We start from the raw sequence: 271,185 nt of genomic DNA on the forward strand, positions 1-271,185 counted from the left end.
TGCAGTTTTATTATATAGTATTAAAGAATAAAGGCTGTCCTTTTGTTTTAAAGGGATCTACTATATATATTGAAGGACTCTGATGTGTCAGTAGCCATATACCATATATTTGTGTGAACAAGACAAAATATGCCACACATGGAGAAATCCCATCAGATTTAAGAATAGGAAGCATAAAAGAGTTCTCCAGACCCTACAGAGCCTCTCCAAGTCTTCCGAGCAGTTAAAATTGTTTTTAATTGTTTCATAGAATTTTAAAGCAACTATGAGAAAGTTCTAAGATAAATTGTATCATATTTAATCCTTCTTGACTGATTGTCATTTGCCTTAATGTTATGAATTTTTGCAGTACTGTTTTTAGTATTCTGTTTCAGTCCAGAACTTCAATTTACTCTTGAAAAGCCTTTTGAACCTTCTCCAAACCAGGAATCCTGTGATTTAGCTAGCTCTAGGTGGAGATCTGTCCTTAATATCAAACTTCAATCTCCTTTGTTGCAAATTTTGTAAATTATTGCTTGCACTGTCCTTGGTGAACATAGACAACAGTTGATCATTGTCCTCTACAGAAAGGGCATTATACATATTTGAAGACTGTGATCATATCCCAGTTCAGTCTTCACTCTTCTAGACTAAACAAGTTCCATTATTTCAACCTTTCCTCATAGGTCATTTTCTGCATCTCTTATCATTTTTATTACTCTTCTCTGGACTCTATCCAGTTTGTTTACATCTTTCATAATGACTCAAGCCTGGCCTGTGTCTGCTAACAGAAACACATTCTTCCTAATGTAGTTAAGACTTGGTTTTAAAACAAACAATTAAGACTAAATGGTTTGATCAAAGTGACTCAGGTGTAAAACATGTTTGTGTGAGAGCTCTGTCTTCCTTACTAGGCCTAACCAATGCTTGTACAATTTTGTTAGCCAAGACAAAAAAAAAAAAAAAGCATGGTTTTTAACATATGGGAATGATTAAACTAATTTTGGAAAAATCCTGAGGTGCATTCTGTCCTTTCTGACTACCTCTGTCAGGCAGGAGATGTCTACAGAATTTTACTTTTTTTGTGAAAGATGATTGATACGGTACTCCTGACCTACTGCAACACTTAGGATCTGCAGCTTATATGCAGACAGAAACAGTGATTGTCCAAATGTTATAACAATCACTTTCTCTGTAGAGCTAGAGAGTTATGCTTTGCTTTAAAAAAAATCTACTATAAGCATTTAAAAACAATCCTCAGTCAGGAATTTAGAGCAAAATCCTAGACTTCACAGTCATGGAAAGTTAAGCATTGGATTTGACCTGATATATCATAAATGATAAGCAAATGAACTACAACTTGATCTGGCATTTGATATCTGTTCAGAAGAGTGAAATATTGAATTAAGGCATTTTGTGTCTACAGAACAAGTCTTATGAGGAGCAGCTGAGGGAACTGGGTTTGTTTAGTCTGGAGAAAAGGAGGCTCAGGGGAGACATTCTCTATAACTATCTGAAAGGATGTTGTAGTGAGGTGGGTGTCAGTCTCTTTTCTCAACTAATAAGTGATAGGATGAGAGGAAATGGCTTTAAGTTGCATCAGAGGAGGTTTAGATTGGGTATTAGGAAAAACTTCTTCACTGAAAGGGTTGTCAAGCATTGGAACAGGCTGCCCGGGGAAGTGGTTGAGTCACCCTCCCTGGAGTTATTTAAAAGATGTGTAGATGTGGTGCTTAGAAACATGGTTTAGCAATAGACTTGGCAGTGTTAGGTTTATGGTTGGACTCAGTGATCTTAAAGGTCTTTTCCAACCTAAATGATTCTATGAATACCATATTGCTGGTGCTCAAGAATATACCAGATTCTTTAACCTGAAATTAGAAGGTGACCTTCAACCTTAAGGATTATTGTCTGGATTCATTTTGTTCTTCTTGCGTGAAATTCAGTTCTATATGGAGGGATGTTTTTCCCCTTGGTGTTATCTATTTAGTTTACAGTTTCTTACAGAAACCATAGAAGACTTTAGAATTTTATTAGATTATACTTTTTTAATGGTTGGGATTTAAAGCATGTCTACATTAAGCATGTCTCTACCAATAAACTAGTGAAGCAGAATTCCAAACAATTCCAAGAATTTGGTTTACCAGAAGTGAGTACGCTTTGTGCAAGTATGCAGCAGATAATACCTGGGTACTGCAAAGTATAACTGCCTGTGAACAAGAAGCTACTTTGGTTCTGAAGTGCTGCTGTAATGTTGTGTGCAGTTTCATCCTGGTGCTCAGAGCAGCTAACTGTTGGAAATATGTCTGCTTTCCTTTTTGCTGACTGCTTAGTAAGAGCTGCTTCTAACAGCTGATATCAAACAGTGAATTTTTATCCAGGACATTCACTTTGGATTGAGATATAGTCATCAGTCGCCTTTCTTTCCCTCCCCACATTCCCTACATCCTAACTCCTCCTCTTCTCTATATCCATATCCTCCTATTAACTTTCCCAAACAACTCAGCTACAGACTGCACACTGTTCAGGTACAAGCATCCTCTCTCCCAAAGACTTTTCCAAGCTTCTTTCTTCTTCAGAAGACTTCTGTGCACACAAAGATTCAGAGTACACCTTTCTGAAGAGCTGATCTGATGGCTTGTCTTCAGCAGGTTCCTCAGAATTACAGCCTGACTCTCCTAGGCTCTGAGTCAGTCTGTGCTGGCTGGTGAGCAGCTGAGGGGGTGCCCACTCCTGACTTACCTGCCTCAGGGAGGTGCTGCACCCCTTCTGAATTTATTAGGAAATTTATTTCTGAAATGGCAATACAGGTTCAGATCCTCATAGGACATACAAGACATGTAGCAGACCACTAGGAGTAACAGCAAAATTATTTAATATGTTCTTTAGATCTTACAACTAGCAGATCGGTCTGATCAAGACCAATGGTCAGTGAAAAACACAACCAGGAGTTGGGGAGAGGGAGAAAAGAAATTAATGATTAGCAGAACCAAAAAAATCCATGGAAAAGGAAGGGAAGAAATTTGGAGATTGAATTGCACTGTGTTATTTTTTTAATACTTACTGATCGCTTCTTGTTTAGATTTCCAGTCTTTAGCATTTTACTAATTCCTAAGTCTTGACCATTGTTTTTTTATATAGATGCAAGTGTAAAGAAATAAAGGATATTAATTGCTTAGTGTAACTTCCTTAGCATTAGCAGCTAAATGTGCTGAAGCTTTAGGCCCCAAGCTGTGAACTTTTACCTAGTTAACTAAAAGGAGGCCAGCTTGAGCTGGAAGATAAGGAAGCAAGGAAGGCCACCTACACTCATCGGCAGAAGCTTAGAGATAAGAAAAGAAAGGCCTGCCTTGAGACAATGAAGGAACCCAGTAAGAAATAGGAAAACTCCAGGCTCTAATATTACTACTGGTAAGAACTGCCACAAGAGGGGTGGGGGATTTAGATTATGAAGGTATAATTGCCCAAGGATTTCCTTGTTCAGGGTCCCCTCAGTGGAGGCCCCCAGTTCAAGCCCGTTTCTACTGCTATACCACTCAAATTACCTTATTGGACTTAAAGCCTGAGACTCTGCTATGGGACACCTAGGGTGGTGAAGCTTTAAGAGTTTGGTGACCTAGATGGGACACTAGGCCACCACTGTTGGATCCTCTTGTCTTGAAACATCCAACTGCCAGCAGCAGGTGAGTTCACCTGGGATCTTTGGAGTGGGAGGCATTGAAGGGTGACTGTTAAAATTCCCTGAGTAGATCTTGTGAAAATACTGTAGTGGGTTCAAGTCCCTGTCTGTATCAGAGTGGATTTGAGTCCATCTCCTGCTGCGGCTTACTTATAGGTGTGCAGTCTGATCAGCATAAGGGGCACATAGAAGGGGGTTCAAGTCCCTCTTAGTAACTGAAAATGATGAGAAACACACCCGGCGAAGAGAAGGGGCCACTCTTAGCCAAGATATTGGAAAAATGGTAAAAGGTTTATGATACAGCTAGTCTGTCAGAAAGATGCATGGTTACTATGTCAGGAAAATTGCAACAAAAGAGGGTAAGTTAACAGAATGGTGGCCACTGCAGGGGACTTTTGACAAGCAGCAACTCACCTTTTTGTGATATCATCTAAAGGATAGATTCCCAGTACAGATGGATTATTGGTATGTTTTGGATAACTGAGTGTGGGTGAGGAAACATCCAAGCTGATGTTACAGGGAGAAAGGGACTTTACCTAAGGTAATGTTTGTGGTAGCAGATGCTAGAACCCCAGATAACATGCTGACAGTGTCTGCCCTGCCTTATATGCCTAATGCTCTTCTCTGTCACCTATTTCTACTTCGTTGACAGCCAAACTCTATCCTATGGTCTCTAATGTCTTGTCTAATCTTTCCACTCTACAGCAAGAAGAGATGGATGGAGTCAACCCTCCTCCTGTTATTATTGCATGTATTTACTAACCAACCCTGGAATCCCAGTGACTTAGCCTTGTGGGGCAATAAAATGTCAAGGCTGAAAGAAGATGCTGAAAGATGTGACCAATTATTTTCTAACATATGCACAGTATATAACCTGAGTTGGGGAGCTACTCAGATACTTTTGAAAGAATGGTTTTGGCTGGGTAAGATAAAAGAATTAAGATGCAGAGTTGACAACAGGCCAGTAGAAACTGAAACCCCTGACCAGCAAATGACCGAATTGGGGTTATAATGATACAGGGTATAAGAGCCACTTGTGAAATGGGACTCAAACTTAGAGGACATTAAGGTATGCAGTGAGCTAGAAGTAAATGGGACTAACATGAGATTCTGAGTGTGGACAAAGACTAGACAAACACCCCAGTGATTTCTGGGGATGGCTCCAACAAACCCTGTTAAAATATGGGGGAATAACCCCACAAAACAGCAGTGATGCACTTGCAATTAGTGTCTTTGTGGACAAAGGGTCCCTGACATATGGAAATACTTTAAAGAACATATGCCAGGTTGCCAAGGGGAGACTTGACAAAAATTTTAAGTATGGCAATACTCATATATGATGGGTAAGAAAAGAAACAGAAGGCTGAGCAAGTGAAAGAGAAAGAAGGCAAGAGAACAAGAAGTTAACTTACTGGGCACAGCCCTTTTAAGGAATCTGCAGATGAGAGATAGGGGTCAAGGAAGAGAAAGGCCAGGCATGGGTGTTGGCCCAAGATCAGGAAATAGAGAATGAAAGAATAGAGAATGAGAGGAAGTGAAGAAAGGGAATGTTATTACAGGAATCTGGGATGTGTGCAACAAGAATTTTCCCTTTGTCCATGGGGGACACCAAAGGAAGAAAATTATCAATATGAAGAACTATCCCATGAAAATAACCACTCACAATGACAGGAGGAAGGAGACCTGGTAGATCTTGAGGGATTAGAAGGGTTAGAAATCTTTAGTATGTGAGAAACCCATTTAGATCCAAATGGACATGTAATAGGTAAAGTAGAAGACCCTGAAGTTCAATTTTTGATAGCTAGGGGAGCAACATTATCCCTTTGAATTTTACTCCCAAAGGATTTAAGACCATAGATAAAATTTTAATACACAGAGTCCCAGAGCAAGGAAAAAAGAAATTTGAGTAAACCCCTCTTAATAACAGGAAACAAAAGTATACATGGAAGATTGATATTAGCAGAGGATTCTCCAGCATGCTTGCTAGGGAGAGATCTCTTGCAGGCTTTAGATGTGAAATTATGCTTGTTATCTGAAGGAATAGACCTAATAACGATGGGAATGAGTGTATTCTTAGAAAGCCCAAAGAATTAATCTAAAATACTGAAGGCACTAGAATCCGTAGCAACAAAACTATGGATTACAACCAGCACTAATGTAGGATTGCTAGTGTTGGCTCAATCTATGAACATAAAAACAAAAGGAGGAACTCCAGTGGCTGTAAAATAGTATTCTAGTCCCCAAGAAGCTGAAAAAAGCATCCAAAAGCAAGTATACCAGTATTTAGCCCAATTAATTTTAAAAGTATGTGTGTTTCCACATAATACACCTATACTTCCTGTAAAACAGAATAGATTGGATGAAGATAGGGACCCAGAATATCATTTTGTACAAGATCTGCAGACAAGAAGCCAGTACGTAATCCCTCCTAATCCAATGGTGCCCGATTCCTCAACTATACATTTACAAATACCACATTGGGCAAAAGATGGGAATGATGCAGTGTTGGAAACCTGCCCCTTACCAGTGAGGTGCTGAGCAGCCAAAGGTGCTCTTCTATCCTGAGCCCTGCACACTGCATCACAGGGATTAGTGCCTGTACATTAAATGGGAGATACATAGACAAAACCTTTCTCACAAGCTTATCCTTTGCAATGCTTTTTATCCATAAATAGATGACAGCTGTGTATATGACCCAGTCAGCTTTAAAAGAAACAGGCACTCCATGTACTCAATGTGAGTACTATTTAGGTTAAGAACAGTGAGTCCTTTCGTAGTACTACCAGCACTCCACAAGATGTCATACTATGACAAAAATGGCAATTTCTGTGTACCTGGAAAGTAAACTACAGCGCTAACCTGCCAGAAACAGCAGCCTGTTCAGGCAGCTTTAGCTGAAGTTGTTCAGACAAGCAGAAGGCCACCCTTGAGCAAGAATGTTTTGAGATCTACTGTAATCCCTTGCCTAGCACTGAATTGCCAACTTAATCTATAAATTATTTAGAGAACATGTGAACAAATTTGCCCTTAAGCAGTAACTCTTAGCTCTACACAAGTTTCAGACTCAGTGGAAGGGAAAGGAATTACACCAGGTTGCCCAACTAGAAACTATTGTGTCTTCTATTTTGAATAAACTCTATGGTTAGCAAGAGTGGATTATAAATGTACCAAAACCAAGAAAGTTTATTGCATAAAGTGAGAGGTTTAAGACTTGCAATGAGTACTTCTTTGAATACTTCTAGAAGTTGCTGGGTTTTTAAATAAAAGAATACTTACTCTGCTGCTGTACAGCTTACTACTCAGAGCAAAATTAACTTACTTTACTTTTAAAGAAGTCATAGTGTTTTTCCTTTAGTCTTATTTGTGCCCTTCATATATTTATAGGCTTTAAACTAATTTCCAATAATTTTTTTCTTGTTTGAAGGAAAACATCTCTGCACTCAGAATATAAATACTGGGTGAAATCACCCTTGCAGTGTTTGTGAAGGGACAGGGGAAATTTTGAAGTGGAGTTGTGTTTTGCCAATTATCAGGCCTAGCATAAAGGACACAGCCAGTATAAAGATGAACCAATAACCAAATTGTACTTGATACAAAAGGATCAGTACATGGGTGAGTGCTGGGGGTACTAACAAGTCAGTCAGATCATACATAATCAACATAAATCCCCATGATTCCAACACCACCACCACCACACAACCAACAATGAGTAGTGATGAAACGCAGTCTCCCATAGAAGGGACAGGAGACAACCAGATCAACAAGCCAAACACATAAGACCAAGGAAGCCAGACCTGACTAGAGCCCAGTCCCAGGGAGGCAGAAGGTCCTCCCCCAACAGGGAACTCTGCACAGTGCATCCACCTCACAGACAGACACTGCCCCTGCCTGCAAGGGGTCCCAGCTTTTACCCCTAAGTGGGACACCTGACCTTTGCTCACTTAATGCAGACACCTGGGGCTCATTTACCCAATGGCTCTGTCTGCAAGGCTGGCACCACCCTGGAGGGAAGCCTAAAGGTAAACTCACCCCCCCTTTGTGAAGGGCTGTGGGAATCACCCATATGTCAACCTTAATTTGGGGCTGAAACCCCAGCATTTCAAGTTGCTAGACACTCCGGTCATAGAAGTGCTAAAGGAAGCATTTTGTGCTAGTCAATAACACAAAAATGGTCTTGTGAAAAGCATCACAAACCCCTGTGACACTGTTATCACAATGGCTATGTCCATGCAAACACTCCAAGCCTGACTGCATTTCAGAAAATGTGATGTTCTAAACAGAAAGAACCAGAGGCTTTAGGTAAGATTCATGACAGTTGCATGTAGTAGGTTGTGAGTGAGATGGTAAAGACAGGAAGAGAATGCAGAATCAATGGCATGAGATTACAAGAAGACAGGTGCCAGTATCTTGGATTCCAGACATACCAGTTTTGGTCAAAACTTGAGTAAATGGTAAGTATAAGTTCGTGTCAAAGGAAAGAAATGTAACTTTACTGATGGGCATTTAGATGCTTGGCTACACAAGAAATATATCTTTAGACCATTCTAGCAAATTCTGCAAGTTTTGTTATGCTCTATTGTTTATTGCGGTTTCATTCCATAATTTCTTAAGGTTTAGAATGAAGAACATGGTGATTAAATGTAAAATGAGATAAATTGAGTAAAATCTGGGTTCTATGTTGGGATAAGATACTTAAAAGGCTTATTAAGACAAAATATTTTTTTTCTTTACAAAGAAATATTGAAAGTAGTTTAATTTGAATAAAATCAAATACCAAAGAAGAAAAGTAAATGTGAATCAACATAGCTACCTCCTCCTTCTTTTTCACCAAAAAATTTGTTGTTTAGCTGAAACTAGCGATGACGTCACCATTGTCAAGAGTGCAAGAACTCCCAGTCAGTTTGGCAATAGGCTGGAACAGAGTTGTGAAAACATGTAGCTGAGTTTTGGCATACTGTAGAAAAAAAAAAATAAATAAAAAAAAAAAATCAGGTGTAACAGAATTGCTGTAAGTGTAATTTTGGATCCATTGCTGTAATTATTGTAACATATGTTTAAAAACCCCACAACATTTGCAACATCAATAGATATAATTAAAATTATATTTATTTTCCATCAACTCCAGACTGGAAGATTCCTTACCTCCTCACCATCCTTCAGTATTTATTACCAAGTTACAGATTATTTTCAAGGCCAATATCACTTCCCCCCCCCCAAATTGTGAGCACTGCTATTAGAGTGCTCTTATGTTATCAGTATGGCAAGGGTTTTAGTAAGTCTTTATTCAGGTAACTTGTCCATGAACTCTAATGGGCTTACCATGGATCTAATCTTCATTGAAGGTTTTAGCTGTAGAATTTTTTTTGTCCATTTTGGGGTGAGAAAAGGGTAGAGGAGTTCTGGTTTTTGTCATGTTGCATAAAGGTACCTAACCAGATAGTTTGTGGCATCTCTAAAGGAAGCCACTGAAATTTGATTAGCAGAGATTGCACATTCCCTGTTTATTCTGTTCCTATATACTGAATACTAGTGTAATGGCTGAGTAATAATGTATTGACTGCTAATGCTTGTTGACAAGATCTTTTGAAAAATAAATTAAATGTAGAAACATTAGAATACATAATTCTTGACTTCTTTTGAAGTGTCTTTCCTATTTACTGTTGTGGAATATGATGGGGAGCAATATGGCTTTGAATGGGTTGTTTGCCCTTTAAAATACTGGAAGTACAACATAAGAAGGTATGCATGGTAACTAATATTCAGATTTTATTTATGCAGATGTTTAAGGAATAATATCTTTCTTGGACTGCCCAACTATTCATTCTAGAGGTAGTGATGTACTTAGTGACTTCATATCTCTTTTATGTATTTTGAGATTTAAAAATATCACTGTCAGGACCTACTTACAAGTTCTAAAAGGTGTTAAATGTGACCAAGCAATGGGAAATAAAAATGTGCTCCTGAAATGTGAGTACCAGATATTGAAGGAAAACAGGAAAACAAACATGGTTAAGTCGTGTTTTTGTATGCTCATGACTATAAATTAAATAACATGTTTTCTCCTACAGACTGTCTCTCCTTAAAAACAAACAAAAAAGAGAACCCATACAGTGCTAATTTGTTTCTTCCTTCAGTCTTTAACCTACCCAGTAGTCAAAGGAATGTAGTATTTCATTGTAAAGGAACAAAGTACTTTACCTAATGCAAAGCAAAATAAGTCTTTTTTCCTGTCCTAACCTCTCTTTCTCCACCCCCTCACCCCCCACCCCCACTATTCTTTGACCAAAAGTATCCTATCTTTGAAAGACTTACACTATTCAAATGCTGTTGATAAGTTTATTTCACACTAAAGGAAATGGGAGGAGATAGCAATTTGCTAATTATGTAGGGGTCTTCTGTGCAAGAACACTACAGAATGAACCTGGTTGGAAAAGGATAATGAATAAACAAACTCTGTTGAAATAATTTACATTACACCTTTTATATATTTCTAACTAAATACTCATGAAAAGGAACTAGAGAAGTAACTGATACTTTGAAGAACAGTTCCATCTTTCTAATGAAAATAAGAAAATTGAGGACCAAATTATCTCTAATTTATAATAGGTTTATCTCTACCTTTTTATGTCAAGGGGAATTGTTTATTAAATAAATACTGACAATTTTACATACACTCTATGACAGTAATGGAGGGATGCAATAGATATCTGCCAGTCTTGAGTTGTGCTAAGGAAGGTACTACTTGTAAGGAAAAATGAAACACATGTAATATTCTATTGGACAAACTGTTTATTTTGGTGTATTTTGAGACACACAAAGCCTATTCTTTGAGTAATGAGAGGAGAAGCTTGTTTGGTCTCTTCCTGAGTGTTGCAATGTTTGTGTTTCCTCTTATGCCCATGCTCAGATCCGTTGACTGAGTAAGAAATAGTAACCTTCCCTAAAGCCTTGTCTTTAAGCTGCTATGGCCGAAGCTTCAGTCTTTATGAGAAATGACTATAATAGTTGGGACAGAGAATAATAGATTCTTGGTAGTAACATGGTTTAGAAGCCAGCTAATGAGAAGGGGAAAGCTGGCAGTAATGAAAAATGAGTATTGATTTCAAGAAAAGGTGGTAATAAACAGAATCCTTAGGGAGCTTAACTGCTATTTTTACTTACTAAGTTTGCCAGTGACATTTGCTGAGGATGCAGGACGAGGAGGTGTGATCAATATAAAGGACATCTGAGATCTCAAAGATAACTAATATCTAGATGATCTGAAGCCTTAAGGAATAGAATTGGAGTAAAAGTGATTAGTATAAAATGTAATATTTAAGCTGAAAAGTGACTAAACCCAGATGTAATGTAGGTGCTTTTTGACTTTTAACAGCTGGAGAGAAGGACATGATGCAGTGATTCAGTTATCTTGTGAGCATGAGTCATGTCATGGTGCTGTGAGATGATAAATTCAGTGCCTATTTGCCTCAGCAGAGGTAAGCACATGTAGAAAGGACAGATGTGAGTTCCTCTGAAATGCTCTTCAAGATTAGGGCCCCTGGTGTTAAAGATGAACTTGACTTGGAGAAAGTGCAGGGAAGGACTACTAAAATGAAGCAGGGAATAGATCTGCATGTTCTTGTTTGACCAGGTTCTTATCAAATTTCAGTTTTCTTAACTGTGAAAATACGTTAGTGGAAAGAGAAGTATATGAGATAAGGTGCAATAGGTACAGCAAGAAGTATGTGCAAACTCATCAGTCTGAAAACTAGACAACACTATATAGTCGTCACATCAGTGAGGTTCCAAAACAATCTAATAAGAATAATAAGGACAGAGATGTTCTGTTTTGTAAGCATAGGACTTAGAATATTGTTATAGCATCCAGATCAGTAGTTTTAACAAAGGTAGATGTATTGTTCCACATTCTTTTGAATTATGCAGACATGCTCAATGTTCTCCAAAACAATATTCTTAAGAATTTAGTTTACGTTTTTCAGTATTTCAGACACCTTGACGAGAAGTGTCTTGTGTAGAATACTAAACAAAACATTAATTGCAACATGCTTTCCTTCTATCCAGATAGCCAGAATAGATACTGCGAAGAGACTGACTTAAATGAATGAATGGCATTCTTCCAAGTCACAAGGAAATAGACTATGTGACTCATAATTTGTAGTTTACTAAACAATGATCAGGATTATGAGAAAAATTACTACAGTACATTTCATTGGAATATGTAAATGCCTAAGGTTTTATTTTTCTGCCTTTCAGGTTCCATATATATACAAGTACTTGTCAGCCTACAAAAAAAAAAAAAAAAAATATTGACATCCTGTCCACTTACTCAGACAAAACACCCTAAAATAGTAGAGATGCTAATTGGGTGATCTGATCACTTTACAAATATTTTAACATTTACTGAGAAAGATCCGAAACTCAAGTTTTCTACCTGCTTGGCTGAAAGAAATTTTAGCTTTCTTGATGTTTTTTTGACTTGTAACATCCTTGTTCAGGGCTAGAAGGTCCAAGACCCAGATGAAAGGGCTTAGTTTAAATTCAGTTTTCTTATCTCTGAGGTGAGAATCTAAAATCTGCAGAATCATTTAAGATCCTCCATCATTCCTTCTGTCTGGCCTATTCCACAGTGTACTCTTAGGAGTTTTGTACAGAGATTTAAGTAACAGAGTCAGTAGCAGTGCCTGAAAGCACTCAGCTGTCCTGTCTGATGAACAGGGTTTTCCCATGGATTAATTTGCCACCATCTAACAGAAGGTGACTTCTGAGTTCCTGTGTTCTGTGGAGGTCTTTATCAGAAAGCTACAGTCTGAGGTGGAAAGGCAGTCCTACTCCCTAGTCTAAACTATGAACATTTTGTCCTTTGTATGTTTTGTCAAGAAAATATCAACATTTTGGACTGGGAAAAAAAAAAAAAACAACAAAAACAAAACAAAACAAAACAAAAAAAACACAACAAAAAACAAACCAAGACAAAACAGCAGAGACAAGAACTTTCTAGTGCTTTAAATTAATGTGAACATATTTATTCCAATAATTATTTTGACTCTGAAAATCTTATCACAGTCTCTATCCCAAATATGATTAGAATCTATTGAACAGACTTCTGAGGAAGCAGTGAATTTTTTTTAACTGAGATGGCTTCGTCAGCCCTATGCATACTCCAAATGTAACCAGATAATTTAACAGTCCTTTTCTGCATTTGTATTCAGCACTATTTTATCATTCCCATATAAGTGAAAATTTAAGGAGTGTTGATGTAATTAATTCAATATTTAAACACATATAAGAAAGAAATTCTGTTTCATTTATCTTGTATAAAATCGCATTATGAATCATTGTTTTGTTACCATGTCTTATTAAGTATTAAAAAACCCCAAACCAAGACAAAACCAACAAACAACTTATTTACTGAAAGAAAGGTACTGTACAGCAAAATGACTTAATGGTCTTTGGTACTGAATCAATAGGACAATGTATTTTCCATTAGTTACCTTTTTTTTTTTTTCATATATATTGGCTATTAAGTCTACTTTTTACAGCCTCTTTTAATAGTGCAGAAACTTTTAAACTAATTTATATGCCACACTTCCTATAATTTCTGTGATGGAAAATATCAAGTCAGATTCCTTTTACATCATGAAAATAGGAAAAAATATCTGAATAATTCTTATTTTGCTAAATTTTACATTTGTACTTTAAACTCCTGCTTAGAACAATTGAGAATCAAATAATAAATGATTCTTCATTAGTGAAAGCAATTTTGTTACCAAGTGAGGTATTATTTTGTCTTGTAGAAGTTTCATGACTCAACAGCTGACTGGTGGCGAGACTGCCTTGAGAGCTTTTCCCCCAATCTACTCAATAGTTATTTATTTTATTGCCAAAGCACAATGTAGTTACTATTTTTGATGGAAAAAGAGATAGATAGATAGAAATAATTACTCTAGCCTGTCTGCAGGTGAAAAAAGCTCTGGAATATTTCATTCTAATCTGTAATTTCTTCTGTATAATCCTTTTTATTGTTTACTACCTGCCAGTCTCTGAATGGTGAATTGGAAGAATTAGGCTCTCACAATTTTTTTAAAGAAAACAAATAAGCCTATTTATTCCCCCTATTCCCCTATAAGGAAGTCCCAATCCATAGGGCTGTTGGAATTAAGTTTTTTGAGGAAATTTTCAATGTTTAGAAATGTGATGCTGAATATGAGAAAACTACAGTTTAAAAGAGCCTCCCATTTTAAAAAGAAAAGGTATTTCATATTTCTCAAGATTCCTACAAAGAACTGGCAATAATAGGGAGATGGGCTGAAAAGCTGCTGAATTTCTTATGAGGACTAGACATTTAAATAAAATTCAGACCAACGTTTTGGAGCAATTTAATGGGACTTTTGCCAGTCTGCTTGCATTAAATAAATGTTATGTAAGTGGTTATAACAGTGGGTTTTTTTATTGTAGAAAGTGTGCTTTTAATAGGAATTCCTAGAATAAATTCCAGTTTTCTGTAATATTGTTTTATAATTCTGGATATTGTATTATGGAGACATTGACTGAGAAGATCAGTCTGCCTTGTATATTTAAATAAAGATTGCAGTGACTTTCTTTGAGTCTAAAATGACACCATATGGAACTAAAAACCAGTAGTTGAACTTGACAATATTTGTAAGTGATTCTTTCTTGCTGGTATTGAAATCATAGTGGGATAAAATGGTATAAGCATCAACACACATTTCTTTTGCTCTGAGGGACCTCTTTTAACAAGTGTAGCTATCAGTCACCCACTTGCATTTTGGGTACCTGCATGAAACTTCACCTCTGGTGTACTCACTGGAGTGAAGCTCTGCTGTAACAAATGACTGAAAACTTTGCTGGAACATAAATGGATCAAAAAGTTTGTGCAGAAGTTGCTTTTGGCAGTAAAAATTGCCAGGCATGCATCAGCTATTCCTCTAATTCAATAACTCTTACATCACATGTACCAGGTAATGTTAACCACCTGCTGAACAATTTCAAAGAGCCAGTTAGTTCCATCTTCATGTCTTTCTCCCGCTCCCCAGTGCTACTCTGTAGACACTTTGACGTTTGTAATAATCTTCTAAAATGTTTAAAATGTTCTGCTGCTGTTTAGTCCATCTGTTCCTTGCTGACAGTTGTCTGACCCTCTCTGTTCACCATATTGGCAACGGTTAAACTAATGCCCAAAATGGCAAAAACGTATTACCTTGTTCTCTTGCATAGCTGTTTATCTTCCCCTTGTTTATCATTCTTTAAATTAAAAAGTGAAATCCTTGCTCCAGATGCAGCCAAATCCATCACTGATCCTACTAATAATGGAAAAAAAAGTAATAAGGGTGATATTTCAGTAAACATGGATTGTGGTAGTGCTTTCCAAACATATTTTGGAGTCTGTTCAGCAACAGGGTTTAATTTTCCCAAGGGCTCATATCGCAGTAGCCCAGAAGTAAAATACACAAATAATATAAATAAAACATGAAATTTCCAAAGCATATAAATACTATAAACTTTTGCTTTTGTGGAATAAGATTACAGAAGGCATCATCAAAATCCCCTGAAACAATAGTAACATGAATAGAGAATTGTCCTTACTAGTCTTGGGTTTTAAGAGGAAAGAGATACAAATACAGCATTTTGCTTTGGATCAGCTTTAGGTTAACATTTCTGTCAGTTTAAAAGCAAATCAGACAAGATTCTGATTTGGCTTTGGCTGAGCCAAAAATCTCCTGAGCTCTTTTCAGGAGATTTTGGCCAACTTGAATAACCAAAAGGAAAAAGATATTATTTACATTCCAAAATTCTTAAATTTCAGCATATTTGGGGAATCAGATTTAAAAGAAAAATAATTTTCATGATTTTATGATGGATTTCAAACTATATAAAGAGACAAATTCCACAATAATGATTTTTGTAAATGTAAAAATCAAAGGAACTATGGTTAAATAATAAATCACTCTTCTACCAGGAAAGATTTTCAGAATATTATGCTAAAATATAATGCTTGATGTTAAAAGTGGCTTACAGAGAATGAATGATGAGCTGCCATACTTTGCTGTTCTTAATATAGTTTTTAAATAGAACAAACTTAAAAGCATGAAAATGTACAAATGAGGAAGACAGTTTATGTGTTTTTTCTTGGAAGAAGTTCTAGGCACCTCAAAGGCTTCTGCCATTCAGAACAGCAGAAATAAATGTTGGCTTTTTGTGCTTCAGCAGTTTGGGGTTTCAACAGGACTTTGACGTTGGCATGGCTTTTTTGTTTGGTTTAGTTTTGGGAGTTTGATGTGTCTTTCACCTGTAATGATTGAATACAATTTTAAGTGTGCAGGTTGGGATTGCTGGTTAGGAAGTGAGTATGATTTTAATTCTAAGCATCAGAGAATCCACAACTTCTCATCACTCTTTCCTGATTTGTTGGACAGCTTCCTGGAAATCTCCATGATGTTAAATTCCTAGTGATCTTAAGAAGAGTGAGTGGCTGTTTAATCATTGTTTCTTCATTAGGATTTTTTTTTTTCCCCTCTCCTAGTGAATTTCCACAAGTAACATTAAGATTTTTTCCTTCACTCAGTTTTTCAAACTTGAATTCTTGCTTCCCATGACACTCAAGTTTCAATTGTTCCCTAAAATCAACAATCAGATGCTGACTGCTATACTACTCCCCATTTACGACCATCTTTTGACCTGCAAAATAACAGCAAGAGGTATTCCTCAGGCATATACCAGAAGGAAGGGGAAGAGATATTTTCCTGCCAAGGATAATTTGCTCTAATCGGTCAGCCAACACATTGTCAGAAGCAGAGGTAAAACCACTAATTGGTATAGGAAAATAATAAAATAGATAATTATTTGATCTAATAACCATTCAACCTGATGAGTTTCACTGTGTTTTTGAAAAGTAATACTGGAGGTAGGAAGAATGCTCAACTTAATGTCAATTCATGGAAAAACTATGTTGGATAAAAGCATTGTCAGGCACCTAGGAAATAAAACTATGGTCTTGTCAGGAAGTAGTTAGGTTAAACTAATCTAGCTTTCCTCCAAAACAAACTAATAGGTCTTTTACATAGGAGAGAAACAATACTTTGATTGTGAGAAGCATTTTGACACAGTTGCTGAATATATTGTCATAAGCAAAGGATACCTAATAAAAATAGAACTTGACATCTCTTATGCAAGTGCATAAACTGAGAGGGAGAAACAAACTTTTGAAATTATCCATTGAATTTAACTTTGAAAGGGTCTCTTTTTCTGCCAGTATTGGTCAATACTTTCCACTTTTGACTGGAAGATTGAATTGAAATAATTACCAAATATGCAGTTATTAGGAATTCAAGCTCCCTTTAAGAGTAAAGTAGCATTTGGATGACTTTTCCTGTAGTGAACAGTATTTTCATTTTTTTCTTCCAGCTACAAGTCTAATTAATCAAATGCATAGAATCACACCCAGGTAACAATAATCAATGGTCCATATAAAGGTTGCTGTCTGCATTCAGAGGCCTGCAGTTTAAGAAAGGTGTTGATCACTGAGAGTATGTTAAGGAGCAGTGAGAACAATCCGGGCTCTGGAAATGGCCATCTGTAAGGACTATTTGCAAGAATTAGGATGGTTTACACTGGAGAAGGCTAAGGGGAGATCTGATGATACCCTTAAAAACTTTAGAAGTTGCTAACAAAGAGAGAGAAGTATAAAATCTTCTCCATTGTGGAAAGAAGAAGAGGAGTCTTGAGTTTAAATTACTCCAAGAAACGTTTAGGTTAGCAGGAAGAAAACACCTTTCTAGCACTGAGGAATATTAAACAGTGAAACAGGCTCCTGTGGTCTCCAAAAGAGTGATGTTCTATCCAGAAACTCCCGCTGTTGCCACCGGGCTTCTTAGGAACAGCTCAACAGATACTTGTCAGGAGTGCAATATCTGCTCTTGCTAGCAGTGCAGGGAAAATCTCTTTAAAGTCCCTCTACTTTAATAGAAAAGAGTCCCTCTACTCTTTTCTATTATTCTCCCAAATGTTTGACATAATCTAGACTGCACATATCGGTTTTATTTTTCAATTGGAGTCGTCTTTGGAGTCGAAGGGGTTTGGTTTTTTGCTTCCACCTTGCTCATCCAGCCAGTGGTACCACTGAACTGCACGTTGCTTGATGATGTTAATAAATATGCTTAGCTCTCCCTCTAGTGGCGTCGCTTGGTTGGAGTTTATTTAGTGGAAGGTTTTCTGCTCTGACCGGTGAAGCCTGATACCCGTAGGCACCGGGAATCTGGCGACAGATGTGCTATAATCTCAAATGAGATTTAGCATTTCCAACCCAAATTCTCGTTGTCCCTTATACCGCTGCTGTGATCACACTATCTGCGAGTGCTGGTTGAAGCAGGCAATGTAAAGGGGACAGCTTTATGGTGAAAGTTTCCAACGATCAAATTCACATTAGCCCTGATAGCAACAGATAGTAGCTCATATTTTCTGCCTCAGTCTTTTTGATTTTAAATAAGCGATGTATATAAAACTTCAATAGCTTTCTATGGAGTAGGCACAGTTTTTAAAGGGGAAGCAGATATTTTTTAAAAGTCAAATCACAGAAAAGGCAGTGTTGGGTAGAAACAGGGGAAATTGTAGATGGTCTCCAGACCCTGAAAATTAATTTGCAAGTTGATATTAGGGATTAAAATGGTTTGACAAGCTACTCAGCTTTCCAGCCACACTTGGGGTGGCAACTCCAGGTGCCTTGCCAGTTGCTTGTTCCTTCTGGCGCCCAACCTTGGAGGGAGGCAGTGGACCTTGTAACTCAGGGCAAGGGGACTCCGATGCCACATGTACTGACAGAGTTAGGCTCACCGTACACACATGCACACCTCTCTACTTCTCGGTTTGCTCTACTTATCTCTTGGGGAGCTTCATCTTTTTCACTGCTCTGTTCCCTGGGTCATAAAAGCAGGAAGTTTTGTAGTTTGGCTCATTATTTTCACAGTAAAAGTGTGGCATTGTATTTTTAAACTTGTACAGAATCATACACCAACAAAATTATACCCAGTACAAGGGCTTTGATCTGGATGACTATGTTAGACAAGGCACTTGTCTATGTTTGACTGGTGGTACTGATTCAGCATTTGTTTTGCTGTGGTTTACTTTGTACTTTTATTCAGACAACTTCTTATAGATTTGGAGGGGGAAAACAAAACAAAACAAGTCCAGAAAATCGATCATGTTTATGCATTATTTTTTTTTAGTAACAAGCTGTAGTGAAATTAGTGTGTGGAAACATTGCACCCTCATGGAGAAATGTGCAGTTTAGAAACTGTTTTGCTACCAAGTTATTTTTTTATGTAGAAATGTAGATTGTTCCTGAAAATGTGTTTGTTCTATTGCTCCACAATAATCTTTTCTTTCTGAACAGCAAAACTGCTCCATTTTCAAACAATTTTTTGTTTGTTTCTTTCTTTCTTTCTTTGGCAACGGCAAGTAAACTAAATCTAGGAGTGAAAAGAAGTTCGAGATGGAAGAGTAATGCTTTATAAATTGGATTGTGTAGATCAGATACTATGAAATTTTTACTAAGCTTCTCAAGGAAGTTGAGGATTTGATATTTTAACCTCACTACTGTGAAAAGATTTCAAGAAGAATATGTTCTTCTTTAGTAATGCTTTGTGCTTTTAATGTTAATTATTATAATTTATAAGGGAAAAATATTAGTTTCATGCATAAACTCAAATTCTTGAAATATGTATATATCTGAGTCTGATGTTAAAAGCAAAGAAATAGTAGCATAATACAAGTCTTTTAGACAGGGGACCACAATGAATCTTAATGCAAATGTCTGAAGTATTTTATATTCTATTACTGAAGTTCAGCCTTTTGATTGAATTATTTTCCTCAACTTCACTCTCAGGAATTATTAATAATGAGTCATTGTTGGAACTAAAATTGACTATCCCTATATGATAAACCAGAGTTCTGAGGCCAGCTACTCACTTCTAAATCCTTATGAACTTAGACACTGAACTATGTTTAGGCCATGACAGCAACAGAAATAGTGTTTTCTGGCTGCTGAACCCAATAGGGTTTTTTTTCCATTTCTACAAGTACAAATTTCCTTCATAGACTTCAGCTCCTGGGTTGGGCTTCAACAGAAGCTGGAGTAATATTATGTATTAAAATTCGTTTACATTATATTTCCAAAGTGACATGAAACAGTTACAGCCCACGTGTTGTTTAATAGTCCATTTATATAATAAATAATGATTTTAAATCCTAAATCAGTAAATAATGCTCAGAAGATGATACAAAAAGATATTTGTAGACTCAGAGATTTTTTCTGTAAGAAAGCTCTTTGTGTTTAAAGTAGTTGATAATTATAAATAATGTTGCAAATGAATGCTGAATGAGAGAAGATATAAAATGTTACTTACTTGTGACCAATTGAATTAGTCATGCAGACTATAAATTACTGATGATTAATGTGCGCCTGTTATGAATAAAATAGAACAACATTTTATCAACACTTGCTATAATCTTCTATTAGAAATGTGGAAACATCCTTCTTCATTCTCCAAATGTAATTTTAGCACACTTTAAACATTGTGATTTTAAAGCCTTCCCAACTGCTTCATGATGCTACAGTATCTTTCAGTAATTACAGTGAAATATGCTTAATAAATGAGGGTGAAGTAGCACTGTCTGTATTGTCTCAACACAATAAATGTGTATCTCAGCAAGTGGCAGTTTGATATGTGTTCCTTTGTATTTTGGTTGCATCATAAATTGATCAGGATATTGCAGAGACAAGGCAAACTTCAGACCTATTGCAAAAGGGGAAAATGTCAGGACTGTACGTAGGCTTTCATTTAATTTAGTAATAGAAAATGCTTTAATTCAGAAGTGGTGGAAAAAGATGTGGCAGAGTGTTATGTTCTGTCTATGTTTTATTTATGATAATTATCTATGATTTAACATCTTCCAGTTTTGCATCCCTTCTTTAAAAACAGATTTTCAGCAATAGCAACAAAGTCTCAGGTATCAATTTTCAGGCTTCATGTTTACAAGATTAAGCCTTAAAACATGACCTAAAGTTTCAAAAGATAAACAATGGAAATACTGAAACTCGTCTTTTTCCTTACTTCCTTAACTATGACTTTTAAGAGATGGGAATGATGCTAACCTCAGTTTTCTAAAAGTTGTGTGTTTAGGCTATATACCATGTATTTATAATTATTTATATTATGGTGCTATAAATCAAGCATAAATCTAATTCAAATTTATATTACTAGAAAATTCCAGTAACTGTATTTAGATACACTAGGACACAGTTTGGAGTTCCTGGGACACTCTCCTTGCAACGTTCAGGTCATTCTGATGAATGTGAGGGAGCTTTCAGTGCCACTAAGATCCACTGGAAGATGCTTTTTCCTGCCTTGACCCTTGTGTTGCCCACCCATCGCCTGGAGTTTGCGTGACTCACAGAGGGAGTGCCGTTAGACACAGTGGAGAGCACACCAGGTAGAGCACTTGTGCCACAGGCCTGATTGTAAGACTCACCTCAGCCTCAGATGAAAGACACACTTCGGTTTCTAACTTGAAAAATGGTTCTTTGTCTAAGTCAGGTTAAAGTCTAAATACATATACAAGCACTTATATGCAACAATTAAAACAGACAACACAAATGTCTGTAACTTTGCAGAGTGATGCAGGTGGATAAACAGAAGAAAATCTGTGTTTAATGTGCTTGTACCAAGTAAAATTCCGCCTCCCCCTCCCCCCGGCCCCTCCTCCCTTCACCCCTCTCTTTCCCTCTTGGTCCAGTAATGCACAGGGTCACAGTCTCTGCACTCCTCCTTCCTCTTAGAGGATACCTTAGCTTTTATACACAGTCTGCCCTTTCAAGCCTTCTAGGCAGTGTTGCTGCTGTTTTCTGCAGCTTACATAGGAGGCAAATGTTTTCTGCTATAGTAGGAATCATCTAATGACTTTCCTTATCAGTAAACATGCTTTTGCTTCTCTTTTTTATTAGGTGTCTATTTGATATTCCTTACTGAGGAGAGCATCTTTCACTGGACCTTATATCAGTGTGTACATTAAAAATATACATGGCAAATCCAGTCAGTTTATTGGTTGAAATCCTTGCCCTTTTCTGGTTTGATATATCGTAACATAAAGTTAGGAATAAACTGTTATTTGCAGTTTGATCAAATCATATTCTTTATCAGTGTATATATACTATGGTGGTTTATAACATTGCTTTTCTTTATTTTTAGCATGCAAAATAGTTAATAGCTAACAAAAGAACTTACACTAAAGGTTTTCCATGTCTTTTTTATGTACACTTTGTCATGTATAAACAAATAAGGAAGTTGTAGGAAAATATAGCATCTGCCTATTCTATCCATCAAGAGAATGACTCGAGAAAAGTGGACTGACATCGGTATAAAAAGAATTAATGTTTTCCATTAATAAGAATAGACATCTCATGTTTAATATTAGAACTTCATCCTCATTGAAAAAAGTCCATGGTAGACAGTTGCAAGACGTTTGACAAATATTGTCTGTGGCTCTTAAATAGCAGCCAGATATGCAAAACCAGTGACATGGTGAGCTCTCAAGTTTTGCATATAAGCAAAAGCCAAAACATTTTAATGAAAAGGAACTCTGTGTACTCAGAGTGAAATAGCCTGTGGAACTAGAAATTAAATCTTCTATTACACTTTCTGCAAGGTATGGATACTATTGTAAAATGTTTTTAATCTTTGATTTACTATTCTTAGGGCTAAGAGTGCAATTGTAAAGAGTGTATCTGAGACAACTTCCAGATAAACTGAATTTAGAAGAAAATTATAACTATGTGCTATTGCAAGGCAAACTAAAAAATTGAACAAGTGCAAAAGGAGTTTCCTGAAAAAAATGTAAAAATCTTGAGCTGATGTGAAAATTTTGGTATGTGTCTTGACTGTGTGTTTCCTCATGAGAATCCTGATGGGGAACTTTGGTGCTCAGGTGTATTTGAGTGAGTCTAAGAAGGAAATAATCTAGATAATAGAAACACTGTTATATATTTACAGCAGAAGAAGATCTAAAGATTAATATTTACCATTAGCTCAAGTATTATACTAAACTCTAGTATTTCCTTCATAGTATAACTTACTGGTCCACACCAGGTATAATGTTAAAAATCAAAAATAAAAACAGTAGTGAAAGAACATTTTACATTTCTTGTTATGATTTTGTTTAATTTTAATTTAAAAAATAAGGAAGTGAAACATTGCTTTCTCAAACATCCCATTGCTTTAATATTAGTGCTTAAGTACAAAAATATTAAAAAAAAAAAAAAACATGGCAAAAATTACATTATTACTATAATCCAATTAAAAGAACTTCATTATGTGTTTGCAAATACAAATGAAAATTTGATTTGCTCCTTAGAAGTAATTAAAACTGAGTTGAGTTTTTGTGACTTCCACCCAAACTCTTTCTGATATAGAAATTGAAATACTTCTACGCTGATTTGAAAGGCATGAGTGCAAAAAGCAGTCTGCTTTTTTTTTGTCAGTTTTGATCTTTCAAGGTCATATAGAATCATAGACTCATAGAATGGTTTGGGGTGGAAAAGACCTGAAAGATCATCTAGTTCCAACCCCCCTGCCATGGGCAGGGACACTTTCCACTAGACCAGGTTGCTCAAAGCCCCATCCAGCCTGGCCTTGAACACTGACAGGGAGGGGGCAGCCACAATTTCTCTGGGCAACCTGTGCCAGTGTCTCACCACACACACAGAAAAGAATTTCTTCTTTATATTTAATCTAAATCTTTCAGTTTAAAATCATGACCCCTTGCCCTATCACTACACACCCTGACAAAGAGTTCCTCACCCTCTTTCCTCTAGGCCCCATTTAAGTACTGGAAAACCTGGATAAGGTCTCTCTAGAGACTTCTCTCATCTGAACAACCCCAACTCTCTCAGCCTGTCCTCATAAAGTAGGTGCTCCAGCCCTCCCAGTCATCTCTGAGGCCCTCCTCTGGACAAGGCACATGGAGAGTCAAGACATTATTCACAATTGCATAAGCAACTCTTGTTTTCCATGCAATTTAACGCTTCCTGGAGTTGTCCCTGATAGAATATCCCTTAAGGCAGTACCTGTAAGTTACAGTCCATTATGGGACTCGTATTTCAAGACATTCTATTTAACAAAATCAACATGGTACAAATTTGAGGAGAGAGCTGTATTTTGCATTATTTTCTGATAAACATTTTGCTGCTTCTCATGTTAAAGACTAAGCCTAAATTTGCCTCCCAAGCCAAAAATCAGCAGCGGCCTGTAGAGTCAGTGATCGCAACTACTATGCCAAGACAAGTCTGGGGGTAACTCTATTAGAGTCCGTTGATTTCCTCTGAATATATATTGATTTGCTGTGAGCGCAGTATGTGACTCAGTACATTTATCATAATCAAAATAAGAAAAAAAAGCGGTTTTGTAATTCCACAACTTGCTGTAGGGGGATGATGGGAGCTTGAAAGTCAGATGTGTTGTCCACTACTAACAAACAAACAAAACAAGTCAGTACAGATCGTGAGAACTGTGAATTCCTTCTTCCTGATCCATGCCATCAGCTTGCTTTTCACATAGTGGGACCAATTGTAAGGAGGAGAGGTGCATAATTACATCTCTGTGGTTTCTTTTGGCTTTCTGCTGAGGTTGAAAACAAAGATGCCTGTTATGATGGTGAGACTTGTGGGGTCTGTCATACTTTGTTTAGAACTGGACTAAGCAAATACATTTCACATAGATCATGCATTGCCATTGTTTCTTTTTCAGCACTGAGAGCAGTGGGGTCTGAGGAGCTTACAAATAACTCTAATCTTCAAATCTTACCAGAAAAAACCCAAAATTAAAGTTGTTGGCTATTTGGTTATTTAATTATCTTTATAGCAACAGCTGCATCATTTGCACACACTCAAATCTGATTAAAATTAAAGAAACTGAATTTACTAGCCAAATATTTCAGACTAATGATCACTGAAATGGCAGTTAGCCAAAATATTTAACAATTTAATTTCTGGTAGTGCATAGTGTTTGAGTTTTCTAGGATCCACTGCCTCATTAAATTTAATTTGTGATGAGTTTCTGAAGTTCTCTGTAGCTAAATTACAACATCAGCAAGCTGGTTACATTTTTTCTCATGAAGGAAATTGTCTCTTGAGAGATGATAAATGACTACTTGACTTGTTCTCTGGGGATGTTTAAGGCCTTCCAGGTTCTTTACAAGTGTCTTGGTGGTCAGTCACAAGTGGTGTCCCCCAGGACTCGGTTTTGGGGCCACTCCTGTTTGATATCTTTATTGATGATCTCGACGAGGGGATCAGTTGCACCCTCAGTAAGTTTTCAGACAACACCAAGTTGGGTGGGAGTGTTGATCTGCTCGAGGGCAGGGAGGCTCTGCAGAGAGACCTGGACAGGCTGGAGCGATGGGCTGAGGCCAACTGGAGGAGTTTCAATACGGCCAAATGCCGGGGGCTGCCCTTGGGCCACAACAACCCCCAGCAGTGCTACAGGCTTGGGGAGGAGTGGCTGGAGAGCTGCCAGTCAGAGAGGGACCTAGGGGTGCTGATTGACAGCCAGCTGAACAGGAGCCAGCAGTGTGCCCAGGTGGCCAAGAAGGCCAATGGCATCCTGGCTTGTGTCAGCAATAGCGTGGCCAGCAGGGACAGGGAAGGGATCTGACCCCTGTACTCGGCACTGGTGAGGCCGCACCTTGATTCCTGTGTTCAGTTTTGGGCCCCTCACTACAAAAAGGACATTGAATGACTCGAGCGTGTCCAGAGAAGGGCAACGAAGCTGGTGCAGGGTCTGGAGCACAGGTCGTAGGAGGAGCGGCTGAGGGAACTGGGGGTGTTTAGTCTGGAGAAGAGGAGGCTGAGGGGAGACCTCATCACCCTCTACAGCTACCTGAAAGGAGGCTGCAGAGAGCTGGGGATGAGTCTCTTTAACCAAGTAACAAGCGATAGGACCAGAGGGAATGTCCTCAAGTTGTGCCAGAGAAGTTTTAGACTGGATATTAGGAAGCATTTATTTACAGAAGGGGTTGTTAGGAGTTGGAATGGGCTGGCCAGGGAGGTGGTGGAGTCCCCATCCCTGGAGGTGTTTAACAGTCGGGTCAACATAGCGCTTGGGGACATAGTGTAGTTGGGTACTGTCAGTGCCAGGTTAATATCTGGACTAGATGATCTTCAAGGTCCTTTCCAACCTAGATGATTCTGAGATTCTGAGATGCTGATGGCATCTCTTTGAGTGCAAACATCCATCCAATTCCTTATTGTATTGGATTCCTTATGTACCTATATGTGCCATTTCCTTATGTACTAATATGTAATCTTCTCACTCAGATACTTTGTATGAAGATATTTCATGTGTTGTGATGCATAGCCTCCAACAATAGTACGTTGCACTAATTTCCTATACAGGAAAATATGATTTAGCAGAGTCTGTTGAAGGCCTGTTAGTAGTTCATGGAAATATCAATGACTGTTCTATTCAGATAAGGCTGCTTATGTTTAATGTCTTAGTTTCTCCTTTCTTATTATTACTAATAGTCTCCGTATGAAGAATGTGTTCATTGTACTTTCTGTGGTTGTGTAGGTTTAATTCCTGCCGGGATCTGAGAGCACGTTGCCGTTGCCCCTCCCCTACCCGCGGCCGGTCGGGCTGGAAGTTAGGCACAGACCCGGGCTAAAGTAACAAGGAGTTTAATGCAACAGAGTGATAGAACAATCTGAACAACAACAGTAACAGTGATAATAACAATAAACAGCAATAACAGTGAGCAAGACAAAAGATATACAGAGAAATACCGGTAGCTGGTTTACGGACAAAGGATTCCCGCCACCGAGCCCGCCAAAGAGCAAGGTGAAAAAGGTTCCGCCCCTGGACCTGACTTCAGCATGGTATGAATAACCCGGCTGGAGATCCCTTCCCCCTCTCTCTCTGTTGGGAAGCTTAACCCTATCCTAGCTGAACCAGGACAGTGGTGCTTGTATTCCATGCAATATTTTAATTTATTACTCTGAAAGGAGTTGGTCACACACATACAATTAGGATTTCAAAAAGGAATAATTGGTCTCACTAGGAAAATTAAAATTCAACCAGCAAATCATCCAACAAAACCCAAAAATTCTTTCCAGCCAGAATGTCTAAGGCTTTGGTTAAATAGAAATACCCAAACTAATTAAATCACTTCAGGCTATAGTTGTTAATATTTCAGTATGCCTTAAAAGTAAGAAACTGTCAAAGCAAAGTAGTTTGCAAAACATACTTTTTTAAATTTTAAATCCTACGCTGACTGATTTAACTTTTGACCCAGAGTAATTTCTCATCAAAGTCAAATGAATGCACTTGTTCTTTGGTTCTAGAGTTTTGACTTGTAAGTGCTGTGGAAGTAGACTGATGCTTAAAGCAGGAAAACAAGACAGCCAAGATAGAATTAATTGCCTGTTTATAAATGGTTCAATATTTGGCAGCTTTTGGGGTTTGAGTTCATTACCTTTACTGTTTAAAGAGATTGGACCACAAGTCAGAAGATTAAAAAGTAATATATTTTGATCTGCCTTCTGTATGTCCCATGATTGCTGCAAATAAATGCATATGTGTGATTGGAAGAACTTCCAACATCTGCAGATCTTTCTGAACTCATATTTTGTCTTACTGTGGTGTGCTTTCCTTAGAGAATCCATCTGTACAAAGTCATAAGGAGAGAGTACCTCTCTTGAAAAGCACATAGAAGTGACAAACACGGTGACAAGTCTGTATCGTGGCTGCTGGAGATGAGAGGGACAATAATCTTAGAGAAGGCCCAGCACACATCTATAAAATGGACTGTCTGGAAGAGATTTTATCACCAGCTGAAACATCTGAAAACTATTATACTCTTTAATATTGACCTAAAACTCAGGTTGTTCATCCTTCTTCCTCTCATGTCTGCTTTGAAAATGAGAAAGATTTTTACTAAATCAAAGTCAAAGCTTTATGGAACTCCTGTGCTTGGGTTGAAACAAAGAGTGAATCTGTGTATTTTTATTATATTCTTAGAGGGACAATGCATATTAATGATGTATATACAACATATATAAAAGCAGATCTGTATTTACTTTTAAATATAATGTTTTGCAAAATAAAATTAGCTATTATGCACATAAAAGATTTTTTTCATCCCAATGTTTTGTTACAGTATTGGGGCCACAAGCTTTGGATACTGCAAATAGCTTCTTTTTTCTCTGGTGTATAAGCAAATGCTGGGACAAAGCAGAGAGTTATCCTCTGACTGAGCTAGCCCATTAAAGGGTATAATCAGACAGTCTAGAGTACTGGAACAGAAATGAAACACTGGGAATGAAAAACCTGCAGAGCTGTTAAGTTAGCTGTAACCCGCTTTTATTTTTGATCATCTGAAAGGATATTTTTCCACAGGCCTCTATGTTGTGACCGGTAGAATTCCTGTGTTACAAAATATTCTAGGATGGCGTGCTGTCAATTCATGTGCTGAGGCTATTTATTTTAAGATGATTAATAAGATCAATGTTGCTTACCCTGAGAAGTATTTAATTGTTAGGATTGAGCGTGATATCTTGTTTCCTGGTTATGATGTTCCCACGGAGATACATAGGGTTCTGACCTTTTGCATATGTGTTACTATCTTTCCACTGAAACAGAGTGCACTTCCGCATCCACTTGGAAGATGGTTTTGCAAATCTTCTCAGCCTGAACAGGCAATTGAACCTTGGTCTCACCAAGAGCTAAATGTGCTGTCAAACTATTTTTAAGTGGTTCAGGATAGAAGCAGAGTAGAAAAGTGCTACTGCTTTATGTAGTTGTTTTACAGAGCAAGATGACTTTTTGACATTCCATGATCCTTCCACTGCTGCAAGAGAAACCACCACCTTTCCTTCAAGCTTACTATACACTTACTGTAGGTACTTCACCTTTTCATGAGGCCAGTGAAAATGAATGGTAGTATTTTAGGAGATGTTAAAGTAAAAAAAATAACCTCCACTCAGAAACCATTTCTTTAATTCTCTACTCCTTTCCATGTGAGATGTTTTCTATAGTTGTACTAGTTTTTTTTCCTTTGCACAGTAACCTTTATACTGCCTGTGAGGTCTGGTCTCTTCATATAGTCAGTCATAAATCTCTGCATTATATTTAAAATGTGGATTTTATTTCTTTTACTGTGGAAGCCATTAAGGAGTATCTTGCCTTCAATAAGCCTATTGAAGTAATGTTTTATGGAGATTAAGACAACTGTGAGTAACCTTCACTTTTGTATAACTCCAACGGGATTTTCATTCCAATAAAAATATCTTTAATTTCCTTTTGAAAAACCTCTGCTTTGTCCAGATGTAAATATCTAAAGCAAATCTGGGCAGGGGAAGTTCTGTCTTTAAAAGAAGTCTTTCTAAAAAAAAATAAAAATTGAAAATTTGTCTCTAAGAGGATCCTGTCCACAGTGTGGAAGGTTGTTCAATCTCTTTTTTCTACACTACCAGCTTGGAAACTTAGTAGCGTCTGTGCATGGAAGTGGTTGTAGGAGCTACTAATGGTAGTTCTGCAATTACAATTAACTTGCAATTACAAACAATTGACAGGCATCTGCAGAATGCAAATATCTAATGAATAACGTGATATGCTTAAGTAACTTGTGTCCTGCGTATTACAGATAATAGCACAAGAAGGTAGTTACATGAAAAGTATAATATTTTTTAATGAAGCTTTCTTGTTCAAGCTGCACGCACCAGTTCTTGAACACATATGATCCAAAACGTTATTCCAGACCACAGTTCCCTTTGCAACCTCAACCTGCATGCCAACACTACCAATGTTTGACTCTAATTAGAAGGTTGGGAGTGACCTTCCTTGCTGTTTCTCCTTTCTGCCCTCAGGGAGCTTACATTGGCCAGCTAGAGCCACAGGATTTTGTCAGAGGCCCTTTAACAATAACGTTCTGAGAAAATGAACTTACTTTGTATAATGGCACTCTCTGGTAACTAGTGACTCCAGTGTCTAAATATAATAAACTACATATATTCTGAACATTCAAAGAGGAATGACCAAACATAAGTGAAAGTATTCCTGCCTTGTTAAAGAGGTAAAGAGTTTGACTCTTAATTTCAGAAATGCCCACCTCATTAGATACAAGTTATAAAAATTCATTCATGTAACTAATTTATCAGTGTTGTTGCACATTTTCTCACTAGGCATTGGTCCTCATTAAAAATTAAGGTTGAATTTCCTCAATACAACTTAGTTCCATTAAGTTTCAGTCTTAGTTATACTGTTTAAATGTATACACCCTGCATCATTGTGGTAACACTTGCATAACCTAATGTCACTCTTTATTGTGTGTTTCTGAGTGCTAGAGTGGCAGAAACAAATAGAAAGAAACATTACAGAAAATGAGTTGGAACAGTGCCAGGCACACTTTACTAACAGTCACCTTGAAAAATTCAGAAACCCTAAATCCCACCCTACAAAGCAGAAAATGAATGAAATGGAATTAATACTATTTATAATGTAAAAAATTCAGGGAACAAAAGGCAGATCTTCAGTAATGCTGTATTGAGGAAAGCAAATACATGGCCCATGGAGTAGTTAGTCTATTTGAGAACTAGAAAAAGTTTAAATGTACAACAGAAATTTTGGCATGTGATATGATTAGTCCCATATAAATTGTTGCTACAAGATTTTGTTTGCTATTAAGAGAGGCTTGTGGTGTCTTTATGAGATAAAGATAAATCTTTATGAGATAAAGATAAATATTTATGAGATTCTTGTATGTCTTTATGAAATAAAAAGTCAGTATTCAATATTTAAAGGTTTATGAGCCTGATTTCTTTACTGACATCAGGAAATGCGTAATTCCTTGATTCTAAAAGTAAACATATATTAGAGTAGTACATTATGTCTATCTGTCAAGGAGCCCTTAGCTTCATTTTGCTTTGAAATCAAGAAAATACAAGACCATATCTTTTCTCTTCAGTATTATCCAATGTTTCCAAATCATGTCTTTTCCTCATTCATTTTCTAATTAACTATTTTATTTTTTCTGGATTACTGATAAATATTTAGTATTTTGTTTCTATCTGACTTTAGTAAAGGAATAAACGCTATTAACTTAGAGTCTATTCTAAGACTCTAAGTTCATAGAGTTCCTAAGACAAGTTATTTTTTTTCTCATTTTTGAGCTATGCTATACATTAAGCATCTTAAGAAATCTTTCAGAAAAAATATTTGAGCTTGTCACAATATAAAATGGCACATAAGGTTAACCTTAAGCTGTATGCAATCTTAATACATATGTGTAACAATTTTAAGAGCAGGTAGATTTATGTTAGCGCTATATTTGACTCTCCTCTTTTACTCCAAGCTTCTTCTGAACACTGTGATCCTTGAACTGAAATTAATAATTTGTATATAAGTGTTGAAGAAATTAAATTTTGATTCTCAAAACCGCAGTATGAGACTTGCCCAAGTTTGTCTATATCTCAACCTCAAATCAGGAACCTCAGAGCACTTGGTTATTAAACTAAACCAGGGAATTCTGTGTGATATTCCACTAGGAAAATAATTTATAATTACAAGCCAAAGAATAATTTATGTCTTAGAGAAGAAAATCGCTACAGTGCCTTCCATAAGCAACTCAGATAAATGTTCCATAAATTAGCAAAAGAACAGCCCAAAAGGGCTGAGAGTTCCACCAATTCATCAGGTAAGCAAAAAATTTTGGCACAAAAGTGGCATAAAATTGTTCATTTTTTACTGTGTTAAATCTGCTTTGTATTGAAAAACTTGCCTTCTTTCATGGGGCAATGGGACAAAGTAATAGGAGGGGTATCTGTTCCTTTGTTGTTTGATAATATCTGAAACTGTAGCTCTAATTGAAGTAAGATTATGGAGCTGTGAAGGGGAAGGGATGTCCAGCCATGTATTTAATGCCCTCATTTTTCTGTCTACTTCATGGTCTCACGGGGGCACAGTTAGAAGCACTGGCGTTTTGTATCCCTCTTTGGCTGCAGAGCTGAGATAATAGCCTCTGTATTCTAAGCTAGTGATGGAACCACTAGCCTTTGAGGAGGGAAAATGGAGGTAATATTTGAGAAGATTAACTCAAAGTGCATACTTAGAAAAGAAGGAGATGTACAGAAACTTCTCCCATCTACATGTTTAAGTAAGTCTGGCAACAGAGCAAGTCTGCAGCAGTGCTGTTGCCTGACAGGTAAGCAAAAAGATGAAGCCTTACTTCCTCCCTCCCTCCTTGTAAAGCACAAATAACTAGAGGCTGTAAAGAGGATTGTGTGTTAATTTTAGCCATGAGAAATAGAATATTTTATCTCCTCTAGTAAATTTTATTTTTAATTTAATAGTTTTAAATGCGCTAAATTGAATTTTTAATATCTAATTAATTTATCTAATTAGAATTTTGGAGGGCTAGGTGAATGAAATTGAAGATTCACAAAATCTTATCATTTATTTGACCTTTCCATTACCCCATTTTCATGGAGTATTACCAGCTCCCTATAAAAGGAAATACTGTGCCTGTAAGAAAGGGAAGAACTTATATGTGGTTAACGTTACCAAGATGTTCTGTGGTGCTTCAGTTAGAAAATATAATAATGCATATTTGATTCCAACTATGATTCTGGTAATGTAATTCTGGGCCTGCCATTTTGAAATTGGTGAAGATAAAAACAGGAATCTATGTCTAAGTCCATTCAATTATCAAAGGTTCTATTTTCTGGGCTGTATGGGATAATTTCGCATCAAAAAGGAAGGGGATTTATACCAATGTATTTCTGCTACTTTCTTCTCCTTTCAAGGTAATGACTTGACAGCTCCTGGTTCTGATCTCTGACACATGACATCTTCCCAGCCAAAATCTGATACATTTTTAATAACGGTGAATGTTATTGAACTTCTTGTCCTATGATCCCTGGGTGCCTTTTATACGTTGATGTAGCTTGCTACAACTGTTTTTTTAGACACAGGAAAGAATTAGCATATTTCATTCCTCACTTTGAAAAGTAACTTCTTTTGGGATTTTTGAGAAGCAGTTCTGGAGTAGTTGTAGCAGGCTGGAGAATCTCGTCCACAATGTTGAGGTTTTGTTTTACACAGCTTAGTGCAGGTAGTGAGGGCAAGAATACAGTCTGCCACTTCCTCCCAGAATAGCATTTCACTTCCCTTTTTCTCCAACTCCCACAGAAGCTTAGACATTTCAGAAGCTGTCAGTTACTTTCACAGAAATGGTCTAGTTCACCACAACAAAAAAAATCTACAGGAACATCAGAGGAGAACAGAAAGAATAAAGCAGGCAGGTCTGTTCGTTTACCTCACAGTTTTAAAATATGAGCTTTTCTTAAACGAATTTAGGAGTGATTTTAATGAAATTTGTATGTTTGGTTTATGTTGATGAACGACTCCACCTTTGAATTCAAAGCTTAATCTTTGCAGTTTGTATTCATCTTCACATGTGCATGCCCCTGAGTCGCGCAGTATCGTTAGTAATCATTTGTTGTTCCTTACCTAAAAAAACCCACCAGTATGAATAGACTCCTACCAAAAAATGGCTTTTTAACAAAAAAAGTTTCAGTTTAATTCCATTTCAAGAGATGTGTACTGTCTGGGGTTTAAATGTTAATCTCCATTATACTGGTAGTTCTTGCTTTCTCCCATGTCCTTTCTAAAACCAAAATCCACAGCTGATTTACGGTTATTCTTGTTTCCTCATTTTTATCTTTCACTACTGGGTGAACTTGTTTTACTTCGCTACATTACTTGATCATCTTGTTTCTCACTCTCCCATTTTACTCACATAAGATTGTTTGGTGTTTTTCTGTTCATTTATTTCTGCAGGCACTATCACTATTACTTCTAAGTATCCTTTAAGGAACTTCTATTTAATACAGATTTTCATGTAAATTCCACCCTTTTGTTTTCAGTGACTTCTAACACCCTAATTCTGTGGTTATTACTATAATGCGCTCATTATGCAATGAAGCCTGTTACTCTTGCTTCTGTTTATCATTTCAGGACAGTCATTATTGCATGTGATATAAGGTAATCACAATGATACATGCCAGCACTAATACCCACAGTATAAATATGCAGAGAGCTGGGAATTTCAGTTGGTGAAGGTTAGAAGAGATATTATCTACTGGTTTCCTTCTGTCAATAATGTGAATGTCTTATTCTGTCAGTCATTTCCAGTAACATTATTCAGAATGTTGAGGTTTTCCCCCCACAGTTATTCCCACTGAATGTTATGTCAGTGATCATTTGGTCATAGTCAGCACTACACCAGGACTTTAATCATGATTTTTGAAAAAGCTTTGTGGAAACAAACTGAACACATAATCACCATCGATGCAAAACTCTTCATGCAAATATTCTAGAAAGCAGACGAATGTTCTGGCTGTTATACAAACGAGTATTTCCTAATTCCTGGTTGCCATCAATTTTATTGTATTTGAAGTCTGTTTTCCAAACCTCCCAGATGCATTGATCTCAGTAAACTCATTATACACTGTCCCACCCTGGTCCTGATGTCCAGACTTCCCAAATGTCCCTCTATCTTATAGGTTCACCCTCCATTTAAAGAGAATCAGTGCTGAAGACTTGGAAGTTTGACCAGTTTTCTCCTCCCAGTTGCCTTCAAGAGCGTGCATTTGACAGAAGTATGCTGCATAATTCTTTCTTGGGCTAGTCTGGTTCCCCTCTTCTAACTAACTCCCTCATTTATGTAGATATTATATCCATTTTAATACTTTACTCTTTGGGAGGAAATTAGAAGACTTCAGATTAGGTGTTTTCCAAAATTTGGTATTTCTCAGTAGCTGAAATATTTGTTACATTTTTCTGTTAAGTAACAGAGTGATTGTGGTACAATGGCATATACTTATGATAAATTGTGCTTGTGGGATAGTCTATGGTTTTGCCAAGAATGCTGTGAAAAGCCTCTAACCTGTCCCTTAAATTGTGACATCTTTTATTTGTGTTTGAGATAAACAAACACATATAATAGACGTTTGCCTGAGATAAGCACCCAACTCCAAGTTCCTTGCAATACAGAGCTTTACCAAAACAGGAGGAATGATAAGATTTTTTTTTTTCATGTGTAATTCTTTACATTTCATTAAAAAATATGCTCAGAATACCTGATGGGGGGTATGTTGATCCTGCAGGTTCCCCTAAAAGTTTGTATTTAGAGATTAAATATTACTTCCCATATTTTATCTGTAAGAAACACCCTTGAGAGTGGGGGACAAGGGAGGGTGCAAAATCTTTTAAATTTACTACCTTTGAGATTTGTTCCAACATTTTTGCCATTGAAAAACCTAATAACTTTATTTGTGTTGTTCTACGTGTAAAATATATTGTCCAGTATGACTAATAAGACACTAAATATAATCAGAATGCTGGTGTGAGAAGGAAGTAATACAGAATTTCAGACATTATTCTTCAAATTCTGGTTCTTTGTGTATGTCACTTTCAGGAAAACAAATGTTATTTTAATTCTTCTATGACAATTTGTATTATTTGTACAAACAGGCTGCCTAAGATACACAAAATCAAAGTGCTGAAACTTGTTTCTCTGCACTTTCAACATAAAAGTGAAGTTTTCTGGAAAGGGAAACTCCACATGGAGTCTATTCCAGCATTGCCAGTGGAGAAATTCCTACCTATGTAGATATTATATCAAACTATAACAGATATGTGACTTCTAAATCATCCTGAGCATTTATACATACTATAGATTATTTTTTTTTTTGACTAAATTGTTAAATGTAATGCTGTGTTCGACTATAGCTAGTTTTAGGTCTGGCTTAATAAGAAAATCTGATGGAGACAATTCTTGTTAGTAGTCTATGAATAAGGACATATGACTGTGTATATTTTTTCCCCTCTAGTTATATTACCATATAGTCATACGATGTGTTGTGTTGATGTCTAAATTCTGGTATAAACCAGTTTGGAGATAAGAAGAGTTCCCCAAACCAGAATACATCATTACAGTGTATATGTGAGACAAATTTTGTACTAATTGCTATGGATAGACATGGACACTGACACCAGCCAGGTGAAATCAGATCATAGTTCTATGACTTAAAAAAATGTACTCAACATATGCATAATAGCATTTAAAGTTCACAGTTCATTAACCTTTTTCAGCTGCATATTTCTCTGAAGAGTATAAAATAATCAAGATAGGCTTGACAAGAAAAAGACAGTGGGAGGAAGTTCTGAAGAATGTAACATGAGAGAATTTTCTGAGGGAAGATTTATATCTTGCATAAACCAACTATAAAATCAAGTATTAACTGAGCTACTAAAATGAAAATTTCTAAAACGTATTCAATATTGAATTTAAGATAATATCAAGGAGACATTTACCTTTAACTTTCCAATTTCAAAGTCCACTTTTAAGGCAGTTTACAAGGGTATTATCCTGAAAAGATCTCATGGATTTTATCTTCTATTTTGCCTGGAATATTTTAATAAAATCACAGAATCATAGATTCATTTAGGTTGGAAAAGACCTTTAAGATTGTAGAGTCAAATGGAATATAAATTTTTAATTAAGTAATAAAAGTTTAGTGGTGTTGCTTCTACTTTACTAAAATGTAATCCCTAAAAGGCTACAGTTATTTAGGGGAAAATTCTTAGGCAAGTAGTGTACTGCGTTGACGTATATAAGCATTTGCAGGGCTGAATTAAACAATAAAGATCACAAGGAGGAAGTAAATGCAAAGTAACCTGCATGCAGTAAGTAAATCTGTGTACGTTGGAGTGGAAGTTTTGAATATGAGTACATGAGAAAAGGAGAAGCTGTTGCTGAGGATAAAGTTGGTCACATGAGCTCAAAGTTTGTGGAAACTTTTGTGTGTGTGTGTGTGTGTGAGTCCGTGTCAGGGTCAGGTTTTAAGATCAGAGTTCTTCAAAAGTTTGTCATTATAAAATTTCCTTCCACATAATACAACTCTGCCCTTGGAGCTGTTTTTCTAACTTCTAACAAGTAAGACTTTTTTTTTTTTTTCTTCTTTTTAAAGGAGAAGAAATTTAGTGTGAAATGCTGTTATTACATGTGTTTAAAAGAAGAAAGTGGGAGCCAAGTAAAAATGCTAAAGAAAGAAGGGGAAAAATTAATATGAAACATAGCAACCTGTTGGTTTTAAAATTACATGACAGAAACTTTAACACTGTCTTTGACTTTTGTAGGCAATTGTAACTAAAGGTGTTACATGGATCCAGATATTATGTTTTCTGAATGAATGGAATATGTCTTTTCTTAGATAATTAAACATGAACACATGACCTATGGTGCTGGACTGGTAACTTCCCCCTTGGATACCAATGAAGGAAAGCTGTACTTGTTTTAATTTTTAAGTTTGATGGGTAACAGGAGAAACCTTTCTCTCGGAATTGAGGTTGGATTCAGACAGCGTGAACTGAAATACAAAAGGATTTTTAAAAGTGAAATTAATTAGTCTTCTTTTGTGAATTTGCTTTTTTAATTGTGCTGCTCAGAAATCAGTTCTGAATTATTGATTCTCCTCTCTGCACTATAACCAGAGATGAAACTATGTTCACTACTTTGGCAAAGGCAGCTTTACAGATTTTACATTATAAAAAATCCCAGCTCCATCACTGTTATATATGTGTTCAATATGTTTCCTTCTCTGTTGCTCAAGATACTTCTACAGAAATGGGCTGAGTGTTAATCTGTTATTAGTGCCCAGAGAGGTATAAAGCAAGGGACTATGGAGAAACTACCAGTCCTATGAAGATGAAAACTTTACCATGCTCTGCCACCTGCACATGTTAACATTTTTCCTGTGAAAATCTTCCACATCATATGGTGCAGAATCTCAAAAATGTTAATTTTACTTGTAGATTAATAATACTTCAGGACTTTGAAGTGGAATAGTGGGTACTGCTTTATGATTTTTAAAATTATAATAATTATTATTCTAATGTGAAGCGTGTCTTTATCACTCCTCCATCCAGATCCATCAGATGATGCTCTTTTTATCACTTTACCTTTGGTAGAGAATAAAATGGGAAAGTGGCTGGAATAAAAGCACCTTTGCTATCCATTCTGATTATTTTTGAGAAGTGGGGGAATTACTGTCTTTGTAATTATACCCTTAGACAAAATTTTCAACTCTGTTATGATCTCTTTCATGACATGACCCTGCTCACACACCAATCATTTATGTACAGTCTTCTCTTTACTTCACATTTTGTTATTGCTTGTGCTCTCTTAATGACCATGCCAACAAAATGTTAATGGACAGAATTTATGCTAAGTACTAGTAGACTTACTAATACCAGAGTTCAAAACTAACACCCTTAGAAAGTTTAGTTTTTCTAAATAATCCCATAAAAAATGAAAATTAGCAGAAATATCACATGTACAATGTCATACTATTTGCAGAGCTATTAATAAGGACTTTCTTGTAGATGTTCTCATTCTGAACACCCACTCTGCTGAGAACACTATCCTCTCCTGTCTGTTAAGGTGGAGTTGAGTCAGCTGGAATCAGTATCATCCTACAAGATTTCACCACCATGTTCTGGCATATAGTGTTTTGGACAGTAGCCTGCCATGTTATGGGTGGATCCACTTCTTCCACCTGAGACTGATTCCCCAAATAGCTTCATTAAACTCACCTATCTTTTGTCAAGGAGCAATCAGTATCTGCCCTGACTCTATGTGAAGTGTAGTTGCCTGTTGATGCAGGCAGATATGTGGTGATGTTAAGTGTCATTTTTCTTAGTGGATGTTTGAAAGGAGCAGTCAGGAAATTCAGTTTCCCCTAACATCAGAGAGCAGCAGGATGAGGTATTATAATTTGCCAGCCAGGTCAGAAATGTGAGTGATTCACATTTGTATTCCAGGAAAGTAGCAGCTGCCTCAGCTCAAGGTCACCACAATGAATACTACTTTGGCACCACCTGCCTTCTAAGGCTAGGCTTTGCTTTTCTACTCACACATGTATTTGTATCCATAATGTCCATTGCTGCGGTATTTAATGATTGAGATTGTCTCTTTCCTCTCTGATTTGCCACCTGTCTTCACTATAAAAACAAGCATTTCAAACACCTCCAATTCCTAACATCAGCTTAACTAAATTCTTCCTGAAGAGTTTAGTTCCTCTAAATTATCCTAGTCCTGTAAAATTCAAATATTTTGTTTAGATATCTCACTGTGACTGTTGCAACAATTTTGGCTTCTGCGTATTTTGTTTATGTTACCCGACTTTCATCTTATGTTCCTGTCTTTTAGGCCTGGATGTTAAGTGTTGAAAAGGAAACACATAACTGGTATTTGATGTCTTTGTTCATTGGCAGTTGTTCTGGTAGGACTAGGCCTGCTCAAAAATCTGCTTTTGATGACTTTCCTTCCTGAGAACTCAAATGAAGTTGATTGAGATTACAGGTAGAAGCAAGCTCCTTGAGTGCAGCTTTGTGCCTCTGATATCAAAACTCCTGTTCATATCACGAGAATCACCCTTTCAGAGGTAATCCTGATTGTGTTGAGAAGTTCCTTTGGAAAAGGAGTCTAATGCTGAGATGGGGAAATAAGTGTCAAGACATGGCTGTTTATACTTTGCACAGACTTAAATGCACACTGCTGGATCAAATGTGTATTTACTTCTAAATGTGTTGAATTATATTCAGAATAACTCATTGCTACTACCTCTATCGGTTTATTAAGCCAGTAAATCCTGACTCAGCAGACAATCACTGTTTTATTTAGGTATTTGTATAGTAAATGTACCTCTGTACTTTTGGCAGGTCCTAACTACTGTCACCCCTTGTGCAATGCCAATGCATTATGCATGGCTTTAGTGGAGTGAACTGTGCCACTCTCATTTGCTATCTTACCTCCAGGGTGTTATGTAGGAAAAAAGGCAATGAACTTGAATAATATAAACTTTTACAGAGGTAGAGGACATAAGAGTTCTGCCTCACTGTTCAGTATTTTATTGTTCTTTATCCCTGAAAGATAACAAGATATCAAGATTAATGACAGGATAGGTAATGGACTGATTTTGTTTCGACAAATGATTTCATGTTCTTCCTCTAAAGCAACTTTCATAGTTAATTTTCCATCTTGACATGCCTTATAGCTCTGCAACTTCCTCTTTACGGACAAATGATAGTGCTTTATTTAGGATCAATATATTGCAAATAATGACTTTTACCTCATGCCTGGGAGAAACATTAGCCTCTATATGGCATCTAAATAAAGCTGAGGAATTGTTCAGCTATTTAACTGCTGAGATAATAAGGGTAGTATAACTGACAAGGCAAACACAACAGATTATTTTTCATGGTGTGTAGAGCAGGTCCTACCATCTAAGAAAGAAACTCTGAAACCATGAGAGAGCAAGATAACTACAGCTTACTATTACAGAGAAAAGCAGAAACAGTGCTGGGCCACCTCTATCAATGGTTTTCTTCAGTACTTTAGACATGCATAATGACTGCACACAAGGTAAATGTAAGCAAGGTCAATCCTTGCTGTCTTACTGAGCCAAGAGACCCTATGCATTGCTCTAGAGAGAGGTTGTGAATATATTGGTTCATCTTCTCTAGGGATAAAAGCTTTTGTAGCTTCTGATGATGAATTTTGTTATATTTTTATCATTTTTATTTCACTATTTCTTACTCTTGAGTATTCTGTTTAATCTGGGGTTTGGTCTGTGTGCATTTAAAGAACTAGATTTATCATAAACTCATTAGAGAACTAGTACATTTAGTCTACTTATAAACACTTCTGCCCCAAAAGCACAGTGCTCAGAAGTGTGATAGCTGTATATCCTGACTGGCAGGTATTTAACATGGTTTGACAAGGTGGGAGAGACACTGTGAAGCTGCTAGCTGCTTCAGTGGCTTCTCCCTAGACTGATGGATGACAAAGTTGGAGACATGGCATCATGTGTTTGCCTGCTGCAAGTAGAGACATGCCCCGTATTTACAGATAGCTTCTGTTGCATTTGAAAAATATGGTGAATACAGGATTACCTACCTCCTCTGTCCAGGGCAGATTTTGGAGGTGCTATCTTGGTCTTCTGGGCAATATTTATAGTCAAAACAGTGGGTGCTCCTTGTTCTCTGGTCCTGTGGGAAGGGGATACCTTATCTGTTCCCTCTTGCAGTATCACAGCTGGAGAGAAAAACCCAACATTTGTAATCCGCGCCTTTGCTGAATCTCTTCATGACCTGTTTGAGTCACTGCGATGTTTGTATTGGAGTGTGTTTCAGTTGCTCTAGCAGCTGCTTGGATGGGGAAGGGACCATTTCCTCCCAAGAGTCAAAGAGATGGGAGATGATGACTCCACTTAGTTACAGCTGTGGTGATGGAGGTAAGCATGGTGGACACTCCACATCTCTCAGCACCAAGAGCACCTGGCTATAAATGCCTTAAAGCTGTCTGTCTGAGTAAGCCAGGTTTTTCTATATTCCAATGAACCTTTCTGTAAGTAGGTTGGGCCACTTTTATCCTCTCTCTTAGAAGAATTTTTATTTGTTTTTTGTTAAGGTAGGCTGGAATGAAAAAATTTTTCGTTAACATCTTGTAGCGAAAATCTCTTCCTCGCAAATTCTTCTGCAAAAAGAAAATTTAAAATTGTCCTTTATATCTAAATTTTTCTGGAGACTCCCAGTGTGAAAGAAGTTACAGGGATCATTTGTTTTGGAGAAATGTTTTTTAGGTTTCTTCTGTTTGCAAAATGTTGCAATAGTGGAGATTCTTTTTTTCATATCAGACAGACAGGTACTTTGCTATTCATGGACATCAATGTCACCCCCACCCCCTGATTTGGAGCCATGCTTCCATTTATTGCTTTCACTCTATAGTTTCTTGGGTTTGACCTGTGGCTGAGAATTTTACTAAGGCCTCTGAAATGCATGTCTTTAATTTTTGCAAATTGTTTTAAAATTACTGATCTTAGAGAAATTATGGCAGACAACTCACCCAGACCAAATTCTTCTTGCTTAATAGATATCTTTTGTTCACAGCATAACTTAAATTAAAGCTTAACTTTAAATCATATAATGAATTCTGGTATGTTTAGTGCTTCATAAATCTCCAGTGGTACAGAATGAATACTACAGAAGTTGTAGTGTAGTAAGGTGCAAATCTGATACATAAACCTTTAAACAAGAGAAATGTCATAAAACAGAGATATTCCTGACTCCTTTTATTTTGGTTTCTTTCCCTGAAATACACTTCATACAGTGTGGGGAAAAAACCCCACACAGCAATGTATATCTGTGGTTAGGAACTATTCTATACAAACATATTTTTACAATATACATTGAATCACTAGATTACTCAGATATCATTTAGGTAAATGCTCTATCATATTTGTTAAAGCAGTACTTGATCTTGTACAGAAAGAACACATTTTTTTCTTACTGCTGCTGTGAAATATGATTGTGAACTATGATTACTAAAATTTATACTCTTCAGAAATCATCTCTTTTATTGTTTGGTAACAGAAATTTTTTTAATGGCGGAAAACTGTTGAGTTCCACAAAACTTTTTTTATAATAATCTAGTGACTTTTTAAAAGTTAATGGTGGTGTATTTGCTTTTTATAGCATGGTGAAATTTCTAGTTTTCTCAGTACTGAATCTTACAGCATTACAATGACAAAAGCCAAAGTAGTCTTTTCATGAAGACAGGTGAATATTAATTTGCATTCATAAACAACTGAGGACAAAATGCACACTGAATGTTTGGGTTTTATTCTTTCATTTCTTCTGGGATGCCATAATGCTAAACAGAGTCTGGAAATTTTTTGTTTTATACAGGAAAATTTTATTTTCACAAACAACCCTGCAAACTTAGTAAGAAATATTTCATGAGTGTTGTTTTTAAAAGCAGATGAAGTTTGGTACAAGTAGAGAAATTAAATTGAAAAATGTTTTGCGGTGAATTTTCTTTCAGATTTCTTAGGAATCTTGCAGGGTGCACTGATATGAGAACCAGTAAAAGGAAGAAATCCTTTCCTTTCATTATCACATCGGCTATTACTACTGTAACATCAAGAATGAAGATAAAACACTTCTCAAATTATAACGCATACTAAAGTGCTAGATGTGACATTTCCAGGAAAAATAAAATTGTTAGATGCTGGATAGCAAATGTGGTGAGGTATTTGTAGTCTCCTAGTTCTTAAGATATCATCTAAAATAAATGTCCTTGCAAAGCTCAGGAATGTCTTAAATGTGAACAAATAAACTAGGGTGTCTGGGTTAAAATGGTTGTTTACTATTAACTAGATTGGGTGCTCTCTGCAGCCTCTGGAAGGAAGCATCTGTCTGTGCCCTTAAAAGAAGAGATTTTGCCACTTTCCTTGCTGCTCTCTTCCTGATCCTTCCAAAGGTTCCATTTCCTCTGCTGGTTCTCTGACTAGTGTTAGCAGAGATAAAGAAACAGTAAAGGGTTTTCTGAAACAAACAAACAAACAAACAAAAAAACAAGGAAAAAAGACCTTGGATTTCCATTCCATGAATTCTGTGCTTGTTCTTCCTTCACAACTAAGAGATGATCAGAAGGACAGGAAGGAGTAAAGCAGAACTACATGAAATGTAAATCTGTAGCTTATCTTGGTAGAGAATAAGTATCTATACAGTCCTCTGAATATAACCAAGTTTTCTGTATGTCATCAACCAAAATTTGGCTAAGTTTTTTTTTTTTTTTTTTCTGGGCCCTTTCAAGATCTGCATTTTGTTCTCTAGAGACATTTCTTGTTCACTTAGTTGTAAATGCTATCTGAGAACATACAAGATGTTGGTTTCATTTGAGTGTTTTACTGTAAGCAGCAGTAATTACAGTCTTAATGCATTTTCCAGACAATATCTAGTATCACTACTCTTAGGCAATTAGCCTTATCATTACTTCTTCCTCAGTAAAGTTAGTGAGATTTAAACAAAAAATTTTCAATATTTCCTTAATACTTGGTTTAAAAATATACCATATATGTTTATATATAATACATCATTCTAACATGAACCACCTATAATAACTATTATATAATCTATAAATAATAACTATTATATAATCTGTAAAAACAATTTTGACATGCCTGCTAAAGAACAGTAAATTTCTGAAAGCTTGTGTATGCGAAGGCAGATACATATACATTTATATCTGGTTTTGGTACTAGACTGAACTGAAGCCTCTCATCACAAGAGTTAAGTGTTCAAGGTGACAAACAATAAACTATGGGATAAGGCAATGCTCTTTGAGGACTGAGCATTATTTTTAATGGAAATCTGCTACCTTATGCACTGATCGTTCATCGCTTTTAAATATTTGGCTCTGTGCTTTCAAAAATCATTTGTGCACATGACACAATGAACTCAATACTAACAGGTCTGATGTACTTGCTGCCCTCAACAAACCTGCTTGGGTGTGTAAGAGAATATAAGGTTTGCAATCTCAGCTGACAGAAAAAAAAAATCACTGATATTTTGCTTTAAGCAATAGAATATGACCTGAAGAACAATGGCTAAAATGTTGCTCTGTAGAAATGCATATAAGGTTTCTGTCAAAGGCCCAGTCTCTTTACTTCTTAAATAAATGACAAGAGTAGTTCTGTTTTTGTGAACAATCTGTAATTTTCACAGGAAAATTAAAATTCACAAATGCAGGAAGAAATCAGTCCACTAGTACTTGAGAATCTAGTGTTGTGTGGTCATTTGTGTTTGTATGTGTCTTTGTGTATAAATGTGCCTAAGAAAATACCCTACATATTTATGAAAGCTCTGAACATTATCGTATATTAAACCAACACACTCCAGTGTGTTTCCTGTATTTCTTAATGTATTTTGACTGGCAGGAGTGCCTTTATTACCTGACCATATTAATGTAAAATTTTTTGTAGTGTCTCAACTTCAGAGAAGTTCATCATAAGAAAATAAATTAACAACTACTGTCATGAAGCCCAGAAGTCATTGCCATCTGCTTTGAGGGTGAAATTTAAAACAGCCACATTTGGCACCAGGTGTTGTATTAAAGGATGTCATTTTTCTTGAGTTGTAATTAGGATCATTAAAAAGATGTTAATTCCTTGCCTCAGCTATTATTCTTAGGTTCAGCCCTAAACCCTTTCGTCAAAGTCTGACTCTATTACTCTCACTGCCAGTAGTTTGTTTACTGGGAGTTATTAGTAAGGCTCTAGTCACTGTCACAGCCTGTCAGCTCAAAATTACACAGACTCAGAGCTTCTACACTAGCAGGCCTTGCAACAGATACACGTGGTGGATCCACCAGTCAGTTCTGAAGTAATGAGAATAGATTTATTAATCATATGTCTCACTGTGATCAGTAATAAAGGCATAAGACCTCTCGCCCCCCTATACCTCCAAAGGGCACTCGAATCCTGCAGTCCTTTCTTTGTTTAAACCTTTTGGCAGCTATGAGGGTAAAGGGTTGTGAGTTTTACTGAGTGTCCTGAAGATGGTAAACTTCTACTGAGTGAGTGTTCAGAACGGACTATCTTCTGGTAAGAAGTTAAAACAGAGAGAAACATCTGCAATTGAGGTCATATTTTATGTTTGATCTTTGCAAAGAATGCAACTCTTGCTATCTTCAGGTCACAAGACTGTGCCACAGAGAAGAACCAAGACAGAAGTCTGAGGAGCCTGAAGTTTCTGGGCAAGGCTGTTCAAGGTCTAACATATTGCCCTGTTCACAGAAATAGAGAAAAATGCTGCAGCATTTCCTTTTCTAGTCTTTTGACTCAGCCTGGCATCATTCATCCCACAATGACAGGTCCCTCAACATTGTTATCTTTTAACTAAATCAGTTTAGATATGCACATGGAGCAGCTGAATCACATGTGAATCATTCAATATATGGAGCTTGTCCAGCAATTCTGTTTGGGTTCTTCTCTTCATATGGGAAATTATCACAGGAAAATTATCAACTCATGTGGTTTCAATCAAATCAGGAATTAAACATTTTCTGATAAATGACATAGAGTTAACTGGAAATCAGTGAACTGATTCCAGATCAATGCCAGCAGTACAGCAGATATGCCTCACTTGATAGTTACGAGATGTTAATGAACACTTACAAGGTTCTAAATACCCTTTTTAAAAGTAATGCCAAAAATTTCTAATCTTGCGCACGTTTCTTCCTGCCCCCCATATACACGCATTTTATGAATGGTTACTCACATGGCCGCTCCCACTAGAAGTGTGGTTTTCCCTGTTTGCCTATCCTGCTAGAGATGGGTTTGCTCCTTCTTTGTGCAGCTCCCTACAATCTAATAGTCTGTGCACTGGTGAGATGACACCCCATGAGTTCCCATGTGTACCCTGAGCTGTGGGCCCTTCTGCCACTGCACCCCATACTCCCAGCCCATCAGCAGGGTGCAGCCTGCTCTCTGCATGGGATGGGGACACTGTGACTCTCTCTGATGCTGTGTCAGGCCTAGACAGGGTCACAATGGCAGCAAGGTGACTTCTGTCAGTGTCAGACACAAATTGACTGCTGCTCTGAGTGGTTTACAGTCCCAGATCTCTCCCCACAATCACAAATATTCATGCCTCTTATACATCTTGTCAACCTGACTCCTTTTCTTAAACGCCCAAATGATTACTGTTTAATCCACCTGAAAGTTGTCTTATGAAGCTTCATCATTGTTCATTTCCTCTTTAAAGTTACCAGAGTTTGGGCAAACACCCTCTAAGGCAGCTCTGTTTGGGTATTTCCTTCTGGGTATGCCATCCGCATATAACTGTCATGCTCACATCCCTACTGTATCTTTTGGTGTTGCACAGGCTATGTTACCAAGGAATGGCTATGTGAAATACCACGAAAAGAGGAAATAATATTTCAGTATAATGCTAATCAATGTAATAAATTCTAGGTTTAACTTTTTTTTTTTTTTTTTAAATATGAAGGCTTTGCTACAATGTATAGGTAAGCAAGAGTGCCTAAGAAGCTATATAGTGTTTTGACATGTCAGTGAAGATGTGCATTCCTCCAGTTACTAGATTTATCAAACTTTTGAGCAAAATTTTATTCAGATAATTTGTTATCTTTAGATAGTTACTCACAATGTTATCTTTCAAAATAACATTTTAGGAACTCTTTCTAAATAGATTGGTCAAAAAGAAGTAAGGTCTGTCCTGCACAAAATTTCACTGTGAATGTCAGCACAGCCTGGGAATCTATTCTTTCCAATACTGTATTTTCTGGAGTACCACTGCATTACTATGCATTTATATACTGGGATAAAAGATGTACTCATGGAATCCTACTGCAGAGGTGCAATGATATTGACTGCTGGATTTTTCTTAAGTGAGACAGTGATTGTGGTGGGTGGACCTTGACTGCCTGCCATATGCCCACCCAGCAACTGTCTCATTCTCTACTCCTCAACAGGATTGGGGGTGGGGGAAAAGTAAGATTAAAAACCTTTTGGGTTGAGGTAAAGACAGGGAGATCTATTACCAAGTACTGTCATAGGCAAAACAGACAAAACTTGGGGAAAAAATAATTTATTTAAGTCATTAGTCTGTGATGAAAATGAGCACTATAAATATTTTGTTCTGCTTTGCATTCTCTCAGACCCAGATTTTGAAGAGACACTTTGTGAAGAGGCCTTGGGAAACTTTCTTCAAGCTCAATGGAAGAGAAAGGAAACAAATGGCATCTGCAGCAGAAGTCTGGAATCCTGGGTCTAAAATACAGGTATAGTTGGGCAACAACTAGCTTTATAAAAGCTGTGATAAACCTCCCAGCACAATCTTCAAAACTGTGCTTTTGTCATGCTTTTTTTCAGCATTCAGTATGCTTTTACTTTTCTAACCTATTTCTTGTGTTCAGGTGAGCACAGACTGGGTAGCTTCTCGGCAATAACTTGATATTCAGTCCCACTTATGCTGATGGTGCAGTAAGGAAAACTTATGGGTCATCAGCTCTTAATTGCAGCTTGAAGAATGACTACCTTTGTGCATATGCAGATGGTGCGAAAAGGCTCAGAGATTTTGCTGGATGAAAAGTAAACCTGATGTAGCTTAGAAGGAAAGTGGAAAGGAATATGAAGTGGCTCTGGTGAAACGGACCACTGACATATTTAAGGCTAATCCATGAGTCTGGAAATACGTTATGGAAACCAAGAAAAGCCACTGTGGGAAACACAGGGACAGGAAAGAGATTTGGGTTCTTCATAAGTAAAAAAAGGTGATTTCTAGGGTCATTAGGGGATGGATGTTGCACATAGGGGATGCTGGCTCTTTTACAAGACTTCTCTTTCCAGAAAAATGCTGCCTTTTTTTCTGTTCACAGTTCCTGACTGCTTTCTGTCACATCTTAGAGAGGTTGCGCTTAAGATTTGCTGTAAATATGAATGCTCCTTGGTGGTAAACTAGGAAAAAAATAAAATTAATGGAACAGTCATTAGGGATTACAGGTATAATTTGTCTGTAATAACTAGTTATAAGCCTCAAAATCACATTTAAATTAATGTATTTTCTCAGATCAGAATGTTATAAAATAAAAGAAAAAAGCTTTGGGTTGTTTTTTTTTTTTCTTTTTAGAGGCAGGGTACATTTATGAAAGTCACACTCAAGTTTAGGTTGTGAAGAACTCAAGGCTTTTGGTCATAACCCATCTATTGTCTCTCTTTTAGTTGGTATTAATTTTGGATTCTTTATAATTACTGTTGAGTTATACATCTTGTAGTGTTTGTACTGTATTATTTACACTACTCTAAATTCTACTACCAGTTTCCACTGTAGTGTTTGGAAAGTGAAACTTTTCTACAGAACTCTCATAAACATCATCTTAGTATTTCCATTGCAGGGATCTACCTTATTTGTCAGGTTGTCTGTTTAATACAGTAACATAGTAAGTATACGCTTGCAAAAACATTGTAGAGCTTGACTGGAATAAGTTTTCTCATCACATTAGTATTTCAAGTTTACACAGAAAACTTTTTCACTGCAAATAAAGATCTTGAAAACTTAACTGAAGAAGTTTTCTCTACACTGTTTTACCATCACTGGCTTCAATTTCAAAATGAAGTGTTAGGTTTCAAAGCAAACGATTCCCATTAAACAAAAGTTGGTCTTGATGAAGCTACATTGCTTGTCTTCTTTCTCTCCTTCCCTTAACGTATTTCTGTCAAGACAAAACATCTTTTCATTCAGCCCTCTGAGAAACTTAGTTTCAACTTTTAATAATTATTGGCCTCTTTGAACTGCATTGCAATAATATTACAAATCCTGATGTGGAAATAACTCAAAAATCTGCAAGGATTTCTTTTAAGAGGTTAATTTATTTCACTGTTGACAAATGTTTTTGCAAGGCAGAGCAACTTATTATGTTAAGGACCTTTGAGAACAAGTTGAATAACTCCAGAGTTTATGTCCCTTTTAAAAGAAACACAGATGCATTGTATTCGACCTATAAAATGAAGGGTGGTGTTCTGTATTGAAATAATGTACAAGACAAACTGCTTTTTTAATGTGTTCAAATGTAAACCTGTTTAACACTGCCTAGTGTTTGCTGTGTGCTGATTTGAATAAAGACTATCATTCTCTTGAAGAACAGGAGAATATAAAATAATTTTAAGATTATTGAGCTCAATGTGATGACTGCAGGGAAGAGGCTGCCTTAGTTTCTGAATAACTCGCATTAGCAGTGCTTGTTTTGATTTCAACCTTTTCTGCTTTCTGTTTTGCATTCTTCTTTCTTTCCTGTCTTGTTCTTTAATCAATTTAGATTGTTAGCAATTACACAGATAGAAGTTTCAACAGCTGCCAGAACAAGTACATTCTCTAGTCCACTCTTGTCAAGTACCAGTGGTGAATTAATTGTTTGAATTCATATGCTGCTGTCAACACAGCTGTCCAATATCCCAGTGTTTCCTTACCTCAGTTTATACCACTATCAATACTGGTTTGCAAATGCTTCAAAATATGTAGTGCATCTCTTAATGTTTCGTGAAGTATTTAACAAAGCTGAGATATAATGCAGGGCTGGAGAACAAAAAATGCTAAATTCAATTTGACTGGCCACTCAGAGCAGCACAGCTATAAAAGCGGTGGAGAAATTAATTTCAAGGCATTGAGCCAAACCAGATTTAGAGGTATCCACATGCAAAGTTGATATTCTCTGTTCTTGAAGACTGTAAATTGTTCCATTAACAGAAGATTATGTACAAATGATTATGACATTTGATACCTATATTAATATAAAACAGCATCACCCATCTAGCTGAACTTCTTTTCTCTCACAGTTACAGATGCACTCTTTCTTATTCTGTCAGTTTTAAATACATTCCTTTATGGTTAAAATAAAATGCTAGTCCCATAACTAGTCTAATTTATACAATAACAAAATTTAATGGGAACTAACTCAGCTTTTCCACATCTAAATTCCTAGGACAAACTTCTTCTAAGAGAAAATCTTAGAAGTTCAGTTTTTGTATGATTTCTTTGGAATGTTACTTAGAATTTTCTTGCATATATGCTTCCTTGTACCTCAGTGAAATTAATGTCCCTGTGTTTTAATTCCATTTTCTATAATTTGCTGGTGTTGAGCATAAATGCTGCTATGCCAGTGTCTTCAGTTCCAGAACTGGTACTGTGAGAGAGAGCAATGGGCTAGATAGCTTTCCTGGTAAATGTCATTTACAGGATGTTAAGGCCTTTGGTTCATTTTTAATGAAGAAATTATGTGCCTGTGTCTCCCTCTTCTGGCATGAAAATATTTTGACCAGAAGTTATTAATAACAGAATCATTGGAAAAGATCACAGCCTTTCCTGGGTTCGTGTTTGCCCATTGTTATTAATCTTCTCATGCTCAGTTTGTGTGATGTTTTAATTGAACTGTTAAGGATTCTCCTAGAGGTACCGTGAAAGCTTCAAGACAGAATTTTGGCCAGAATTAAACTCCCTGGGTTTGTACTGTACTGTCTCTCAAAAAGAGATTTAGCAGTAACAAGGGTAACTGAACATGGGTTTTTTTTGCACTGTATTAGGTCCCAGCTTTTAAGGTCCAGTTAATATGAAGACCTCCATTTTCTCAAAGGAAGGAGAGCTTGTGAGCTCTGTGTCATGCTTGACAAACCCTGCCATCCTGTTTCTGGACCAAGGTGGTTTGTATGCAGTTTACTCTAATGTCTCTGCAACATTCCTCCCAGGACTTCTGTTTCCAGTTGCTGTATCAAATACCAAGTCAGGTGTCTGCTCTGCACTTGCAGCAAAGATGTGTTAAAGATTAAAAAAACCAACCCATCTCAGACAGCTAAGCAAAATCCTTCAAAAATCTGATGTTTTGTTCTTAGACATTTTTTATTTTGTTTTGATTTTAGCTTCTGGTTTTGAAGTCCCGAAGACTCAGTGGTCTATCAACTCATCAAAACCCATCAGTTTTGACTTGATTCTCTATTAGTCTTCACAGACTGAGTGGTCCAAAGTGCTTGCCTAAGTGAAGGAGTATAATTTTTCTCGAGAGTGACATCTCATAGGGTGGACTTAGCATGTAAGGAGATGGTGTAGTTGGGAACTGTCAGTGCCAAGTTAATGGTTGGACTAGATGATCTTCAAGGTCCTTTCCAACCTAGTTGATTCTGTGATAGCTTAAGGAGCCTTCAGAAAAACTGAGGACTCTAACTCAGGTATAACGATAAACAGAGACAAGTATTAGTGAAAATCCAGGAGTGTAAAAAGCTATCTAAGGAAGTAATATATAGTTCCTGTTATTAAAGACCATGTTATACAGGGTGCTAAATGTCTTCAATCATTGTCTTGGAAAAGCAACTGATAAGGGATATGTCCTATCAGTAGTCTGATAGACCACATTCTTAACACAGTAACCTAAATGCACTTGTTCCCCAGACAAACAGGACTGACAGTTACCAAATATGTATCATATCTCCTGAGAGGCTGGAGATGAACATAAAGCACAGCAAAGACAAAAAAGCAGTACAGATATCTCTGTTCAAAGTGGGCTCCTTAAAGCATAACCTGTCTTTGGAAAAACAAACCAGGTCTTAAGAAATCACTGCTATATAGCTGAATATAAGGAGTGCCCAAAGGTAAGAAAATGTTTGCAAGTGTTGCCAAGCCTACTGAAGCTGTGCAAGCAGGAAGTATATAGTTCAGAAGGAAATGAAGGCACAAATCTGTCCTTCAAACATGAGATTGATCAGCATGCAGAACTCTTCAGCAGCAAACTCTTAGACCCCTAAATAACATCTGTCCTTTGAGGTCAGTTATTAGGACAGAATAACCACATAACCAGAGTGGCCAGCACAGTCACAGAATTTTAGTCCCTTATTTCAAAACAGTAAAGAAAAACTTTGGGGTGCTGTTTTGTTCCAGACTTTAGAAACAATAGAGCAGACAAGGTAATATGTTCTTTGACTTTGGGTCTAAGAATTTTCTCTCTCTGTTTCTCTAGCTGCAGTCCTAAGGACTCAGACTGACTTGTTCTTTTATAGCCTGAGAAAAAACATGTCCTCGTATGCTGCAACTCAACCCAGAATAGAGGCTCCAGAGAACCTTTTCGGGCCTTATGGTGTTGGGGTTTTTTAACTATGTGAGATAAGGGACATCCCCTGAATGAATGAGAAACGGACTTTAAAAAACACTTCCATCTTTAATAACAGAGACAAGAATCTTAAGTTTCTGTGTTCCAGGTGAATGCCTCAGCCATACAGCTATAAAATGGACAAAAATGTCATCTTCTCTGTGCAATAATTATCATAAGTAGAATAGCTCTTAACAACAGAGGTTGTTAATGAGCAAGTACAGGATTCTCAGTCTGGTAGTTAAGGGCATTTCAGAGATCTAAACATCACTTGCTATAAGTCAGATAAAGTTGAGTTTTGGAAACAAGATTAATGCCTACAAGGAAAATGATTATTTGCAGCTGTACAGAAAACAATTGCACACTTGTCAAACAAGGAGGGAAAAATGTCCCAAGTTACCAGAAGCATTCCATAAAATCTGAGATACCTGGCCTGAGAATTGGGATTTCCAGGACTGGGCACTGCAGGTAAGAAAGACAGGATAACATCTAAGTTAACATGAGACTGTGGAGCGAGTGTGAGTTATGCTGTGAGAAGTTTAGGTGTTTAAGGAATCAGAACTCTCCTTTTCTGAGGATATTTTAGTTATCACGGCTTTCGTAAGCCTGAATACTCAACAGCTATTATAAGCATTCTTATGATAACTTATTTCTCTTCTTTCCATCTTTAAAATATGTAATAAAAAACATTTTGTTTATGAGACCACAAAATATAAATTGAAATAAGCAGCTTTAATATGTCTTGTGTGGAAATTTTTTTATATTTTCAGTTTGTCCCTATTTACATCTTAGCAATAGACTGCTTCCTTTTATTTTGTCCCTGGTAAATTCTGCTTTCTGGTTATTGTACACAAGAAGGATGTTAGAAATACTATTTGAAATACAGTAAAAAATGTCTAAAAAGAAAAACAATTAGCTAGTAGGCTTATGCTAGTTCTTGGAGCACGGCAGTATGCCAGATGGGAGTTACTAGAAAGAGTTATAAAAAAAGGATGGAACACTTATAAGTCAGTCTAGATATTGAACTGTGCATAATTTTTCTTTAATTGTCAATACATGGGGATTAACATTTCTTTTTTATTTGTCCTGGAAGTATTTCAACTCTGATCTACATGTTTTAGAGGAATGTCCTCTGTACTTGCTGTATATTTCCATGAGGCAGTGCATTTTTTTGCCAGTAAAATTACATTGCAAGTGATACTATCTGTGTAAGAAACATATATTTGGTCATAAATAGCAATAAGATTGCCAAAGAAAATGTAGAAGAAATGTTATATTATGGCTGAAACCATAGTATAACAAGTATATTGACATTATTTGTTTAGGAAGTTTATTCAACAATGAGTCTAATTTTGTCCTAGAGAAGCTATTACTGCAGATATGTAAGACAAAATTTCAGTCTGACTCTAAGATCTTGGGTTAGCATTAGAAAAGCCATGTTTGAACTTCTAGATGGAATATGTCAATCCAGAATAACTGATGTGCAAGAAACAGTAACACCTTTAAAGAATTGCTTTTTCTGCTATTACTTGGAGAGCTACAGAACTGGCTCTCCTACTGTGACTGGGATGCTGAATCTCTACAAAATTGGCACCTGTTTCCACTGGGTGGCAGTCCAAGCTCTTCTCAGGCCCGAAAAAGATGGCTTTCTCTTTAGCTGAAAAAACCCCAACATCACCCTAGCATCTCAGTGCTTTGTAAAACTCATGAGATTTTTCTGTACATGTAGTGAGTCAGGAGTTGGCCCCTTCATCCTCAGGGACTCTCTGATTACCCATAGGAAGATGATCTCTCTTCTGCTAATGGCATTTCAAAATGCGGTTCCCATATCGTGCTTTAATTAGATTGTGATTAGTTCAAGCAAACTGTTTTTTAAAATGAGGATTCCTGAAATGAACACCTTCACCATGAACACTGTCTACTCACAGAATTCTTTGGAGACATCTAATGGGCTTAAGTAGCCTATCTAGAAATTAAGGGGAAAACCATGTACTGTGTGTTGCACATAGCCTTATATTTTAAAGAATGTTGAAGCACCACTGAAGAAAGTGGATGTTTACAGCAGTGAGAGATAGCACTTTTGATCCTCTCTTCTAGGAGGTTTGTGCCTGTGACTGCAGTGATTACTGTTGTCTGTTCAGCTGTAGTTTTTCTAAGCCTCATAAGCATAGTCAGTGCTTGGATGAAGAGTACTGTGTTTCTCCTGCTCTGCCTCACACGACACTGTTGAGGGTTGCATTGCTAGCATTCCTTCCCTTCAGCCAGAAACAGCAAGAAACAAAGGTCACCACTGCTTCAGGTGGCAAGGATCCCATAGTTATTTTAAGATGGTAAGGAGAAATTGCAGTGTCCTGGTCGTGCTGTATAAAAAGTAAATTTCCTTTAGGTACCTGAAATCTTTCTGTACTTTCTCTTGGACACACTTTCTTGTCTTTCCAGTAATTGTAATGGATTTTACAAAGGATTGCTTGCCCTCACAACATATATCACATTTTAGTCACTGTTTCACCACAAAGAACACAATACAAGAAAGAAGATTTTATGGGACTCTGGAGTACAGGCAATATTTTTTTGAATAGAAGTCTGTTAGTTTAAGACTTAGTTTAACCCTGGGTTATTTCAGGCCTTTTCATAGATCCTATAGGAAAGATTGCACTGCTTGCTTGAAGAGGATAAATAAGATAATGCATCCTTTTTTGTATGGACAGGCCCAGTAAACTGTGTATCACTGAAACAAGACGCTAGCTTTGGAGTTTGCCCTTGTTTGATCTCAGAACTGTGAGTCAGTGTGCTAACAGCTTCAGAGCTGTGTCATGCAGAAGAGGCATTGTTCACCACTTTTCAAAGTCTTTTCCATCTCATATACTCAAACTCAACACCTGAGAGATTCACAAAATCAAACCCAGGCAAGAATAACCTGTTAAAGAAAAGGACAATGTCCAAGAAACTATCTCTAACTTAAACTAGACTGGTTAAAGTACACTATCACCAAGGTTAGTGATTCAGTTTGAGAACCTAAGAGTCCTTGAAATGTTTTCAGTAGAATCTGTTTGGAAATTTCCACTGAAACAGGTGTTTCATATCAGAAACATATACATGACAATGAAAGTTATCTTTAGTTTCACAGGATGAAATTTCTGTTCTGAAAAAGAGGCCTTTCTTATAGAGCTCTCTTTAGGAGGTTTTTGTTTCTTGCTGCCAAGCTACAATGAAAACATCCTCTTGCACTACTTTTTTCCTTGGTTTTAATAGATGGGAAGTATCAAAATCTTCTGCATTACTTTTCTGACATAAGCTGCCTCAGAGCCCAATGACTCTGGTAGTGCAAGCTGATATAGCTGATTGTAGACCACCGGGAAAGGTAGAGCTCTTCACACTCCCTCCTTAACTGCAGAACAGATTTCTCATACCCAGAACAGGGATAGGTCATTCTGGATTTCTAGGACTGGTGCTATAAACTGAAAAAAACTCCAGCCAGAGCAAACTACAGACCATCCTCTCACAGTAGAGGTCACCGTAGACATACCACCAGTAGTGAAATATACTGGCTCCCTACTATGAATGCAGGACCTCATTTGGTGGCTTTTACTCAGCTTTGCACAAGTTATTGGGAGGTCTCAAACAGGCTTTCAAACAACAGGAGGATTGGTGAGGAGATTTCCTGAGTGAGACCTAGACTGTAATATTTGCTTCTAAGAGAAAGGAGAGTGAACACAGACCTCAGCTTTATCTGTGGATCGTTCAACTGCACTTCCACCCAGACAAGTCACTTAAAACCTGCATGCCAAGTGGAAGAATAACCTTTCTCCTTTCTGTCCCTGCTGCTTTGTAACGTGTGTTGTCAAAGAATCTTCTGGTCTTCCTTGGAAACTAGCTGTACAACCTGGTCTCTGCCTGCATGCGAGTGGGTCTCTGTCCCTCACCTACCTCATGAAAGAGGGCTGTCACAGTTAATTTTTGTGAAGTGCTTCACAATTACTATCTGACAGATGCCTAAATATGGAGCATGGTTAGTATAATAGTGTAACTGAAAGGACTTTAACAGAACTGTTTTTGCTTTTAAAATCTCTTCTCTCTCCCAGCGCTCTCTATTTTAATGTCCCCATCTTCTTTTCATTTAATCCTCATCTCATACCTTTTGTTTCTTTTCATTGGCCCTTCTGTACAACTGTTTTTGGGAAAGCCTTTTTATATATCTCTCTTTCCCTTGTTCTCTAATAGATACCATCATCTTTTAAAGACCAGGCACTCCCTCCCTCAGCTAAGTACTATCTTGGCAGGCAACTGAGGAGGAGGAGTCTTCTTTAAAAGGCTTTGAAATTGTATTGTTAAAAAATATATAAATAAAGCAACAAACCTTTTAATAGGGCTTTGAACAATCATCCCTTTCGTTCCCTTATGGCCTATTGTGCTTCTGGCTTTTTTATTATTTAGTGTGCATCAAAAAAAAAATCCAAATGTTTTATGTTAAGCCATTAAGAGTTTATTTGGGTTGAAAATAAATAAATAAATGTAGTGCTAGCAGTTGGGACTGTGAGCACACACACAGTTGCCTGGCAGAGGCAACCTATAGGAGGCACATCAGAAGGCCAGAATAAGCTTCAGTGAAAGACCAGAACAAAAGCATCAGCAGCATTTGTTTCTGGTTAAGTACTTTTGCATGAGCCTGACTACTGGAGTGGTTTACCCAGCTTTTATCTGTTTCAAATTCACCTCACTCCCCCCATCACTCTCTACAGCATCACTCTGAACCGTAACTCATGGTAATTACATGGAGGAAGCATGGGATTTTTTAAATCTTTTGTTTTATTTTTTTAAACCACCTGATGGGAGTATGTCACTGGTTTGTATCCAGCATTGCTCCTGGAGTTATTAGACACCTAAGTGAATGTTTTTTGCATGGCCTGTCTGCATTTTTTGTGCATTTAGATGTAAGTGCTGGATATATTTTGTGAATAGCCAGAAGCAATTTGTTTCTTTCTTTCTACCCCCTTCCACTTTTGTTTGCCAACTCTGCCTGTCATCCCCAGAGAATTCTGCAGCAGGCTGGTGACTGCAGCTAGGGCTCCTCTGTGTGCATAATTAGTATCAATCTTGCTTGGTCTCATTTCCCTGGTGGGGTTGCTGAGGAGAGACAGAAGAGTTTTTGCCATTAAATGCATTATTAGGGTCACATCTTAGCTCCCATGTGACCTACATTTGGTGAATCAACATCAAACCTAAACTTTCTAACCCTCTTTCTCCATGAGACTGAAGTGTATGGTAATTTTTGAAAAACACACATAGAGACTGCTGTTGGTATTCTTAAAGAATTAATAGATTGCAAGAAGTAGATAGGAAGAACTTCTGAGAATCTGAGCTTGACTTTACTGTCTCAGTTTTGAGACTCATAAATAAAACAACCTGATACTCCTCACGAAGCTGAATGGAACCACTGACAGTCCAGACCTCAGAAAATCAAAGAAGATGTGTCCATCACCAATCAGGCTCCAAAGAAAGGACAGTGCCTAATGGGTGCCTTTCATTAAGTGCTATTTTATGTGTGGGACAAGGAATGTCAGGTTGCAGATGACAAAAAGAGCTTCTAGCACACATAATCTCAGGCACATCAAAGACACCGGAACAGAAATGTACCCACAGCACAAAAAAAGAGAACATGAAACTGCCTCTGTAACATAGTGACATTTTCAATTTTGCTCTTTTGTGACAGTATTGATGGTTTTAACAAAACAAAACAAAACAAAACAAAAAAAAAAAAAAAAAAAGGAGGGTGGGGTTGTCTCTCTTATAATAGTATGAGAAAGGAATATGATATGAACATAGTTTTAAATGCTAGACCCCTTTAGCTCACGTAAGTTTGGTAGTTTTCCCTATAAAAGCAAGGTGTACCTTTCAAAATCTAGTTACAGTATCAGAAAAACAGAAGAGAAAATTTGTCATAAATTTGGGCTTAGGAGGCTTAAAATTCTGTAGACCTTGATCTTGCATACAACCTTCTGCATGCTGGTTCTGACCCTTTAAGAAAAAATACTACAGCTCAGAAAAGGCTTAAGGGGAAGACCTAACTGAGGTCTTCCCAGCCTGTAAAACAGGGATTATAAACTTTCTGACCTCATACTGTTACTGTGAAAATAATCACCCTACTGTATACTGCAGTATTTCAGTAGGCAGTGTATGTGTTCCTGGGATACAGATAATTAAGTTGAACAGTGAGGTTATTGGGAAAGAGCAAGAATGTAAGTACACTGTTCTGTAATATATACCAGTTTTAATGAGATGAGAAGAGTTTATAACGTAAACTTGGAATACAAATAAAACAAATATACAAAGATCAGTGGAAAGCTTCCTATTGGCTCCAGTGCTTTTTAAAGTCCGCATTAAAAAGAAGAGCAACTGTTGTAGTATCTTCAGCTATTATGGAGAAGTGAAGGTTCACTTGATCTCTGTAAATGATTACTTTTGGAGACTGGTACTGCTTGGCAAGGCACAACTGCAGACTCATACCAAAGACTGGGTGTTTGTTGAGTACTGAGAAACAATCACTTCAAAAAAAAAATATTCCTGAGAGTTACTTAGACAATTCTACTTGCAAGATCATTCACCATTCATATTTTAAAGGCATTATTTTCAAGTACTGATAAAAGTAATATAGCCAGGTATTTTAAGGTTTTGTGTATTTCTAGAAAACGCTTACATTTTTAAAGGGTGTGGTTTTGTCATCCAATTATTGGTCATGAATTATTGAGTTGTTAGAGTATATCAGCAGTTGAATGTCCTTTATGTCATACCTGGAATAATCCTTATTCTTGGAATAAAGATTTGGAAGAACCTATGTCACAAACCTGTAAAAGCTTATAAAGGTATTTCACTTGGGATGAGATCAGAATACACATTTACGTTGCAGAACCAGAGCCCACAAAAGGAAAAGCAGACTAATGTTTATTTTACAACATAATGTCACCGTGTCTCAGATTGTCCTCTCACAACGATACACAGTACGTAGTTTTAATATCTATCTTTTAGACCTTTGAAAGCATAAGAAAAAATATTTATTAGGAAGTTGGAAAGAAAAAGCAAGCATGGGATGAACTGCTGTGTAGATAAGAAGGATGGTTTGGACTGGTTAATAGAAAGAGAATTTCAGTGCTGGTCTGACAGTTAAAGAATGAAATTACAAAGAGATCAATGAGAACAATTTTTCATCTTTCCACATCTGGAAATAATTCTTGCCTGTGATTTATTGTAAGTAGGAACATTGGAGTGGCTTGGTGTGGGTGGAGACCAGTGACCAGTACTGGAAGTGCTGGGTCTACATGGTACTTCCTATAGGGAGCTGAAAAGACATTTCTTCTCTGCCAAAGTGTGACTTTGTGACTAGTGGTGTAAGAATTTTCAAAGAATAGATGGGTTTGAAATAATGAAGTGGGTGGAGAGGGTTTATGATTATAGGAATGCTTAAAATCACTGAACTGAAATGCAAAATCTAAAGTTCCTCTGATGTTTAGAGCAATCCCAAACTTCTTTAAGAATTCACTTGTATAATAAGGCAAAGTCAAAAAGCTGCATCAGAATTCCCACTTTGAGTTATGGTAATGAAACTTGGGTATGGCTTTTATACTTGAGGCCTATATCTTTAATGAACCAAAGGAAAAGACTTGCCACAGGCGTTTTGAATTTTGCCGGGTATGAAGTAGGATAAATCATTCTTTCTCTGTTTCTGTGATGGATCTGGAAGACTTTGAACTAGCTTTTGCTGCTTAACCTGTCTCCAGGTTTCCAAATCTAGATCCTACACTAATTTCAGATGTTCCTTTCAGGGCTCCTCTGGAAGAAAGTGAAGGTTATAGTGAGGAAAACACCATGCAAGGACTGTAGCAAATGCACCCAGTAGACTAAGCAAGTCTACTTGAAGTTCTGGTTAGAGACGATAAAGCAAATATTTAATAGCTTAATGTTAAGACAAAGTAACACCAGCCTCCTCCTCCTCCGCACACACACACAACTTGTTTACAAAAGTGCCTTGTAGTGACTGCTGGTGGTGTCACTCCGTCCCATGCCCCAGAGCTATCACCGGGCCTCATGGGAGTTGTGACTACAGCACTGGACATGGGACTGTTTGTTCACTCACTTTCTGTGAAGAGAGTTTTGAACTGTGTTTTGAATAGACAGCATTTTCTTTGTGTGGTTGGTAAATAACACAGAGCAAAGTTAGTCAGCAAGTTGCATAGCTTCTGCATTCTGATTCTTTGGAGCCCTTTTGTACCAAGCTTGACAGGATGTTTTTAACAGAATGTGACCTCACTGGGATACCAGAGGTAAGGAAAAAAGTTATTTGGGCTGTTGTGGAATATTTTGCACAGAGCTGACTGAAAGTACTGCTTTAAAATGTCTCTTGGAAAGAAGGTGGTTTCATGGTGATCCAGTCAGCACCTTGTTCAGTGAAAATCAATGTCTTTCACTCCTTTGTAAGTTATAGGAAATCTTAATAAGATTTTCTATTTCCCACTTACGGAAAAAGATGCTGATTTGCAGATCTCAGAACGATTATGTGCTTGCTCTAATGTGTTGAGCAAAGGCCCAGTTCTAGAAACAGAACATCAAAATATTTTCTTTCTAACACAGAAAAGAATAAGCAGATCTGATCCAGTCGTTCATCCAAGTCCTAGAAGCAGCAGTGTGAGAATCGGAGCGGTAGCAAACCCAACAGGACCAGGCGACAGAGACCTTCTGGACACCTGGACCCAGTCACTAGGTAAAGGTAAGAAAGAAAAAAGAAAAAAAAAACATATCAGTGTGTTTTCTGGGTAAGATCATGTATGGATTTTCATCACAGACATCAAAGCTGAGGCTGCCGCTTGTAGTTTTGCTTGGATGTAGAGCAAAGGGTACTGTGGTACCTGGGGGGTGGGGGGGCTGGGCAGGCACCCCCTCTCCTCCCTCTGCTGGTCAGCACCGGGGGAATGAGGTGGCGGGGGGGGGGACCCAGCAACTTTCCTTTGAGGGGTAGGAAAGCCCTGTTGGTTAGCAGCTCTTCAGGGCTTCTTCAGTTGCTGCTCATAGTTCTAAGCACTGACAGCATAGGGATGTAGTGATGCAAGGTTCAGCGGCAGTAGAAAAAGGGAGAGAAATCTGAGTGTTCAAAAGGTCAGGGAAAGACAATTTTTTTTTTCTAAAAAACCAATACACAGATGTAGTTTAGATATTTATACAGTATAAAAATAAGGTAGATTCATGCTGAATGATCTGATTTGTTTATATTCAGGATCTAAAGAGATTTTTATGAGAAATGAAATAAAAATGCATTATTAAGCAAAATAGCTTCATGAATAATAGGCATCTTGCTGTTCTGAAATTCAATTAACAATATGTGATCTGCTTTACTATGTATACCAACAGAACAAAACTTCGTTGTTTTTGCGGTCAACAATTGTTTTTTTCCAGTCAGTACAGGTGACTTACAAAAAAAAAAAAAAAATTGTTTGGAGTAGCTGATAGAGCAGTGAGAGGAAATTAAGTTCTCACGATATGTAAACCTGTTATTCATACTTAAAGACTCGCATAACAAAGAAACCTATATATAGGCTTTTAAAATTGGAAAGTTTTGTGTGCTTCTTACAATGAAAGTGTTCTTTGGTAAAAGAGGATGGAAAAGTTTGCTCATTTACTTATGACTAACTAGAATTGCTTTTACTGTAAGACACATAAAGATTTGTTTTTTCTTGTGATCAGTTAGGAAGTGGATGGGTTGAACTTCATTTAGTGGTATAAAAGATGCAGTGAGCATGTCACTGCTCCCAGTAAGACTGGGTAATGACTTTGGTTTGACAAAGCATGTACAGAAGAAACTTCTAGAGACAAGTGTTGTTCTCTAAAGTAGAAGCCTGTCAAATGGGGATAACTGAAGATGTATATTCACAACTTTGGTATCTATGTTGCAGTAATACTTATGGTCCTCATCATGAATCAGATGCTGGGTATTGTGCAATACAAAACCAGATTTTTTATACCAAACAGCTAATGATGCAGACATGAGACAGCGGTTGAATAAACCAGATATGATAAATTATTCAGTCATAAAAAATAGAGCCAAAGTGTTAAGATGGAGTTTTCCGATTTTAATATATTTCTACAGCTATATATGTACTGTTCAGGTTTCTTTAACAGATGATTTTTTTCATAGTGTCTCACCCACTGCAGGTAAACTGCCACTAGTAGTTGAAAGCTTGATCTCTTTTTGACCTTCAGTCAGAGAGAAGTTTGCAGGGTAGAATACAGTTTATGTTATCCCTGAATTTGAGCCAGAGAGTCCAAATGTTAAATACAAGTAGTCAGTTTGATACTTAGGAAAGCTACGATGGAGAAACCAGTAGAGGTCAGTACAGAGTGCTGAAACTGAAGCGGAGTGCCAAGGCTTTGTGTATTTATGCTCTGTACTTGCCATCTTTAACTTTCCCTTTAAAATATGGTAAAGGCTTACGGTCAATATTTCTGTCCTCCTCGAAAGATAAATTAAAAATACTTGGGATATCACGATAATGACAGACTGCTTAAACACAGTACTTTAAGCAATGACATGCATTTTGTAGCATGTTATAGCTTGCAGATAGATGTTGGAAACCTTATTTCATGGAATCATTATCGAGACCAATGCGTAATACTTTTTAAATATATTGCAGTGACAAACGCATCCAACTCATGATTAAGTAGCAAAAATTTAGGAGAAAAAGGATAATTTTTATGAAACAAGTTTTCAGATACTTTCAGTTAAAGTAACAAAAGAATTTTTCTCATTTTATGTAAGGAGCTTGGATAATTATCAGTAAGTGTTGCTTTAAAAGTCTTTTCTTTGTGTATATACACATATATACACAGAGAGAGGGAGAGACAGACAGACTGTATATAAAGTTGAATTATCTTTTGTTTCACTTTTTTAAAGCCATTGTTTGCTCGTGGTTTCCTTTTGTGATTTAAAGCAAGGAAAAGAATCACCGCGTATAGTCTGTTCATGAAAAGATCCTTCAACATATACTAGCTGCAAAATCTCATCTCTGAAAAGCTTCTGTTCAAGCTGCTTTCTGTGGAACTAGAAAGAGCAGTCTGCCTGTCCTCATTCTGTTTCCTTGCACTTTAACTAAGTACTTTGAAAACTATCTTGCTATTAAATTGCAATTGTTGACTATTAAAGAATTAAAAAAAAAAATATATATCGTCAGATAAAGGTGGCATGCTATATCTTGATTCCAATACCGACTTACATCTGCTGTCTGTGAGTTAGGGAGAAATTACCGAATACCTTCAGAGAGAATAGAACTATACAAACAGTGAATACTTTTGCAAATCCTCTTTACTTGTTCTGCTTACCTTCCATGTGTTTCTTTAAATTGGTTTTGACAGCATTGGAAAATATCCAACATGCTTTCTTTTTATTTGCTTTATCATGTACTTAAAAATAACAAGAACAAGACAGATTTTCTATATGCTTTCTCACGGACACTTGTGTTGTGTGTCTTTGGAATCAGATGGCATAAGTGTGAACACAGTTCAGAGGGCTTTAAAGAAGGGTTACGGTAGGGGAGGGATTCCCTGATAACTGTAACAGCTATCATCAACAATATAATCTGAAATGGGAAGGAGATGGATAAACTGCTGTTGCGTATCTGACCTGTGACGTGTTTTTTCCACACTTCTGTCACTGTAACACCACACACAGGTCTTCCAGTCCAGTACAGCTGAAATTCCTTGTGAAAGATGTCCCCTTACATGTGTAGTGTAAAATCCTGGTTTTGGTAAAGGCAGTGGAATTCCTGATATTTGGGTCAGTGGTGAGACCGGGAGCTCTACAGGCTTGTTTCAACATTATTTTTTCCCTGAGGTAAAGGAAATTTACAAATAATCTAATTTCTTTCATAACACAGGGTCCAGTCTAACAGTATGACATGAGTGATGGCATGCTAAATCACAATTTCCATTTTGAGTCCAAATTTCTTACCAAAGGTTTGGATTCAATTACATTCAATTCTTCTTCATTTAAAGGGAAGTAGAGAAACCACTTCTAGTACTGATTTTACTCCTGGCTTTGATTATGTTTTGAGAAAATTGTCTTGAATCTGAAAGTCAAACCCAGCTTCTTTCCCCAGTAAAGTTCTGATGTCCATACCATTTTTACACACAATACTTTCCTATTGCCTTTTTCACATCTCTCTCATTTTTTGCTGGGTAGGAAGGGTGTGAGAAATTGTATTTTGCTGAGCCACAGTGGAACTTCTAATTTACAGTAACTGGTATTCTTCATTAGTTGATGTTGGGAGGAAGCCCACCTTCTCAAATGTTCTTCCTGAAAAGCAGTACAAAGGTTCAAGCAAAGATGGTTCTTATAACACCAAATGCTCTGGGTTTAGCCAGTCAGTGCTGAAGTCCAAAAGTCCAAGTATTTCTATTGCTTCAATTAAGTTTATTACATGTTAAATTTCATGAACGTCTGGTCTGCTTTTTTTTTCTGTAACATATGGGATATAAACCCCCAAAACTCAGGGACAAAAATTATGTTGCTGGAAATGTGTAGTTCAGTCAAATATAATGTTATGCTAGAAGTCTGCTATTCTTATCTGTATCCAGACCAAAGATAGAAGATTACAGCAAAGTTGTTCATGATTAGGGAACAGAAGGTCTATCTTATTACTGAAGTGCTTACTCTCTTGTTAGCTTTATGTTCGGTATTTTCTTGATTATGGTATTGCATTCAGACATTCTTACCGGTATAGTTACATTATCTTCTCATTTTGTCCATCTTTTCTGATGTCTTTGGATTACTTCTTTGCTGTTTTTTAAAAGTTTTTCCCTACAAAGTAGCTATGCTTAGTTAAATTATCTTACCACTACATAGCTACGTTTTATGTTTGTCAGAGATAAATTTCTCCATTCTTAGTGTATGTGTGTACAGGGGTGAATTCTAACATTTTTGTGTTAAGTGATATAGATGTATATGTCATTTAACTATAAAGCTCTGTTTTCTGTTTAAGAATCTACAAAAAAAATTCAGTCAGCGGTGATCTGTAATTGAGATAGTTTCACTAGTGAAATCTCTCTATATAAAAAAGGAAACTGTGATATTTGCACCAGCAATTGAATAAATTAAGATTCCTTACCTGTAATTACATTATCAATCTGCAGAATGCAAGATAACTTAAAATAAATTAGAGACAATAAATTAGAATGATAAATGTAGGCAAATAAACTGTAATTTCAAACATTCCACAGGGAGAAAAATGATAGCTTTTTCACCCATTTCAGGAATAAAAGGACAGCCTAAGGTACTGGCATAATTCTGGGAAATGTTCTCTATATCACAAGAAAACATCAATATAACAGTTTCATTTTTGGTGGTTCTAACATTTTAGTGAAACCTTAAGGGATCAGAAATGATAATTTTCCCTGACTATATTTGATTGGATGATATAACTGGGTTTGGGTTTTTTTTTCACTTTATCCTGTAGTTCTATTGGGAATTTGTTACCTCTCCTTTTCACTGTATAGCTCAAGTAAATATTAAGCTGCTTTTTTTTTTTTTTTTTTCATTTCCTCGCTTTCTCATATTTTAAGAATAAACTCTAGACTCTAGTCTCTCCTTGGTGTTCTCTACCTCTCATTGTAATCAACAGGACTCTGAACCCAAGTCCTGAGTGTCTTACATATCCTGACAACAGAAAAAAACTGGTTGTATGAGGGGGTGGCCTAAGGCTGAGGACCTGTAGCCTTTATAATGTTTATTTTTTATTTTTATTAAACCTGGGGTATATGTGGAGTTAAGTCTGTCTAGAAACTCTGAAAATAGCTTCCTTCTCATAGAAAATTTCTCAATCATTTCTCTTATAACTATGTATTTCTGAGAGGTCAATATTCACACTATCACCTTAACTGTAAATCAAATAAATGTGAATTCAGTTTTTATAGTACATATTCATATCATAGAATCACACAATGCTTTGAGTTGGGAGGGTTCCTTAAAGATCATGTAGTTCCAGCCGCCCTGCCATCGGCAGGGACACCTTCCACTAGACCAGGTTTCTCAAAGCCCCATCCAGCCTGGCCTTGAACACTTCCAGGGAGGGGGCAGCCATCTATGGGCAACCTGTGCCAGTGTCTCACAGCCCTCACAGTGAAGAACTTCCTTACGTTTAATCTAAATCTACCCTCTTTCCATTTAAAGCCATTACTCCTTGTCCTATCACTCCATGACCTTGAAAAAAGTTCCTCCCCATCTTTCCTGTAGGCCCCAACAAGGTCTCCCCAGAGTCTTCTCTTCTCCCAGCTGAACAACTCCAGCTGTCTCAGCCTGTCCTCATAAGGGTGCTGCTCCAGCCCCCTCATCATCTTTGTGGGCCTCCTCTGGACTCACTCCAACATGTCCATGTCCTTCTTGTGTCTGGGGCCCCAGAGCTGGACAGAGTACTCAAGGTGGGGTCTCACAAGAATCACCTCCCTATAGTTTTCTTGATGCAGCCCAGGATATGGTTGGCTTTCCGGACTGCAAGCACACATTGCCAGGTCATGTTGAGCTTCTCATCCACCAATACCCCCAAGTCCTTCTCCTCACGACTGCTCTCAATCCACTCATTGCCTAGCCTGTGTTTGTGCTTGGGATTCCCCCAACCCATGTGCGAGGCGTTTCACTTGGCCTTGTAGAAATTCATGAAGTTCACAGAGACCCACCTCTCAAGCCTGTCAAGGTCCCTCTGGATGATATCCCTTCCCTCCAGCATGTTGACCACGCCACACAGCTTGGTATCACTGGAAAATTTGCTGAGGGTGCACTCAATCCATGATTATGTTTACAAGTAAAGTATTTTCTGAAGACCTTTCCGGTTTTAATAAGTCTCTTTTAAAAGTAAATCTTATGTTTGATTCTGCCCTACAAAAAACTTTTATGAACAAATTGTAATGCATTAAAAAGATCTGTAGTATATGTTTGTGATACTCAATATACTGCAGGGGGATATTAAAAATAGGCATCACAGAATAGAAAAAAAATAACAAGAACATAGCCTTACTTTTTCCTTTATTCTTTAAGGGCAAATATTAATTTCAATTGTACATGCTAGTTTTTACAAACACTGTAAAAATACAATGAGTAGCAATGTTATTTAACATTATTTTACTATTCTTTGGGGGGTTTGTACTGGTCCAGAAAAAGAAACATACATCTCTGAAAACTTTTTATCTAGGTTTATATAGATTGTATTTTTATCAATACACGGATATTTTATATCTATATATATGAATATGAACGTATACAGAGAATTATGAAATTTCTGCAGGAAAATACTACTTGGGAGTTCATTATTATTTTTTACGATTGCAACAGGTTCATATTGACATTAATTTTGTTCCAGGAATTAAGATGTTAAAATTAAGGAAAATGTTTAATTAAAATTAGACAAAATATGGATAAAAGTCTTGAAAAAATACTAACTGTGGCTTTAAACAGCATGAAGCAAAAACACATATCATTTCCCATGAACCTGACTCACAGAAATATTTTATTTTTCTTGGTAAGAAAATTATGAGTAGTGCTCCAATAGAAGTGTTAATCATGTGATTGTATGTGTCAGAAATATTCCATTTTGCTAGCAGATTTATACTACTTCAGAGAAAATGTATGAGTAAAGATTTTCTGGTAACTTAATGTTGGTGATAAAGATGACCAGAGAGAATATGAATTATACCTGGTATGCTTATACCAAGTTCTCTTGCAAAAAAGTGATTCGGAGTACCATGGATTTTAATTCTTGACCAACGCAATTGTATTCTATGATGAGGTGATTGCCTGGATTCATGGCTAAGGGAAGCAGGGGATGTCATCTGTTTTGACTTTAGCAATATTTTCAGCACAATCTCCCACAACATCCTCATATTTAAGCAGGGTTGTTATGAAGTGAATGAATGCGCTTGCAGTTAGGGAGTAGATGTAGTTCTTCACTACTTTGTAAGGGCAAAGAGTTGTTTAACATGGGTTATATGTTGTATACAACATTGTATAACATGGGTTATAATGGCAAATATAAAAAATTGGCATTCCAGATGTAATCTGATGGTTTATCCAGGCCTCTGAACCTCCTGTGCCTGCTGAGAGGATTCTTCCTGCGGAGTAGCCCTTGCCATTGCTCCTGGGATGTTGAAAATTTACTGAGTACAGGTGTTTGGCCACGATGATGAATGCTGTTGGTAGGGAACTGATGGCCTATGGATTCTGAACTGTGCCTTGGTTTGGTTTGATGGTGCTCATGTACTGTTTTTGTTTTTTTCCCCTGAAAATTCATATGAATATATTTGCTTAGGAAGAAAGAGTGTGTCAAGAAAGTCATAAGAAATCTGATACATTTTTATTTGGAAGTGAAAATAGTAGAACAAAGGGAGTGATTAGCAGATATTTGTAAGCTTATCTTTTCCTCATGCCAAATCAATGTGACTAACATTGAGGACAGTTAACTAAAAGGAAAAGTAAAGTGTTCATGAGGTCTCTTGATCATTGGTAGAAAAGGCTCTGCTTGGGAATGTGGAATACATTGTAATCAATCTTTTACTATAAGGATTTATACTCCAGAAGATATTGGAAAGTAGCTGGGAAGATACCAGTGTGGTCAGCCCCAGAATGCACACCAAGTGAGTGGTAACAGAATGTTCAATCTGTCCCATCCACATGTTCTCCTGTTAGGCCAGGAGAAGCACCTCTCCCTCACTCACTTCTTTCTGATCGCAGAAGGAAATTTGGTATATGCTTTGTATGTTTACAAGTTTGGTTTGTTGTCCTGGCTCAGGCTGTGCTGAACAAATGCACGACTACCCAGCAGGCAGCACTGCTTACAGGATTTGCATAATTTTAAATCAATTTTTCTATTCCTTACCTTTTTTCCATTTCTACTCTTTGATGGTCCTATTCACCTCTCTAGTCAACTCTTTCCTGCTTCAGTCTCCTCACAAAAAACAGCCTGTCCCAATTGCTTTCTCCCCACCGGTCACAGCTTTGCTGTATCTCTTTGCCAGTTTAGTATTTTTGATACCATTGCTGATGTAGCCATGGATTTCAATGGAATTTCTGCCACAGTTGCTGGGGCACTGTTGGCTTTGCATGACTATACTCACCAGAAGGTCCCCAGTCCTTAAACTATGTGAAGTCTGGCCATTGATCACATAGCTCTCTCTCAACTGCCTGTAAAATCCAGCCATGCTTCATTGGATTTATTAACTTCTCACTTTGTTATCTCTCAATAGTTTCGCATTCTCTGTTCATGTTTGCATGGGTAATGTTAGCATGTCCTGTTCAGTTAACTTTAACTCCAGGCAAGGCCCAGGCAGCAGCCTCTTTGCTTTCCTGAGTCCTAACACCAATAGCATCATCCTTAGTTGATGATGTTGATTGGTGTACAGGAGCAGAAAAAGCAGGTAGTAAATCAATTAATAACAACCACCATAACTAAGTAGCATCTTCACCTTCAGAAAAGTAGTAACACACACACTTATATGACCTTTCTGTTTTAAACATTGAATTGAAAAATTAACGGTGCAGTGGGACGACCATACTTCAGGACTCTGCATATGTGATTTCCATGACTATGTGATCATCAGCCATCAGTGCAACTAGGACAGGATGCAACCTGGAAATTAACAGAAGTAAGTGCACATTCCCTCTGATGTGTTCGGTCATTCCTGACCCTCCCTGTTTCACATCACAAGGCAGTGGTGATACCACGATGCAGATCTGCAGAGGGAATGAGGACACAATATAACAGCTTTGGAGGAGCTCAGAGCAGTCAGACCATGTGTGTTGCCACTATCATGGTGAAAGGAATAGGAGATAAAGGCATGGGTGAGGATGGTTAGTGATAGATGGTTGAAACCTCTTTAGGCTCCTTCTTATATCCTGGCACAGGAACCCGCCTGTCATGGCTACTCAGGAGTTACAGTGCATGAATGGAAATGGGAGTGAATTCTGCTTGAATTCCAAGCTAATAGAAGATGAGTAATCTAACATTGTGCGAGCAGGTGTCACTGCACTGGCTGTGATAAGTAAGCCTTGTTGCAATGCTGGGTATGGTATCACATTTCTTTATTCCTGTGGTGGTTGTGTAAGAGTTGGGTGGCTTGATATATGGCAGAGCAAGGTCTCATCTGATCACAGATAAACAAGCAGACCAAGACAGTGAGAGAGGAAGCTTTCTTCTCATTGTTCCTGGTCACTGAGGACAGTGGGAAGCAAAGCAGGTAGGAGCAGCTGAAGTCACAGCTATCGATGCAGCATCAGGGTGGGAATAAACAATTGGAAACTAGCTGCTGAAAAAGTGCCTAGTTCTAATCCATGGCTAACCCAGATTGTTTCAGGTAGTCATCTGTTAATCCAACAGGAATGTGCTCTAGTTATGAGAAATGGGACCCCTCCACAGCTGGAAGGCAAAAATCACAACTGGAAGACTATAATCCTCTGGTATTAGGTAAAAAAATAGTTCTTTGAAATCATTGTTTACACTTTTTGATCTTTAAAGCAAACAAAGAAGCACTTTCCTAAATGCTTTTAATTTAGGAAAATGAGATTGATGCTGCCCATTGTTATCTCTTGTAGAGATCATACTCAAACCCTCGCTTAATGGGTATGTACCTCTTAAAAATTAAAAACTGTAGAATTTGGGGAGTTTGAATGATTCTTTAATATTTTGGAAATAACAGTCAGTTCACACACTTCTGTCTTATTAAATCTTTACAGTACTTGGCTGCAAGTACAACAAAAGGAATAATATGCATAATCATTTCTGTGATTCCAGTGTCTGATGCCCAGTTACAAAAAAAAATGTCCAGAAGAAAGAGAAATTGCAGAACATCCTATTCACCTGTTTATATAATCTTATGCCTAATGCTATCACATGGGCATAAAGCTTCTGTGACTTCTGGAGGTCAAATTTCATGAGCAAACTAAGTGAGGTACAATGGACAATACTAACTGAAGATGAAAAGATAATCCTTGTTCTTGTAGAGAAAAAGAGTTCTAGAGATTTTTATTAATAAAACTACTTTTGTTTCTGGAACAACACTAGGGTTGCCAAGAATGTCAATGGACTTATACAGTTGCAATATGATGATATCTTGGCTGGCTTTTGTTTCTTTGTTAAATCAGGGATTTAACACTATCCAACACCAACAAAGACGTATTGCATTTGGATATAGTTTTAAAACTCTTTTATAAGTGTAACCTCATTTAATCAGCTGACAACCTGAGAAGTCCTTGTAGAAGTTCTACAAATGCATCAAAGAATGGCCGAAAAAGGACAAACCTGAAATTTTGATTTCCACGGGTTTGAGATACAGTTGATTTGGTAACTAAAAATAAAATCTTGCAGTGCCAGTGTTTTATCTGTGGACTCATTTCACTTGGATGGACTGCTTTTAGAGCCCTTTTTTTGGTGGTCTGTGCCCATTTAGGCCTGGATATTTGGTTACTGGCCTGTGGTGATTCTGAAAGAAGAAATCTGTGGCAGATAAAAGCCTTCTATAAGGTGTTTTCTGTCATTTATAGCCATCGTTATATACATAATCTACAGACATATAGCAAACATGTTAAAGATACTTCAGTATGAGAAATCATGCCATGTACAGGTATTATGTAAAATGACTGAAGAGCAGAAATTCTTTGCTTCTTTTTGGAACTTAACAGGATACAACTTTTCTTTCTGTTTACCTGGACTACAAGAGAGAGAAGCACATTCTCCTTCTTTTTATTAATCTCTTTAGTATGGGAACATTCCTCGAACAAGGTATACCTGGAGCCTAATGGATTTCATCTCCAAAGGGAAAACACATCCTATTCTCAACACACTAGAACGAAGGACTGAATCTTACTTTAAATTATTTGCCTTTTTGCCCAAATATCAAGTAATTTTATTTAACTGAATAAAAAATGGTCCTAAATGTTCAAATTACTTTTGTGAAATAAAATATAAGTTATGCATGTAAAATGACAGAGGGAAAGGAAGAAGCAGAGATTGCCAAGGAGATTCTGAGAACATTTATTGATTGGAAACAAATCACTGGATTTGATTTGTTTTGTTTTGTTTTGTTTTGCTGGATTTTTTTTTTTCTTCTCCATATTACATGAAGTGGTCTCTGTCTGGGTGTAATTTTTACTTTTTAGTGCCATCTGCACCTGTGGCCTTTGGACTTAATGTTTATGACAGATGGACTGGACTGTGTTTGCACCATTTAGTGTATAATCCTTCTGTATGTATCTATGCCATGCTAGGCAGTGGCACTGGCCCAATGGGCATATTTATTAGTGCAGACTTCCTGTCTGCTTCCATTGTTCTCTTGCAGTGTCCTTTGAGCCTAATGGACCTTGCTTTGTGCTGGGCCCACCTACAAAATATTGTTCCTGATTCATGCCAGATTATCTGTTGCAGACTCTAATTTTTTTTTTTCCCTCTTTTTCTTTTTTTTTTTTTTTTTCCTCTAACACATTTGCCAACTAGAACGCTTAAAATGGACCAATTCCATATTGTAAATGCTCTTCCTCTCCTCTCAGCCTGTGAGCTTGATTTTGGAACAAGCTTACTAGCTTTGTTTGCTAGTATTGAGATGCTTGATTAAAAGGAGAATCGTTTCCTCTGAAAAACGTCGCATCTCATGTTACCTGAGCTCCTGTTCTACTGAAAGTGGAAGCTGTTCCCAGCACAGTGATGGCACCTGTAAAACAGGGTTTAATAAAGGCAGCCCTGGCTGCAGTAGCCTGCTGGCCCGTGGCTGGCAGCCCAGAGCTGTGCGGCACATCTCATTCCCACTGACTTTATCAGTGTTGTGTGGCGGGTGTGGGAAAAAGGACAGGCTACTGTTGCACAGGAAGTGTTGCCTTCTGTACTAGCAGAACAGCAAAACAAATGCAACACTTAGGTACTTGCAATTTTTTAAGTTTTTTGAAGGTTTGTGAACCTAACAATTGACAGATGTGATATGATAACAAAGAAGAATTTTCTATTGTTCATTTTTCTCATGAAATCATGAGGTTGCCTCTCAATTTTTGTGCCTGTTACAGAAATGCAGGAAAAGAACCTCACAGTTTATCTGTAGTCACATCAAATCAGTGGCAAATTTCAAACAGACATTTGAGAATCAAGAGCACCCTTTTCTAACTCTCAATATATATATAATCCTAACAGTTAAAAAGGATTTTAAAATATTTCTCTAGGAAGTAATCATGCCCTTGTAAACCCTCTATGGAAAGATAGATCACCTATATTAACTTCTTGCATTACATAGTAAGACCATGCATTCTGTGCTCATATTGTCATGATCAGGAGGAAAGGAAGCATATTCTGTATCATAGACCAGGATTATAATAGGGATAGTTTCTGGGGTGGGTATACCTGACAATCAGATTTCTGCAAGATGAGAATGAAGACCTGGGAGGGAGAATTTATCATTTCATAAATAAAAAAAGCAATTATCAACAACATTTTTGTAACTAGAAAAGGCTTCTTTATGATACCGAAATAAAGCTCTATAGTAAAAAGAAAGGAGATTATGATGGTATTATTTGTATATGGACTTCAGCATACTTTCTCCTCAAGCCCAAACTCACTCATTTACACATTTCAGATGGATATGTTATAGCTGAAGTCTCTACTGCAAACCAAAAATACCAAATGTAAAACAGCTGAAAGAAAAAAAGGATTTTTGCCCTTTCTACTTCTCAGTCATGAATATACCTTCATAATCTCCTTTCTTTTTACTATAGAGTTTTATTTCAGTATCATAAAGAAACCTCTTCTAGATACAAAAATGTGAATCTCTTCTTTTTCCATTCACCTTTAATGCTGGTGAATACTTAGTGCTTTTGAAGATCAGGTACCCAGATTGCAATGGTGAACCTCCATATAGGCATTTTTGTGAAGGAACGTGTATATTTTCAACCCTGAATTTCTTGTTAAAACATATAAGTGGAATTTGAAAATCTCATGGCAGTATGTTTGGCAATCATCACTCACAGCCCATGCAATTTTTTTTCTCTCCTTTTATGATATCTCCAAGAGTTTCATCAATTTAGCCTTGTAGTTGCACATCTTGAAGGAATATTTTTAAGAATGCAGTGTAGAAAATGTGCAATCTAGTTGTGGGCAAATCCTGTTTAATACCCTTCATTTTGAATTAACTGTGTGACCGTTCTGAAATTTTTATCCTGCATTTGCTGTGGCAGTATCAAAATTTGTTCCTGATAGATTATTGCTCACCTACTCCATGAAAAAGCAGTTTTCTAAGTTGCTTTTCTCTGCTGCCAGTCCGTGTGATGATGAAGTATCTTCTCGAAACTACCATAAAAGCTTTAGTACTTCTTTTTTGTAAAAGCAATTTTAGAAATGTTAAGGTGAGAGCAGAGGTTGGTACAGAAGTGTATCACGGATGAGACGGGATATTATTGAGTGCTTCTCTTTTATTTGCTTTTCTTTCTTTTGCTTTATAGAGTTCATAGCCACAGTTTAGTACAACAATAGAGATATTATCCAAGTTTGTCAGGAGAGAGAAGTAATCTTCTGCCACGAAAGTCTGTTTGTTACATGATAAGATTAGCATTAAGGTTATTGTAATGTTTGAGTTTCTGACTGGATCCCACTGCAAATAATGACCTGAGGGGTTGTGTCATCATGTAGACAAGCTACATGACCATTCAGCTGTAATTATCGTAATTGCAGTGCCAGTAATGTACAGTGCCCCAGAATTGTGGAGCTAGGTATCATGTCCTGCAAATGGAATTATTCTGTTAATCATAGAAGAGCCCGGGGACTGAGCTGATGGAAGCACATAATAGCAAGGTTATGCCTATCAATGAAATGCAGCCTAAACCTCACAACTGTGAGGCACAGTAGAGACAAGTGTTATGTGATGGCCCTCCCTTGTGGATCATCATATCCCTTCCCTAGACGTTACCTGATTACTAGCCAAGCCAATATACCATACTACCATCATCTACCCTTCCATCTGCAGGGCTGCATCTGAAATGCAGACAACCAAGGGGATTTTTCATTATCCTAAATTGCACATATCTGTGAACACCGGGAGAGTCAGCCTTATCTGGTCTTGTCTGAATTCACACTTCTCTTAGAGGAACTGTAAGTCTAAAGAGCTTTTCAGAACATCCAAATTGGCCGATAACTAACTACATGTCCCTGGGCACATAGGACAGGAGACTGCGGTCATCCGCAAGCACTAGCTCAGGAATAGTTGCTTTCTGTACATAAGCCACCTGTCTCTGAAGATTCAGAACCCCCCTATTCAAATATTATTATGTGTATATGCATAGCCTAGGTAGAATCCTCAATCATTTTCTGTCACTGAAGCCACTCTCGCCCATTAGATCCCTGGTACAGTGGAACTCCTTGTGCCAGGCCTTCCACATACTACTTTTTCCTATTACTATAATTTCTTCATAGCTATAGCCTTTTTCTGGTTTCTCTGATCTACAGGAATGATCCATCAGTTTTCTGATGGAAGTGAAATCCACATTTGTTGTCCCACCGAAGGCTCTTCAAAAGACTTCTTCAACACTAGTGTCCACCAAGCTCTGGTTCAGTTTTCTGTCTAGCTTTATGATTATCTGCATTTGCAATCCCTTGGGATTTTCATCAGTTCTGTTCTAGACAGGACTTCCATACTGGAAGCAGGTAAACTGGCTTTCCCTATCCATGACTTTCCAGAGTCCAACCAATGGATATAGCCACTATCTTCCTAATGTCTCTAGGCTTGTTTGATCTTTGGAAAGACAAATCACACCACCCCTAACCTGCTGGTGGATTCCACTGATGTAATTCATTGTAAGATCCATTCAATTAGGCAAACCAGCTGCTGCTTTTGTCTGCTGAAACACCATTTGTGGCTGCTAGATCACCTGTGACTTCTGAAAGCCCCACAGGCAAAAGAGGCTGCAGGTTACTGTGTGTCACATCTGGCACCTCCTGGAGTGGTTCTGAGCAGTGACTGATGGAAGATCTGCAACTTCCTGCCTCTCCACCAATTTTCTTTCCTAATCTGCACATATTATTTAATGCCATCACATTGTTCTGGTTTTGCAAGTTATTTTTACTGTCAATGCATTTCTGATGCTTTATACCCAGATGTTAGGAGAAACTTGGTCTCATTTGTGTTGCAATTGAATCAGTATTCATATCTGCTTCTTACAAAACCCAAGAATTTCTTCGATGTTAAGCACTAAATAAGAGGATGCAATGATAAATTCATCAGATGTGGTAGGCCGAATAGAGCTCAAAGGGTCACATTTGGTTATATAAAATAGTTCTGCTGCTGCTTTCCTCTAAAAGTTAATCTCAGTTTGTGCACTCAGAAAGAATACTTAAAGTCTGAATAATTGCTCCTAGTTGATCTGAAATTAAAAAATTAATTTCATTTATGTATAAACAGTGTAAGACAATGTCATATGTGCCTTTTTAATGTTTTAGAATTAAAATATTTTTTTCCTATAATTTTTTTTCTTGTAGACTACTATATCCAAATGACAGTATTTTAAACCTTATTCAAATTATAGAAAAATTACTTGAAAAATAAGAAAAGCAAACACCTGAAAACTACAAATACTAGAATAACAAATGTTAAGAGAGCAAAATGAGTGTATTTGTAGAAAGTTTTTTTCAGAGGTTCCTACAATATCCTTTTGTTTTGATTAAATCCAGTCTTCATTGGTCCCGTTTCTCATCTTGTTAGATATCATTGCTTCTTGCCTACAAAAAAACCTGTGCACATACATATATTCACTTTCTTCCTTCACTAATGGGGGGAATTCAAGCACTGAATAATGTGGAAGAGGAGACCGTGCACAAGTAGGAATCACTTGTTCCTTTGTATAAGGACTAGTATAGGCAGAGTTTGATTAGTTTCCTTACTCAAACTCAGTAAGTAGTCCGATAACTGATTTTAAAATCTGTTCTTGTGGTAGTCTTCAGTGGTAGGAAAAGTAGTTTTTCACATGGTTGACAGCTTCACATGTGAACCTCACAGCACAACTTCTGCATGTGTCTGAGATCAATTTGGCAACCAATGGGCTCTGTGTGGGATTATTTCATTTGTCGTCCTCACTGCTCTGAATCCTTTTCTTCTGTCTGTTAGTTGCATTTCCATTCCACCAGTTAATACTGCGATCAGTGCGGATGAGAGAGTAATCCATCCTTTGTACAGGTTTTATGTCTTTCTTCCATCTACCTACATGTTTTCCCTAAATCCTGTGATTGCTCGGGAACTGGCAACAGAGACAGATGGAGGATGTCACACCTACATACAAATGATGAAGAAATGATGGCTGTTGGCCATTGACTTACAGTGACAGAGGCATCTTTAACTTGTACATCAAAAGAAGCCTTTTTAAGGATAGTGTCACTATCACCAGTTGCTGAAAATGGAAAAACAGATCCTCAGCTGTCATGTACTCTATCATTGATTCACTGTGCTACAGCAGCAAGCCAGTTACACAGCAAAACTATCACATAAAACAGGCTAAGCCAAAAAAAAAAAAAAAAGAAAAAAAAAGTGAGAGACTAGGGAGGTGTATAGTACATATTGAAAGTGTCTGGCAAAATGTAATATTAATATAGAAATCTGAAATGAAACATATCTTTCAGATGAGATGATAAATTTTAAGGCAGTCATTTTTGCATATATATATTACCAAAAATCTGACTTTGAGAATAAATGACTGCCTAATGTTTCCTTAACTGAGGCTGATATCAAAGTCAGATTCTTTGTAACATCACTGACAGATTTTATGAAGATCTAGATAATTCACTGAAGGTGTCTTCACAAAATGATAAGTTAAACTTGTAGATAAAGACTTTACCATGTTTGTATAGCATAGAAAAAGATAGTTGATCAGGTTACTGTGGGAAAAAACAGCTCAAAGCTTTGATTATAAAAGCTGAAGTGTTGACTGCTTGTAGACATGCTAAGTAGTATCTTTCCAGATTAGTAGTTTCTTCCATTTAAAATAGTAACTGCACTATGATTTCCCAGTGGGGGAAAAAAAAAAAAAAAAAATGTATTTGGGGGAACAGGCGGGAAGAGAAGGTCTAAGACTTAGAATTTCCTCTAGTTAATCAACTTCATTATAGAAAAATAATGGGTGAAGTAACATGAAAACCAAGATTTGTGTGTGAAATAAATGCAAATGCATTAAAAGATTGATTAATGCTAGGTTCCTAGTGGTTAAAACAGCCTTCTCTTTTCGGTACTCTGATATTGAGTTTATAGAATATATATTATCTTCCTATTGACTACTCTGTAGTAATTTCTGTTAATTATCATCTGAAAGACTATACAGTCCACTTCTTACTGACATAAAAATGCAGTAACTCTTAGAAATTGTCCCACTGATGCCTATGAAGCTATTTGCGAGAGAAACTGCTGGCCAGAGTAAGCAAGGGCTCCATTAAAGGGTTCAAATGGAAGATAAAGTTAAATTTATGTTTACTTGATAGATTCCTATTGCGTAACATTCCTCTTGTTTAAAACCTTATTTCTTTTTCTACTTATATTTCTAACTCCTAACTCTTTCTCTGTTTCTTTCTCTTTCTTCTTCTTAATATTCCATTTTAACAAGATTTTGTGAGTCACACTGATTCCAGGCAAACAAGCTGCTGTACTGTAAAATAAATAGCCTTGAAATGCTACAAAGTAAATCACTTGCCTTAAAGATTAAGCTAAAATGTTTGCTTCAGCTTCATGTCTGAACATCCTTCCTCTTAACCAGATGATAGCAGACTTTTTGCCAACAAAACATATCTTTACTAAACCAGGGCCATCTTTCAATAAGAACAGAGCAGTATGATGCCCTCTGCCATCAAAACATGCCTCTAGCCCTATTTATTTATGAGGAGCTTTGTACTGGATACAAACTGATCATGAATGTTATCCAGCTTTATATAAGACATCACATGGTACTGGTAATCTGATACAGGGGTTTAAATGGATAGCTACACTGCCAGTTTTAAGTGCCAACATTTTTTTTCCCTTTTGCTATCAAGTATAACATGTACTGCTAAGAAATAGTCTAGCCTTCACTGAGTTTATGCTTCCTGCAGAAGTATTGTTACATCTTTATTTTGATTTTATTCTTCTGAACAAATAAACCGTTTAGTATATTCTGATGGTGCATCCTGGAAATAGATTGTTGTAGTAAGAATAATCTACATTTTACTCCATGTTCTCAAGTATATTTTTTCACAAGCTTGTGTTTCAACATCTTTTTGCTGTATGTTTATTAAAATAGTTAAGCCTTACTGTTACAGGTGTGGAGGGTCTTAAGAAACAGATATTGTTTCAGACAAGAAATACTGACTTTTCTTGATGTTTATTCTTATCGAATTTTATTTGATCACCTATACTTGTATTTGTAAGCCTAAAGAATCAGCTTTATTTGTGGATTAGGTATATAATTGACATTTGCTTCATTCAGGCATGGAAAAATCTAACCTGGTGTGAGAAACCTCAGGTGTGACTAACATCCCAAATTTTTGCTTTGCAACATAATCTAGAGGATGGGTGAGCATTAACATGGAAAATCTAGCCTATTTTTCCCAGAGGACACCTTTGTATTATTGCAGCTGAAATGCTTAATGTAATGCATCACTTTGATCTGCAGGTGAAAATCTGATGAACACTTGTTTGAGTATTTTAAAAGTAAATATAATAGGTTGGATCAATCCTATCATTAGGACAAGTTAATCTTAGTTTCTGGAGCTGGTTTGTGCATCCTTAAGGGAAGGAAAATTGGCTAATTTGTGCTTAACTTACTAGAAAAAAAGATATGGGAAAGAACATGGCAAAAGGAACATTTAATAAAGTGAACAGAACCTGTCTGAAAATTTTGTAAGCAGTCTGATGGTAGTACAAGTAGAGGCATCTCAAACTGTCATTTCAGTTTCAAATTATTTATCAAACATTCGCTTGTGATTGAAATAGCTTAAGCAGAGATGTGACATGGAGGAGGGATAGAACTGATAAGGAGAATTGTACCCTGAATATTTGTTTATATGTTTCTTCTACCATGAGAGACAGATCTGTAGTTTTGTATGCTTCCCTAACTTCATGCATTACAGGAATTGAATAGCATGACTGAGTTTAAAAGGGGTGACATTAATGTGAAATCTAAGGATTCTTTATGTGCATAAAACCATGATAGTTTATTCCGTGACAGCTGCTAGCCTTTTAAAAATCCTTTTGGAGACAGTGCTGAAAATCCAGAGCTCACACTCTCACTGCAGGATTTGCACACTGAATTTTTAAAAATAGGGCACCTACAAATACATGTTAAAGGGTAATCTAAATACTTCTTAGGGACCCAATATTACATTAAATGTATATACAGCTGTTGTGGTTTAACCCCAGCTGGCAACTAAGCCCCACACAGACACTCTCTTACTCCTCAGTGGGGTGGGAGAGGGAATCTGAGGTGTAAAAGTGAGAAAGCTCATGCGTTGACATAAAGTTTAACAGGTAAAGCAAAAGCCACACACACAAGCAAAGCAAAACAAGGAATTCATTCACCACTTCCCATCAACAGGCAGGTGCTCAGCAACTTCCAGGAAAGCAGGGCTCCATCATGTGTAACAGTTACTTGGGAAAACAAACACTATCACTCTGAATGTCTCCCTCTTTCCTTCCTCTTCCCCAGCTTTACATGCTGAGCATGACATCATATGTTCTAGGATATCCCTTTGGTCAGTTGGGGTCAGCTGTCCCAGCTGTGTCCCCTCCTAACTTCTTGTGCACCCCCAGCCTACTCACTGGTGGGGTGGTGTGAGAAGCAGAAAAGACCTTGACTGTGTGTGAGCACTGCTCAGCAGTGACTAAAACATCCCTGTGTTATCAACACTGTTTCCAGCACAAATCCAAAACATAGCCCCATACCAGGTACTGTGAAGAAAATTAACTCTATCCCAGCCATGACCAGCACACAAACATACCATTAAACTTATTAGAACTTTACTTAGTACATAATAAAGAAGTTGTAAAATATTAAATATATTTAAACAATTAAACACCAAGGTTTTGAAACTGCTTTCAGTTAGTGACTTGCTTGCCCAAACATACATCTGAGTGAATATGGCACTTGGGTATTTTCGCTGTAGACTTTGTGCAGGCTGCAAAACTATCATGATTTCTGTGAGCACAGAATGATAATAACTGAAGCCCACTAGTGACGCTATGTTAAAGTTTCTAACAACAACTTTACACTCAGTATCTATGTTGAGGTTAAGCTGTAAGTTTTTGGGGAAGACTCTTCATTTATACTCCACCTGCAGAGCAATTCTGATTATTGATTAGTGCTAAGAAATAAATACAATCAAAGAATTTGCTTATACTTTGGGCAACTGATGAAGATTCCATAGTTCTGGCAGATGGTAAAATGATTACCTCTGCAAGTAGAAGAACACAAGTGTCTTCTTTCCCTGCACTGAGAGAATTTTAACAATTAAAAATGTGTCCATGATAAGTCAGAGGAAAACAGAAACAGCCTGTTTGTAATGTATGTAACTGAAAAAAAAAATATATTCAGAATGAAAGCAAGACATTAAAAAGTTTCCTTCTCTCTATTTCTGATACAAAATTTTCTAGGACTGCCAGTCCCAAACCACCACAGGTATTGAGCAGGTGTAGAAGTGGCCATGGAAAGAAGCATCACATTTGAGCATCTCTGTCCTTGAATATTCAACACTAAGGGCTAGGGAACCAGAGCTTAGTTATGGAGAGATTGGTGTGAGCTGGCAAAGGTACTACATCCACCTGACTGCCATAGAAATATAAACAGGGTCAACGTTTATCTATACCTAAGCAGGATATTTTAAAATGTGTTTAATTTTTAATTCAGTTAAAGCTATTTAAATTGTAAGGGTTTCTGGGACTGGTGTCCTACATGACTCAACCAATACATGGGAAGAAAAATTATATTCTACTTTAATGAAATTACAAAACATTTCCTCGAGATTTGATCCTGTTGCTTAATAGCATTGTCTCATCTTATGGACAACTTAGCTAATGCTGGTGTAATCAGAGATGGCTGTTGTAGCACGAGTTGGAAATATGTCAGTTAGGAATGTAACAGCTGCACCTTCCACTTAAATTTTGACATTATATCTTGAAGTATAAACATTAAAAATGCAGTTTAAAAGAAAACAGAAACTTCAACTAAGTGACTTACACCACTGAAATGAAATTAACAATAAAAATAATGATGGATATGCAACTTCAGTTGAACTGACAGACTCAGTTATAACAACTTTATGATGCACATTAGAAATTCACTGTGTCTGATGACTATAGTTATCAGAGCAGGAGAGAAGACCTTTAATCACAGTCTTAAAACATTTCGTGGGTCCTTCTGCATACTTTATTTGCCTATTGTATGCAAATATTATATTTACTCCATATTTTAAGTGTCCCCTATTAATTTGCCTTGATCTTATTTTATTTTGCAGATTAACTAATTTACTTTGTGTAAATTACGTTGAAAGGACGGCTTTAGTGATTGCATTAGATGGTCTGTTCACTTTTTACAATACATTTTATTAGTCTAAATGTATGTTACCCAGGCTTAAAACCAATACCTACAGGTACCTTTTCAGCACAGTGCTCAGGAAATCAACCATGGAGCTCTCATTAGCATTAATGGGTGCTAAGTGGCTAATTTACTTTGCACCACGCTTAAAATATACCCCCCAGGGTGTTCACTAGGCTGTGTGGGAGATTCCTCCGTGATGATGGTACTGTAATTGTATTTTATTAGATCAAGCTGCAAATGAAAGATTTTGATTTCTCTAACATCTATGCCTAACTCTGATTCAAAGAGAAAACACACGCACCTGTGTTTACTATAAATTAGCTGTGACAGCAAGATAATCCGTCAAGGATACAGAAAGATACAACAGAAAAAGAATGTACTGCCAATACTTCTAATTTCTCATAAACCCGGAAGGTTATACAGAATATCTTATTTTTAAGCTAAATATTAGACATGAAAAGCATAAGCTTTCAAACTAACTATTCAGAAGTTTTGAACCTCTGTTGCAATTTTAGTTTAGTGTTATTATGTATGTATTTTCAATTACAACGGGAAAACTTAAAGAGATAAAGATAAATCAACTGGAATCAAAAGCTCAGGAACATATCTCTTAGAAGCTAAAGTTTTCCCAGTCAGAGATTCAAAAATTCTGTTGAATTCACACTCCAGTCCAAGAAGAAAAACTGTTGGGAATGCTTCCAAATACTGTTCTGAAAAATGAATTTTAAAAGAATCTTAACTTTAAGCAGAAATCCTAGAAGGAATGGGGGAAAGAGAAAACAGTAAAGAATTCTGTGCTTTGGTAAATAGAGAAGAGTGGGATAAGGCAAGACTTAAAATCAATTATTTGGCTTTAGAAAGAAGATTCTTTGTTTCTTAACAGAGGACAAAGAAGGAAGATGGTCGCCATGTGCTTAAAATTACCTCTTACCTAGAACAGATTCAAAATTGATATTTGTTTCAGTCTTTAATGGGACCAATGCTGAGTAGAAAAGCAAAGGCAGGTTTGTTTTTAACCTAGCTCACTGAGCTTAATATATGTGTGTACAGGAGACAGGGAGAGAAGATGACATCCTTCCCAAAATATTGGAATATAAATTCACAATCAAACAGAATATGTTAACAAATCTTAGTGGCACCACAAAATTGTGGAGTAATATAAATAGTAACTACACTGAAGACAAGAAAGAAAATAAGTGATTTAGGCTCATATGGACTTTTCAGTGTAACACAATCAGGCAAAAACTTAGAAAATATTGAAGACATAGAAGAGATGGAAGTAAGCAGCATAAAACAAAGGACTCATAGATCACGTCAGATCAATCTATTATCGATCTCAGGTAAGAAATTTTTTTTTTCAATAAAAGAAATACAAGTCAGTCTAATTTGTCTGAACTTTAGAGAAGAATGGAAAATTGTTCGTTATATTGAAGAAAATGGAGGTTAACCAGGAACTCTAGACTGAGAAAGGAACTGGCCAGAAGAGACATGAGTATTTTTTACATAAAAGGGAATTGTCATTAGCAAGGGCCTTTGTTAGTAGAACATCACTTGTGCATTGCTGTCTGCCTGATAGTATAGATGCCAGAATGCTATTTATCACACAACTTACTGGCCACTCTTTTTTTTTTTTTTTTAAACATCTTTTTCTCCACTGTTGTCTATAATGCTGTACTAAAGAGTAGCCACTACAGAGTCTGTCACTTAAACTCATGTCATGAGTGTCACAGATTCTCATCATTCACAATGGTGGTATCATACCTGTACATTACATTCTTTAGCACTACCTGTTTGTGATACCCAACTATTAATAATTTTTTACACTAACCCTCTTCCCCCTTATTGCACAGGTATGTGCTGAAAGATTTGCTACTGTAAAGTGACCTGCTAATAGTCTGGGTCAGCATCACATCAAAAAGGTACATCAAAAATATTTAGGATAGTGCTTTGCATCCTAATACCTTCTAGGAAAGATATGAATAAAACTGAGCCTGGATAACCTTGTTTAAGACAAGAATGTGATTACCTCCAGAAAATAAAGGTCTTTTATTTGTTCCAGATATGTTTACAGGATATCTTTGTAGAATCTGGCAGCATATTTACAATGGATATCTGCCCAAGGATAACTAACAGATATATTACAATCTCCAGTCGTGGATGAACTCTAACAGATGTAAAGTGAGTGGTGCAGGAAAAGCACAGGATAAAATATGATATGTCACAGTTGGAAGGCTAATGTCTTTCTTTTCACACATTGGCTATATATAGTAGTTCATGGCAAGAAAAGAAAGGTAAACATGGTTTCACTTGAAGAAGGTGACTCCAGAACAGCTTTGCTGGGATGGGAATAAAGCGGCTGTAGTGATACAGCCAGAGGAAAACTTCAGGTCTTGCCTACCCTTCCTTCCCCTAGTGTAATATTTGTTGCTGTGGTGTAGGTGGTCATGATAATCTGTTTCAAAATTTTTCAAAAGAAAGAAGTGACTCATGTAGTTGTAGGTGTCCACTATATTTTATCTATTTGCTATAAAAATGTTGAGAGACTTCCACCATTCATTTTCAGAATTGTCTGTTATTTAAACAATGTCAACCTATCAATCAATATACCTTTGCAAAGCTGAGCCAACTTTTTGCACTAGGAAAAATGATGACAAAATATATTAACTCTTTTAGAAGGTTTGTTCTGGTTTCCTCAGTCAAGAATGTCATTTCCATCTCTGTATTCTTCACTATTAGCAGTTTAATTAGTTTATTTCTTCTTACCTTGAGGGAAGACTGAAAATGTATGTTGAGTGAGTTGAGGCATTGAGCAAATAGCACTTGTAGAAAAGGGTAGCAGGCAACAGCCTGTTGTTAAACAGCACAAGAAGAAATAAAAATGCTATATTCATCACTGTTATGAAGAAACCCGGAAAGAACAGACTATCAAGAGAGGGTCCTAAAATTGCAAAATAGTTTCCTCACATCTGAAGAGACATATGTATGTTAAGATGACTAAAACTGTTTTCCAGAAGGGTGGCAATTCTGAAACAGTCTGTATAAAGGGACATCTATAGCTCCTGGAATATGCCCACCCTCACTCTCACTGGATGAATAGGTCCTGCCCTCTACCAGATGTAAAAATCGAGTTCTAACAATGCCCATAAGAAGTCTTTGATGCTTCTGGAAAAAGTAATTCCAAAAATCCAAAGGGGAAAATTCTGACCCCACTGAAGGAAATGGAAACCTAGCCACTGGCTGTTGCAGTCTGACTTTCCTTTCTCATTAGCAAAAAGTGAACTGAAAATACAGATAAGACCTGATGTGCTTCCTAACAAAGGTCAGGTCCATCTTCAACTTTTAAAGAAAGTGAGGACTGAATACACTCTTTGCAATAAATATCAATCTTTACCTGTGTAGGAAGACAGAAATGAGATGGTACAATTATACACAGGAAGATGTAGCATGAATCAGCATAGTTTGTACATTCACTTTGACACTGAAGAAACCTCAGGATCAAAAAAACATTTAATGCACTTAGCATTGTTATACTTACTACTTGCAAATACAACTCTCTGTGATAGACTTTCATGTTTTATCTATATTAAATATATATATTTACTAAATAAACTTAATACTTAATATAATTAATATATGTATATATTAATATATACTTATATATCAGTATATTAATATATACTATATATACACTTACGTATATATATTTACTAAATTTATTAAATATATTTTACCTATATATTTACATATAAAATATTTTTGATGAGTGGATCTGTTAGGAAAAAAGTTCCATCAGAAGCTGCTCATCTAAAGAAATTGAAGCATATGGGGGGTGGACAGGTACATGTCAGCTAAATTTACCTATATCAACACATTAACCTGCACCTACACAATATTTTTTTCTAAATTATGAGATTATATTTCTCAAAACCAAAGCCAAATAATTTCACCATAGTGTAAAATAATACCATAATATCTTTGACATTTCTCACATTATTATTAGTTTTGACTTTGCCTCTTCTTTTTTATTTTCTCATAAGTGGATTTCTATTGCTCCTTGCAGTGTGGGCCTAAAAGGAAGCTAGAAGTTTTCTGGGAAATAAGATTCTGAGTTTTAAGAGTGGTCAGAGTCTTAACTTAAAGGCTATTACAGTCAGGAAATATAAACATATATAAAATTTCCCTTTCTTTTCTTCTTGCTCCCCTTTAGCTCTCTCCTCACCACAAAATGAATGGTAAGTATAATCTCATAGCACTAAAAAAGAAAATGCCAGGCAATTTCATATTATGTCCATATAGCATATGTATAGTATATGGCCTATAGTCTCTTAACAATATACTTATAACAGTTTTTTGCTCTTGCACTGCATAAACCTCTGCATCTTTTACACATAACCACAGATTCATACTGTTCTTTCCAATGAGCAAGTGAACAACGTTTTTCTGCTTATATAAACTAAGTGATGCTGTAGCTGCATGGTATGACACAAACATATCTCTTGTATATTTACAGGGAGCAAAATACAGGCCAGTTTAATTATGCAAAAATATTTATCTCACCCCTATTACCATATCTGAAAAGTATATTTCCCATTCCCACAGTTAAATGTATCCTCATATCAATTTCTCATATGTAGTGCTCATCACAGTGCTTTACATTTTCAAAGTGCTCTAGAAACATTAACTAATTAACTAATGCATGTCATTATGGGCCTGTGAATCTTGGATGTCAAAAGGCAAAAGACAAGGCAACCATAGTGAATTAAATAAAACACAGATTAAATTGCCGGCATAGCACCCCAACATAGCAGATTTCTCTCCCAGTGCTTATCTACTTTCTGACCTCCACTACTGTTTCTTGCTTCTTTCTTCTGGTGTGAGATAGCACTGCTCAGTAATAATCCCTTCAATTTAGGTCCCATAATTCGTGGGGCCAGTCCCAACCACATGGCACATATCTGTTCCTGCTTTAATACATATGAGCATAATGTACTGTCCTTGAGATGTGGTTAAGATAGCATTTATTCCAAGATGTCCTCACTGCATAGTCTTAGCATAGGAATAAATATAAAGGCAGTAATCTTGACTTCTGATTGACAAAAAAATCCTATTTGTCAGTTTAGATCAGAATCATAGTCTGAAAGTTAAAAGCTAAATATGAGACTTAATGATAAGAGATATTTATGTCCTTTGATACAGTTCTGATTTCTAAAGGATTATCTGTAGAATGGTGTCTGATCCGTTTCCTGGGAGAATGTCCCTCATATACTGGATGCAGACCACTAAAAGAAAAAAAGTCTTTTGACCCACAGCTTATTCATCATCATTCTCTTTCCTTGGATCTCTTCAGATAGAGTCTGAGAGTGAATTCTTGTCTAGATGAATTTTTATGGCTGTTTGCTCCTGGCCTCCTTTTTCCAAAGTTCTTCATGCCTACCCCTACACATGAATATAATCTATGTCCCTCATGTAACCCAGCTACATGCTTTTAATTCAGAGAAGAGCTCCTGATACGTAACAGTGCTGTTGTGTTCTTTCATGGCTGGAACCATGTTCTTTCATATGCAACTGAATGCAAACTGTCACCTGACCAAAATACAGACCCTTTTACAGTGTGACTGGACTTTTCCAGTAACCCTGAATACCAGCATTTTGTGCACAGGACTGATGAACTCATATTCGTGTGACAGATGAGAAATGTGAGTATTCGGTGCCTTCATAAGGGATATGAAGCCATTCTGCTTCAGGAGGTACATGGATTGTTCTGCACAATTCCACAAGGCAGTGTTCCTCCTCTGCAAGAAGTGTAAAGCATCAGGTCTTACATGGTAGTTTACTGATTCATTGAGAAAATCAGATTGTATATTGCTTATTAGATTCCAGTTACCGGAACAGAAGACCCTAACAGCTTCACTAAGAGATAAAGATGCAAAGGGAGAAGGGAGAAAAGGAGAACAAGCAGATTTCTGGGTATGGCCATTAGGACTATCACAGCAGGCCACTCTGCCTTTTGTAATGACTAGGCAGGCAGGTTTGCTGAACGGATGTGAGTTTGTAACACAAAAGGTTTGAAAATAACTTGCTGAAGTTATTCTTAAATTTTCTGAAAAATTAGAATTTACTTCAGTGATTTTATTATCTTCCATTTTGTCTCCACAAGCCCAACTCTTCAGTGTTCTTAGGGGGCAAATTAAAGTTGTAGGTAAAAGGTGTTTTAATAACTGCTGGATAATAACAAAAGTTCTGACAATTTAAATTTATTTTGTGCCTCAGTATTAATAACTGCACAGCTATTATACAGCTATTAATGATGATACAGCTATTATAATTACAGCTATTGTAATAAATGAGGAAATTATTTCACTGGCTTAAGCAGAAGCATTATAGTATCATCTATATGAAATGGCAGTTTTCCCCCTCCTGCAGATACTTCATTAGCACAATCATACTTGTCTAGTAGTAGCACCTAAGAGTCCCTTATTGCTATGAAAGCATTCCTGACAACAGTGCCAGGTTGCCTTGCAGTTAATGTGAAGAGGCCTGAACTATAAATATTTTCATAACCTTTATGAATGCAACCAGATTGCTAATTTTAAATTATAAGTATTTAAACAGGTTGGAAAAGCTGGACTGTACCACTGAAAATTTGCTATTAATTTTTTTTTTTTTTTTTTTTTTTTTTCCCCCAGAAATGTATGTTCAAGTGATTAATTACTTTATGTTACACTTGATATAAATCTCCCTGGTGCACAGTGCTCCCCCATCTGTCTGTCTCATTACCACAATATCTCTTGCTCTAGGTGTTAAGTATAGTTCCTTTCTTTCCAGATATGTCGTTAGATAGGCCCCCAAAAGGACTTCCTTATAGAGAAGGGGTGCAGAGCTCCATCTGAGTACAGTGTGCTGTCGATGAGGTTGTACACAACAAGCTTTTAGAAATAGGGATTGTCTTTTAATGGTATGCATAGTGCCTCAATAAATGGACTTCTCCCAGATTCCACTACCTGCAGCTGAGGTCTCTAATCTGCTACAATACAAAAATAACGGTATTCAGTTTAGACATGTTCCTGGTTTTAATCTGTCTTTAACAAAAGTCAATAGATCAAATCTGTCCTTTACATTATGTCTAATATATAGTGCCCTAGTGCAGAGGTTCTAAATAAGTTATTCTGGCTGCTAAGATGGAGACACTTTTTCCAGAGATAATGAAACTTTTATAAAGCTGGATTGCTCCCTGTCTATCAGATCTTAGGGGAGAATTTTATAATCAAGGTTTAATGATATAAATGTCTATCGTTGGTACATTCAAGGACATTTTACGCAGCTTTGTGAATAAAAGATATTATCACCTCATATAAAGTAGGAAGGAGAGATGAGGTACATGAACCCGAACTGTGCATCTGGGGCTAGTTTAAGGCACAGTGCTTTGTAAAATCTGGTAGTAAAACTAGACTTCCCTGAAGCTTTATTTGAAAGTTTAAAAAAAGTCTGTTTTGCTTCTTAAAGTAATATATCCACATCTAGTATGTATCCATAGTCCAGTGCTAGATAGATGAGTTTAATTCACTGAGAACAGTTTGATATTCTTACAATAACTTTTGTCTTAGAAGCACATGGGTAGATGTAGCATTAGCCACATAACAACTCATGCAAACACAACAACCCCTTTTTACTCCTGGTGTATATAACTTGTGCATTCTCTTTGCCTTAACCTTTTAAATTCATAATTGAATTTAATGCCTTTTTGGTCTAGTACAGATCAGCAAAACTCTATCCTCCATTTAAATTAGTATGTGCTTGTGTATACAAACACTTCCTTAGCATACCACTTGAGAATCAGTGGTGTTTCTTGAGGTTCGTATTTTGGGTATAATTCTTTGGACCCACTCTCTTAAAAAGAAAAAAAAAAAATTCTGGAGTACTATCTGAAGTGGGAAGTCATTTACAATCATGGAAACATACCCACGAAACCCTGTGTTTCCTCCATCATATTTCTACTTTATTCCATTGACTTGACCATACAAACATATTTTTTTCCATTTTCTCTCTAGAAATGTTCGGTCTTATTTAACTATATAGTACGTACTGAAAAGGGGTAACATGTAAATAAGTTTTAACGACTTCTCTGTTCATAAAAAGATTAAAATGGGATACCAAATGTTTAGTCAATTATTAGATTTTGAATAGATTCAACAGATCAATAGCTTGTTATTTTCATGAATTACTATCATTCTGGCAGTTTCCTGTTTGCTTACAGCATATGTTGTTTGCATTTATATTGTAATGTGCCTTGCAATTTGTGATATAATCTTAAGAAAACATTGAATGTTTCCTTGATATATAAGGTCCCCTACAGTTAGGTTTTCAAGAGTCAAGCTCAAATAAGCCATTTGGATTTAAGTGAAAGAAAGGAAATTAATGATAAGATATTAACTGGAGCTTTTTCAAGGATTTTTAGAACTTTGAAATGAAACTGTTTGAAATGTGTCTCTGTTGAATACACCCACAGCTCATTATGACATCCCTAACGATTACACTCTCGGAGGCTGACTATGTAGTATTCAAAATAGAAGGAATTCTGTCATTGGCTACATTGGGGAAATAATGACAACTGATTACCCTGGGTCTTCACGTGAGCCACAATCTCTCACCACAAAGTTCATTGAGCATGAGCAGGACCATACCTAGAGAACATCAGGGCTTCTCAAGGACAGGTTAATTGGAAAACAGGGATTTGTTGTAATACAAGTTTCTGCTGGGACCAAAATTCAGACAATACTTTTGTCAGGAGTGAACTTTCCAATGAAAGTGGAAACACAGCAGACCCTCAACCTTGAATACCTAACATCCCCAAAGTTAGGGAGTTCCTCATGGGTGTGTTATACCAGATTTAGGTCTCACTTCTGGCTGATTTTGACTGAGGACTGGAACCTGTGTAGTTCTGTGTTTCAAGCATGTTATTAACAGGGAATTACAGTGTATCTATGTGAAAAGGTGTAAGCAGATGAGAGCCCCTCTGCCTGTTTCCTAATGTATGAGGGAAGATGTATTCATTCTAGCTCTATAGAGTGCTATGGTAACAGTGAAACTCTTAGGCCAGAAATTTGTCTGCATATATTGGTCTGTTTATATATACCCTGTCTGTCTTTTTCAGAAACATCTATTCTGAACCACTCCCATCCACCACCACCAAACTAGAATTATGAACATGGAATAAATAGTTAAATTTTTAGTCACTTAAAGAGAAGCTGTCTAGGAAGTGTGTTTAGTGTCTGGTTTATTAAAGATGTAGTATCAAATTTTTAGCCTGAATCAGATACCAGCTTCAGGTTTCTTGAAGTATTTTCCTGTTCTCTCTGTCTATCCTATAAAATCTTTCTTTTTAATCTTTCATTCTTTGTCTGATTGAGAATAATTCCATTACATCATTTGATATCAAAGAGAATTTTGATTTTCTGGGTAGGCAATGCCAAACATAGTCTTCATATTATGTCATGTGAGGCGTCTGAAGTGCTTAGATTCACCTTCTGCAGACTGACCAATAGTTGCCTGGGAAAGAGTACCTCTTCTTTGAAGTTCAGAGCATTTAACTAATCTTGCTTAAAAATGAACACCCTCCTACCACAAAGCATAATATACAAACAGTGAAGTGCTTCAGGATAATAGAATGTCCTGCAATATATATTGAGCTAAAGGAGGAACACAACAACCCAGGAAAGGAAGATAGCATTATAGTTGGAACACAGTCATTTAAAGAGGATCAGATAAAACCCAGATAACATCCAAGCACATTGTAAAAAGGCAAAATTACTAGCTAGAACTCAGGATATTTCCATGTACATTTACTGTTTGAGGAACATTTACTTTTACAATTTTAAAAATTATTAAAAGTATTAGCTTTATTTTATGATTTCCATTGTAGGAGCATGTGTTGTATATCTGCCTACTTGTAGCTCTTTTCAGACAGTCAGTTCCCTCTTATTTACCAGCTTTTTTAATTTTAATTACATGATAAATAGTACAGATTACAGATTTTTCCTGATTAATGTTGCTACTAAGGCATTCACTCTTGGAATACAATTACTAGAAAATGTGTATTTACTCCATCTTTAGGATTGCTTAAATAATAAAAAAAAACTTGTCATTTTGTAAATCTCTTAGAAAAACATTTTTGTTTTTGCCAGATCTTATGTTTCATACAGACGGCATGCACCATGCTAACAGTCAAAATATAGTATCCCTGTAATATCAATATTTTATACACAAGTATTTCATAAGCTCTAACCTTGCAACTTAAAACAATGATTCTCTGTCATAATAAAGATAATTAGGGATGAACATCCCCATTCTGTTCATTTTTGATCTCTTCCTAATCTCTGTAAGTAAGAATATTAAACTCCAGTAATCCATAGATAATATGGTGGGAGTGACTCACTGCAGTTGTGTACTGTGATCAGATTAGTTCCCTCAGAGGCATTTCTTTTCCTACAAATGAGAAAAACAATCCAGAAAAGGAAAATAAAATAATTGGTTTGCCCCCACCCCCCCCACCCCACCCCCCCCCATCTCTCTGAAAAACAGCTATTTGTAACAACAAATCTAAGTGTCGTTCTGAATGCTATTTGGGAATTTGAATTAATTCTATCACAAAGGAGAAATGAATAGGTTGTAGAACTTTGACAAGTCAAAAGCAAAATTGAAACCTATTTGGGCACTTTTATTCTCATCTATTGAGCATGTAAGTAGGATTTTTGTGGGGGACTTTACACATATAAAATATATAGAGAAGAGTTTTGAAGATGCGACATGCATCCTTGTAGCTGTGAGCCTACACACCAGTGACCTGTACTGAATTTCTGAGGGTATTGTCTCACATAAAACCTATAAAAATCCACCAAATAACCCACGCTCTCTGAAATTTCTCAATTGTCCAGATGAAGCAATCTCACTTTCTTCAATCTTTATTTCTAAATCATGTTTTCTAAACCTAATTCATTGCTGTTGCTCTCTGTTGGATTCTTTCCAGTTGATCCACATCTCTCTGCCAAAAACTCCATGTGATACAGCCAGAACCAAGTAGAGTGGAAGGATGACTTCATGAATCTAACATGACACTCCTATTTGTACACTGGCTTTCCATCATTGTATTTATGTATCACAGTATGATGTTTGCTTTTTCTTCACACCGCTGTGGTGCTTTTAAAAAATGTTCATCTCTCATCCTCCAAACACTTACTCATGTGCTTAAATTGACCTGAGTGGACAATTCACATGTGTAAAGCAATGCACACACTTAATCATTTCAAAGGTCAAGGCCAAATATTCCTGTCAAGGAGTTATAAACCAAACCGGACAAACACATAGTAAGCCAACAGCAGTGTTCTCTAATGTAATGAAATCTTTTCTGATTTGCACTTCAGATGTGGGATCCAAATGTACCATAGTATGAAGAACTAAAAACTGTAATATTAATATTCTGCATCACTCATGGAGAAAGGAGGGAAAGCATTTTATTTCTAATTCAGTTTTGGTTTACTTTTTCAATAACTGGAATATATTTTGATTTACCAATTTACAATATTTTATTAAGATATACAGCAATATTTCCACAGCCAGGGTGAAAATAGACTAACAAAAATTTTACAGAAATGCTTCTCATATTCATCTCATAATAGATCAAGCAACAATGGACTGCTCAAGTGTTCCGTTTCCTTTGATTTTGTCACAATGCAATTCAATAGTTAATAGAAACTTTAATTACTAACTGTTCATTTCTTGGTTCATACTGTCTCAGGTGTGCGGATTTGGTTGGGTTTTCTTCTTCTTTGTAAATAGCTTCTTACCGTTTTTATAGACACTGTCAGGAAGCTTTTCTTTTCATCACTGATTTACTAAATTATTATTCAAAATTTCTTCTAAAATGGTATTGCTTTTTTTTTATTATTTGGATATTTTTACCTACACGATTATGTAAATAAACATTTAGTTAAAGGTACCATTACTGAACTGCTTTTAAGGATGTTCGGTACACAACAGCTGACCCATCATGATGTGATTACTCATGTTGCCTTCATTTTCATTTCAACCAGAATGCAGGGTTTTCTTGGTCCTATTGTAAGAGCAGAAAAACAATTATTTTATGCATGACTGATGATAGTGATGGAGACTCTATATGGGACACAGCAGGAAGCTGAGAACTGCTTGATATTTCAAAATACTGTGTACTTACAGCACATTCAAATGTTGTAAACCCTAAGTATGAATCTTTATTTGTAACTTTAGAATTTTTTTAATTCTAATGGCACACTGAAAAAATAATACTTTTCAAAAAATGTATGATGCATCAGCTTTAAAGTACAAATGAATTCTGACTAAGTGGATGCTTTACTAGGCAAACCGGTGTTAGAAGTTAATTGGGTTTGACTAGCAAGTCCCGTTATTGGCACAATTTACAAGCTTTTGCAGAATTGTGACCATTCTGCTATCATACAGTAATATGCACAATGTGAGGCCTGACAGTAAGTGCTTGCTATCTGACAGTAAGTAATGAATCCTAGTAAAAAATATCCTTATAAAATAGACCCCTTTTTGAAATGAAATGTAGTACAAGACTATTTTTCAGGATGCCTGAACATTTATTACATCAGCATATAATTAACTTTTCATTGTCTTTGTGTGCTTTGCCAAATCTGTTACAGGAATGGTCAGTTGTTGCTTCTTTGTGGAGAAAAAAGCTTCCTAGTGGAGAAAAGACTTGTTAGAAAATATTATTATAATTATAATAATTATTCTGTAATGTCCTCATTCTTTCTGGAACACAATTCTATACCCTGATGTCCTAAAGTAGCATTTCATAAATCCTACTAGTTTCTTGCATTATAATATTTTTATTTCATGTGATTGAAATAATTTCTACAAATGTTTAGACGTGCAACTGATTTAATCACTTCAGTAGTTCCTGCAGCTAACTTAAATTTGAAATCACTGAAGAAAATCATGCATATGCGAAGGGTTGTGTGATGAATTTTGTTTTTATTTAGTATTCAGTTAATCTGAGGAAGCATTTAACCACTGTAGATGTAACCATTATTGTGAAGTGCATAAAGTTTTGCAACTAAAAGCAGTTTCTCCTAGGAGAAAAATCATGTAATGTGTCAATACTTGTGTGACAACAGCATTTCTAATTCTATGTGGGCATTGTGAGTGTTAGAGGTTGGTAATACATCTTCCCCATTTTTCCTTTAATTATCTGAAGCCTGGAAAAAACTACTTCCCTTGAGAACTTAACTATTGTTAAAATCCCTGTTTTCCTGAAGGATAACCAACTCCTGGCAATTGCCCTGGAGCCCAGAGTTTGCCTTTGCAGGCTCATGCGTGCACATCACACCACCCGTCTCTTCCTCTGACTGCCAATTCCACCCCAATGAGCTGGCAAGGTGCTCAAATTCACATCAATTCTGTTCCGTGATATTTTCATCAAATTGCCAAGCCTTAATTGCATAAGTGGGCTACACATTTTTTTGTGCTTGCACACCATTGTAAATAGGACTAGCTACGATGTTGTCTGTAGGATACTTTACATTTCAATGTTCTCATTTTTTTCTGGGGGGATCACTTTCTGTTCATCCCTTCATAGGCTGCTTTTCTAGGTTTCTCCCTCATATTTGAGCCAGAGAGTTTATTTTGGCCTTGACTTTAGATCCTGGAGAAAGCTGATTTTGTTATTTTATCAGGGAATTTAGATGATTCTCAGAAAATCTGCAGAAGCCCAAGTCATTTATTGTCTGGTTTCACTGGCACTTGGTGGTTCACGTGAGTCAACCAAATGCTCTTAATAGAGAGGGACTTATCCGCCATCCACAGCTGTACCTGGAATCATGGTCTGACTTCTCCTTCACTGTGTGCGCTCAAGCCTGAAATCAGCTGCCAAGGTGATGTCAACAGCAGTTTTGGTACCACTTCAAGGCAGAGGGTTTGTGAAGTGGGAAGGAGGGGAGGGAAGGGTCTAACTGCTGAATGGGAGAGACTTGAAGACTAGGTATAGGGCTTATGTTCTCTGCTTCTTTTTCTAGTTGGCCACTTAGTTCCAACACTGATGTTGCAAAACGTATTACTGTGATTTTTCTCTGGCACAACATTTCTAAGCAGTAAGGGAAGTAGCCGTATTACAGTTACAGTTCAGGTGAGGAAATGACGTGCAGATTCACGTATTGATGTTGAAGATGAAATCAAAGACAATGTTTGCAATTGCTTTTAATGCACATAATAATGAGCATTTAGTAGATCCTCAATGTAAAGTTCTGAAGTAGAATTATTTCCAGCCATCTTTAGAAACATACAGTCTTCAGTCACTCTTTCTATGTTACACAAAACTGTAATAAAATATGAGGTGGGAGATTTGTTTGGATGCCGATCTAATAGGAAAACTTCAGGAAATTGGCTTATCTAAAGCTTAAACACAAGGCTTGTTTATTCAAAAGTTTTCTGATTTCATTACCCTGAAAATACGTCACTAAAACATGAAGGGTCTATATCCTGGCATAATGAGTCCAAGTCTTGATGAAAAATTATAAATATTCCTAGGGAAACTTTTTATTTTGCATCAGAAACAATTAGTTGTATTTTGAATTTGGAATTCTGAACAGCCAAAGGTCTAGCTATGCTCCCTTGTGTGCAGCTGGCCGAGGGTGAAGAAGCTACTACTGCCCTATTACCTCTGGTTGCCTATCACTAGCCTTGTCAACGAATATTGTTACACAACCTCAAATGAAATCTTTATTTACTTTCAACAAGATGAATGGAATGAAATGTTGAGCTGAAACACATGCTTCTATGCTGAGTATTGATTTTTAACTGCAAGGAATTGTCAATTGGTTTGTTTCCATGGCAATATACGACAGCAACCCATAACTTTTCAGTGGTTAGTAACTGTTCTTCTTTCTATTTCTACGTTTCCCTGAAGATTTAACTGCTGATCACAGTTCAGTGTTTCCAGATCAGTCATCACTATGTGGCTTAGAAGTACCAAGACCACATCAATTGTCTGGTTTAGGCAATGATATTAGACACCTCATGAGCAGACAATCTCCAAAACTGTAAAGATGCACTCAGACTCTTCAACAAGCAATTCAGTCATATATAGTAACATTTATCTAATTTTTCCTTTTATTAACTGCTTAATGAGTACTTTACGGACCACATATCCAGGAAGTACTGCCCTAAAAAAATCCTAATAATGATCTCATAACCATATAGCCAGATTATTTTCTTCTTTTAATTCCCATCTGTGCTCTTGGAGACCTATCTTGAAATTTTGCTTAATGGAAATTTTTAGCGTTTTATTCTGAGCCATGCATGGAGAACTCCGTGCCTCTGGACACCTGAACATGTTCAGAAAAGTGAGTATGTTAAAATGACGAGACAAAGAAATTAAATTGAAGAACCCAACTAGACAGGGTAATCCTTTGTTCCTCTGCAGCTGCTGAGCAAACAAAGTGCTGTGCAAACCAGGAAGTGCTCCTTCCCTCAGTCATGTTTTAAAATAATTATTGACTTTTCTCCTTGCTGTTGTTTATGTGGAGGTGCATGGCACTGTATTTCTATGGTGCATGAGTTGTTTTCATGAAAAATCACTATTAGCTTCTTCAGTCCTGTGAGGATAGAAGCATGACCTAGCAGTGGCAGCAGCTTTGAATAAATTGTTCATTCATTTGGATGGAATATCAAAATGTACAGTAACCTATACATCCACCTGCATCAGAGGAATGCATTTCACATGTCCATTGGGTATATCACATAGCACTGAAGTGATCAGAGTGACAGTCACTGACTATATCACTTGTCCTACTGTCACATAAACATATACAGATTATTCAACAATTTGCTTTGGGGGTTCAGGTAACATATAACAGTATATACTCATGCTATAGCAGGTGTGTACTAGAAGGTATTATTATGCCCCTCTGAGGTAGTATTCTTGTTAGTGTAATGAATTATAGCTCTGAGTCAAGTAAGATACACGTCTTAACACCAGCTCACAATTAAACCTTTAAGTAAACTCTATGTCCTTTCTCTCAACGATTTCTCATGAATATCATGGGTGTCAGCAGTACCCAAGGTTTGAATGGTTCCTGCATAACTAGTCAGAGACCAGCATTTGGGGTTTTTGCAAGACTGGCTGGCTGCCCAGCCTTGCCTCTCTTTTCCTGGGGGTTGGAACTGTCAGGGGATTCCCCAATAACAATCAATGACCTGCTGGCTCTTCTGGCAGTGAGCCACCAAGTTGTGAAACTGCTGAGAATTACATGTCCTGATTCACCCTCACATATGCCAGGGAGCTTCCAGCCAGGAGAATATTCTAACCTGTTAAACAAAGATAATGCACATATTCTACCTCCACTGAACCATTACCTACCCCCCCCCCCCCCCGCCCCCTGCTTAACATGGGGCAAAATACGTGCTTTGGCTGCTGGACTCATATGCAAGCACATGCTGAGGTCTCTTTTGTGTTCTGTTTTACCGATTCAGTAGAGATTTTTGTGTAATATCTTTCACTCCATTTTTTGTTTCCTTTTTCATGTGAATACCAACAAAATCTTAATTCAGGCTCCAGCTTTTTGTATTTGTTTTAATGCTAAACAGTTCTTGGAATATTTTAATTAAAGCTGATGATAATGATAGCATTTATTTTACTTCTATTTTACTATTACCTTCAAATATCTTTAGGCTACAAAGGCCAACTTGTTCCACTTTGTGTACAGCTCTTCTTTGCACTTTATTTTTTATGCTACTTACTGTGCAGGATTAGGCTTTATGTAAACAAGAGTGTAATGAAATATATTACTGGGACCAGGACTAAGATTTCTATAAAATCTGATTTGAAACCCTTGTATAGAATATGTTCTGTGAAAGTGTTCTAGGAGAAGACTGAGCTATAGGAGTTCATAGAAATTTAATAAAACTTTCTGCTGTGGAAGTTAATATATTTAAGAATTAATTGTATCTAAGGCCTAGTTGGGTACTTTATCAGGGTTCCCAAAGGTTTTCTTTGATGAATTATTTTACAGTTTGCTAACAAAATTATAGAAATCTTTGAGCCCTTTTATGTGTAGTAACCACAGGTTATAGATAAAGCAGGATATCATATATAGATGGATCAATACCGTAGTCTCATACAAGCACTCAGTCACACATATCTAGCACTATTTTCAACATTTTAGAACAAATGGTGCTGCAAAAACTTGTATTTAGTCCTGTCAAATAATTCCTTCTTAAATAATTTAGAATGAAAATTCTCCATAATTTCTAACACATATTTTGTAATGGGTTCATTTCTGGTATAATTTTTAATTTTAATGCACAGTTTATTATTTTTATTGTTTTTTAAATTAATGCCAACTGCAAAAAAAAATTTGAGAGACTCTTCAGTAATTGTAATCCTGCAGAACATTGCTGCACTTGTTGTAAATGGAGCATCATGGTACCTCTCCATTTTTAGTATCGTCATAGGACAAGAAGAGACATAGTAACCAACTTAACAATATATGTGGAGTAACAAGGCCTCATTATCTAACTTACAGACATGGTTTTTAAACTTATGTGATCATAACAATGTTATTTTGATCAAATATCTCTGATGCTAATTCAAGTTCTGAACATTGAATCTATTACTGAACATGATTCAGTGGATGGTGCTAAAGGATGAGATTTTTTGCCAGTGTATTGATTAAATGGCTGGTTTACATCTCCCAGCTATTGCCAATGTTTACTTCTAAAATCACATCTAAAGCAGTTCCTGTCTGCTTAAATAGAATTTTACTACATTTTACAACAAATATTTTAAAAATTATCTAACAGCAAGCAGCAGGGGATCTTACACTTTTGGTGTATAAAATATAGTTACCTGAAGTTAGTTTGTGCCTCTAATGAAGAAGCTACCTACAGGTGGATGAACAAGACATGTATGTGTAATCACATCTTTTCTCCCTCTGAATCAATAGAATGACTAATTTCACCTTTAGAAAGGGATGATAATCTAGATAAAACCTCATTGAAAAGTCTGAATAGCATAAAACCAATCTATAAGTTTAGTTAAAACCATATTCTTAGATTAAAGGAAGCATTTGTCTGAAACTGTTCAAAAGCTTTCAAACAACTCAGGTGATTTCGCTAATCTTTCAGATTTATTGCAAATATGCCTTTGTGTGTACTTTGCCTTTTTTATAAATGAGTGAAGCAAACACTGCATTTCATACTTTATAAGAAACTAAGGTGGAATTTATCAATGTAACCACTCCACTACTTTTATTATTCTACTTTATTCACACATCCTGATTAGAAATCTATGAAACACGTAAATGAAAATATAAAAAAATGCACAAGCTGTGTTTCTAAGTGGTGATAAAAATGTGGATGTTGACTTTGCAACGAGTTTCCTTCAAATCTTTCCACTATCATTGTGCTAGATTATGGCTAGCCATCTAGTGAAAAGGTAGGTTTGTAAAACCCAAAGCTCTTCTAACATCCTGATTCATGTCAGACTGCCTCCCGAAGTCTGACAAGGAAGAGTAAATAGTGTACTCTGCACCATATGTTTTCCCACTGGCCTCACACCTTGTTCCACCCAGAATGGAGCCTGTGAGTGCATAGGTCTGTGACTTCATTCTCCTCCACATGGCAGAGTTGATCACTGGTATATGGCAACAAGCTTTTATAAGTTGCCAGGCTTTTTTCTCCCCATACATGCATGGCTGCACAGGGATTTGTGACTCCTTAGAATTGTACTTCCTTCATGGTACTCTTCCTCTCATGAAGATTTTCCCCAGGTGATCTCACATTGGAAGATCCACTGCAGAAAAGTTCTTAAAGATACCTATTAGTTAATACAGTAGAGCAAGTGGTATCTACTTTTTTTTTTTTTTTTTTTTTTCACTTATTATTCTGGCAAACATTTACACACAGAGTTGAAATTCACAGTTGAATTAAGATTTCGTGTACCTGCTTTGAGACCAAAGCGAATGATTAAGATCACCTTGCAACATACTGAAAAGAGAAATCTTAATGAAAATCCTGAACTTGTTTAACGTACTGTGACACACACTACATTGTAATAATTGGGTGTGCGAACAAACTGAATGCAACTGTATTGCTGTTTTGCTGTCACTAATGGAGATGGCATTAAATACCTCAGCAGCTTTACACATTGCATCTCTGTTACTAATACTAATGATATCTACACAGCAACCTAGAAGCATAATTACTTTGCCATCACCACTCCCATTATACTATATGAAAGAAAAATGAGAGCCTAGCTTTTCTATATTCCAGGCATCACAAAATCATGGACATGAAGCATAACTGTGAAACTGAGAAAACATATTGAATAGAATACAAATCAAGAGCTCAATGACATAAGCACACCTCCTTCACGTGCCAACAGAGGATGTCCTCTGCCATGACTTGCACATGATCTGAACAAAATGCACTTTTATTTTCAAATGCACTTTGATGAGCAACACAGATGTGAACGAGCCTGACTGGTGATTATCTGAAGGAAGGTATGTGGTGTTTAGTGATGTATCATGGATATTGCCTGTCTATCTTGGACAAATTTTTAAATTGGACACACTTTTAAAACATCTACCCTAGTATCACATACTAACTGCATGTCATGTTATTCTGTAAATATGTTATTATCTATTCCAAAAGCACATGTATGCCTAGTAACTAACATCCCAAGTAACACAGCAAGGCTGTCTTGCCATTATAATGCTAGGGCACGCATTTTGTTGGTTATGATCAGATGTGTAATTTCTTTTAGCCTCACTGAGCATTCTGTAACTTTTCCTACAATGGTAAAAGATCATATTTTCTGCTGAGCAATTGTTACCTTTGCACTGTGTGTTTGTGTATGTGAGTGTGACAATCTGCCTCGAAAATTCAACTGAGAGCTTCCTTGTTTGCACAGGAAATAGTACAGGCACAGTATAACATATAGCATTGCATGTTATTCATAGTAGAATTTATCATCAGCTATGTTAGAGGCCAATGCTAATTAAACAAATTGCTCATATCTGTAGTTAACTACTGTAAAGGCTCAAAAAACCCACCAAGAAACTATTTAATTCCTCCCCACCCCCTCTTTTGTTCTTTTTTTTTTTTTTCAAAGAGAGAATAAATAATATTTCTGGTACAGCTAATGCAGTGACAAGGACTGTCGAGCTGCATTTCTTCACTTATCATGAGCCCAGGTGTTAAACATGGCACATGACACTGGTGCGCACCATGAAGTGAGGCAGGGGCACTGTACGCTGACAGAGAATCAATAATGAAGTGGAAAAGACAATGACACTCTATGGCATTGTCTCTCTTCCTGACAGATCTGTTCAGCCCCAGAAGTATTAATTCAATTGCTTCAGTAGCACCAGACTCTGATTTCATTCAGAAGTCAGCACTCATGGGGAGACTGAGAGCAGCATCTATAATGCATAAATATGTTTCATGGTCCTTTCTTTGTAAATATAGTCATCTAAATTGCTGTTACAACTGATGAAGTCATATTGGGTTCCAATCTTTTATTCTCAGATAACCATTTCTGAAGTAGAAATACGAATTTAAGTCCGAGCTCCCCCTTGGTTTGACTCTATATTTGAGCATTTTAGGGAGAATTAAAAGTTAATGAATTCAGTTTAGACAAATGAGATAAAGGGTGATGTATTGATACAACAACAACAACAACAACAACAACAACAACAAAGGAACTATGTTACTAGCAACTGTATAGTAACAAAGAAAGTTTCATTTGCTGATTTTTCTCTCTTCTCTCTATTCATTGCAATGACCATCATAAATGTGCAATGCTTTCTGCTCTTTGTTCACCACTGCAAACAGAGCTACACTTAATTTACTTCCACATCCCTGTTTCCCCCAAAATGACAGCATCCATGTGTTGAGAAGTCTCGATCATCAAATTCAAACCGGGGAAGACCTGAGTAATACACTGGTAAAACGCTCCTGATGTAGGCTGGAAGAGCTTAGGCAGCTTCTTCAATCAATGTTTACTTGTTACACAGATAAATAGAGATCTTGAGTGTATTCTTTTTTAGCTCGTACAATTTTCAGAAGCTAATGTTAATTACCTAAGGTTTAGGTCAAAGTACCTAAACTACATTTAATTTTCATTTATTGAATTTTCATTCATTGTAACGGACATTGCATGCTTTCAGCATTTTTTTTTTTTTTTTTTTTTAAATTAAGCTGTTTACACAGGTTACTTAATCTTTATTTGTGTGTCTGGCATTTAAGGATGATTCTCTGAATATTTAGGCCTCTATTTTTATGAGGGTATGGACAGAGAAATTAGAATGCTCAATGCAGGCTACTTTCATATCGTCAGACCCCATAGTGCTTGTGAAATGCCAGGTCTGGATTGAAAATACAGTGGGCTTGAGGTCCATCATCCATCCTCATGGTCCAGTTTCTACAGGGACGGGTTGGACACATGGGACAGGTTACTTTTATGCCTTATTAGAGTTTATGGCACTAGTGTTCTTCCAATATTAGAGAGTAAAGAATATCAACACTGGAATTTTATCTTAGAAGGTTTACTCACAGGGAATCTTTTAGAAATAATCAGGGATATAAATGTAATTTATAATAGTGAATCATACAGGACATTCCTATTGTTTGCTTAAAGTATCTTTTTACATTTAGATAAATTTCAAAGGCCAAAGTTGATGAAAAGGTGCATAAAACCTGTATATGGCTGCTGGTACAAAATAAATCTGAAAAATATATTTAAATTAAATACTGCTGAGAAATCTAGGGAGGTAATGTGAGTTTCAGCCAGTCATAAAACTTTATTTAAAGTTAAAAGGACAAACAGAGGTTCTGAAGGCAAGTTAAGATCCTGTCTCATTGCCGTTTTAATTTTAGTTGAGTATACTTATTTTCTGTATTGAAAGACTGTTCTGATGTGGAAAAAGAATGTCCACAGAGGAACCTGGTTGGAAATTGTTTCTCTGAGTGCAACTGTCTTACTGAAACCCTGCTCTGTAGGAATTCAGAGTTCTTAAAACCTATAATGCTCCTTATGCTAAATCAGCAACCATTCAAGATATGCCAAAATAAGATGCCATTCTGAAACATGAGCGAGTATGAGAAGTGTGACTCTATTTAATGGAGGAAAACAAGATCGCTTTTCCCATCAGTAAATTACTTTTTAAAAATTATTTTGCCCTTATTTACTTTTAATGGAGTCTCAGAAAATGCCTTCAGCATGACCCAGGGATAGGAAGAATTAAGATCACATTGGAGATAGGGAAAGAGAGAGAAGGGAAACAGGGAAGAAGTGTGACCTGCTATCATGTTCCTCTTGAATAAATAGTTCATCTTTTCAATCTGTATTCATATCTTTAACACATAAACTGTTAAAAATTTGAAGTCAACTTATGAGCAAGCATGTACAATCTTAATTCTTGTAATAAAGAAACAAAGAGTACTTAGAGCACCGGAAGGCTGGGTGTACTATGTATGGACTCATGTTACTCTGACAAGGGTTTCATGTCAAACAGGGGAAATTACATTGTCCCAAATTTTCTCCAACAAGACATCACAGTAGATTATCTGGCTGCCACCACTCATCAGGCTGCAGCTGCTACCCTGCTCTGTTTGAATGAGCTCCCTATATCTGTGCTGAAGTCAGACGGGATGCAGACCATGCTGGGAAGTAGGTTGGATTAGTAATAAGGAGGCAGACTGAGCAGCCAGTAGTCAAACATGACTGGTGGTGCAAATCGAGGCTCACCCAGGCTTTTGTTTCCTGTTTTGGTGCAAGGACTGGTGGGGCTTATCCATTACAGCATTAAAGTGCACATTGATGGTTTCGACCTCAAAATTGTCCTCTTGGTATAACTTAGACTAATTTTGCACCAAAGGGATGTGGTCCTGCTTAAGCATGCCAGGAATTGAGAATTGTAGGGAGTGTTAACAAGAATTTTGTGGCAATGTGAAGAAGCAGTGTATTGCTGGGAAAATGCTATAGACTCTCTCTACTTCAAAAGGTTTCATAATTCTTCAGCTGTATACAAATGATCCATTTTGTTAATCTGAATTCCTAGGGTCATTAAAATTTTTTTCACTCCTCTCTGAAGTAGTTTATTACTTTGAGAGAAAAAAAATCAGTTTAAAGCCAGGTAAGGGAGGAAAGCTGACAAAAACATAAATTAGAGGAAGAACTTAATTTAAAAAGTGTCAAAAAGGATAGATAGTCTTAGTTCAATAATAAAGCCTGGTTCAAGAGCCTTCTATCTTTAAATAAAGCATTCGAGCACTCTATTACCTGTATACAACCAATCTTTGATTTCCAATCTAAGCCTATTTTTGCTTCTTATGTGATTAGCATACAAATGCAACAAAAAAAATGTGGCTACCTCAGTGACACCTAGGACATGTTTTTGACTTTCATGTCAGCATCAGTGAGACATTTTTGTGTGATTTTGAAGTTGAGTTTTGCATAAAAACCTCTTGTTTTGCTTGACTCAAAATATCATCGCCATTGAGACAGGTTACATCTACACTTCCCAGAATATTTCATGTTGTACCTTGTGCTGCTTTACAGAGACAACAAAGAATTTTTAAGGATTTTACCTTGTCTAGGCTACCATACTGTGAGCTGATTGTGAATACATACTGAAGTCACATGTGTGCAAACAAGGCACATGGAGAGTCGAGACATTATTCACAATTGCATAAGCAACTCTTGTTTTCCATGCAATTTAACGCTTCCTGGAGTTGTCCCTGATAGAATATCCCTTAAGGCAGTACCTGTAAGTTACAGTCCATTATGGGACTCGTATTTCAAGACATTCTATTTAACAAAATCAACATGGTACAAATTTGAGGAGAGAGCTGTATTTTGCATTATTTTCTGATAAACATTTTGCTGCTTCTCATGTTAAAGACTAAGCCTAAATTTGCCTCCCAAGCCAAAAATCAGCAGCGGCCTGTAGAGTCAGTGATCGCAACTACTATGCCAAGACAAGTCTGGGGGTAACTCTATTAGAGTCCGTTGATTTCCTCTGAATATATATTGATTTGCTGTGAGCGCAGTATGTGACTCAGTACATTTATCATAATCAAAATAAGAAAAAAAAGCGGTTTTGTAATTCCACAACTTGCTGTAGGGGGATGATGGGAGCTTGAAAGTCAGATGTGTTGTCCACTACTAACAAACAAACAAAACAAGTCAGTACAGATCGTGAGAACTGTGAATTCCTTCTTCCCGATCCATGCCATCAGCTTGCTTTTCACATAGTGGGACCAATTGTAAGGAGGAGAGGTGCATAATTACATCTCTGTGGTTTCTTTTGGCTTTCTGCTGAGGTTGAAAACAAAGATGCCTGTTATGATGGTGAGACTTGTGGGGTCTGTCATACTTTGTTTAGAACTGGACTAAGCAAATACATTTCACATAGATCATGCATTGCCATTGTTTCTTTTTCAGCACTGAGAGCAGTGGGGTCTGAGGAGCTTACAAATAACTCTAATCTTCAAATCTTACCAGAAAAAACCCAAAATTAAAGTTGTTGGCTATTTGGTTATTTAATTATCTTTATAGCAACAGCTGCATCATTTGCACACACTCAAATCTGATTAAAATTAAAGAAACTGAATTTACTAGCCAAATATTTCAGACTAATGATCACTGAAATGGCAGTTAGCCAAAATATTTAACAATTTAATTTCTGGTAGTGCATAGTGTTTGAGTTCTCTAGGATCCACTGCCTCATTAAATTTAATTTGTGATGAGTTTCTGAAGTTCTCTGTAGCTAAGTTACAACATCAGCAAGCTGGTTACATTTTTTCTCATGAAGGAAATCGTCTCTTGAGAGATGATAAATGACTACTTGACTTGTTCTCTGGGGATGTTTAAGGCCTTCCAGGTTCTTTACAAGTGTCTTGGTGGTCAGTCACAAGTGGTGTCCCCCAGGACTCGGTTTTGGGGCCACTCCTGTTTGATATCTTTATTGATGATCTGGACGAGGGTATCGAGGGCACCCTCATGACACCAAGTTGGGTGGGAGTGTTAATCTGCCCGAGGGCAGGGAGGCTCTGCAGAGAGACCTGGACAGGCTGGAGCCATGGGCTGAGGCCAACTGGAGGACTTTCAATAAGGCCAAATGCCAGGGGCTGCCCTTGGGCCACAACAACCCCCAGCAGCGCTACAGGCTTGGGGAGGAGTGGCTGGAGAGCTGCCAGTCAGAGAGGGACCTAGGGGTGCTGATTGACAGCCGGCTGAACTGGAGCCAGCAGTGTGCCCAGGGGGCCAAGAAGGCCAATGGCATCCTGGCTTGTGTCAGCAATAGCGTGGCCAGCAGGGACAGGGAAGGGATCTTACCCCTGTACTCGGCACTGGTGAGGCCGCACCTCGATTCCTGTGTTCAGTTTTGGGCCCCTCACTACAAAAAGGACATTGAAAGACTCAAGCGTGTCCAGAGAAGGGCAACGAAGCTGGTGCAGGGTCTGGAGCACAGGTCGTAGGAGGAGCGGCTGAGGGAACTGGGGGTGTTTAGTCTGGAGAAGAGGAGGCTGAGGGGAGACCTCATCGCCCTCTACAGCTACCTGAAAGGAAGCTGCAGAGAGCTGGGGATGAGTCTCTTTAAACAAGTAGTAAGCGATTGGACAAGAGGGAATGGCCTCAAGTTGTGTCAGGGAAGGTTTAGACTGGATATTAGGAAGCATTTCTTTACAGAACGGGATGTTGCGCATTGGAATGGGTTGCCCAGGAGGTGGTGAAGTCCCCATCCCTGGAGGTGTTTAAGAGTCGGGTCGACATAGCGTTTAGGGATATGGTGTAGTTGAGAACTCTTAATGTTAGGTTGATGGTTGGACTATATGATCTTCAAGGTGTTTTCTAACCTTTCTGATTCTGTGATTCTGTGAATCTGCCATTTGTGTCTCTTTGTCATTTTTGTTGTCCTAAGACAAGCTGAATGTCCAAATGGACTTCTGTTCTTAAGATGCTCAGCTGCGGTGAGGTGACAACTCTCTTGAGGGAATGCTGAAACTCACTCTTTAGAAATATATCCCTTGATATGGGGGTACTTGCTCACTTCGTCTCTAGTTCATCTATTTACAAAATGTAAATGAGAAAGTGATTGCCTGCTACAAATACCTAGGTCAAAACAGCCTGGATAGGTTCTACCTGAGTTCTATTTAAATGGCTCTACTATTGCTGCTTTCTGCCTTTACTGCGTTGCACCACTTTCCTTGCCACAGTTTTGTTCTTTCTTTTGTTTTGACTATCTCTTAGTTCAGTTCTTACATCAGGAAATTTCTGTGTTTTTCTCAGTGTGTACACAGACTTACTAATATTATAAGATGTTCTCAGAAAGAAACAAGTAAGTTTTATTAATATAGAATTCTAAATAACAACTAATGACCTATCATCTCCCTTCAATCCGTTTATTTTTCCTTATTTCATACACTATTTCACATCTCATAGTTCCAGTTTCAGACTGTAACTTTTAACATTGTTACTTTGTTTCATTGTTCCTGTAGTTCACCATAATAATTTTGGTTGAAGAAACTGATGTTGACAGATGCAGAACTACAAGTTCTGTATTTGCAATGACAGTCTAACAAATATGTATGTGGTTTTGAATAGACTGAGTTATGTTTGTAGCTTGATAGCACTTTATTGCATGCACTGAAAGTAAGATCTTGCAGAATTATCAGAGTCTGACATGATATTTCTTGTCTGGCTGCAGGATACTTACCTAGATTTTCTCTGTGTATGTCCAATTCTGTTGTTATTGTCCTTATATTTTAATAGTCTTTGCCTCTCTGGGTGAGGAGGAAGAGAGAGAAGAAGAGCACATATAAAACCAGTAGGAGAAATAACTTCTTCAGCGTGCTTTTTTCTCTCCACTGTTTCTCCTCTGATTTTTTTCCCCCAAGATTTTGGTTATGGTGGTAGAGCAAAATGCTACCACATCCCAGATAACTTGTATGAAAATGATGGAAATTAGTTTATCTATCAAGTACTTGGGTGGAGACAATACATTTACTCTGCTCTGTTCTTGCCCAGTTTACAGTGAACTTTATGCTTACTTTTTGAGGATACACTAGGTGTTGTTTGGGGCTGGGAAGAAATTTTTCCCTCAGCACTGAACTGGTAAATGTAGATGAGTCTCCTCTTTTCTGCAGGGCTTAGATGTGTGAATGGTAAAGTTAGGTTCAGATTAATAGGTGACTATAATATATGATTATAGTCATATATATTAATATGTGATTAATAATCTAGCAAGAATTCTTGTTCCTCTCTCTAGTATGCCATAAAAATTTAAAAAAAAAAAATAAAAGAAAAAAGCAAAAAGCTGGGAGAATGCACCAAGAGCTTGTGATATTCATACTGTCAAGAGACAATCATAAACAAACTCGCTACAGTGGGACTTAGATGACTTTATTCTTATCTTTCCCTGAGCATGAGCTCATGAGGCATTACCTGATACAGCAACTACCTAGCTGTGTAATTCATGCTTCCCACCTAGGTATGTCAACTTGTATCTAACTTGGAAATTTCCCTCTCACTAATAACTTAGAAACCAAGTCCATAAATCAAATGTATTCTGAAAGGACTGGTTAAGGAAACATCTTGGAGGCTTCGGATGACATCTGGGTGGCCTTCCTGGATGCATTACTAGATTTATGGCTTCGGTAAGCTGCATTCTTGGCATCTAAAGATGCTTCATGGTCAGGTTTCTAGATGCTTATCCTGTGGGATCCTGCATTGTCTGTGGAGACCACCACTTTTTACTGCACAAGAGCAAGAGTTTCATCTCTCTATTAATTCAAAAATGAAAATAAATGTGTCCAGATTCCTGGTAGTGGAATATTTCATGCAGAATAAGAGCCTACTTTCAGTCTGAATAGCTAAGTTTTGTATTGAATGCATAGTTAATAACAATAATTTCTACATTTACAGTAAATAAGGCAAGTTTGTAAATATAATAACCCACTGTATGAATACAATACTCCCATGAACAGAATGTAGAACAGAAAAGAGGGTTAATAAGGTAGACATTATAATAAGTATAGTTTTATGTGTAAATCAAAAGATCTAAAATGTAAAAAATTACCATGCATGAGAATCTGCAGTAAAAACAACAGAGCTTTAATCTAAAGTACACTAATGCAGCTCAAGTATAATCAGGGTTGAATAAATATTCATCACCTGTACTTTATTATACTGTACTGTGAAGAGGAAGGTACAGAAAAAGGTACAGGGCTATATTAAAATTCAGTTTTTGGCTCTGCAAGCTAGTTCAAGTCATTCATTTATATGCAGCTTTATAGCTAAGGGCTGACCAGTATTGCTGCTCAGAGAATGTGCAGTTCTGTCAAAGTCAAAATGCTTCACTAAAGTGGCCAGTTTTGCATTAATTCTATCTGAAAGGGAAAGGTGTGGGGGGAAATTCCATTTCTGTCAGAACAAAAAAAGGTTAAAACATTAACTTCAGGCTGATTTTTCTTGTTGACATTTGGTATTGTGCCTTAATACACAATAACACAGTTGCAACTGAATTCTGAATAATCAAAAATTAGCATCTGAGTTTTTGGTTGTGTCAGCCTTTGCTTTCATTTGGAAAAGAGCTATGGTTACAATATTAAATTTATTTGCATAGTTTTAATGACCTGTTCAGATTAAAATATACAGCCACCTGACCTTACAAGAATAAAATTGGACTCTTTCTCAAGGCCTGAGAAACAATTTATTTTATTTTTATTATTTTACAACAAAGTTGCTCTTTTCATAATCCTGGTTTCATGCTGTTGCTCCAGTATCCTCTTTCTGCTGAGTAACAGCAAATATCTTACACCTTTAAAGTCTGCTTTCTGGTCAGGAGCAGAGAACATGGGCAATAGAACTGAGGGTGCTACAGAAAATCAGGCAGGAATCCTTTATAAAATTTATCTAATAGCATGCCCTGGAAAGCTTTTCTTATTCACAAGTTGTCTAATAATAATTAGTGGTGAAGTACAGAGAGAAGAGCTGAATGCTGCTCATTCGGAGTAAAGTTGTTCACTGTTTTCCAAGACCCTACAGATAATGTTCATAATGAAAGCATGCTGCATCTTCCAAAGACTGGCGTTTGCTCATGGGTAAGGACATTGGGAACTTGGCATTTTCGATAAACTCAAATTCTTGAAGGGATTTTTTCCCTGCTGATTCATCACCTTGGTTCCTGCACTGGCTAAGTGAACACCAGATGAGGATGGTTTTCAAGGCTTTACCTTTTGCTTTCAACCACTTTGGTTTCATGTGTTTCAGGCTGATTATTTTTGTAAGGTGTCAAGTAACATCAACAACTGCTAAAGTTATTCATGCTTAATCATTGATTTCACTCACTGATGAAAGCTCCCCTCACAGGCACCCTTAAGGAGTTGAACTGAGATACCTTGCAAGAATATCGTTTCTTTCAAGCATCCTATTCTTTTGAGCCTCTGTTATACTCATGTTACTAGTGTTGCCCTAACTCAAAGGTAGTTAGGGATACTCCGTTACTCCCTGGACTGAATAAAGCTCATAACTTTTCCTAAGGTGAAAGTAATTAGCCCAAAACCAAGTAAATTCCAGGTAGGGGGGTGAAAACCCTGTGAAAATAATTGATTATAAGACTATGAGTAGAAACCAGGTCGTCTAGTTCTTGGTCCTCTACCTAAAATATGATATTATTATTCTTTCTGTGCTTTGAAATGTCATCCCATTCATCAAGTTAAATATACAGTGGATTAATGATACGAGTGTATTCTAGCCAAATTATGTCCCTTTTGAGGTTCTGTCATGGTAAATGACAATATTATTTCAGTAAGCTTTCATATTCTTTGTAACAATAACAGAAATTTTGGACAATATTATGGATATTCATCAGATCCTTTTAATGTAGGTCTGATTTACAAATTGTTTGTTTCCTTTCTTCTGTAGATAGATGAATGTATTATTGGTGAATAAATGTTTCCATTATTCAATTAGTTGCATAGATAGTCAAATAATGTTTAATTATATGACCTATTCACATTTTTCCATCAATTTATACTAAAATACTCGTGAGTAATTATTTTCATTATTCAACCAGCTCTTTAAATGATCAGATAATATTGTTATATTCAGTTATTATCAGCAAATGAAGCAATGAGTATTAGAGTATTGTTTTTCATTATTTGCTTCAATGTATTTACCTATTCCATGAACCTGTTTTGAGATGTTTTCTGTAAAAGTAAAATCTTTTGTAGGTTCACACCATATTTCATCTTCAGTTTAACACTAAGACAAACTCAAACCAAGGAATAAACCTTATGGGCTGGAGAAGAAAAGTACTGCAGTCCTCACCTCTCCACTGTTGGTATGGAGGCTGACCATTTCCTCTGAACAATTATTCTGACAGTGGTTTAGCATATGCTCTTTTTTCTCCAATATGAAGAACTGTAGACAACCATTTCAATAAATAGACTCCCAATATTTGTACTTTAGTGATGTTAATGCTATTAGTTGGAATTCATTGTTCAGCCTAAAGGTAGATTCATTTGCAAGTTACAGTCTTTTTCTTTTTCAAGACAGTTTCCCGAATTTTTCCACCTCTATTTTTGTTTGGTATATTTTCCTTTCAGTCTCACATGGTGTTCAAAAACCACTGCTATAAATATGAAGGAATACTAGTATAGGCACAAGACCGCTGCAGTGCACTTGACAGATGGAAAAGGTTTACAGAGAATCTATCATTGCCCTATGGTGGAGAACAACACTGTTCATAGATTAATGTTCATTTTATTACAGCCATATCTTACCCTCAATCTGTGTGTAGAACTCTCTCTGAAGTCATTTTGATCTGTGCATCAATCAAGGGTAGTATATGACACTTAGGGCCGCACTTTCAAATGTCGGCACAGCATAAGGAAATCCTGTATCTTGTGTGTCCAAAATATGTCTTTATATGTGCAAATATGGGTAGTTACAGGACGTTTTAGTGAGTGAGATAGTTAAGCTGGTGGGTTTGAAAAATTCATTGATTAACTATTCAAGTTAAGTTCACGCACAGGCTTAAACCAAGTATGCCTGATTTAAACCAGTTCTGCAATCCTTCCATCCACAACTTCATTGACAGCCATTTCTACCTGGTTGTATCATTTTACTAGGACAGTACAACCTAGCTGTGTAGTTCAGGATAATACGTACTGTACAGCAGTCATATACATAAGTGGTTATATATAAACCCAGTTAGTGATACCACAGTTCTGAACAAAGTCTTTGAGCTCTGTGAAGGTTAATGTTAAATTTATTTCTTAAGAGTTTTGTAAAATTTGAGAATCTGACTATCTGTATTGTTTAGATGCAAGTAACTGCTATTTATCACCACTGCTGATAACTCATACCTAAGATAATGTCAGTAGAAAAGGGGTCACTAGAACAAGTCTGTGATAATTTCATACTTGATAGTATACAGTAAAATTAAATAAATAGCAGTTTTGTTCACACTTGCTCAGTATGACCTCTATGATTTGTGAAATCAGCAGTGGCATAGGATTGTGTTATTCTAAATTGATAATATTAGAAAAATCCTCTAACTGTTGAGATTTGAGAGAAATAATATACCGTCAATATCCTTTCCTGTATCTCCCTTTGTGATGCTGTAATGAAGTTATTATAGTTTGGCCCTTCAGCCTATGACAGATTGAATTTTCCATGACTTGATGATGTGACAAAGTCATTGCTCAAAGGCAAATACACTTTATAACTGATAAACTAATGCAAATTAATTTATATTTCATGTGAACTTTATGAAAATATATCTTCGTTTGTTTTTTAACTCAAATTGAAATCCAGGCAATATCATAATTTAGTGGTTTCAAGAAAGTAATAAGTACAATCTGTGATGTGAAAAGAAGTATGACTGCAGGATCAGGGAAGTTTCAGAACTTTAATCTTTTTTTTTTCTATGCTTTTGGACTATGATGATGACCAATGTCCTTTTAAGAAACTTGAGCTGTATGGTAGGCTGATTTAGGACAGAAGGAAGAACTGGATGCAAAAGTAATTTTCTCTTGTTGTGCTCATACAAAGAATATGTGAATTATTACTCTCAACAACAAAAGATTTACCCAGATCATCAATTCACTTATTTCATTGCCTTTAGGCCAGAACTCTGGACAAGGGTTTGGTGCTGTCACATATCCTTTTCCATCTCATTTAAGTGATCTGGCCTCTGTTTTGGGAATGCATTTTTATTGTGCTGTTAAGCCCTGTGTCCCCTACATGAATATTTCATATATCTACTAAGTGCTTTCACTGAATATATTAGCCCCTGGTTTTCTCTCTTTTTTTTTTTTTCTTTTTTTTTTTTTTTTTTTTTGTCATGCCTGTTGCCACAAATAAAATGGTAATAGTGGCCTAAATACACATGAATAATCCTTTATGGGATGGGACTTTTCAGATGCCAATAATAGCTACTTTGTCAGGTTTTGGCTAGGCTATTGAAAATGTTTAAACAAAATGTGTCCGTCATATTACGTAAGCATTTTGCTATTTATATCTGCCTTTACCAGTCCACAACAAACATAATGAGCAATAAATGAAGCAGTGGCCAAAAGACACGTTTATGACTCATGCAGATGCCAAGGGACCATCCTAATATGGGCACTGCCTGGCATTTCTGCTAGTAACAGACCAGAGTGTAACTCTTATTTGACAGTATTTTTTAAGTTTACAGTTAAAGCCCATAGACTTTACTCATCTTAATGTAAAGTAATGTTCAAATTTCAATCGACTTATTCCACTTAATATGACAGATACCAAGGGGCACTAATATTTTACATCCAAAGCATGATATAAAAAGAACAGAATTTGGCCTGTACTTTGATAAAATGAAAATATCTAAGTGTGCCCATTTGCTACTATTCAGACTTCATCCTTTCTGTTGGAACTAAAGTAAATTAATATTGGACTTCAGCCACACCTATTTTCTAAGAAGTAAATTTGGCTATGGTAATGACAAAGATTCATAACATCATTTCACTCATTCTTGTGATGGCTATAATACTTCCCAGCAGTGAATCTCCTGATGGTTTATGCAGATTGCATCTATTGAGCTGAAAATACATGTACATGTCCCACAAGAAATTTTGACGTAAGGATGGAAATGAAACAAGGAATGAGTTCCTAAAAGGACAACAAGGATGCCTTCTATTATGTTAGAGAGGAGATGGTCCATGTTTTTCTACCTATGTAGAAACCTCTTTCCCAGGTATGCTAACGAAATATTTACGAAGAATGTGCTAGGGGACTCTTCTTTTTCTCCCATTCACACATTGGGATAGCAAGTCAAATATACAGGTGCTCCAGAGGATGTTCTTGGACTATCGGGATGTGGAGCGCCTGAGAGATGAGTAGATTTACAGAACCTTTCTATCTTGTTTAATATTTCTTATTTCCTAAGCGTAGCTATGTGTCCTACTGCTTGAAATAGTGCCAGTCTCCATCTTCAGAAGGTGCTGCGGAAACCACTTCATCATCATTTTAAATCATGGTAGTCTTCTCTGTAAAATGAAAGATGTATGTGCAAGGCTTAGAAGTAATACAATGACCTTAATAATGTGCAGCTCTGAAATAATTTATTTCTTTATTTCTTGGCTACACAGAAGAAAGCTATGCTAACATGCTGAGTCCTCCTCTATTTTTACAGAACAACTTCAGATGAAGTTGGTTATAGGATAATACCTGTCTAACAGATAAAATGCTTTGTATAATGTCCACTTAGGCTGATACAAACTGCTTGGTTGATTCCCTGTTCTTCCAGTGAGACCAGCCTCCTTTATTTCACATGCAGAACCCCTTCAGCAAGACATTTACATGAAGCTGTACAGTAGGATGTGATCTTTTCTTAGACAGGGAGTCAACTCAGTGAGACTGTTTGCCAGAGAAGACGAGCCCATATATTTACCATCATGCATATTTGGAATTTATTGACATCTCTACTTCAGACTGGAGTTTTGCATCCAGTTTATACTAAAAGCTTGAAGCATGCTGAGTTCAATGGAAGTATTTTTTTCATAAAAAACCTAGTGTTGTGTCTCAAGCCCTAGGTGTTTATTTGTTGACTTTTCAGAAATAAACATGATAAAAACTGGTTTTAAAGACAAAGAGAGGCTCCAAATCACCAAATGACATTTTCATCTATATGTTTTATTTTGTTTTTATTTTTCAATCATCTGCATATTAACATTTGATTAGCAACCGCTTGTTTAAAAGAGCATATCAGGTTATCTGGCTGGAGATAACAAAGCATGTTTTCCATAGAGGCTTCCCGACTAGAGGCTACACAGATGTGCCTGAGTTAAAAGGATCTCACTCTCTACTTTGAGAAGTGTAGATGGCTTCTGTATTTAGAGAAAACTCATCTGAAGCATCATAAAATAAAATGTACGGAAAATATAATATTCCATAATTAAGATTTCTAATGAATTGCCTTGTTAATCCATACAGTGTATGCATGTTGCAAAATTTTCCTGGCTTAATTAGTGCACTTGATGATTATGTTTATTTCCTGATGTACACACTGATTAAGCATTGTCCATACACTGAGGCTTGAAGCGGGATCAGTCTACAAAATAGTACCTAGTCGTTTAACTGGAGACTCAGAATGCAAATAGACCAACTTATGTAAAATTAAATTAGTTCTAATAGAACCCATTTTGACTGAGCAGCTGGTGACACATTATAAACAGAATTCTCTTGTTATGTGAAATAAAAAGCTTCTGCTAACAGATGCTTATATACTTTTAAGCCACAAAAAAAATGTCATATTATGTTTAAGGTCTAAAGTTAATGAAAGAAAATAAATTCTGAGCTTGTTAGGTAACACTTCTGCACTGGGTCCCAGCACTGTTATTTGAATAGTGTGTAAGGTCAGCTAGCCCTTTGCAATGCTCCATGTGGGAACCTAAAAGTGAATAACTGCTAAATCATTAGTCTCACAGCTAGCACATTAAACCTGTTCTCTTTAACAAGCAGTGGCTATCAGCTGATTTTTGAAAAAAATAGTAAAATCTTGGTACTGTCCCTTAAATCTTAATTATTTTGTTCTTCTAATAGAAAGTGACTACTATGTCTTTATAATTCTTTGGGAACATGATTTCAGACTGGTTATAACACTCAAACTAGCCGTTAAGAGTTCGTGGTGTGCTGTTCCTGGTCGATACTTGACAATGAACTGCACTTTTTTCCTAGGAATGCTGTCAGCCACACTGAAATGTGTTAAAGTCCCAGTGACAGGCCTTTTCTTAGTGACAGAAGGTCTAGTGGATTGTATGAATGAGGTAGGTGTGTTTTACACTCCTGGATGTACAATTTATTTATGGAAAGTTTAAGCCTCTGAGACAAAGAACAGAATAATTTCAACAGAATTAAGTAACTAAGCGAGTGAGACATTAAAGGCCTAGATGTGCATTTTCTGGCTTTAATGGATTTAACTCTGATCATGGATTTGTCTGAAGATGTCTTTTTGTGAAGAAATTATATTGGAAATTATGGGCTCTCTGGTTCCTGTTCTGTGTTTGTCAGTGCTTACCCCATCAGAATTTCTCCCCTTAAATGACTTTCTAAATACAGCAGCATGCAAAGTAATGCATATAGGTCCTTTAAAACATAACAAAATTAGTCATATCTTTAGTATCTTATTTAGGAAAACAGTCGAATGCTACATTTTTACTCCATTCCTGGTGTATTTGTGATTTTATTTTGTTTTTCAGTCAATGTCACCTACTAAGCAGAATTAAAAGTACCGGTTTATCCATTCACAGTCTGGTAGTTTTTTCTGGCCTTAGTCAATTTTAATTTAATATCAGTGGACTCTATGCAGTTAGAGGTCTACAGAGCTTAAATCATATTTTAGGTAACTCTTGCAGAACCTAGACGAGCATAGATAGATGCAAATCATAGTGATTTAAACCTCTCATTCTTACCATCGTTTGAATAAATGAGCAACAAATCTGGATTCAAAGAATTGCATTTGTAGTTACTTTCTTAATGCAGTGTTGCACTACAAAGATGTGGATTTTCAACTCGCATGAAACTTATACTACAAAAGCTACCTTTTTTCTGACAACCTGGAAGATACAATAGCTTCACATTTAAATAATATTATCTGAATGCACATTTCTTCAACTACTTATTTTGTGCATTTTTTTTTGATAAGGAAAAATGACATTTATTTTTTATTTAAGACTCTTAATTTTTTACCCTCATAACTTGGATCACATTTTTGTATGGAAATGGGAATTCAGTGTGGAATATATACAAACAGATACTTCTTTTACATTTATTACATAAAATTATGTTTTAGATATATTATAAAAAGTGTTGAAACATTCTGCATATAGAACTATTTATTAAAAAACATATATATGATATGGTCTGTGTGTGTTGTAATGCTATATAACTAGTAAACGGTCTTTCACATGTTTAATCACACATAGATTTGAAGAGAAAAACAAGTTTTACTCTTTGTTCATGACCTGATAGAATTTTTTCACTTGAATGCCTAAAACAGAAAGAAAATACACTTCTTGGATATGCAAAAAGACATGATTCCAGTTGTCTTTGCTAGTGATGTAAGAGCACCCTTTTGAAGTGTGAAATGCCACACTCCTGTTTTACAAACAATATTTTTGAACAACAATATTACTGTTTTCATTAATATTTGGAAAGGATAAGTTTAGCATGAAAGAGTACTCTGAATACACAGTCACAAAATACATGTGTTACATGTTTAGGCAGTAGTTAGGAGACACTATTTCATCAGGTGTCAAAATGCAGTGTGGATTATCTTTCAGACCTTTTAGATGCTAAAACAATTGTAAAGTACATTTTGTCTTCAGATACCGTTCTTTATTCTATCATTTCAATTAATGTGTGTGTAATTACATTTTTGAACTAATTTCCTCCATAGTCACTTAAGATTTTAGTATTGCGGAAAGGAATAAAAATGCATGACTCTTTTAGCAATACTTATTGGTATATTATATTTCTGCTCCAAAGAGTCTGTGATTAAAAACCCCCTTTTTTGTACAGGTGAAGTTTTTTGCCTAGTGTCCCTAAAAAGGTAAGAGACTTTATACTCAGTAAGTGTGCTTGCAAGTATTGGGAACTATTAAATTTGCTGCCTCAATGCAAGGCTCTTAAATTTGGAAGAATGCTCTGACCTATCAATATAATGAAAATATTTTAAAGTATTAGGTTCACTAATCATAGACATAACACAAATTCTAACATGATGGATTTTTGCAGATATTAGTAGCAATGGAGTAATGGATAATGGAGTTGAATCTACATCAAAGTTTTGGAGACCAGGGCATATGTCTGGATTTATATGCACTTAAATCTTTGTTCCATGGATATCCATTTTCTCAAATTTCATCTCTTTTGCACTCATGAAGACATTAGGAAAAAAAAATACTTTTAAATATTTAAAAACAATCTAAATTTATGCTTACATAATTCATTCGCTTACAGAATTTCATTCTTTTACTTGCTGTTGGTTTAGTTTTTCAGCAGCCTTTAATGGTGGTGAAGCATCCAGGCAACTAAAAAAACATTAAATGCTGGTTAAACCTTTGTGCAATAGAAACCGAGGCTAATAATCTCATACCTGGGCACTGGTTATTATGATCACAGTTTACATTCCTGACACTGTCTCTGTGGTCTCCCCCATTTTATGCCCAGAAAAAAGAAAAACAGCCAGCACTCATTCCAGACTGAAATTAAAACAGCCAAAAATCATTCTACCGTTAAGCAAGAAGACAATACAATGCAAGCAAACTAAATCCAAATATGTTTAAATTGCTGCTTTAGCCTGCATGGCCTTTTCATTTGATTCATACAAAAAGAAAAAGAAAAAAACAAACTAAATTAAGATCACAGATCTGAAAAAATTTTCCCCATTTCTAAAATGTATCAACTGCAAAATGTTGGTGTGCTAGATCAAAATTAAAACCACATGAAGTGAAATATCAAACTTCATGCGCAAAGGAACTAAGAAAGTTCCCAAGACACAACCTTAATTTAAAGAAGCAAAATTGCAAGAAGTCATGCAGAGCAGCATTCTCCTCTCTCCTTGGAAATGCACAGCTCTTTATTATGGAAAGGCAGTAGCCCCTCTGTAGTTAGGGTTGCAATCAACTTCTATTATAAGCCCTATTTTAGCCCCCTGTAACTTTGGCTTGAAAAATTGGAATACAAATTACCATATTTTCCCCAAAAGCAAAGAAGAATAGATGAGGATTTTTTTGTTTATTTGGTGAGGTGGGAGGATTAGGTTTTAATTTTAATTTTTTTGTACAAAATTGAGAAAACATTTCTTTACAGTTACAAAGTTTAAGTCACTAAGACAAAATGTTTCCTTTTTCTTGCTACCATATCTGCCCTTATTAGTTGAAATTATTTAGAAATAATTTAACAAAACAGTCCTCTTTTTTTTTTTTTTTTTTTTCTATTAGGAGGGATGGGCCTAATTTTTCTCTTGGTGATGACAGTAACAATATTTTGCTGGTGACTTCTTGAGACATAGGACTGGGCAATCTGATCAACATTTTCAAAATCAATGCATATCTCCTAGTGTGGTATATACCTCAAAGTGACGTATAAAGCACATGTTGATCTATCTGGATTTTTTGAGTAAGTGTTTAATTTCTGGAGCTGTCCACATATTCTTTGTTGAAATTTCCAGCACAAAAGGAATGACTGAGTGTTAAAAGAAAAGACTGCTGTTAGGAAGGCCAGAAAAAAACATATACTAAGTTACAGAAGGCTACTGACTGCAGTGTAGAGGTTGCCTAATGACACTGTGGTGAACACTAGCCACTCCCAGCATTCAGCCTTATTTATCATGCTTGGCTCATTTTCTAGGATTAGGTCCAGAATAGCCTCTGGCCATGTAGGCTGTTCAACAAACTGTGTAAGAAAAGAAAGCAAGCATAGTCCATGGAAACATACTTCCCTCCTTTTTCAGATAGTTGTTATCCCATTCTGGATCTAAGCATTTTAAATTCTTTATGATTAAAGGCCTGGCATTCTTGCAGATCTCATTGATTCATTGAGGGGAAAAAAAAAAAAAAATCTTATGGCTATCCCTTACTTTTGTGTAAACTGTTCAGAGAAGGTTTATAGTACTATTTCCATCCTATTCAAATGATCTCTTCAGTGTTAGAAAGAACAATTTTTTTCTTCCCTGAAGGCTTCCTTGTATTATGTATAAAAAGTTGCATATGTGCATTTATGAGTTTATATAAAAATGCATTTGTGTATAGATACTTGAAATCAGAGATTATTTTTCATGTACCTATGTATAGCGTGTTTGGACAGCCAAAAGTTTGTTGTACACTGCTATAATATTAAGAATTGTAATTATTCAATGTATTAATACAGTATTTTTAAATGCTGACAAGATGCATCAGAATGTAAACTTAGATGCAATTGTGATTTTACATAAGCAATATTGCATACACAGGTGAATCTGACTGCAGGTTCTTTTCAGGCAATGCTTAAGATGTGCATATGAGATCATTGCATGTCTTATGGTATAACTTGATTCTTTGAAGAGAATATAGTAAAGTTATTCAAAGTTTTAATGGTATTGCAAGACCATTGCATTATCTTTAAAAATGCATTATAAATTTAGAGATTTTAACAATGAAATCTAACAAGGTTTTAAAAATATAATAGAAAAAACTGTACTAGGAAGATGGTTCTTCTGAACAAATCAGACTGTTTTCAGTAGGTTATATCTATAAAATAAATCCTAAAAAATTAGGAGCAGTAGGAAATACATTATTCCTGTGCCAAAATACTTGAGAGCAAAAGAAGTAAAAAGATGCTAATATTTTCTCTCTTTATATCCACACAATATACATTAAAAAAATCCTTTTTTAACTGGCTGGTTTCATTGTGATAATTAATGTTCAGACCCTTTTGAATTTTGCTTTGCCATTTGGAATTATTAAAACCCAAGACCAATAAGATCACTATTTTTACAATGTTATTAAGCTTCTCTTTGCATAATAAGTATGCTCTGCACATAAGCAGAGAGAACAGAAAAAGATGAGCAGGATTTCCCTGAACGAAGCAGCTGTCAGTGATCGGGTAAGACATTGATGTCAATAGTTGGAGTTTTGTGTATGTTGCTGAGAGAGCAGCAGCAGAGGTTGCCTAGACACTTTCCCAAAACATGGCTATCAGAATAAAAAAACCTTTGGAAAATCACAGCTGAAAGCCTAGGGAGTTCTGAGGACAAGAGTTTAGGCTGAAAGGCGGGTGTTCAGTGGATGAGTGTTTATCAGTTGACTTCTCTTTTCTGGAAAGGGTGGTTGGTTATGTGAGCAACAGGAACAAAGGCAGGATCTTGCCTGCAGACAAGTCCAAATCAGAGAAGGGATGTTTCCTGAAGAGAACCTGGAATGCTGCTACTCGGAGGGCCATAGGTGGGCTTCAGTGAAAAGGCCTTAAGGAAAGTTATGAAGGAAACTGAAGTAAAGACACCGTTGCCAGAGCCCAGGATATTTATACAACTGAGTTTTGTACTTCTCAGGACCTCATGGACAGTGAGATAAGTGAGCTTTTTGTTAAGATTTCCAGGGCTCATTTTCTCTGCTGGAAAGAATGATTTTACCAAACAAGATTTATTCTGATGCTTGAAATACTCTCGTGATGAAGTTTGCAGAGGCTAACACTGGAGGTGTTAAAGGTGTCACCCCTGCTTCTAACAACATTTGTGATGGTGTGTGAAAGGTAGGAATGACACCTATAGACACAAATACATAAAATAGGCAGAAATCAGATCAGTAATTTAGAAGTCAAAAGTTCTCTAAAATAAAGTTGACCTAAAGCAGAGTTTTGCTTTTTTTGTTGGGTTTTTTTGTTGTTGTTGTTGTTGGGTTTTTTTATTATTTTTGAGTCAAGACTTATATAACCTGAAAACTACTAAATTATGACATGAACTGATATTGTGACTCAAAAGAATTTTTCTGTCTGATCAGCTATCTAAGTAGCAAATGAAAACCTGGTAGTATCCATAATCAAAAGTTTCTTACCACAGCAGCAATATCATTGGGTTTTTTTATTTATGAATTTAATAATACGATGATTGGAGAAAGATGTGTTTCAGGGCTTTTTTTAATTAGCAGCAAGAGCTAAGAAAATTTGTTACTCTTAATATTTAGCCCTATTATGGGATTTTTCTGAAAGACTTAATCCATATTTGACATCACCTGCACCTAATTTTCAGTGCTTATTAAATAACTGCTTTCAGTTACTTATTAAGGCTATATATTAAAGTAAATAAGACTGCAAAGAGAAAAATATTTTCATTTCTCAGTTTTAGATCAGCCTGAATTTCATAGAACTGTAACTCAGAACAGCAATATTCTATTCTCCCTTTCAGTGAGGTACAATCCCAACAACAAAATCCATTAAGGATGACTTTTTTCATCCTTTAAATGGAGAGTCGTCCACAGTCCCCTGAGTATTTTTACAGAAAGCCTAAGAGAACTGGGTGCATGCCTGCACTAAGAGGCTTTGAGAAAACTCACCTGAAATATCTGTTTTCAGCTTTCTGTGGTAGAATCGACTAACAGAAAAGGAATACTCCAAAATTCTCTGTCTTTCTCTAGGGTACTGTTAAGTAAACACTTAAGAAAAAAGATAACTAGAGAGAAAATGAAATCTTTCTGTTATTTCAGTGAATAGAGTATTTCACAGAGAGCATGCTGAAAGCCTTAACATTCCCATGAGCCAATATATAGTTTTATTTGGATAATCATTCCCTTGTTAATATTAGGTCAGATATCTTTTCTTCTTCATTCTTTTTATTCCTCTAAATTGACACTTTTGAAGTAATACGATGTACAAACATGGTTAGCACATTTTCAAAATGTCATTTCAAAGTTGAATGCTTAATGACTTGTAGTTTTTCTGCTGTGTATGTATTTGGCATTTTTCCTCAGCACAAGCCTGCTAACATAACTCACTCCAGGCTGATTTATTATTTTTATTCAACCAGGTGCTACATGGGTTTGGCAACTTTGGCAATATTATTGTCTATAATGACTCTGCACTTGGTGCTTGATGATGCCAACACATGCAATGAATTTACTGGCACCAGCAGAGAATATTTCATTCCCTTATCTCTTTGTGAAGAATCAAGATTCATCTCCCATACTGCCTGTTATCCAATACATCTCATGTAGTCTCTTTTATTTCTTTTACCTCTCTGTTTTCAGGCTGTTCAGTTATGATTCTGCTGAGCTAATAGCTGTTCTTAGAAGTAGAAATATATCTGTTATGTTGAATTTTCTTTATAATTATGTTTACTGTTTATTTTTCATCTCGTGAGGTCTCTTAGGCATCTCTACTTTGTTCAGAAGTCTGTATCATAAACAAGTTTTGTCTTTTTAAATTAGATCTGGATTATCACTTGGCAAGATGTAGGAATACAGCGAGTCTGTTTATTTCTGCAGAGGAATGAAAACTTTCTTTTTTTACTGTAGCAGTCTCTTCTTCCTAACTGTGAAGATAAGCCAAATTCAGGTGAAAACATTGAAATTTTTAGTACTATTCAGTACAATATTCATAGTACTAATTTAAAGTTACGTGCTGTTTTTGAAGTTTCCCATGAACTTGAATAGCAGCCAAATAACTGCTGTACAGTCTGCAAGGAAGTTTTATCTGTCAGTCTTTGCTGTGTTTTTTTTCTGGTATATTACACCGTTAATTTACAATTTTGTTTATACGCTTTGAAGAGTATTTTATTTATTAATAGAAGACTATAAAGTCTGGTACCTGAGTATTCATATTAGATCCACACAATTTCTTACCAGCACAAGACTGAATGGCAGATACTGCATATTGCAGTGCACATTTATTTCATTTGAGTTTCTGCAACAAGTCATCACTCTCCTGTTAGATTTAATTTTTTCCCAAATGAGCAGTTTGAGGGAGAATTTAACTCTTTCTGTATCCTTTTCTTATTCTGGTAAACTTTGAACGACTTACTGCTTAGAGGGTCAAGATAGGATGACTTGCAACTTAAAGTTTTGCTGACTTTGAAGCACTTACATCATAAGTACATATTTTGTTATTTAAATGAATTCTCAACACAAACAATCCAATCTTTGCCAGTTTATCATTACTTACTGGATTGTAAACCATGCAAAAAGCAAAGTTCTGTTAAATCTGAATTTACTTAGGATTGATTTAATAACAAAGGGTTTTTTTATTTTTTAACTTATGTGTCTCAGTGGAATGTGAGAAATACCTTCTAAATCCTTTTTTCAGCAAGCAGGTTGTAATATGCATGGCACTACAACCATATAGATAAGAACCAGGCAGGAAAATATAATCTATATCTACAAATTTTACTCATCCTGTCATCACATGTTCTTCCTGTGATGTGAGAGGATATGAATAGCTTTGTTAAATGAGTTGTACCTTTAGAGATGAGATAGTTCACCAACCCAGGATCATACTTAACGCTGGAAAATATAAAGACAGTGACCTAAATGCCAGTCTCACTCCATGATCAATTAGGGCCATGCACAGCAGATCAAAAAAAAAAAAAAAAAAAAGGGGGGAAAAAAAAAAAGAAAAAAAAGGAAAAAAGCTCCATCTGGTTCAGAAGACAGTGGCCAGTCCCATAAATAACACAAGCTGTCAGGAAAACATCATTCCTATAGTACTCTGTGTATTGGCTTTCTGTCCAACTACTGATCCACTAACAAGGAGTTTCAGAGCTTTGCATAGGCTTGGACCACGCTCGTGTCTTCAGTTCACCATAGCAGCAACATTTATGAGTGGTGTAGGGTGGAGAATGAAATGTACACAAGTAAAGAACATGGACATATACAATTCCAGAATCCTTTTTGCACATGCAGACACACACACCACCACCAACAACAACAAAATCAAGCCAAAAATAAAAGTCCAGGTTTTCATTTCAGCTGAGCTTTACTGAAACAAGGAAATAAAACTCATCAGTAATATTATATTTGGAAAATGTAGTAGCAAACTCCACACCACAGTAGGAGAAGATGAACAATAAGCTTTCCTTTGCACTTGTTTTATTTTAAATACTTCTGTTGGTAGTTAATAAGTAGTTGGCAATACTAAAGACAGAAAATAAATACTTTTGGTTTTTCCTTGGTTAAAACAGCTATTCACTATTTTCACATTCAGAAGATTTTTTTCATAGTGGAATAGGAAAGATCATTCAGTGCTGAATATTCCTATTCTGGTAGCACCTGTTAGTAAGTCAGAAGGTAAGTGTGCTTGTCACTGTTTAGGCATATGATAAGTAAATAATAGTTCTGGAAGTTTACAATATTGGTGCAAAACAGAAATGTCCCTGCATTTTTTTTTACATGGAGGATTTGCCTTCATAAAAAATGAAGACTGGAAATGCTAATACAGAACATGAGCAATGCCTAGGTGTGTTGAGCCCTCCCAAAACAGGGGGAGGATCCACAGGCCCAGCACTACCTCTGGAGTTTTTTATCACTTGCCTCAAGTGTTGCCTCACCACACAGTTTTCCTCCAAGGGGTCTAATGTCACTTGGTGCCTCCTCTCTGGCTTCAAATTTACACATCACTTCTGCTCAATGTGTGTGGGTTCCAAGGAGAGGAGTGCAAATTATTTCAACAATCTCATCAGTTCTGAGGAATTCTCTTATGTGAGGAGTAGCAAGCTTCCTTGGTCCAGTTCTGCACTAAATCTCTAGCACATGATGAGGCCGCAACTTCCCAGAGTGTTTTGTCAGTTTTACTTAAACATCCTCCCCTCTACTGCAGAGGGAGACAAAGGATTCTCCATTTTTCTAAGGTCTCCCCCGAGGAAAAGAACAAAAGACATACAGTTTCTGGACATATAGTTCCTTAGTTAAACATACAGTTCATAGCTGAACTTTATTTCTCAAGAATCAAATGTGTACTCACATGCTCAAAATAGTAAAGGATGTGAAAGCTGTGGCATGAACTGGGTGATGAGGGGCTGTGGATATTTTGTTTGCTCTGAGGTAAAATGGTGATCCCCACTATTTCCTGTTAATTTGTTGAAGATAAATAGCAAATTGCTGCATTTGTTTCTTCTCTCTGGTTTGCATTTAGAAGGCACACAGAAAATTCACTTTGAAACATTTCCTTAAAGGCACATGATAAATCACTAGGGAGAAATTCAGAGCCTGAAGAGAGCCCTGTGCTTGGGTTTGATAGTGACAGATAGCAGTGGAAATACAGTACATGGTGCTCCGAACTCAGAGACCATTATGTGTGCAACTCACAGTGAGACCATGGCAGAATAAAGCTTCCCCCCAGCCCCACCCAGAAGTGTGGCTGCCTTTGTAATTTTAATTGGTCTGTGTTTGTGGAGTGGGGCCTCTATTTACTTATGGCTTGGGGCTTCTGTTTACCAAGCCTGGTGGAGGCCAAGTGTCATATCACTGAAGCTTAGTTCCTGCAAGCTCTCCTGCTATATCTTGAGGCACTTTTCTTTTCAGTATCTGTGCCTGTCTAATTCGCAAGCTTCTGTGAAACAAGCACAGGAGGGTACAAGGCCTACAGGGAGGAATTACACCTAATTACTCAAATAATTGCTAGGCTGTTGCCTTCTTAGTCACTGAAAATAATTTCCAGGTCCCTGGCTTTTATAGATAGTCTTCTAGAGGCAGGAGGACACAGCCCCCTTTTTAACTCAGCCCATTCACTCACAAAATCAGAACACTCGAGCCTGCAAAATTAATAAGCACCACTTCCATTACATATATTTTAGGTTGTTGTTGCCGTGGCGATAAAGTCAGGGACATTGAATCTCCTCTGTTGAGCCATTGTTATCATCCCTGGCCATCTGCTGCAGAGGAGTGATATTCCATCTCATTTGCATGATGACTGATATATGGGAGGTTTGGAAGGACATATGCCACAGCAATCATGTGATGAAAATTAAAGTGAAAGTTTTGGGCCCAGAGCCGAAAAAAATCTGTGTATGCGCATGAGGCTGTTGATGTGCAAATGTGAATCATATTGAGAAGGTTTGAATAGGGAGGTGTGACGTAAAGAGGGGACACAAACGCAGGTGCTTATCTCTAGGCAGTCAAAGGCACTGGATGTCATATCATGGGAACTACCTTTCAAAGACACAGCTTTAGTGCACAGTTCAGCACACAAGGGAGGAGAAACATATAAGTTTTGGAAACAAAAATAAAGTAAGTTTAACAACTTTTTCACACTATTCTGAACCCATTGATGTTTAAGCAACTTGTACTATTAGTAACTTTCTGTCTTTTCTATTGTTTGTGCTCTTATTTGGAAAAAAAAAAAAAAAATCCTGTCCATATATCAATGTTGAAAGCTTGAGAGATTTGTATTAAGAAGTTTGAGGGGTTTTAATCCATGTTTAAAATGCTCTTTGAAAACTTTTCTTTTTGTTTAAATGACACTAATGCTGTTTCTTCCACAATGTATGCTTGGTCATTATCTTAAATGCTATTTTGGGCCTCAATTAAAAAATAGCTACTTGTAGCTGCTTTGAGAAAGCTTTCTGAATAAAATGTCATGGTGTAATTGCATTTATACTGCCTCAGTAAAGCCTTTGTTCATATACATTTTACAATTGTGCAAATTTGCAGCTCTAGCTATTTGATTTGAGGAAATGATCACAAGGACACTTTTCCTCTCATTTTGAAAAGTTACTGAACTTAAATACTACCATTGAAAAAAAGAGAGGGGAAAAAATGAGACGGGAGAGGGAGAGAGTGGGACCAATGTATTTGTAGCAACTGTTCGAAAGATGCAGGTTCACTTGCAGTTATGTATTACACACCAAAGAGCTTTCTCATGATGTTTTAGAATGCTTTAAAATCACGCGTAATGTTTTTAAAATGAAGACTGTTGATCGATATATTTAATAGCATTACTCTAAGTGAAAAAGGGTCTTTCAAAGCATGATGTTTCAGTCTTTTAAATTATTTGGGATTCAGAGAGTGAATTGAGATCTTCTGATTAAAAAAGCAAATACTGTACTTTAGAATGAATGTCTGTGTCAGGAAAATCTTAAAAAAGTTAAATGACAGTAATATCAGGCAAGGTTGAAGAATGAATGGACCTTTTGGGACAACATTTTGCAGGAGGATGATTTTTATGAAATAACATTTGATGCTAGAGAAAGTCTGTTTAACACTCTGATCAGCAATAGCTCTCTCTCTCTCTCTCTCTGACTTTCTTTTGTCTTTAACAAAGCACTTAGTTCAGATGTTTGTCTTTCTTCATATGTAAATAGCAAGACAATCTTCTGCAAGGTGCTGTTAATTTTTCATTTAATAGATTATAAAAGCACAAATCCCAGATTTTATCCTTAAACTATATGGGGTGAACTTTGTCAGTTAAGGATCTTTTTAGGATACAGAATGACCATTTATTATCTCTTTTGTCTATTAAATTAGTTAATTGTGTAGATGTGTCTTCTTTGGTTTCGCTGTGCAATGGTTTTGTAATTCTTGGAGAAAATTACAGCATTTGTGATGAAAGCCTTCTCTGAGACAATAATATATTTCTGTTATAAGGTGGCTAACAGATAATCCGATTCAAAACGAGGAATTTCTAAATATAGGCTTTGCCTCTTAAGTTCCCAGTTTGGAGCATTTTATTTTTACTTGTAAATATCATCTGCGTATTAGAGTACTTTCATGCCTGCAGGCTAAGATTACCAGTCTTCCTTTTTTTCCTCCTCCTTCTAAATATTCAATTACTCAATGGTAATTATTATTATGTGGCCTTCTTGGCTTACTGCATTATTAGATTAATATAGATTTCTTGTGCCAAATTAGCGGAAATCACTGTTATACACAACAAGAATCACTTTTTTTTTTTTGTTTTTTTTAGTTTTATTTACTTTGTTGAATAACAGGAAGACTTTGACATCATGAGGTTTTATTCTTGAGATTTTCAATATAACATGTCTTTAAAAGCTGAGCAGGAGAGGGCGTATTTTTGTTTTGCTTTTTCTTTTCTATGTTTCTAATAAGTAGAAACTTTCATTAAATTATAATTTAGTTTGTTCGAAGATCTATAAATAGGGACCTTTGTGAATGAAATTACAGTTGAAGTCCTTTGATCTCTGGTTATTGTTTCAGAGATGTGTAGCAGAGGTAAGAAAACCTAAAATGAAAGAAAAGGAGCTGTCCAGGGTACTGCAGCTGATTAATATTTCCTGCTACTGTACAGAAAAAAAATGTTTTCTGAAGTGTTCACAAAACTGCCACCGTTTGCTACTGTTTTTTACTCTTCAGAACTAGATAAACCTTATGTTGTTAACTATAAAAAAATATGTCTATAAAACTTATTTTTATGTCATGTTTCTGTGAATAGCACATACACCCTCCGATCACTATAACTTTCACAAATTGCCTATTAAAACTAAATTTTTATGTTAAGGTTTTTGTCAAAGTTACAGATAATAAAACTTTTCCAGTGTAAATCAATCTTTGAGTATAACACAAATGGTTTATATGGTAGTGCTGTAATGTAAACAAAACAAACAAACAAAAAAACGCCCAGATCCCAATCTTGCATTACTTGATTGCTTTTGAAATGAATTCTTGTCCTTATGTGACCTGAAATGTGTGGTTACAAAGCTATAGAAATCCAAACGATCATATTTGTTTGATATGAAATGAAAAAAATAGTTAAATTGAAAGTTTAACATCATGAAATTCAAAATCCCAAGCGGTATATAAACATTAAAAGAAACTTTGGACTGCTAATCCTAGGAAATGAGTTTTATGGATTGAATTCAACAAGGCTTCAGAAATGGTTCCATCTGCTGCCTAGCAGCTGGTGAAAGGATAAATTTAATTCATTAATTCATTTGGAAAAAAGGATCCAAGTAGTAAAGACTTCATTGCTCATAATGCACATAGGTGGAAATCAAAACTGAAATTAGGTCCAGTTGATCATCTTTGATAATGAGGAACATTTTCTTTGTTATTGTTATAATGATCTTGATCGTGAAGTTGACAGTATATTGACTATATGCTGTTAATGTGTATATTTATGTTTCGAAAAGTTGAGAACAGTTCTGAACTCCTCTTCTGGGAGGAACATCCCTACTTTGGAGGTTACAGATTAGGTTTAAAAACCTGGAATGTTTCACTGAAACAATATTGCTGTCTTTCTATGAATATCTGCAACCTCTTTCTAAATAAGTTAGTTCAGGAAAACAAAATAAGGTACCATTAAAATTAGAAAAATAACTTATTCACAGTTAAGTCACCGTAATATTCCAAAACAAGAATGCCAAAAGTAAACAGTTTATTACTTTCTTTTCCTTCTCTATTAGAGTCACAAGCTTCATCTTGTCTTTCCTGTTTACACCCATTTTATTGTCATAATGTGTTAAAAACTTAGAGTAAGAAGAAAAAGTATCAACTAAGGACTGAGAAAGGGCAATATTGAAATATCGAGTTTTAAAGGCAAAATTAATTGGACAAATGCTTCAATAACAACTTGACATTTAAGTTCTAGCTGTAAAGTTACCCAAATTATCACAACCTCCAGATACAGATTTTTTTTTTTTTTTTAAGTGGTTGCCTCTACTTCTTTTAATCTAAATCACAAGCAGTGAGTGCAAAGTTATCTAAGGCTTTCCAACCATGAGATAGTCAAGTGACAAAGGGTCTTGTTCACCTTATATCAGGAACACAGGTAAATGTACACCTCATTACTTGCTGAGGGATATACAGGACTGATGAACCTGTTATCCTGAGACCAGTTAAAAATCCTCCAATGCCTTTTTTCAATGTTTCTGCTTGAGATGGTGATTTCATGAATGATATTTGGCTTTTCCCATTTCCTCTGTAGCCCATAGCTCACTGTGGTGGGTTTGTTGGATTTACTATAAAGGTTCTGTTCGCACCCTGTGGGTTGGGTTAAGAATTAGGATTTATGCATTTACTTCTACTGTTGCATTGTTTATACAGCTTTGGTTTAGTTTTGATCCCTTTTTTTTTGCCTTTGAGGCTCTTCCACAGTGTCAGCTGCTGACTGATAGTAGGAGAACGGCCTCGTGGTGTGAATGAAAGGGACCTAGCGGTTGGTAAACAGAGATAAGGAATAAATAGAGCACAGGCAAAAGGAGATAGTTCTGTGGGAGCCCAGATTGCCGCCAGTCTGTTCAAGTGAGATGCAGTGCCTGTCCTTTTCCCAGATTAAATTAGTGTGCGAAATCTCCAGTGACCTCCTCCCCTTCTCCCCATACTCTTTAGCCAAGCTGAACAGCCTCTGCTGTAAAGTATTCATTTTACCCAGGGACAAGTTGGACAATAGAACTCTCCCTGTTACTTATGGACAGCTGTCGTGATTCATAGGGCTTTTCAGCATTTCATTTTTCATAAGAGTTAAAAGGGTTTTACCTTGTAACTGACTAGAGTTTAGAAATGCAAAGACGCCAGCCCTGAGGTTGCCTGTCGTAAGGAAGTTAATAAATAAATATCACCCCACCACACACACACATATCCCCTCCCCAATGTGTGAAAGGCTGTGTATTTTGTTAGTGCTGCTCTTCTTATTTAAAGGGGTTTAATTGTGATAACATGATTACACTGAAGCATGAACTGCATGGAAAAATTAACAAGCAGAGACACAGCAATATGCAGGGCCCCCAAGGTTCCCTAAATTAAAGGTGACCAGTGCAAACCCAGTGAGTGCCCTTTTCCCTCTTTGCCCTTGCTTTTGCCTACAACTCCTATCAGTTTATTACCTGCAAATAACTCCCAGGAAAGAGTAAACCCTCATGAGATACCTCTGTGGTCCCGTATTTTTTTTTAGTGATTTACTGCAAATATATTCAGCATTTTGACTGATTAAATAGACCTTCGGCAACCTTGAGGGTCACTGTGTAGAGTATGTACATAGAAAATGCATCAGCCCATTGTACCCTGGCAGCTAATGAGATTGGTCGTTAAGTAAATGACACAAAGCCTACAAAAAAAGCTTAGCAGCTCACTAGAGTATCACAGAGTGTCCCTGCACACCACACAACGACACAAACAGTGGACTAACCTAGCCCACCCCTGCTTTATTCTACATCACTGCTTCCCTGATGTCAGCGTGAGAGGCAGAACAAAGGCTAAAAGGCACACGGTAAGTCAGTCTGACAATTATGCCCTAGGGAGAAAGTAGAGCAAATCTTAGCCTAACCATGGGGTTGAAAGTCCGTTTCTAGACAAGTAGGTCATAATGAAAGGATTTTTTTTTTCCCCCCTGTCACTTCATGAAGGGGAGAAAAATGTCTCTAGAATCAAGGTTGGGTTTGTTTCTTGTTTGTTTGTTTCCTTTTCTCTCTGTCTGATTCGCCAGCTTACAAAAGTTTCTGGAATTCCGAAAGTAACATGAAACAGTATGTTTTGTGAACTGGATATTGCAATTACAGTGTGATGAAAGAAATATTATTTGTAAGAACTGCCACACAATAAGCACTGCCTCAGATGTACATTAATGTCTGATGAACTTTACAGACAGAAAGTTTCTTTTTACTTCTCTGTAAAAATCTGCTGAAAATGTGTTATATGTATGAATACACATTTCAGTCCACTAGCCAGCTACTTACACCCCTAAATACCTGGTACAGTTTTTATAACTATGCAGATATAAATGAAATTGTTACTATAATTTTGGGGGTTTTTTTAGAAAAGGCTTTTACATGATATCTCAGTGTTGTCTTTTACGTGAGCTGAAATTAAAGAGTTGAAGATTGCTGTTAAACACTTACACAGTCATTACCTATTTTCTTTGCACAGCAGCCAAATGTTTAGCTGATACAAAAGCAGGTGCCTGCCTGTGTAACCAGTGATAAAATCTTTTCTAGCAGTGTTTCAATTTAGTATCTCAGGACCCTTTATTTTGCTGAAAAATGGCAACAGGAAGTTGCCAGAAAGTCTTGTTTGCATTGATAAAATGTTTCTGTCTGCTTTGCACTTTGGAGCTCAGGGGATGTTAGGTTCAAACCGACATGATATTATTGCAAGATGCCTGTGTGAATTAAGTAATGCTTCTCCCCACCCCCCCACCCCCCCCAAACCACTGAAAACCATATGTTTTAAGAATGCTTTCTCAAAAGAAGTGGGGTTTAGATATCAGCCTGCATTACAGTTGGTTTTGTGTTGTTTTGTTTTGTTTCGTCTTGGAAGAGTTATTTAATTTGGGAAAACACTTATTAATATATGTGTATTTAGATGTGTCAGGATAACCTGTTCACTTAATTAAAACTCTGCATAGGTCACAGAAGTCAGTTCACTACGATATGTCGCTTACCCAGGGACATCTTTTTTACTGCTTGGACAATACAAGTATCATCACAGCTTATAGAAACTAAGATAAAATGTGACATTTTAACGTATGAATTTGATGTTTCCTTGCAAAGTGGTGTGTGTGAATGCATATATATGAATCTGCATGTGCATATTTATATAAAAAGGTGTACATATGCAAAAAACTATGTTCACTAATACAGTATCCCAGTTCACTGAAACTCAGCACATATTAAGTAACAGTTATGTTTGCTTTTGCATTTCCCAATAATTCCAGTTTAGGAAATTTAATGAGGAAGTAACTGAACATGAGTAAACTTTGTATTTAATTTTATTTTCCATATGTTTAAGGTGTGTGCATCTCAGAAACATGTTTATGTTATCTCAGAAAATATGATATGCATGCATCAGAAAACAAGCTTGCTTTCTCAGCTAAATCCTATAATTCATTCCTAATTGAATTGAACAGCAGAGACTTAGTAAGTTACAATGTTACAACACAGTTTTGCTCTGAACTTTGCTAATTGGTATTAAGTTTTCTGTTCATATTAACAGCTAAGGTCTGAGGATATTTTATATTCAGGTGCATCAACACAGATTTAAAAAAGAGCACATCCCTATCACAGTCACTATGCTTTTTACATATCTATGTGAATGAGAGTGAAGGGTATTTGATATTTCAGCATTCACCACATCAGTGAATAATAAGTTCAGATGTCCTTTATCCTATTAAAAGTAGAGAGCAATTTCATAGGGGTAATGCACATGCAGCAGTCCTACAAAAATCATACTTCTACTGTAATCTGACAGGTCGAGCCACAGTAAGTTTCTGTAGTTTTTCATAGCTGCTTTTTTTTTTTTTTTTTTTCCCTCCTGTCTGTCATTTCTTAGGTACATCTAAGAGAAAAGGCAAATAAAACTTGATTTCTGATAATTAATGTCTTTCATTTGATCTCCCTGATAAACTATGCAACACACCGTTTTTTAGAAATGGACTTTTTTGACTTTACAATCCAGCATAAGGCCTTTGTCCATATCTTTGTGCACAGTTCCAGGGGACAAGAGTGTAAGTTGTGCATGTGGTTCTGAAAAAGTTTTTGGCATTATACAGTCGATTTGAATAATTCTAATTCAGTTTTCTGCACGCTTATAGATTTTTAAACCAGTAATCCCAAAATATCTGATGATTCCTCATGAGCAGATATCTCCAAGGTCAGTCACAGACAATCATCCCAAAGGCCTGGCTCTGTCACTCCAAAACAAAACATAGCAAATAACATGCAGAGTAAACTTTATATTCTACTACATCCATATCTATATGGAGCATCTAGACCACAATCTCTGTTACTTAACAGAATAATTTTGGAAGTATACATATAGGACTGGGACTGGGTCACTCCTTGTAGTTTATGTGTGCATAGTTGTGGATTATTAAAAACTGCAGAAGCAGTGCTTCTGAATTTTAATTATCTTTAATCACTTCAGACTAAAGATACTGTTTAATTAGTGATAAAAAATACTGTCTCCCTCTTAACTTTTTTAGTACTTGCATAAAATCTCTTTGGAGGAAATTGCTCTCATTTATGTTCATGGAAGACATAATAATACTAGCAACTTTCTGGTTCAAAAAATGTGATTATCTAACAGCAAAAGTTACTTTATAATGAAAAAGGGGCTTACTTTCTTGGGTAGGTCTACAAGCATTTGTACACATGAGTGATTCCACTGAGGTAAGGTTGATGTCTCACTTCAATAGAGTAAAGTGGGTATGTAAGAGTTTTGAAGACAAGGGGTTTATTAATTTGCTTAAGAGATTTAGGTAACATTTGCTAGCTCCTTTTTCAGATTTGGCTTCATATGTGAACTTTTCCCTCCATTAAGGAACTTTGGTTCAAAGGAGATAGCTTTTAATTTAAAGGCATGTATTTGAACTCTGCTCCATGAGGCATCAGATTTTTAAAAAGTGCTTTAGAACTTTCCAAAATGTCATTTCATGTGAGGATCAGAGATCCCAATTTCTTCTTAACTGTGTTTCTTCAGGTGACAGTAAGAGTCACTAGGTCAGTTCCCTAAATCTCAGGAGAAAATTTGACACCTTCAGTGCCCCCCCCCCCCCAAAAAAAAAAAAATTTAGAGCACATGTACAGCAGCTGGATTGCCACAACAAAGTAGTATTGGCTCCAAAGGCACCGTTATGGACTATCAGGTCAATAATCCTTATGCTAAGAAGGATTTACATGATACAGAGTAATGGCTCTGTCATTTCTGAAGTAAAAATCCACTTTTTAATGAGCATCAAAACACTGTTTTGCACTGTTCACATCAGAGATATTAACGTAGTTAAAAACACACACACACACACCTTCTTCAAATAAAATTCCACATTAAAATTCTTGAATAAAATAAATGATAAATACTATAGGTAGGCAGCTACAGTATCCCAAAGAGACTTTTTTTTTAAAAAAAAAAAAAAAGTACTGATTACCGTTCTCAAATGTTTTCTTCCTTGTTATATCAGAAGAGTATAGGATATTTCCATCATGTCTTCAAATAACAATTTTATGATGCAGTCCAGAAATAGATCGGGCTTAGGGGGCCTTTTGTTTGTTCTGTTTAATTTTTCTACTGTGTTATTTTTTCATACTTCAGGCAGAAGTTTGACACAGTCTAACACACAGTCTAGGTCTTGTTACAAAAGTAACTTTGAAAGTAAGGTCATAGAAATACAGGATTGTCACTTTTGTATTGATTTATTTTCTTTTATGTAATTCAATTTCTCGTGATAAAAACCACCAACAACAAAAACACAAACACCACAAAACATTTAATAAATTTCCCACATTTTGGGAAAACGCATTTTCTTCCCTAACAATGTGGTAAACTCAGCCTCCATACAACACATCGAAAAGCACCAAATCTTAAACAGAAAGAACTACCATCATGATACAAATGAAGAAACTGAGTACACTTGACATTTTCATTGTATCTCTAACATTTTATAAAATTAAACACCATTTTGAAGTATGGGTCTGATGGGAATCATCTTATATATAAGCATTCGACATTTAGTGAACAAAGTGCAACTGAACACATAAATCACTCTAAATAACATTGACAGTTGGTCAAAAGAAACATATACTTAAGGCTCAAGTGTATGGTCAAGCTACTTTACGGAGAGCTTTCCCATTATTTTTGTGAGAAGCAGTACTGTCTACAAAAAGGGTTAAAGAAAATGCATTCTGTTGCATCTGCTTACTAAATCCCTTACTTTAGTAGAAATTCAAATTTTGTAAAGATTATTCGTTTTATTGATGCATATAATTATAATCACAAGCCATCTGCTGATTTGGCAGGCATGGTTAAAATTCTCTAACTCTCATAACCTTTCAAGTACAGTGCCCTTGGGACTCTATTTCACTTTTATATTTTGGAAAACATGTAGGGACAAACAAGAGAGGTCATCCGCCGAAAGTCAGACCTGTAAAACATTAAAAGAATAAAGATTGTGATGACTGCTCTTGTTTTAATAGCAAAGATAGTATTTTCTATTTTATTTCTGACTTCAGGAAGGATTATACTGGTTTCCATCACGCACTTTGGGAATTTGAATTTTTTCAAGGGATTAAAGCTCTGTCCTAGCACTCCTGGGATCTGGGTTCCAAGTCTAAACTAAAAGAACAAATATTGTTCAGTTTGGTTGTCACAGGTGAATTAAACATATTTGACCTTGGCCTTAATTTTTCCTTTTATGCAATTCCCATTACATTTCTATTTGAAATGTTTTAATAAACACTATTCTCCTTTTTTTTTTTTTTTTTCTTTAACTTGGTCTCACTGAGTTTCACAGACAGGCATCTATCACATATTTAACTTTTTCCCATGAAGTTCAACAGAGCATTTTAAATTAGAGTGCTACATACAATAAGGCATGAGGATTTGCCCTAGTCATTTAGAAATGCATACCTTTATTTATATTGGCTTACCATCAACTGGTGGTTAGCCACAGTTACAAATGTTTGATCTTTCTTGTCTATGAGAAGTCTTGTTCCCCATTTTCTTGTGTCCTTCACCATGTTTAGACAAACTATTTTATACTTGACAATCCTTTCTCTCTCTCTTTTTTTTTTTTCCCCTTTGTTGTTGTGTTATATGTGGTGTTACTCTGTTGCTTCTAGCAGAAAACATCCACAAGGGGAAAAAAATAAATCTAGGAGATGCTCTCTCTGTCATAATATAAATATAATCACATTTCCCCTTTGTAAGATATTGTCAGTGCTCCAAATTGGGAAAGAGGGTGTTTAAGAGAGAAAACACATGAAGGTGGAAAAAGTTGGTACAGAATGGGATAGTCCAATGACTTCCTTGTACTAGCAGAAGGCAAAGACAATCACCCCTCAACAGAAGTGTCTTGCTTAATGCTGTATTGATGTGTATCTCGTAGGAACAAAAGATGCAACTCTCACTTCTGTTTAATTAGTGTATCTGAAGGCCTGTATGCAGCATGCATGCTGCTTTACTCCTTTTGGAGGTTTGATTCTCACCCCACACCCTCATTATGACAAGCAGGAGGGAAATGCACATGTTTGAAAGTGTCTTCACAGCTGAAACTAGGGAAACAGGCCGAGAGTAGCTCTGGTTTATTTCACAACCAATTAAGTATGACATCTGTTGAAACTCAGGAAATAAGTCTCCCTTCCCCCTGTTCATATACTTACTTAAGCTGCCAGTCTTTTGTTTGGATATGATGAATTTTACTACCAAGACTTTTTTTCTTTGGAATAAATACACAAAATAAAGAAAACAAGATATAAAGGCTATTTAAAAAAAAAAAAAAAAAAAAAAAAAACCAAACAAACCTATCTTTCACTGAGTTCGTGTGAAAAATTCCTGGTTGACACTCACAAATCAAGCAAATATTTCTGTTGATAATTCTCTGCCTAAACACTCACCTTACATGTTGAAAAAAGGGTTTGTGGTAGGCAATGTAGCTACAACATTTTCATTTTTGAAAACCTGAATCTTGTGGCTCCCAAAGGCCAACAAAAGTTGCTAGAAGAAATTTGGATTTTAATTTCTTTAACTTTATGCTTGAAAACTTGGCACTGACCAGAAGACAACAAATAGAACAGGGCATGTGGCATTATGTATGATTAAAACAAACCAAAAAAAAAAAAAAAAAATGCAGAGCCACTGTCACTGGTGACATTGTTTCTCAAGTATACAATAGTTCACAGGTAACCAAGCAACAGATAAGCTTAAATAACAAACTTTGACTTAAGAAAACAACAGTATTCAGACAATAATAGTTCAAGCTGAGAGACACTGTCCATTTATTATACACTAATTCGTGTGACACATCTATTCATCAGGAAAACTTTTATTCCTTTATAAAATACTGTCCATACCAACTCTTGGAGTTCAGTTTCCCTCTGTTGTACTTAGAACTCGATTGTCTTCATTCTTCTATATCTAGATAAAAACTATTTGTTATATCATGCTGACCTTTTCCTTTCTCTGCCTCTTGACACTTGATTGTCCTGTGCCTCTGAAGCCACACTGCTCATTTCAAAATTGTGGCTAATTCTTCTCTTTTTTAATCTACACCATTCACTAGTGCTCCCTGTTATTTGTTCATCAGCTTCATTTTGTTTGCCAGTTCTTTCCTACAAGGACTGGCACTGCCTTCATTCCCGGAGGATGGTTCCCTACTCTATTTCACTTGCTTTTCATCCCTATTTTAAAATACAGCTCAGAGCCACATAGTGTACGTGTTATTTAAACTGTAAGATGCTGCTGAGCGATTGCCATAGGTTCCTTGGTTAGGAATTCTCTGGTGAAATGTCACTGTGCAGTGGAAGCGTCTAAACCTGCGCCAGTCATCCAGATTCCTTTTAGAGTCAGTGGAAAGAAAGAGACATTTCTTGGATGTAATTCATCTCACCCTGAAGTAGATGTATGAAGTAAGTAAGGTACATCACACATCTACACAGCGGCAGAAATGCCTGCAGGTTGTCTACAGGCTACCCTGAGACTATGTGAAGCCAGTGGTTACTACCCACCCCAGAAATATATATCTGCATTTCAGGCACGTAAAGTTAAGAAGGTGAATCCTGTCTTTCCTGTCCAGCCTACAAACTGGACTTGATTTTTTTCTTATATCTTGTCTCCACATAAACTTACTGTTTCTAGCAATTTCATACAAGACAGGGATATGAATAATGTGGTATACCTTAAACCAGGAGTTTCCTCTTGCATATACACAACACTGATGAAATTCGGTGTGTATTCAGATATTAGTGAAGAGCAGAACAGCAAAACTGAATATTGCTGTGCAGCTCAGATGACCAAATTTTCCCCCTGAAATGTGATATTTACAAAGCGGAAGGGGGCGATTCCCTGATTTATTCTTAGAAGTCATTATAATTTCTTTCAAAAAAGGTTTTGTTTTCTCAAAACTAATTCTTAAATATAAGAAATAAGCTGTAAAGATTTTACAATATCCATTCATTTCAAAATACAGTAGAGATTTCTACCTTAAACAAGGTGGATTTTTTAAAATACTGCTGAGAGAAGCATTTCCAGACTCAGCTTCACATTTTCTTTCTCCCATTGGTCACTACTTGGACTGTGTAGGCACTCTTAGGGGTGCCTCTGTGATTTCTCTCTCTCAAGACTCTGTTTCTCAGACTTTGAGTAATAGAAGGATAGATTAGATGATGGTTTTGCTCTGTTTCTGGGCATCATTATAGTGATTCTATGCTCCTCATGTTATCTTAAAAACAACAAGCAAGCTTGCAGTTCAAAATTTCAGTTGCTGTACATACTTTGCATAGATTTCAATTATGTTTTTCCATATTTGAAGAGATTTGATGACACAAATCCTGATTTTTTAAAGGATTGTTTACCATACCCATAGCTTTAACACATAGGTGTGGGGGGTTTTTTAAATAGATCTTCATCCTTTAAAGCTCTAGGGACAGGTTCTCAAAGTTTCTTCAGATCGAGGCAAAGTGCTTAAATTGTATTTCTAAGTGGGCAACTCAGAATTCCTTCACGGATAAGAGCTGGATGGAGCTTCACTAAGCTGTGCTAACCCTTATGTAGTGGATGGTCCCTGTGGAACAGCATGTGGTTATACACTACCTTAACCTATAACATAGGAGGCACAGGTTGACCTTGGAAGCAGGGAGCCATAGCTGGGTCTCTGACAGCCTTTTCATACTCTTTCTCTGAGAGGAGGATAGCCACAGTAGTAAACTCTGCTGTAAGATTACACTCAGCTTGATCTAATTTTGTAACAATGAGTTTTACCAAGGGTTAGTAACTATGTGTCTCCAGTAACACTTCCATAGACAGATGAGACTCAGTCAATGAAAATCACGCCCAAAATCATGGGCATGCAAAGTTCATTGTGGTATAAATTTACAAAAGTTCAATAAACATAACCCTTTAGACTGATCTAACATTTATCCTGAAAAGCTGAACCTGCTCACATATAATATTCTTAGAGTTTTCTTCACCGCAATCAACATTTTAGTAGCTGTCCTTATAAAGTGTTTTCTTAAATATCCCTATGTCATTTTGAATAGCATGAAAGAATAAATAGCTTTAGCTCTGAATGCTTTGGGTCCAACGTTATTTGTAGCAACAACATTAGTAATACCACTTATTTTTATTGTTATTAATGTGAATAATATGCTACTATTTTGTAATCAGAGAGAATAATACTGTAATATTGAAGAAGTGCAACTTGCTTTCAATCAATGCTAGCCTTCAAACAGCAAGATCAGCACTGTGGGTACCCTTCAGGTCATATAGCTTGCTTCCTTATTAATTTGTGGGAGTTTTATTTGTTAGTTGCATGATGATCCCTATCTTTTAAATTTAGAAGTTACATGGCTGTTTTGATGATATTTTGAAAGTAAAGAAGTCAAGTTTTTAAGTGGGCACAGTATGGAAAATGTCATGATTTTCGGCCCTCCATTTTTCAGAGACATCCTTTGGTATGCCTTCTCCCTCCTAAACCTCCAAGAGGCATCCCCACAGTAGGACTATCATCAACCCAACAAGCTCTTTAGAGAACTTGTTTTCTAGCATCCCAGCTGCTTAAGTGTACAGCATGAAGTCTACTTCTAGCAGAGAGCTAGTAAGACTTGCTGCTGATGGAGTTCAAGTTAAGGAGACTGCATCTCAGGAAAGGATGAAACTCAGTCCAAGGCATTAGGTTTTCCTATTCACCGGGTGGAGAGGACTTGTTCCCAGTTTTCCTGCCTGTGGATGAAGAAGGCATTAACGTTCTTCTTGAGTACTCAGGAAAAGACAAGCCAGTAACAGATGAATACCTTTGAGTAGATGGAGAACGCCAATGCTATCCCTAAGAACTGCTTTTAACATTAGGAGTGAGTGAGATACAGTGTTTTGGAAGAAGGAATAATCTCTTGAGCAGAGGGAGAATCTGAGACAAAATGGGCATTACATAATAACAGTTTTCCCTGGCCTGACCTGGGTGATCAGAGGTTTCTGTGAATCATTAAGCCCAGTTAATGCACCTTCAGGAAATTCACTTTCACATAAAATTCCCAAACCAAACAGAAGAATTGTTTCTAATAGAGCAATAAATAAATATCTGCCTTTTAAAAGACCATAACCATACAGCTCACATTTTCACATAGCTCTGAGTGTCTGAGACTGTCAATACAGCTTGCACAACTTAAGGTGCCTGAGAGAAAGAGGTGGTTCATTATAGTAACGTTCAAAGGAAAGTACACTACTCATTTTTCAGATGACTATTCAAGTGATACCTTGGAATCCCACAGTGCTTTTACCTTGGTATTTTCAAATGCAGATTTATCACATTTTGAGCTGCCAAGCCTGCAAGGTTAGCCCTGACCTGGAAAGCTTAAGTTTCTTCTTCCATCATCATATTCAGACGACCATATTCCTGCCTTAGATTTGTCAAGTTACCATTATCTCATATGACAGATAGCGAGGGATTCAGCCTCAAAAAATATCTTTATGAATGGGCCTGTTGCAGAACAACTGTAAAAAGTTGAGCTCATTCTCACATAACACATACTGTGTGGTGTGTCACTTTGGTGTATGGTGAAAATTTACTTTCTCTGTTAACACCTACAGATCTTACCCTGAGGAAATCTGCCCAGATCAAGACAACCTCCATATAGGCAATTTTAACATAGAACTATGTTTTGAAGACTGTGCCAACTTAGAGCCCTGTCCTCAGTTATATGAAAAGCAAACATTTTTTGATTGTTAACCCAAATGGGACGTGAGCTCTGGAAGCTCTGTCACAATGCCTGTCTTCAGATATAGTCTTCGTAGCTTCCCAAGAAAAGGCTGGAATAACCGCTAGTGACTAAATGTAGGTGCTCACTGCTGCTGTGGAGGAGCCCATTGCCCCTTCTTTCTTGACAATAAAAGGAAACCAAGTGTGAGTTCCCTCCCTGTTGTTACAGTTAGCCTTTCTAAATATCCCCCAAGTTTTATACAGTCCTTAGAGAAGGCATATAAAAGTGATCTATGAGCATCACTCTTTATCTTATATGGCTATAAAGAATACCTCCTGTTCACCCCAGCTAGAAAATGATGTGTTCTATTTACTTGCTATTGAATTACCTTCTAGAATGATGCAAAAACATTAGCAGGTTACTGAAAGCCTTAAATCATTGTCTCATTAGAATTTGCCATAAAAATAATACAAACTCTTTCTTTAAGTGCATTAATTTTTGCACTATTATCTATTCTACTGCTTAAAACAATATTTTATAAAGAAGTTTTCTAGTTCATAGACCAAGAAGCTATAAATAAACATCCTCACCCAACAATCAGATAAGACAATCTAGATAGCTACACAGATCTAATTTTCCTTATAAAACTATTATGCAATATTACAAAAAAAGAATTTTTATTAGTTTTCATGTCCTTAGATTTCTATTGATTAATTTAGTAACCTTGAGAACATGGTGTTGGCAATTGCTTTCATGAAAAGAGACATGGGAATGGAAGGAGTTTTACGTAATTTTTTTTTTTTTAAACTGCTTTGCAAAATCTTTGCACAACAAACCTCACCAATATGTAAACAGGGCTCTAGCTACTCTGTTTGTCCACAGCTAGAGCTACAGATGAACACAGTGTAGTTGTGTGATGACAGGAACAGCTGACTCATTAGTAGAGAGCAGTGAAAGGTAATTAACCCTGGGAAAAGTACAGCTGCCATGCGAGCTGTTCCTTTCTGTAGGATCTGATTAGAAATTAGTGTTAAACCACTGATTCTTTAAAAAAATGTCATTGATAATTCACTTTCTCTCTCAGGTGTGGCCCCTAAAAGGCGCCTAGGATAGAACTAGTGTACAAAAGGTCTATCTAAAAAGGCCTTTTCTGAGAGAAGTACACACCTGTTTGGCTGCTTCTGGACTTTTCTTGCCCATGAATATTGTCCCAGCTTTGAATGTTTTGAGGACACCCTCCAAGTCTATGGGCAGCACAGAGAATGCATTGTCAAAATGATTTAAGGTAGAACACTGTTGGTTGCCATAATGGTGCCTTTAGTGAGGCTGATTATTTAAAAGTCACAGCTACCACTTCTTGTATCAGGACATAGTTCTGATGCAAAATGATGCAGACCTCTTCAAAAGATAATAGAAATCTGTCTTCTGGAGTAGGTGAACACAACATATGAAAAAAGGATCCTGCCCTGAGCACAAAAGCCACCCCCCAGCCCATCCCTTTTCCTGCACGCATCTTGGCATTTAAGGTGTCAACAGATGAGGCAGAACCCATGATTTAATGTGACATCCAAACAACAAGCCAGTCTATTACATATATATTCAGACACCTGATACAGGCCTACTTATCAAGAATGACATAACCATCAACAAAAATAACAAAATTTCATTAATGTGCTATTGGAATTTCTGAACTGCTGTTTATTATTTAGAGCTGTCATATCCAAAATAGTTTTTAATCATCTTTGTAAGTTCTTCTGGCCAGGAGTGTATCTTTGTACACCTGTGTGATTAATAGCAATGGTATGTGAGTGCTTTTACATGCAAATAATATGTATTATTGAGATCCACAAGAGTGTTCTAGTTGTTTTCAATGGAGCCAGGCTTAAACTAAGGACTCTGAAGGCTAACTGTGTTTAAAGTGGTAATATTTGTAAAGCATGTCTCCATAGGATGATATTTTTTCATCTTGTTCAAGTCAAGTTTGCTGCAATAGGATGAATAATGGGCTACTACTATTTACCAATAGAAAATAATATTTCAAAGATACATTTCTGTAGTGTTATTTTTAACTCGGTATTGTTTAGGGGTACAATGGGCTATCTTCTTACCAGACATCTAATATGTTCACATTGAAAGAAACTTTTCTCTTTCAGTTTCTTTTAAATTAAATACAGTAATTGCTGGGTATAGTATTAAACTTAATGTTACCACAAACATATATATATAAATATGCACATAAATTTATATATATACACGTGTGTGTATATATATATATATATATATACACCTTACTGACACTTTGAACATTGACAACAAAACCATTCAAAGCAAAATAGTTAAAGATATCTCCTAGTACAATATTTCTCTTTAGAGGAAAACAAACAAAACAGATTTTTAAGATAAAGACTTGACATGCCAACAGTACAGTTGTTACCTCTGTAACAACTGTAAATACCTCTGGATTGCCTAATATGTTAAGAAAGAAGAGAACAGAAATGTGTTTTAAATTATTTTGCCATTCATCATGCATAACTTAGTACCCGTTCTTCTCAGAATTGTCCTTTTTTATTTGTTTGGCTGGTTTTTTTAAGTAAAAAAAACCAAACAAAAACTTGAAGAGAAAAAGAAAACATTTTTTTCCCTTGGAAATACCAAGTAATAACATACTCTTGAAGTATCAAGTTGAGTTTCAGAGGAAGTGAAAGAATGAGCAGGCTATTAAATTGATGAACGCATGAGGATGAAAGTAATATTCACTACGTTAAAGCATGGTTAGATATGCACAAAAGCACTTCACAGCACTCTACATCGTTATCCCCATTTAGATGAAAGGTGAAGAGACTTGCTGAAGGTCACAGAATAAATCAGTGGCAGAGGCAGGAAGATTGTTCCAGAATCCCTTTTTTTCCCAATTATTTGCTCAATCATGTTGCCTTCTGCTTATGTCTGTGACAGAAGACAGGTGTCATTTTAGGAAATAACCTTCACCCACTCTAAAGGCTCTGAAAAGAGAATTTAAACCACCATCCCTGGTGCCACTGACCTCTTAACATAACTTTGAACAGACTGAACACCCTTTTTCTTGCTCCAATCACTTGACCCAAACATTTGCTGAGTGAAACCTTTCCAGATAAGAAGTCTGACCCAGTGAACGCGCATATTTTGATATCTGACAAATATGTCTCTTTTTTTTTTTTTGTATATTCTTTACTATTTTGATTTTTAAGGTCGTATTTTTGTTCTTGGTTTGTTTTTTCCTGTGCTCTTCAGCATGTTCCCAGGATCTTCAGGGCAATGCAGTGGTGCAAGCAAGCCCCATTATCTTTAGCAGTTAGGGTCATTACAAGTCTTTTAGATGGTGGCAGACTGTACTTCACATGGCCCTCTTGAAGTTAATGAACATATGTGATTTGCATGTTGAGGGAAGGCACACTTCTTCCCTTTGTGAGACTTTCCCTTTCATGGGACATGTCTGTCATGCTTAATGAAGAGAGCTTGTTGTTCAGAAAGCGGAGGATGAATGTATAGGATAGCAGAATAGTAGTTATATTCCTTTTATAAAAACAGTTCGTATTTTTAGGTTCATTGTTCCTTTTGACTCCATGTCGGAGAATGTTCAATGAGCTAATTAGCCATGGGTTTTGTCCAGCATAAGTGTGATGTCCTAATTCTGGCTATTAAATCAGTCCCAAAAATTTTGGCTGGAATAGTCAGAAATCACAGGCAAGGAATAGAGTAACCTAGATTAAGCCTGTAAGTATTTGAGGGATGACCACTTTTGCTGGACCTAATCAACTCCAGCACTTCTGTAGAGGTTCAGTGCACCCATAACAGCACCCCCATAAAATTGACCTTCAAACCCATAGATTCCTAACTATTTCGCTAGTACAAGGACTATAACAGTGGTGGCTGAACAGCAGGCATGTAGCAATACTAGAGCAGGACCAGAATCTTCCTGATGTTGAAGGAGGCCATAACAGAATAATTAAACCGACAGAATTTCTCTGCTTTTAGTTATACTGATCTGTAAACTCAGGCATCTCCCACTGGCCTCAATCCTGCAACTATTAAGCACCCCTTCGATGAGCAGAGCATGGTCATCTTTTGATGAAGTCAGTAGCAGTCCCCCCACACAGTACCTCACAACAGAGATGACTCCATGCAGGAAAAGTCATGCAGGCTGAAAAAGAGTAAACATGTTTTAAAAGAAAACAAACCCTGTGTTCCAGATTCAATGACGCATGCTCTTTGAACTTTCTTTTAAAATTGCTCTGAAATCATAAGGTTGTTATGGTGTGGTTTTACTCAAAATAATGCATATTATTGTAACACAAGCCTTGAAGTTAAGTGGCTACTTTAATGAAACATAGTTACCATAGTTACGGCAGGAGAACAGAGAACAACTTTTAGTTCTTTTGAAGCTATGAATTAGTTTAAAAAGAGGAAAAGGAATAAACAAGCATGCAGAAGTTTATTATTCAGTGTTTCATGCCTGATCAACTCTAAAAAAGAAAAACTCTCCCTAGACTAGAGCATTAACATTTTCCAGCTGAAATCTATAATTGCCCATCAACAAACACAAAATTACATTTCAGCTCTTCAGTATGTCTGTTTCCATGTTTTTTTCCTGAGTCAGAGAAGAAACAGATTTTTCCAAAATTCTGCTTTCAGCGTTTTGTTAATAACTGACATTTTATGGCATCTTGGTTGCTAAAAAAAATAATCTCCTAAAGGCAATAATACATTGCTAAACACAACTCATGAAATCTATGGTCTAGCTCTATTATTCATTATAAATACTATCTTAAGGCTGATGAGAGGGAAATGAGAATTTATCATAGTGAAGATGTCTTCTAGGACCAGCTTCATTGTTTTTCAGTTTAGCATTGAGATGTGCTCTATCCCTGAAGTGTTAATGGAGGTCACTGCTGTTGCTCTCCTTTACTGTGTCAAAGCGAAGGAGTTCCTACATAGTTGACTATTGAGAAACAAAATTATGTTCTTTCCAGTATATCACCTTCAGCTTATGAGCCTCTAGAGCAGCAGTGATTAACAGGACTTTTACAAAGTTTCTGTGTAGTTACAAGGACAGCTTCAATCTTCTGTCATTTTTTTGCATTAGCTATGATTATGCTTTTACCACCAAAATGCATTTATTTTAAAGGTAACAATACAGACTCAGAGAATAGCTTATGTTTCATCTATATTTATCAGCACTCACTGTACATTTGTGTCTTCATTACCAGGAAATATTAAGGGACATTGTGCCATCTATTCCTGTTTACAGTTTATTATGCAGAGATAGGAAACACTTAGCATGTAAAATGAATGTAGAAATTATTCCTGGATAGAAACACGGACATTTCCCACTCGTTGGCTCTTTCTCCTCCATCACCGGATCAGAGTGTAATTGTCAGTAATCAGGCCTGCTTGCTGCTGATAAAACCACTCTGAATGCTAGCAGCCTTCTTTGTGTGATGACTCAATTATTCCAGAAGTGCCTCATCAAATCTGCCCCATCAGCTGGGCTAATAAATAAGGAGAAGAAACTGGCCCCCCAAAGCAAATTATAAATCCATTTGCATTAACCATTTCGCTGGTCCATGATCTAGGCAGAAATAAGCATGGCAGATTGTGTTAAGCTTATTTGAATATGTTTATAATGTTTACAGCATGCAACCTTTTTTTTTTTTTTTTTTTTTTTTTTCCACAAGGTGTTGGAATTATCGGTCATGAATAGCATCTAAATGCAGTTATGTTAATTACAGCAAAGCCTCAGGCATCTTTGAGGGATAGTTTGTTGCTTAAATCAGGTGAAAGTTAAACCCTTCTGGTAAGCGAAATACGATCTTGCACATTGCATTGGAATTACTGCCCTGTTTAAAAGAGAGAATGAGTGCAAGGGATGTGTTTTTACAGGTAGTGGAAGGACAACTGTCTGTTACTAGGCTGTCTTGCACTGGTAACATGACCTTCTGTTCATCTCAGGGTAGAACTAAGGTAAAGTTCAGACTTATAGTTGAAAAAGAAAATGCAATAGTTGAAGCAGCAATAATTCCATTCCACATGTACCCTGCACTTAATAAAACAAGTGCAAAGAGGAGTGCTCTGCCCCAAGGAAATTCCTTTCTGAAGCTCAAATGTTATAAAAATCATGTTTGCAAGTAGACTCCTTCAGATTTCCAAGTCTGCCCATGTGTACTACAGTGAGGGTGTTTAAGTGAAGCATTAGAAGGCCAAATGAAATTCATTTATTTACTCATGTGTTGAATATTACACACGCACTTAAGGATCTCACTGAGATGACCCATAAATTTGTGCAGAACTTAATGTGTAAAGTTACGTACTTCAGCCCGTGCAGGATAAAGATCTGTCTGCAGTCAAGAGCTCAATATATTTTCATTCATATGTAATAGCATCTTTTGCTTTCACATATTTCTTTCTCAAATACTAAATATGTTGTGTTATTTTATCTTGAGAAAGAGAAATCACTGTCACTGTAGAAACACAAAAAATATTCAGGGATCATAATGGTGAGCACATTGGATTTTATTTCCTTAGCTATTACTTCCATTCTGAGCTAACAAATCGCAAACTGTTGTGGTTATTCATTTTTATATTTGCAATATATCAACTAGTGGTGTGGTAAATGAGAGAAAATCAAATTCATCTGCGGGAAATTATATCCATTATGCTCAAAAAAAGTTTTTGGGGTCTTTTACAGGTGTAGCGCAGCTTTGTGTACTGCAATTCTGACAGAGAAAAGAACATCAAACTTCTGGTGAGATAATTTTTGACTGTAGAATAAGTCTTTCTTCATTATTAAATCTTCAGGTACTCTAGTAATATGAGCTGAAGGAGTGGACTTTTACTCATAGACAATGGGTCAACAAGAATGGTTGCTTGAAGGAATTTGTCACACACATCTGATCTTGAGGATCAGGGCCCAAATGGTGATTCACATCAGCATCCTAGTATGACTCATGAATCTCAGTAGGATGGCACTTCAGAGTCAGTACAAAATCATGTTGCACTGGAAATGGCTATAAAACAAAGAATAAATTGCAAAGATTCCAGGTGACTTCACTGAACCATTACACTGACAACTCAAGCAACTCATTTATTCCATCTTTGTGAGTTTATAAAGTTTATTATTCTAGTTGAATTGAGGTGCTGGTTGAAAAGGATGAAGGTTTTCTTTATAGGCAGGCAATCTTTACCTTCAGGATTAAAAAATTCTGTTCAGACATATAGGGAGTTGAAGTGTAGGCATAATTTGCCATCAAGAATCCTTTTGAATTCTTTACTAAAAGAGACAAATAAGTTAATGGAATCGACTAATAGATTGGGTCAAATGAAGATACATGTGGAATTAAGGGACGTGATCCCACCAAAGAACTTTGGTTGACAAATAAATTAGTTCTATACTATTTTCATTTACAATTATCTTATCCTCAGCGTCACCAATAACCTAGATAGATGTTCTTTATGGGCTCTTGTGTCTGAGATCTTAAGTTTTCCATTTGGCACTGCAGAATTTTATCTGCGTTTATTGCAATGCCTCAATATTTGGCCCATGATTAATTTTATAATTCATAATATATAATAAAGAGTTTCTCAATAACATATTGTATAAGATCTTGATGTTACTGTGAAATCAGCAGTAACTCTTGTTTGTTACCTGCAGATCCCAGCACTTTGAAACGTCTGTTGCTTCTTGGAGTGTGGACAGTGGTGACGCATAATTTACATTCCATTAGGGGTATGTCACATCCCATGACACAGCATAATCCTACACTCCCTGTTTATAACATGACAAATGCATGACATTGTATTAGACTTTTTATGAAACACCGTATCTTCAAATGTGGGTACTCACCCACGAATCAGCTGTATGGCAGCCAGTATCCTGTTATGTGAAAGAAATAGAAAACAGCACATTTATACTTGCTAGCCAGTAACTTCTGTAGTGATTAAATGCAGAAGAGGGGTTCAGGTTTTGTGCTTTATGTAAAAGTTTTGCTTTTGTCCTACTAAAGCACACTCTGCTTTGCAAAGATAGCTGATGATGTCACATGCAAGGCAGATGGGAGTAAAATAGCAAATGGCACTGTTGCATGTAGTTTTACAGTACAATTTTAAAACCTGCCTCCCAGCCCCAATCCAGCCCAGACTCCTATTCTTAAAAGAAGAATTTTCAGTGTATTAGCTTATTATGTAAAGTTAAATGTGAAAAGTTTTGTAGATTTTCCCGTCCTTTGTGCACTTTTTCAAGTGGATCTCAGCTGTGCTGTCTTAACTCTTGGTCCCTTAGGATGAGAGAGACAGCAGATGGGGTTAGGGCAGAGGGCTGATGCTTCTGACAGCAAACGGCCTGGTTGTTGAGTGGAAGCTGTGAGCGTCAGGAAGCTCCTTTTCCCCAGAGAACCAACTAACCACTGAAGAAAGTTGAAAATGAGCCCTTTGAGAAACGCTATTAAAAGTAGTAAAAAATTGCAATTGTGCAGATGATGTGCTGCTGTGTGGTTATTCGGATGCTAATGAGTTTGACATTAGGGAACTCAAAGGGTTTACAGCTACTCCCTTATGTGATTTAGTTCTTTATTGGCAATCTTTGAGAAAATAAATGAAAAATATATTGCTAATAAATACATAACATGATAGGATTTTAGACAAAAAGCTGCTAAGTTTTAGGCTTTTGAAAGAGCTTTGTTCACCATTGTAGCTATTCTCAGAGATCTTTTGTTTTAGGTTAGTGTGTTCTGAACAAAGAGGAAGAGGCAGGTAGAAAGCTTTAAGACTCCTTTTGTTTTTTTTCATGGATGTTGAAATAGCATAACAGGGAAAGAGGCCTTTGAGGATAAACAACATCTTTTTCCAGCAATATATTGTCTAGAAAACTGCTTAAAAAATCTTTTCTGTATTGGACTGTTTTGTTCTGGGTTTTCTCCCTTCCTTATCATCTTGCATCTGCTTTCTATTTTTCTATTTGCTAAAACTGTATTTATTTTAATTAAAAGTTATTGATGGGATGCAACTAATATTCTATCTATTGGGACTCAAGCAGAAATTAGTCACTCAATAAACTTTAGCTTCCCTGAGAATCCGTTAGAATAAGCCTTTCCAATTTCAGAATTGTAACGTTACAAATTTTACTGATAAAACTTCATATGATATCATTAAATGAATAGTTAAATTTTGACCTTCAAGTTCCAGAAGTTTTTCTGCAAACTTTGTCATAATTGGAATACATTGAAATAATAGAGCTATTTTACTAAATACACTGAATACTATTTGAAAAGGACTCTGAAATCACAAGTCATAGTAAAAGTTTTATATTTTGGTCACTAGTGGCAGAAGTGATATTAAAATAAAACCTGTCCATAATAACTGCTCACAAACAGATTTTCCTAGGTTGCATGTACTTACAACTTTAAGTGTTTGAAGGGTTGGGGTATTCATTATTTCTGAATACAAGGCCCTCAGTATTGTAGACTCAGACATAAACTTCTGCAGCTCTTCTTCCCTTGCTGCTACCGTTGATTTAGCAGGAGTTTTCCCACAGAAAGGAATAAAAAATTGAGCATGGAGAAATGTCAAGGATTTCCTTCATTTCTTATGATGGGACTATCAGTCTGCCAAACTTCAAATTCTGATATTCAAAATAAAATTTTAAAACAAAAACAAAAAAACCATCCAGAGGCATTTTTGCTATTATTAAAATATTTTTAAATGCTTCTCATTTATTTCACATCATGTATTGAACTGTCCTACTCAGTCAAAGTGTGCAGTAACTGATGCAGTAAAAACATTGAGTAAGGATTTTTACATACAGGAACTGTGTCTGTGCAGGAAGAAAAACTTTTCTTAGAGCAGGTCTATTTCATAAGCTATCAGAAAGGGCATTAACAATATAAATAAAATACCATTAACAGAAGAAAAATTATTATTCTTTCTGCCTTTTAGAAGCATCATTGGTGCCTCTATACCACATCTTTGAAAAACCACACAAGAAAACAGTTCACCCGGATTATTTGCCCATTTGATTTAAATAGTGTGCTGTTTCATCTACGTTTACTTAGTATAGCTGTTTTTTGGTTTTCTTCTGTTGGTTTTTTTTTCAGAGAATGAATTTCAGGATTATCTGTTAAATCAGGCCAGGCATCTTGTGCTGAGTGACGAATTTGGCCCTTTGGAATCTGCACATATTTTCACCTGGAAACACGCAAAGGTGGGATAACTTATTTACAAAAATGAATTTGAGCCAAAATCTATCTATTAGTAGTATAATACTATGTGGTTTCATGTGTAGTGTCATGTACACTAGGACTTTTTCTCGCATAGCATCTGTTATTTTGGGAACAGCAGTCTTAAACAGTCAGGTATAACAATATTGAACAACTGAAAAAGATGTAAATCTTTGTAAATACCTAGAAATTCTAGGGTTTAATTTTCAGAACTATAATCTGTTAGCACTACATACTGACTTGAACACAACTATCTTTAAATCTATATGACTCCAGAAGTGAGCATGTATTACATAATGCACTTAAATTTAATCTGTGAAGGATAGTTTATTTGTGAAATTTTTTGGATGATGCCTATTGAGGTTTTTAAACTATATATCAGTTGGGTGGGATAAAAACTTTGGTGTATTTGTAAAAGATCACAAGGTGTCAAATAATTTCTTTCTTTTTGAATATTGACACTTTCTTTAATCGAAAAAATTATACTTAGCAGCTCAGAAAGTAGTGACAAGACATTGAACTACATCGAAAATAAAAATACAGGAAAAAAAGCCTTCAGAAAGTGGGATCACACATCAGCTTGTGTTGAGCTGCATTTCAGCATGGTAGACTATATATTTTTTCTCTAAATTTAAAAAGCTAGCAGTTGCCCCTTAATTTCATGAAGCTGTGACTCTGCCCTCTAAAGCCTTGGTAAAGCAGACTAATAGAAATACTTGGCACACGCTGGTTACCTAAGGGAATAATAGAACTATTTGCTGTAGTCGTTTGGCAAAAGGACATAAACATATGGCTTTGGTTTATATTCAGCACTGCCAGTTGTGCAAAGTTGCATGGATGAAGTATACAACAGCAGTGACAACTCAGAAATCAGAAGTGAGAATCAAAATAAATCATCCTCATTACAAAGCTATTCAAGCTTGCCTCTGATTTAAGGTTTATTTTGTCTCTGCATATTTTCAAGTAGTGACTTCAATATAAAAAACAGCTACTTCTCAAAAATATATATAGCATTCAACAACACTATAAAATGGTAAATTGTTGGTGATTTATATGTGTTAGAAACATGCTTTAAAGTTTGTATCCAGTAGATATACTTAGTTATTTTAATTCCTGAGAAATTAATATATCTGAAACAATTATTTTCATGTTATTTAACTTTCTCAGAGAGAGATCAGGAATAGCATTGTATAAACTAACTCAAAACTTTCAAAAATTAGGTGATTCGGTTAAGAATAATGAAAATCACGAAACAAGGCATATTTTTAGTAATAGTCTTTAAGAACAACTACTTTGTAAATATTTTTTCTCCTTTCTGGCCAGGAACATGTTATTTAAAAAAAAAAAAAAAAAAACAACCAAAAAAAAAACCCAAAAAAAACCCACCACAGCAAGAAACTTTAACACCAGTACAACAAAGTTCCTAAAATAATTTTCTTTGGATTTTGGATTTGTTTACTGCAAGTCATCAGAGTATATAAGCTTTATCTAGAATTTGCTATATGTGTACTTTGCATTTCTTTCTCTCACCATACTTCTCACTGTCTGTCTGCCTTTAATACTTCATATTTAAAAAAGCTATCATAGAGTAACAGAAAGATGCAATCAGCACACATATATGCACAAACAGTGATATATACTTCAGCACAAGCTATAAAAATATTTTTGCTCTCAGATTTATTTTTAAGAATCTTTTTATACAGAAAAACATGATTCTCTTTTTATGTGTTGGATTTTTATATGAGTTATTGAAAATAAACATTAAAATATGAGTACCAATGCACTGAAAATCTTGCTCTGAGGTAATTATTGTAGGGAGAGGCACACACTGTGTCGTGTCACCTCGGGGCACAGTACAGCACAGATGTGTTTGTAGTGCTTAGCAGTGTCTGACTTCAACTCTGAAGTTTGTAGCTTGTGTTTGAGACTTGAGGATGGATTTGTGTGTCTTAAAAATCATCAAGGTGCTTGGAGGTTTTTTTCTGTCTAAGTTTTGTGACAGATGTAGCTGTTACCTCTGTATAAAGTAGTTTAAAAATTAAAAATAGTAGAGAAAAGCTATTAATTTCTTTTTTTCAGACTTCTCAAAATCAGTTAAGGTTTGTCCTAGAGAATTTGTTTGCCAAATTTAATTTTGAAAATCAAAGGTAACTTTTAGTTGGAAAATCACAGCAAAATGTCCACTTTTATACTCCTTACCTCTAGATAAACTGGTGATTTCTTTTCCTCTAGCTAGTTACACAAAAGGAAACAGACTGCCACTCCAGCAGTGTGAAACCACTATGGGAAAATCGTGCTTGTACAAAGATCACAATAAAATTTAGAAAGTGCATAGCTCTTCCATTAGCTCTTTCCAGGAGGTGTATTTCACTTTTACCTGTGTCAGTATAATGTCTTCCCCAAGTCATAGTTGATTTCACAGTAATATACTTTAAAATTCTCTTACCAAGATAGTAGTATCAATTTAGCTTTTGAAATTCAGAATTAAAAATGTACAAGTAAACTGAAATAGTAGTTATTGTTGTTATTATTATTGCTATTATTATAATTTATTGCACATGGCCTATTTTCAGCTGTTAGTCATATTCTTGGATCCCATTATAATATCAGTACATGCACATGTGCACAGATAGACTCCAGGCACACAAAAAAAACAAACTCAGAGCCAAATCCTGATTCTCTCACTCAGGGAAGTATTTCCAGGTGCTGCTCTTGAGTCCGCTGGCTGTAGTGGGATGCTACAAACAGAAGTAACATTTGGTTTCTGCAGCCAGGAACTCTGGAATTGTTTGCTCAGAAAGTATGATTGCTGCTATTCCACTAGTTAATTCACTGGGAGAAACATGAATACCATGTAGCAGTCATATAGCAGGTTACTCCAGTTTCAGCCAAGCAGGATTTGTGGTATCGTTGGTGACTCCAGTCAGTTTTCTGAGATCTAATTATTGACTTACCCTTAAGTCTCAACCAATATTGAAGGAAAGGTGGGGAAGAATCAAACTGAAATTCACAAAGTCAAACAGAAAGCATTCATAAACTTAGGAAGATTTGTTGGAATATGCTTTCAGAAAATAATAGTGTCAACATCATCAGTAAATTTCCAAATCACAGAAATAGGGCATAACTGAATGAATTCTAAGGCAAGCATTTTTTATTTTTTTTTTACCCTGCTTGCCTAACGACTGGGGACTGCATAGATGCTACCCCTTTATCGCTGTGTTTCTGACTGTGTATCTGTCACTAATTCCTTTTGAGTCCATTAGCTACTTTCAACTAATTTTGAAAAGAAAATGTTTAGATGGGTTTTAAACCCATCAAATCCTAGAATCTAGTTATAAGACACAAAGATAAAGTGGAATTAATTCCACTGTTTCCTTGTTATTATTTTTGTGAAGCTTGCCCTTAAAAAAATATGGGACTATAACTCCCAATAAAATTTTTCTGGCAAGAACTTAGATATTATCCTGATGGTCCTGACGGCTAAAAAAATTAGTAATGAGACATTGTGTGAGGATGTTATACAGCCATGACCATTCTATTTATCCCTTATGGCTCCTTGTCTCAAGACAACATACGTACTAGAAGGGAGGGCTAACCATCCCCGGCTTTGAGAGCATGAAGAACCTTCCAGAATCCAACCAGTCTTCACAGTACATAGCAGTAATAAGATATGTCTCTCAAATTAACACCTTGATTACAATTACCTCTAAAAGCGTTGAATGGAATTTCTCACTTAGAGTTTAATTCTTTTGTTTTTCCATGGGTGATTTAAAAGTTTGAATACTTCTTGGTGAGCATCTGTGGCTGTAGTTTCATGTAAAGCAATCCTTATGTAGATAAACATCAGAAGTAAGAAACTTTGTTCACTTTTTTTCAGTAGCAAGGAGTCTCTGAAAGAACTATCAAAGCCCAAAGATACTACATTTAAAATTTGAGCAAGAGAGTGTGTCTTCAACACTTAAAAGATTTCGGTTTTATTCAGTTACTTATAATTTATAGGTTACATAATTTTCAGGTTAATGCATGGGTCTTTTTGTAAGTTAAGGGGTTTTTTAGGCAACACATACATGATAATTATTTTAATATGTGCTATACACCAGGCCAAATAGTCCTACAAATTTTAGGTTTGAGTTGATTAAACTTCTCTCATAGTTTCAAATTATTATAAGGAAAGAAAATCAATAGCAAAATCACCTGCATTGATTTTATTGTTGGTTTTCACTCATTGTGCAATTTTTAAATATTCATCAAAATGCAACGTGCTATTTAGACCAAAGTAACTGCTGTTCAGTAGAAGCAGTGGACACTTTTTGTTTCATAATTAAAAGAGCAGCACTGTGATTGGTGTGGGTTTTATTATGAAATGATGACAAAGGCGTACCAGTGGTTTTAATAGTTTTAGCTTACAGGAGCTGTTGTTAATTTTGTCTGTAGAGTTGCAGGTGAAATAATGCACAGTGGATAAATAGTCTATATTGGTTTAACTGAACATAATATATAGTGTGTTCTGGAGTTGTTTGTCTCAATAGACTATAGTAATCAAAAGTAATGAACCTATTATGTGCAGGACCTTGGAGAGCATAGAATGGCAGTAAAAGTGTGGCACATAAAAGGTTTATTAAAGGAAATTAAAGTCCATCATTGCCACACCTGCTCCCCTATTATAAGTCTATGGCAGGTCAGTGCCTTCAATCACAACTCAGCATCAGAGAACAGAGCCATGTTTCCCATTACCATTGCAGTCACATTGCAAAAACTCGTTCTCCAGGTTTTAAGGATAGTAACAAGTAAAGGCTGCCATCGGCCTCACTATGTAAACACAAGCCACTTACGTTCCTTCCCTGCTAATAATGAACATCAGATGTAAATTTAAACAGAGAAAAGATATCATTGTCTGGCTTTGAGGTACATTTCACTCAATTTATACTTTCATTTTAGATATTGCTAACCTGTGTTCTAGAATTAGGCTTCTTCAAGTACATGAACACCCTTTTCAAATGCTTGTGTTCTCTCCTGCAAATAGGTATTTTGATTCCAGTAGCTGTATATAATGCGTAACCATATATAACAACAAATAGAAAAAAACCCCAGGAAATTAAAGAAATGCTTTCTCTCCCCTGGAAAGACTGACTTTACTTTTTCTTTCTCAGGTCAGCTTTGTTATATTCTGCAGTGTTCTTTCAGATAAGACCTTCAAAACATCTCAGTTATCTGAGTCATATAAAGCTAAAAATAAAGCATCCTCAGATCTTCAAACTCTATAAGTGGAAAAAGGTACAAACAGAGGTTCTTGCATATTCCCTCAATGGGGCAAATCAGTTCTGCTGATCCTCAGAAAGGAAGAGTGAAATAATAGGGAGGATCTTCTGCTGACATTTTTTTTTAATCTTGTGACCTTTTCCAGCAAAAGGTGCCAGGCATAGGCATCCACAGAATGGTATCTACCACATAGGCACCCACAGAATGCATCTACTATTGCCCAACACAGTTATATAACACTGATGTTGGTGTCTGAATTTGTTCCTGCATATTGATCTGCAGAAGCACATAGAATTTGCTTTGTCTAGAGTATGTTTGATTATCACCATTTTACAAACAGGGAAACTAAGATTCAAAGCAAAGATATTACCAGAGACTGAAGAAGAATTCCAGAGTACCTGATATTTTGCCTAGACAAGAAATCCTTCTGAGTGTCTTCCTTACATAAAAATTAAGAGCTGCTTTTCGAAAGAAGAGTTTGCCTCCCTGGACGTCATCAAAATTACACTGTTGTACAATCTGCTGTATGTCACTGCAGCTCTCCACACCAGTACATGAAATCTTAATCCCTCTGAATTTCAGGGGTTTGTAATAAAATCCATGGATTGAAAACCTGCCCCTACAATTATGGGTCTGGGCCAGATCCAAGACCAGAAGGTGCATATTTCCAGTGCTGGTTTAGATGTAGCCAAAAGTGTCATGAGAACAGCTGATCTTGAAAGGTCTCTTTTATTTCAGTTAGAAATCTTACAGCAACCACTGACTTTTGGAGGGTTGGTAGATTTTTTGGTTGTGGTTTTGTTTGGGTTTTTTTAATGTGAAATCCAAACTAGGACACTACCTTCTCCCAAAACCTCATACAAATCTGTAACTGTCTGTTTGACCAAAACTTCTGTGAGAAGTAGTTGAATAAGTGGTCAAGTACTTCAAAGCTGTACATGTGCAATTATGCACATTCAAGCAAGATTGTTTCACATTTAAGGATGAAGCTGTCAGAAATTCAGGTTCCAATGCAGCTATCAAGATATGCTTCAGTTACAATAATAATGCAGAGTGCCTCTGGGCACTGTGGCTTTCTGGGACCTTTTCTTCCAGGAGGTGGGTGCTGAAAGCAGCAGTCATACAGCATTGTTGTTTCTAACCTTATGTCTTCAGCTAACACCTGTAGACCTTGTCATTAAACCTTACAGAGTCACTCATAACCATCACTTTATTAAACAAATCTGTATCATTAAAGGTATCTCCTAGGTATTTACTAGATATTCACAGATGGCTTTTTATCTCTTTGACAAGATTAATAAGGCATGATTATTCTTCTTTCTATTACTGTCTAGCCTTTGGAAATGTGAAAAAAAAAAAAGCATTGGAGACTTTTTTTTCTCAATGACAAAAGGAATGAATTAAAGACTTTGTGTTAATATTACAGATGGATGCAGATGGGGAAAATAAAAAGCTGCGCACACGCTCAAAAGGAACCAAGGGTGAGTTAGCAAGCACGTTCCACGACCCTGTGCCCAGCACACCATGAAATATGATAGTTCCTGTGCATAGTCCCTAATGTGCAGTAAGAGAATGTGTAGCTTCCTTGGGGCTGCTTTTTTAATCAAGGCAGGACACAGACTGCTGGCATTAAGAGGCATGATGTTATTAGCTATGGTTTAAAGAAAAGCAGAAAAAAAAATCTACTGTATGCTATTTTCTTTGAGATATTTCTCAAAGAAAATAAAGGTTATGCTTTTTATTATGCAAACAAAGATTTTCCATAGGGAGTAGAACTAGACAATGTTGAATGGGTGCTTTCAAAGTAACGTACAAAACTTTTTCTCAGACAACTGAATGTTTTTCTGTCTATTGCCATTAATTATCTGTAAATTAGATGCATAAATGGGACAGAACTAAATTTACTTTAATCAAAAGGTGCAGGTGTATGTGACAGAGGAGAATCCTGTTCTTTTTTTTGAATACTGCTGCTCATGTTTTATTTTGTGAAGTTATGACATAGTTGTGTTTCCCAGCTATTCCTCTCTTTTTGTAAGGAACAGATGGAAATGCAGTACTGAGAGATAAACAGGCCCTTAATGATCTCAACATCTGGAAAAGATGATTGACTAGCAATACAGCCCTTCCAGGAAAATAACTTTTTATTTTAATTCATAACACTTTTTGTGACTATTGATAATGAGTGAAAAATGGAGATTTTGAAAAATAAATGTCAAACTTTTGGCTGCCCTGTGAACATTTTTGCTTACAACTGTTTTCAAAGGTACGAAGTACCCATTTTTCACTCTGATTTTAATGTGAATTGTACACTCTCAGTGTTGTGCAAAACAGGCTAATTTGATTCTTGTCACAACTTGGCAGTTCTGAATTGTTAGTGTCTTCAGCTTCAAGTTGTGGTCAGAATGGAAAATTGAAGTGTGGTTTGCCTTAGTTCTCTAGTTTCAAACGACCAAAGGGGTGAAAAGTGCTAGGCTTCAGTTAGGAAAAGATAGAGGAAGGGGTGGGAGTGCCACAGACTGCCCACAGGCAAGGGGATAAACGCAGACAAGCCTTTTTAAAAAACATAATCATTGTCCTATCAAAACTTTGATGCATCCCACAGTAATGGTCTCTGAAATTGATGTAAAATTCATAAATATTTCAAAAGTACCAGAAGAAACAAAGTTATTGAATAGAAAAGTTATTCACACCTCAGCATTAGAGTATGTCTTCTCTGTTGGTCAGAACTGTGAATTAAAACTGTCTGTCTGGCTTAGAAGACTTGAATTGTATTTAATAGGGGATTCATATCCTTTTTGCTCAAAAAGCTCATAACGCATTTTAAATCTTATGGATTTTCTTTCTCTATATTTTTTACACACGTGCACACATAGCTACAGGAATTAAAATATCAGGAACATTTTCCACAAGTGGAAACAGTAAAAGTTGCCTGTGCAGTATGAGTAATCCTTAGAACCACCTGTTGGCTCTGTCAATACGCTGTCTATCTTTGTGTGGGTAGGTATTTGTAAACACCAGCCTTTGTCATTCCCAAATGGAATTAAAATTCAGAAAAAGCAGAGATTTGTCAATCTATTTTCAATAAAAACAAGTGCCTTCTCATTTACTTTTATTTTTTCTTTTTATTCTTCTTATTGTTCTACTGAACATCACACTCTAGGTTTTATGAATCCTAAAATAACTGTGAGAAGTATGTGTTCAGTTAACATTTGCACTAGTAGCTACAATCTTGTGAACATGAAATAATCACCTGTGTTTTGATAGCCACTCCTCTGTCATCACGGATAGACAGGTGTAAGTTTGCAGAAAGCACAAGCCTAGAACTGTAAAATAATTCATTCTTTCCTTCTTTTATTAACAGTTCAAGTGGACTCTATAGCGCAAGAGCTCAGGTAAGAACTCACATTGTTTATTTTTCAAGTTTTATTTTCTGATCATATTGATAAATTCATATCAGTGGTACTGCTGTAAAATAGAGAATCCAGCAAATGATGCATTATGTAGAGATTTATCATAGACCAGAGAAAAGGGTACATGATGCAGATGAAATTTTTAAATATACCAAAAATAAAAGCAAAATGTTAGCAATAATTATTCAAGCAAAATCAAAAGTAATGTAAAGTGGGCAGGATTCTGGTATGCTGTCTTTATCTTCAGCCTGTGTCAGGGCACACAACGAAAGAGTATACTTTCTGATCAGTCCTTAGTCTTCTTTTTCCTATAATAAGTATTATATTTCAACATCTGAACATTCTAAGAGATATTAACATTTATAAGTTTTTGTTAGATTTTTTTATAAAACTGGTAATCTCTGTAAACTATTATAAATTCTAAATGCACTAACAGCTCATTCTTCCTCAAGTACTCACTGAGGTTTCATATTTTATTGAAGAAGCAGAGAGTACTTTTAACATTTGCATAAAGCACAACAGTCCATTCAAACCCATAAATTGTACAAGGTTATTTCAGATCACAAATAATCTAGTAAAATTTTAACATTAGTACTTTTACTAATGTGCACCAACTCTGAGTAACTGGTCCAAGAGCTTAGAACAAATTCAGGAAAGACTGGAATATTTTTCAGTAACAAATCTTCAAAAAATAACATGTACCATCAAAGTTTTCTCTGGGACAAGATCACTCTTCATGTTCACCAAGGGAATATTTACATGTAGCTTCAAATTCCTAGAGATAATCGAAATTACATGGGCTACAGCTGCAATATAAATACTGAAAACATTTTTGCAAAAACTCAAGAGTTTTTCTTAACTTATTTTGCCTACACTTGTTTTTCATCACATGTTACTGAGCTGCTTTCTAAACCACAGCAGGCATCTGGAGTATGTGTTTGTGGGTTCATCCGTCTAGGGAACAGGAACATCATCATGTGATTTATTTGATCAATCAAAATGCCACTCTCTCTTAAAATATGATATGAGATATTTACAGGAAGTTATTTGCAGTGAAGACATACAATATTATAAAGTTTTGTTTTATAATACAACCAAGGAAATTATAAGCTGCTTAGAGATATTCCATGAACAGAAGTGGAGGCTAACTTTTGGGATAAATTATTCATGGTGAGTCACTCATTCAGCTCTACTGTGAATCTCATTTTTCTGTACAGCTTCAGTTTCCTGAGATTTAGTGCTTCTCCTTTTTCCTCTGTGCATCCCTAATTTATGCACCAGAAGGATGCATTAATCCAAAGAGGCAGTCATCCAAAAATGAGGATGGTCCATGTGTTCCTAAGAGAAAAATGTTTGAAAAATAGAGGATGTGCAAGTTTCTGCAACATCAGGGAAGCTGTAATTTATGCATTATCAATTACTATAGCTTTTCCCAAGCAATTTTGCTTTTCCCTGTGAAATACATGCTATCTTAGGAACTACTGTGTAACAGATTACTTTCTCTGTCAGAAGTGTTGACTACCTTTATAGGGAAACGTACATCGGTTTAAAACAGTGAGCTAAACAGCCAATAAAGCAATTGCCCAGCCCTTAACTTCGTATTTCTGATTTCTACAGTACCAGATTTCATACTGGGTGTTTCTGCAGTCAAGTGGCTTTACTGGCATACAAGTCAGGAGATCAACTTTTATGAATCTCTTTGTTTATGAAAAACTAGAGGAAGAGAGGCAGGGGCTGCCTTTTTAGAAATGTAGCCTACAAGCTGCATTGCTATTACTCATACCCATTTCATTGTGGAAAAACTATCAAACGTTCCTCAAGAATTAAAGACCAAAATACTCTGTTGTGTTCCCTGGATACAGATATTGGAACCACTGTCTTTGCTGACCAAGGTTCTAAATGATGTGTTGGCTGAGAAATTTAAATCCATGTTTAATTAATTTCCCCTTTTCCCCTGGCTTATCCTATCTGACAAAGCACTTTTGCACTCCTTATTGAGTTTCTGTTACAAAGTGCCTTGGGATACTTCTACATGAAAGGCACTACATAAGCTTACATGCTCATATTGTATTATTATTAGTTTCAAAACATTGATTGGTTCTAGAGCATTTGTTAGCCTCTTCTTATTCTGCAAGTTGTGTTTCACAAAAGTAGAGAATGAAATAAATAAAAAGCAAAACAAAGAGTTGCAATCACCGATTAGATTCAATAATGTATTTTCTCTTCTAAATTTCATGGGTTGCATCCTTGCTTAATGGAATTCAATGCCAAAAAAAGTCTATTGATTTCAAGAAAGCCAATATTTCACCCAGAAATCTGGTTAATGGTTTTGCTGTCATCCATCTTTGCCTGAGAAATAGGACCACCTTTCTGCATAAAAAGTACATTTTCAGAAAAACATCATGTTAAGGGCCAAGCCAGGTTTTAATTTTTTTCTGTTTAGGAAAATAACTAAAAATTCTCTTGTACTATACTGAGTTTTCAGAGGACAGGACTTTTCTTCCAGATACTGACCACCTATACACAACTCCTATTAAGTGTGAAAATTGCACGGATTTCATGTAATTATATGTCTGAAGGAATACCGAATTTCAATATCATATAAATGTCTTTATACATAAATATTATTAACACTGCTGTGTTATTAGTTCAGATTTGTAAGACTTTTATTTTTACTGTAAGTACCATATAAGTTGTAATTTTGAAGCATAATGTGCTAAAGTCCTTCAAAGCAGAACTGTTTCTCCTTCCAGTCTTATTTACTTATTAAAAACATAGTTTAATTTTTCATTTAGGACTGTAGTGCTGTGGTGATTTCATTGGTAGCTAAACTACCCACAGAAAGAGAGGAATCTTTTCTCACTACCTAAACATAGCAATACACGATATGTGGTAGAAGTGAGTGCTGAAGCCTGGAGATCTCTGTCCCATATATTCAGGTTTGAATCTGACACCTTTTGGGCATAACAGCTCTGTTGTATCCATCTTCTGCAAGAAGCAGAAAGAAGAGGTCTTCTCTTAGATGATTTAGTCATGGACCACTGAAAGGACCAGGACCCTTCAGCTGTGTTCAGGATTAGAATGAAATCCAAAGGGAAGTGAGGAATATTGGTGTGATGTATTCTCATTACTGTGTTCTATTTAACAGATGGGATACAGTACGATGAACCATCTGTAGGTTATGGAGTGGCATCTGGGTCAGACCAAGGAAGAGCAAATTGGATCGATCCAAGCATGGGATTACAAAAGCATAGATCAGTTTGGCTAAATCCATATGTGAATAGAAAAGCTACCTTTTTGGGGTTAAACACAGGTGAAACCGTCTTTCTTTCTTCTGTCACTAATGATTAATGAAGACTCCACAAGGCACTGGTGTTTCAAGTCATGGAGGACAGTCCTGCTCTTTGGTGGGAATAGTTACACTTCCCCTTACTCTCTGTAGTATTGGATCACTTCTTCAGAAAGACCATTTCTTCAAAAGTAAGGCAAGTTATTTTTTATCTGGAACTCTTGTTCCAGATGTTGTGAGACATTTTAGATATCCAGATAAGTTGAACTGCTCAGTGTGAATGTACAGAAATATGAATCTCCTGAATGTTTTAACAGAGAGAGAGGTAATAGAGCAGAGCTGTCTGGATGTCTCCTTCATAGAAGAAATAACTGAACCTTTCACCTTTTGTTGCTGTTTCTCAATTAGGAGGGTGAGAAACCAGCAAAGCAAGCCTGCAATCACTGGTACTGAAGTATTTCAGAAGGTTTATGTTATTAAAATGTATTCCTTATCTCTATCCAAAATGTTTAAGAGCTAGGTCTATATAAGTAGCAGTACCAACAGCATACTAAAAAGCATTTTGCTGACTGAAGTAGTTATTACTTATACTAAAATGCTGAATATTTTGCTGGTTTCCTCTAAGTACTGGTAGATGATATGTATCCAATTATATCTGAACTCTATTTTCAGACAGTAATGGAATGAAGGTAGACCATTTTGTAGATAGATGATTTGACCACTCAGGAAAATTTCATGGCAGGAAAGAAAAGGGCTGTGCAAGCCTAGCTGCATTTAGAAAGGAATGCTTCGTCGGTAACTCCTTTTCTGAGCTTCATAAAATAAACAGCTTTTACAGAAGTATTTGCATGAAAAGAAAGCAGTAGTCTGGTGGATGACCTGAGAAAGAGGAGAAAGCCATACTTAGATGACTGAAGAAGTGGGTACATGTACCAAAAGCACACAAAAAGACTCAAAGACATTCCTTGGTAAGAATTGAGATTATGATTGATTTGTGTAGCCATCACCTTCACAGTATTTTTATCCCATAGCACTGCTTAAAAGTGAGACAGAGATTGAGAAAACTGTTTGCTTCTACCTACATCTGGAAAAACTGTCAGGTTTGTCATTTGGGCTTGGCTTCTGTTTTCACAGGAGTTGGTCATAGACTGATTTTCTGGAAATTCCTGGGAAAAATCACATTGGTCATAATCCTGAATAAGGACATTTGGAATAGAACTGGATTCTTGCATTTCCTGGTGACTCATCTGTCTCCCACTGGCAGAGCGTGTGGGACCCTCACAGTCCTTAACATGGTTTGATGAAAAGAAGTGTGTCACTGAGTCCAAATAGACTTAGCAGTAAATACTAAATTAAGATGGTAAATAGTTATATCTACTGCCAGGATTTTTATCCTGATTCGGTGCCGACATGTCTGAGCTTGAAAAAAAACTATTTTAACAGAAGCATAGAATGGTTTGGGTTGGTAGGGACCTTTAAGATCATCTAGTTCTGATCTCCCTGCCATGGGCAGGGACACCTTCCACTAGATCAGGTTGCTCAAAGTCCCGTCCAGCCTGGCCTTGAACACTGCCAGGGAGGGGGCAGCCACAGCTTCTCTGGGCAACCTGTGCCAGTGTCTCACCACCCTCATAGAAAATAATTTCTTCCTTATTTGTAATCTAAATCTCCACTCATTTAATTTAAAACCATTACCCCCTCATCCCTCCCCATATTTCCTGCAGTCTCCCTTTAAGTACTGGAAGTTGCTATAAGGTCTCCCTGGAGCCTTCTCTTCTCCAGGCTGAACAACCCCAACTCTCTCAGCCTCTCCTCATAAGGGAGGTGCTCAAGCCCCCTGATTATCTTCATGACCCTTCTCTGGACCTGCCCCAGAGCAGGACACAGTACTTCAAGTTGGGTCTCACAAGAGTGGAGTAGAGGGGAAGAATCATCTCCTTCAACCTGCTGGCCACACTTCTTTTGATGCAGCCCAGGATATGTTTGTCTTTCTGGTCTGTGAGTGCACATTGCTGGCTCATATTCAGTTTTCCTTCCACTAATACTTTTTGCAATTAAAGACTGGTTGTTGACAGCATACATTCTCAGATCTCCTCCCCAGTATTCCCTATGATGGTAACTGGCTGGGATAGAGTTGTTCCACATTCTCATTTATATATTTCTCCATGACACATCTAGATTAGGAATTTCACCTGAGGCAAAGATCTGTATCATGCTGTTTCTATTGATATCTGATCTTCAATTAAACAGTGGGCATTAATCTTAAGAGTACCTATTCCCAAGGTCTGCTAACAGAATGATCAGTTAGGAGTATCTACTGCTTGCTCTCTATCTTGGAAAAGGAACTTCATCCCTGCCCGAGTCATTGTAGAAATAGAAATGGTTATGGGGCTTTGAAAATATTAACCTCTGCTTCTTACCCCATGATTTCTGGAGTAATCAAGTCTGTCATGTTGTCATCAATCACACTTTTCTAGACTCCCAGTAAATCTTATTAGTTTCTTGTTATTTTCTGACAACACTGTTAGGTTCTTAAAGAATTAGGCTGGGGTGTTAGTCAGTACTCTCCTTAAAGAATCTGTGGAAATCTACATTTTTTTAATTGATGTTTCATAGAAAACATTGAACAGTCAAACATAAACACTGAACAATCAGTACATGGTGCAGTTTATTGTGAGGCAAAGGTAAGTATACTCTGGTAACAAAACTGATAAAACTAATAAAGTGCTAGAATTCACCTATCCTTATTATTATATCCTGTATGTCAACCATTCTCATTATAACTAATAAAACAAGCATTAACATAAATTGTAATGGCAATCAAATTTATAGGTCTGTTGAGTCTACATTCCTCCCTTGTTTCCTCCTTCATTTTCCATTCCTCCTCTAATTAGCCTTCAAACTGTGAAATCTACAGTGATGTCATGCCTCCTCTCCCTTTGCTCTGCCTCTCCCTTTCCTCTCCTCTTCTCCTCTCTCTTTCCTGGAGCTCTAATTAGTTGATGGACCTCAAGCTTTTTGTCTTTTTTGTAGTCTGATATGCTTTCATACTTCAGAAACAGGTTGTTCTTTTGGTACTGTTAAACCCATAAATAAGAAACAGTAAACAAGAAACAAATAAACATGGAAATAAATTCAAAATTCAAAAATTTTCCACCTCAACTTTTCTACTTTCAAACATTCATGTGAGTGGGTTAAGTCTTGTGTAAAATGTTTGGAACTGGTATACAGAGAATAGCAAATAAAAGAGGTTTTTTTCTATTAAAATATCTTTCTTTGAAAGAGATTCTAAAAGTTAATAACAACTTTCCTTCTTAAAAACATTTTAATTGTTTCTGTGAAGAGAAATAATACGATATAGTTCTGTGTGACCACAAGTAATTACTTTAACATTTTGTATGTAACCCTGAGGTTGACAATTATTTTACTCAACTATTTGGTGAACTGTTCTGAATAACCACTAAGATGGTTGAAATAGGATCTGCGTCTCATACTCGTTTCGAGACACCTGTGGTTGGAGTTGTTAATTGCAATTAACCATTTGCCTAATTCCTGTAGGTATTAAGACCTTTTGATCTATGCACTGTGACCTCTATTTTTTCCTCCTGGATTTATTTAGAATATGTAAAAGCTGTATTTCTTGTTAGTTTGCTTCAGCTGATGCTTCATATGCATTTGCTTTATAGGTGACTTTTATAGTTTTCTTCAATAACAAATGTGTTAGATAAGTTTCCAGCATATTATAGGTCTCTTTTAATACTTGTGTTCATTTCTAGCCAACACCTGCAGTCTTAGTGTCTCTTTTCTCTTTGTTATGTTATTTGATTGTGGTTTTGCAATTTTTCTACTTAAAGCCTCCATTTAGTATAAAAAAGCCTCAATGATTAATTAGTTTCAATGTATGCTTTTCTGTAATAGCTTTATAATATATGTCAAATCCACATCACTTTAATTGTGGCTGCTGGGCTGGCAAATAGTTACTTTTCAGGTTTTCTCTACCTGAGACCCTGTTGCATCTTAGAATGCTACTGGCCCTGAACTAAAACTTGGACATTGTTTAATACATTACAGGAGTTGTTGTCTTCCCCATCACAACTGTCTTCATCAGCACACAGTAAATGTTATTCTCCCAACCCTATACAGGAGTTTAGAGTTACACGTGTCTTAATGCCTTCTGCTGTGTGACAGAATGTATCAGAACATTATAACCCCAAATGGTGATTTCCTCTTATGGCAGATCTTTTCTCTGTAGATGACCACAAGCCATATAGAGATTGAAATGCCAACCGGTGACTTCTGCCTCATATATATCAATCATGAGTTAAATATTATGGCCAGCTAAATTGCTCTGTCTGACTGATGTCAAGGGTGGATTCAGCCAAGCAAAAGCAAGCCAAAACAGACTGTGGACAGCCTGGAGATAGCAAGGAAAAGAAAAGAATGCAGCCATGGGACCTCCTTCTACATTAAAGGGAGGTACTGGCTCCTAACAATCAATTGCTTACAGTCACATTGTCTGTTGTAAAAAAACAAAAAAAAAGTTTATCTTCTTTACGTCTTCTCTAACCAGTCTGAAGTTACCAGTATGCTTTTTATTTAATCATTTACTGGCATTAGCAGACTGACCACTCACATGCAAGGCTTGCTGGATGCAAAGGTTATGTGGATGATCTGTAGATTTGCCTAGAAACTTAATCCATTCTAAGCCAAATTCTTGGCTTGGGTCCCACTGGAATTTATTGACCTACTGAACCTGGACAGATTGAGCGAGTAAATGAAAAAGAGGCTAGTGAGGCTAGATTTGGCCCAGATCTTGGGCATTCATTCATATTACTGAGTTTAAGATCTTCTTGAGCTCCACACAATAAAATTTGTTTCCTTCAAACTGTCTTTTACTAAAAATAACTTACCTGTTAGATAGGGTTCAAATATATAACACTAGCCATATAGAGTTCTTGATCTATGAGCTATAGAATGGCACCATGAAGAAGTCATCCATTTCATTAATATAGTATTTCAATTAGAGGGTTTATATACATTTTTTTTAAAAATGATCTGAATATCCTTATGATCCTACAAGCTTGTGAACTGAAAACAAGAAAACCAGAGAAGAGAATTTAAATCTGTCCTTCTCTAAGTTGCCTTTCTTGTGGTGAGAACCCTGCTAAAACGGTAAATTAGAGTTAACAAAAAAAAAAAAAAAAAAGAGCTATCTAAAAAAAAAAGTCATTTCATGAGCCAATTGCAGCCTGAAATCATTGTCCTTTAGCCTCAGGCATCACAGTGAGCTTGAGGCATGGGTAGATTTCACCATAATGGCATGCCTTTTCCTGTGTTATTGCTGACTTACCATTGCTCCACTCTTTTTACGTGTTTCTTTTTATTTGCTCAATCATTTCACAGTCCAGTTGTTCTTTTTGGTCAGGTGGCCTATAACATTTAGTTTACTGTCTGAAACATCTCCAGGCTCAGTACATAATGACTCAACACCATTATCCATTTCTCCCCAGCCTCTTCTTATGGGGGCTAATAAATCCTCTTTCACCAACAAGGCTATGGCAGCTCCTTTGGTTTTCTTATATGTCTTTTTAAAATAAAATATATCTTTTAATATCATGCTCCAGCCAGCTTTCAGTTATGATACCATATTTTCTCAACATTATTATCTGTCCAGTTCTGTTCCTTTTTTCCTAGCTAAACCTTTCATTTGTGTATATAGACAGACACTTTAATACCCCAAGTTAGTGAGCTGATTTTGCTCTATATTAGTGTTCATAAATATGAATTTCCCTTTTATCTTTCTTCCCATCTGTACCCCATGTGCGTTCCTTTCATCTTGATTCGGCCCTGGACTGAACTTCTCACAACTCCGACATTTTGGAAAAACAGCATTGCCCATGTATGGCAGTAAACTTTTCTATTTGTAGAAGGCCCTTTAATCCTGCAATGATTGTTACAGTACACAGGAAAAGCCCCTGTCCCTTTCACAGATACAACTTGTAAGCCAAGTGTATAGGTTTGTTAGAAAGGGGTGAAATGCATTTTTTTGTATTGTGTGTGATGTTAAAAAATGAGGAACATTCAGAGATTGTCTTTAATAATCATTGGAGTAAGTCATGCTAGTTCTAAACTTCTATTACAGCCAATTCACCAGGTCTAAATGACAATTTTTTGGACACATTTTTTTGGTTTAAATTCTTACCATTTCAATGCTTTAAAATGTTGATGGAAGGAAATTACTTTTACCTGATGAATTCTCTCCCAAATATTTTTTCAGGAATTCCAAGCTGGAGCTATTTACCAGATTATTTTTCATCACCTAGGCTGAATCGGTGAAATAGAGCACACTCAGTCATGGAGTTCAAATGTTATAGATTGTCTAAAAGTTACTGTGGCTTGACTTACTTTGCAAAATACAAGAAGTCATTAATGTCAATAACTCTGACTCTAGATTAACAACCAGGGTAATTAATGTTTAGTTTCTTGTCAGTGATGAGAACACAGGGGTCTGTTCAGGACTAGGTCCTTTTCAGGAATAGCCTGAAAAATTTAATCTGTAAAAACTCACATCAGAGTCCTGTTAACACATGACCTTTTTTAATATTTTCACATAAAGCCATACGTTTTCATCAGCATAATGTTTGAATATATTTTAATACTTATAAGAACTATTTAAAAGAATTAGGAAGAATTTGTTGTGGGTTTTTTTTTCTGGTTGAACTCAGCCTTAAACTATCAGTGAGCTGTAACTCGTACCTTGATTATGATCTTCTCGGTTGCACAGTCTTACTCTTTGAAGTTCTTCAGCTAGTCTGTGTTGCCACCTATAATTTGTAAAACAAGCAGTTGCTTCTGGATATGTGCAATTTCCCCACACCTGACAACTTCAAATATTTGTCACTTTTACTTTTTTAGGTATGTAGAATGGTCATTTCAATTAACCCACACTCCAATGTGTTCCTCTATTCAGGGAGAAATTAATGGACATACAAAACTTCTGTAAGCATACTTTCATATCCCATTGAGTAGAACAATGTTTGGAAATGGGAAGTGCTTTTCAGGATGAAGCATCAGAATTTCTGCAGAATGTATGTAGTCCATACAGCCGACAAGATACAAGGTATTATCAAACTCCCAGATCTTTCTAAGAATGAGACTTGAAGGGTACAGAGACAGGATGAAGTCATTAGAGCCTCCTCTTGAGCTGCCATTTTTATTGATGTAAAACATGTCATCAAGTATCTTCCTTAAAAAAAAAAAAAAAAAAAAAAAAAAAAAAGGGATTGATCAAGAAGTCCTTATTCATTACGCAAGTCATTTTCTTTACATCCTTTGATAGACTTTACTTAGTTTTACATCTAGCACCTATATGGATTTTAGAACAGAATGCAGTAAACAGAACTAAAGTTTATTTGCCCTTTTTCCAAAGATATAAACCTTATAGATTTTGTACTCTAGTATTCATGCTAGTGATGCAATTTACTGTCTTTCTTTTAGGAAATATTCCCTCTCTATGTATAAAGTCCATGACTAATCCATGTCTCTTAAAAGAAGTTTCTATATAGTTTTCTGAATCCAGGATTTGTCTTTGTATATAGTCAGAATATATCAGTTCTTTCATACTCAGTAAGCTATTTCATGGCATTGGAAACACCATCCTAGGCCTTGGATGTTGAATATTTCTTACGTATGATGACTGATGATGTGAATTTTTAGTATTTCTGTGGACACTGCAGCTTCTGGCTATGATGAGTCAGTGTGTTAATAACATCTTTGTGTCCTCACTTTTAGAGTAATCTGAGCTGAGAACACTAACACTCTTGCTTCCATTGAGCTATAAAATTTACATGCACCTTTGCAAACACGAGGGTCAGTTAAGGAAAGGAACATTAATCTCACTGTCTTAACCTGAAGACAAAGTAAACAATTGAGTGATAATCACTCTCCACCTTCCCCCCCAACCACTGTTCATCCGAAACTGCTGTAATTAACAGCAGTCATTTGGGTTTTCAATGGCAGTGATCAGACTAGCAACTCTTTCTTTGGATTCACATTCCAGCTCCTTTCATGAACCTCAGGCATTCATGGTTGATGTAAACAATAACATCAATGTCATTTCAACGGACATGAGATTCATACTAGGAGCGCATCATCCTCTTTCTGTATCCAGTGCTAGTAATTTCTCCTCTTCGTCAGTTTGTGAGGAGCTCAGGATTTTTGTGTGATTTTGGGGGATCTGATTCTTTCAGCTATGACCTAAAGCTTTGGAAACCATTGTGCTAGATGGTTAGACAGAATCCAGTTCGTCTGTTTCTTAAAGAACAAACATACATAGAAGAGGACTAAAGTGGGGAGACGTTAAGAATTTTTGTTCGGTTTAGGTGTCTCTTATTCAGTGCAGTCCTAAAATTCTTAGTAGAAAGCCTCACCATGACAGACATTTGTAAACTACCAGTTTATCTGTGAATGGCAAGTGTCCCTGAATTTTCAGACGCCAACTTTTCTCTCCTGTAAGGAAAATGTAGTGTTTGACTTACACAGTGTCCTACGGTATCTGCAAGTTTGTGAGTAAAATCCAATCAAGGTCTAAAGCAGCAGGCAATGTCTTTACTCACAGTATGATTAAGGAGTAGTTAGGCTAACTTTCTTTTAACTACTGGTGTGAAGTTAAATGATTCTTCAGATCAGAAGATTATGTCTCCTTTATCTGTAATTCAATAACAATTTTGTAGTAATAGTTAAGCAAACAGTCAAAAGGCAACTCAGGCTTAGAATTATTTTCTGTGCAAACTAAAATGCTTCACTAATTATTCCTGCACAAAATCACATGACGAGTGGGCTCCTTAAATAGCATTAAACAATAAATGTACCTGCTTTGATATTCAAAGACTTTTATTTTCTCTCTTGAAGTTAAGGAGAGTACATGAGATGCGGTGTGTTCTGTTCTTATTATTTTATATGGCATCCATTACTGGCATTAGTAAACACCAGTTGTCAGGCTGAACGTACCCATGGTTTAACCCACTATGGCAATTCTTAGCTCTGTTATCATGCTTTACCAACTGGCAGTCTGCTGTGAATAAGAGAAAAATCCCCAGAGATCTGGAAGTCCTGCCAACAGATTAACAAAAAATTCTTGCTGGCTACTAAGTGGTTAAAGGTCGGGTTAAAGGCTTGACAAGCACATTACTTAGATGAACCAATTACAAAAAAAAAAAAAAAAAAAAAGCAAGCATGACAATTTTCAGCAGTAGGAAAAGCTGTATGTGGTTAGGGACTGCTTAAAAACTCATCTGAGGCATTGCTTTGTGGTGGGGAGCCAATGCACTGTTCAGCCTGTATACTACCAGTGTCTGCCCACACCGTTCAAGATATATTCTGAGTGGAAATAAAGGAAAGAGAAGAACCTAGTAAATACATTTTTTAAAGTATTTAGGTATGAAATACATATTGAAGATTTATCATGGAGTTTTTTCCAGCACATGCAACTAGGTTTTATATGTCTCAGATTTTAACCATCTTGGCTCACTCTATGATAAATGTCACAAGACTGCTTTTGGTAACAGAGTCATTGACTAAAATAATAATAATAATAAAGTCTTCTCATTATATATAGTACTAAAATGATTTATTATTCATAAAATTTAAGTACAGTTAAATTGGGGGAAAAAATGTATTGGCTTTAGGCTCATAACAAAAAGAGCTTCTCCTTGTTTTATGAGCCTCAGATTACCAAATAACCTTGACAGCTGAATCAGTGTTCCATGACAACAAGCAGGCCATTGATAAATAGCAACAAAACTATTAGACGTTGAATTTATGAGATGAGTAATAGAGAAGCTAAATTATAGGTTTACCATTTGACAAACTACAGCTTGACAAATCTGTGCTAACGTGTGTGTATATGTGTGAATGTAGACAAGCAAAAGAGAGACATGAAACTTTTTAAGACAAAGGTGAAATCATCATGTATGTTACAAAGGCATAAATACATTCTTTTCAAAGCCATTAAATTCCCAATGTCGTTATCAAACACTTTACAAATCATGTGTAAGTACTTGAAAAAGCTACAATTTGTGAAGGGTTTTTTCTGGTTTTATTTTCATTTTTACTTTTAGGCATTGTAAGGTAGAAAAGAAGAATTGCTGGTACATGCTTTAAACTGGCTCTTGGAAACTAATAGATTCCAGTTAAAACTCAAAAAGGAGCAGTTTAAAGTCACCAGTGAAAACAAGCATATATTCTGTTGGAGTTGAAAAATCTCTTTCTGGCATACAGAGAGCAATTTGCACTTCTTAGGAAAGAAGCAACAACTGCATTTTGTCATCTTCCTGTAATCAGAGTGGAAGGTTTCTGGAATTATTTTACTTAACGTTGAATCTCATGTATTCACTTATTTGAAAATGATAGGAACTATAGAGGAAATCTGGGTAAGTGGCTGCTTGTGTACAGAAAAGGATAAGGACAAGCTAATGGATCAGTCTTTCACAGAGGACAAACTTTCTAACATGAGCAACGTGCTTCCAGACAGATTTGTGGGCCTCCTGTCCTGACACTGATGCTGCAGCTTTTCATTTACCACTGTAAACTCTGGTGGCTACAGTCAAGTGGGATTCTTGTGCTCTCATTTCCCAGAGCAGATCTGCAGGTGGCAGGTGGCAATAGTACCCCAGCCCTGGTCTTGACTGTGGTCTGCTATCCGAGTTTGACTCTCTTTCAGAGTTGTGGTGAAAAAACAACACGTTTAATAGCTGTTATGCCAGCCCACAGTGGTGAGCTTGTAACATATTGTTGCTAGAAAAAGATTGTACTTAGTGAGCAAGAATACAGAAATCAATTTAATGGCTTACTATGTTTTCCCTTAACTTGACTAGAAGATACACAATAGTCAAATTACAGGATTAAAGTTGAAGAGCTAGATGAAGTTCTGTGACCTGTATTGCACAGGAGGGCATACTAGATGATCTAATTGGATCTTCTGTTCTAAAAATCTATTAATTATGCTTGTGTAAGAAACAGCTGTAGCATTGTCAAAGGGGAATTAAACACTGGAGATTCATCGTGTCCTAAACACTCTCACAGTAGCTACTGGAGGTAAACTTGAATCTTGACAAATAAATGAGAAAAATCAAAAGTAAACCTAATGAAGGTTATGCTTGACAAAAACAATTGTGTGAAGGGTTTTCAAACATTTGTCATTTATTCATTTTTCCTGAAAAAATATGAATGGTATGAATTGCCATTCACAAATATAAATTAAGAGACTCTTGACTGTATTTTCTTAGAAATAAATTATGCATATTTGTCCACACTAGATCCATGATGTCTGATGTCTGTTATATGGGCATCATTTATAAGGGGATGCTTATACTGATGTGATTCTGACCTTTAATATGATATTGATGTTATCCTCTATTCATAAACAGAGAAATAACACAGAAGTCATAATATATTCAATGACAGCAGGTGCTTAGGATCCAGTATTCCTGATGCCCATAGCATTTCAGCTTTCAGAAGATCAAGAATATCCACTGTGTTTAAGATGCATATGGTAGAATTTTAACATTCTTCCTAAAATGCAGATCTTCATATTTCCATGTCCTTCATGTTTGCAATGATGGATTGCCAAAAAGGTGCTTGGCCAAAAATGGGTATTTTTTTTTTTTAACAAATATCTCAAGTTGGTCATATGCTTTCATCCAAAACAATCAGAACCTGAGCCAATTTAGTGCACATAAAATACCTTGGAAGGATTAATTTATGCCGTTGAGCTTGTAATATGTGTAACCAATAAGAGTTCTCTGCATACACAGATTTTTTGCAAATCTCGCAGCTAAGACAGTGAGCCAAATGCAAAATCCAACACTTAAGGGCATCATGTAGATTTGTAATGCACCCTGAGGGTGCCTAAGGTCGAGAAACCATTGAGTGGATTACACAGATTCATATATGTAGCTTTTTCATCTCTGACAGATATAATATGAGCACTATTATTCATACTACATAAATTTCTTAGAATACTGTGTGTGAGAGGACAATGAAATCATGTCAAATCACCTACACAAAAAGTTATTAAAAAAAGAGGGTTGAAGGTTCAAGCCTCTTGACAGAAAGTGTCATATGATGGTAACACCTATATGCCATGCAAATCAGCTACATGGAAGCAAAGGTTTTGCTAAATATCTGTAGAAGCAAATAAATATGCAGAGCAATACATAGATCTTATAGGAGCTGAGAGAATTGTATCAAACCTAATAAAATCTTCCTCTTTAAAATACTGCCCTCTCTTCTTATGTCGGTCATCTGAAAGTTAGGCATCTAGACTGGGTAAGGCCTTTCCCCAGGGGATAACTCACCGTGTTTATCAGATAGATCTAGTTTTAAGTGGGATACATTGCCCTCTGGAGGAGCCTTTTCCCAGAGTCTACACAGAGGCCTGAGAAGAGCTTAAACTAGGCATTTATGGCTGAAAGTAATAAAATGAAACCAATGCTTGGGACTGATATTGAAAGAAGGACCTGTATTACAAAATGTTCTGAAGGTACAATGTGTTTCACACAGGTTTTATGCTGTTGAACTCAAGGTGCATGACTGAATATCCATACGGATGTAAAAGTAGTAGAGCCAAAGTCTCAGGATGTTTTGGTAAAACTGGTGATATATTTTCCCCTTTAGCTGTTTGTCTGGATTAGCAATCCAGACTAAAATTTTGTTCATCCTTTCCTGGATGTATTTATTTTAGTACCAAGCAGGGTTTAGATTATTTATGCTTATAATATATAAGCATATATAATATGCTTATTTAGGATTAAGGATGCTAGGTTAAGGGTTTTTTGGTTTGTCTTCCTCCTCATTCCCCTTCACCCAAACAGATTTTGGAAGCAGTGAAAAGAAGTGGGACTCATCTGTGCCTTGAACTTTGAGTACATGAGCTAAAATTAAATATCCACTAAATACAACTTGCTGAAACTGCAAGTGAATTAATATTTTGCCAGTCCTCACTTTTATACTTAGAATTAAACTAGAGGATGGTGCTATTTTTTAAACAATTTGCCCCTCACTTCTCCCACCTTTTTCTCTATCATTGGCTGTTGATCATTACAGTGCCTACAAATGCTCCATGGCTAAGAAGAGAAAAGCCGAAGAACAGCTATCAGGCGTTCCCGTCAACAAAAGGAAGTCCCTGTTAATGAAACCCCGCCACTACAGCCCCAGCTTGGAATGCAAAGAAGAAAATGAAGACAGGACAGATTTACAGGAAGAGATCAGTGTCATCGAAAGCAGCTCAGCTCCAGGTAGTTGTGCAGGGTGGCTCTGCTTGAACTTGAATTCCACAGGAAGGGAGATATGAAACTGTATTTTCAAAAAGGATGCAGAATGTGTTTGAATTCTAACAGAGTTGGAATGGTGCCTTTCTGTCTAGGTTTAACTATCATTCTTCCAATTATTTTGGACAATAACTCCTCCTGGGGCCTAGTAAATGCTTTGTAGGTCACACAGAGAGACAACTACTGCAGCAGGTCAGATATGGAGCAGCATCTGCTTCTCCACTAGCTCTGTCAAAGAACAAGGTTAAGCCCACCGCTGCAAAAAACACATTTATGAAGAGCAGATTTTCACTGGAATATATAGAGCTCTTAGCAAGAGAAAAAAAATGCTTAGCAAAACACTGTTGACTTTAACATTTAGCAAAGCAATTTCATGCATGTGACTGCTACGTGTGTTCTGCTTAACACGATTATTAGACTCAGCACTTTTGTACTTGTTATTCCAACTCTACTAAGCCAAACATCCAACAATTTATAGAAACTTCTACAACATGTATGCTGGAAAATATGGAAGAGGATGGGGAGACAGAAAGATATAGCTACAGTATGTCTTTATTGCTCCTTCTAATATATGTTTATATATATTCAAAATGAACAAAAAATATCAAACTAAATTGGCTACCACATATTTAAGAAGTTCTGCCTAAATCATTAATTGGGCAAGCGGGAAGATATCAGTGGAATACATTCTGAATTTGTTTTAAAAGGACGGGTTATCAGGAGATAGCAAATGTCAAGAAAAAAGCAATGTGATCTGGCACTAGGAAATGAGTTATCATCAATAATATGAAAACTTTTATTCCACTCAGTTACTGGTTGCTACAGGAGTTTAAAGGTAATTTATTTTCCACTCAGTTTCTTCTTATCAAATATTTTGGAAGGACCAGGTAAATAATCTCATCTAGGTTCTCTTTCCCACAAAAGGTTGGATCAGATGATCTTTCTATGTCCCTTCCAACCTAGGCTGTTCTATGATTCTATGATGAACCGAGATTAGGAATTTATGTCTTTATTCAGTCGAAACAGAATTTCCTTAAAAACAAAATAAAAGCCCCAAATTTTATACATATGAATGCCATAAAGCACATAGAAGAAGGTTGTCTTTCAAGTTAAAGACAAAAATCCTCATTCTACTGAAATGAGTTGAGTTCTTTGAGTCATTTAAATACAACAAAGATTTCAGACAGTTGTCACTTGCAAGTCTTCTAGGAGTCTCTTCCAGGGGTCTGCATCCTATAATTGTAAAAACCTAGAAGGGAGTTCCCTCTTCAAGCAGAACATTAATTAACAAGGTGATACCCAATGTCTCTGTCTTTTGGGTGAATTACTAAGGTAAATTCAAGAAAAAAGCTCCATGATGCTCAGTGTCTGTCTAGCCTGCAAGGAATATTTCATCCTCCTAAGAGCATAAGAGAAGCTGTTTGAATAAGAGTTCCTGTATGAGGGTGTTTGTTTGGTTTTTTTTTGTTGGGTGGTTAGTTGGGGGGTTTTTTTGAGATATATTTAGGTTTTAGCTAATTTTTCTTGTATTGATTCAGCCTGGTTCCTGGCCACCCAGAGCTCCCCTCAGTAATGTGTTTTTCTTTCTCTTGTGTGTGTCCTCTGCACAGCTTGAAGAACTACCTGAAGGGAAAGAACTATGATCAGTGTAAAGGTAGAACTTTTGCCATATGTGGATGACCCTAAGTTATTTAACTGGTTCTTTTTTTTAAAAAGTGCAAGTGTTAGGCCAAGACCATTCATGTGAATGTAGGTGAACCCTACTTGCATCCAGGCCTTCAGTCAAAAGAAGAAACCACTTATTCTCAGAAAGATCTATTGGATACTAGCGAGATTTCTCCCAACCTGCTTGTGTTGATGATAATACAACCTATCCCTTTTGCATTAGTTTTGCCAGCTACAAAACAAATTTCAGCTAAAACATTTCAGCTAGGTATGTAGGTTTATTTGTACTGCTCTTCTTACTGTGAACTCATGGTTCCTGAGCGTTGATCAGTTAATTCTTCAGTTCATGGATTGATGCAACTGTAAACTAAGCTGAGTTTTGATTATTTTAAAAGTAAATTTACAGCCTGTAGAAGTGAAAAGCAAAGCTGGGACAGCTGAACCATTAAGAATGGTTCAACAACAAATTTTTAAACATTGCATATAAAAATTTCTGATTATTTAAGGAGCAAAAATCTGTTATTAATTTATATTTTCTTCTTTCACACAGAAAAATAACTGAAAAGGCCTGTTACTATTATCAAGTTTTGTTTCTTTTGTTTTGTTTTTAAGCGTGAGAGATTTCTTTTAAAATTAGAACTTCTCACTCTTTGAAATGATCCACTGAGGGGATTCTGTTATTTTCCAAATGGCAGAAGAGCAAATAATAAAAACCCATTTGACTAAAGTTGGTTATAGAGCCAAATCATCATTCTTACTTGCTGAGATGTGAAAAGACAGCAGACTTCTTTATTCAGAACACTGCAATGTGTGTGGTACTAGACCAGCTGCTAAAAAGTTACACTAAGGTTTACAGACATTTTTTTTAAACACAACTTTATGCACACAGTGCACAAGGCCACCTCTCCCTGCATGAGACCAATTTTCTGAAGAAGAATAAGAATTAATCAATATTTTCTTTTAACATATAACAAACAGTTGAACCAAACAATTATGTAAACTGGAAATGACCCAAAATGCTAACAGTTTGGCAGCAGTAAAGTGAAATGCATTGTGGTGCACATGTGCATTTTTGTCCCCCTTTTCCCCTCCACAATAATCTGCACTTAATAGGAATATTTTAAACTATGTAGCTAAGCAACAGAGGTAATTGTTGCTTTCTAGAGCTTTTGTTAGGCACTCTAACACAGCCCAAATATGCATAATTAGGTATAATGTCTATAAATCATTATTGTACACATGTGGGTAGTTAAGTGGATTGAGAGAATAGTTCAATGAATTGGACATATTCACTGAAAATGCTTTTTATTTGTTTTCTGTAGTTCATAATACTTTAAAATTATCATAACCCTTTACACTTTCTCTTAATAGCTCGCTGTGTTATTGAGAGAAACTTCATTTGCATTTTAGACTATGCTTAATTTATTATTTAAACCTGGAGTTCTTCTGATTCAGGAGAGGACAGACACATCTTATGAAATACTCTGTGCTTGTTTATTCATCCTCCCTTCTAGGAAGTAAAATGTTAAATTTTTCAGTTTATGTTGAATAGATCCCAACAAAAGAATGTACCCTATAATCAGCATTATTGAAGGGGCTAGTGTTGTGACTAAATTCTTCCCTTCATCCAAAAATGCTTTTAGTTACTATGGCAATATTTACTTGATCCTGGCAAACCAGTGTTGATTTTAGAGAGATAATTACCAGAAAGGAAGATGATGGAGATGTATTTTTGAGTGTCCTTGTCAGAGGAAATGTTTATAAAAAATTAAATGAGATACAAAAGGCATATTGTCTTCCACACCGACAACCTCTCCTACATGCAGCCTTTATTACCTGCTGGCTGCTGCTTTTCTTCTGAAGAAAGATGTTTATAAAGACAGGATGCACTTCAGTGGTGTCTTTAACAAGTCCTTTATGAGACTGTACATAACAACCATTTCTGTTTGCCTGTGCATGACCTGATCTATCACTTAATGTGGCAATTGCAGTGGTGACCAGGAGCTGCCCTTTGTGAAGTATTGAGGCTTTTTTCCATCAAGGTCTTTCACGGGATCTGGGGTGACCGGAAAAGTAATTAGGGTCTATTTTGAGAAAATATTTGGGAATCCTGGATGAAAGAAAAGTGAAAATATATTGGAGTAATTTTAAAATGTGTGTTTATATATACATATGGATATATGACATAGACTGTGTGTATACATACATATATAGATAGCATCTATCTATATATGGCATTTTATATGCATGTATATGAATGTGTATGTGTTCTAAGATAATATATGTCTTTACCATCAGTCAAAATTGGCAACACATTTATTTCTCATATAGCTTTGGAGCTGTAAAATAAAGTAGATATAATCTTATAAGGACTTTTCCTGATGTTATAAGCAGTAATTTCAAACACAGCCTTGGTGTGAATTCAATCATTTCAGAGTACCTTTGAGTAAAGAAATGGCAACTGGTAAGTAAATATCTTCATATCACTTCTGCAAGATACAAAAGTCACTTACCCTTACATATTTTTATCTTGCTTTTTTTCTCATGCAGAGGAAAGTACTCCAAAATCATCTGAGGAAACCCCTAATTCAGATGGGCAAGAAAATTCCAGTCAAAGAAAAGATAACTACTCCAGCTATCAAGATGCCGTAGCCAAATCTTTGATGAACATGGGAAAATTAGCAAAAGATGCACCCACTCAAACAGTGGCAGAAAATCTAAATGATAGCGGTATTCAATCTTTAAAAACAGAAAGTGATGACACTGATGAATGTTACATGATTAATTCAGCTGAAGGAAAGGAAAAGACTGTTATTTCTGACCCAAAATATTGTTCATCTGAGGAAAATGAAAGTACCTCTGAAATTATGGACAATGAGTGGGACAGCTCCTCAAATTTCTCAGAAGAAACTAGTGTAAAGCCCCATGCGACTCAGAAGTATATTATAGAGTGTAATCAACCTAGCATCCTGGAAGTCCCAGAAATTAAGAAGGAAGAGGTAGAATTTGGGCCTTGTGAAACACTTTGTGATTCAGAAACAGAGCTAAGAGCACCCCAGGAGTCTCACCCAGATCCTTTTGAGAAGAGAATTCAGAATCCCTTCCCTGAAAGTGAAGAAGATGACAATGAGTGCCTGTCAGAAACCACAGAAGTGTCGGTTGAGCTGGAGAAAACAAAAGGGAACTTGAGTTTGCTAGAACAAGCAATCGCTCTGCAGGCAGAGCAAGGGCATGTGTTTCACAGCACCTACAAGGAACTGGATAGGTTTCTTCTGGAGCATCTAGCAGGGGAAAGGAGACAAACCAAAGTTATTGACATTGGTGGGAGACAGATATTTAGCAACAAACGTAAGGAAGTATTTTTGGCTGTTCTTACTGGCTTAAGCATTTATCCTGTGACTGATAGAGGATTCTGAGCTGGGTTTTATAGCAACAGTAAAGAATCTGGAATTTAGCTGGTAATTTTGTTAATTATGTACCTTCACACTAGTGCCTTACATCTAACCAGGTTAAACGCTAGGTACTTGGCTTCCTGCCAAGCCGCTATGTGAAATGATCGGTAATGGGTACTAAAAGGGCTGTGTAGTTGGCACTGACACTCCTTCTCCTCCTTTTCCTCCTCCTCTGCCTCCTCCTCCATAGGGTGCTAATATATACCTCCTAAATTTCAGCAGCCAAAAGAGAAGGCATTAAAACTGTGCTTAAGGAAAGGTTAAGGTGAAAAATTGGCCTCTTCCAAACACACCACCTAATTCCTAAGCCATGTGTTTTCTGAGTTCAGTCTACTTCACGTATCAACATTACATTTTGCTACAGCCAGCACTTCTGAGCCAGGAAAGCACAAGCCATGCTCTTCTGCCTCATTCACCATCAGCAGAATTACCAGTAAGTTCCAAAATCTTTATTGTTTCTGATGGTTTGTGACATCCTACAAAGCTGTAGGAACATTGCTCCGTTTTTGCTATTTAATCAGCCTTCCAGAAGTGGAGATTTAAAAGATTTGGGTTTGATTGGTAAACTGGGCTGTCTTGTACGAAACTCCTGAATTGAGGATAATTACAGAATGTCAAGAGATGTCATTTTATAAACACACTCCCTGCAGTAGTAAGTAACAATACATTCATCTGTCCTTTGACTTTTCCTTTTGGGCTTCCAAATATACTGAAGTCACCCCAGTATTGCTGCAATTTCTGCTTTTGATAAACAAATTTTGATAATTTTTAGAAATTTATTTTGGTAACTCTTGTGTTACTTCAGCGTAGTCCCTGTGGACATTGCAAATATTACAGTAGTTTAGTTATCAAAAGCACTTAGTGTATTAAGATATCTAACAAGTTATTTGAGGAGTTGCAGCTATAAAATATTTCCTGTAGTCTTTGGGAAGAATATGCATGCATCTCATTTTTCTGTCTCAAACAGTCTTCTCATTAGCTTGTCTTAAATTGTGCAGGCACAGTATTAGCCTACCTCTTTGCTAAACTACGTGAACGTTTCTTTGCTCAGATGACTATGGTATATGCGGGAATTTTACAGAAACCTTTTCTTATCCTGAGACCAGCTGTGTTCACCAGGTTCACACTGGTGTCAATATGACTTTCTCACAGCACACATAGGAAGGAGCAGTGATGGTAAGCATGGCAAAATCTGGCCCTTCCTGATTTACCTCATATTATTATTAGCTGTAGTTTGCAAGTGAGTTCAGAGGCAACACTCATGGAGGAACAAACTAGGCTTTGTTCAGGTTGTATAAACATCATATGATTTTAGTCAATGTAGTAAGGCACATCATAATTTTTTCACTTTACATAATTAACCGGTTTTTATTTCTAAAAAATCCATCATCAAATCCATCAACTCTTAATTTTCCTTCTTGGATGTTATATCAGAAAAACATGGCTTAAATATATATATTTTCCATCATTTTAATTATAAACCTTTCTAATTAGTGGGGGGAAATGAAATCATATTTCAGGGTCCCTCTTTATTTTTTTGTCCACTATTGCAGCACTTTCCATTTGCAGTGATTCTAAAAAGCATGTGCTCTTCCGTTGGTGCTCAGTGTATTTTCTTTCCACCCTTTTTCTTCTTCTTTTTTTTTTTTTTCTTTTAACCTAAAAACTTGCCAGGAAGTTTAACCCTCAGCTGTCTCTGGTGATCCTGTCCCTAAGCACATCCTACCTCGCAGTCCAACAAAATGAGCTTGAAGGAGGCTGCTCCCTGTGCTGGCTGCAGCTGTTTTCTCCCCCAGCGCCGAATGTTGTTGGCAGCCAATCACAGATGGAGCTAAAACCATCCTCAGCAATTTATGCGGCCACTTCCTCCAGATTTCTCACAAGAGAATTTCTGGACCAGAATTCATTCCTTTTTCGCCCAGACTTTTGATCCTGCATTGGAAATCAAATAAAAGCTTTCTGACCAGTGCTTCTTGCACAATTCTAGGTGCTTGAAACAAAAATGGGAATGCACTGCGGCCATTACAGAGTGGTAGCTGTGGGGCTGGGCTGAGACCTTGCCTTTGAAAGGGTATCGGCTGCTCCATGTTTTCACTGTCATTGTGGGCTGCTCCACAAAGCCGCATTGCCATGTGTACCAGAGGGAGCTGCTTGCCTTGCCTCTCAAATGTAAAGTGGCATGTATTCAGTTTCCTAACAAAGAACCTACAGCCTAGAGATCTGCGATATTTAAGGAATGGCTTCTGGTTGAAATGCTTTTTGTTTGTTTGTTTGTTTGTTTCACACCTCAGCTTTTATTTGGTTGTCCCAGCTTCCTGGAGTCTGACATTAACAGAGTAAAAGATTGTTTCTGCTTTTTTATTTACTCCTTTATAGATCTTGCTGTTGGCTGATGCTGCCAGTTTTCTGGCTTATTGGACTGTGGCTTCTGTCCTGTTTGAGGCTCTGAATGGAATAAATGACACTGCAATACTAAAGCTATATAGTTTAGCACATAATTGGCATATTGGGAGGGGGGAGCCATTGTTTAAAGGACACTGTGAAAACCCAAAGTGATGTTTAAATTACATACGGCTCTGTTAAAACTTTGTGTAGGAATTACATCTGAAGTACAAAATAGAGAGTATCACGCTACTAGGATCACTCAGCTGAGTGCAGGCAGGGGCTAAAACAAAAAAAAACCCTTATCTGATTTCTCTGCAGATTCACCCAGGCCTGAAAAGAGAGAAACCAAATGTCCCATCCCAGGATGTGATGGCACAGGGCACGTGACTGGGCTGTACCCTCACCACCGCAGTCTCTCAGGCTGTCCACATAAAGTTAGAGTGCCACTAGAAAGTGAGTATCGTCACCCTGCAGTCCAGAATAACAACTGGATCTGGCCCAGTATTGTGGGTAGCGTGTGCTCATGCTGGAGAAGAAACCCACTTTTTCTGGGTGAGATTGCAGAATGAGGCTGAGAGGAGCCATCACACCTTCTTTGCCCTCCAGCTCTTAGTTTCAGTCCTACTTTCCACGCTTAGGGAGCTCCAGTAGCATTACAAACAGCAGTAGGCTCCTCAGGTGGCCTGGGAAGAGTAAGTTCAGAGCCAAACTACCCCCCCGCTGCCAGCAGACCTGCACACTGTAGTCTCATGAATCTTCAAGATCTTGCTTGCCCATGCCTTTGCTAAGGCGTGCAGCACAGGAATCACATACTTGTTTCAGAGCTGCAACCTGATTTGCTGTAATCACACACCTAGGCTGCTGGTTTTCACTGCCAATAACTGAGAGGCCTGGGCATGCTTATTCAGAGATGTTTCCAGTGTTCCCCTTACCACTGAGCTCAAAAAGGTTACTTCCATCAGTACATCCCAGCGTTGGTCCACAGCACGTCCCGCTTGTATGACTGTATCGTGCTAACCCTTTTATGCCCAGTCTAGCCTGAATTTCCCTGCTTATTTCTAACTGTGCTGAACTGATTACATTGGTTTGTGTGCGTGTGTAATCCTGCAATGTGATGCAATGAAATGCTGCATAATAAGCCAAAACCTAATGTGAAACTATTCGTTTAAATAACCGGGTTAGTCAGATTGTTTTGTGTGGTGGCATGCATAACAACAAATTAAAAGGATACTTGCACTTGACCAGCGTCCTGTTCCTAACTATACCTCTCTCTTTTTTAAATCTGGTACTAAACTCTATTTATGGAAACATCTGCTGAGTTAAGCAGGCTGCTGCATTTGGAAGGCCTTAGCACCATTAACTTTCTAAAAGTTAAAATTAACAAGTCCTTGTTAATTATCTCACTTCCAATCAGATGTGTTCTGTCCTGCTGGCAAAGAAAGTAAATAAATTCGGTTCCTAACAGAACAAACCAGTTGACTGAACAGTCAGCTTTTTTGAAGCACTGTGCATCCGAAGGGGTAATGCAATACTGAAATCATGAGGGCAGATGTACAAAGACATATTCTATTTAACATAGACATACAACTCAGTCTTAGTAAAGATGATCTACTTCAAAGGTCATAAGAAATGTAAATACATAAGTTTGTAACCACTGCTGAGAGTGTAAGCTGCTGCTTGGGAGCATGACTGATTGGTCTAAGGTAGTTAGAGCGCAGCTCAGATGATCAGAAGTTATCAGGGTTTGAAGGGGACATACTCAGATCAGATCATCTTACTCAGGTGTAAGACATAAAAATCCTTCCTGTACCTGAAAGCTTGCCCTCTCTGAGACAGAGAGGGACTGCAGTTATATGTAGCACATCTCTGTGGCCCAGAGCTCCTCTATCAGCCCCCTTTTCTAATTTGTGGTAATGTTGTATGAAACAGAGAGCAAAGGGTTTCATGACAACATCCTTGCTAACTTCCACCTTTGTTCTTTTAGAGTCCCTAGAAGCAATGATGTGCATGTGGGAAGCCTCACTACAGCAATATAGGGATAAACTGGTATATTTTGGAGGCACCAGCCTTCCTGTGTTGCAGGTCCTTTGCTTCTCCTTTTCTTTTGTGGTCAAAATGTCACAGAATTGAGAATCTGAGTCTAAAGAAGAAATGTTCATATTCCTTAATATATGAATTTTTAAATTGATGCATACTATTATTACTTTTTTTTTTTTTTTTTTTTTATTCCTGTTTAGTTCTTGCCATGCATGAAAATGTTTTAAAATGCCCCACCCCAGGATGCACTGGAAGAGGACATGTCAACAGCAATCGCAACACACACAGAAGGTAGATCAGCAATGTTCCTGTCCACTTAAAATCTAACATGTACTCGGGAGTAAACTGATGGACACGTCTTGGAATTAGATGTTAGGTACTACACTGCAGAATGCCTGTGAACTGCAAGGGTAGCCTGATTATTTATAACCAAATAATTGTGTTTAATTTTATTATATAAAAAATGGCTGCAGCACTGAGGATGGCAAATTCCACTCGTATTTTTCACAAATGAGATTTCAAACTACAATTTCTCTACAGTCTTCCCAGTGAAACATCATCATGTAAAAGGGGTAGAAATGAACAAATACACTATTGCTACAACTGGAAAACACAGTGGAAACCAAAATCTCTTCACTTTGCACCACATACATGGTAGTCTTTGGCAGGAACTTTGCATCAAGGAACATTCTCTTTTAGCAAACCAGAAAATTTTAAGTGGAATATTTGAGAATTCGTGTAAAAACCAACTCCATTTATTACCCTCCATGAATGTCATCTTCCTGCTTGGAACACTCCTGTCTGTTTTACTTGCTGCCTGCAGGGAGAAAGTAAAATTGAGCAAAGCTTTCCAGACAGGCAGCTGGGGAATCACAGCTGGGCTGCAGGTGAGGCAGAGAGCCGACGCGCTTCGTCTCCAGTGAGCCACTGCTGTCAGCACAACTCTTGTCAGGGCTGCTTTCTGCTTGAAGTCAGCAAGCCAAAATATTCCATTATAGTGCTTCTGGAAACTTGTAATGTCAACCTTATAATCAAACTTGGGACATAAAAATTTCAAAACCAACTTTCTTTGTTGACCTGAACTTTTGTTGGATTTTCTTTTTTTTGCTGCTGATTGATTGATTGGTTATTGGATAAGTGCAACAAAATCAAAGATTATCTTACTATGTTACAATCTGTAATGCAAAATTTAGTCTTTGTCAGTGAGATTACAAGATCATCTACAAGAATATATAAGGAACCAGTAAATATTTTTTCATTGTATTTCCTGTTTTAAATCCCCAGTCATCTTTGCAGCATTTCAGCTGTATCATAAGCAACCCATGAATAGGATAAGAAAACATGTTCTAATCTAATAAAGCAAATAGAAAGAAAAAAAAAAAAGCACAACTAGAAATGACAAAATATGTTCATTGGTAACAGTCATTGACATTCCCCCGTTTTTTTCCCAAATTCACTTTCTTTTTAATCAGCAGGAAGCTTATATGCATGGTTTAGCTGATAAAGTAAATGTCATTTGTCAAAAAATATACTATTGATTTGCCAGCCACAAAACATCAAAGCTGAACTGTGGAAAACTTCTTCATGATTCAGTTTCCAGATATATCACCTCAAATACACAGATTTAAACGTTTTGCATTAAGGATTGAAAAACAGATGAATTCGGGCTATAATACCAGCAGCTCCCATAGATGCACAGGGCACCAGAGAAGTTTGAAGTCATTGGGTTCCACAGCACACATTTCCTTTACTTAATATTTCATTTTAATGTGGGTTTTGTTTTGTTTTGTTTTTTTCTTCTTGTTTCTTTTATTCACCTTGCTTTTAAACAGCCTTTCTGGTTGTCCGATTGCTGCAGCTGAGAAGCTGGCAATGTCCCAGGAAAAGAACCAGATCGAGTCTCCAAAAGCTGCGCAGTGCCACGATCAGACTCACAGGTGGGAGCCCTCACAAACTAGTCTCTCCAAGGTATTTCTGCACAAACCCTGTTGATCTGTTCTCAGGTCTTTCCCCCATCTCGAATTTCAGCTACAGGGGTTACTCAGTTTTTCAAGATGAACCTTGGCAAAAGCTAAATAACTTGACTGTATCTTAAAATTAACAAGCGTCTTTCTGCTCGTTCTTGTGCATGTGGCTGACATTAAATACAACAGACATATCTTTTGAAAAGCAATCAAATATATTCTACTAACTCTTACATCAATGCAAATAGCCTAATTGACAGTTCTCAAATGTCTTTCTCCTGGAAGACAAATCTCCTATCTTGATGAAGTGTTCTAAACAATTTTCAACTGTTCCTTTGCTACAATATTTTGACCACTAAAAGTTGGTTAAAGATCTCTTTGACCTTACTGCACTTTCAGCAGCTCAGTCCTCCTTTATTTTGTGATTCTTTTCAGAGGAATCTTCCTCTAATCCAGTAAGTAACAAGTTACCTGAAAGGGTTGAGAACTCTGCTCATTCTGTTTACTCACCACAGATTAATTCATATTTTGAGTTTCTTTATTTTAAGTTTATTGGTTTAATTAGTTTAATTTATTTTTTTATACAATGGCATCAAAAAGGGGAAAAATTTTTTATTGTAATTGTATTTTGCTTGAGAGTTATATGGACCCTACAGACATGCATAATTTGCACATCATTGGCACCATGACCATTACAACCTATTATATTCAGGTCTATTTGGGGACACTTTAATTTGTGGATTATTGACATGATCAGCTCTAATGGTTCCTTCAGAGCCATTACAGAATATTATGTCCATGTGTCTGCCAACTGCACGTGCCTTAACTCTACATATGAAAAGTCCTTAGGAAATTACTAAAGACAAGTAGTTACTGAACAGTAACTAAATGGAATAACACACCATAAATCATTCATTCCTTCCAAATAACAGAAGCAATTATTTTGGATCATCTTATATTATATTTATACCATACTCATTCACAGTAAAGTGAGAACAATAGTGATCCATAAAACTACAAGTCCTTTGAGTAGCAAAAATCCAGTTGATTTTTAGAAATAATGGACGCACCATTCCACAGTGGTAATCTAGAAATAAATCAGCATCTTTCTTGAAAATAACCCATACCATTACTAGAGAATACTATTTTTTTTAATGTCCTCGGCTTTGAACTTTTATGAAGTCGAAGTACTCTTTGACTACTAGGTCAGCCACCATATTATGTTATTTATTCCTTGTATTTCTTGTATACACCTACTAGTAAGTTTTATATGTGATAACAACACATTTTCTGATATTGAGATGCACCTGTATCTTAGTTTTTCAAGAAAATATATTATTTTCTTTAAAAGATTATTTAAAGATATTCTTGTCTTTCTCAATCATTCTTTTCCTCCTCTCTGCAGGACAAACTTAGCGAAGCATCCTGAGGTATCTCAGTACAATTACAGAACTTCACAGCCAGTCACCTCCTCCAGAGCCACCCTGGCAAAAGAACAGGAGAAGTTTGGGAAAGTACCATTTGATTATGCCAGCTTTGATGCACAAGTCTTTGGCAAACGCACAACAGCACCTGTGGCACAAGGACGAAAAACACCCCAGTTCCTTGAATGTAAGCTTGAAATTCCATTATCTCTTGGAAAATAGACAAAATGTCAATGATTGCTCTGCTTTCAAACCTCTAGAATTCAAAAAAATTCCTGTAGACAGCATCTTTAAACACTTGTGGCCAGAATGTTAAATATAACCACTAGTTTGCTAAATATGGAATGTTAAAACAATAAATATCACTATAAGGTTTTTTGATAGTTCTTTTGAAAGCAACTGTTGGGGGAAAAGAGAAGTAAAAAGGAATGGTTTATGTCTTATTTATTACCTTCTTCCTTGTTTAAACTGTGATATATTTATGTGATAGGATGCTGCCATAAGAAGTCCCATGGAATGTGTCTGCACAAGACGTAATGAATTGTAGTACAGAGAAATTCAAGTTAGGTTTTAAAGGCATTCCAAATATCCTTTAGATGCATCCATTCAGGTATTATTCCTCCTAGACAACTGTGTGCCTCAGTTGCATTACTCCCAGGCCTGGATTGAATTTGGTTTGATATCTCATATTTCTCTACTACATAATATTTGTAGCTCAGATGTATCCAATGCATCAAATTGTTATCAAAATTCCCCTGCTTTCATCACTTACTGATTTGCTGAGGTACTACTCTGTATAAATGAGATACCACACTGTGAACACTAGTTATTGCAGATACTCTTCACAATCTGCGTGGGGAAACTTCAGTAAGATTCTGCATTGTATTGACCATTATAAAATACTCTTTATTTCAAAGAAATAAACTAGTCTGTTGCCATGAGGGAAACTGAAAAAAAGGGTTTCGTTACACCATATTTGCTTTCAGAAGAAAATAGATCCAGAACAATGTGACAAAAGACTCTTTAGTTTTGGGGGGTTTTTTGTTCATGAAAAAAAATTAAGGAAAACAAATTGCATCTCACTTATCCCAACAGAGAAGAACATTCACAGCAAGGTGAACAGAAAAGCAGAAAATTTTATCTATGTATATATAAATATATAATATGATATAATATAATTTAATAGAATAGAATATATAATACTAATACTATATAATATTATATGCAGTTTATATATTTATAAAATGTGTATGTTTATATTCTTATTTGTGTATGTGAGTACACACACACACATATATATATATATGTTTGCAGGTATCTATGTCTTTGTGTACATATATATATATAAATACCCTATTTAAAATTGCAAACGCAAAGTAGATATTTATCTGGCCTGGAAAATAGGCTTGTTCAAATGAAAGCAAATATGTACATTGCCAGCTTCTTGGGTGGCAGATTTTCCAATTTTGTTTGTAAAATTGAATATTCCCTATTAGCTGTCTCTTTGCACAGATGTATGTCTATTTCACAGGTTCATTTCAAGGAAAATATGATTGAAATGTTTTTATACAAATGCAAATACATACATATGCAATTTATGTATAATATATATCAGGGCTGAAGTTTACAGCCGGTTGTTCTTGCAAAGACTGCAGTGTGCAGCTATTATTTTAATGGAAAGGTGGAAGTAAAAGAGCAGGTGAGTGCTTTAACTATGTAGATATACAGAAGTTGGCAATAAGAAGCTGATGATGCAGCGATTGGTTCAGCATCCTATGTAAATCTGTAGCTAACCAAAAGACCATCATTAACCCTCTGTGGATTCTGCAATTTAAAACTTTATTTGCTAACAAAACATGCACCCGCCATAGCCTGTTTTCTGTTTGATTTTTTTTTAGTCTTTTAGGGTCAGTAATGGAAAAATGCACTTTTTTTCTTTTTAAATGTAATTTGAAGTTAGCTGTAGTAACTGCTAAAAAGGTAGACCCTTTTGCTTGTGCTACAGTGTTACAGCAAGGTAGATAAATCCTTTCTCATTTGCACCGGAGAAAGGGAGAACTGAATCATGAGATTTTATGTACTGCACTACTGAGATGGCTCCAATACTCAGAAAAACTGAACACGGCATTCAGCTACAGTCAGTGCACACAAACAAGTATTTCTCTTAGAGCATCCCAAGTTTGAGGAAAGATGAGTTCTTCAATGCCTTGTGTAGGTCTTAGCATTAAAATGCACTCAGCCAAGCCGTACATCCAAAGGGATCCAGAGCCTTGGGGCTTAGATCTTTATGGAGTGAACAGATGGCCACACGCAGAAATGTTCTTGGTGTATCTGGGTGTAGGCTGAGAAATTGGATTTTGCTTAGTTTATCTTTGTAGGACACTGTGAGAGTTACAGACAAAAGAAGTGATTATTGCTTCCTAAGAGCTAAAATCATGGTAATGTGTTTTCTCTGCAACAGTTAATGACATGTCAAGCTCCAAAATCCAGAACAGAGAGCAGAGTTCTTTCTACCTGTTTTAGAGTAAGTGCTGCTGATGGAGCAGAAAAAAAAGGAACCACACATAAAACTTTTGTCTGTGAAAGTGCTTTTCTGTTCACCTGTTAGATTTTAATTTTCAACTGGCCTCTTTGTGCCTAATAAATGTGTATTATTCCAAATGATAGCCAACATAAGACAGGGAGCCAAGATCAGTTTTATTCTGAATATTCATTACTGTAATTAATTTTTTTTTTAATTGATTAAAGGGTAGACTTAAATTTCTAAAAAATTTCCACAAAATTAGGACTCAATATTCTAATGTTCTTATCTGATTGCTCTGGTTCATTCAAGAGCCTGGTCTTGTTCTCCCTACTCACATAAGCAAAGCTATTTAAATAACAGACATTCATTTAAGTAGCGTAAGCAGTGTTGTTTTAGCTAAGACTGGACAAGTCACTGTTGGTTTTTTTACACAATAGAGCTTGAAGAGTAAGCCTTTATAAAGATACATTTGTAATTACTTTTGCCCACCAATGTTGTCATGTCACAATGAATAACACGCTAATGCTTGTTCAGTCTTTCCTTGGACATCATTGCTTTTAATGCCTGAGTAAACAATGAGTAAAATATGAGTAAAGTCTCAGATGCTTTGTTGAAAGATGTGTATTTGTCAGGTAAAAATTACATTATCGTGTTTCTGAAGCCATTTTAACAGCAAACCCTTATTGCCAATAGGAAATGAATGGTTTTAAATGTATTCTTTGAATATTTTAATGTATGGAATTGTAGTGTGAGAAACAAAACTATTTAATGGGAAAAATCTCATGCGTGCAATTGCTAATCAAATCTCTCTTCAACAGCAAAGCATTTTTCAAATCCAGTGAAATTTTCTAATCGACTGCCTAGTGCTAGCGCCCACACACAGAGCCCTTGCCATGCCAACTCTTATAGCTACGGTCAATGTAGTGAAGACACCCACATAGCAGCAGCTGCTGCTATCCTGAACCTTTCCACCCGCTGCAGGGAAGCAGCAGAGATCCTCTCCAACAAACCACAGAGTCTGTCTGCCAAGGTAGGGTAGTCCAAGAACCTGGAGGGTGTGCTAGCTACTGAACTGTGCGAATAAACTGTCTTTCATGTTAGTGACTGTATTAAATCCCCAAAAAGGAGGCTTCTGTTTGCATGCTCTTTTGAAGAGAGACAGAGAAAAAATCAGTAATGTAGTGACCAGTTCTGGTCATAGAAATAGCAGGAATTATGTTGTTACTCTTTTCATAATTGAGCCCTAAATACAAAGGGGGAGTTTTGTGGAAGGAGAAAATAAGGTTATTTGAAATCCAGCAACAATCTGTAGTGGATAATGAGTTAGATCTGTTTAAAGAGGAAATTCTCCTCCCTCTGAAACCTGCCATAAGTGAGCATTTTGGAGGCTCTTTAAAAAAAAAAAAAAAAAAAGATTAATCAAGGTGATACTTTGCTAGCAATGGAACAGAACTACACCTATTGAGCCTCTTGTGTTTGGAGCTCATGAGTTTGAAAAGGGACGGAGATAACAATTGACTCTGGTAAAAATCTCCTTTCGGCTGGCAAGAGAGGAGAATCAGGCCCACAGCGTTTGGAGATAGATAATTTGGGCAAGTCTGTCATAATGGAAAGCTGCCTAATAGCGTAGATGTTTGTGTGGCTTTCATGTTTTGGTTTCTGCTCTGCATTTTCTCACAGATCTTTATGATTTAAAAATGGTACTATGTGAGCTGTGAGCCTTATTTTCTGTGTCATTACATAGTATTATACTGCTGATTAAAATAGACAAGATTTTCTTCTGATGACCATGGTTGTGGGAACATTGTCATTTATTATTTGTATTAAAGTCACACATGTTCTACTGCAATGAAACTTTTGAAAGGTCTGTGTAGATGAGAGGGTGCCATTACAAGAACCTGAGAAGACATCACTGGGGAGTGAGAAGAGGTACTTAGCAAAACAGACAGTAGCAGGTGTGTTTCTGCTGTGGGACTCTGAGTCATGATGTGTGCTCCAAAAGCCAGATTACCTATTTCTCTGCAAGTCGGTGTTGCGCTACCTTGTCTGTTTTAGCATCAAGCTCAGTCTGGCTAGAGGTAGCTTCCACAGCTGTTGGTCTACATTTTCACTGGGCCTTCATTCACCATCACTAAGAGGTTAGCAATGAGTTATTCTTTGAGTGGAACCATTGATTTTACCACCAGCACAACACCTGATTAGGTATTCCAAGCCTTGTGCCTTTGCAGAGTGGTATCCCCTACTTTGCTGCCTTTGATTTTTACACTTGAAGTCTTCGATCTTGGCACCAGTGTTGGGAGATACCATGCGCCAGACTTTTTAGAGTCTATCCACATGCATCCCCTGTAACTCAGACATTATTTGCCCCAAAGATTGCTCAAAGAACCCTTCCCAGATGACAGATCCATCCCTGATATCTGCTGCAGAAAACTCCTTCTAGCAGTCTTCTATAGAGACTTCTTCTAGTAGGGAAATGGAAACTGATGCCAATGGCTGGATTAAATTGCTGCCACAGCCTTTGGCTGACCTCAGCAATAGACCTTCTTGCCAGAGAAGAGCAGTAAAGGGACCAGGCATAACCCAAAGATTTTCTCCTCTGTACCTGCTTCACAGTTGCCAAATCATGGGGAAGGTTTGAATGGAAGAGAACATAATAGTAACGATATGGAGGGACACTTGGGGCACATAGCTTACTCCTTTTCCACAGCCAGGAATCCAGCCTAAAAGAAAATCACCTGCATACCTTGCTATCTGCCTGCCTCCACTTTTGCCAGACTTCCTGGAGGGCATACTGCTACAAAACATCTGACAGAAGAATCAGAATTAGCTTCTGGCCAGAACACAGGCAAGTAAGCCCCAAAAAGATTTGGTGGCCAAAACCACAGTAAACACACTTTTATTTGGTTTTGGCTATTTCTTAATTTTATCAAACAGGATTCAAACAAAAAAAAAAGTGGAAATAAATCACCAGACTCCATTAAATTAAGAAGCTTTCTTATTTTAAAATATGAGCAAGAACTAAGGTTATTTTTAAAGAGACTACTATATATTTATCTGTGTTTCTGAATTGCTTTGTGGTTGCTATTGGCTGCAAAGGTAAATGTTTAGCTGCTAGAACATCTTATAAATTCTTAGATGATAAAAAACATCTCTTGAGACTTTTTCAGTGTTTGGACTCAAACAATGCAGCATCACCAGACAACTACAGAGTTAGTGATTTCCTTTTTCTACTCTTGATAACACACACATTCACCAGGTCTGAAAATACATGTCTGGGGTGCCTGTGTTCAGAGCCCCATAATATCAGAGCTCTCAGCCCTGTCCCTTGTCACATTCCTTTGTTCCTTTGCCTTAGAAAACCTGATTAGCATCGTCCATACTTTAGCTGATTAAAGCTGCTGACTTGTAAAGGTGTTTGCTCTTATATGAGCATCAGGCATCATCCCAGCAATCCAAGTCATGACACTTTGCAGGTGGGAGGCAGTGTGGTGGTAGAGCAAAGACATATGGGACTGCAGAGGTTTTCCTGGACTTGCAGGAAATCCTTTGCAAGGTACACAATTGCCAGAGCTATAAAAATATGTGCTTCTAAGTTTTAAAAGCAGAACTTGAACTTCAAACATTTCAAGCAAGTGTCATTTTCTTGTATTTACTCAAGGCATGCATATGTCACCTTACTTAAATATGTGGGGAAAACACCAAAACATTTTTGATCATAAATGTATACCCAAAGTATTTTTTTTTTTCTCTCTGTCTCTTAAATTTTATTTCTGGACCTCCAGAGTGTTGTCCTTTTTTTAGTAAGAGTTGGATGTCTTCACCAGTTTTCTGTAAATACAGATAACCATTTTAAAAAGTAGGGTTTTTTACAGCACAGTTCCAAATTTCATTAATTTAATGGATTTTCAAATATAGATCTCACATTCTCTACATATGAGTTCAAAAGGGAGAGTCTAAGCCAAAAGAAAGAGAGAAAGGTAGCAAGGCTAGAAAAATCAGATTTCACATTAACAGTGCCATTGGTAAGCAAAACTTCCAAAGACATCTAATGTACAGAGGTGATCTGCCACATATCTCAAGATTAAAATGATGAATTTACATTTGTCAATTTAAAGAATAAATTTAGTCTAAAGTGAGCTGTAAAATGGATCCTAAGCTTTCTCTATAAATTATCTATCAGCTGCATGCAAAATACTAAGACCATCAGATACCTTGATGATACTGCTTTAAAAAATAATCAATACCACATTAGTGTTACATTTTCTGAGCCATTCAACCTCCACCTGAGGCTGTAGTAAACTGTTCCCCTGAATGCAATCCTGATCAGGCAATTCTCATGCAGTCAGTACCCCAAACCAGTCTCCTGGTTGCATCTGATTTGCGGTTTATGTAGCTTCATTCAGCTCCCACTGAAGTTAACAGGACTCCCCTAGAAGGATTAGCTTTCAGTTTCTAGCACAGTGCAAGAATCTACATCATCATAACATCTAGGAATCTTCCCTGTTTACAGCCCTCACCACATTCACGTCTCACAGAGGTAGCTGCAAGCAATACAGTTTATCTGTATCCTCATCACTACTGCTTGCCAAACATTTTGTTGACTGTTTTGGTGTTTTTCCCACCTGTTTAGACAAAATGGCATATGTGCACTATGCCTTGAAAGAAAACAAAAAATGACACTTGCTAAAAATGTTTAAAGTTCAAATTCTGTTTTTGAACAAAATTATGTCATCTCTCCATTCTTGGATATTGATGATGGTGATAATTACATCAATTATTTCAACAATGTAGTTAGTACTCAGCACGTTTGTCAGGCAGTACTTTACTCCAAATACCTTAAAGGCTAAATACAGGATGAAAAATCAGCCAAGAATATCACTAGGTACCATCCTGTTATACTGCTGTGCATATTGCTTCTTGAGTACATTCTTGGCTAGCTTTTTTTTAATTTGTGAATTGCTCTGGGCTGAAACTGTGACTCTGTTTTTGTCTCTGATGTTGCTGGGCAGTTACAGATTTTCTTACTTTGACCCAAATTAGTATTTTAATTTGCTGCAGAAGAACTCAATTGCTTAAATTTAAGTCTGAAGAACTGAGGACCAGGTGTATATATTTTTATTGGCTGGGAAAAGATTGTACTCTTTTTGGATGGAGTTGTATTAAGAATCATATTCATATACATGGCAAGACACTAGTTGCAGAGTTACTTCCAATACCTGAACTGAACTGCTCTTTTGAGCTTTCCAAACTAGACCGAACTGCTAGTCGGAATGCAAAATCATTGATAAGGCTGTTTCTTTGGACTTTCTTGGTATTAAGTTGTATGGCTGATGCCAACCAAAGAATACATAAAACCCCTTATATGTAATGATATAATCTCCCTAAGGTCACAGGTTTGAAATAAGGTTCATGCAGACACAATAATTCACTCTTTCTGATCCAGCTATGAGATAAAGCTTAACTTGTAATCGTTACTGGAGACACACTGCAGAGTATTAAATGTTGTGAGTGATCAGATGGACCAAAAGCATATGAAAAAATGCAGGGGTAATTTATCACGAAAAACAACATCCTTTATTGTCCTAGCTGATGTAGTTCAGTTCTAAGGACAAGACTTAATGATGTACTAGAAAATATTCAGTAATATTTATGTCATAAAATAAAGGAGGCTGAAAAGCTTGACTTTCAAGTAGAAAGCACTTGAAGAGGATAGAAATGTTTTTTTTTGTTTACATATTTATATTAGTATTCATTTTAGGTAGATATTCATAGTAGAGCACTACTTGTACCTTATCTTTTCACTGAATAGATCCTGGAATAAAGAAAATATGCTTCAGTCATTTCTATCTCATTTTTTATTCTGGAATCCTTTTTCCAGCTGCTTATAAAACCTGTAGGGGTGATTACACTTGTCACTGATGTGGGAGTAGATAAGGAGTAACCTGAATTTAATTACCATGTGTATCCTCTCACCCTCATTGATTTTTCTTCATTGTTTCAGTGGATTTTTTCCTGGTTTACACCAGTGTAAATGTAAATGTTAATAAGTTCAAAGTCAAGCTCCAAAGATTTACACAGATGCAAACTAATATAAGTTTGGAAATAATAAGATGCATTTTTATCTTTATTTTGCTTATGTTTTCAAGGAAGAATCAAAAGAGCTTACATTGTTTTGGTAGCTATATTTTAAATATGTCATGATAAATGGATAAATATAGGCCTGCTCACACATGCACTAGAGTTGACAGTAATAAGATCTTGCCTTCACTGAGGAGAACACAGTCTTTACAAGTCTGAGCTAAGCATAGTAAGTGCCATTTTCTGTCAGCATGTCATAGCACTGCTCTAGCATTTTTTTGCCATTTGCCATTTTTGTCTTTTTAGTTCCATTTTAAAATTAATGTAAAAATAAATGTGGTATAACAAGCAAAGGAGACATATTGAGAGGAGGGTGGGATGAGAGTAGGAATGAAAACTGGAGCAGTATCTCCAACTATCCTCTCTTTTTGCTCTGCCATTTGGAGTTTGCTATGAAGGCAGCAAAGTGATAGCTCTTTTATACCATTCTGAATAAAAAGCCATGCTGTAAACGTGTGATCCATCCTGTGATGGGCAAAAAGGGATATTTTTTCCATGACTATATTTAATTGTTGTGTGCATCTGTGAGCTCACTTAAACCCCATCTGTACGCTACTTCACAAACACACAACCCAGCCTTCCCGCAGCAGAATTAGGTGCATGTTGGACAACCCAACTTCTACATGAATTTCAGGAAAGTGCTGAGGAAGCTTTGAATATCCATGTTATTAAATGTTCTGCTTATCAGCGAGAGCTCCCTGTTGTGGCTAATGGTATCTGTTTCTCAGAGACAGTATGTTTCCTGATATTTTTCTATGTACAGTTTCATCTAGGAGGGGAGTTTGATTGATTTTGGTGCTTTTTGTTGTCGCTGTTGCCTTCTGAGTAGTTGATATTTTGTCAGTGACAGAGAATCTGCACTATTTATGGGTTTTGCACTATAAAACTACTGCAGCCCCGTCACATGGCTTCCTTTCCTAAGCCATCTGTCACAGAGGTCTGGAATTTTATGTGAATGTTGGTTGTGCAGACTTAACCCAAGTTTTTTTATTATGAAAAATGTCAGCAACTACAATATTTAGCATTTTACTTTACATTGGTCATTAAACTTCATTACTGTAGCTCTGTTTCATTGCTATAGTTACATATCAACTATGAAGCCAAAAAACACTGGGGCGATCATGGCAGAGCTATAATCAGATCCTGGAGTGTGTGCTTGGCACTGATATAGTTAATATCTTGGATTTTTGTAACTAAGGTTTATTAATGCTAGTATAAAAATGTATTTGATATTATACAGATGGCATAAGATGTTGTGGTTACTAAGTTATTATCCAGGATAAGCTGCACTGTCAAATTCAGGGCTTAAAACTATCACAGGAGATTAAACTATTTACTAAAAAGGGGCAGAAAGATATAACCAAAGCATCTTATTATGAAAATATTAGAAGTGTGTTTACTTGCCATAAATATAATAAAACATCTCTCTCTTTAAGCTGTATGACTGAAAAAGTGAACTTGGTATGCAGGAGAAACAAACATAAAAGGTGCCTGAGTTTCTGAACTGGGGGCAAGCAGATGGCTTGGTAGTGCTTCGGTCTAGGTAGGCATCTGTTTTAGGTCTATGGATACAAAATGGAGTTAGGCTGTCTGAATGAGGAGAGATTGTTGGGCCTTAAATTTTCATCTTCTACCAACATTTTCCTTCTGATTAAAAATATTTTGTCAGACACATTTTACCTTTAAATGAGTCACCACTGGCAGTGGTAGAAGACAAGGCTGCATGAAGGAAGCTATTGCCTTCAGTCAAACCAAGGTGACCATGTCACATGTCACACTTTCAGCACAGGGGAAAAATTCCCTGTTTCACCACAACTGTTTTCAAGATGTTCCAGCAAGGATAAGTTTCTCTGTCCTATCTTTAACCATTAAATGCTTGCCCCTACTAAAAGCTCCAGCAGTAGTTAATGGGAAGAAAGAGAAAGGGACTCTTTCTGTCAGTGTCTCATCCCTTCCCAAGGAAGAGGTCTAAGAAAGGTGGAGAAGCTTGCTCCCTGGACATACCCATTTACAACAGAGCATCTAGGTGATTCACTTATGGTACATGTTTACTTTTATATTACTCAAGGTAGGAGGTTTCAGTCTGGATTTATACAACTGTCTCCTACATTTATACAGCACCTAACAAATCTAGCCCCAAATTCCCAAGCAGTATCTGAACTTTGTGGTGACGTAAATAAAAAATAGTAGTGATAACAATAACAGGAAAACAGAGAACAGTGTTAATTACAGCATTCTATGTGTGAAAATCTATGATGTAGTTATTTATAGTCTGAATATTTTTCACCTTAGTCAGGGCAACACACAAAACTAAACTATCAAGTGCTCCTCCAGAAGACATCTCTTTCACCTCTTCCCCTACCTGACTTTAGTAATTGTTGGCAATAGCAAGTACTAGTCTTATACTCAGCCCTAAATACACAATGTGTCAACATGCAGTGTTTCATACTGAGCATGAGAGAAAATTTTTTGTAAATTTTCCATTATGAAGTTGCACATTCAAGAGCTTTTCATCCTTCCAAGAGGAGTTTGTACTGTATTTTCTGTGGTCAGACAGGGTAAGGCAGAACAGCGAGCTTTCCTTCCCTTGTTCTTGTACAGCTGAGCAGCACTTGCCCATTCTTATGAGCAGGAGCTGCTGTGAGAACTTCTCCCAGCCTGAGAAGCAAAGCTGGGTCTCTCCCCAAACTGCACATACCCCTGTAATCAGAGGCTGCTCTTTTCTGTACTTTCCAGGTAGAAAAGGCTTTCTTAACTCATACTGAAGGTCTCCATCAGGGAGAACTTCCTAAAGATCCTCCTATGGCTCCCAGTCTAGCGGTCTCAGTGCAGACCTGTGCCTTAGTGGCCTAGTCAAACTGTGATTGAGGCAATATGCTATTCTGAGTGATGTACAAAACCCTAGCGAAAATTTCTCCTACTGTGCTACTTCTGGGCATATTTCTTGCTCCCTCCTTCTCTTCCCCATGATGCAGATGTTGTAAAATTTCTGGGGTGTGGGGGGAAGGGAAGATATGTAATAGTAATGCTGTTGATGACCTAAACAATGCATTAATGCTTTTAACTGTGAATTGGGGTCATAGTTCTCTGTAAGAGTGAAAAGATCAAGAAGATTTAAAGCTAAACTTTTTTTAAATAAAACTAGATTTAGAGTGTATGGGTTATGGTTTAAAGGCATCTTATTTAAATTCTACTTACTATGTTTAAGCTGAGATGCAGGGATACCATTATTGAAGCTACTCTTAAGTCTGCCTAAGAGTTGGACATTAACTGATATAAATCGAAAATCTGGTTTTAGATTCAGATAAATTTAAATAGAAGCGTGCATTTATATTTATCCTTTAAAAGCACCACATGGTTATGTTGCAGCCTCACCATGTCCATATCTAAACATGCCTCTTGTTTCTTGTTGCATGTCAGGGAGCTGAGATAGAAGTGGATGAAAATGGCACTCTGGATTTGAGTATGAAAAAGAATCGAAGCCAAGACAAAGTTATGCCTCTCACTTCTTCCAGCACAGCACTTCCCACTCCTTCCTCTTCTCCTTTCAAAACAAGCAGCATCCTGGTAAATGCAGCCTTCTACCAGGCTCTTTGTGAACAGGAAGGCTGGGATACACCAATCAACTACAGCAAGACCCATGGCAGGAAAGAAGAAGAAAAAGAGGTATTTTTTCAGTTTCTGAGTAACTTTTTCCCTTGGATGAGTGAACATCTGGTGGTCTTTGGGATGATCATTCTACTGCAGTTTAAAGGGAATCAATTTCCACAGGTAGAGGTTTGTGAACATTGAGCTGGCTTTAACACCCTCTTGGATGTGGCATAAAAAATCACTACTCAGTTTGAAAAATCTTGCTCTCAGAGCCTACTTGTTAATGCCTATAAGTCTCTAAGATCTAAGGTATCCACCATTAAAGACTGCTTTTTTTTTTTTTTTCCTAATGGCTCAGTCCTGTAGCACATACACCCAAATGACCTAAGGATCATTGAGGAAAAAAAAAAAAAACAACACCCACACACACACACCCCAACCCCAAAGCAGTTTTTTTCATGCTGAAAAGTAATTTTTCCACACTAACTCTATATAATTCCAGATAACTCATTATCTAAACATTTAAACACGTGCTTAGAATCTTTCCTGCAATATTCTTTCAGTGGAAAACTTTTTATTTTACATTTACCATAACTTGAGAAATGTCTGCCAGTGAGTCTTAGATCTTACAAGTGAGCCCAGCAGTGCAGAAGTCAGTCTGAGAGCACAAATTTGGAAATACACAATTGTTAGGAATTTCTGAAGGTTTTAGTTACAAGTGGCATAAGAGGATATGTACATAATTTCCACCAGTTGTGATGTTTTTTCTCCCATAAGGAAATAGCATAGAAAAACTAGATGAGTGTATAGAGGTGTCTTCCCATTTCAACCTGTCCTAGGAAATGTAAAATCCCAAACTTGAAAATGCAATTTCAGGAACAAAGATAAGCAACTAAAATTTCAGCAAATACTTTTATTTAGTAATTTTCCAACTTTTATGGCTAATCTTCTAGACTGCCACTTCCAAGTTGATATTTGTCTTGATTTTGGTTTTGTTTCTGTTTTGCTCTTTCATGTCTATTTATGCTGTCTTGGCAACATGGCAGCATAGTCTTTTCTTTGTCTTTCTTTCATATAATTCTATTTTGCTGGCAAGTTTGGTTTCTTTTTTTTTTCTCTTGAGCTTGACCATCAGAATATGGATTGCCTGCATTTTTCTTAAATCAGGAAGGGACCATCAACACATTTAAGGGCTAATTAAATAAAATCTTGGTAATTAACATAGACAGGCTTGAGTGATAGCTTTCTGAACTGGAATAAAAAATGTTGCACTTTGGAGTTTTTATTCAACTCCAAATACATCTCCTCCCTATTTGCTCTTATATATTGAGTAATAGCATTTGAACATTATATTTATTACAAAATCTTTTGGTCAAATATCAAAATCGGCATTTCAAGAACACATAGGTAGGTGTAAATCTACTTAGGGCTGAGGTTAGGGGATCCAGGCCTCCAGTTCCAAAAATACCTGGAAATGAAAAATAATTCAGTAATGTGAAGACAAAAAATCTGTCAGCACTGAGACCTGTCATAATGAGACCAGAGACAGTTTGCACCACGGTGGATCATTTCTCGGAGGCTGGGTTGTCCTGAAGAGCACTTTGAGGTTACCTCTATAGGGGGTGATGATGCCCCGTGCCTGAGCAATGAGAGAATGATCCTTTCACCAGGGTTTTGGAGTGCCTTTGACATGAGGCAGTAGGCTGAGGACTCAGGCTCTTCCCCATTCATGCCGCATAATGAGCAAGCACATCCAGCTTTGAGAGATCCGCCTTGCTGCAGGGGATCAATCGGTGTCGCAGACTTGGCAGGGGGCCTGTCCTGCTGCTCCTCCTCCCTGCTGCCACCACAGCTCAGCAAGAGCTATGACAGGAGCACCTCTGTGTCCCCTGCAATCTCTGCTCCACTTTCAGAAGGCCATGATGGGTGGCTGGCTATTTCCCTTACCAGCGCAGGGAGCTGGAAGCATCATCAGACTACCCAACATGACATAAAGGTCTGTGCTCAGGCACTCTTGCCCCTTATGCTTGGTGCTTTGACACTGTGCAGTTTGTCCCTAACTAAGGATCTGGCCTCAGACCTCTGCTGTGAGCTTTTGCGATCCCAGGGAGCCTTGACATGTCCAGTGATCTCAGGGCCAGAGGCTCTGTTTTTCAAATCGAAGACTGGCAGTTATCCTCATGCAAAGAAAATGACTGATTATATCTATTTCTAATTCATTGTTATCTGGTTCATATGCACAACAGTTGCTTAATTTTGGTGGTAATTTCCAGAAAATATTGTCTCTCTCTCTCTCAGTGAAATAGCCTGTCCAGATGCCCCCTTAAAAAAAAATTCTGAATTTGGAAAAAGCTCAAAATCTCTCCAAAAGGAAAGCGCCGAGAAATAACTAGAGCTGTCAGTTAGTTCAACTGTCAGTTCTCCAAAGATTTCAGGGCTTAAAAATGTTAAAAGTGCCAGATGCTATTATCTGTTATTCATGTTACCATTATGTTCTGGTCTTTGCTGAAATCAATATAAACTTCCATCTGTACATTAATGGAGTTTCATTGCTTGCTTTCTTCCTGTAGTGTGCATGCGTGAATATACACATGCTCTTTGCAGAAAATATTAGTGTCTGGACTGATTGGGCTGGTTCTGATTTTCCTTTTAGTCTAGAATTCTTCTGAATTTTAATAAAATTTAGTTAGAAATCCATTCAAATGGGAAAGGATAAATTATTCATATGGCTGGACTTGACAAGCTGTGATCATCACCGAACACACCAAGAAGTTGAAAGTGCTAAAGGTGTTTTCACAAAAGATTATCTCTCCCTCTAAAGCTAAAGGTCTGGAGAAGTACACAAGTCAAAGCATGATGTTTTATGTTCAGTCCCAAATCCACAGGACCAAAAAATATTTGGTCTTTAGGTCTGACCTACTTATTTCAGACAGATGCAGCCCCTTTTGGGCCATATGTACTGATGTAATGTCCTAGAAAGGCAGAGTTCTTGTATTCCTTTGTCTGCATTCCCTTTGCACTGTCTTCCTTTTGCAGTTCCTACCCATCTGAAGTTTTCATGCTGCTTGAATAATACCAAGTGTAGAACAAGGTGCTAAGAAAATGCTGAAGAAATCACCTGTTTAAATGTCTATATGTCTCCCTCATTCCTCAGAAATATACTAAGGGATGTTAACTAGGAAACAAACTTTATTCCCGGTTTGGTCCTTATTAATTTTTTTTGTTTTTCAAAAAGGCAGTTACTATGGAATTGTAGTTGTTCGTGTATGTATGTGTGTGTATAGCTTTCGGTGTAAAAATATTACAAATCTTAATAAGCCAATTAAGGAAATTCACAATTAAGATTTGAAAAGAATAAATTTTTCAAAGATAGAAAATGAAAATACTGCAATTCTAAGCCCTCTAGTGTGAATTATGCTGTAGCTGTAGATGTACTCAACTTTCATCTTGCAATCTTTTTTTTGTTAAATGATTCAGTGAAACATCATTAAATGAAGCTGTGAACTGTAATACTGTAGTATTTTGTCAAGCCTTGATATACATAATTCTTGATCAGTCCTCTCTGTGCAGCCAGTATCAGACAGTGACATGATGAATAACTCACACACACAAATTTCTGGTCCATCACCAGCAAAAGATCAAGAGATATCTTTCATCTGAGATAAAGAACACGGGCTATATACATTAAAATATAAATAAAACCTGCAGCACAAACAGCTAGAGCTACTTTTATTTGCTGCAAGTGCATCCTGGGGTATATCACACAGTGTCAGAGTGGTCTTTCTATCACCCTCTACTTCAGGATCCTTTCAGTTGGACCTTTGACAAGAAGTGGAAGAGGCTAATGTATGCCTGGTCTTGATACAAAGTTAGGATCCAGCCAAGGCGTGCACTAAATTATTAGAAATGCAGCATTGGTCCTCAGTTCAGTGGTACAGATGTAGACTACCAGTTAGTTGATAGAGAGAATACTGATGAGCTAGTCTTCTTCAACCTCCATTATATTAAGCGGAAACCACGTTACCTGTATTTTTTAAAATTATTTTGACATCTGACCCCTTCCAGCTGGCCACAGAGGGTCATCATTTTGTTGTTTCTTTTGGAAGCTTTTGATTTTCCAGTGACTTACACTGGTGATACCTGTAGGAGTTGCATTTATGTGTATGTAAGAAAGGCAGGTCAGAACCTGCAGACAGAGTCAGGAACTCATATCCCTATTCTGCAGATTGCAGTGGTAAAAACAGCCCCATATGACACTGGAACCAGGATTTATCTCAGTGTTGGAGAACAGTCTTTGGAGTTTCTTGAATCCTAGCATTCATTTTTCACTTTTGGTTTTTAGTGGTTTAGTTTCCATGATTGGAGGATTTTCAACTATTTATTATTTATAACATTTTAACTATACTTATCATTGTATTTAATTTTGTCTATTACTCCTTATCTGAAGTTTTGCTTTAGAAATAAAATTCTAAATTCCTGAAATATATCAGGGGTTGTTTTATTATTTAAAATAATTACTCAATAATTACTATGAAAGTCTTTAGAAAAGCAGAATATATGTCTTCTTGCTTTCTATATTTGTAACAGATGAGATTATTCCCAGACAAACTAACCCCACAAATGTGGTTAGAAAAACCAGTAGTAATTGATATAGTAATAATATGGCATGGCTTCTATATGTATATGTAGTGTGAGTTTCAGTAGGCTGTGGGTAGCCAGTACCAGAAAGCAGAAGGAAGTCATATTGAGGATCCAGTCTCCAAACAGGCAAAGATGAGCTGCCAGAATTGAGGACCATATGGAAGCTTTATCAGAAGAAACACCCCCGCAGAGCTTACAAGTCCCGTTAGGCAGAATCTCCATTTTCAGTCCAGATTCTCCTCAGCACTCCGCTCTGTGTTAACAGCTCTGTAGACATCCCTGTCCCTCTGTCCTGGCATGTTCATCAGCTGTACAAGCCCAGAGCATCTATGGCACCAGCCCCATGAGTTTAGCAGAAGCTGGGAGCTTCTCCCCTCAACCACAAGCAGCAGTTTCTGCTCCTACAGACAGAAATCTCTGGGTGATACCTACTTGAGTACAGGAATGGAGTCCCAAAACCAATATGAATTCCCAGAAGGGATTAATAAAGATTTGATAACTGATGCTATAGGCTTTGGAGAATTCTTGAATGATACAATATCCACAGAGCATCCCTCCAGAAAGGAAATACTTATCCTTCATAAAAATAATAATAACTGAAGGCATTAATTATCAAAACAGCATAAACAAAGCTATTTTGAAGTGATCAATGAAGACTTTTCAGGGGAAAAAAACCACAAACAAACAAACAAACAAACAAAAAAACAGAAAAGAAAAAGTAATTTCCTTTCAGGACTCCATATTTCCAAAATGCCTTCCCAAAGGAGTGAATACTCATGATCCATACCATCCATCAAACAGCACTGTAGCAGTGTTGATTTTAATCTACAAATAACAGAAATCAAGAATTACCTTTAGCAGACTGCTAGTAAGAAAATTTCAAAGAGTTTTTTGTTCTTATTTTTACTTCAACAAGACTCTGCACTTTGCATAGCAAATCATTATATTCTACAGCTCTAAAAACTTTGCATTTACATTTATGTACAATAGGATTTTTTATTTTATGATTGTAATTTTGTAATTCACAGTACAGTGGTATTCATGTGAACTGTATAGAAAACTCAGTCATGCACAGAGAAAACAAGAACATACTTTTTCAAGTCTCATTTGGCTCTATATATTTAAAAACTGCTTTTATTTTCTCTAGGTATTTTTCTTTGGTCTTTATCACCACCTTATAAATCTGAACCAATTTTTCCCTATGTACAGCTTAAAACAGCATTCACCTTCAGAAACACTTTCACAAATATACAGTTCAACATTTTTAGAAGTCTAACTATAAGATCCTGAAATTATGATTTACTAAACTTTCTTCATCTCTCTCCATCATTGCTTAAGACCTTTTTTTTTTGTTTTACAAGAGATGCTCTTCTTGTTACAGCAAGTTATTTGTTGAATATATGGGAGGCCTTGAGGACAGAAACCTTTTGTCATATTCTCATCTAACATTTCAGAAAGATCCAGTGAGCTCTCCAGAAAATATGGAGGAAAAGAAGTATCCAGGAGATGTCTCCATACCAAGTCCTAAACCCAAGCTTCATTCAAGAGATCTCAAAAAGGAACTCATCACGTGAGTCACAAAAAAATGCCACGTTTTCCTCTACCCTGCTAAAGACTGACTACGCTGTTGTTCTCAGTGATGGTTTGGAGTGCATTCACAGGAGCTGAGCAGGCAGACCTGCATGACAGCTCACTGCAGGTAGTTAGTTCCCTGTTGTGTCTATGCAACTGGGTAGACGTGAGGTCTGGAGCTGAAACAAGCCAGGGTAGACCTGGGGGTCTGGACAGAATCATGACTAATGTAATACTGGGTATCACTCCTTATTCCTTGGATAGATAGGTTACAAATGGGCAACAAAACCACAGTTTTGTAGTGTGCTACAGATTAGCTGTGCTAATGCTTACATAATTAAAAAACTTTATATGGACAATTATTATTATAGATACACTGTTGAGAGTTTTTGGAGAAGTGCTGGGGATTTCTCAGATAGGAAACATGCAAAATTCATAAAAAGATAAAACACAAGACAGGAGCTGCCCCAGGGTTTTCTAACCTGTAAGCTTCATTCCTTCCTCTCCTTCTTTCAAAGCAGAGTTAGTTATTCTGTCCTGCTGAAAATCGAGTGGATGCACAAATTCACACTCCTGGAGAATAAGCTAATACTCTCTTTTCTCAAGTACAGAGACTCCCTTTCTCTGTCTTAAGCTCCAAAACATTACTATCTAAAACTGAAAACAGGATAATTCCATTAAATCTTTCTGCATGCAACAGCTTGTTTCAGTTTAGAATCCTGTCAGTAATATTGTCCCAACCAGCTCATAACACTAGTTACTTTTTAAAATCTTGTCTAGGCTTTTCACAGAAACCCTTTGGATTCACATCAACACCATTTTGATATCAATAGAGTGTTTTCATTGTAACAGTCAACTAGGATTTAGCAACCATTTATATGACTTTTCTTTCTGTCCCGAACCAGAGTAGGTCTCTCTAGACAAGTGCACTCTGTATCATTTAGTGATGAAGTCCGTAACAACCACTGCAGGCTCACCCATAAATGAGTCACATCCCATCACCTTGTGTCCTGCTCCCCAGACTCAGTGGCACTGAATGAGTTAGATCCACCTCTGTCTCTAGAAATTATATTTCCCTGGGGCAAACTGCTGTGAAGAGTGATTCCTTCCCCTCATGCCATGCAGTCTGCGTGTTGTCTACTCTTCACATTATATCTGCAGTTGTAGTTCATGACCTAAATTGCTACAGGTCAGTTTTGTTTTGCCTCTTCTAAAACAAATGCGTACAAAAATCACTGAGAGTTTATTTGCTGAAGACTAATGGCTTTTCTTCTGTAATATTTAATCCTTTGTGATATTGACCTGTTGTGAGATGTCTGTAAAATACTTTTCTACTCTCCTAAATAATAATATCCAGAGTATTTACTGGGGCAATGATCAGCTTACAGCAGTTTTAATGTATTATTTTCAAACAGTGAGTAGAAACAGGTATCTAAAATGTAGCTGTCCAGAAAATTAAATAATGAATAGTTTTAATTTATCAGAAGAATCTACAGGTACCATAAAGATCACATTTCATTTCTGTGACCCATTGAGCTCAGGACATGTACAGAACAATTCAGTACAGGTGGCTCCATCATGAGGAAGCTTTTAAAATGACATAAGCACTTGCAGAGAAAAATTTTCTGACATGATTAGCTCATTTGCAGTGAACTAATTTGTAAATAACACCTCCTAGCATGTGCTTTCTATTTTCCCATGTTAATTGTCCCATAACTGCATTGCTCAGGTTGAACTGGGCTGTGAAAATGAGGCTGATGTCTTCCTAAGGCTTCTTTATAGATTTGAAAAAGTTCCTAGCACTCTGCCAGCTCAGACAAAATAGCCAGGTGAGGATCTCAGGTACCCCTTACTCATTACTACGGAGCACCAGCTAAAAGATTTTGTAGGTTCTGCTTGCCCTTCTTATCCATGGGCCCAGTGAAAGACACAGCCCTTTATAAGGTGACTCTGAAGGGCTGGTGTTAGTGTTGTAAAATACTGTAGAAAGGTATACTTAATTCATCTACCCTCCCCTTCAGCAAATTGCATTTCTTGATATCTTTGCCCTCTTGCAGAGGACTGTATCCCAATTTGATAAATGAGCTCAGTGCTATGACTGAAGAAGGGCTGAGGAAACAGAAGCTACAACACCTTCTCCAGGTCAAACATACTTTTGTCTCTTGGCATAAAGGGACATATTTGTTGTGCTAAATGTACACCACCTTTGTATCACTTCTCTGTTCAGCTGAGAAACATCTCGGGAAACTTCTGTGCTGATGCTGAACTTCAGCTGTGTGAGCTTGATGTGCTTTCTGTTCTGCAAGCAACCGTAACAGCTAATTTTTCACTTATGTCAGCAAATAAAGACTGGATGTGTTTCTAAAGAAGGTGCCTTATTTTAGTCAGAAGTTGAGGGAATTATTTTGAATATTACTGTTTTCTGGCCTGTGTTATACAGGAGGTCAAATCAGAAAATTCACTCCTAACACCTATGAATTACTGTGAAAATTTGGTACCAGTAATAAAACTGTCCTTTTAAGAAATCAAGTCATAACCAAAAATCTACACAAAGTGTGGTGATTTCACAATACATAGAATAAAAATATAAGGTTTTGACTCATTTGCACGGTGGAAATAGGAAAACTTTTTTCCATCTCTACTTCAAGTAATAATTGAAAACTAGAAGTGTTGTATAAGTTTTGATAGTTTTCTGTAGTGTCATGATAGTGTTGAGACGCACAGTGATGATTGTGGTTGACCTAAGGATCATTACGTAATTTACTGCAGAGTAGGGTGATCTATGTGGTGTATTATACATACTCTAAGTTCTTACTGCATCTTCTTTGCATAGCTGTCCAACTCCAGGATGTGATGGTAGCGGTCATGTAACAGGAAACTATGCCTCACACCGCAGGTAAGAAACAACAGGAAGCCTAAAGCAGGAAATAGAGCTTCTTTTAGCTATTGTCATCTTTGAACATTTTTATACTAACCATGCATAAGTATCCAAAAATAATTTGCAGAAAATAATCCAGACAGAAATGTGGCTAGATTTTTTTATATTTTGTGAAGGTCTGGGCTCAGTAGACTGAGTTAAGCAGCATATGCTTATTACCATAGCTGCATATTTTAGCTGAGACCTGCAGATAAGTCATTTATTTAGTAAAGTTTCCATTTCCCTAAGTGTTCAAGCACTCTCTGTACAGATGCTAGTGCATGAAATTTTAATGAAGTTTCTGCAGATACCTCTATGAATGGTTTTGAAAGTCATAGATCTGTTAACATAATCTGAGGTTGCTAAATATTTTCCTCAGAATAGCCCACTGTCAACCTAGGGGTTGAAACAATAACTTCCTGACTTTCCTTTTGTGAGCAGGATGGAAGCAGTTTCTGCCTTTCCCCAGCCACATGGACCATTACGCTCTACCTGCCCTTCATGTAGGCTACATAGACTCTGTGTACCACTGCCTCCCCACGCAAAACTTTACAGGGGCTTAGAAACTTTTGGCCCTCACTGTGTATCTTTCCAGTAATATAAGAACTACAGACTGATATTGGCTGCTCCTCCTCTGCCAAGAGCAAATATTTATCTCTTTTTTCCCCATTCTAAGTCATAGATTGTCTGGAGATTGCTCTTTAAAGAAAAATAAAAAACTGTTTTAGTAAAATATTTCACATCATTTTTTTTTCAGCGTTTCTGGGTGCCCACTAGCTGACAAGACATTAAAATCCCTTATGGCTGCTAACTCTCAGGAGCTTAAGTAAGTATTGAAAATAGCACAAATGTTCTTGTTATTTATCTTCAATCAACATGTCCCCTACTTTAATGCAGTTGTTCACTTGAATTGCTCTGAGTTGTGTCAAACCTTTGTCCAAATTCTGCAGTGAATTGGTTTGAAAGGTTATGAGTGAAATAGAGTTTACTTTTCTCCATTTGTGTCTCTTCATTTTTGTTCCACTTCATTTTCATGAATTAACCAGGACCTAGGGGAAAAAAATTGTAAATGCTAAAAGAGATGCTGTTCTCTCAGTATTTCTAAATCAGCGAGACATAGAAAATATCTAACATGTAAGACAGATCTGGCAAATAACTCAGTCTGATCCTGTTAGAATAAATTAGAATTATTTAGTTAGAAATAAATCTAGTTAGAATAAATCTAAAAACAAGACCAGAAATCTGCAAATCACTTTTTATCATTCACTACCATATACTATGAGTTTAATGTCATTGAAGCAGACATCAAGTCATATGATTTTGTGCTGGCATAATTCTCACCATGAAATGTCACTTATAAAAGGACTGTGCAGGCTCTGCTATATAGACAGATGTATAGGGACATATGAATATTTCAAAAATCTGTAGTCAAGAGTGGCACTGGCAACCAGTCATCTAGTTATTGAATTGGCTTTGTCAATAAGGATGTAGGGAATAGGAAAGGATAATTAGAGTTCTTTCATAGCTTTCCCTCTGCAACTTGTAAATTGGATCCCATAATAGATGGCTTGGAAAAACTCGTGAATGCATGTAAAAAGGGGAGAATCCTGTGACTGTCCTTTCTGTCCTTTAGGTTCATTCCTAGTCCAGATAGATAGAAGAAAATAGTCTGATCATGGCACTATTGTGCTTTTCTAATGATATTAATAGTAGGAGTGACTATATTTATGCTTGACTCAGTGTTTAGTCACAACTTCTTCAGACCAAATGTTAGTGGTCTTATCTTCTAGTCTGACAACTTGAATTATAAACAAAATGCTGAACCAATGGTGGCTATGGAGTTGAACCTGTTGGAGATACCGCAAAATGGCAAAGAAAGGCCATTTATATGGGTAATTGATCAAAGCAGTTCCCAAAGTCAGTAGGTAAACTGACACACAGGCATAATGCTTCAGTTTTTCCATCTCAGAGTCTCAAAGGTATAAAATTTAGGTTTAGTTTGTTTTAAAAAGAGCAGCACAAGAAGCAAGAAACTGATTTGCGAAAATGCTGACAAATTTGAAATCATTTGCTGAGTCATATATATTTGTCCCTGCTTTTGTTGGCTTTCTGCCATACATAGACAGTCACACAAATATTTTGAATAGTTGCGCCTCATGCAGCACCCCCCCACCCCCCCCCATATTCATGTGTGAATAAGGAAATTTGCATACCAATATGGTTATTTTTCCACTAAAGCTTCTAGAGTTTTGGTCATGCCATAAGGAAAGAGGAGCAACAGCATATGACTTAAATGACAAACTGCACACTGTACGCCATGTATAATAAGTGAGTTGTGAAAGACAAAGTCAAAGTTCATGAACATTTCACAGACAGAAATATGTTGCATAACGCACTTAGCATTTAATTTCAATTAACTAGAAAAAGAGCAAAAATCAAAATCTGTTCACAGACAATTTGCAAAAGGAAAAAGGGCTCAAGAAAATTATTTTCCTCAAATGTACCACCTTATTTTAGCTTCCTGCAAACATTGTTCAGGTGAAATTTCAAACAAACTTCTGCTTTTGATAAGTCTTGGCTAAATCAAATCACACGCACAAAACTGCAATCATGCATACACTGGTATTATCAATAGTTAATTTTACTATTGCCATGAGAGCAAAGGGCATAAATGGTCATAGAATCAGACCGTGAAAGTACCCTCATGCAGTTAGGCATGAATATGAAAAAGCTGTGTATTTTTTCCAAATGGTACTCATGTTTCATTTGCCAGAATCAAGATAAGATTTTGGCTTTAAATATGTAACTCTAAGCCAGCAAAGATACAAGGCTTCCATGTGATTTACAGTTTGGAAATAAGGAAGATCTGTTCATAAAGTGAGCCTTTCAGTCACATTCAGGAAATTTTCATCTGAGGATTCTTGCTTGCACAGAGCAATCTAAGGAGGTCAAATTAAAACATACTAAAGTTGTTGATGACGCATCAATTTTAAAGCTATAAGGGAGAATTATGACTGATTATTCTATTTCACCAAATAGCTGCTTATCAAGCCTTAAAGAATTTTAGAAGTATATTTTAGAAAGATATTTACTTACAGTTCAGAAACTTTAAGGAATAGGTAGTCAGTCAGTCCTATCCTTAGACAAGTTGTTTCAGTGATTATATGTCAGTTTTAGAAGAGATTCTAGCAGTTGTTCTCGATAGGTTTCACACAACACATTGGTACTGATTTATATTTCATAGGCAGTGTAACATATTTCAGGCAATAGTTTTCTCAGCTGACCTCTGTGGGTTTGCCTTAACTAAAGTTCATATCCAACCATCTGTGAGCTTTCAAGGGAGTAAAAGTACCAGAAATGCTCCTAGATCTGAAGCTTAGTGTATTGATTTTATGTTTCATTTACCTAAACATAAAGTAACCCTCTTGGAGAAGGGATCAAAATAGCAGGTACTCAATGTATACTTATAAGAATTTGTGTGTGAAATCCCTGAGAGATCTGTTATTGGAAAACAAACTTGATGAATTGCAAAAGAATCTGTAACCTACACCCACTTGAGAGTTGACATCTTTTAGGTTGATCTCCTGAGGCCTCTGGCCTTCCAATGTAAATCTGACTTTTGTGGCTCTGCAGAGAAATCCAAAACAAAGGATGACTCTAAGTTGTGGCACCAGTCCAAACTCATCAGCCAGTTAAAAGCTGAAGAAGATCCACAGTATTACTGACTGTAAGGCAATATACTGTTGGTGTATCTTGTGCTGTGGAACTTCACAATCCATGCAAAGATATAACCAATATTTTGAAAACCCAACCCAGTGGTCAAGCTTAGGAGTCTGGCTGGTGAAGCTTCTTACTAATTTGTCAGTAATCCACCTGAAATAACATTTTATGATTTCATCAGTATCAATAGTGTCTCGGCCTCAAATCTTTAATTACTTCAAGAATACCTTGGACTCAACTCTGATTGTGAAATCCAGATGCTGTGAGAAGTGGTAAATACATATGGAGAGATATAAATTTAGTTCAGTGTCTTTTTTAAGTCCATAACTCTCAGACTATCAGATCTGAATGTCTCCCACAAAGAGCTCTTACTGAATTAAAATCCACGTCCAGTCTATGCGGACAGCTCGTCCATCTGTGATCATCTGATAAAACAAGTAGCCAAAATTAATACTCATAGTATTTGGCAGGTGTTCTGGATTTACTTGTGAGCATTCACACTCTCCAGACATCTGCCCTTGCTGCCTGCTCCACATGACACTGTGCCCAGTCCTTGTCCCACACTTAGACAGGTCAACATTTAGCTCTACACAGTCAAGCATATCTGGCACTCTGCAGCCTATACCTCTACCTTCACTGTCAGTGTGAGGCATGTCATTCTGCCAAAATATTTTGTTCAGAAAATATCATCGTGAAATGTTTTGACATTGTCTTTAAAGAAAAAAAAGTCTCCCCTTTCTTCAGTTGAAATTATTTGCTGAATTCTACTTGAATCAGTGAATAAATTTGGTCACATCCAATAATCACATTTTTGACAAATTAATTGTTCGCAGAAAAATAGTTTTAAATATTCTGTGAAGAGATACACCTGCACACTCAGATGTGATATTACAATTATATTTATAGGTGTTTTCCATGGCAGTCTACCAATGACTAGATTAAATCACCCATCTCCTCACCTCAGGAAAGACTCAGTAACAATTGAGACCCTTAAGAGAGCATTGAACAGTGCAAGTTTCCTTAATGGTTCATTACAAGATTACTTGGCACAACCCCTTCTGTAATTCTGATTCTCTGTAAAAATCATAGCATTCAAAAGGCCCTTAGGGATGCTTAGTAAAGAACTTTGTGCTGTATAATACAGAAACAGAGAAATGGCTGGCACAACTTCTAAAGGTAAATAATTTTTTTGTGTTACTTTGCGTGCTGAGGTGTGTTTCTCTTCTCAAAAAACCCCCCAAAACCAACATACAAAACAAAATTAAACAAAAACCCACACAAGAAATACAATACCCTCAAATAAAAAAAAAAAAAAAAAAAATCAGTTATCTGAACTGAGATGGAAGGTGTCACCTTCCTGCTCGAAACCCTACAGAAGTCAGTGGAAAGACCTACTAAATCCAGTAGGCTTTTGAGAACATTCTTCATATAACCAGTAAGCAAGAAGCCCACCCTCCCAGACCACTGTAACAGGCAGATTTGTTTCCTTTCATTCTATGGATGTTTTAGTATTCATACTTGAATATTCAAGTATCAATATCAAATATCAATATCAAATATTCATACTTGAAAAGGCTTGTTTGTTGCACACACACAGAGACTATGTGACATAAGCATAATCCAATTGTCAAGCTGAATACCCACTTGAATCTAGTGGTAGAAAGATATGGTCCTGTTGTATGCTTACAGGCATAGAGTATACAAATTATTAATTTCAAATTCTGGTTATCATCTTCTGATGCCCAAAAGTAAAACTGCTTCTTTGCTTCCATTTCTCCTTCCATAAATACTTATTTATATCTGTACCTGAAAACATTATGTAACATTTATGTACATGTTACATGTATAACAAACACGTAACAGTAAATTTATAAATAGATCTACATCAAGCTGCTGGTTTTTTTTAATAATGTTGATCCTGTACAAGGAAAAATGTTTGATGCAAACAGTGTTATAAGCTAACTAAATCTACACATCAGATGCAATATATTTCTCTTTCCTTACTAAAACTCTGTTATAAAATAAAAAAAATATATGAAAGTATAAAGGATAATATGCTCATTTAAAAAAAAAAAAAATCAGAAAGAACTAGTTCTAATTATTCACCAAAAATTCTGCTGTTCTTTCTTCTACCCTAGACAAAATGCAGAAGGTACATGTTATTTAGTGTGTACCCTTGAAGCCATATTTTTTAAGCTCTCTGTATTATTCTCTAGGTGCCCGACACCTGGCTGTGATGGCTCTGGCCATGTGACAGGGAACTATGCATCCCACAGAAGGTAAAAACTGTCCCATCACATGGGGCTGCAGCTCTCGGGCTTCTCACCAAGCAGCAGCAGAAAGAGGTGGCTTTTGTTCTGTGTGTTTCTTTCAGCTTATCTGGTTGTCCTCGTGCCAGAAAAGGAGGTATCAAAGTGACTCCTACCAAGGAAGAAAAAGAAGACCCTGAACTTAAGTAAGTACAAAAGCAGTGGTCTACCACCAGTGAAGGGGGGAAAAAAGCCTGTAAGAGCTCAGGACTTGAGGCATCATAGGAGAAGATCCACTTCATCTGAGCCATGTGATAATATGGCCTAGAGCTGGCATCAAACCAAGTGTTTCTTTTCTAGAGAAGCTGGTGGAGACCATCACCAACTATGGAGCCTGAATAGTTAGAAAGGATTGCTGTATCAGCTTGCATTGGTCCAATTATTTTAAACTGTGCTATGAAAGTGCCACTTGTTTGGAAAATTTTGCAAAACGAAGGAAAACAAATTATTTCTGCTTGTGGTGAAATATTAACATGTCAGTGACTTAAATCAGAGTGACGCTTTCAAAATATGTCTGAGAAGTTAAAAATATGCAAATCTCATGTCTTCCCTCTATAAGAAAATTAAAATTTCACTTAAAGTGAAAACTGGAAGCTCAACAGAGATTCACTACATTCCTGACTTTAATGCATATTCCATTATAATAAGTAAATTATAACTACCAGAATACAGATATGAAGATTTAGTTACATACAATGTTGTCCTTAATAGCAGATAAGGATCTATGAGAGGCTGTATGACACTGACAGAACAGACAAAAAAATCCCAAACTTTTCTTTGAAAGTATTTGCATGAGGTGATACAAATTTTCCAGGTATAGGAACCCATCCTCAGCTTCATGCCAAAAGCCTAGATAAAGAGGAGAGAATGTTGACTTTCCATACACTTGTACAAGTGTGAATTATTGCTTGTGGTAGAATTTCAATTTTCTTTTCTGGTAAAATACTATCTAAATGAATGTTTTAGTTTCTTAGGCTGTATGACTGTATTTTAAATTGTCTAATCTTAAAATCAGCTGAACCCAAATAACTCAGCTTGACATGAATTGGATGCTCAGGTACAGTGTGCCTCCAGGGAACAAGTCTTAATCTGTTAATTGAAAGTGGCACAGGCAGCTGAAATTATTTTCTCAGACTTTCTTGACACTGTCTTTGCCTGCTCTCTCCAGTGAAAATGGGGATTCTTTTGCTGTGTTTCTGTAGATGTCCAGTGATAGGCTGTGATGGCCAAGGTCACATATCAGGTAAATACACTTCTCATCGCACTGCTTCTGGTTGTCCTTTGGCTGCCAAGAGACAGAAGGAGAGTCCTGTCAATGGGTCTTCACTATCCTGGAAACTGAACAAACAAGAGCTGCCACACTGTCCTTTGCCAGGCTGCAACGGGCTGGGTCATGTTAATAATGTTTTTGTCACCCACAGAAGGTATAACTTTGTGTTTTCTCTTTTCATTTTTCCTTAACATTCCACTGTTGAATTGGCAACATGCGAAGTTACAGTCTGAATAAATTGTGCTGAAGTCTCTTAAGTAACAACATAGTTTACGTTGCAACTGAGGTAATATGGATCAGAATAACTTGCAGAGAGTTAGGATCAACTTTTACCACTTTTTCTATGTTCCCCTTGCATCTTGACTTTCCAAGGTCTTTTCTTCCAATTAGCACAGTTTCTATATGGTTTAAAATTTAAGAGAGTTCTTTCCTAAGCAAATATGGAGTTGTATCTATATATCTTTTACAGAAAATGCAAATATCGTCAAAATGTAATCAAAAAAGGTTTATTTAGCAAGACCAATGGCTGCATTAATTTAATCTTTCTACCAGTGGAAAAGCTTTTCATAAATTTTGAATTTATCTAGCTAGAACCACACAACAGTAAACATGTAGAACTCAGTGGATTACCCAAGCTTGAAGTTAAAACAATTTTATGAAGAAAACTATACTTACAAAACAGGAATCATGCATATAACCAGTAAAAGTAAACACCAAGATTTTCTATATCTTTGTGAAACCGCTAGTATATTTGACCATGTTCAATCAATATTACTCTAAGAATCTGGCTGCAGAAACTTAATTAGTACCTGGCAAAGTTTGGTCTTCTGTCTGTGACAGGAATTAAGTCCATATTCCATGCCTCCTTTGCTTTCTTTCTAACACTCTGAACCGACTTCTCCAACAAAAGAATGTCCAAGGTAACAAAAAAATTCAGAGTCCAGTGCTATCTTAACTTTGTGATCTATACCCCATGTCAAAGTCTTCACATTAGGACACTCGTGTAAATTGGGGCTAATGAACTCATGCTAAGCAATATGATAACTTCCAGCAAATAACATAAATAGTATGCTAGCTGTTTGCAACTCACATGACAGATGATTTCTGTCCTACCTAAGGCTGGATCACACTCAAGATCATGTTAGTTAAAATGAAGTTGTAAATTTACTTTTATGATATGATACCCTTCCCTAGCACACTTGAAACCTAACAAGTAACCCATGGCTTTGAGACGTTCTTCCAGTTAGTTATCTGCTCTGGGCAGAGATATTAAGCAGCATTTTCTAACTGGAGAAGCAGCATGTTTCCCTTTATAGCTTTTAGCTAAGCAAGTGTGAAGCTAACTGTTAAAGCTTTTTTTTAATATATATAATGTGAAAAACACCATGTCTGTTAGGATTTTTATTTTTAATTTTCACACACACACACAAATCAACCATTTTCCTGTGGAACAAAATTTTTCTTCATTCTTTACTTGGCTACATCTGAATACAAATCCTTCTGCCAGTTCTTCAGCATATGGGCATTTCTTCTTTGTTATTTATAAAGATAGTATTAAGACAGTGCAATTCATCTTAGCCCTTTAGTGGGCTATAAAAATTGCCTCAGATAATTACCAGCTGATGAAATTGTAAGCTTTGAAATAGCAAAATGTAATTTAGTGTGAACAGTGGTTAAAAAGCAAACTGACTATATAATAGAACCATTCAAAAAAGCTATTACAGTCTATAGGGTATACCCAGACTTATTATTGTATTGATCATTATTATGTATCAACAAAATGATTCAATAGTTGTGCACCGTGGAAATCATCCCATTAACTAATTTTTTTTTTTTTATAGTAAACTTGCCATTTTAAATGACCATACTGCCCCTCTCTTCTGGAGTACAAGCCCTCAATAAAAACAATTGAGAGGTTTTATTTATAAGTGTTGGAACTTGAAAAATTCTGTAAATGCAACTTAACATAACTTAACAGTAGCTGCCACGGCTATTTTAATTATTCTAAAATATGCTTAAGAGTTGTTTACTTATAGGTTGAGATTTCTGTGCCAATTTTCAAACTGGAATATACAGTTAAATGGCTCTTTATGAGTTATGTCATTCCCTGAAGCTATGCTATAATGGAGATAGTGATGTGACCTTAGGTACAGAGGTCTGTCCAAGTGCATGATAATATTGCCTGAAAGGATTGTTGCCATTTTCAAGTGGGTGCTAATGTTTTTTTTCCTATCTGTTTCAGCCTGTCTGGTTGTCCTCTGAATGCACAAGCCATAAAAAAGGGCAAAATTTCGGAAGAATTAATGACTATCAAGCTTAAAGCAAGTGGTGGTAAGGAGATTTGTAAAAGATGATGACATTTATTTAGATAGAAGGGCCTTGACTCCCATTTATACTTATGCCCCTTTCTGCCGTTCTGGCATTAATTCTCACTCCTTTCAGTTGTCCCTAGCAATAACAATCTTGAATAACAAAAATCTTTGCATGAGAGATTATAAAATTCTTCTCATTTACATCATCATAACTCAACATTGAGGGTATGCTCTCATTTTCTCTCAGAGCTTTATTTTTTCATTTGGAGATGCTTTTAATATTTTTATTGCTAACAAATTATTAGTTACAGATCAGGAGGACTTAGGTATCTGATGACTAAGGTAAGAAGTGATAAATGTTGTGTGTAGAAATTGACTCTGCTCGCTACTTGAATACTACATGGTTTAGTACTCCGGGCAGTACTTGGACAACTTTGCTAACCTGTGTAGTAAGTGTAAAGGAACAATTACAGAATTGATATACGAGGAAATATGTAGGAGTCTTCTTTCTTATACAGCATGCTTTTCTAAATTGGGCATTGATCCAGGATTTAGGGAACTTAGTCTTTATGCCTCCAACTGCTGAGGAAAAGGGTTGTGTTATGCTGGGCAAACGAGTCATTTGCGTCCAAGTGTCCATGTTATCACTGGGGCAGGGACTGCTGCTTACAGATTTCCCAACATGATTCCCCAGTAGAGTTTGTTCAGGGCTATAGGTTTTAAAGAAGTAACAACAGTGGCACAAATCTCCAGGCAGAGCTGGTCTCAGAGTGATACTGAGCAGAAATAGAGCAGCAGCTGTAACTGCTTGGTATTTTTCAGGACAAGGCTTTCATTAAAGGCCTGAAGATTATTTTACTTTGCATCCCTAGTTGTGGGGATGTAAAAGTCTTCCTTCCTTCTTTTTCTGTAATGCTTGTTGGCTTCCTGACAATTTCTCTTTCGCTGTTATTTAAATTTCACTATATATTGCATGTAATTAAGGCTGTGCTTCTTGAAGTTATTCTGCACAGAGATTTTTCTCCCACAGAACTTGCAAGATCAGAAGCAGGTACAGATGAGCTTACTAAAGTCAGCAGTTATACTAATGGAGATGTTAGTGTGTTCCCTGCAAAAGAAGGGTTGCAGTTACATTTATTTTAAAATTAAGAAAAAACATCATTGTAAATACCCCCTTGCATTTTATGATAAACTTTCTTCTTTCTGGGCAATTTTTACTTTCTGTATCCTCCAGCTTGTAGTTGTCTGCTGCACTAGAAAGAAAGATTGTGAGACAGAAAGACTTGGAAATCCTCTTCTATGTTTCAGCTCATATAGATATCTTATAGCTATGAAACAATTTTGTTACTGAAAGCAAAGTAAGATGCAATTTAACGATCAATCATTTGATCCAAAGCTTGTTATCATCCTCTTGTTTGGTAACAGGTAATGCAGCTTGTTACTCATATATCCATTTACACATGGACACTTTAAATCTCATATTGGTATTTTCGACTATTTGTAGGTATTGAGAGTGATGAAGAAATTAGACACTTGGATGAGGAAATAAAAGAACTGAATGAATCCAATCTTAAAATTGAAGCTGACATGATGAAACTTCAAACCCAGGTATGGCATCAAAATACAAGTTTTACCTTATCTTATGCTATGTTTAAACACAATAAATAAATTAAATGCTATGTAAATGCTATGTTTAAAGAAAGTTAGTCCCCTGTGGACTTGTTTTCCCATCACTCTGTGGCACTTAAAAGTACCAGAATCCTATATGCTTTTTTGTCAGGTTTTGTTTGTTTGTTTTCTGTAAATAAGCAGCAGATTCCTGGGTATTGTCATGAAGATCTGCGGAGTGACAAATTCAGGGCAGTTTGGAGCTAATCTTGGCAAGCAGGAAAATCATATTTACCAAACAAAACATTCATTTTCCTTTGTTGACCAAACCTCTGTTGACCAAACGGAAGAATCCTATTACTGTGGTCAGAACCCATTTTAGGGAGGTTATTATCTCTTACCAGAACACTCTAACTCTTAATGGGGGTTGATTTTGTTCTTATGTGTACCTAAGAAAATCTCTCCAGTTCACCCACTGTTAGTTATTCAAATAGTTTGAATTTTGCCTCCAGGCAACACCTGGTAAAGAATTGATGCCTTTTGCTAATCTGTGTAGCAAACAATTTTGACAGGAGTTATGTAAAAAAGTAATTATCTTTCATTGTTTTGTATGCTGGCAAAATTAAATTAGCTTTAAGATGATGATAGTTGTTCTACGGAGCAAGCTGAAAACGTTCATCCCTACAGACATTCCTATATGTACCTGGGAGTTCACCTGGGCAGACTAGGTAAAAGCAAGAGCAGAAGCCTGCTCAATATTTTCAGAATAAGAGTTTAAGAAAAAAGTTCCTAAATGAGATCTGGAATCTGAGTATAAATCTAAACTGATCTAAATCAAATTGGGTGTAATCACACCCCTCTGTAATTCTACCACACCAGAATCTATACAGTGCTGATTCATGCTGGTTTTATAACCACCACCATGTCTATCATCTAAATAAGGATGAAGGTTATGCCACCTGTGCTGGATCTAAACAATCTGGCTTCACACTGCAAAAGTTGTGGGAATATCCATCCCACATTGCATTGTAGTGTGTGTGTGTATGTGTTTTCAGTGTCTCAGGACACTTATTTCAGTTCTCGCTGGTAATCGCTGTGCTATCTGCCCAATTTATGCAGTCAGATTTCTTCTCTGACTTGCTCCCTGATGAAGGCAGCCTCAGCAGCAAAGTCTGAGCTGAACTACAGCTGAAACAGCACACCACCTACATGGCTTGCTCTATCTCCTTTCAATCTAGCCTGGCCAGGGTTTAGGCTGCTGCGAGCACCCTCCAGAGGAGAGGCTGTAGTGGATCACAGGCGGGCAAAAAGGAGTTCCTCCCCTTGGGGACAGCATGTGAAGAAGGGAAGTAACACCACAGCAAGAGACAATTAAGTAGCGCAGTGATGTGCATCCTAATGAGGAGAGGGTGGGCATAACAGCCAAGGACGTGACTCCATCACTCTGTTCATTGTGGAACCATGGCCAGGTACAGGGGTGGCAGCCCTTGGTTCTGACCTGCTGCTCCACTGTGGGGTGAGGAGCTGGGCAGGAGAACCAGGTCCTGCCATTGCTGCCTTCAGTTTTTCAGCACTGCCTTTGACATATAAGCCGTCAGAGCTGGGTATATTCCCAGTGCTCTCATGCTAAAAGGATACCATTTCCTGCTGTCTCCAAACCTCTGTGTTTCCATTCTGTTGGTCAGAAATCTTCTTTGCGATGACCATTGTGCACTCAACCCCTGTTTCTTTCCCACTCTGTTTTTCTCTCTTATTGTTTCCAGTGCCAGCCCTGTCGCTAATCCCAGCATCCCACAGCTCTACCCTCCTCCCAGGAGCAGGGCAGTAAAGTAGCAAACAGCTAATACCCATGCCCTTGCTTTTGTGGTCGATCAGCAGGGATGCTGTAAGAGCAGGACAGCAATGTAAACATCAGCCTCCTTTCCCCTCTCCTCTGCCAGCCCTGCAGTCACACTCTCCACTCCAGCTCAAGACTGACTTTCCCCTCTGGGCTCATTTCCCTCCTCCCGTCGCAGGGCACCCTCCAGTGCTTCGCTGCCCGGTTTCCCTGTGAATCAGCAGTGAAGTCCATCAGTTCAGAGCAAATACGACCTCTTTCTTGCTGTGAATATTCTGTGGAGAAGTTATGTCTACCCTAAAAAGCCCCATACCTGAGTTTCAGACCCCTCTCACAATCATGCAACTGCCATTTTGTGTTCAAACTGCACTTTTAACACTGCCAAGGGTCTGTCTGTTTGTGTGTTTGTGCCTGTGTGTGTCTCTTAGATCACATCTATGGAGAGCAATTTGAAAACAATAGAAGAAGAGAACAAACTCATAGAGCAGAACAACGAGAGCCTGTTGAAGGAGTTAGCTGGCCTAAGCCAAGCCCTCATCTCCAGCCTCGCTGACATTCAGCTTCCACAGATGGTAAGACCACAACCAGCAGCTTCACACCTTCTTTGAGACTGTTTTGCCAGCACTTGAAGCAGATGAGCAAGCTCAGGGACCAGCAGGAGCACTAGAGCTGCATTAGCAGACAGCTCTTTTAGCCTAATTTACTTTGCAGAGGTACTGGATGATGAAATCTGTGTAATAGCAGGCACAGTTGCTTCCAGGACTGAATGAGCCCTGGTATCACTGCCCTGTACCACGCTGTGCAGGACAGGCTTTTTTTCCCTTGTATCTCCCTCTCTGAATGTCCACCCTGCACAAAGAGTGAAAACTTCACACCAAGAATCTTTATTTACTCTGCCACTAGATCAAAATTTAACATGTTTCATACAGGTGATTTTTCTGGAGCCAAGAAAGCTCTACCTTCTCAAAAACTCCATGTCCTTCATGTCTTACTTGCAAATGCAGGCCAAATCCAGAAAGGTACTTGGGTATCCAGAGTTGCAGTCCCCTTTCCCAATCTCAGGAGTACCCCTGGGAGCTTAGGTGAGGACAGTTATGGACATCAGCCACAATCCCAGAATCAAATGGGCCTCAATAAAAAAGCAAGTTACACTGATGATAGTATCTCCAACTCCTTTTCTTGCTTGGAGAGTGTATGGTTCCTCAAGCACATGCAGCTTCCTTCATTTCTACAACCCCTCCATTAACTTGGATGGCTGCCCTGTTTACAACTTCTCCCCAGTTGCTATATCACTGCTTTTCCATGCTTTGGAGTTGGGTGTTTGGGGTTTTTTGGCCTTAATTTTCTCTCCTACAATTATAATCTGTTTTGTCTTCATTTAGGGGCCAATCAGTGAGCAGAATTTCGAAGCATATGTAAATACACTCACAGACATGTACAGCAATCTGGAACGGGACTATTCCCCCGAATGCAAAGCTCTGCTGGAAAGTATCAAACAGGCAGTGAAGGGCATCCATGTGTAGGATGTGAAAGCTGCTGGGCAACAGAAATTACTTAACAGCAGTAAACTCCAGATGGATCTGTTAGGAGTTCATGTACTGCTAAGGGGTGTAGGTTGCCATGCTGCATTTACAATTGCAACATTGCACTAATTTTTTCCCAGCTGACATAAAAAAAAAGAATAAAAACACAACAGACTATTTGTATTAACAGCAATGCACTCTGTTAGTATATTGTATTTATTTCAGTACAATTCCTTTTTTTTTTTCTTCTTTTGCACTCAGTTTTTGTAAAGTGAATGTAAAAAGTGTGTGCGACTATTTTTTATATTTTTTATTTATTTCTAATCAAAGAGTTGTTTTTTTTATCTTTTAACAGCATTTTTGCGGCCTGCCATATTTTTACAAATGTGTTTATTAATTTATTTTCCAATGGGATTTTAAATAGACTGAAAAGTTATACTGTAAATTAAATAACTTGCTGGGTTTGTACAGGAAGATAAAAAACCTATGAAAGTAACAAATGACTGAACCGTGGTTCTAGTTTTATTTTCCTCACATCCTGCTTTTTTATAATGGCTTTGTATCAGAAATGGGTTTGCGGTAACATGAGATGTGAAGATGCATGGAATGAGAAGATAAATGGTGCCCACTAGTGGGGAACTTGGGCTCTTAAAAGCACAGTATGCTGGAAAACAGTGTGTTAAAGAAGACGTTAGCAATAATGAAATATAGCAATCAGCAAAGCACTTGACTTGGCTGTGTGATTTAGCCTATGCGAATGATTATTTAAAATGTTTCAAGAGAACTTCAGATTTATTTTACCACTGCAGTTTTTTTCAGAGTTAGCTCATGGAGGGAAATGACAATTATCTCTAAACAAGAAGGATAATTTGATAGGACTGGTACTTTTTTAGTATGAGATGTTGAGGTTTCAACCAAGTGACCAGTATTGCTATGGATTTGGATTTGAAAAACACAAACACATCCCAAGCTGAAGGCTTTGTACATAACGAATCAAACACATCTCCCCTGAAATGGCATTTAATACTGGTTTGAACTTAACGGCAGCTGAGAAGGCAGCAGTCTGGAGAGGAATAATACCCCTCCAGCACAACGGTGGTTGCTTTTCTCTTTGAACGAACGGTAGCAACACCGTGACTGGTTTCTCCCATCCTTCTTCAATAAGACTAGGCTGATACTGAACTTGTTACCAGTCTTTCGGTAGGGTACCAAGTGCTACAGAGCATACAGACAGACGGAGGTGCAGTCAGACAAGCACTTGCGCAGAGGTGCTGGCGTGCGCCTCGGTATCTGGTTAGCCTGGGTGTGGACCTTCTGAATCTGTCAGAAAGTAGCGGTTGCTATAACAGAGGCAATGTCTATTTCAGGGATTGTAAGTAATTAAGCATTATTTCAAAAGTTTTTTTTATATTTATTTTTTTTAAGAAAAAGGTATAAACAACCAGCTAAACTGCCTTTTTTGTATGCACACACACCTCATGTGCATATGTGCCTCAGTGTAAATGTATACATGGATCTAGCGTGTGTTTAATTTCTCCGTGCTATAATGAAAGTGTTTATTTTTATTAGCCTCATTTATATTTAGATTGAATATGATGGCATTCACAGGCTTGACATATACAATTATATTATTACTGTTCCTGCACAAAAGTACTATTCAAAAGTGATTCAACTCTCATGCACTGTGGTCACTGTTCTGCATTAGGTGGGGCTTGCTTTTCCTTTGAGGGTTGATTCAACTCTCCGATCTTAGTTTAGACAGGGGGAAATGTATGTTCTTAGGAGCTGTGTTTATTTTTAAATCGATTTTTCAAAAGCTACCATATGTGCTGTCTAATATAAATAGGAGGACACCAAACAAAAATTTGCTATTAAAGCTATTGTTCTTGCTAAAAAACAAAAAGCAAACATTTGTTATACTTGTTAAATGCATACAAAATGAGTTCACTCATTACAAAGACTAAAATTTAATTTACTAAATATTTTAACAAATTTGTTATATATTTTATTTAAGTAAAAAAAAAAAATCTCTTACTGACCTATGTATTTATTATTATGATTTACTATGGCTTCAGGTTAATTTATCTGTGTTTGGTTGTTTGCTCAGGATGTTCTGTGAAGTATGTTTGTATTTATTTGCCTCCCTTGTACTTGATGTGTTTTGTAATGTGCACTGATTTTTTTCTTTTTGTTTTTCTTTTTTTGTGTTTAAATGCATTGATGAGCTATACTGTAAATTAGACCTTTTGTAAAGAGCAATGATGTATGCATTTTTTAATTTGGAGTAGTTTGTATACTGTTTCTTCATACAATTAATATTTCTTACATCAAAACAACAAAATTGTGTTCTGTGCTGTACATTTGGTGTATGGTAGGAAATAAAATTGATAATGAAACATTGCAGCAAGTTTGTCGGGTTTTTTAGCCTCTAGATGCCAACTTGTATTACACTTTCTCAACTGCACCTGGCACTATACAATGTGTCATATGTTTAACTTGCTTTGTGTACAAAATGTGTCATCCCTGTAAGTAAATTTCTGGTATAAATAATTTAATTAGTGTTTTACTTTGTCAATTTGAAATAAGAAGGAGAAAAATGGAACTGTTTAAGAGGTCTTTTTCACTTCTGAAGGAAAAAAAAAAAAACAAAAAACATTAAGATAATAATCACTGCATTATTTAATGCATTCTTTTCTTGGCAGTTGTAGACTTCATTCATACTGATAAAGTACAGGATTTGTGCTGACCTTTAACAGCTGCTAAATGATGTTTAAACATAAAAGCCATTGTAAAGTTTCCAGCAATTCGGAACCGCCCACTGTTCCAGTGTAGTTTTCTGCTGAGATTTGCAGTGCTTAGACGTTGCACAAATAAAAATCTGCTGGTTTTAGAAAGACAATATTTCCAGTATCTAATAGACTTTCTTTTTTCACTGCTCATTGTAGTGAAAACAGGCCAGCTTTATTTAGGATGAATGCTAACGGCTTGAGGAGCATTTCTTGTCTCAGATTCCAACTTCCCATAGATAGACCAAGAATAATTTTCATTTAGAAAATAAGGTAAATTTAAAGCCCATAAAATAGCTGGTAATTATTTATTTGAATAGACATAGCCAGATAAACCCAAATGGACTCTGACACTAGAAGAAACTGATGTGTCCTGCATTTAAATGGAGCAGAGGCTCAAAATTTGGATCATGACATGAATCCTGGATACTCACAAATCTTGCCAAGTTTCCATCTTCCCAGCAAAGAGTTGAGATGGAGACAGACCTGTCCTGGCAAGCTCTGCTCCACTGGGGTTCAGAGTTTTCTTTGCTCTAGGACACTTATCCAAGGACAGCATGAAATGGTTCTTAATTAATTGTTACTGAAGTAATATTTCTTAATAATTATTAATGAATATAAAATAGTATTTTTTCTCAGGGTCCTTTAAAATTAGTTTAGCTGTAGACCTTCAGGTCAGCAGACACTAATGGGGTAGTCTCACACATCACAGATGAAGCAAAAAGAGGTCTCCCTTATTAATGTGCCTTAATGCTAAACAGATAAAGACTGAGGCCAACATGTTCATTTTGTCTGACTGCCTAAATTAAAATTATAAATTTAGAAGGCCTTGTTGTCAGATAGGCAGCTCCCCACAGCTCATTTTTTTGAAGATCTATACTAATTCTGATTATCTGCTGTTTATAACATTGGGGGAGGGCTCTACCTACACCTAAGAAAACAATGTTCCAATCTCACATGTTGCCACTAATCTGAGACAGGGACTGTCAGCAAAGAAACAGTTTTCTTAGTGGTTTTGAATAGGATATATGATATCCACAGTTAATTGATTAAATTATTATTATTTAAAGACTGTTCCTCCATTCATCTTTAAACAACTTGCTTTGATAATGTTTATTTCAGTGTTGAAATTACGGTCTTTTTCGATTAAAAATAATAATGCAGTTAAACCATATTAATTACTAAACTAACATAAGCGATGGAGGGGTGGGGTGGGGAAATCAACAAAAAATGTCCTTGAAATAACTTTTCAAACCATTTCCATCTTCTGAAGTTTCCATTGTTAATAATTGTTCTGTATCTATGCCTATAGAAGGGGGAAAAGTGCTCAATACAGTAAAAATGCATAAATTCTATTGATTGAATTAACTTGAATGGAACTGAAGCTTTAAATATCAAAGAGAAGGAAAGGGATCAAGAACAGTTAACATTTGCAGTCCGATTGGCTCAGAAAGTCTGTCCTGTCTCTTAACTAATCAAGATGAAGTTTTCTGAGACTAAAGTATAGAAAACAGATTCTGTTTTCTACTGTAATCTTATTTCTATTTACTAATTAAGCACCTCTTCTCTCCTGCTGGCTTAGTGTATCTATATAATTATGTCACGGCTTTTCCATTCAGCGCCTGTTCATTATATTAGTCTTTTTTTTTTTTTAATGTCACAGGATTTCTTGATGGGAATTTGTTATCATGAAATGATGCAGAGTTATAACAGAAGCCACACCCTTTGTTTCCTCCCATGTTCCTTCAATGCCATACGTTCTACCTGTCTTGGCATTTCTGTTGTGCTTAAAGGTTTTTTTACGATTTGTGCAACAGTATGACTTGGATGCTGCTACGAGATTTGCACCAGACAAAGTCCTTGCTCAAAATACTGTGGGATGACAGAGCTCCATTAAGCTTTTGTGTATTGTAGGACAGTGACCTAGTTTCAGTACCGTTCGATATCTCATTCTGGCTTGGTTTTCTTCTGTCTCTTTTGCTCTAGTAAGTCTTAGACAGCCAAGCTTACACATAATTTCATCAAGGATTAGTCTGATTTCCTGTCTGACTTCATGGTACAAATTGCTTCAACTGCATTTCATTCTTAACAAATGTTCCCAGTGACATTGTCCAAGTAAATCTCAGGACTTTTCAGCTATGTGATAAAAATTACTGTTTAGGTTGCTGCTATCTTATCCTAAAACTGTTACTGCAAAGATTTTTCCAAACCTGGTTTTGGTGCCCAGCTTCATGTTCCTTGAAGGGGCCTCATTTTTAGCAGATGAATGTGCAGCTATTTTTGCCAAGCAGGGTCTTTTCAAAATTCCCTTCTCTAGCCAATTCAAACGATTAGCTACTAAGTTTTCATATTACTGTTTCATAGAATTGTTATATACATCTCGTGAACACCTATTTGCATGTACAGTGCACCATAAAATTCCAGGTGGATATTTGTACTCAACCCAGGTATTGAAGAATAAAACATCATTGATACTACCCGAGACCTAATTCTGACCCTTATTAAATTCCTCTTTTACTGTCTGTGCACACCTTTTTTAAGGTTCTGATGGGAAATAAAGCAAGAAGAAAAAACAAAGGACTGAACTTCATTCTTTTTTTTAACGGAATATATCATCTATCCAAACAGTTCCGCGCCACTGCTGCTGAAGCTGGAGATGGGGCTTAAAGTATCTGTCCTGCAATCTTCTTTAATTACAGTTATATGTAGCAACTCATGTGCACCCCCCTGCTTACTTCTAACACAATAAGTAAAATCTGGATTAGGAGCCAGGTTCTATGTTGATTTCAAATTTATTGGGATGAAATTCATTTCATCCTTTAGAAGCAGGATGAGCTTAATTCCCTTGGAAGGGAATTGCCTAGAACTGGGAGACAGACAGTTTCTTTAATCATGATATCTGGTCAATAATATTTTTGAGAAGGAATGAAGGTTTAAAAAAACCTACCAGGAAAATGTGTGTGAATTGAAGTTCTTTGGAGAAAAATGCAGTGCCATCTCCATAGACTGAAGAACTGAGCTCTTTGCACAGACACGTGTGGCAAAGGCACTGTACATAGACCATCAATGCTGAAGGCTGTGAGGGGACATCTTTTGTGTTTCCCAGATGGCAGAAGATGATACAACACCTCAGGAAACCTGGCTCTAGGCCCTGCTCAGCCTTTTGGGTTACTGGCCAAGACACTTGATTTGAGCTCTGTTTTCACATCTGTGAAACAAGAAAATGAGCCACATACTCTGAAGTGTTTTACAAATGAGCAACGCCAGTCTTACATAGAACATGCAGTACATGTGTGCATGTACGGCGAGGGAGAAAGAGCCAGAGCACATGTGTGAAAGCATATCACAGCTATTAATATATGACTGGCAGGATACTGTCAGTTTTACAGTACTAATTGCTGTGTTTGATGAGAGATACCTGCAGCATCACAGTATATATTAAATCCTTGATGGTTGTCATTTTAACTCTGATGCAACCACTTTATCCTCTGTCTTTCAGAGGATCTGCATGGTAGCAGCTAAGGCAGTCAGATCTGCTGCCTCTGGTTTAGTTCCTCTGCCTGTCAGAACTGGCTCTGCTCTGTAGGCCACAGGTTCAGTAGAGATCCCATTTCCTATTTCAAATTCTATCAGCTCTTAGGCACAGCCCATCATCTAGGTTTAGCTCTTTTTTTTCCCCTCCTAAGTCCTCATTTTATTCCTATGCTTCTTACATCGTCTCCCTTGAAGATATCTTCCAGTGAGTGCTGCTGGTCAGTCTGAAACTAAATTTTCAAAACGCAGAAGCTAAATTTCAAAACAACAGAAGCAAAGTTTGTAAAAGCAGAAGTATTTTTATTTAAATAACGGAGGTCCTACAGATTTTGTGAAAAATCAGCTGATTGCCATGAGAGCAAAAATTCTGATTCACGGTAAGAGGGAAGAGGAGGGAGGCTCAGCTGTTACAGATTCTGTTCTGTAGAAGAGGGCCAGCTCTTGATCAGCATGATACACAACCCAGACTAGCATCAAGAGTTAGTGCAAGGATAGCCAGAGAATTGAATTCTTGTGTCCAGTGCAGTGTCAGAGGATGTAAATGGTACAAGTCTTATGTGTGAATATAAATAATTGAGCAAGCAAGCAGGTAGGCAAACAGTGTCTATAGCTCCTCTGTTTATAGTGACAGTGATGGGGTCCAGGGCACCAGACAGAAATCCACAGGAGTCCATTGTGTACCAGGCTACATCAGCTCCACCCAGCGCAGAACTGGTCTGTTTTCCAAACCTGTGTCTCTTCCCATTTTGTCAAACTAAATACCATCTCCAGCTTGCTCTGGTAACATCATGAACAGTGTTACGAACCCTGCTTCCTGGGGAAACACATGCTACCTCTGAGTTCTGACTCACCCAGTGATGGGTTTATGTCTGGAAGAACATAAGAAAGTGAATGTTTCTCACGGCACTTGCTGGGCAGGCAAAGCCTTGTTGCGGAAACTCCCAAGCAGTGCAAAACTCCAGCCGCCAGCGCGTCTGCTTTCGCAGGCTGAGATTTCGTGGGGGTGGCTGCTGATGGGGGGAGGAACCAAGGTGCTTGCTGCCTGCCTTTCCTCCTCTGCCTCTTAGCACCTTCCGGGTGCTGCAGTCCCCAGCCAGGTACCAGCCGCTCAGCAGCGCTTCCTCCCATTTCCCCCCTCCCTGCCCAGGCCAGGCTGGAAGCAACTCTTGCGTTTTCTTTCTGCAAGAGGCTTAAATCTCCTTTCACCATCTTGGGAGCATAGCGTGACTGCAGCCATCGCTGGCTGGCCTGGCTGCTGCCGTTCATGATGCCCTTTTTATTACCAGATTAGGGGACATTGTCATGATGCGTATGAGGCCTTTCAGATAAGGCGCTGTACAAGTTCCAGCAGGTTCCAAATACAACAGCGCGGCTTTCGCATCCAGCCTACGGGATCAGAGTTTATTTCCCCAATGCAGACAGCTTTGCACTGCCTTCCTGTTAATTAAAGTATTGATTACAATACCGCACTGTTTACATGCAAGATTTTGCATGGTCTTGGCCATTCACATGCAAATGAACTTGTAAGCCTTTCTGTGCCCTAAAATCTGCTGATGTCAGTCTTCCAATTCTAACTCCACATTGTAGGACATGTGGCTTTCTATAGCTTAGCTTTGATGCCCCCAAGTCATATTATCTCAGTTCTGAGGTTCATTATGATAAATCTTTCACTGGTTTTAAATCAAAAACTTTAATTGTACCGTACTTATTCAGCTTAGGTTTTGGCTCCTGAAGGCAGCAGTTTTAATTGCATCATTTGTATAGTGGCCCAATATGTTTTAGTGTGAAGAGTGCATTATCACGTTTAATTTTGCATTATTTTCCCCATATGTTTTAGTTACACTAAAATTTCAGATGGGAAGTGATGAGGCTTTCCCACTGCTCTCTCATTCTCTCTTCAGTGTTTTTTAATGAGCTAAGACCACACTATTTTCTTTTGTTCTCATCAGTTGAGGTTTTAGGGAGCTGTTTATTTGTAGGGTAATTCTTGTATTTATGTAGAGCAAGGCATTAGACATTTTTATCCTCTACTTATTAACAAGCCAGATGGTACCGGCTGCTACCCACACAATTCCAATTATCAGATGGCAAACTGAAATATACGTGGGGCAAATGAGAAGATGTATATTAAAGAAGCATCATGGAGAATTGGCTTCTCAGAGATGTTGATTCACAAAGGGGTACTAGCAATTAGGGTGTGACAGCCTGCTGCTGAACGTACAGTGTTGGCCTGGGGGCACAAGCGTTCAGCCTCCAAAATTTTAATACTATCTCTCTCTTTCCCCTATGGTATGAATACTTGTCTTTGAAATCTGATTTAGGTCTTTCATCCTTTAGATTTCTTGTCCACTTCAGAGTGATATGTAGTATCAAAGCCAGTCAGTAAATTAAGGTATCCCAGAAAAATGCAGAAGATCTGAAAATTAACATGAAGTTTGCGCACCACCGCTCCTAATGCACCTCTTGGTGACACACAAATAGCTCTAACACTGAAATGTAGGATCCAGCAAAGTATTGCTATTCCAGGTCTCAAGCTGACCCTAGAAATTACAATTTACACATGGATTTTTTCTTAAGGCTAACTTTCAACTAAGGGTTTAAATATAAGGAGGCCTGGTCACACTTACTATGGTTGGCTTCATGGTCTTTTAAAAACAACTTCTGTAAATTCAGAACCTAAACCCAGTTCTTACTTAGGGATTCACCGTACATCAGTGACACATGGTAATAATAAAGAATCAGTGTTTTAAAGGAAGGTTTTATAACGCTTTTAGCTTTTTCTGGCCAGAAGGCACAACCTCTATAAGAAATGTTTCGGGGTAAAAATTTGGTTCTCATGCTTCCTTTATTTTGACATAGAAATCATACACATGAGTTGTCTGGAAAGATGGGAAATTATGCGGGAAACTTTTTGTGTGGCATTTCTATTTCTTTTCCCCACTGGCTCAAGCTGAAAGCGTTGACCCAAATCAAACTGAGGAGGAATTGATGTCCTCAGGTCAGATCAGATAAAGGGAAAAGTTATTTAAGCTAAAGTAACGGCTTTCTAAAGTCCTTCAGTTGTTCATAGCGGTTACTAGGAGGTTAAACATCTATGTGAGTGGATTTTGCAAAAGTTGTAATATGTGACACACTTCAGATTGTCTCTAGTTTCTATCATCCAATCAAGAGAACACCTTCTCTTTCAACAGCTGCTCTCACGATTCCAGGAAAAAGGTACTCTCCTTGCAGATGTTCCTGGCTCTAACACTTATAACCTACAGATCTTGGGGAAGTCTCTTAACAGGATGAGTCTGAAAAACAAATCTGCATGGTTTAAACACCATTTACACTTCAAACAGTTTACTACGTGCAAATGGTGCATCTGCAAAGTCTCATTCCTATTCATGGAGAAGGCATTTGTCTGCCATTTGGTTACACAACTGCATGAAACTGCAACTGTGAAGAAGCTGGTACTTCTTCTGTCTCACCTTCCATCTGTGAAATGGAAGGACTAATAATGTTCCTTTCATCTTGCTGTTAGAAGTAGACTTGAGTGAGATCTTCAGTGGTCTCTAGGATGCTCTCAATGAGATCCTAAGTGTAAATCAGTGATACAGCCATTCACAGAGTCTTGGGGAGTTCAGACAGAGCTTTTGCACCCAGCTTGCCAGCTACCAAAAAACCCCAAAGCCATTATCCAGTGCTTGTTCAATAAATGTTCATTCCAGTGAAAGCAGCCCATTGCCTGCATTGTGTTACTGATATTCCTCAAAAAGGTTAGGCAAAGTAGAAAGATTCAAATTAATCACCTCCTCAAAGCTCCAAGGTGCAACTGCCAGTCGCTCCCAGACTACACAATTGTCACAGAGGTTCACTTTTTGCTTCAGTTCTTTAAAATCAACAAGGCCAAAGTTTGATTTGATTTCTCTAAACAAGAAAGCCAACACTGATATCCAAATTATTGTCAGGTCTGGATTGCAAAGAAGTGATTCAATAGCTGAACATCTGTGTACTTGCTCACGTAGAGTTGCTGTTTCACCCACAAGCAGCTGTGGAGTAGACAGGCAAAATTCTCTACATAGTGATAATTACAGTGTGCATTACAAAGGAGGCATAGTCATAAGAGCATGCAATCAATTTGGGGTTTTTTAACTTTGGAACAGGGCAACACTGCTGGATCCAAGGCTAATACACATAAAATAGGTTTCTCAGCCAAAACAGAGGAAAAAATACTCAGATCTGAACAAGATTAGGAAATTCACTTACTGAGCAGGAAAGTTTTTCCAGTCAGCTTTGCTTCTATAAAAGCAATGGATAGAACTACTCCAGGCACACAAATTCTTCCAGAGACTGAAATATGACTGATTCTCTATAGATTTGCAATTTGCTTTAATACGCTTTTATTGCTTGCTACATGTGCCTGCCTGCTCTATCTTAGACAGTCACATTAGCCATTATATTATCATCAGTTATCACCAGGTTAGCGATGGCAACTGAGTATCCTTATCAGAGCTCTTGATCTTTTCATTTCCTATCTTATGCTCTTTCAGTCTCTTGGTCGCATCTTTATATGAACACTATTGCATCTGGAAGAAAAAAAATCAATAACAAAGAAAAAAAAAAGCTTACAATGAAATTTTCTCTCACCCAAGGCAAGCAGCTATGCATTGCAGAAAGCCTATGAAATAGAGCTTAAATGAGATAAAGTGGGATTTAATAAATGCATAATCCTTGTACGCTTGTACAAGACTGCCTTTTCCCTATATTCTGGATCTATGAGCTCAACTTTCTTTTTCATTGCTAGAAGCTGAAAGGCATTCAGGTATGAAAGAATGCGTTCCTTGGGTTAATTCCGAAACTTTGAATTTGTTGTTTCAAGTTTCACATGTTAATATGAGTGTGCTAGTGTGACAGTTTGGGGATCACTGCCCACTCAGCCAGAGAGAACAGTCTCACCCCAGGTAAACTGATCAGCCTGGACTATGCCAGGAATTAATATATCATAAAACATACGAATTATGCCAAAGTACAAGAAGATTAAACTATGTTGGAAGCTCAATTCTGTATCTTACTGTAAAATGGTTGTATTTTATTATCACAGGAGTTTCTAAGCAGTGGTTTGGTTTGTGTGTTTACATGACATCTGTGGTGAAGTGAATAGAAATCAAGTTACTAGGGATCTTTTACCAACAGCAAGTCTTGTTTTTGCACCTGAAATATTCAGTAACTTAACAGGTTCCAAAATTTCGCAAATTTTTCTCTAAGGGAAGATACTAGGCACAGCAAGATTTGTGAGGGAAAAAAAAACGATAGGTCACTCTATAAAAGCAAGCCAGCTGTCAAGGTTTTGCTTGTTCCCTTAATAGGTAGCTGTGGAAAAGCATTGTTTGGATAGAATAATTGCAAATCTGGGATTGTGGCATTTCATGATGTGCACAAGAGGAAAATAAGGAAATGGAAGGTTTAATTTAAAGTAAAAAAAATAATTTAAAGGAAAACCCATTGGAGAGAGGAGTGAGCTGAAGAGCGGTAATGGGAGCCCCGCTCCTGCCTGAGGTCAGGGCTAGGTAGAAGACAGAGTCTGGGGATGGATTAAGGAGAATTAATTGGTCCTTGCTCAGCATAAATACAATTTTCTGACATTACCTGGCACAAAGGTGTGTGCGCAATGGGAACATACTGATGATTCTGGGTGCTTAAAAACAGGGTATCTGGCACTGATGGTGTTGCGGATCCCTTGCCAGGAAAAGTCTATGGGGTGGGTGCAAGCAGCCTCTGGCTCCTGGGAGAGGCAGGCTGAGTTTGCTGGCATGGGGGAAGACCTGTGGTGCCCAGGTTTGGCCCGGATGGCAACCCCCTCACTTAAAGCTTGCAGAGAACTGCTGGTCTATCGTTGCCTGTGCACATGGACTTGCCCCTGAGTGCCACTCGAGACTCTTATGGCAACAGCCCCCAGGGCTCCAGGGGGCTTGTAACAATTTATGCTAGCTGGGATTCATCTCCCTGTATTTTGTATCCCACAACAGAGAACAAAAATTCAACAAGATGCTCAAACATGTTAGTGTGAGTTGAACACAGTTGTTCTGCTGACCTTAATGGGGCTATTCACATGGTTACTGCAAGGCACGTGCTGAAGTACGTTGCTGAATCAGCTCTTATGTGTGTACTAAAATATAACAGTGATTTCTGCAATCAAGGCCAGTGCCAAGCTCTGTACATCCCTGCCTAGAGTCAAGATATTAGACCATTGCTGCTGTGTGTAATAGCTGGCATTGCAGCTCCTCTTCCTAGGCCTGCTGAAGATGAGCAGGAAGCATCCACACAAATTGGCTCATGCCACTTCTTTAATAATTCATGTATTTTTGCTCTCTTCTATAGTTAATGAACCTCCCCCACTCTCGCCCTCATTCTCTCTCCCTCTCCCATTCAGTCAGTTTGTTGTGGTTTCATGTATCTAATCCATCTGTCACTCGATTATAGCTATCGAGCACCTGTTATGGATTTCTAGAGTTTCATTCAAGCTGTTGACAAGTTATTCACAAATTGGCCCTTGTCACACTGTCATCGTGTGGAGTGCACTTTAGTGAATTCTTTTGGGTACACAAAATAATGAACAGAAGACAGCAAGGCTTGTGAATTAAGCAGTTTCATGTCCCCAATATTTAAAGAACCGTTAACAGATTGGAAGTTTCTTGTTGGTGATATATTTTTCAAGCCCTTTTCTTAAAATATTTTGTCTTCTCTATCCAGACCTTTTTGCATGAATAATCACAACACAACTTGCTTGAGTTGTCAGGGCAAGCTATGTTGACAATGATGCCTTATTTTATACAGCCTATGTTGCAGCTGCGACAAGTTGATCTTTGCTTCCTCTGCACAATCCTCCCTTCATACACTGCTCTGGTACTAGCAGGGAAAGCAGAGGGCTGACTGGCTGGCTGGCTAGCCCTCATTAGCTGCAAAACTATTGTCCTCAGGTGGTTATTTGTTTTATTTTGCCCTGGAGGACACCAGGCAGAAATCAGGTATTGGAAGCAACAAAAGGTCACTATCCAAGAGTGAAGCATCTCCTGAACAAAGCCATAAGAAAACTTAAGGTTAAAAGCAGGTTCAGCTATGTTTTGAAAAAATCTCCTTCCTAACAAAATTTCAAAAATCGCAGTACCAGAAGGTCTAGAAATAAATTTTTTCATGCAGTTTTTACTTCTGTTTCTATACAGCTGCTTACTCCTTACTCCTTAGACTTTTGTCCTTGAAGTGCTTGTATATGTCTTAGCTTCTGTATGTGCTCTGCTGTCATTCCCCAAATGCTCTTGACATTATAAAGAGTTTTTGACTCTGTGGAATGACCTTGAAAATAATGTGGTACTAGGATAACATAAGCCAAAAAAGAATTCTAAAATATTCTCATAGTGCAGTGTGTTGGTGGTGTAGAAGAATGCATTTACAAATAAAGGCAGAGTGATTGATCTGTTTGCAGCTATGAAATAAGTTATTTATGTGCAGCTTGGCTCAAAACAAGTAAATGTAGTGCATGCATATCCGTATATTTAAATCTATTTTGCAACAATAAACATATGTACATTTTTCTAGTGTAGTCTGTGAATCCTTTGAATAAGATTCCAGGACTTCAGTGCTTCAATCTTTGAAGAGGATTTTTTTTTTCCAAATTCAAAAGGACAGAAATTAAAGTTTAGCAATTTCCATGTCCATATGGGGTGCTAATATAGCACTAGAAAATTATTTGGCAATTGCAAAGGGTCTAAATTACTTCTGATCGCTTATTAGGTTTCTTACAGCTTAAGGGTTTGGTGTTGTAAGAAACATTTTCCTTTGTGGTTTCACAGGGAGAAATCCAGCCCGTCTGATCATTGCTCTGATAAACCAATAGGTGGCAGGACTTCAAAGCAAACTGTGAAATAATAAAGCCATGTTCCATTAAAACAAAGCTTAAAATGGAAAGTGCAGATGTCTCAATAGTTAATAACAATTAATTCAGAAGTTCTTTTTTGAGCTTTTTGAATATGTGTATAATTATTCAATGTTCAGTCTGCAAACTGCAGTTCATATATTCACAGAAACTTCCTTCCAATTAAGCAAAACAAAGTTTCAGGAGAGTTGTGGGCTAAGTTTGTAAGGGCATTTAGGTATTAGAGGATGCTGATAGGCACCCATGAATTTTAAAGCATGTGAGATTCAGACTCACAGGAATACTTAAATACCTAAATATTTAGTTACTTACGCTGATGTGATCCTGCTCACCTTTAGGGATCCCTATATCCCATAGGTTATGATAATAAATCCCATTTTCAAAAACAATCCATTTCATTCAAGCCAGTTCATAAGACTAAGTTATACACCTGAAGAGGCTTCACTGAGTGTTTTGAAACCACATCACAGTGAAACCATCAGTGCAAATCAGTAATAATACTTTCCCACCTGCTGCTATCCAATGCATTCCAATCAGCCTAATCACAACTTCAGCACTACAGTAATAAGCTGCTCTGAGCCCTCCCTCAAATGGAGGTCCTGCAAGCCCTGACACCAGGGTTTTAGCCTGGATACCAAACAGTCCTTTCATTAGTGGCTTACTCATCCAGCAGTGTCCTCAGCATGCCCAAGGCATGCTGTCTCCCAGGACCCTGGCAGAAAAATAAATACAGGCCACCTCTAGATGGAAGGAAAGCCCAACTCCAGTCTATGTGACAGCTAAGGGATAATGAGAATAACAGAATAAGCTCAGCAGAGATGGCCTTCAAGACAGACAGAGGTTTTGACAGCTAGGGAACAGGCTGCTTAAGCAGTTGACTTGGCTGCGGTGCCTGTGTCCAGCAGAGAGCTCGCAGCCAAGGATCCTGAGCGAGGGGAGCCACCTCTAAACTGGCATCACATCAGTTGCTTAGACACATAAGCCCCATTCTTCAGCCTTGCACTATTGGCTAATTTAGGCAGCTCCCTGCTCAGCTGTTTGCCTTAAAAAGCTGAAAAACCTTTTCTTACAAGCTTAACAATTCCCATATAGGGATCCCAAGCTGCAAACAGGCACTCAAGTAGGTACTAAAATTCCAAGCTGCAAGCGGCTGAGGAGTTGTGTTGTGGTCCTCTGCCAAACAATGCTGAAAACCATCTAAATAAATCCCTTCAAATCCTAAATCTTGCTGGCTGTGAGAAAAGTAGGCTAGGGGTGCTTAAATCAGTTTTGAAAATTATGTAGGATCCTAAGTCACTTATGTGACTTTGAAAAATTTACCCTTTAAAAGGGGGATGCTGGAAAGTGCTTTCCTTCCCAAGTATCACTGTTAACTTTGTGAAATTATTCCTGAAATGCACATGAATAAAAATTATTCATAGAAATAAGGGTATCACCATCTGTCTAAATAAAAAGAAAGCATAAACCAGGCCCAAAACCATATTGGTGTTTGGGCTTTCCCAATGAATCACTTTAGAGTGAATATGTTTTCATTGACTTTATAAAAAACCATAATGTCTTCCTTCTATTTTTTTAACATATAAACCCAACATGTTTTCTCAGTATCTCTGATAGATGGTCTGGGCAGTTGATTAAAGGATCCTGGTAATGAGGATATTTTGGCCCTTTGAATTGTTTTCAGGTGATGCCAAAATGAAGTCTCAGGTGTTTTATAATTTCTGAAATATTTTACTGTAAGAACACTACCAACACCCCAAGTCTTATTTCTGTATGAAAAAATAATAAAGGTTATAAAAATTATATGTTTTAGCACCATTTCATTTGGTCCTAGTCCTTTGTCTTCAATGATACAATGTAGGGGTGTTCCTTCACACTCCAAAATGGTTGAAGGAATGAACAGTTTTGAGGAGAAGAAATAAGTATCATTCCCATAAGTAACTGTTGAAGATCATTGACAGAACTGGATAAATTTGGGCTAGATTCAGGTGTTTGTTACACCACTAAAAAAATCGGTATAACTCTAATTTTTATGCATGCTTCTGATGTTGCTGCATTTCCATGATATACACCTGTGGTGGGATAGGAGGCTGAGATCGCTTAGTTGCCTGTTTCCTTGAGCAAAAGCAGCCTTTGCATATCTACTCATTTCATAAAATCACAGAATCATTCAGGTTGGAAAAGACCCTTGGGATCACTGAGTCCAACCATCAGCCTCACTCTACAAGTTCTCCCCTACACCATATCCCCCAACATCTCATCTAAACAACCCTTAAACACATCCAGGGATGGTGACTCCACCACCTCCCTGGGCAGCCTATTCCACTGTCTGACCACTCTTTCTGTGAAAAATTTTTCTCCTAATGTCCAGTCTGAACCTCCCCTGTTGCAGTTTAAAGCCATTCCCCCTTGTTCTGTCACTAATCACCTGTGAGAAGAGACCAGCACCAACCTCTCTACAATGTCCTTTCAGGTAGCTGTAGAGAGTGATGAGGTCTCCCCTCAGCCTTCTCCTCCTCAAACTGAACAGTCCCAGCTCCTTCAATCACTCCTTATAGGATCTGTTCTCCAGGCTTTGTTGCCTTCACCAGCTTTGTTGCCCTCCTCTGCCCTCGCTCCAGCACCTCGATATCTCTCTCATATTGTGGTGCCCAAAACTGGACACAACACTCCAGGTGTGGCCTCACCAGTGCAGAGTACAGGGGGACTATCACCTCCCTACTTCTGCTGGTCACACTATTTCTAATACAAGCCAGGATGCCGTTGGCTTTCTTGGCCACCTGAGCACACTGCTGGCTCATGTTCAGCTGCTTGTCAATTAGAACCCCCAGATCCTTCTCTTCCAGACAGCTCTCCAGCCACACCTCCCCACGCCTGTAGTGATGCATGGGGTTGTTGTGGCCCAAGTGCAGGACCTGGCACTTGGCCTTGTTGAAGCTCAACACGTTAATGTTGGCCCACTGATCCAATCTATCCAAGTCTCTCTGTAGAGCCTCCCTATCTTCATGCAGATCGACATTCCTGCTTAACTTGGTATCATCCACGAACTTACTGATGATACACTCCATGTTCTTATCATGATCATCAATAAAGATGTTGAACAGAAATGGGCCCAACACCGAGCCCTGAGGAACACCACTTGTGACCGGCCACCAGGTGGATGTAGCTCCATTGACCACCACTCTCTGGGACCATCCATCCAGCCAGTGCTTGACCCAGCAGACTGTACGCTCGTCCAGGCCATGGGCAGCCAGTTTTTCTATGAGGAACTGTGTTGAATGCTTTTCGAAAATCAGGTAGACAATATCCACAGCTTTTCCCTCATCCAATAATTTGTCATAGAAGGAGATCAGGTTTGTCAGGCAAGACCTGCCTTTCATAAACCCATGCTGACTAGGCCTGATCCCCTAGTTGTCCATTATATGACTTTTAATGGCACTCGAGATGACCTGCTCCATGACCTTCCCTGGCACTGAGGACACACTGACAGGTCTATAGTTTCCTGGATCATCCTTTCTGCCTCTCTTGCAGATGGGGGTCACATTTGCCACCCTCCAGTCCAATGGGACCTCCCCAGTTAGCCATGATTTCAGGTACATCATGGACAGCGGCTTGGCGAGCACATCTGCCAACTCCCTCAGCACCCTTGGGTGTAACCCATCCGGTCCCACAGACTTGTGTGCATCCAAGAGGTGCAGCAGGTCTCTGACCACCTCCTCTTTAACTGTGCTGACCTCAATCTGCTTCCCCTCCCCATGTCCCAGCTCATGAGGCTGGGTGTGCAGGGAACAGCCAGTTCCACCGCTAAAGACTGAGGCAAAGTAGGTGTTGAGCACCTCAGCCTTTCCCTCATCCTTAGTTACCATGTTTCCCTCTGCATCCAATAAAGGAGGGAGATTTTCCCTAATCCTCCTTTTGCTGTTAATGAATTTATAGAAACAGTTTTTATTATCCTTAACAGCTGTAGCCAAGTTGAGCTCTAGCTGTGCTTTGGCTCTCCTAATGTTCTCCCTGCATAACTTCACTACATCTTTATATTCTTCATGAGAGACCTGGCCCCTCTTCCAAAGGCAATAGATTCTCCTTTTGTTCTTGAGATCCAGCCAAAGGTCCCTGTTTAGCCAGGACAGTCTCCTTCCCCGCCTGCTTGTTTTTCAGCACACGGGAACAGCCTGCTCCTGTGACATTAAGACTTCACTCTTGAAGTACGTCCAGCCTTCCTGGACTCCTACATCCATCAAGGCAGTCTCCCAAGGGATTTTGTTAATTAGACTTTTGAACAGGTCAAAGTTAGCCCTCCGAAATTTCCTTCAAATGCTTTTCCTCTCAGCAGCTCCCAAACATGGTGTCTATTCCCCCTGAAAAGATTAATTTTTCAATACCTTAGTAAAGTTACCACTGCCAAAGCAATGTGCTCTGTTCTGTCCTGCAATCCATGTGGCTCCCAGCAACCCAACCCAGAGCTGCTTCTGAGAAGGGGAATCTGTGAGAAGGTTGGTAGTACAGAGCAGGGGGGCAAAGTGAGCCAAGACAAAAACCAGACAATTTTTCTTAGATCTCCTGCTCTGAAGATTCATTGAGTCTTTCCTGTACATCACCAGTTCAAGCGCTATTGGTCTAAGTTGTTGTCTCTTCAAGCCATACAGGCAGTCGTGGGGCTGAGGTGGTTTTGTGGCAGGCAGTTGTGCTATTTCCTCCACTTGACAAGTACAATCTCCTGCCACATCTTGTTCTATTTACTTCTCTTGTGACTGAAGAGATGCTCAGTCTCATAAAAGCTGACATGCCCTGAGAAATTTCATGTACTCTTTTCTTTTACAGAGCCTGTGTGTGTAGATCTCTGAAGGCATAAAGTAGATGTTTGACTCTGCATAGAACAAAGGCTCCCAAATTCATTGTTAGGGACTATCTGAGGGGAAAAAAAAACCCAACAACAAAACCTATATGCCTTTTGACATGTACTATAAAAAGAGTGAGTTAATGAGAAATAGCTTATGAACACAAAATAAAAATGTGTTGTATCAGCTTTTCTCTTTGGGGATTAGCAACGAGAAAATTGTTTTATTTTTGGTGGCATTTTCCTCACCTGGGCCCAGAGAAAACCAAAATTCCAGATTATGATCAGGTAAGGGTTTTAAAAAACGTGTAGATATCTAAATATTTTTTTCTAGTTAATATTGCTAAACGTAACACTTGCATTAACTAATTGCTAAGTCTTACATGTAGACTATTTGCTCACAAATGTCTGCAAAAATATTAGCAATATTATTAGCATTTAAATAAACATTGAAATAAATGTTTGTTATGGCGCTTATTTTTCCCTCTTTCCTTCAGCTATCAACCGCAGACTTAGATGGAGATGTTCACAGTAGTGTAAAAACGTAGCAGCTCAGGACTAGAACCATTTCTATGCAGATGGCAGGGTGGATCACTGCTTACAAATATATATATGTATGTATATACATGTATATATTGGTTGAGAAACTGTCATATATATTAGTTACGGTAGCTTCATAGCTTTATAAAAAAATATAAATAAACAAATTTTTATTTTGATGAAAATTATTTTGATTACCACTGTACCTTAGACAGTAGTCAATATTTGCACAAATAGGATCAGATCAGAAAAGGATATTCTGCCCATTCTGCACAAGGGTGTATAAACAATATCAAAACCCACGCAAGAATGATGAATCAGGCTTGTCAGAGGAATTGTGAGTCATCAGTGGGCCAGGTATACAGGAGGATAAGTGCATTTTTCTAATAAAAATTTGGTGTCATTTAAAGCCACTGTATAAAGTATTTATTCTAACTCAGTTGCATAGGGGCACAACATAAAAATCGGTCAGGTAATGGTAAGATTCTCTTTCAATGTCTTCTCATATCAATAAGCTGCAATCCTGAATAAATCCCCTTGCAAAAGGCTTTCACTCTCTACACATTGACCTTTCGGCACACACAGGGTGAGTTGCCATTAAAGGTTTTTTAGGACATTATTGGTGAGTGCAATTTTTTTCCTTTCATTTTCATGCTACTTTGCTTTTGACTATGCACTAGGGATATTTTTAGATTATTGATGACTGCACCATCTGGCCGTATTCTATTAATACCAATATAACGGAGTTTTGCAAACTCTTTCTCCTTCAGTTCAAACCCTTAGGCAACATATCTTTCCACAGCTACAGCAGGTACTCTAGAGTGAATGACCTTGGTAGCATTAAGCACAGAAAGTATTTGCTCATGTTTCAAGCAGCATTTCTACCTGTACTTTCTGGTAGTTGGGAATATAGGACTTCAAAGTAAGACGATGGAAACAGATTCCAAGGTTAATTATCACATATCCTCAACTCGTGAATCCATCTGGATTTTGCTGAATGTGGAAACCTGATGGTTGGGTGTTTGGTGGTGTTGGCATGGTCCAAAGACATGCTGAAGGATTCTGTCTGATATGAAGAGCTGTAAGAGAGCCCTCACCAAGGGAGTGGAAGCTCAGCATCAGATTTGTCAGTCCAGTGGTGGAGCTGGACATGGAGAAATTCCCTCTATTTTTGAGCCTGGAAAAGTTCCTGCTTGGCCTTTACTAGGTTGATCAGAAAGCAGTGAAGAGGGTCTGGTTTGAGTTTTTTGTAAACAATTTTCCTCATGGTTTCCAACCTTAAGGATTTAAATATTTCAGTGCTCACTGCTTTGTTTTTAACACTAGCTTGGGCTAAAATGCCTGTTTAGTTTTTAAGTTCTGGCTACTTTAATGCTATTTTCAGTGCTTTTTCTTTTTTTTTTTTTTTTTTTTTTTTTTTTTTTTTTTTAAAGCATAGTAATTCAGAGAATTCACAAGAATCTTGGATTAAACACTTGACAACCTAGTTACAACCTATTTACTAGTTTTCACTGGTAAGAATGCAGTTGTTTAATTACAATTTTATAATTCTTAGAACCGTGATGTTTTCCTGACATTCTTCTGAGAATTAATCCTTGAAAACAAAAAGTTGTTGACACAACGTGTTTTGATACTGCAATGTTGAGTATCCATGAACCTGAAAACAAAAGCTAGTTATAGAGTTAGAGAGGGTGAATTGCAAAGTGAATGTCCTGCTTCTGCTGCAAACCACATGCTAAGGAATATATTTTAAAAAATGAATATACAAAAAAACCCACAGAATCATTTGTTGGAAATTTATTAAGAGAGAAATTGATGAATTAGAAGTTTTTAAAAGTGTCAGGAATTATTTCTCAAGCTCAACTCAGAACAAAACCCAACGTTGTAGTGTCATTGTCACCTGTGCATCTGTGTCAAGACATCTAGATAGACAGACAGCAACTCGTTTTAGGGAGGTGTCAACAGTACTTGAAACAAGGATATTTCTGCTGTGTGAGCTGCAGAACAAAGTCCATTATATGAGAGCAGGAGTAGGGCTTTACCAACTTTTATTCAGCCACTGTAGAGAAACAGTTGGCTAAAATCATAGTATACTATTTTTGTGTTGGTTATAAGCCCCTGACTATAATTCTTACAGAAAATATTTTTATCTTCTCCAAAGCGAAAATGTTTTGGAAACTCCCTGTGGGTTTCTCAGACTGCTGGTTCATTACATGGATTACTCCTGCAGTGTTTTGGGCTCCCACACTCTGGACTGAGTTGTGATTCTATATCTATCTGCATTTCTTTCTTTCACTGCCTTTTTCTTTCTCCAACCCACATTTTTCCCCACTGGGAAGTAAATTGTTTCATATTTTTCATTTGAAGCTAAGGCTCCTTAAATTACTTCCATTGAGTTTTTCCAAATCAGGTTCCATTTGCTGAACAAAAATGAAAACAATTCCTGCTGTGGTGAGACTTAAGAAATGGGTTGTGTAATGAACCAAGACAATGGGTGATTGACAGTCAAGCCTTTAGTTGGCTTTAGCCCATTTAACTAAGCCAGGATACATATGGAAAAAAACCTCACTAACAAATAGACTCCCATTTCCTAATGTCAGCAGTCAACCTTATACACCAAGGTAAATAAATACTTAGATTTAAGGACTTTGATAGTATATGTCCCTGACAATGAAAAAACATGATTAATATTCTTTCTTGTGGTTAAAGAAGCAAAATTAACCTCAGAGCTACTATTGCCAGCTCTGTGATTTTGGACTAGGGCACAAGCAATAACGGCATGGGGGAAGAGCTAATATGAGCAAGGGATCACAGAGTACTAGGATTGTACTGTAATAGCAGCACAACAGTATACCAGGAAGAGTAGAGATGTCCAAGAATTTATGGGAAAAGAAGTGGCATGATGCCAGCTGGGGTCTTTAGCGCTGGCTCACTGCCAGCGCTTCAGAACACCAGTGGGGTCCTGCAGAGCCACTTTGGTGTGTGGTTCCCACAGCAGCTGACACTTCATCTTCAGGGGGAGACTGACAGGTGCTGCTGAAACACAGCACCTGCACAAGGAGCAAGTTCAAATCATGTGCTGCCTTGAAGGAAATAATCCTCCCAGAACGTGTAGGGCTGCAGGTCTAAGGCAAACTAAACGCTTTTCAGGAACTGGGCTTGATCCAGTGGGAATTCAGTAGATTGATGCATCTCATACTACTAGCTCTAGAGTATCACCAGTGACAGCAGACAGAGGGTGGCTCTACAGAGAGCTGCTCTAATGTGTCTGCAGAAGGCTCCCTACAGCATTGCCATGGAGCTCACCTCATTCTGCTTATCTTGATGTTCACTCTTGCAGATCTGCAACACTGTAAAGCACAAGGAGAAATGGCAATTTTGTGAGTTATCAGCATGGGTCTACTGCAGCCAGAGAGTAAACCTTACTGGACCATATGCCTAAAAAATGCATGGTGAAATGGTGAGTACACCTTGTCACTGTGCTACTTATTGTAGGAATGTTTCAGGAATCTCACTGAAAATGTTCTGAAGCAACTGAAGTAATCCATTTTAAACATATCTGACTTCTTACATAAAAGGTTGCCATTTTCTGTAAGTCTGTCTCAAATAGTGACTTAAAACCTGGGGTGGCAATGACTACTAGATGGCTCTGAAAAGTGTGTTCTGGACTTTATGAAATGCCATCGTCCTTTTAACTAACACATAATCCCTTAAAATGATGATCATCCAGAATATGAAGTATGGGATTTTTCGAAGTAATTTTAAAGTATTTGATAATTTTTTTATCAAATGAGAATATAGTATCGCAAGTGGTAATCAGTGTTTGAATAAGAAAGAAATGATATTTGGAAGGAGTTCATAGACTTTTAAGACCAGAGGGTTCACACTCAGTACCAATCAATCACCATATCCTGCAAAATGTTCCCGTGGTATCCCAGAGTATTATATCATAGGCCCACTTACCTTTTCTAGGCAGTGAACTCTTACAGCTGCTATAGATTCCGCGGGAGCAGAAAGCCTGCAACATTTCATGTAACAGCCCCTTTCATTTGCATTTTTCCATCCTAAAATATAAACCATTATCTGCTGTGTTTTGGGGTGCTGGTTACCGGATTCCTCAAGGTTCCACCTCAAAATCTCAAGCATCATCTTAGCATTCAAAGTCAACCCTTAATTATCTCACAGTCAGGGAGGAGAGAAGAAGTCTGATCTGCACTGAAACTGCCTGTTTTCTGTTTTTCGGTCATTTATTTATTTTAGAGTAAGAAGTGACTTTTTCAAGCCTGATCCTGCATGTTTTTTCATTAAGACAAGATGAAAACATTCTTATCTGGGGAAAGACCAATGAAGTTGCTATTTCGTGAGCTGGTGTGGAGGGGAATTGTGTTTTCTGCTTAGTCATGTGTGGTGATAGCACTTTTGGGTAGCTCTAGTCTGGACAGTCGGACCACAATATCTCTAGGTGGAAAAAACAAGTGTCCTTTTCTTTTCCCATTCTCCTTCAAAGGACTGCTCATGGGTTGATGAAAAATTAGCTAATCTTTAACAAAACAGAAGTACTGCCGCTGAAGCCCATGCTATGGATAGCAGCATGTGTTCTTCTCAGTCTGGAGGTTATGGCCTTAAAGAAAGCTGCAGCACTTGCTTTTCAGGCACGTATGCTAGTTTAACGGAAACCAGGACCAGCAATCAAAAGTGGGATTGCAAAAAGGTAAACATTTGGGGACCACCAACCTAGGTTATTGAAACATTTATTTTTTCCCTAGTAAATTTTTTTTACAATAATTTGAACTCAGTTTCAGAATCTTCAAATTTGGAAGCTGCCTACTGTAAGAGAGAAGATTAATAAGTAGTTTATACTTAAAAAGTTTGGGATTAAGGCTTTGTGGGAAGCCATAAACCAAGCATGTTTCTATTTGGCATTTGTGGTAAGTCTCAGGGTGTGCAAGAGGTCATTAGGTTTTTCTGAGTCCTAATAATTCACACACATCTCATTGTCAAGGTTAACTAAGGCTGCAAGATATGCTCACGCAGTCCTTGTTCACCACAACTGTATTTTATTCAGATTCTTGGAATACTACAGCTTTTCACAGGGAGCTACTCCACAATCCAGCAGTGCTGTTGGAAAATGTTTGACAAGCAGCCCTTCTCTTCACTTGCTCCATTTCATTTCACCAGGCTTCATATGTAATTCTTTTGTCTCTAATTGCTCTTTAAAATTTTACAGCCATATTTACTTGGGGAGAAGTTGGGCAACTGTAACAGATAGAGAGTCTCCAGCATAAATTATGGTAGAATTAGGCTGTAACTGAAAGGAAAGACTAACCAACAGAGAAGAAATTCTTGCTCTTATTAGCCCAGTGTAGTTCAACCACTCTGATCTATACCTGCCACCTGTATCAGAACTGGAGAAAAAAGCTTTTATCCTTGTAATGCCAGGGGAGGGGATGGTTCCCTGAAAAGAAGGTGTGTGGCTGTCACCTACAGAGATGATCTGACCTCTAAGATTTGGTACAGCTTTTACCACTTCCTCCTATTCACTACATAAAGTGATCACAGCTGGTTTTGTGGGGACATCCCAAATGCAAGACTTTCCGAAAAACCCAATCAGGTTGACAGAATCAGGGTGGAGTCAAACTTAATTTTTGGATCCTAACAATAGTCTGAGCAGAAGACACACTGCATTGCACAACTAAAAGCATTTCTTGGGACTAGAAAAAGAGGTCCATTTGCCTTGAAAACTTTCAAGTCAAACAGGGTTGCAACTATCAAACATAAATATCTCCAGGATTAGGGAGGACTATTTCAGGTGTCAATTTGGGATTTGGGAATCCTTCATTCTAGCCAAGTCCTTCTGGAGGATTTTCTAAACACCATAGCAGGTATTTATTTCAACTAATTACAGACAATCTGTTCTGGAGAAAATGAGTATTAGTACAAGACTGAAATGTAATAGAAAACACATCTGAGTGTCTGTGAAACATTCTCGCTTCCAAAAAACATCAGAAATTTTTGTTCATTATTTTAAAAGGAACCTGAAGTCATCTGATAATATAAGTAGCACTTTCTCAAACCTTCAAAAGCCACAAACAAATGGCTTCTGGCTCTCAGTATCTTTTCCCTTTTGAGAATTTTCTATGATCCTTTTTCTGCTGATAAATTTCAGCTCACAAAATGAAAACAAGGCAACAATGAGAGTGCCCCTGTTTCAAGTGGCAAGAGCAATCATGTGCATCCTGCAAATTTCAGGTTGCAGTGCAGGATCTACAAAAAGCCCATCCAACAGATATGAAGGAGTTAGCTTAATCTGGAAGTATTACCCACATCATGACTGGTGCTTCTGTGCCGGTGTGTTTGAATAGAAACTGCTGATATTTTTTAAGTCTCTGCTCCATGAAGTCAGAAAAAAATTATTGTGATACAAATAGAAAGACTAAAATGCCACTTGTTCTTGAAAAAATCAATTGGAAATTAATTTTATACCACTAAAATAATTTATACTAAGGTAAACACAAACTAAGGAACCAAAGCACAGACTAGTGTTTTAATAGTCTTGTAGCACGTTACATGAAATATCAAAAATTATTAAAGAGTTAACTACAGCACCCTAGGCAGCCTAATAAAACTTCAGGACTAAATTTTAAGGAATCTTTACAAATGTTATCAGAATGCATATTGTAATGCATTACATAAAATTCTCTTCAGCTCAGAGCATTTACAAGCACAAATAATTACTTGGAAGGAAGTGAAACAATGAAGTTTAAAGCATCAGATATTGGAACACTATTGTTTCCCCAGGCATGCTGGTACTAAAGTCTCCTAACCATCCTTAAGATAACAGTGTACCATAGACTGCAACAAGTAGTGATAAAATATGCAATCTTATGTTGATGAGCTATAAGGTAGTACTTGGGGAAAAAAAGTTAACAAACCAATGTGGGATGAGAAATATGATGAAATGGGGAGAGACATTGATTTATTACTCACATACAGGAATTAGTAAAGTTAAATCTATAAATTATGCCCCTTAGTTACCTTCTATATTTTCTGTAACATTCTTCAAAATCAGGTGTGAACTTTTAAAGTGCCATATAAGAACTACCCATGTGACATAAACCACTGAAAGGTAAAGAACAATCTTCATTTTGGTCTCCAGTTTTCATCCTGAATTTCCTCTCTTTAGTAAACTAAATAGACACAGAGTTATTCTGCTATAAGGGGATCAAAATTTTTTGTTTATAAAAAGAAACTGTGAAATATCTGTATGTTGCAATACTAGGCCATGGAGTATTTCATTTACTTTGTTCCATGAAAGGTGCATCTGTGTCCAAAGTACAATGCAAATAAGCTAAGAGCATTCATACTAGAGCAGCCAAGGATGAATAAAGATGCATTTTACAGGAGACAGGAGAATTTCCTTACCATTCCTTGGCTGATCTGCCAAGTCCTTCATCCAAAGTTGCATAAAAGTTGTCATCTTACCTTTAATACAGATCCTCAGTCATTCAGTCAATTTTTTCCTCTTTCTCTCTCTCTCTCAAATATCCTGAAAATAACCTTCAGCTTCTTTAAAACATAAAGCTTTGGCGTTTTGGAGAAACTGTAATGAGCCAATAAACCCAATTTGGAGGCTGGTTAGTATCACATAAATTAATTTCCCTGCTAAATGATCAGAGTCACATCCACCTTTTTCACTACCATCTGCCTCACAACAAAGTTGGCACTGTACTCCTTTGAGAGGTGGACTGTAAAAGTGTCATTTAGAAAAGGCTTATTAACAAAATCCTTTCTAAGTTCCAATTTTCCGGTTCCAGGGTAATGATCACAGGCAGCATATATATACCGTAAGCAGGAAGCACTCAAATGTCCATATGGCATGCACTTAAAAAAATAATTTTAAAAAAATATGGAATGTGTGTACAGATCTATACAAATATTCACCTTCATTTTCAGGGATTTTCCTAGGTATTTGATCAGGACAATTCTGCCAGCTGGGGTATTTCCCCTTCTTGCCTCTGGACTATAATCAAGCACTCTGTCACACCTATAAAATGGCACAGGAACAAATAACTTCTCCTGAGCTTGTTCTTAATTCCCCCACACCCCTTCTTCTGTCTGACAGACATTTGAGGTCACTCACTCAGCCATCTCATTTCATTCCTCAACATAGCCAGGTAGTTGACAAGTACTTTGAGATAGTCCTATGGCAGGGGATATTCAGAGAAACAAACGTATGCTTCACCTCCGTGTAGAAACTCTTCTCTGCTTCTGAAATTCTCATTTCTAAGTTATCAATGTCAAAGACCATTCCTAAGCATAACAATGCAAAGCTCCAAACGGGCTTTCCCCGATCGACAGACCTTGTCCAGACTTCACTAAGGGGAGATGTGGCACGTTCACCCTCCAGCCCAGAGGAGAAAGTGATGTACCCACACGGGTGAGGACTGCAGTCCTTCAGCAGCTTCTGGTGAAAAAAGTCAGGAGACAGACTCAACTCCGCTGCTCTGCAGCGTGGGAGCAGTGCTGGTGGGTACCACGGCTCCGGCTGGACCTGCTCCTCACCCCCTGGGACTCTGAAGCACCACCCGCAGGTAGCAGGCACGGAGCAGGCTGTGCCAGCTCTCTGGGGAAGACTCAGTTCAGATCATACACGCAAGGACAGAGGGCTCCCTGAAACTTATTTGGCTTTCTAGTGCCCCTATTTCTCGTTTGGGTTTGTCTGCCATTTCCTGCCTATTTTCTTCCCCTCACCGCATAAACGCTTTTGCTTTCTCTGTGTAATGTGGAGAAGCAAGCTGTCTGTGTAGTTCACAAAAGCCACACAAGCTCTCCAAGCTTAGCTTAGCCCTTATGTCTACCAACTGTTGTAAGGCAGGAAACCATTCAAACATGGTTCTTAAACTCAGATTAAAAACATCTTTCTGGAATTTCTTGCTTGTGGGCAAACATGCATGGAGCTTAAGATTTTCTCTATATTGAAAAGCCTGCAGTGAAGGTGAGGGAGTTTTAAACTTAGACAGGGACTTTGTTTTTTTCCAGTAATGAAAAAAAAAGTGGTGAAAAAATAGATTCATAGAACAGTGGGTAATATGTTTTTCCATGTGAAGGAAGTGAAGAAGTTGAATATCTAAGTTAAAATGTATAGATATATATATGTTTCCCATTTATGTAGCAGTCAGAATTTAACAGTCCCATCAAATGGAATTTTACCACTGTCATTTATTTTGCAACCATTGATACTATCACACAACCATTATGGTATGTTGTTCTCTTTTACTAAATGTCCCACAGCATGCTATTGTTCTACCATATACAATGCAGACAGTTGCTTTGGTTTATTTTCAGGAATAAGATCTATTTTTTTCTCCGAATTCTGAAAACCTCTTAACACTAGCCATAAATCCTGATGTAGTAACAGGCATAAATTGGGTTACAATGATCTCTCTTTTTTAAATAACTGGAAAAGACTTCTTTAAGATGGTTTCCACAATTTTCTATCTTATTAAGTGTAATCAGATTCTTTAGTTTTATTTTTCCCTCTTAATATTTATCTCCCCGGGTTTGTTTTTATAGGTGTTCTAGGAAGGAGTGGGTTTTAAGAAATTATTTTCAATAAATCTACTTAGGAAACTCTTCAGACAGTCGAAGCAACAAAACCAGTAACATCATGAGTCAAATTTCACTTCAAAGTTTTTGAAACCACACTGTGTATTTCTGATCTATTTTCTGTTCTCAAAATGGAATCCAAATTACTTGAATGTAAATTAAAAATAACAAACTGTATGATTGTAAAGGTCAAAATCTAGACCACAGAATTACTAAGAGTGTTTCTTTCAGTTCTATTGTCTTTTCAAATTTAGAAAGAATTGAAAACTTCCTTCTTCTCCATTGAAATTAGCACTGCCAATAGAACATCCCAAAAATATATTAAAGTCTTTCATTCACCTTTCTCAAGATCTTTATCATCTGAAAATGGATTTATTTTCAGAAAAAAACCCCATATTGTATAAAATATCATTTCTCTGACTTTCTGTATGCAACAGAAAGATCTAATATTGACCAGGCTGCTGAGGTTATTTTCCTTTTAAAATTATATATTTAATAATAGTCTAAGACTTTTTGGAGTCTGGATGCTGAATGTCTTCTTAAAATACTGGAAACTCCAAACTACGTGCATGTTGCAGTATAGCAATACCAATATTAGGTCAATAATAAAACCAACATATCTGCATGTCTCAGATACAGTAAGCTGAAGAGGCAGATGCTTTTGTTTGCTCCTGCCAGCAGCTCAGGAGATTCTTCGGTAATTCATCATTCTGCAGGTCAGTGCACATTTTCCTCTTCATTATGGGAGAATGTTCTTGTTCTTACTCTGTCATGACTGCAACCTGCCTCTCAGATCCTGAAGACATGGAGATCCCTATTTTGAGCTAGGAGAGGTTGCTCAAAAATCATCACTGGCACTATTAGCTAAACCCTGTGGTCTAGATCTCGGGTTAGGTCCCTAAGGTCTCTTCAGTTTGGTTAGGTCCGAAAATTGTCAAATGAACTGTTCTGCACTTCCCAGGAATTCCAAACAATTTCCACTTGAATGAGGTTTAATGAAATCTCTGAACTCCTCACAGCTAGTTCCTGTTTCTCCACCTGAATTATGGAGACTTCTAAATTCATAAAACTAGGAATCACTCCTGAGGAAGAAAAATTCTGGGTAGATTTCTGCCTGAACATACAAAAAATGTGAAAAGCGCTTTCAAGTAACAAAAGGTAGCTTCCTTACTGCAGGAAGCATGGCGAGTCTATACCTGCATTGCAGCTTCTTCATTAACTGCTGGGTGGTTTAGAGAGCTGCGTGCTAGCTGGCAGCAGTCTAATTGCTGTAGCACAAAGCTGCTGAGCCGGATTTCTTCCCCTAAGAAACAGGGCATGCTGCACTACTTAAAGTTTAAAAATACGTTTTGCTTGGATTTGTGGTTGACTTTGGGTATAGGAAACATTCTAGCAATGCTTTTACAAGTACTGCTTGCCTTTCTCTTATTTCTATCCTCAACGTCCTACAAATACAGCCTATATTTAATTCCTGTTTTATAGGTTCAGAGCCAACTCACGGTCAGCTAAAAACATAGGTTTTGTTTACACTGGTCATTAAAACACCTGAGATCTCAGCTTGTCAACTAAATGTTAATCTGGTCAATTTTCCACCATGTATATGGTCACAAAAAGCAAAACCCTGCTAGTCCTTTGTGCAAATAAGATTATGTACACAAGACACATTGTTAGTATTATCACTGGAAGCATACTGTGCATTCACATAAGGCTATTCTAATGTGTTTCTGATGTATCATACCTTTTTGTAGACATGATTGTGGATTTTAAAATAAAGTCCTTTTTTTTTAGCTCGCTTAAAACCAAACCTAAAGCTTGGAAATATAGTTACCATTTCTGTGTACAAGTTTTTGGCACAAATACAAATTTTTAGGGTATATTATTTGGTATTCTGCATATGAAAATGAGCCTGGTCACTTCATGTTTTCAGATGACTGGACACAAATTTTTGAAGATGCAGAAGTTGCATAACAATATTTAAGATGACATTGTCCTTGAGGTGGCAAGCCCTGCTCAAGCACAGTAACATACTATTTGGAAAGCTTGAAAGGTTTATTAACATGACGAGAGCACCATGCAAAACGTGGCTCTGCCATTTCTTATTTTGCTCTAAGCATATCCAGACATGAGACACCCTGGATAGCTACATTTTGAAATAAAATTGTGAATACAAAATACTCAGCTGGGAGGAAGGCATAAACAAGTAAAGTACAGTTCAAGTTGTTGTCTGCTCAGTTTCTATGGTCAACTGACTTCAGTGAATGAGGAGCAGGATGAAGACACAGAGCCCGAACCTGTGTCCTCCTTCTGGAGTACAGTCAAAACCCACAATGACCACCATCAAACAGGACTGGAACTCTTCAGATGCTCATCCTGAATAAGCCACAACATTGAGGCAGGTCTGCATAAATCTCTTTCTTGGAAGTAATCATTTCCAGAATACTAAAAGAGCTTTTTTAGATTTATAAGCCAGGTTTTTTTCAGAACAGAAACTAAAAGAACCCTGTCCAGTTGCTTCTTGGGAAGGTAGCATCTCCAGGAGGCAGAGGAGGATCCAGTGTGCTGCAGCTAGGATAAGGCAGGGAGATTTCCTTTCTGCTGAATTGCCATACAGTTTTGAAAGAAATTAACAGACAAACTTCACATTCCCCATATCCCCTAAAAATACCCCAAAGCTTATCATAAGTGCTTTTAAATAAAAAATATTTTAAATAAAAATTTAAAAATTTTAAAAAAGACTGTCATCTGAGATACAGAAATACACCACAGCTTAACATAGCTGAGCAAATGTGTCATTGCAGTGTACTCTGGTACCTCAAAGAGTTTCCTTCTCAGCTGGAGCATAGAACAAATGAAATGAAAAGGCAAACAGCAAAAGCAAAAGATTACTCCTTTCCGAGCATCATTACGTTCCTCCTTTCCCCCCATACATACTCTGAAGCAGTGTTTCCTAGGCTATGCTCATGTCAGGCTCTGCAGGCCTTTAAATTTACCTGTCTGCAGATCCCAAGCAAGATACCAAACTCCTGGTGCAGAGCACATTGAGATATGTTCCACATTCAGCATTTCAGTGGTGCCTGTTCAGCGTTTTGACACACCAGTGCTCTGTTCATGCAGTCTGTGAGCAAGTCCTGGGTCATAGCACTGTAGCAAGTCACCTATAGTCTGAGCCTCAGCCCAAGGCAAACAAAGTAGTAAAACCTTCAAAGCTACCAGACAAATGTAAGGACACAGTCTTAAGAGCTAACAACAATCTTCCATGAACAGAAGACAGCTCAACTGTTTAACAGCTATGTTTGGGAAAATCTTGATAAACTGTGGGATTGGAGACCATGTCTAAGAAGAGATTGAGATCCTTCTTCACATATTCAAGTGTACTTTCTCCACCTGTATTTTGACCAAAGCAAAGATATCCAGGGCTGAAAATAATATATCTGCATCAGTGCAGAAGTGGACCTGGACAGATCCTTGCTAGTGTAAGCAGGCTTTGAAAGACAGGACTAAATACTGCCAGTGCAGTAATGAGCAGGTACTCCACACAGAGATCTACCAGAATTCACGTCCAAGTCTGCCACTGGCCCAGGGCACCAACTGAGTAAAACCACCATTGCCTGCTCCCTGTTGGTCACACCTGAAGAGAATTTGGCTTGTTTAATCTAGAATAACAAAGGCCAAGAGAAGATTTGCCTTCTAAATATATCAACTATGTAAACACTGGGGACAAGCATCCGTTTAGGTTTAAAATTAACTTTTGATTGGAGACAGGCATTGACTGGGCTCAGATAAACTTGGGTATGGACATGTGAACTGTGAGGGTTTGAACCAGCCTTTTGGTGGGAACTACAAGCAGCTGTGGAGGGAAAGGCAGAAAAGGGCAAGAGGAGGATAAGGCTATATTACAGTTATTTATTAAGAGACTGTAGTTAATGGTGAATCAAGAGCTGTGAAGGAAAACAAAACAAGCCAAACAAACTAAAATAAAGAAGAAGAAAGTAAGAAGACTAACCTGTTAACTGTTTACAGTCTGCCTGCTGTAATCAGTAGATATATTTTGCTGGGATTGGAAGACTAAAGTCAGAGAGACACTGGTGAATGTATAAACAACATCAGCTTGTGGGAGAGTGTGAAGTGCCAATGACTGTTCAGGGAACAAGTTATTCAGATGCTGTTACCACACAGAAAAAAAATAAAGCTTATTTGGCTAAGAGATGAAGGTGGTGTTTTCTGTGTATACATGTGGATTCCAACTATTTCACTATTCTAAAATCCTGGTTTCCTTAGGGTATTCAGGGTTTCATTGCCTTGAAAAGTTTCAGTGGTTAGTTTGTAAATACCTGATCTGTGGGGAGGGGTTTGTTGTATTTTGGGGGTTTTGAGGTGAAGGCTTGAATTTCATTGTGTAAGGGAAAGAAATCAGAGCAGGGGCAACAGTGCAGTTACCCTATTAGCTTTGACAACCTGATTCTCCTATACAACTTCGTGGAGCACTCTAAGAAAATTACCGTCCCTCCCCCAAGACACATGACATTCCCAGGGAAAGGAATTCAGTGGGGATAAAAGTGGAGAAGGGACTGTTGTTGCTCTTGCATCAGGGTTTCACTTGTGTCAGACTTATTTTTGCCGGTGGTGATGAGTTCTGGGGTTTACTGCTTGGGGTTTTTTTTCTTTAAATTGGCTTCCTGATGCCAGCTAGGGAGTGGCAGCCTTCCTCATTGCTCAGTGGAAGCCAGCTACTCTTTCCAGTGGTGTGTTTAAAAGTGAAATCAAAAGTGCAGCTTTAGAATAACGGACTGACACTGCAATCCATCATTGTGCTGTTGCTTTTCAGAAGAAATACTCTTAACTGACAAGATAACTAGACCATCCTTATTTTGCAGAGCCTGTGAACATCTAGAAGTGGGTGGGGGCACTTGGTATGGCCACATGGATCATTTTATGTCAGGCACTGTATTTTTTGAAGTAGCCTTGAGATAATTATCAACATCACTGGACCAGCACAGCTACAAACCTGTCAGGAATTTGGGAAAAGAATGGGAGAGGCTTTGCACTTTCAACTCAGAGAAGTGACCTGTGAGAGTGCAGGCAGGATCTGTCTGAAACAACAAAGAGAAAGAGCTGGAAAGATGGAGCAAATATGTCAACAGACTTGACGACATTTTTTTTGGTCTTTGGCTAGATGGTTTGACAGTTTGTAGTATGTCTGTGAATGATGAAGTGCTTAGCAAGGTGTTGCTGACCTCTTACTAGTCCCTCCAAAAAGAACAAGTATCTTTATAGGTGCTAAAGGCCTCCAGTGCATCCCAATAATCCACCTTCAGCTGGGATAGAGATCCTCAGTGAAATAAACTGTAATTGGCCTTTCTGCACTGGGAAGAGGAACACTCTCTCAGTCCTGCTGACTTCTGCAGTTAACCCAGTGCTGATTAGATGACAGTGGATTTTTTTCCTGAAATATATTAACATTATGTATGTCTGTGGTAACAAATATTACTGTTGACAGGTTAAGTGCTCCTCTCTGATTCTCTATACAGATCTATCCTGATGTTGAACCGCCAGGTACTGAAGGTGTGGTGCTTAGATATTACTGTGGTAGGGAACATAAATATCTAGAAAGATCCCTGATAAATGACACGCTCTGCAGATAAACCTCTGCCAAATTCTATTCAAATGGCAAAGAGATAATGTGAATATGACTCTAATGAAGGAAGGCTAGAGTTGCCATAATGCATGCAGGTGCAATTGCTCCAAATCTCTCTTAAAATCCATTTTCCTGCCAGTGCTCATTCTTCCTTTAAACAGAAGTTAATACTCTGCTGACATTACTGAACTCCATCATGCTCATTATCTCAGGCTAGCATTTAGATCAGGTTTTTGGAGGTGAAAGACCAATTCATTAACTCTATTGTGTCACTCGATGACTTCCTGTAGAGAGATCATAAGTCAGATGGTGGGTGTCACTGCCGGAAGATAAAAGACAGCTATAAAGTAGGAAGACAACTGGTATAATTCGCAAAAATGAAAAAAAAAAACAAAAACAAAAACAAAACCCCACCTCTATAGCCTTTAATTTCTATTCATAGTTTAGGTTTTAAGTATGTTATTTAGATAACATTGCATTTGACGGAATTTTTAAATGAGTTTCAGATATGGAGTGGAAGAGGTTACAGTTATTTTTGACTTAAAGAGAAGAAATACTATAGGTAACAAATAGCACAGCAATTCCTGTGAAAAATTAATTAAAAATGGGTGTTTTAAAGCCACGTGTGTTGAAATGCCCATATATACTACTTTGTCTTGGCTTAAATGGAAAAAAAGTGTGTTTGGAAGATTATGACTGTCAAAACAATAATGTTGTGAAACTGTTTGATTTTTTTTTTTTTTAAATAAAAAAAACAGTTGCCAGGAATCAAAATCCACTTACTTGATTAAAAACAAAGTCAAAATCCCCACACTGCTTCCTCAGAGTAGAGAAAATGTTTATTTTTAGAATACTCTCTGGGATGAACGATTTTTAAAAGACTTTTTAATGTAAAGTAGGTTCCTACTGCTACTCGTTACCGCCTGAACATGAATCTTCTCAGTTTGCGCACAGGAAATAAACAAACGAAAATACTTTTCATGTTTTTCTAAGAAAATGTTCAAATACGAGCCTTTTCGAGTGTAATTAAGAACTACTCAAACGTGAAGAAGCAGCGTCAAATAAGGGAAGCCTTTGCCAGAGAGCTTTGCAGCCCCTCTTCAGCTCCTCTCTACCTGTTGCTCAACAAAACCACGGGAAATAGCTTGCGCGACTTTTTCCTCCCTAAACTGTAAAAAACGTTGGAATTTTAACAATCCAGCATATTGCAGGGGGTTCTCTATGCTTCAAGGCGCACAGAACAAGAGCCCGGCTTTGCAAAGGCGTCGGGCCGCAGCGCGGAGGGGCCCGGGGCCCCGCGCTGGCAGCGGCCACCTCCCGCCAGCAGAGGGCGCTCTGCGCCGGCCACAGCGGCTGCTCCGAGCGGCTGTTCTGGGCGGCACTAGTTGAGCCTCTGAGTTAGCGAAGATTAAGAGTATAATCCTTGTGAGAATAATGCCGATATTGAAACAACTAAACATATTATCATGACGGTTCGGTGAAGCTCCCGCTGACTGGAAAAGGGAAAAGGTAGCCCCCCGTTTTTAAAAGGGGAAATAAAGGAGATCTGGGGAGCTACAGGCTAGTCAGTCTCACCTCTGTGCCTGGCAAAATCATGGAGTGAATCCTCGGGAAACTACTCTAGGGCACATGGAAAATAAGGAGGTGATGGGTGACAGCCAACATGGCTTCACTAAGGGCAAATCATGCCTGACAAATCTGGTGGCCTTCTACAACGGGGTTACAGCATTAGCAGATAAGGGAAGAGCAACAGACGTCAACTACCTGGACTTGTGCAAAGCTTTTGACGCTGTCCTGCACAACATCCTTGTCTAAATTGGATTTGACACAGATTTGACGGATAGACCACTTGGTGGATAAGGAATTGGCTGGCTAGTCACACTCCAAGCATTGCCATCATTGGCTTTATGTCCGGGTGGAGAGCAGTGACAGTGGCATTCCGCAGGGGTCAGTGTTGGGACTGGTGCTGTTTAACATCTTTTTCAGTGACATGGACAGTGGGACTGAGTGCACCCTCAGCAAGTTTGCTGACGACACCAAGCTGTGTGGTGCAGTCGACACTGGAGGGAAGGGATGTGCCATACAGAGGGACCTGGACAGGCTTGAGAAGTGGGCCTGTGCAAACCTCATGAAGTTCAACAAGGCCAAGTGCAAGGTCCTGCACATGGGTCTAGGCAATCCCAAGCGCAAATACAGGCTGAGCAAAGAATGGATTGAGAGAGCCCTGTGGAGAAGGACTTGGAGGTATTAGTGGATGGAAAACTGACTGTGAGCCAGCCATGTCCACTCACAGCCCAGAAAACCAGCTGTATCCTTGGCTGCATCAAAAGCAGCGTGACCAGCAGGTTGAGGCAGGTGATTCTGCCCCTCTGCTCTGCTCTCATGAGACCCCCCCTGGGGTACTGCCTCCAGGTCTGGGGCCCACAATGTAAGAAGGACATGGATCTTCTCAAGTGGGCCCAGAGTAGGACCATGAAGATGATCGGGGTGCTGAAGCACCTCTCCTGTGAGGACAGGCTGAGAGAGTTGGGGTTTATCTGCCTGTTGGGGTTTATCAGAGAAGAGAAGGCTCCAGGGAAACCTTATAGCAGCCTTAAGGGGGCCTACAAGAAAGCTGGAGAGGGATGTTTTACAAGGGCTTGTAGTGATAAGACAAGGTGTAAAGCCTTTAATCTGAAAAAGGTTTGATTTAGATTAGCTGTAAAGAAGTTCGTCATTGTGAGGATGGTGAAATACTGGCATAGGTTGCCCAGAGAAGCTGTGGCTGCCCCCTCCCTGGCAGTGTTCAAGGCCAAGCTGGACGGGACTTTGAGCAACCTGGTCTAGTGAAGGGTGTCCCTGCCCAAGGCAGGGGGTTGGAACTAGATGATTTTTAAGGTCCCTTCCAACTCAAACCATTCTGTAATTCTATGATTATAATCTTTTAATACTTTAGTATGTTTCAGTAAACTCACTTCTTCAGTTGATAGCACTGAGATTTCTAGCAGGTAACACTGTCCAAGAGCTATGAGCAGATATAAAAACAGCGACTGTTTATCAGCCATGGCATGAAAAGAAACTGCACAACTTGTTCTTACTTTCAGGGTCTCATGCTGTCCAAACAAAAACACAACTTGGGCAGCTTAAGATCTCATTCTGTTTCAGATGTATTCAAACCCTCTTATGCCACCCAATAAACCCTGTTTTTTCCTGTTGATTCCTTCATATTTATTAATAATAAAAAGGAGTGCATTTCCCAAGCTTCAGATGAAAGAAGTAAGTTTTCCTTTCTCCTAGCTGATTTGGAAACAGCTACCCTGCCTTCCTCACCCTGCCCCCACTTCAGCTAACTCTCTTAAATGCTAAGCTATTCTTACCTTTACATGAGAATCCCCTTCTCAGCTCCTTCAAAGATGAAAGTCAGAATTGAAGGGGAACCCAGAAAAAAGAAATGTTAAAGTGGTATCAACCTATTATTCATACAGTTATTTATTGAAAAATTTGGTTCCTCTTTCTGAGTTCTCTTGCAGCATCATTTGCTTTATTTTTCATCTGTACTGAGGCACTCTTCACAAAACCCTTCATTATATTTTACCCATTTTATTTCTTCTGTCCCCCCTCCCCACACTGCAACTGTAGGCTGTGCTCACTTGAAGTATTTTCTGCTATTAAGAGACTGACTGATTTTTTTTTTTGCATCACGGAGCAACTCTGTAATCAGAGACCTAAGAGTCACTTAATATAAAAATCACTGAGAATCATAAACCATTTTCTTCTTGACCTTTTCTACCAAAACATTAGCTTCTGAGTCAGCCTGCTTTGAAGCTACAGAAGCACTACATATTGTCTTGTTGATTTCTGACTTCAAGCAATTCTTTTCTTCCATTTCTTCCTATTTTTAGCATCTGAAGGCTGAAATTTTACAATATGCTATTGCTCTTTTTTTTTTTTTTTTTTTTTTTTTTTCCCCAGGAACAAATGTCAGCACATCAAAAGCTCACTGCTTTCAGTGTGTGTCACTTGAGATCCCTGGAAAAAATACTTTGTAAGTCTCCTTATTGATTCATAAACCGTGGATGCTACTATTAATACTTTTCACAAAAGTTCTGGATTTGAGCATCACTTCACTGATAAGCAAAATCCATAAAACTTTCAACACTGAAGAGGGAGACTAAAAATGAACATTATCTCAAAGGTGAAAGGATATGCAATCAAAACATTGCTCTTGTATGTGGCTTTTTTGTGTTTTGTTATATAGCTTATGCTTTTTTTTCCCCATCAGTTATAGAGTATTTGTAAAGAAAATAACTGTACACATTCACATATGCATATACTTGAGTTGCTCACCTCCTCTATCTGTTTAGATGGCAGTCTTAAATCTTCCAGACCTGAAATGCTTTCTGCAGCAATCCAGTCTTCTCAGACAACTATAAAATATCTGTTTGTATGAAAAACAGCTTTTAATTTCTAGGAAAATGGTTCATACTACCATCTTTCTGATCTTTGGTTAGCAGGGAGAGAGGGATACGGAGTCACTGCAGACACATTTGGGAGATACAAAGGCCAGGGTAGCTCCCTTGCTGCCTTTGGTGTGGTGCCACATAAATTCACCTTTAGTGATAGCTAGCTAATGAACATATAGCTATGGCTGTGGACAGGGTTGGTCTCATAGCATATACAGTTACAGCTCTTATATAGCCTTCAACACCAAGTATACATTAAAGAGTTAGAAGGACTCTTTATTTTTCCACGATAATCAATCCTGTCCTGCCATCTGGCCAGAGGTTTTCACTGAATTTAATGAACATCTGGGAGGTGTGTGGTAAGCAGAAAGACTTCAGTATATTTGGCAGGAACAGCCAGTACAGATTTTGCAGAACTTTATTCAGTTTGCCATTCATCAAGTTTGTGTCTAATGCAATAAAGAAATTGAATATATTAAACATTTAAAACAGGGCTGCTAAATTGCCACCTAGTGGTCTTGTAACGAAGTTAGTCTGGCATGCTGATCTGGGTGAAAAACACCAGTGTACTTTCTGTATTTTTGTCAGGGCCTCAGTACCAGTGCTCACCGACCCCTTGTCTGTAACATGGCCAGAGTAGGGGGGGAGCAGAGCACAACTTCTGAGCCAACACAAGATGGGACTGTTGGGACTGCTGGGGTGCCAGGGGCAGCTTGGCTATAAGACACCAAAACGGCATTTCTAGGCCAATCAGCCAGCCTGGGCACAGAGTGAAAAATGCTGCCACGTGGGAACCTTAGTCTATTATCCCTACTACTTGTTTATTTTTCCTTTTAATAATAATAATTTAAAAAAAAAAAAAAAGATATAAAAGGAAATAAAAGGTTTTCTGACTGTTGGGAAATGAGTAAAAAGTTAGGATTTTTGTCCTTCCAAGGCTCAACCAGCTCCAGTGTAGGAAGCACTTTGCTCTTCTGGGGCATTCTTCCACCTTCTAGTCTCACACCACATGAGCCGTATGTCCATCAGCATCAGCATGTGCTGTTTACACAGAGCCAAGCAGATGGGAAACAACAAAGGAGCACAAGTGGAACAATAAGTTTTGCAGTTCTGTGTTTGTGATTAGTCACGTACATCTGTCCAGACGCTACTGTGAGAGACTAAAAATAATTTTCAATATGATGAGCTGCATAAGCACAGTCTTCAGGGATTAATGCATCCTCAATCATCTTACCAATAATCAGCTTCGGGTGCGCTGGACTGTGTGTTGACAAAGCTGATGCTCACAGAAGGTGAAGACAGTAGAGGCCTCGTGTTGGGAAGCAGTCCTGGAGCAGGGGCTGCAGGCTACATCTCTGGGAGGATGCGTCAGATGTTTCAGAGATCAGTTAGTCCAAGGCTGCAGCATTCAAATGATTCATTTTCCTCCTCGATTCTGTCACCTGCAGGGACCTAGTGCAGTCAGTGGTTGAAGAAGAAACATCAGCCCCGGGAAACAGCCTGAGAACCCATACTGCACCTTCAGGGACATCCTGGGCAGTTTAAGGTGTTACATGAGTATGGCATTGGACTAAGGATGCTGCACACATAACCTGAAAGTTTAACCCTGGCCAAACACATCCCCTTGCAGATCACTGAGTCCTTCATTAAGGTATTGGCACTTCTCATGTCTCCTGTCCTCTTATGATGAAGTGGAAGCCCTGCAAGCAAGGGACATCACTTCCCACAGAATATGAAGGTCAGGAAAACTAGCCAAGGAACAGAAAACAAACAGGGCTAGGGCAAGTGATAGGACTTGGGTAGCAATAAAAATACTGAATTGGTGACAGGAATATTATCTTCCTACACTTCAGATTTTGTGACTAAAGTGCAAATCACCATATATAGTACCATACATAGTTCTGTTTTTTCCTTTCATACCACTTTCAGCCTGGCTGAACTTAATCTGTTTTAAAATACAGTCTGATTTTTATTTGTGTGTATTTTCCTCCTTTTTTTTTTTTTCTTGCACATCACCTACAACACTCTTAATTTGCTTCACATTGTACTTCGTTCTTGTTCAGTATTGATTCAGTTAAATTTGCACCTTGTTTCTCCTAGTTTTACATGCTTGATCTGCAGTTTTATTTTAAACAAATATTGTTTCACTAGTGTCTGACCTCACTTCATGAACTTAATCATATTTTATTTCAGTGAAGTTCTCTGTAGAGTGAACAGCTATATTTAAGCTGATTTACCTTTTTTTTCAAGATCAGTTTCCTTATTTTTTAGATATTACAGAAGTACAGTAATAGAGAAAGCTGTAAACACATTCTGCAAACTGATGTGCCACTAATACAAAGTACCTAGCATAATAAAAAGGCATACAATTGAAAGTCTGTTTAGTTTTTAATGTACTCTAGGTGATTTGATCTTTAAGGAGCATACAATAAGAGGTGAAAGATAATCAATACAATAGTGTCTGAAAAACTGCAGGTTTAACCACATACCTGTTGTCAATAAAATTATCCAGGGACAGAATGCCCTATAAATGCCACTAGCTTTTCAAAAAAATAAACGACCTGTTCCAAATCTCAGAAGTTGGTAAGCCACAAAACAGCATCTAGATGGCCATTATTCATTTGAACTGTAATGTGTGCATGAATTTCCATTTCCCCTAGCCTCTCCTGTAGCTGATTTCTTCAGGGTTTATTAGGACTGGCTTTGACTAAGGGACTTACAATAGAGTCAGTCTGTCAGAGTTCTGCTGTCTCAGTAGCCTCCTGATTTTTCAGATCCTGTTCAGATTGCCCTGCCAAATGGCATCCATGTAACCCTTGAAGACATGCCTTCAATTTCTGCGGCCTCATGCCTGTAGTACACAATATTGAATGCCTTCAAATACATCTCTTGACAACTTCTGCTGCTGTTTCCAGGTAGGAAGTCCTAGATTCTCCAGTCTTCATCTCCACAAGTAGCCAGAGTTAATGGCT

The 271,185-nt window shown here is 37.2% G+C and overlaps 1 protein-coding gene across 8 annotated transcripts; it reads left to right on the forward strand.

Annotated features, from left to right (window-relative positions):
* The first annotated feature begins 60,954 nt into the window (after positions 1-60,954).
* ST18 (ST18 C2H2C-type zinc finger transcription factor) lies at positions 60,955-231,378 on the forward strand. 8 transcript variants are annotated; one of them, XM_074898967.1, is made up of 23 exons: positions 129,081-129,158; positions 152,190-152,264; positions 154,627-154,733; positions 161,435-161,489; positions 163,370-163,400; positions 179,812-180,005; positions 184,251-185,048; positions 187,856-187,990; positions 189,775-189,865; positions 191,407-191,511; positions 192,944-193,149; positions 196,305-196,516; positions 205,045-205,290; positions 211,311-211,426; positions 214,262-214,324; positions 215,103-215,171; positions 220,282-220,344; positions 220,440-220,520; positions 221,577-221,798; positions 223,887-223,975; positions 225,461-225,564; positions 227,830-227,973; positions 228,784-231,378. In XM_074898967.1, the coding sequence occupies exons 4-23, from the start codon at positions 161,435-161,437 to the stop codon at positions 228,922-228,924; spliced, it is 3,165 nt and encodes a 1,054-aa protein (XP_074755068.1). In that variant the 5' UTR covers positions 129,081-129,158; positions 152,190-152,264; positions 154,627-154,733; the 3' UTR covers positions 228,925-231,378. The 8 variants fall into 8 exon arrangements, with proteins under 8 accessions (XP_074755071.1, XP_074755070.1, XP_074755065.1 ...); XM_074898964.1 differs by lacking the exon at positions 152,190-152,264 and having other exon boundaries at positions 129,060-129,158; XM_074898965.1 differs by lacking the exons at positions 129,081-129,158; positions 152,190-152,264 and adding an exon at positions 133,980-134,091.
* Positions 231,379-271,185: the final 39,807 nt, after the last annotated feature.

This window comes from Athene noctua, chromosome 2 (assembly GCF_965140245.1).
Source record: "Athene noctua chromosome 2, bAthNoc1.hap1.1, whole genome shotgun sequence".
Taxonomy (NCBI): Eukaryota; Metazoa; Chordata; class Aves; order Strigiformes; family Strigidae; genus Athene; species Athene noctua.

What these genes read in the sequence shown, in the direction of transcription:
- ST18 (XM_074898970.1), top strand. Translation starts at nt 161,435, where the DNA reads ATGGATGCAGATGGGGAAAATAAAAAGCTGCGCACACGCTCAAAAGGA. An exon ending in AGTTAGAGTGCCACTAGAAA is followed by an intron (nt 187,991 to 189,774) that starts GTGAGTATCGTC and finishes ATTCCTGTTTAG; the next exon opens with TTCTTGCCATGCATGAAAAT. An exon ending in AAAGAAGACCCTGAACTTAA is followed by an intron (nt 220,521 to 221,576) that starts GTAAGTACAAAA and finishes GTGTTTCTGTAG; the next exon opens with ATGTCCAGTGATAGGCTGTG.